The 288358-nt window shown below is 42.8% G+C and overlaps 1 protein-coding gene across 8 annotated transcripts; it reads left to right on the forward strand.

Moving 5' to 3' along the window:
* The first annotated feature begins 1157 nt into the window (after positions 1 to 1157).
* Positions 1158 to 190201, forward strand: LMO7 (LIM domain 7). Of its 8 annotated transcripts, none has more exons than XM_054973079.1 (33): positions 1158 to 1240; positions 1508 to 1594; positions 64803 to 64873; positions 71293 to 71362; positions 91594 to 91700; positions 113662 to 113692; positions 115775 to 115888; positions 116336 to 116534; positions 118052 to 118304; positions 119905 to 120195; positions 120505 to 120684; positions 121352 to 122068; positions 124086 to 124115; positions 129480 to 129597; positions 134589 to 134731; positions 135832 to 136261; positions 136807 to 137106; positions 146674 to 146788; positions 150820 to 150981; positions 152245 to 152432; positions 155808 to 155868; positions 158712 to 158768; positions 162361 to 162386; positions 164997 to 165101; positions 169321 to 169413; positions 171881 to 172284; positions 173615 to 173668; positions 176510 to 176562; positions 177028 to 177247; positions 179795 to 180100; positions 182792 to 182900; positions 184542 to 184644; positions 189428 to 189544. In XM_054973079.1, the coding sequence occupies exons 2-33, from the start codon at positions 1532 to 1534 to the stop codon at positions 189448 to 189450; spliced, it is 5196 nt and encodes a 1731-aa protein (XP_054829054.1). In that variant the 5' UTR covers positions 1158 to 1240; positions 1508 to 1531; the 3' UTR covers positions 189451 to 189544. The 8 variants fall into 8 exon arrangements, with proteins under 8 accessions (XP_054829054.1, XP_054829057.1, XP_054829055.1 ...); XM_054973082.1 differs by having other exon boundaries at positions 152326 to 152432; XM_054973080.1 differs by lacking the exon at positions 182792 to 182900 and having other exon boundaries at positions 189428 to 190201.
* Positions 190202 to 288358: the final 98157 nt, after the last annotated feature.

Genomic DNA, 288358 nt, shown 5'->3' on the forward strand with positions numbered 1-288358 from the left:
GAAGGTTGGTAATGCTACCTTCCACTACTTTATTGAGTTTATTGCCATACTATGTGGCTAGTTATTTCCTTTGCTTTTAGAAAGTTCAGACAAATGCATGAAGGACACGCAACAGCTATTTGTGATGATCAGTTAAATGGCAGCGTATCTCTGAAGAGCAGGTGGCTGCTGCCTTCATGCAATGTTTTTAAGAGTCCCAGAGAAGCATATGGCTGACAATGGTGGAACATGGATGCAGACTGTGAGAAAAAAGTATATGTGCACTTAGGGAAAGAAGGGAGGTGGGGGTGTCTAGAAAACAGTCTCCTACTTTAACCCTTTGCTGAACTGGATAATATGGCAAGAGGTTTCTTGATTAGGAGCATCAAATCAAAGAAGGGTTAAAACCATTTGCAGTGAAATCCTCAGCAGTCACCCCCCCTCAAAACCCGATGTACTTAGAAAGGGTTAACTCTGCTTAGGATTGCACTGCTAGGTTCTGAAGGTTACCAGCTGTGCTTTTAGGGTTGACAGCTCCAAGTTGGGAAATTCCTGGAGCTCTGGGGGGGTGAAACCCGTAGAAAGTGGGGTTTGGAGAGGGAAAGGACCTTGGCACTGCATAATTCCATAGAGCCCACCCCCCAAAATAGCCATTTCCTCCAGGTGAACTGATCTCTGTGGCCTGGAGACCAGTTGTAATTCCGGGAGATCTCCAGCCACTACCTGGAGGCTGGCACCCCTAGAAATTCCTGGAGATTTGGGGGGTAATACCGGGGAGGATGGGGTATGAGGAGGGAAGGGACCTCAAGAGGGTATAACGGCATACAATCTCTCCTCCAAAGCAGCCATTTTCTCCAGGGGTTGTGATTCTTGGAGAGCCCCAGGACCACCTGGAGGTTGGCAAGCGCCAGACCTTGCCTCGTTTCTCAGCCGAGTTACAGCCAAGGAAGGCCGGCTTCTTGGACCTCCGGAGCAACCGGGACCCGGCGCCGCTCGGCGGGCCCTGCGCCCTTTCGCCAGCCCAGCGCGCCTTCCGAGGGGAGGCGCGGCCGGGCGCTTGCTCGCGCGCTCCGGCTGCGCTCTGTCTACCTGCCGCCAGGTGGGTGTCGCGAGCCCGCTTTCCGGCCAGTTTAAGAAAGTTTGCGGCGGCTCCGGAGCAGCCCGCAGGAGCGGCGGAGGTGGGCAGGCGGGGCGCTGCGGTGCGTCTCTAACGGGCGCAGGAGAAGCCGAGCGGGTCGGCGCGACGCGGGAGCCGCCGCCGGTGAGGGAAGCCGGGCGCGCCCTTTTCCCCGGAGCCCCGCGCGGGCAGGGCGCGTGCCAAGAGCGCGGGGCAAAGCGGGGCGCCTCGGGGAGGGGAGCGGGCTGAGGCGCCCTCCGCGCGGGTGGGGCGCGTCGCTTCGCTTCGCTTCGCTTCGGCTGGAGCGGGTGGGAGAGGGCAGCAAACGCCAGGGCGCCTCCTTGCCGAGCAGCTCCCTGAGGGGCGAGGAGGCAGCTGACCCTGAGCCCCCCCCCTCGCTTTTTCTTCCAGGGGAGCGCGTGTCCGCGGCCGGCCATGGACGGAAGAGAAGATGCCGAGGGCGACGGGGCGTTCGCCGAGGCGCGCCGCTGGGTGGAGGTGAGCCGGGCGGGGCCGGGCTTGGCGGGACGGGGCGCCTTCTCCCGCGGGTCGCCCCAAGTGGCTCGGGCTGAGGACTGGCGTGCGGGGGTGGATGGAGAGGAGGCGGTTGCTGGGGAAGCCCCTCGCCCTGCTCCCAGGGACTGGGCTGGGTGCAGGTGCAGGTGCGTGCGGGTGGGGTGTAGGGTTGCCAGCTCCAGGTTGGGAAATTCCTGGAGATCTGGGAGATGAAACCTGGAGAAAGTGTGCTTCGGGGAGGGAAAGGACCTTGGCATGGCATCATTCCGTAGAGTCCGCCCCCAAAAGTAGCCACTTGCTCCAGGTGAACTGCTCTCTGTGGCCTGGAGACCAGTTGTAATTCCAGGAGATCTCCAGCCACCACCTGGAGGCTGGCAACCCTAGTGGGGTGGGAGGGTCTTCTCGGCGGGCGTGGAAGGAACTTGCATTTCTTAGACCAGCAGGATTCGACTCCAGGGCCCCCTTAGAGACCAACAAGGTTTTCAGGGTATGAGCTTTGCCGAGTCAGGGCTCCCTTCTTCAGGTACAGGAATGAAGAACCAGATCAAGGCTCAGTGATCTCCACTCCTCCCTGTATCTGAAGCTTTGACTCTGAAAGTATATATCATAGATCTGTATATATGTTTTACTTTAGACAGCTCGTACCCTGAAAACCTTGTGGATCTCTAAGATACCACTGGACTCAGATCCACTGCAGACCAACACACCTGCCCACCTGAAACTATCTCACATCTCTTACTTGTCTTGTATCTCTTTTGGGGTGCTCAAAGTTGACGCTTGAGGCTTCCGTGCTTTCAGACCCCTGCAGGGGCTATAGAAGAAAAGAGCCCGTAAGGTGAAGGATGGTGTGTTCAGATACGCAGTTCTTATGGAGAGTGCAACCCACTTACATAATCCAGGCCCCGAGGCAAAGCTCTTGCTCAAGTTCAGGCCAATTTTTGGAAATCAGAACATTTCACTTGCAAGTGCGGTTTTTGCAGCAATGATACGAGCATCAACTTGGAACTGCGCTTCGGTGTAGTCAGATGCCCTGGTGCATGGTTTACCTGTTGTCTTAAAGAGAGCTTGACTGTATTGAACCCACAGCGAACGGCCTGGGCATCTGTTTCATACTTCAGTGGAACAGAATGGATCCCCATGTTTCATAACCTGTGTGTTTGCAAAGAGAATATCTCATGCTGGAGAGCCAGTGTGGTGTAGCGGTTAGAGTGTTGGGCTCCAATCTGGGAAACCTGGGTTCGAATCCCCACTCTGCCAGGCAAGTTTGCTGGGTGATCTTGGGCTAGTTGCACACTCTCAGCCTTACTTACCTGTTGATGAAATGGAGGAATGACGTCAGCTGCTTTGGGGTTCCCATTGGGGAGAAGAGTATTTATTTATTCAATTCAAGAAGAGTAGGTTATAAATGAATTAAGTAAAAACGAATAAATAGTTCCATATGCGATCAAGCTGCTATAACGGGCACTTGCTGGTTAAAAATGCAAGGAGTGTAGGCTTGTATTTGGGTAACTAAACTTTCCGTCTTTCAAGGCCATTTCGGTTTTCCCCTTTGATGCCGTCTCCTGTATTTTACAGAGGAGCAGGCACTGAGTGGGGGATGCATTCCTTTCCACTTAACAAAGCATATGTTGAGTTTTATGGCCAGGTTCAGATCTGCGAGCGGCACTTAAGGGGACAATTTAGTCCTCGACTTGAACTCCCGTAGATCCATCAAAGATGATGGAATGCCACCTGAGGAACTGGTTGTCAGAAATCTCCCTCAGAGGTGTCTGCTTCATTCCTGGAAACCTGAAAATGTAACCGAAAGAGGTGCAGCTGTTCTGTAAATTTAACAAGGTGTCTGAAGTGGCCGAGTCCCTAAAACTCAAACTTACTTTCGAGCTTCACTTCATGAATAGCTGCAAGTGTTTTGTTCACTTTGGATGGTGTTTTGAAAAATGATGCCTTACGGGTATTAATCTTAACGGTTCTCAGGAAAATGTATTGCCAGCTCTAGGAATATCGGTGTGTATTTCATCAGACTTCTAAAAGAAGGGGGGGGGACCCATTCTGGGGCGCTTTCCTGCAGCTCTGTTATTTCAAGAAGTGGAAAACAGGAAATTTAAGTATTCTCTCAAGGCTTGACCAACCTTGGCTAGTAGAATTTCTCAGTGTATATAGACTTTGAGCCTATAAGTTTACAGCATATAGATTGGATATACACAAGAGAAGATTTTCTTGACATACCAGGTGTGCTGGAATGTAGTATGTAATTGGAACATTAACAGCAATGAATAAGTCGTGACATTTTTTGCAAGGGGAGACGTATGGAATCGTTTTGTATGATACTAATATTTAGGCCACAGATGTGAACATCTGGATTCAGGGGGAGAGACCAGAATAAGAAGAATGGGTTGCTTCAAAAACTGACACCCCCTCCCCCATGAAGTGGTTGGGCTTTATGATAAAGCTAATCTGGTTTAGCATTAAGAGATACACGCTTATGGTCTTGTATGAAGGCTCTCTAATTCTTAAAAATTAAAATATTTTATTTCCCCCTTCTGTGCTAGTCATCTATGCTTTAATTAAAATTGTGTAGGGTTCCTAAGGGTCCAGTTAAAAAGGCTTTGGGGACCATATTCTATACTCTGCTTAACCAGACTGGCTTTCTTTTGTCCTTCACAAATGTTAAATATTAGGAGGGTTAGAATTTTGAAGCAACTATGGAAATATTTTAATATCGATGTACATGCCCACACTTTTCTACATGACCAAACGTTAACTTGGATACAGTGATTCACAAGCAGAAATGTAAATGAATTTATCATAGTTCCACTTACCCAAGATGTTGTGCAACACCTAGTGTTTTCCTCCCTGTATATCATTGTGCCCAGAAATTGTTTGCATGATGTTGTGCGCATGCAGGCAGACCTGTGGAAATACAATAAGTATGACCAAGCACAATTGACCACTGCAGTCTTTCTGGTATGTTAGCTCGCGCAAGAGCTCTAGCGCAAGCGGAAATTTTGTGCTGGATCCCTCCCATTGACTTTACAACTTCTGAAAAGGTAATTATAGCATAAGATTTCAAGAAACACAGCTCTCTTTGTCAGATGCATGGAGGATATGCACTGATGAAGAGAGCTGTGGCTCTTGAAAGCTTATGCTACAATAAAGTTGGTTAGTCTTAAAGGTGCTACTGGACTCTTTGCTAACTCCTCTGGATCTATGAGAAGGTAATGTATTTAATGAAAGTGAGTAAATCTCCATGGTTCAAGTTGTTTAAGAGGGACCATGGCAGAGCCTCTTATTTGACCCAAATCACCTTTCCTAATCTTAGAATGGCTTCAATTTCTCTGAGGTTTCAAATCATGCCTTCAGCCATTCTAGACAGTCATCACACACACACACACACACTAATTACTGCCCATTTTTGTATTTGTGGAGCTTCAGTCCCCAAAGACCTTCCACATTATCTTTTGTTCTGCCCTTTGTACACGAAGCCCAGAAATACATTTCTTGGGGAAGTCTTAAAAGACACTGATTCCTCTCTTGTGGTGGAAAAACGAACACTCCTTCTTTCCAATCTCTTATGAAATAGCACAGTTCACATTGGCAGCTAAGAAAATCCAGGTGTGAGCTGTGCTTAAAGGTGCTAATGTGTTTTAATGTACTTTTATGTGCTTTTTATTATTATAGTTTTGTTTATTATTCATGTTTTATTTGCTTGATTGTGATGGCTTTTGACATAATGCAATAAACGTTATTCTGAGTCTTGAGTATTTAATGAAGAAAAAGCATGAAACAAGTAGGGATTAAGGAAGCTATAGATTTGGGAGCATTTTAAAGAGACAAGCCTATAATTCTATCTCAAGTCACATTCAAAAACTTGCAAAAGTATAATTATCTAATTACTAGCAACTAAGTACTTGCTTTTATGAAGAAGAGTACTGAGCAGGGTAGAACTCTTCTTGAGCGGGTGATGAAGGCTATTAGGTTTTGCTTTTATCCTCAAGTCATTAATGCTTGTTCTACTAAGGATAAGAGAGGAATTTTCCCTTGTGTCATATAAGTGAATTACTCTGTGGCTTTCTTCTTTTCTCCCAAAGCTTAGGTGCATAGCTTACATACTTGACTGTGTTTTACTTCAAACTTATTTGTGGTCTGATGGCACTGCACGAGTGTTACTCTTCCCCTGCTCTTGCTGTCTTCTTGCAGTGTATTATAATTGGGGACGATCCTAGATGGTGGCCTTCTGTTGTGTAGGTTTAATCCACTACGAATGTTAGTTAGGAGTTGTATGTTGTCATTGATGGCCAACTTCAGCACTGGATGTGGTGGAGATAGACTTCCTTCAGGTGAGGGTGGGCGCCTGCCTGGCCGTGATGCATCTGTGGCCTTTTCCCCAGTTTTGGTAGAGAAATGCTAGGGAAACTCCAGCCTACCAAACTGAAGTACCTAGCAAGCTTCCATCGACTTGAGAATTGGGATCTCTTCCTTCTTGATGAAAAAGGTTATCTACCATCAAGTAGTGAACAATATATGATTCTTGCTTTGCTGTCGTGCTGGCCTGTGTTACCTGCCAAGCAAAGCCTCCCAGAGTGATGGAAATCTGCTTTGTGCCATGCCAAGTGTCTTCCTATCAAGAAACTCAGGAGTCGTCTTCAGTGGTTTCTCCCAGTCTTAAGCACACTTGATGTTCTTCTAGTTCTAAAGGGCTCTTCTTTGGACCTCTCAGACTGTGCTTGAATTGAACGTTGGATGTTTTACAAGAAAATAACCAGTTCACCTCTTCCAAACTTCCATTCTTAATTTCTCACACAAAGTAGGGCAGAATTTTTGGTTTCAGTGTATTGCAAACTCAAGTGCTACACCATGAGATCAGGCCAAGGTTCTCCTGGTCAGGCATTTTCAGTGCAATCCTAAACCGAGTTAATGCAGTCTATGCCCATTTCAATGGGCATAGAGGAGTAACTCTGCTTAGGATTGCACTGTGGCTGCCTCAGTGCTTCCAAGGTACTTAAAAGAAGAGAGTCAATATAAGTTTGCTGGTGTTGAGACATAACACTTACTGTGAACATGGAAATTCTATGTTAGCCAGTATCGATAAAAATCTATTCAAAGTCTTCACAGAACTGTATAGCCTTCTAAACCTATGTTAAGCTAGTGACCGTCACCAGGTCTTACAGAAGTGAATTCTGTGAGTTAATTATGCAGTGTGAGCATTTCTTCCGTTTGTCTTGGACCTGCCAGTTGATTTTGTCCGGTGATTACGAGCGATAGTATTCTTAATCTGCTTTCTTCACTTTGACCCATTCTAACTCTGTTAAGAACTACAAGTGACGCCTGATTCTAGTTGGACACTTGTCAGCTTCCCTCAAGTTTTGATGGGAAATGTAGGCGTCCTGGTCTTGCAGCTTGGCCCTACGACTGCTGTCCAACGGACTTTTCAACTGTCACTTGTCCAACATTCCACCAAACTACCTACATTTCCCATCAAAACTTGAGGGAAGCTGACAAGTGTCCAACCTGTGTCATTTGTCACTTGTAGTTTGGCTCTTAATGAGAAAGGCAGACTATAAAGAATGTAAATAAATAAATTTTATACATTCCTGTCATATTCTGTCTCTTCCATACCATTTTTTTAAACTAAAAAGCCCCGCAAATTTAGCCTTCGTAGGGAAGGTTTTTGATCATTGTAGTTATCCTTTTCTGTCCCTTTTCCACTGCTGCAGTATCATTTTTGAGAGACACGTCTGATATCAAACCTGAATGAAGAATTCCTGCCAGGTATTCCTAAGCAGCGTTATGCTCTCCTTCGAAGTCCATTGAAGTCCATGGCTTGGAAGGGAGTAACTCTGTTTAGGATTGCACTGCACACATGGCCGTGCCCTAGATATATACAAAGGCATTGCAATATTGGTTTCTCTCTTTCAAGTTCTTTTCCACAGAGTCTGCATTTTTCACTGTTGTGCACCAAGCTGTTGTTTGCATAGTATGACAACCTCAATATTTCTTTTTTGTTTTTTTTTATATAATTTTTTATTTTCAATATCTAACATACAACTACTACATACATACATACCCTACAAAACAGTAACTACAAAAGACTACAATAGCACAAGGGATAGGAAAGAGGAGAGAAAAAAGAGAGAGGGAGGGAGGGGTGGAAAAAAGGGGAAGGTACCCTACAAACACTAAACACTAAACACTACATTTCTGTTTTCCCTTCATACTGCCATTATTCAAAAGTTAAAGCTTTATATTACATTGATGGAGTGGTTGACCTTACTAAATGCAAATTACAATTTAATTTCAAGTTAAATTTTTCTTCCCCTCCTGGGTCCCGGACGGAGTTCTCTCTGCGCAACTGCAGCCGCAGTGCTCGTTTCCTCCCCCTCCCCCTCAGACTTCTCCTTTTCGTCTTGCTTGGTGCTCTGGAATTCTGGGTTCCTGTCCTCAAAATCCCTTAGTTGATCTTCTGATAATATCTTAAAGGCTTGATCTTTATGGGTGAACCAGATTCCTTCCGGAAATAACCATTTGTACTTTATTCCACGTTCTCTCAGAAGAGCTACGAACTTTTTATACTTAAAACGTCTTTTCCGGACTAGAAATGGGACGTCTTTCAATATCTTAATTTTGTTGCCCAAGAAGTCCAAATCCGCATTGTATGAATTGTATAGGATAGTGTCCCGGATCCTCTTAGATGAAAAATCGATGATGATCTCGCGCGGCAACTGACGCTTCATTGCATACTTTGAAGTAGCCCGACGGGCTTCCAAAATGGCGCTTTTAACTTCTTCTTTAGTTGCCCTCGTGGGTGTCGCCAATAGTTCCGAGACAAGACCCCGTAAGTCCTCGTTTTCCTCCTCTTTCACATTCTGGAGGCGCAAAATTGTCTGTGTTCGTTCCACTTGTAGCCCGATCAACTGATTCTCCACCAGTTTAAGCTCTTTATTCATAGCCTTCACGAGTGACGCACTTTCCCGAGCAGACTTCTCTGCCCCCCCCGCTGCTTCCTTGATGGTTTTCACTTCGCTCTCAATTAAGCCCACCCTTTGATCTGTTTCATTCAGCTTGTCAACAAAGGGTTTTATAGCTTCACCAACCGCCCTCCGTACAATTTCCTCCAGCGATTCTCCCTTTAAGGCAGCCGAAACTGACTTGCCAAGGGCAGGACTTTGTTTTTTTGTTGCCATTTTGGGGGGGGGGGGCGCCAACCAAATTTTGAGACTCAGCAAAGGGGAAGAGTGAGCCTTCTTAGCTTCAGATCTCACCTCTCCTTCACGTACGCTTGTAATAACAGAAGGAATTCGCTTACTTGTAGGCTCTCGCCTAGTTCTGCTCTTTGCCGTTTCTCATGGCCCGGCAGCACTCGAGGCGCCGCGCACGTCCGCCGGCCTCCGTAGGGACAAACGGGCAATTAACCCCCCGCATTGATTCCGGGGGGCTCTTCCCGCAGCGTCCTGGACCCAGCCTCCCTCACTGGGAGTTTTGGGGGCTAATCTTCGCAGATCAGCCGCCCGGTCAGGGTGCTCGGCCGCTTCCTCTCGAGCCAGCGAAGAGGAGCGTCCGACATGGCGGAGAAAACGAAACCGAATCCTCAATATTTCTTTTTTGGATAGTCACAGTCAGTTCATCTCCGTTTGGTGTATACGTAAAATTGCAATATTTTTATTTTTCGGTTAGCATGCATACTTTGAATTTATTTGAAATCTCATTTGCCACTTGTCTATTTATCTTTTTCTGAGACTGCCTCATGGAGCTTTTTTAATGTCTGCTGGTATTTTCAGCATCTTGAATAATTTGTTATTTGCAAGCTTGATTGCCAGGCAGCTTGCATCCGACTCTTAAGTTAAATATAATCCTTGGTAGACCCTCACTCTTTGCTTCCCTCCATTGTGAAAATTTCAACTCATTCCTACCATCTGCTTCCTGCTCTGTTATTCCTATGACTATAAAAAACCCATTCTCTTATCCCATGATAGTTGGGTTTACTTAGACACTTTAAGTCACCATTATTACAAAGCTTTTTGAGAGTCAAAGTATAGAACAGTCTACCATGTTAGTTAGCATTCTCAAATAATGATTTTAGTGTGACCACTGGCTTTCTTTTCTATTTCATTTTTTAGTTTTCACTATATAATTCTGCTAAAAGACAATCAGCACTTTATACAGGCGTATGGTTACAAATTTTTTATGATGTATTTATTATTTAGAACTTCTAAATCTGCTCAAAGTGATCTCCAACACAAACCACAAAAAGGACAATCACAAATTAAGATAGATCAAGATGGGTAGTTGCGTCTGCGGCAGTAGAAAAGAACAAGAGACAAGCAACACCTGTAACACTAACAAAAAATGTGGTAGGGTATGAGCTTTTGTTTGTGACAATTCACTCCACTCTCCAAGCTATAAGGACAGATGGTCTCACATTCTAACGGTATCTGAAGAAGTGAGCTGTGACTCATGAAAGCTCCATACCCTGTCACAAATTTTGTTAGTTTTATAGGTGCTACTGGACCTTTGCTCTTTTTCTACAAATTATGAGAACAGCGTAAAATACCTTCGTTAGAAAGCTTTAATACAATCTGCATACAGCAATATTAATAACAAATCAGAAGCAGTGAAACCTAGGATTGCACCTAAAGGAAAGTAGAATAGGAGTCTGCTAAGAGTTTCTGGGAATGTTAAACCTCAACCAGAGCAGCAGTGCAGAGAATGCAGTCCCTACTAACCACCTGTCTAAGCTCAGAAGCCAAGGGCATCTGGAATCGGTTCTTGAAAGATGACTTTGAAGAACAGGAGGAATTGGTATCTATCTGGAGGATTATCTTGTATTCACATTTATTTTATTTCCGATAGATAATAAAAAAGAGTTCATTCATACTGTATACTTTGTGGTCTTTGACTGTCTGCCTTCTCTTAGTCTTGCATATTTTACAAGCATTCCCATTTCAGTCATTTCCCAACTTTGAGTCTTCCATCTGGGTGTAGAAGGAATTTTAGAATGACGCCATTTACTTGCTACTAATATTTTAACACTTCTCTTTCATATGAAGGGATAGTGTAACTGAACCACTCAAGCGTGATGGGATTAAATAGCATATTTTCCTACATGTGTCCTCTGATCGGAGAGATCTTAGTTGATTATCGTATGATTTAGTAGATCAAACTTAAGTAGACAGAACAATACTTTGGAGGGAGGAAAACATATCTTGTTTTTAGACGGCTGTTGTAGAAGGTACCATCTTAGAAGTATTTCTTCTTGTGTTGAAGAAGGAAGAAAGTTTGTTTCTACTTAAGGTGGATATTGCCCTTATCTTTTATAGGAAATTTTGTAAGACTTTTGTTAATCAAAAGGTTATTTGATTACATTGTGTGTCAGATATAATCAGCTGTCAATTTAATTTTATAGAGTATCTTTTCATACAGTCTCACCAAATCTGCCAATATGTGTTATGGGGTTGTTGTTGTTGTTGTTGTTGTTGTTGTGGATTATTTTTTATCATCTTGAATGGTTGTCTGTAGGTTGTGGTTTGATATTCTTGATGCTGACGAAACACACTGTGAATATAATCAAAACCAAAGCCGTTTTACATGCTAACGTATGTAATAATGACCCTGAAATCAGTGGGAATATCAATAAAACATTAAACTCGAAACAGGCAAAACCATGTTTATTTTTTAATTAAAAGTATAAAGATAACTTCCACAATGTAGCTAAACATACATGGTTAACTAAAATAGTTAAAATGCAATTAATAATTTCATACAGATGAGTCATCGCATGGTGTTGTATAATATCTCCCCAAACTTCATGGATATTTTAACTTCAGGCATGGTTAATTTCATTAATTTTGTAAGCTTTCGGAACATTTGTCTTACCACTGTTGGAAAAAGAGCTAGCCTTTATGTGGCGATGCTGTAGGGTACAAAATTCTGAGAGCCTCGGTCACTTTGGAAGACGAAGAAGCTACTTGGAATAAAATATCCTAATCAAACATATTGTTGTTTGCTTGTGAAAGTAAAGGTGCCCAAATGTGATCCTACGAGCAGAATTCTTTGTCTTGAGTGGGGGGCCAGTGGCTCATGGCAGCCAGCTGTGGATGATCCAACAAGGCAGTTGTGGAATTCTTAACAATATTATCACAATAGAAAAGAAACTAAGACTGCAGCGAGTCAGCTCTGTGTCCCAGAGTGCAAGCACAAGTTGAGAAATGTATTCCAAAATCATACTCGTTCACTGCAGCTTGGATAGGATGCCAACTTTAGAAACTGTTGCTGCTGCTACTTATGGAGACGTCGTTTATTTGTCAACTTGCCTTTCTTTGAGTGAGATGGGGCCTCTGAAGGGGTTGGAATTTTATAAGACGTTGTCAGGTTACCAGCGAGGCAGGCAGGTCCTCAGACATTAGAGGCCAAACAGAGACTTGTCTGTAGCCATGTAAAGATTTGCTATCAAGAGCTCAGTCCCAAAGGACAGCAGTTAGGAATCAGGTATCCAAAGCAGAGCTGAGATAGCATTTGAAAGAGGGAAGGTAGATACTCGAATACTGGAAATGGATTCTTGGGAAGCGAGGGATGGGAGAACAGCCATCCCATAGCAGCACAACTTCATCCACATGTCCAGGAAGGAATCAGTCAAACGTCCTTTGATATTTGGTTTCCTATTCTGGATTGATAATCCGTTGCTTGATTCAATGCTCTGTGTGCAGCAGGGCAGATCTTCTAAACTTCTGGAAGGTATTTTGATAGGTGAGGTTGAAGTCATTTTCCTGAAATAAGTCACCTTGGCTGGAGTATACATTCAGCATAGAAACAGGTGGGTTCTGTGTTCCGTCTCCCCTTAACAATCTTCACACACGCCACAAACAGCATACACAGAAATTTCAGTGTTGAATGAGAAGATTCCTTATTTCAGAGGACTAAGCAAAAGCCTGCACCTGCGAGCCCTTAGACCTTTGGAGAGTTTGAAACCAACTTGATTCGGGAGGGCGTGGGAGAAGAATCTGATTTCTCTTGTTAAAGATGAAGGACCACTTTTAAAAACATTGTTCTATGGAAATAGTCAGCTATTTCAAAACAATAACTCTAACCTAATATTAAAAACTTCTGTGCTATTATTTAACTTTTAAAACAAGACTTTTGCGCAGTTGTGATGAACGGCTACAAACCTGCTGAAATGGGACACCTGTCCCAGGAATTTCGAGCAGTCACCAGCCATCATTGCCTTTAGCCTGATAAGGGGCTCTTGATACCTTTGAGTGTTAGGTTTATGATTACAACATTCTTTCTGAAAATACTTCAAGACTTCTACATGCAAATGTCTTTTAACTATGTCCTTTCTTCCTTGTAGTCACAACAGTACAAATGAAGAGGAAACTGTGCTAATACTAAGAGAACAGACTGTGCTAAAAGCACTTCCCCCCATAATATTTGAAGTTTCACACATATATCATGGCAGTAAAGACAATTTTATGGAACGGGTATTGTTTGGAAATGGAAATGTTAAGCAAAACAGACAATTGTCACAACCCAAACAGGAGCAGAATCCTTATATTTCCACTGTTGTGGAAATAGTCATTCCTGGCATAAAGAACTAGGTATACTACCCTGAGGACTTCAGAGGAAGGGCAGGATTAAAATGTACGAGTGTTAACTTACGTCACATTCTTTCTTTGAGAATCTCAGAGCAGATTACCCATGGTCCCTAGACAGCCTTTTATCTAGTCAGTTGCAGGTCATTTTTGGGGCGTTATATATGGAGTGAAGAGTCTAGGGCTCTTCCTAGCATGTTAACTTTCTATGTGCAGGGTTTGGTTTGTTGTTGTTTTTTTAGTATAGGAAACGTCCAAGCATACAGACCAGTATTCTGTAGTAGTAAAACTGCACCATGTGATTTTGCTGATCTTTCTTAGTGTGCATTCTAGCAAGTTAGGGAAAGTTCATAAAGACGCCAGAAGTTAACTGTTTTGGGTTTCTTGCCGGTCAGGCAGTAGACATCTCTTGGGAATTTCACTTGTTTTAGAATGTCATTGTCTTCGACAAATTCAAAGTATTTGGCAAAACACTTCCTCTGAAAACCTGAGAAGACAATGAACGTGCTGCTAATCTCTTTCATCTGGTTGTTAAAAGTGACAAAACTTTGGGTGTGAACTCAGTGGTCCGTTTTCAGAGTAAATAGATTTGACTCCCTGATTATTTGTCTTCATCAGGAAAAGGAAGAGCCTGTACACGCTTAGTATAGAAAGCTACTGATTTCATTTGTGAACTTATTATTATTCTTTTGTTTTACTAAAATGGCACGACCATTAGATGGCAGATGAGATTCATCATTTAATGGAAAGAAAAATGTGCTTCGATGTTTACTCAGTTAACTGTTCAGATGAACAAATGACAGTTTTGAATTCAGTATGGGAAATGTGTTAGACATGAATTCAAGAGTGGAATACATTTTAGAAAGTGGCGCTTCCGTTCTAGTTGGGAATACTTTAGGTGCTGAGTAAGTAGGTGTTCTGTATTCCTCTTATCAGGAGAGACAAGGGAAGCTTTTATTAGAGGGCTGAAGGAGAGTTGTACAAATTGGACCTCTTCCTTGTGGAGGATGGGATTAAATTCTGAACTTTCTCAGTTATGTAGAAGGAAATTCATGTCTGAAAATGAAAGAACCTCTGCATGAACAACTCAGATTTTCTTTCTGGCTCTATGTGTAGTAGCTATGGGTGTATCTTAAATAAGCCTTTTGGTCTTTATATTCTTCCTGAACTCTACACACTCATGCTGCAGAAGGATTATGTGTGCCAGTCCCTTGGCAGGCCTTGGGTGTATGTGGCTGGAGAGCTGTGTGAGACCATGTCATAAAGTGCCTAGGCCTGCCCTTTTTTATTTTACTATAGGGCTCATGTCACATTGCTTTAGTCTGCTGCCTTTCGTTTGAGATTTTGGGCCAAGCTACAAGTGATGAATGATACTTGAGTGGCAAGTGAACAGACTCGCGTGTATTCCTCCCCGTTCACTTGAATTCCACTTGTGCTCCAAGTGGAATGCAAGTGAACGGGTGAGTCTGTTCACTTGCCATTCAAGTGTCATTCGTCACTTGTAGCTTGACTCTCTGTCATAACTCTGGTTGTTAAAGAGTCACTGGCATACCAGAAGAACTTTGTCCCTGGAAGCAATTGCAACCCTAAGAAGCAGTATTAATTGTCCTGGTTTAAAAGAGCCTGAGCAAAATAAGAGACCATCGTAGAAGAGTAAAAATGGATGCGCGAGAACTCAGTTCTCATTGTTGGTGCCGTGTTTCTAGCTTTACGGAACTAGGAATGCAACAAACAACTCCGACTGTCCCAGCCTGGTGAAAAATGCATGTTGTGCAAATAGCATTCCCCGCTTATTCATTAGGAAACTGCCCTTGTGACCTGCTTTTTAAAAATCAACTGGAGTCTGAATAGTCAAATGATCTGAAAAACCACAGGCGACGTTTGATGGATGCTTGGTCACTAGGAATGTAGGGCTTTCATGTGATATACAAGTTTGCATTCTTTTTCCAGAACTTGTGGCAGAGTAGGATTTATGAAAAATGTGACTCTTCTCCGCAGGTTTTGGCTTCTAATTCTTGGAAACATAGAGCACCCCCAGGCTGCTGATCTCTCTGTGAATGGTTACAACAAATGGCTGTGTAACTGAGCCACATAATGCACACGCATGGCATCTTATGTTCAGGGGTGTCTGCATTGCTGTGAGGGTATGAGAGGGATGGTGGAGTGATGGTCTTTGGTCTCTCAACTAGCAGTGGAGGTCATATTCACAATCACAGCTGCTCCTGATGTGTGCTAGTTTGGAAGAAACGTTTCGTTTCCACAAGTTTTTATTTGAGGCAAGATGGATTTTGCCAGCATTGCTAGGCAACTGTCCCAAAGCAATCTGGCATGCATGGATTTAAAAAAAGAAAGAAAATTTGAGCCTGGTAAATTATCATGTCTAAAGGGAGGGAGGCATATATGGTTTTTCGGAACAAGTCTTGTTTAGATTTTGAAAAGGAGTTTTATATTTGGTTCTTCATCCAAAGAGCCTCTGGGGCATCTTCAGATTTATTAATACCCAGCATCAGGTAATCGAATTAAGTCTGCAGCACAATTAAGCTACAAATGTCAGACTTTTGGGCTCTGCCAATGTACCCTGATACATTCCCCTCCTCCAGCCTGAAGAAAAATTCCGGGGAACTCAAAAGTTTGTGCTTGCTCTCTCTGGATATTTTTGTTGTTCCTAATTTAAAACATACTGCACTCTTGTTGTGTTTTGGATTCCTCCCCCTCTCCCCCCTCCAGGTTCAAGAAATTGAACCCATGGGCCCCTTGCAGAGACCAAGTTGTTCATACGGTGTCACAAACAGGTCTGGAAGGCTAGGAGTTGTGCTTTATCCAGGCGCACAAGCAAGGTTTTCCTGCTGGCCAAGTCCCATGACAGTTCACTGCAGCAGCAGAAACGTCTATAGAAAATTCTGGGGCATGGTGGGGTTGAACAACTGGCTCATGTGAACCACTGCTTAGCCCTGTTGCCCTGCATGAGTGAGAGGATTGTCAATTTGCAAGTGGGGCATGGAGTTCTTCCAGAATCGCAAGTGATTTCCAGGTGACAGATGTGAGTTGGCCTTAGGATTCCATCTTCCAGGTGGTGGCTGGAAATCTCCTGGAATTGCAACTGATCTCCAGGTGACCGAGATCAGTTCCCCAGGAGAAAATGGCTGCCTTGGAAAGTGGATTCTATGGCATTAGAGCCAGCTGAAGTTCCTCCCCTCCCCAAGCCCCACTCTCTCCAGCCTCTACCCCCCAAATCTCCAGGAATTTCCCAACCAGGAGCTAGCAAACTCTAGTTGGCTGGGGGAAAATCGCTGCTTTGGACGATGGATTCCATGGCATTATACGCTACTGAAGTCTCATCTGTCCCCAAACCCTGCCCTTTACCTGTTTTACTCCCAAGTTTCCAGAAATCCCCTAACCCAGAATTGGCAGTCCTACTGAAGACTCCTCCCCCCAGGGTTGCCAGGTCTCCCTGGCAACTGGTGGGATGGCAGGGTGTTGTGGTACTTACTGGGACGATCGTTGTGCATGCTCCTGGCCCTGCCTACGATGGTGTCACTTCTGGAAATGATGTCATTGCATGGGGTGTGGGAATGCACATAGCATTTTGGGCTGATTCTTGAAGGACTGGCCCTGGCACAAAGCAGGGAGAGAGGGGGGCGGGCTGGCAGCATGTGCCCAGGCTGCCTGCTGGTGGTGAGTGATTGTCAGGCAGTCCAACACTTCCAACATCGATAGTGGGTGGGCAGAAGGGCAAACTGTTGGGGAGTTTGCCAGCAATTGGTGGGCACCTGGCAACCTTACCCCCCCACACACACACTGCATAGTTGAGAAAAGTACTGCAAGATGAGTGAGTGCTGGACAATTTGTATTTCATAAACATTGATCCATGGCTATTGAATTACTCATTGAGGAACCTCTGACAAGCTTTCAGTCATAGAAACTGTTATACATGTCATTTTTGTGCATAAGGAATGGTCATCTTCTGAGAACGAGAATAGCAAAGTATAATTTGAGTAGGCTGTTAATATTTAAAGGTAATAAGTGTGGGGGAAACTGCACAAAAGTATGTCTTCGGGTGTAGTGGTCAGTAGATTCATGGTAAAGATAGAATTTATTCTTTGGGGCAGGAGGAATGAGAGACAGAGAGAGAGAGAGACGTTGGCTTCAAATGAAGTACCATGTAACGTAATGATGAAGTCTAGGGAAATGACTGTCTAACATGTGGCCGCCAGATGCCTCTATTTCTGGAACGCGTTTTAAAGCCAGTCTGTCTACTGTATATTTTCCTGGTTTGCTTTTCTGCCAGGCAGAAAGGATGTCCAGCGGGGGCAGTTTTCCTGAATTTGCATGAAGAGCCGCCTCCATCTCTAAGTCCTTCTCAAGAGCATGAGTCTAATCAATACAGTATGGCTTGATGGGGGAGATGAGTGAGGAGGGGGGGAATGGAATAATGAGCTTTCAGTCTCTTCTTGTGTAGCCTAAAGGAACAGCATTAACAATAATATTTACTGGCAAGTAGTAGTTACTTTCCAGCAGCCGCAGAGTTCGGCATGGGCTTTGTGGTGAGATCTCTCTGACCTTGGAATGAATATATGAATATGTATATATGAATACACACACATGTGTGTGATGAATAACATTTGAGACAAAGCAAAACCTGCATATTTCTCTATCAAGTAATTCATTCAGATTGTAAAACCTGGGTGGGCCGTTTTTTTTTTTCTTCTTGAGTGCTTTTTATAGCTCTGTTGCTATGGACTTGGCTCAGGTCTGGAACATCTGCATAAGGAATAGATTTAAGCCTCTATTAGGTGGTTATTGGCATTTCACTGTGGTGGAGAGGCGAAAGGGGAGCTTTTGGCTGGGAGGGGCATTTCTATCTTAATTTGAAATTTATCCAGTGTAAGGATATGTTGGCAGTGAAACATGTGAAATGGAGTGGCTTGGTAACTAAAGCCAGGAGAGTCCGTTAACGTGCCTGGGTTCATTTCCTTCAGGTGAGAACTCCTTCTCTGGCGCGCCGTAAGCTTTTCTTATGTCCAAATAATATTATACGCCATAGCCACGAATAGCATATTAATCCCAAGTGCCATCCTTGCCAGCCATATTGCCCCTCACCCCCAGTGTGGTGTGAATGTGAGTCTGGGAGGATTTTCAAGGAGAGAGTTAAACCTTTTGCGGGAATTTTGCAGTGTACCAAAGCTGGCTTTGCGTGTGGCTGCAGCGTAACGTTTGTTTTGCAGCTTAATGAACTACACATAGTAATTCATGGATAAGATCCAGATGCGTCTGTTAAAGGCAAAACTGCCTCCCTACAACAAACCTGATTTATAGTTTGTAATATGAACAAAGGTCAGTGCAGCTAAGTAACAGTTGCCTTATTCAGCAATTGGATTCTGAGCCACTTGCAGTAGGATTGTTGATGCCACAGAGTGGGTTTGGGGTATCTTAGGGTTGCCAGATCTGTGTTGGGACTCCTGGAGATTTGGGAATGGTGCCTAGGGAGGGGCAGGGATTGGGGAGGGGTCTCAGTGGGGTAGAATGCCATAGTGTCCACCTTCCCAAGCTGCCATTTTTTCCCCAGGGGCACTGTTCTATGTAGTTTGGAGATCAGTTGAAATTCTAGGAGCTCTGAAGGTTGGCAACTTAAAAAATTCTTCTGTACATGGAAAGCAGCTAGTTCCTCTGAATATGAAAGGGGATACCGGAATTAGCTGACTTGTTCCCAGTAATGTCTTTGCCTTCCTCCCTCTCCAGATGTGTAGGTTCTCCCAGATTTCTAACCTAGAATTCCGAGTTAAATGTACCTCTGTGGCTCTCCTTTCAAGGAACAGCCCCCACAGCTGCCTCGGTGTGTCTGTGCGTGTCTCTTCTTTTTTTAAAAAAAGGACAAAAATTGTGGAGCAAAATGCACCTTTCTAATTCCAGTATTGCTAAGATGTTGGTTTTCCATAAGCTTCTATATGGGGATGAGGTTTAAACCATTCCGTCCAGGAATATCTTTGTCTGCCCGTTTTTGTATCAAGTAACAGAATACAATTTATGTTCCAAAAAAGGTTTCTTGTAATTCTTAAAAACAGGCATTACAACTGTTACTTCATTCAGTAGAGCAGTCTAGGCCCCTCCCTTCTGCTTCCTGTTCTCCCAGACTAAATTTCCCAGCCGGATCTGTTGTTCATGTCCGCTGCAGTGTCTAAGATCACCACACCTATCCTGTAAAAGATACTTTGATTCTAATTAGCAGGAACTCCTGGTTTAGGTGTGGTGGTTAAGAGCAATGGAACTCTGATCTGGAGAACTGGGTTTGATTCCCCACTCCTTCACTTGAAGCCAGCTGGGTGACCTTGGGTCAGTCACAGCTATCTCAGAGCTAAGCTACGTGAGATGAGTTACACGAGGCTATGCGAGTGTCTAGAATCATGTCTGTTCCTACCTGCCCGTGTCCATTTTATCCTGGGTGGACACATGTCCTGTAGCCCTAGTCCGTGCACGTGTCAGGTAACTGGTGTTGTCGCAGCTGTGAGTCATAATCAGCAAGTCATAATCTGCAAGTTGTCATTGCAGAGTGTCAATTTTGGGCGGCTTCCGATTTCCTCTCCCCTCTTTTTGCCCTTAGATCTGGCTTACACCCACACTGTTTTGCTTTTAATATGGCATGTTTTAAATTGTCCCATTTTCTAGTTGATGCCACCGTCTTCCTACTCCTCCGTCCTGCACCCTCCTCCCCTGTAACTTACTCCTCCTCCTCTCCGTGCAGCATCTTCGGTTGGGATAAGGAGGAGGTGGGAAGAAAGATCTTGGCAACATGATTGAACATCTGTGCAAAAGTTCAGAAACATGCCTGATACAAGAACCTGAAAAGAATGGAGTGGGGGGAACTCGTTCTCCAGTTTGGCTCGGCAATAAAGAGCAAATTGGATGAAATCTGACCATTATTTCCAATGGGAAATGCGATTTGGGGCTTTCCAGGGATCTGGGGGGGCATTTTAGGACCGAATTTTATCAAATTTGCTGATGACCTACTTCTGTCTGTTCGCTAAAGACTCCGTAAGTTTCATGAAGATTGGATTTCGGGGGGCCACTTTATGGGCCCTGAAAGAAGGTGACCTCCGCCACCTTCAGTCTCCATTATTCCCTGTGGTGAAAACTAGGGACGCTATCTTGGTGTCTGGGATGGCATTTTGCAAGCAAAATCCACCAAAATTGCAGGAGACCTACTCGTCACTATCCTCTAAAGAACCCCCAAGTTTCATGGAGATTGAATCCCAGGAAAGGCATGATCGATGGGTCTCTCCAGTTCCTGTCATTTTCTCTTCACAGTAGTGAAAAACAGGGTGGCTGATGGCACCTTCTTTGAGGGGGCCTAAAATGGCCAGTCGTGAGACTTGGGGGGGGGGTCTTTAGAGGACAGTTATCAGTAGGTCCCTTGAAAATTTTGTAGATTTAGTTTGCAAAATGCTACCCCCATCCCCCTGGATAGCCCCCATAGTTTTCTCCATAGATAATAATGGAGATTGGAGGTGGCTGGGGACAAACAGACAGGAAAGTTGATTCTGAATGACAGCAAGAAACGTTGCTGTGGCTTCCGATGTGGGGATTTTCCACCACTTCCTTTGCATAGATGCTCCCCCTTCCTGGCAGGCAGGGCTGTAAGATCTCAGCAGAGGTATTGAACCCCTGTTATCCCTCCCTAAGAAACCCAGCGCTCTCCCCGCCCCGATATGTCCAGTTGAGTAAACAAGTCTCCCTCTCAGAAAAGTTGCAGAGGAAAGTTTGAGCATGCGCAAAGAGAAGGTGCATCATGGGATACCATCTCTAATCTGGGAGGAATGAGGAAGAAACACATGCCAATCCGAGCACGGGATCGAGTGCAGTGTGGCCACATTGTGCGAGTGAACAGGAAAGCAACGCGAAACGCGTGTAAGTGCATTCACATGTCATACATGTGTAATTCATCTTGTATAGTTCGGCTCCCCACCCCACTCACCTCACAGGATGATGGTTGTGAGGAAAATCTTTGTAAACCACTCTGAATGGGAATTAAGTTGTCCTGAAGGGTGGTATATGAATCGAATGTTATTATTTCAAAGGAGTTCACATTTTTGCCTTGCTTGCATTCATGTTTCAGCATTATTAGCTGTTTTGTGAATGGCTTGCCTATAATTTCTGTAGATCCACAAAGGCATACAGAAGGAAACTACTTTATTAAAATAAATCTGATTTGGGTGTGTGTTCTTGAACCAAACATAGGATTACATTACCAAGGCAGTAACCAAAATGTACCCTCATTGATACCTTGTCGGGTTTGAATTCCAAGATATATGTACCATAAAAAAACCCATTTGAGCTTAGATAACTTTTAGAGAGATGCGAAGCTTGACTGCTATTCTATTACCCTTTAAATACTTGACTGTGAGAAAAAAATGTAATGCCTGTTAGCTATCACCTTGAAATAGATAATTTTATCCATGCTAGCCCTTTGCATAGACATTTCTATAATGCTGAAGAAGATGAGTGTATGTTTATCAAGGATATTTGCTGATTTGATGAATTCATACCAGGAGTTTTTTTAACAGTTGCAGTTCAGGTGTTAGAATTGCTACAGTTTGGTAGTATTTGACTACTGTGTAGCATGAAATTTCCCTAAAGTAGTTAACATATATGTACACATAGCAATCACTTGGAACTGTTACTGCTTTGGATCACAGAAAAGAAAAATAACTCAATTTACAAGCATTAGTACTATTTTCCTAGAGGATAGCAGGAAAGTGGGTTAAGTGCAGGAACATGGCTTGTGTATGGGGACGTGGTTCCATAGTTTGATATGACATCAGCAAGCTTTGAAAGCACGTTTGCATGCTTCTTCACCTTCAACAACGCTTCTGTTCTTGACAAACCATAGTTTGCTTTCTCCAGACCGAGTTTCCCTTTAAACCATATCTGACAATCTGTTGGAGTTCAACATACCAGTTGAATTTACTGCAGTTTTCTGTGTTTCCTTTTGATCTTTTGAGTTATGGCCTGCAAGCTGTAATCGTCTCAGAACTCTTGCTACTCCCTTGCTTCTGTCTTTTTGAACTATGACCTAAAGCTTTCATGAGCTTTTTTAAGGGTACTGATATTTTATTCATAGTTCAAGAGTGAACAGATGTCAGATAATGTTTTCCATACTTGATTCTGTTGTCAGCACTTAAACAAGAGGAAGTTAGACTGTTTTTGAACACCGTTTTGTCAAATACTAATACACACAGCCCAGCAATTCTGACTTTTAAAGTTTTTAATAAGCATTTGAGTTCTTGGCTGAAGCAGTGTAGGGCCAGGAAAATGCAGACTTTTAAAACTAAATTTTACTAATTTTACTAAAAATGGCTTCCATACCTTTTATTCTGATATATATGCTTAGATTATATAAGCAATCTCCTGAAGAATGCTAATAAGAAGTAGATAACTTTTGTTTTTAAAAATTTAAAATGTTTTGCAGTCTCCCTGAAAAGAAAGTCACATTGTAATAGTGAAGCAGAAAATAATATAGAAAGTAGCTTACACTCACTATGGGAACTATGGTTCATTTTCTGGATAAAGTGAGGACTAAACTACAAGAGATGAACTACATGAGGACGTTCACATGAAGGGAGCTGCACTGGTAGCCAGGAAGCTGAGTTTTAAAAGAGATTGGAAGGCTTTGTTAATTTCTCCTCTCTATGGAGCCTGCAAAGATTGTTCCTCAGAGGGTTTGTTTATTTCCTCTCTGGCTCCTAGAAGAGGAGGTGAAACTGACAGAGCCTTCCCAGAGGCAAAGAGGAAATTAGCAAACCCTCTGAGCAGCTGGCTCTGTAGAGACGGGAAATTGACAAAGCCTTCCAATCTCTTTTACAACTCAGCTTCCAGGCTAACTTAGCGGCTCTCTTCACAAGTCCATCCTCATGTAATTCGTCTCTTGTAGCTTACCTCTCTGATTGTAGACTGGTTGGTGCAGGATGAATGGATGGTAGTCATAAACTCTTTCCTACATCTTAATAGTCAAAGCTCTGCATAATCTGGAACAAATTCTGACACATTCAGACTTTAAGAATGGCACACACAGACAAAACAATTCGCATGTATAACTTTTGTATAAACTTCCATCTGAGCTCAGGACAGATGTGTAAGCATTTGGGGAAATCCCAGTTTCTTTGCCAGCAGATGAAAAATACTAATATTGGTCAGACTGGGCTGGGGTTCCACAAAATCAGAGTAACTTCTGAAAAGGTCCTTTTCTGGATCATCACTGTTTTAACCTCCTAAATGGATAAGATCTGAAATGCAGTTTCTCCAACCGGGTTATCCTTGGTGAGCTGGGAGAAACTTGAGGAAAAAGTTCCTCCCTTGGGTACAGGAGGACTCAAGTCTGTTCAAACCTTATAGACCAGCGCCAACTCCTTGCATTGCAGGAGAGTGCGAATAAGTAGCACAATGCGCTCCGTGGTGGCCGCCTCCCCCTATAAAACGGGCCCCTGTTCTGTGACAAACACGACTTCCCAAACGTCCTTCAAGAACAGCTCTGCATGGAGTACATGTCATGAATAATCCAAGCATGTGGTTATTAAAGCTCCCACTCAAGCAAAAAATTGCAAAGTGGTCACAAGGAGGTTACCCCAGCTATGAGCTCTAAGCCATCTGGTACAGGAAACCCCAACATATAGTCACACTTACCTTCAGCTTTTAATACTTTTATCTCAATTCAACTATATCACTGATATTTGTCTGGTTGGCTTTTACCCTGCGAAGTCACATCACACCACAGTTGTGGTAAGGCAGCTGCATGGCAAGTTTCTCCATTCTGCACCCATAACATCTGACTCCTGTTGTGCTGCTAGCAACAACCAGTGTATAAAGAGGGGGAAAGGAAAATGCCATGATTGCTGTAGACACACACAAATTGTGCTGTGAGTGAGGGGGTGCCTGGCTTTTAGGGTACCTTTGCAGCAAAGATAGGGAAGGAGGTGCTGAAACAAATGCATCTTTAGGAGACTTGAAATTCAAAAGTATTTGCAATGAATGAAAATTAGTAAAGTGAGCTGAATGATACACGAGCATATGTTCAGCAATGAGAAGGTTGCCCATGTCCAGGAAAAAGTTTGTGCTTTCTCTGAGCTAAACGTAGTATTCAGCAAGGTGTCATTCAAATTAGCTTTGGTGGGTAAGAGTTTCCATGCTACTAAATGAGTTTCCATTTCTTCACCTAACAATAAAAAAGCAGCCGCTTGAATATATTTTTCTACTCCTTTTCTATGTTTGTTTCCTAATTCTGCTTTCCAATGAGTTAAATGTGTTCAAGCAGTTCTCTCTCTTACAGTGTGGTGCAACTACTAAAGTTTGCATTTCATGCCAACTGGTTCCAACTCACTTCTGAGTCAGCGCCGTTATTTTCATAGGTTGCTGCTTTAAAGTGCTGCTTCTGACCTATAAGCAATGCGTTCTAGTACAGCTTGGTGTCTACATTGGGTAAAGCCAGACTTTCTGTATTTTAATTATCTCTAACCCTTAGATCTGGCATATATTAAAAAAGATGTTCACACTGCGCCGTTCTGAAGCTTTAATCATGACACCAAAGCCATGTTAAAATGTTGGCAAACATTTGTCTGTTTCAGGGTTGTAGATCTGAGAAACAAGCAAGGATTGTTTTGTCATTCAAAGGACCATATGGGTGGAATGGCAGAGCCCCATCTTCCTCCCCGAGAATCGGGGCTTTGATTTTTCTCTTGTGAAAATGCAAGCATTTCCCCCCCCAGGGCTGACTTTTTAGAGGCGGAGCTTCAGAAACAATTTCCTCTGTCCTGTTTAATGTGGTGTTAAGTACTGTTCTGTGTTAAATAGAAACTTTGAACACACCAGAGCTAACTTATATTAAACCTTGCAAAAAACTGTACTGAGCTCAGAGAAGGTGCAAGAAACTTAAAGCATCCAAAGTATTAGTTCTAGCCTTAATAGACAAAAAATTAACAAATCATCACATTTGGATAGGATGCTCCCAAGGGAACTCAAAAATAAAATTGCTTAATCTTCTACCAAAAATAGAGAATTTGTCATTAATATCAACGTATGCACCAGAAGATCAGGCACTGATTTTTTAAAAAATAAAAGAATGGTGGGTTTTTCTGACTCAGGGCAACTATAGACCGGTTAACTTCTGTCCTGGGCATACTAGTAGACAGAATGGTTAAACATGTATAAGAATGAGTCTTGCTGGAGAAGAAACAGGTGTTTGTAAAGGGAAGTCCTGCCTTACCAATCTCTTAGAGTTATTTGAAAGCGTCTCCAAGCATGTAGACACAGGTAACCCAGTAGATTTGGACCAGTATGTTTTTATACTTGTCAAAGGTACCTTGTCAAACCAGACAAGGAGTTTCCTTTGACGGAACAAAGACTGGAAATAAACTGAGAGTTTTTGTGGTCTGGGAAGGTAACCTACAAATCTGTGTTGAGACGGATGCTATTCACATCCATATAAACATGGTGAATGGTGAGGCAGGTGTAACACCATATTGTTCAGGCTGGTAAAAACACAAGGGCATTGTGAGAAGCTCTAAAGGACCTCTCCCAGATGGATGAATGGGCCACACTGTAGTAAATGAAATTTTCTCTCTCCACATGAGACATCTTACACGGGAATGCTGAAGTGAAAGATCTGACACTTGTTCTGCCATTGTGGATAGACACGCACTGCTAGGGAGACAGAGGACACTTGAACATAAGACCACACAGAAAGTCAGTCACTTGAGCATCCCCATGTAAGATGACTTGTGTAGAGAGACTCTCAGTGTAAGTGCAAAGTAATGTACACTGGGATTGGAAATGCTAATTTCTCACCCATGCTGACAAGGGTCTAATTTGGCAGATGAGAAGAAGGTCTCAGCTGGCAGAAGAAAAAGTCCATGGGGTTGTGGCGGAAGTTCACTGAAAATGTTAATTCGGTGTGCTGTAGTGAATACAAGGCAAATTCCATGCTAAGGATCGTAAGGGAAGAGAACAAAACTGCAAGTTTAGTAATGCCTTACTCAGGTACCTGGTGCAGCTGTATTTTGAATACTGTGTACAGTTCTAATTGTCGCATCTCCCAAAAGATATTGAAGAGCTGGAAAAAGGGCAGGGAAGGGCAACTGAAATGATCACAGCCTGTCCCATAAAGCAAGGCTAAAGACTCTAAAGAGACTGGTTCTCCCTATCTATCTCCTCTTGTGCCTGTGGTGGTCTTCCGGCTACTACCTACCAGCTGTTTTGGGTGGCTTCTCTCAACCAGAGCCAGTAATTTTTCAGTCATGGCTCTCATCCTATGAAGTGTGTTTCAGGTGCATAGCTATGTTGGTCTGTAGTAGAAGAGCAAGATTTAGGCCCAGTAGGACCTTAAAGACCAACATCTTATCCTATGAAATGGACTCCGTATGGAGTTCAGGGGGATGCTGTCTCTGGAAATTTTTAGGAGGTACCCAAAGGCAATTTTACTTGTTAGGACCTAATGGAGTATAGGCAGCAGACATTTGGGAGGGGGCGTTATTAGGGATTATAATTAGGGATTTTATTATGCCATGTATGTTTTGTTTATGTAAGCTGCCCTAAGCCAAAAAGTAAAGGCAAATTATAAATATTTTAATTAGTAGATATGGGGCATTTTAAAAGTTTTTTACGAGAAAAAGGCAGCTGAGAGGATGACACGATGTTTTAAAAATCATGCACTGTGTAAAGAAATTAGATAGAAGGGTGAAATGAGGTATTCTAAAACTGATTAGTAGTAGATTGTCCAGAGTACAGGTTGCACATCAAAACAGTCGGATGTTGTGGCACCCTCCTTTCTTTTAACACTATCCATAGCTTTTCATAAACCCCACAGTCAAAAGCTTTGCTGTAATCTATAAAACACAGGCTGATTTTCTTCTGAAATTCCCTGGTATGTTCCATTATCTATTGTAAATTTGCAAAGTGATCTCTAGTGCCTCTTCCATTTCTGAATCCAGCTTGAACATTTGGCATTTCTCGTTCCATATATGGTAAGAGTCTTTGCTGTACAATTTTGAGCATCTCTGCTTGTATGGGAAGTTAATGCAATAATCTGATAGTTGCTGCCCTCTTTGGCATCCCCTTTATTTGGAATTGGAATGTAGACTGAGCATTTCCAGTCTGGGGTTTTTCCATATTTGTTGACAGATTCTTGTTAAGTGTTTGATGGACTCAATTTCTGTAGCTTAAAATAGTTTTATTGGCATTCCATCTACTCCAAGTGCTTTGTTTCTCCCAGTGGCTTTAAAAGAAACAGCTTTTCACTTTTTTTAGGATTTCTGGTTCTTCATCAAAAGATACTTCTTCAAAGGTATCTGTCATGCTTCCATCTCTTCTGTATAGTCCTTTAGTGTATTGTTTCCCTCTTTCCTTTATTTTGTCCTAATCCGATTAACCCTACATATCCTGAGCAACTTGCCCTATTCCTGCCAATCTAGCCATGGCCTAGCCAGTGTCTAAACAAGGCCTGTTTGGCTCCTGCCAGCAAAGGCATTACGGAGCAGACAAAAATCAGGTCCCCTCTCTGACAATTTGGTGAAAACCTCCAGAATTTCTGCTTGGCAACAAGCTAGTATTCTGTCTTAAATATGTGACCATAATTTGTGTTTGTGGTACTAAAATACCTCTTGCTTAGACTTAAAGCTATATCTGCTGAATCCTGCCTTCACCTGCTGCCCCATGGGCCTGCTCACCTGGCCAGCAGGGTGGGGAAGGCACGGCGCGGGGGGAAGTGTGCACGTGCTCCCACACTCCCCTGTTCTGCCAGCAGCAAAGGAGCCACAGGGCATGCTGAAGCTGAGTTCAGTAAAAATTGCCTATTTGGAGACAATTTTTATTGAATTGGGCTTCAATACACCCTGGGGCTCCTCTGTTACGCAGGAAAATGTTATTTTCTGGCAGGATAGGGGAGTGTGGGAGCACACACGCATCGAATAAGTATCCCTGGTGCTTCCCAGCCCCCTGCACTTCTGCTTTAGTCCCGGAGGCTCCTGGCAACCCTAGTTAAAGCATTTACGAAGTCTGAGATTAGAACTTTTCTGCCTCTGAATAATTAAAAGTTATTTAATTATTTAATTATGTGTTAAGAACTGTTAAATCAATGGATTTTATTTCTATTATTGTTAGGCTTCCCAGTTGCCCACCAGTGGTGGGCAATCTCCCAGGGGTTAGTCCCGTTGTCCGCTGATCGCTGGTGATTGGCAGGAGATGGGAAACCCCCCCAGCAATCGCTTGCCACTGACAGGTAACCTGGTAAAGGCTCACTGGGCACACTCCCAGTAGGATGTGATTATGTCACTTCCTGAAGTGATGTCATCATGCTGGCTGTGGTCATACTCCCACACTTAGCTTTTGGCCCCAAACAGGCCAGAATTAGCCCTGCTCAAAGTGCAGGAGCGCGCCCGTAACTGGTGTGATGACATCACTTCCCAGAAGTGACATCATCACACCTCTCCAGGAGCACACGTGCATGAGGAAACTACATCAGATAAGTCCCAGGTTCCCCCCCTCCCACCGGGAGGGTATAGGGACTGGGGACCATAATTATTGTATTAGTGAGATATCTGATACTTGGCATTTGGAAAATGAAGCTTTGCTACTGTAGGCATAAAGCTCTAACTGGCACCCGCTTCATCAGTTGTAAAAGATATCTTATATTGGTAAACAGGTGTGTGAGATAAGGATGTCCCCCTCCCACCTGGGGCAGGAGATCCCTTGCCCCCAGCCCCTGCCTCCACTCACCTGGCTGGTGGACGAGTCACCAGGGGGGGAGGCACATGCATGAAGCTCATGCTCGCCTACCCATCACACCAGAAAATTACACTGACTAAAATCGTAGACTTTACCTCCCAGTAGTTCCATGGATGTGGTGGGATAGTCGTGACTTGATTCCATATCCATCTCTCCTCCTCCTTGCTTTCCTGGAAGTTGAAGACGAATGACTGTAACCGCTGTCAGTAAGTACTTCCTACTTTGCCAGACGGCAGTAAGTCCAAGAGTAGCATTACAGGGGTTAGTTTTCTTTGTATTACTGAGCACTGGATGTTTATGTTGCATACTTGCTTCATTTAAAATATATAAAACAGAGTATTATTTACTTATTTAGAATACTTTTACCACACTTTTCTCCCACACTAGGAGTCAGAGGCTCATAAAATGATTATCCATCCATCCATCTAATCCTTCCTACCTTCCTTTCTTTCCATCCCAAGAGCCCACCCCATAGAAATAATCAGCTAATGATCCAGAAGGACCTCCCGAGCTGGTGATGGTGCTCTGACATGAGAAAAAGAGGACAATGTGCTTCGAGTCAAGGCCAAGAGCCCTTTGACTGATTCCAGAGGCTTGTGCCTCAGATTTCAAATTAACCTGCACAAAGGGAGGGATGTAGTAAGCAATAAACTGCAGAAAATAAATAGCAGATTCCTCATCAGACCCCCCCCCCCAAATCTCCAGTAACTGATTGGATCCATGTGGAATGCCGTAAACTTCTGCTAGTTCATTCACCAGAATTCCATCATACTTCCTCCTGGCACAGTTCTGTCTCCACTTTGCCTTACAGACTTCCTTGCTTTGTGTCCTGTACTTCCACAGGCAGTACCCTGATCCAAGATGCAAACCTGCCAGTCGATTTCCCATTCTGAACAGCATCTCCAGCAGGCACCTCTAATAAAAGGGAGGGTCAGCCAATTGGTTTTTAGAAGGAATGGTCAACCAGATGCTTTGGGGTGTTAAGTTTATGGTTCTGAGATTGAGACTTTCTGCCAAGAGGTTCTGGCTTTAATCTTGGATTGTTCTTTTGTGATTTTCTTCCCCCTGGGCAATACTCTGGGGAGGCCAATTATATTGTCTGCATCCTTGTGGACAATAAGTTGTCTGGAGGCTTCCTGGCTAGCACTGGTCAGAGCACAACTTGCACTGTCGTTGACTGGAGACCTGCGGTAAGATTTCCAAGTATCTTTTTCTAAAAAACAGCATGATGTTGATTCAGTTTGATATGCAATGAAGCTTACGATTTCTAAAGTACTTGTCATCTTTTGCAATTTCGCTGCTTTGGGCAGAATTGGCTTCATGTGGCAGCCGGGAAGCAAGTTTAAATGTGGCAGTGTGAACTATTAAAGAACTCTTGCTTGGTTAAATCTTTGTAAGAAAAAAACCCACAAGGAATATTAAGTTAGTCATACGGCTTGCATTAAGTTGGATAGTGTTTGGGCAGGCAGCTTTCCGTTTTCAGAAAATTGCACTCTGCTTATCACATCTTCGATAAATTGGCTGTTGGGCAGTATAACCATCAGGAGAAGCTTGTCCGTTTTCTCTTGATACTGACTTGGAATAACTGTAGATTGGAAAGCTTCTTGGAAGGAGGTATCACACTGGCATATTGATATAAATCCAGGGCTTTTTTTCTGGGAAAAGAGGTGGTGGAACTCAGTGGGTTGCCCTTGGAGAAAATGGTCACATGGCTGGTGGCCCCGCGCCCTGATCTCCAGACAGAGGGGAGTTTAGATTGCCCTCCGTGCCACTGAGCAGCGCATAGGGCAATCTAAACTCCCCTCTGTCTGGAGATCAGGGGGCGGGGCCACCAGCCATGTGACCATTTTCAAGAGGTTCCGGAACTCTGTTCCACCGCGTTCCTGCTGAAAAAAAGCCCTGTATAAATCTAATGTCTGCTCTGGGTGTTAATGCACAAAGTGAAGTTTATCAGTTGTGTGTGTGTGTGTTTGTAATTGAGATTTATAGATCTTGGAATTTGCTGGGTTTTCCCCAGTGTTTCCAGGCCCCTTCCCATGCCTTTCCCCTAAAATGGCCAGGTGAGAGTAGAGGATCCCCCACCCCTACTAGGGGACTGGTAACCCTAATTGTAGAAAAGCCCAGTCTTTCTTGTGAAATGTAACGTGCCTAGGGTTTTCAGGTCATAGCTGACAAGCTTAGAGGAGCATTGAAAGGGGTGAATATTGGCATGCTACCATGATTTCCAGTGAAAACATGTCAATAGTTTTACTATCCTTGTTTTAAATTAAAGATATAAAATGGCCTTAATCAAGTCAATTTTTTGGGCAGATTGCCAGGTCTCTACCTCCCCCCACCACACCCCAGTGACCCCTGCTCCATGCCCAAAAGATGGCAAAACTCAGAGCCAAGCTACAAGTGATGCCTGACACAGGTTGGACACTTGTCAGCTTCCCTTAAGTTTGGATGGGAAATGTAGGCATCCTGGTCTTGCAGCTGTAATGGAGAGCCAATCTTCTTTTTCTTTTGGAAAAAGAAGTGCTGGAGGAACTCATTAGCATAACTTATTAGCATATACCACACCCCTTGCCATCACCAGAAGTGTGTCATTAGCATAACTGATTTGCACATGCCACACCCCCTGACATCACCTATCCTAGCTTTTTTGGACCCGATCCTGGCCATTCAGGGCCAAAATTGGGCCCAAAATGGCAAAAAGGGGCTGAAAATGGCCTAAAATGGTCAGGATTGGGCCACTGCTGAGTGGGAGAGTGATCCACAACCCGTCAGAGACCCGATCTGGGCCGTTTCGGCCCCAATCCAGGCTGAAACCGGCCCCAAATGGCCAAGAGTCAGGTGGGCGGGGCACCTTATATGTGACCTCTTTGGGGAACTGCCGGAACTGCGTTCCGGCGCGTTCCCCCTCAAAATGAGCCCTGATCCTACCTGTGGAGTAACTATAAAATAATTCAGAAGTTCATATTGCAGCCCGATCATTCATGACAATCGATAGGCTTCAAACAATGATTTCCCCTTCTCTCGTCCCCACATCATGGAGTTTCCATCCTAGGCAGAGCTGAGCAATTATTAGCATCCTCGTGTTTTAAAGTGTAACAAGAGTCCCTGCCATCCTGCTCCTTTGTACGGCGGAGTCTACCTGATGGCCTATTTCCTGTAAATAATACAGAGCAGAGTGGGTATGGCCTGCAGTGGCCTTGACTGAGCAATGAATTGTGCAGAAAGCAGCCAGAATTAGATGGTTGCTGCATTAGGTCATTGTGAGAGGTGTAGCTTGGCTTCGTTCCTCCGTCTCCTCTCTTCATGTTTTTAGTGTGATTTCCAAAGGCTTTGATGTTCATAGCATTAAGCTTTTATGTGGTAGCCATGTCCAACAGCCCTTAGGGGACCAACAAGCCAAAGCTAAACATGTTTTAAATTCTACTGACGTTCATTGAGGCGGTTTAGCATGTACTTCATGGCTCTGATTGATGTAAGCATGTCTGCTAGGCTTTTGAGTATTGACTTTTACAGACCCTTGAGTATTGCTCTGTTTGCCCTGTGACCTGATCACTTTCTAGAGAGTTATTGCAGGGGGTAAAAACTTGCTCTGACTCATTTGCCATTTTCCAAAGACGTTATGAATGAAAATGAGGAGGATGCCACAATAATGTGCAGAAAGTGTCTGGGGTGCAAGCAAGGTAGTTACCTTTTCTAACTTGTAGAATGTGCAAGATGCCAATAATAGGGTAATTACCCTAAATCAGGTTCTTACTCTCCTTGTGAAGGCTGAAATAGAGTTGGTGCATGTGAAAAATGTGGCATTGTCAACATTATGAGTTGGATCCCATACAAAATTTCTGCTTACACTGGGGTAGGGCTCTTGCACAAGCAGAAGTGAAAGAAAAAGACAATGGTGGCTTCTTGCACTGTCAAACTTGTATTCTCAGTTGTGTTTCCTCTTGCACAAAATATTGTGCAACCAGTTTCTGGGCACTATAATATATAGGGAGGAAAACTGTAAATGTTGCAGAAGATCTGACACAAGTGGAGCTGTGCTAAGTCTATTTATGTTTCCGCTTGCACATTGCTGGATCCAAGTTCTTGTCCTGCTAGAAGCTGCGCGAAGCTGTATCCCGTGTAGGGTTGCCAGGCCCCCTTACCCTCCCATGGGGAGGGGGGACCTGGCACTCACCTTTAATAAATCATTGCATGCTTGCTTTGCCCATAATATGCTCCTGGCAGTGATGTCACTTCCTGGAGTGCCATCTTGGGGAGCTCCCGCACCTCATATTGGGGTGATTTATAAAGAATTGGCTCGTTTGGGGTCCAGATTTCCAAATTGACCCAGCATGATGCTGCAGCCTGCATAATGATGTCACTTCCTAGGGTTGCCAGCCTCTAGGTGGTAGCTTGATGTCTCCCGGAACTACAACTGGTCTCCAAGCCATAGAGATCGGTTCCCCTGAAGAAAATGGTGGGTTTGGAGGGTGGACCTTATGGCATTATACCCTAATAAGGCCCGTTCCCTCCCCAAACCCCATCCTCTCCAGGCTCCATCTCCAAAATCTCCAGGAATTTCCCAACCTGGAGCTGGCAGCCCTATCACTCCCAAAAGTAATGTCATTTTGCTCCGTCTGCGTGTCCTAGGAGGCGTGTTCACGTGCCTTCCACCCCCAAAGCACTCCACTTTTCATTGATGGAAACAAACCATGTCTGTATGCCTGGATGAGATGCCTGAATATTGCATGTGATTCTTTGAAAAAAGAAATGGGACTCTTGATCTAGACAACCTGTCAGAAATAACAGCATTCAATTTATAGGATTTAACACCTGCTCAGAGCGGTTTACAAAGTGTGTTATTATCCTCACAACAATCACCCTGTGAGGTGGGTGGGGCTGAGAGAGCTCTGAGAGAGCTGTGACTGACCCAAGGTCACCTAGCTGGCTTCAAGCAGAAGAGTAGGGAGGAATCAAACCCGGTTCTCCAGATTAGAGTACCACTGCTCTTAACCGGCTCTCCAGAATACATCACACACCCCTCCAGGGTTCCCCACACAAAGCATTGTGGAATCTTCAGGCAACTTACCTCAGCAAGGAATAGTTTGAATATGGACTATTGAAACCACTTAGCTATTTTGAATGAACCGTGGATAAACTAGCACTTTAATCAACCTCACTGTAATTATTTCATGGTGTTGGAACTGTGCATTTAAGGTTTATATATTTTTCAGTTTATATTGTGTTGGTTGTTATGTCTCCTAATGTGCTCTTCTGGCATAGAGGTGACTCATAAATATTAAAAATAAAGTGAGGAAGCTGAGCCTCATGAGCTAGTTAATGATAATAGCTACCCAGCCCAGCCAAAACTTGTGGATTTCTGCCTAGGAGATCTGTCAACTATAATAATAATAACTATGCTTATATACTGCTCTTGTGGACACATTTGTGCTCCACTCAGAGCAGTGTACAAAGTCAGTGTTGTTATTCCCGCAGTACAGCTGGGGCTGAGAGGAGTGGTTTTCCCAAGGCCACCTGCTGAACTGATAATAGTGGGATTTGAACCAGCAGAGTGCTGAGTTGCATCTCAGCCACTCAACCGCTATACTACAGCAACTACTATAAAGCTTGCTGGAATCATCACCCCACAGAATAGTTGTAGGAATAGACTGGGATAGCTCCATGTATTCTCTCTCTCTATTTTTAAAGGAAAAGTGTGACCCAAGTGTGATGAAAAGCATATTTATCTCTTGAACAATAGAAGATAGAGGTGGGTGTTTCTAGTGCTAATTCTAGTTTTGTTTACAGTGTGTATCATTTCCACATAAAATAGCTGTATGTCCAAGGCTGGGCAGTGCAGACTGATGTGAAAGTGGTCCTGCATTCTGCTAAGAACCTGTTCATGAGCCACACTGAAATAAAGGTTGTTACACACCCTCTGTTTTCCTAACTACAGATTCTCTTGCTTCTCTTCTGAAAGCCTGAATTAAACTCGAGTTGCCACGCTATTTTTATTTAAAACGATCTTTAGTACAGTATAATTAGGGTGAAAGAAGAGAGGGGGGACAATGAGTGATCCCTTGGGGGGGATCAGAGTGGGAAAGCAGAGAAAAAACCCTGTGGAAGAACTGAGCAATTGGGGGGGGCAGTAACTGAGGGTAGAGTTGAAGAAATCTAAGGTGTGAAGTGTGATGAACTGTATCAAAGGCAGCGGAGAGGCCAAGGAGAATGAAGGGCTGAGAAGAAGAGACCTTTGGGTTCACGACTGCAGAGTCCATTGGTGGTTTTAGAGAGGATGGTTTTGGAGGAAGGTGGTGGTCCCATTGGTAGGAGGTCAAGAGAGGAGCTGGAGGAGAGTGAAGCTAGCGGGAATAAGTCCAGAGGAGTTAGCTGTGCTAGTCTGTAGTAGCAAAATAGTAAAAAGTCCAGTTGCACCTTTAAGACTAACCAACTTTGTTGTAGCATAAGCTTTCGACAGCCACAGCTCTCTTCGTCAGATGCAAGCAGGAATAAGCACAACACTTAGTGATCTTGCTGCTCCTGCCTGCGCACAGTGTCTGCATGGCTCCTTCATTTTCTACTCATGCACATTAACAGCAGTGCATTTGGGGGGGGCAAATTTATTGGGGGCTGTGACCCAGCAGATGCATCCCCCCGTAAGGTTACCAGTCCAGGGGTTGAAAAAAATCCACTAATTTATGAGTTAAATTGTGTCTAAGAAATCTTAACTATTTTTATTATCTGTATTACTTTATTATGGCTATTTTACAGGCAATAAAATAGTTAATCTATGTATATGTTGGTGCCTCCTCCTTTAATAGGTGGACATCGAACTCATCTGTTTAAAAAAAAAATCAGAAATTGCCATTGGCACAGTAATCATTTGTTTCATCCGTATTACCATGGAGTGGTACAGGGCCAGGCCCAAGTGAAGAGTGATCAGTGATGGATAAGTTTGAAGTGGCTGCTTGGAAATAGAATAGAACTTCATGTATTCTCACCTTTACTGATCAAATGTGCTGTCAAGGAATAAATAAATGTTAACAAGCTTCCTGCTCTCTTAAGTGTGACCATCTTGGTACTAGTCCAAGGGTTTGTATCACTTGTGCATAACTGGGACAGACACTTTTAAGTATGTGCAGCTTGTTTGCTAAGAAGGTTTGTTTTTTCCTACTTCTGTCAAAGGGGGCAAAACTTTAGGCAGGCTTGGGTTGCATATTAATATACCAGGCTTTCTCCTTATTCTTTGGGTGCTGCATTTTTGGAATTAAGATTTCAAATCATGGTTCATTTAAATACTAATAACCAAGTGAAATGGGTTTGGGTAAGCTTTTCATTTTGTTCCAGGGACGTGGAGCTAATCATTTACAAATTGCTAAGTGAATGTGCTCAGATTAACAGCATTCCAGCATCCTTTTTTTTTTTAAAGGAAAATAACAAAACACCTCATGTCCTGGCTGTCCAGCTTTAAATATGTGTTTGATATATTAAGTATATGCAGCAAAATCTCTCTTGTTTTGGTCTTATGCTAATTTATAAAAATTGTAAGGTTGTATTTATGGTTCCCTGCCTTATTTTAAGATTGCTTTCTGGTTTTATCTTGGTACTTAACTTTAAAAAAAAAACTAGGTATTCTTTAGCATCACACGTTTAATTTGTAAGATGCTTCATGATATTATGAACTGCGTATTCGAATCTCGTCACTTCCCACCCTCGTTTCAGGTTTCATTTGCAAAACTATCATTTTTTCCCTTTAAAGGCTTGCACTGCGTGAGGTTTTCAGAAACACGGTGGTAGGTCATACTTCATAAGCAGGCTTCCCTAAAGACAGCGTTACATTGCAGCTGGATATTCTTCTGTAAAAATGCTAAATGGAGGTAATAGACTCTTCTTGGAAGTATGATAAATGAAAACTGTCAAGGATAATTCATATCCCACAGTAGTATAGGGCTTGAGTGGTGGCTTTTGCTCCTTATTAAAACTTGAGTGAATCTTTAGCATAATCTAACTTTTGGTTTTAAGTTACTTTGGTTGTTCCATAGAAAGGTAAAGTAATAAAAGGAGAAAATTCAAGGAGTGCTTAAATACCTCTAAGAGCAATAAAGGAGCAAGTGTTTTGAGTCTGCATAGCCACTTCTCCGTGGCCATGATTTTTCTCCAATTTTTTTTTAAATGCATGACATGCTGGTTTAAGTGGCATTCTGTACATGGATTGCAGCTGCCTACAAAGCAACTTTCTGGTTGCAAATTATGGTAGAGCAATAACTTGGTATGTACTAATCTGTTAGAATCTAAATTTATAAGCAGATAGGATTCTGCTGAATTCCTCTTCTGATAATGGGGACATCTTTCCACCTATCGAAAATAATTGTCCCTCTTTCCATCTTAAATCAGCATAGCAAGAAAGATGCTGTTATTGCCAGTGACCACTGTTGAAAAAAGGCTTCTCTTTCTTAGCTTTTCTATATTTCTATATACGGCACAATTTGATAGACTTTACAGTTTGTACTTCATGGCTTTCATTTGTGAACTTCTTCCCCCTGTGTACCATGTATATACATCCCTGCAAAGTGAGGATATACATCATGCATCTGATAAAGTGGGCTATAGTGCCTAAAAATGTATGCCGCAATAAGTGGGATGGTTCTTTAAGTGGTAGCGGTCTTGGACAGAAGGAAACATGACAGTGCAAACTGGGTAAAGGAGTTAGAGAGAGGGGGTTAGACAATTATGCATGCCCTTCTTACCCCTTCCCTTATCAAAGACACTTTGAATGTTATTCCAGTGAATCCTGAAGTTTTGCTGTTCATTGCCTAGTTAGCAAGTAGAATTTTTTTTAACTCCCCCATGGCTTTATTCTGCATGAACTCGTTGCCGTTACATGAACAGTATTTCAGAAGCCAAGCTTGATAAAGGCCTTTTCTGCACTGACGATTTCCTCCAGTTCTGGCCCCATACTGCTTCTGGTTTTCTTCTGAATTCTCCGTGCTTAACTCTAAATGCAGCATTTTCAAGGTTTCTCTTTGAATTTTCTGCCCACGCTTTCCCTGACGTTTTTCTCAGTGCGGTTTTGAGTCTGCTTTTTCAGTTGTGCAGAATTTTCCTTTCAGTTTTTCTCCTTCAGTCCCCTGTTCTGCCCACCATTGCAGGCCATTATTTGCTGATTGGTCTCTCCATCGTCCTCCCCTTTCCTCTCCCCCCTCCTCCCCCTCCTTTTCCAAGGCACACTTTTTTAATGAAGAAAACTTATTGATGTTATAACGTCATGTTGATGTTATGACGTCACTGGCGTACGCCAGTGAGTGAGCCGTAACTTTGTGAGATATGCTATTTGAATTGCTGGATTTGTAACTGCTCTGAAGAAGGGGAAACCGGAAACGGGACCTCTTGCTAGCTGACCCATTCAGTTACAATTTGAAAATATCGATTCGAATTTAGTAATTGATTACTTGTCGACCATTGACTCTGGCAACATATATGTGCATTTGTATATTGATATCTGGATGAATTTGTGTAGAGGCTTTTTAGCCCTATTATAATTATTTTGGTTCTGCAAACATCAGGGGATTGGCTTGTATGTCCCCCCCCCCTTGTTTCCTTTCTAGTAGAGGTGAGGGTGTGATATATGTTCCAACATGTTTGTGTAAACAGAATTTGGTTTACTGAGCTTTTAGAATTCACTTTATGTATGAGTAAATTTTGTAATTTTGCATATAAGCGTGTCAAGTATTCTTTAATGCGACAGTAGTTAGTAAGTGACGGCTATATTGGTTGTGTTGTCTTTTTGGACCATGCAGGGGGAGAGGTCATAAATCCTAAACAAAAATGTCTACTTGGAGTAGGGTTGTGGTGTACTGGGGATTTATTTTTAAAAAAGAACAAGCATGGTGGTCTTATAACATCATAATGTTATAACGTCATTATGCTTGGTTGAACAGAAGGAAACATGACATGTTTAGGTTACTGAGCAGCCAACCAGCTTTGGCTGGTTCAGCTAAAGCTGAACAGGAGCAAGGTGACAGTCCATGGGGCTTGTGACTGAATTACATGAAGGACTCCTCGTGTTGCTTTCATCCTGCTGTGAATGCAGAGGCATGCACAAGGGTAATGGAGCTTCCACACACGGGAGTTGACATTGCAGCTTTCCTTTGTTTTCTTCGTTCTTCAGCAACATTGTGTTTTGGATCTAGAGGTATGGTTGGTTGGTTACCACAGCTGCTGTGGTGACCTGCCAACACTTTTTTTGGTGCCTTATAAACACACTGTAATGGCTCTGTTAAAACTTGTGAAGAGTTAATGGTAGGGAAATGGTGCTAATGTGGACGGGACCTGTGCAGCAAGAAGTCGTGCAGTATTCCTTCCAGGTGATGCGCAAACATGCTTGGACTGCGTTCTTTCCAAAAAGATTAGAGTAAGGCCAGTTTAGAATAAAGATCATATTGAGGTTGGGGAAGTCCAGATGGATTACAGCACAACTTCAGGCAGAAGCTCCCTCCGAAAGCACTCCCCCAGAAGCCAAGGCAGAGAAAAATATTCGTGCGGAAGGCAAACTTTCCAAGCAAATATTCGTGCGGAAGGCAAACTTTCCAGAGGTGAAAATCATTTCGTTCACTTCTTAGCAGCATGAAGCTGTTTTTCCACGTCAACTCATTTTGCTCACATGAGAGAAGTTAGGCTGAATCTTCTTTACTTCCTCATTCCCCCCTCTGCTTGCAGTAACCAATCAGCAACTGGGTGCACATGTAAATGTCCGGGCGGTACCTCCTCCCAAATATTGGTGTGATGGATTTGCTTCTCAACATATGGTTAAAGTTTGAGGTTATTCAACTTTACTCCTTAGGCCCTGACAGCTACTTCTCCTTGTTAAGCCATAAAACGTTGAAGAGCATATCTATAAAACAACAGTTCCAGCTGAGAATTGCACAAGGTATAGCTTTGAGAGATACCAGATCTCTTTGTAGGTGGGGCTGCATCCATGGAAGAGGCAATGTGATTGAACTTCAGCCTTCTCAGCCGCTGGATTCAGTAACCAGCTTTGCTCTTCCGTGCTGTTGATAGTCTTAAGTATTCTTTCATAACAAATAAACATTGAGAAAACATGTGAATTCTTGGAATTCCACCTTTCATCTTTATCTCATTAGAAGCAAAAGGTTTCCCCCCCCCCTAAACTTATAATTGTGGAGGAAGGAGGAGAGAAAAGTTTGGCACAGGGACTTGTGCAGCTCTAGCTGGGGATTTTTTTTTATACTGTGTTATTTTGGCAGTTTATGAATTTTAAAGAACTGCTATTTGACTATGCAAACCTGAAGGCTTCGCAAGGTCATGGTCTCTCATTCAACAATCAGAGGTTATTTCTACTTGACATCCCCTCCCCATGATAATCATTTTAAAATTAATTCAGTGTGTATTATGCAACGACCAATCCCTATTAGTTTCAAACTAATGAGATCCTTTCAATGTGCCAAATGATAATTCTTCAAAACAATAGTTCTGAAAATTCTGCAGTTGCAACGTAACTTGGCAGCAGTGAATATTTTAATTGCTAAATACTAGGGATTTTAGTCTTATACACTCTATCTTGCTGCATAAGTCGTAAAGTTGTAATGCTTGAGTGAATGTCTATTTCTCATGATTAAAATTCATTGCATAATTATATTTACCCAACTGTGAGAATTTAATGCAAATTAGTATACATTTCAGTTCAGTTATATAACATTTTGTGTACATTTGCAACTGCATGATTTTAATATCCAATACCATCTTAATTTTATTTTAAAGCATTTATCTCCTTTTTTCCACTACTACCCCAAGGCGGCTGATAACATTCCAATAAACATCTCATATAAAATCCATCAATTCAAAAACATGCATAAATAACAGTCCACATGGGAAAATGCCTATTCAGAGTGGTTTACAAAGTATGTTGTTATTATCCTCACGACAATCACCCTGTGAGGTGAGTGGGGCTGAGAGAGCTCTGAGAGAGCTGTGTCTGACCCAAGGTCACCCAGCTGACTTCAAGCTGAGGAGTGGGGAATCAAACCTGGCTCTCCAGATTAGAGTCCTGCTGCTCTTAACCATTACACCAAACCGGCTGTCATAGCGTGATGCACAGTTCATGAAGGACTTTATGGTAAGAACCAGGATCTTGAACCTGCAAGCAAGCCGAAAGTTAGAAGAGTATTATTAGTCAAGTCAAGTCAAGTTTATTATTAGAATCTGCGACCAGTACATATAAAACCACTTGCAAATCAGTTTAAAAACAGTTGTGACTGGATACAGGGGAAGAACGATGAATAAATATAAGAGTAAAAAAATAAGATCATCATAAATTAGTTGTTTAAAAGGTTAAAATACATTGTCTGCCTTATGCAATTTACGTTGCTTGTAAACCTGGGCACAGAATCTTGCTACTTGACATGTTGTCTGGTGATTCCAATCAGACAAAAGATAATCAAGTTTGATTTTATTTGAACTTCCAGGGAATCTTTCTACTAATGGACTGATGGTTTCCACTCTAATTTTACTGTGACTTGGGCAGTTAAAGAAGATGTGCTCCATTGAGTCAGTTTCTCTTAGGGGACAGGAGCAAAGCCTAAGAGAGTAAGGGACAGCTTTAAACTTTCCTGCCAGAACGGCAGAGGGTAGAGTCGAACAAGAGTATTATTATTATTTTATTATTTATTCAATTTATAGCCCGCCCTTCCCGCAAGTGAGCTCAGGGTGGCTTGCAGCAGTAGATAAAATTACAGTAAATAGACAGTGAAATCACAGACTCATTTTCCACAGCATAATTACCAGTAACCTAGATGGGCCCCCTTCCCCTTCCCCTGCACATCATACACATAAAAAGAGGGTGGAGGTGTGAGTTTTATAACTCAACTCTAGTTCTAGCTCTAGCTTTAAAGGAGGCTGTTGTGGTAGAAACATCTCTTTCTGGATGACAATTTGAATGGCCACACTTCAACTAGCTGAAACGGCTGAATTGTCTACAAGGGCATCCCCATGTAGAATGTGTTGTAGTAATCCAGACAAGAAGTTAGAGGAATAGCACTGCCCTGTCCAAGAGGGCTGATATACAGAAAATTTGGTGTAGATCAGAAAAAAGGCAGCCTTAGCCAAGCTGCAGCAGTAGTTAAGACTGTCTTAAAAAGTCTTGATCTAGCAAAGCCCCAAGATTCTTAACACAATTTGTAGCGTGAAATGGTTGCAATGAAATAAGGTAAACCAATCCCCTTCCAGGATAACAGACCTCCATACTAGTCATCTCAGGCTAGTTTCCATAAACCTTTAATTGTTTTTTTAATATTATATCTGGATATTTTAGAAAGCTTCCTCCTTTTTCCTTCTTTATTCATTCATTTATTCCTTTCTCGCTGAGACTCAAGGTGGATTACATAGTGTAAGTCCATGCAATCAGTCAACAGAACGAGACATCTAATAAGCAATTTAATAGGACTAGGAACCATTTTGTGTTGATGTAGTCTTTTTTTCCGTTTATAGAAATGCCGTCCTGAACAATTCTGTTTTACATAGCTTATGGAATGACAGAAGTATGGGAGCCTTTCTGACCACATCAGGCAGGCCATTCCACAAGGTGGGGGGGGGCACATAGAGACTGCACATGAGCAGGCAGTTGTTGATCTTGCTCATTTGCAAGGTGGTACCTGCAGAAGGCCCTACTTTGATGTATGAATAGGGTTTCCAGGTGCCGCTGGTGGTGGAGATTTTCCTCCTTGCCCGCCGATCCACCAGTAATTGGCAGGAGGTGGCAAGCCCCCAGAGGTCGCCTGCCACCAGCAAGCACCCCAGGAATGCGTGTGGTGTGCATGCTCCCAGGGTGCAGAAGGATGTCACTCCTGGAAGTGAACGTTGTCGTGCTGGCCGTGGGACTGCTCCCGTGCTTTCTTTGGGGCTGATTTTGGCCCCAAATGGGCTGAATTGGCTTCCCATGGAACATGGAAATGCTCTCATGGTTGATGTGATGACGTCCCTTCTGGAAGAGATGCCGTCACACAGGTGCCAGAATGTGCACACGAAGAAAGAGCACACCGCTGACACGAAGTAAGTGCCAGGTCCCTCCCACTGGGAGGGTATAGACACTTGGCAACCCTATGTGCAAAGATGTCGTGGAGGAGCATAGCAGGTAGAGATGGCCCTGCAAATAGGAGAGTCCAAGGCTATGCAGGGTTTTGCATGTGATATAGTTAATCCTTTGAATTGTACCTGATAACTAAAGGGCAGGCAGTGGTATGACTGCAGAATGGGTGTTAATATGTACTGTGGCATTTTGCCCCCTTTATGTGACCTGTACATTGCTGCTTCCCTGACCTGTACATTGCTGATTTATTAGATTTTCTCTTCCACCAAAGGCTTTAATTTTCACTCAGTTGGACTTGTATTATCAGAAGGCTTAGCTATGGATGGTAGAATGACAGAAGGGCCAGCACATGGGGGTGGGGGGTGAAGTAAACAAAGGATCGTATATTCCAGTTGGAAAAGGCATTTTACTTAACCAGAAATAGACCATGGTTCCACAGTAATTTAAAGTGTGTTGGTTTCAAAATGGTTCATAAACTTGATGGTTTCAAAACAAGAACAGATCTTTAAATTTTCGCCACAGACTCAGTCACAAGGACTAATTTTCCACACAGTTGCCACTTAGACCGAAAGGATAAACATACCTTTCCGTCAGTTGCCACTTAGGCTGATTTCATCCACAAAGTCAAATACGCAGGCTTCTTCCTTCAGCATTTTACTAAACAGGATTGGAGTCCAGGAGCACCTCAGAGACCAACAAGATTTTCAGGGTATAAGCTTTCGAGAGTCAAAGTTCCCTTCTTCAGATATGAGGAGGAGTGGAGAAATCATGAGCCTTTATATCCCAGTCACGAGGATATAAACTAATGTCCCCAAATACCTATTTCTGCCTTTAAACATCTCAGCAAGATGGCATGGTACACTGTGTCGAAGGTGGAAGCACGGCCGGATCTAGGGTTGCTGGTGCTCGGTGCAAACCTTGTTTAGCCCTCTGCATGTGTGCGCAGTGCACATGCGCGCGCTCCTGGTGCTGCGTGATGATGTCACTTCTGTGCGGCAGGCCAGCCACCCCATCGACGGGGCAGGCGAGGGCCTTCCAACCTTGCGCTCAGCCTCCCGGGCAGTGAGCCACCAGTTCTGGTGCACTCTTGGTGGCTGGCAGCCGCACCTGGTGCCCCCTCCTTTAGCCTGGTCTGAAACCAGATTACAAAGGTCCAATGTAGATGTGTTGTCCAGGAAGACCTGGAGTTAGATTTGCTAACTCTGAGTTGGGAAATTGCTGGAGATTTGGGGATAGAGCCTAGAGAAGACAGGGGTTAAGGAGGAGAAGGAGCTCAACAGGGTATAATACCACACAGTCCACCCTCCTAAGCATCCATTTTCTTTGTGGGAACTCAGCTCGGCTGTCTGGATATCAGATATAATTCTGGGATATCTCCAGGTCCCACCTGGAGGCTGGCAACGCTACCAGAGTTTGTCCACCATTGTTCTCTCAATTACTTTGCCCACAGAGTGTAGATTGGGGACTCAGTTGGTGGTAATTACCACGTAATATCCTAATTTCAGTTTGTGGGAGGGACTGAGACGTGGCAGTTTCTGATCATCCATGGGTTCAATGGAGATATATGGAAGTGGGCTGATAATTTTCTGTTGTTTTAGTGTGAGCTTTTTACTTGGAAAAGTGTTCAAGGGATAACTTAATTCCCTAGCTATGGACCTAATTATTCTATAAGTCTTAGGTTTTCTGAATTCAATATTTTGGAAGATCTTTCACAATGATTTTTTTTTAAAATGGAGGAACAATGTGCCAGACTATTAATGGTCTTTCTTCACTGCCCAAGGAAAAACACTGGGTGGTGGGATATTCCCGTTCCTTTGCCACCGGTACTTCTGTAGTTATTTAAAACATTTGTATGCCCCCTTCTCCAGATACCTGTCCTAATTACTGAACTGACTCTTCTGCAAAGCCATACTGTTGCATTAGTTTACAAAATATCCTGGAACTTTTCTTAAAAGTTCACACACACAGGGCTGTTTTTAACTGTTGGCTAACGTGGTAGAACCGAACCAGCAATTGGTATTTCAAACCATGTTACTTCATTTAGCAAAAAGTGCTCTCCCCACCCCACCCCCCCGTTAATGAAATTCCACATATCACTATGGAGACAGTTAGTTGTCTGATTTTAAAACGCTTATCTCAAGTAGCCCTGGGTGGAAAGAACGTGGAGAATGTAAAAGGCTTCAGTGGCTGTCAGTCAACCTGGTGGTTTGCTTGGACAGAAAAGGGAGCCGCCAGCCATCTGTTGGCGCCATTAATGTGACTGGCCAGACAGGGCTATTGCAGTTCCTAGGATGGCAGTTGCCAAGTGACGTCACAGGAGAGCCCATCAGCCTTAGCTGGCTAAGAACTTCTTCCTTTAGTGTCCTTCCTTGCTCAGAGGTTGCCTTTAGTTCCAGGCAGAGCTTTTTTTCTGGGAAAAGAGGTGGTGGAACTCAGTGGCTTGCCCTAGAAGAAAATGGTCACGTGGCTGGTGGCCCCGCCCCCTGATCTCCAGACAGAGGGGAGTTTAGATTGCCCTCTGTGCCGCTCTGCGGAGGGCAATCTAATCTCTCCTCTGTCTGGAGAGCAGGGGCGGGGCCACCAGCCATGTGACCATTTTCAAGAGGTTCCGGAACTCTGTTCCACCACGTTCCAGCTGAAAAAAAGCCCTGGTTCCAGATCTCTGACAATCTCAAAGTTGGTCCTGGAACTGCTCCTGTTTGTTGTTTTTCTCAGCTGTCTCTAAAGTGGTACCAATTGTATGGTTTATTAAATGTCCCATCTGTTTACCTCATGGACTTGCACTATATAATCAGCCTTGGGTCCTAGTGGCCAGCTATAAAAAACGTAGATTGGATAAATAGATAGATAATAAAAAAAACATTAATGCAATTTACTGTTAAAATGTACTAGCCGGTTCACAAATCCCAAATCACAACAGCAGAGGTCAGTAAAGGAACACAGATTCCTTCTGTCATTTAGAAACATCTTCTAAAGCGTACTAATTATGTACAGCATTTGGTCTTAAAAATGGAGTTTTGACCTAGGATGGCAGTATTCCTCAAACAGAGAATCACTTAAAAGCCAAAGTGGAGCAGAATGATTCAGGACAGAATGTTGTGATAAGAGTTTGATTCAACAAAGGAATTAAAACCAGAGCTAAAAGCTGCCTGACCCGCCACCCCCCAAGGTCAAGCGATTCCTGGTTAGTTCTAGTGCCGGTGTAATCTTGGTTAGAACAAGGAAGGAAGTGGGAATTTAAGTTTGCAAGCATGGCTAATTTCCTAAATATTAGGGGCATGCATTTAAACATTTTCGTTGTGTTTCGTATCTGTGGCTGTTGAGTGAAGTGTTCTTATGATTAAGTGGTTTTCCAGTGAGTGTCGCTGAGTCGAGGGTGAAATTCATTAGTGTTTTTTTTCCATTCCTGTGATTTTCATGGCTGTTTTTTTCAGTGGGGAGAAGGGGAGGAGGAACTAATGGAGGCTTTGGGACAGCTTTTTTTGCACTCGAGAGCACGAAAATCACACGGAATACCATCGACTCACCGAGTTTGCAGTATGTACAAAAAAGAGGGTGAGTGTTAACAGACCCCGAAGTAGGTGAGTGTCAGTGGCGCATGCTCATCGTTTCACAGACTCCTATGGCGGGAAACTGCAAGCGAACTCGTAGTGGCAGGCTGGTACCGAAGCAGGAGAGCAGAGCATCACCGGCTTGTGCTAGCCAACAACGTTTGGAAAAGAAATCCTGCTTTACGTTTACTTTTTCTGACTTCCTGGGCTGTGACAGTGGCAATAAAATGATTAATTACCTTTGTGTCCTGTTGATGAGGTCACTTTAAGAGGGCAGAAAAGTTCCTGTGCGCGTTTCTTGCATGTGATGAGGCACAATATCCAACCACATACGACAACGTTTTACACCAGTTTCATGATTTGCCACTCAGTCACAAACTCACCAGCACGTCTGGATCTCCCCACCCCACAAACATACCTCTGTGTCTTTCCCAACCTTTTTTGTGTATATGAACTTCACATCAGCCTTCAGTTGTGTGGCAGGGGATGGTGATGGTCTTTTTTGGAAGGGCACAAACAGTGAGGGATGCTGGAATCAACAGGGGGCTGTACCAGGATGGGTTTTCGATATGCAGATCCCTACTAAGTATGCTTATGGTGTCTCTATGATTACATCTCTACTGTACCATCCCAATTAGCTTAAACTGATTGTCCTTTTTACCATTTCTCATCCAGAATGGGGATTATCAGCTGAGCAGCAGTCTGTCTCTCTCTCCCTCTCTGTCTCTAACACACACACACACACACACACATGAAAATTTGACTGTTCTAGATGCTAATCTTAGCGTGGAAATCTTTTATCTTCTGATCAGAACAGGCGCGAGTGATTCCTGATGCTGGCAGTCACTGATGGTGCTAGAACAGATGGTTAGTGCTGTTGAGTCTGATAAAATCTAGCCCCTTCCTCATGTGTTGCACCATGTGAACAGCACACTGGTACATGTATGTATCTCTGGGTCCAGCCTATGGCTGCCTGGAAGACTTTTTTCCCCTTGTGCATTACAGATAAACTTGAAAGCATGAAGGCAGCAGCTGAGATTTTCTGTGAGAAGAGAGGGAGGTTGTGAGTACGTCCTGTGTGTGTCGTCTCTAGCTTCATTGTTTGCAGACATGAGAAAAGGGTGCATCACTTACCTTCATGTTTTGCCAGCCTTGCCCCAACCAGTTTGTACAAAAATAAGGAATATTGGATTTGGGTTATGTGTTGAGTGTCCTAATGCAAAATACTAATTTATATGCATATCTGCATAAACAGAGTACATGATTTTGATTTCATTAGTATATTTTGGAGGGTTCCAATACCAGATTCCAAGGCATTTGTCCTGGTCCTGGTAAAAATTTAGAATATGTCATTAAACAAGTGGCAGGTAATTGTTGGGTACTTGTAGCCATCTTGCTTGGATTTGTAGTGCACCTTTAGGCCCACTGCGTAATTCAGATATTTCAGGGGGCCCCCCCGCTTCCCCCCAAAACCAGCAGCTTTGAGTATATTACTGCAAGTATCTTTTTCATTATTATTCCTGATGCCTTTTTCTTGCTTCTGAATATTTTAATTACAGTGGCTTTGTATCTTATGTGCAACATAGCCAAGAATGAACAAAGAATTCATTCTTGTGGTTTAGGCATTTGTGGTGGGGAGGGGGATCAGCTGTTTCCAGAGCTGTAATAGAGGGTTATGACAACTGTGCATTCTTGGGGAGTTGGTGGTTGTGCAACAATCCCACATCCTGTTGTCTTACTGCCTTTAAGTCTGAAACCGAGATAAACATGTCATAAATATCCAGTGTCAAATTCCTTCTGAAGTATGTCATGATTCCTATCATGCTGGCTTCTGATGTATATGAAACATGTGCAGACTGCAATAGATCATGTTGAATTGTTCGTGTGGCAGTCCCTTGGATGAAGCAAAGCCACATCAAAGACTGGTCTCAATCTGGCATTTGTATGAACTGGAAGATACTGTTTATATGAAGATATAAATTCCTGCCTATTCACAGGCACCTGGGGACCAGTTCATATGCTTATCAATGCTATGCTCAAAAATAGATCCAGAGGAGTGAGCCGTGTTAGTCTGTAGTAGCAAAATAGAAAAGAGTCCAGTAGTGCCTTTAAAACTAACCAACTTTACTGTCGCATGAGCTTTCGAGAATCACAGTTCTCTTTGTCAGATGCATCTGAACTGTGGTTCTCGAAAGTTTATGCGACAGTAAAGTTGGTTAGTCTTAAAGGTGCTACATGCTCAAAAATAGACATGCACCACATTTTAATACCTCTTTTAAGGCAATTTTACAGGAGACCCTGTGCTACCACTTTTAAGAGTGGGGAGGAAATACATTACCAGAGTTGTGTTACCTAAAGAGTCAAATGTTACTTTTCAAACCACTTGGCCATTTAAGTGCTAATCTGGGAATTCAAAGTCATTTTCCATATTCATGATCATAATGTATTTTGCCAAGTGTTATTGGATAGTGATTCTAGACTTTAGAAGGTTTGAGTGGCTATTATATGGCAGCTTGACATGTTTTAAGATGAGTGGCATAGTTTACATGCAGAAGACGTCTGAATATTCTGTTAAACTTGTCTAGCAAGTATAGTAATGCACTTTAGCCACACCTGATCAGTGCTAGTGATACATACAGTAATATGGACTAAGCAGGTTGGAATGTACACAAGGGTGGAGGATCCTAGCTGTTGTTGGACGAAGGGAGGCGTAGCTCAGTGCTAATGCTCATATTATATATGGAAGACTAAATCCCCACTGGTATCTGCAGTGGAAAGGATCATGGGTAGCTGTGCCAGGAAAAGCCTCTGAATTCTTGAACTCCAAATGGAATGGACCAGGGGTCATTTCGTAGAAAAAGAGCTGCAGGAACTCATTAGCATAACTCATTAACACAACTCATTTGTATATGCCACACCCCTTGACATCACCAGAAGTGTGTCATTAGCATAACTGATTTGCATATGCCCCACCCCCTGACATCACTTATCCTGGCTGTTTTGGACCCAATCCAGGCCATTCATGGCTGAAATTGGGCCCAAAATGGCAAAAGGGGGCTGAAAATGGCTGAAAAGGGGCCCAAAATGGTCAGGATTGGGCCGCTGCTGAGCAGGAGAGTGATCCACCACCTGTCAGAGGCCCGATCCTGGCCGTTTTGGGACCAATCCTGGCTGTTTTGGGTCTGATCCTGGCCATTTTGAGCCCAAATTGGGCTGTTTCGGCCCTGATCCAGGCTGAAATGGGCCCAAAATGGCCAAAAATCAGGTGGGTGGGGTCACCTGACATGTGACCTTTTGGGAGAACTACCTGAACTGCGTTCCTGCGCATTCCCCCTCAAAATGAGCCCTGGAATGGACTGCCCTGGACTGGAAGGGTCAACAGGAGCTTTACTTTAGAAGGCAGGCGCCAAGGGTACTTTAGTTCGACGTGCAATGCAGAATAGCCAGTATCAAACCTCTTACGCATCTTGCCCACTTTTAATATCAGCTCATAAATAAACACTGCAAAGTTTGTAACCTCTGAGCCCAACGCCTGAGCACTTCTGAGTGTTTCGCTTTCTGCAGAGTATGTTTCTGTTTTTCTCTAGAAGCAAAACTTAACTCGTATGCTGTTATTCCCATTTCATTCACAGGCTTTCAGAATAACCCGGTATAAGGTGCTTATTTCCTTTGTGTGCCCTTCTGAAACTGGAAATAGCTGCTTTCTGTTGTAGAGAAGCTTTTGCCAGGATGCGATGTTTATGGAGGTTGGCCCATTGAAGCAATGAGCCTCTCAGTTTATCCCCTACCAAACCAGTACATGGAGTAGTTATGCAGAGAACAGTTTTTAGCCATTTGTCCTAAATTTAGTCTAAATGTCAGTGTTAATCCTGAGCACAATTGTTTGTATGCAAGTTCTGTGGCTGCCCAGTGGGACTTCCACCTAAATATGTTTAGGATTTGGGTGATGGACCAATGCAAATCCTTCTAAAAATGTCACTGTATAATGTAACGTCATCATACCGAACAGAGTCCTAAATCTTATTCAAAGAAATAAGATTGTCTTTGATAATAAAGATTAAGCAGGGAATTTTAAAACAAACAACTTACTGCCCCTTTTTAGTATCCCAAGGCTTAGCCAGCACTCCATTTTGACAGTTCTTTGGCTAATGATAAAAAAATATTTACAAATTTTAATTAAATAGTAAGTAGGAGTTTCTTCAATTGCTCTACAAGTCTGGATGTTAACATTATCATTTTTTGTTTAGAAAATTGCCTTGTTCTAGTAATAGAGATGGCCATGGTGCCATCGATCTGCTATCCAAAAAGCAGCATTTACATGGTATAGCCATTCTTTTGTTTTGAGTTGCTAGGCAGGACTTCAGATATTCTGTACATTCCAAAGGTAGCTGGTCATAGAAACCACTGTGGTCTTAAAATAATGCTTCAGGCTTCTCATATAACATATATGAGCAGTTCAGGCAACATCAAGGGAGGCACCTTTTTATTACAAGGTTAATAGCATGCATTTGAAATGGCATTTCATGGAGATCACAGTTCCAAATGTATTTCACTGACCACAATTAAATATAAATAGAGTAGAAACCCAAGGAACACCCAAACATTTTCATTTGCTGCTGTTCTGCTTTGTCATGCCAAAGAGCACCTTCCACGATGATTAAAAAGGAAGTGCAAACCAAAATAATTAAGATGTGGATTGCACCCCACGAATAGGCAATTATTTTATTCTTAGTGTGTTTGCAGTTTCACTGATTTGCAACCAAATTAATCCCTCCTTCCATCATGGCTGCAGGCAGCTTCCCACACAAGTCTTGGGAAACCTTCAAAGCAGGGACATGATATGACCTTTAGATCATTGTATGTGTTTCATGCATATGGCATCGATAAAGCAGCAGATGAAAGCTGCAGATTCAATTCAGATAAAACCTGAGTGCATAACTAAGAGAAAAGACTGCAAAATGTCTGGGCAAATAATCGTTTTTGATTGTGGGGAGGGGATTCATAATTAAGCAGTGACCACAGAGAAGGACACTGGTTGCCCCCCCCCATCTCTAGACGGTGGGGGAGGCATGGAATACGACTTCTCTGTGCTGCTTCTAATTGACCAGGACTTCATTCGGGAATATTGAGTGAGATCCATCTATGGTTAGTATATGGTGAACTCAGCTCTCAAATCATCCATGGGTTGTTTAGCTTCCTTAAATAAAGCCAGATCTGAAGTTTATTAATAACACTTACTCTTAACTATGTTTTTTTCCTCCCATTTCCTTTATTTACAAGGATTGCTAAAACATAGTTTACATATGGTATCATATGCTTAGTCCCCTGGCAAAAACGTGTGTGGGTTCCTCTAATCTTTGGTGATATAAGAATCAACTAGAGTCATTTTGGAATGTATGGGGGGAACGTTAAGTAATTAGAAAACACTGGAAACAGATACTTAATGCAAGCTGTGAAATACTGGATGTCAACTTGGAAAAATCTCTATTGTTTTATGTATTAGGATATTGACCTGGAAGGATGTCCAACTATATTATCTTATCTTCTGCTGACCCAGGGACCACTTCCAATACTGCCTCTTCCAATCAAGCAGGCTCTAAAGCGGTACCTTTGCAACCTACCTGGGTGCAAAGGTGGGCAGCAGCAGCAGCACAGGTATGGGAAGTAAGATGACTTCCGTCCAGCTGTGTCTCCACTACCAGCATCTGGAAAATGTGTTGGTTGCCAGATTTGCTTTGGTTGCCACTGCAGTGTGAGAGAGCTTGCAGATGGGCAACAGTTGCAATGGTACAGGTGCAGGAGACATGTGTCTTTTCTTATCACCCGTGAAGCACATTGCTGTCCAGATTTGCCTTTACGCAGATTTGGGGTGATAGTCAGGTTTTTGAATGGAAGAACTGAGAAGCTGCAACCAGGATTTTTCAGCACAAACCAGGATAGAATGAATGTCTGTGACCAGGATCCTGATTTTGCAAGCGAATACAGAGCTGTGTAGAGGTGAGAGTGTTGGACTGGGATCCAGGAGTGCTGTGTTCAAGTCCCTGCTCTGCCGTGGAAACTCACTGGGCGATTTTTGGCCAATCACACCCTCTCAGCCTAACTTACCTCACAGGGTTGTTTTGAAGATAAACTGGAGGTGAGGAGAACGATGTAAGCTGTGTTAGGTCACCCCATGGGGAGAAAGGTGGAGTATAAATGATGTAAGTAAATACCACCATGTGGTTCCATGTTTTCCTTTTTTAAGAAAAGCCTTGCTATTAAGGACAGAAGCTCCCAGGCTGAGCGTGATAAAAAGAGCAATTGACGTGCACTAATGTTGTGTGCCCCCCTCCCCGTTTTTAGTTTTCTAGAGGGCAGATCTGCACAAGCTCCTTAGAGAGTGGTATATACTAAGCGCAATTTTCTGTTGGGCAGCTTTAGAAAACAGTGCCTTTAGCTCTGTAGGAGGCTTTATACATAATAATAGTTCTTGCCTGCTTTTGGCTTGTTAATCTGTTGTTGGTATGTGGGTAATGTACATAGCAACCTACATTTATGTGGCAGGGTGGTAATTTGATCTTTTGTTCCATGGGTCGCACCCTAATAAGAGAAAAGGGTTCTGTCTAACTTGTTAAGCTCATCTCCAGCATGTTGTCAGAGTTCTGAGTGGTTCTGCTGCATGTGGGGGGGGGGCTGTTAAAGCCACATTGACTTGGGCTGGAATCAAAGGCTAGAGCAGCTGCATGAGAAGGTGAGTGACAAAACCCAAGTGTGAAAGGGTTTCTGGGGACAGCAATAGGAAGCAATGTCTGCCCCTCAAGCTATTGTTTGCATTGGAGCAGAAATAGTAATTTAGAAACACCTCAAATGTTTTCCAGTTGCAGATTATTTGAACAATATTACGCACATTTAAAAAGTGACCTTTGATAAAAGCTCTTCTTTCAAATCATCGAATGTTCCCGGTTTTTTCCTGCTTTGCCAGATTTATGTCCATCTTCCCTCTTCTGACTGTAATTATTTTGGTACTTTTGCTAGAAACAAATTCTCTTATCTCTTGCCGCTAAGGAAGCTTGGCATGGGCTCTGAACCTGGGGTAATATTGTACCATGTATCATTAGGCTATGCTGGATAGCAATTTGCTACACACTTTGCTACACACTTTAGGACACATTGCTGTAACAGAAACAGTTGTAGCTAGACCCGCAGGAATCTCGATAATGGAGTCGTTCCACCTGTGACATTTCATGGTTGAAGATGGAGGACTGATTGCTCTTCAGCCACTCCTGTGGCCATAGAAGCCATATTCTCAGCTTCTTAACTTCAAAGTGGCATTTCTTGATTTTGATTCATTGTTTTGAAGAACAGTTTCAAAATGGGAGGGTGCTTTTCTTGGAAACTTCTCTCTCTCTAACGCAAAAAATAAAGCATCCCCTGTTTTGATTTTTGTGGGAGGGCATGTGAAGAGGGCAAAAGTGTTTATCTCCTTTAGAGGTGTAAGGGAAGGGCCGTTACCAAGACTCCAGGGAAGACTCCGTGTTGTGAAGCAAAGGTAGTCAAAAAATGTCACAACATAGTGCAGAAAGATGTCGAGTGTCACTGGGTTTATTGATAGCAGGAATGTCTTCCTTTTATTCTGAGCAAGGGTGGTGCTTCTTGGTTTGCCATCAGTCAAGGTGGATTTGATTTAAATCATGATTTAAATCAGTAGTCAGTAAGAGTAGATTTAAATCATGGTTTTCTACATAAAGACTCATTCTTGCTGGTATAATCTTAATATTTACGACCAGATGAAGGCTTTATTTTTAGAACAGAACCAAAATTCAAGGCGCCTAAGCTCAAGGAGGTGGGAAATGGGGTTATAATCAAACATCCTATGGCATATATATGACTTGTAATATTAGTCGTGCATTTGATTCGTAGAAAACACCACGCTGCATCACACGGTCAGACCATGCGAGACCGAAGTAGCATTTTCTGTTGGTCAGAGAGCCCCAGGAGAGCACAATGGGTCACTGAAAAAGATTGTGGACATTGGTGGAACACAGGTGTTCACATGGCCAATTACCACAGACTATTGTGTTACCACTCAACTATATTTATAGGATAGCGATTTTTCGCTATACCAATAATTTAAATTAAAAACAAAACAAAAACCTGGAAAGAGTCAACCTTTGCAGCCACAGCCTGCTTATTGTAAATTACCTAGGCTGTCCTTCGGCAGTAAAACATTATTAACTGTACTATAAATGCCCCACCCCCTCCCTGATGCCTCCACGGGCTTTTTACAATGCCACTTCCCAAACCGCTTGGGAATTGAAACGGGATTGCGCAATAGCACTAGGAAAGCACCCTTAAAAAAAATAATAAACTGGATGGGGGTGCGGGCATGCCTCGGACAGAGTTGGGACCATAAGAATTGCTTGGCAAAGAGGGACGGTGTTCCGGAAAGGCAAGAAACAAGGAAGTGGGGGTGGTTAAGAGGGGGCGGTCTCTTTATGAACCTCTTCTATTTGTTCACATCCATGGTGAGAACTGCGTAAGAGAAGCGTTGGAAAGCATGACAAACTCGTCTGAGGTGCAGCGCAACAGATGCGAAAGAATGGCGGGATTGAGGTGAGAGTATGTGAACAGCCCTCTGAGAAGCGCATAAATGGCGGGAAAATTGCGGCAAACTTGAGCCGTGTGGGTTCGGCCTTGCTCTCTAGAGGAGCAGAGGATGGGTCTTTGCCCTCTTCCAGGTGACAGCCTTCAGGTATTTTGCCAGCCGCCTCTCTCCATGGTTGTCATGATAAGCATTGATTCACTGGTACTTCAGTTTTTGCTATGTGCTAAGCCAAAAATATGTTGGGTTGGGTCCAGCTAGCTTTGTCACTCAGTCTTTGCCCAGTTCTCTAACTGGTTTTTGTCCTTCCTGGTCCTATGATGCCCACCATAGCCATTTTTTGGATTGTTTTTTTACTAGCATAAAAACTGGTTGGATGCAGTCCGTTATTCCCAACCTGTGCCTCAGTATGAAAATTGGTGTTCTTAAGTGTTATCAAGTATAGCCATATATGTCCTTATCTATGTTGGTCTGGCATGTGTGTGTATATTCACAGACAGAGATGTGCATGAAAAAGCCATGTGTGTTGCTCAAAATGCTATTAAATGCATCTTGACATTTGCTTTGCCACCAAACATACCTTTTAGAGATGATCCAGAAAGATGCTTAGCGAGTGGGTTGGCAGGAAAAAGCAAACGGCTATTGAAAACTTTGTTATAAGAGAAGAAACTGCCAATTAAGTTCAGAAGCTGTCTCCAAACAGTAGAAATGTTTGGATCAACAGCAGAAGGTTTAAAAACAACGCTTCTCTAAATGCTGGCTTTTCTGAAGGTTTTTTGTATATGCTCCCCCCCCCCCAACGGTTTCTTTTGAGCAGTATCTCTAAATTCAGTCCTAAAGGAAGGATGTGTTCGTTCAGTCACAAACCTCACTGTTTGCAAACTTGCATTTATAGTGTCCAATGACAGAGAAACTAAGGAAACTGTTAAAGTACAATCTAGGAGTGCTATTAAAGCTCTGCTTTTGACAGAAAATTGCTGCAACCTGTAATTTAGTTTCAGAAATCTTCCAAATTATATGTGGTGGCTCTGTATGGTGCTTGCTTTTTTTCTGTATTTGCTGGATTCTGGGGAAGCATTCCAAAGTCTGGCCTCTTCTTCTGTTAAATACTGACATCTAATGAGTAATAATGTGCAGATCAGTTCTAAACTCTGGCTCAACCATGCTGAAGAATGAGGTGTAGAATGAACTGTACCATTCCAGAGTGCAGATAAGCCGGGTTGCTTTTGTATACTTCCTGGCGGTGGGGGACTATGACTTCAGAACTCAAATCACTTCATTCCCCCCTTTATTCTAGGAACTCAGATCATTGTTGCACTCAGGACTTTTGGGGGGGGGGAAGAGGTGGTGGAACTCAGTGGGTTTTCAGCACAGGGGGCAACCCTTGGCGGGAGGTAGTGCCCCTGGTACCACATGCGCGTGCACAAAGTGCGTGCACACTTCCAGGACCACACAATGACATCACTTTGGGTCAGCTGGAACAAGGGGGGAGTTTTTTAAAGTTTAAATCACCCTCGGTGAAAATGGTCACATGGCTGGTGGCCCTGCTCCCTGATCTCCAGACAGAGGGGAGTTTAGATTTCCCTCTTCCAATGGATCGAGTGGAGCACAAGTGAACAGGGAGGAATCCATATGAGTCTGTTCACTTGCCATTCAAGTGTAATTCGTCGCTTCTAGCTTGGCCCGCAGGGAGTTTGTATCCCCTCCCTCCCTGGAAGAACACCAGGGCAAGGGGCATACTAGTCTGGCTCCTGCTGCTGGCGGCTAGGGAATGAGAAGATCCAGGGAGGTTGATTCTCCCTCCTTGCTAGGAAGAACATGGCTGAAAGAGGTGCCTTGAGATTGTAACCAGCTGGTGGTGTGAGGGCCACATAACAGATGCACTGCCTCCAGATGAGTAGGAAGCATAGAACAATTTGCCAGGCCCAGCTGGATATAAACCCTGTTACTGATCTCTACCGCTTTATTTTTCATCAGACCTCTCTTCCCCTATGTGTTGTCTCCTACTGCTTCTAGCAGAAACCATTTTCTGGAAGAGAGACAGAGCCCAACAATGACTTTAACGTATGAATAACTTGCTGTCGAAGTTTTGCTTCCATTTTTGTAAATAGATCAAGATGAGTAGCCAAGTTAGTTTGTTTGTAGCAGTAGAAAAGAGCAAGAGTCCAATAGCATCTATAAGACTAACGAAATGTGTGGTAGGGTGGGTACGAGCTTAGATGAGTCACTGCTCACTTCTTCAGGGTAGGAGCTTTCACAAAGCTCACAAAAGCTCCTACCCTACAACATACTTTGTTAATTTTTTTAAATGGTATCTCTTCAAGGAGTATTTCCATTAATTCCAGTGAGAATGACTCATGGATGTTGAGCGCAGCTTGGCTGAATGTTTCTTTTGGTTACTTCCTCTAGAAATGAGAACTATCCATATGTAAAATGTGCTATGTGAAACTACACCATTTCTGGTGAAGCTTATACCTCCTTATGTAATGCATTCTTTAGGCATTCATTAATGACAAAAAGGAGTGAAGACAGCTTTGTGAAACCTGTGACCGCAAGAGTGGTGTCCGTTGCAATCAGGGAACTGACCTAGCATCACATAGAGAGCAGAACCACAAGTGACAAAAGGCACAGATTGGATACTTGTCAGCTCCCCTCAAGTTTTGATGGGAAATGTAGGCAGCTTGGCGGAATGTTGGACAAGTGACAGTTGAAAAGTCCATTGGACAGCAGTCGGAGGGCCAAGCTGCAAGACCAGGACACCTACATTTCCCATCAAAACTTGAGGGAAGCTGACAAGTGTCCAATCTGTGCCTTTTGTCACTTGTGGTTCTGCTCATAGTCTTAGCTAATTCGGAGGGAGGGGTGGGGTGAACTTTGTTTGCATTTCTTGTAACAGACTGGTTATGGCATGGCAACATGATGGCACACTTCCTTTTCTTCCCTAGGCCTTTTTAAAAAACATTACTTTGCCTCTATTATGTATAGTTAAAAAAAAATCTACCTTCTGTACCATAAACCTTCAAACCTAAGCTGCATTAAAAAAAATAGCAAGTAATATGCAGTAGTTCTTTTTATTTATTTATTTTCTGTTTCAGGAGGAAAGCTTCCTCTTTAAAAGTGGTTACATAGTAGAATACTAAACGTTAGGAAGGCCCTGGGCAAAATAATACCCACTATTTTATTTATTAGCTTAAAACAGCTAAGCACTATCTCACCCGATCCTTCAAACTTTTCCCTTCCATTCTCATAGCTTTCTTTGAATTTGAAAATAACATTTGATCTGTCCCACTACCTTTTCTTTAGAAAAGAGACGAAGAGAACTGTGATTCTCGAAAGCTTATGCTACAATAAAGTTGGTTAATCTTAAAGGTGCTACTGGACTCTTTTTGATTTTTCTTTAGAAAAGAACTCTCCCTGGGTAGGTACAAGAGAACGGTGTTAGAAGAAAGTACAGTAGCAAAGGAGCACAAGAAACGTCTATCTTAGGGTTGCCAGCTCCAAGTTGGGAAATTCCTGGAGATCTAGGGGGTGAAACCTGGAGAAACCTGGAGAAAGTGGGGTTTGGGGAGGGAAAGGACCTCGGCATGGCATAATTCCATACAGTCCACCCCCCAAAGTAGCCATTTTCTCCAGGTGAACTGATCTCCGTGGCCTGGAGACCAGTTGTAATTCCGGGAGATCTCCAGCCACTACCTGGAGGCTAGCAAATAATCCAACCAGTAGGCTCAATCACAAAAAATCAACACTGGTTAGAAAATGTGCATAATTTAATAAGTGCAAAAGTGCAAAGTGCAATCAATCAAATACATGTACAATAAATAATCAATAAATATGTACAAATCCATACAACAATTATTTCAAATCTGCAATCCATATACATGCTGTATACAATTATTTGAAATAATTGTTGTATGAATTTGTACATATTTATTGATTATTTATTGTACATGTATTTGATGGATTGCACTTTGCACTTTTGCACTTGATAAATTATGCACATTTTCTAACCAGTGTTGATTTTTTGTGAATGAGCCTACCGGTTGGATTATTTGCTAGCTTTTGGCGTGCCGGTTGTATCCCCGTTGTTTTGTTTTGTTTAGCTTAACTACCTGGAGGCTGGCAACCCTAGTCTGCCTTCTCAGTTCATGAAGCCTTCACATGTGGGTCTTGTTGGCCATGTTCACACTTGCCTGTAAGATTGCGTGAAACTCATGGAATGAAGCGTCTTCTTAGCGTGATTTCCCAGCATGATCCCCTTTAATGGCGCAATGACGTCAGAAATCGCGCCATTAAATGGGATCGTGTTGGGAAATCGCGCTAGGAAGACACTTTGTTCTGTGAGTTTCGAGCGATCTTCGGAGGCTCTGGCTGTGCGAAAACATCCATTGTTGGACAGTAGCTTTCTTTCTCCTTGAGTACCAGGAGAACCCCATGCTTAGGTATTGCCTACCAAACTTTCCTGATGCCTCTTCCTCCTCTTTCCAGGTAGTTCACTGGGAGTTTCTCCATATCTAACTGGAGCAGCAAGGAGCCCTTCTTACCCCTCAGAAAAATCTCACACGTGCCACTTAACCTGTTTTGTGTAAAAGGATACCCATTCACAGCAGCTAGGATACTGTAGGCTCAGATTTTTTTTCTGGTTTACTGAGAATTTTAAAAAAACTCCTGTGAACTAATTAGAAGGATCTGCTTGATTCCTTATGTGCAATACCCAAAGATACATAAAACGAGGGAAGTTGTAGCACATGCCTCAGAGTGAGAGATGGTTGGTCTAATGATATTGGCCTAAATCCATGGTAATAGCTATATTATTTAATATTGTGTTGATTACTTTTTTTTGTATAAGTAACCTGAATCATGAAGGCACTTTAAGGCTTATAAACATTCATCAATAGAAGAATAAATGAATATCTTCCCCTTCCTCCCATGGAGCTCAAGGCAGTGTTATGTAGGTCAACCTCTTGGCTTCCATCCGTCTACCGAGCCCACCCCCAAAACACCTTAATTTCATCAGATGGGCGCATTGTGTGCCTTCAGACTCTGCTGTGAGATGCATATAGTTATTCAGTGTGTTTTGCGTGACTTGAAGTTGTTTATGTTGGCTCCTGTCTCTGAAATAATTTCAGCGTGTGTTTAAAAACTGCCGCTCATTGTTTAAGCGTTAATGTGCTGAGTGACTTCTGTAAAATTAACAAAGCGAGGCCATTAGAATTGTATCTGGTCACAAAGTGTGTATTTAATTAGTTTTTATCCCCTAGAGTAATAACACTTAACTCCTATGAGTAAACACATCACACTTGATTTTTACGCAGATAAATAGCTGGCCTGGAGTCCAGCCCTCGCATTCTTCTTCATTCTAGCAGTAAATCCCAGATGGACCATGTGGTGATTTGTGTCTCTTTTTTCATTCTTTATTCTGATGAGAATCCTGGGTTGCTAAACTGCTTAGCAGAAGTAGTTTTTTCAATGCTATGTATGACTGTCCTTCCAGCAAATAACATGTGATAGCAATCTGTTGCTGTGGCATTATATACCCTACAGTGACAATGTTGGTTCATGCCGTAAACTAGCTTTTAGTAAAGTGCTAGTTATGGAACAAGCCACCCAAACAGTTAGGAGAACCTGTTAATTCAGTACGCCTGTAATTCCTGTTGTCTTCTGTAACAGGACAAAATTAGACTGCTACAATTAGGATAGTGGAGCTTTCTTGGAACACCTTTTTCTAAACGTACAGAAATACCTTAAGCTTGAAAGGATGGATTTCTTATGGAGCATGTTCTAAACAAGACAGGACCTTAACAGCCTGGAAAATATTCACCAACAATAAGAAAATGACATGGCCCATTCTTGTGTCTTTGAGTCCCAAGGCTGATCAAGTGACCTTTTTCAGGGCATAAAGAGGAGGATATTCAGTACCTGCCAACATCTGTGTATCAAGGGGCTGTCAGTGGCATGGGAGTAGCCGTGTTGGTGAAAGAGCAGTCAGGGATCTTTGTCCATCCTTACTGCTTACAGCAAGCATTTATGTAGAAAATCCAAGGCTGGTCGAAAGAGCAGCTTTGTGAATGTAGTATTCCAGAACGTTACGCAAAAACATATTTACTCCTACTCTGTGTCTTACTACTTGGACCATTCCTCACCATATAATATTCCAGTAAGAAATAGTTTGTTCTCTACCTGAAAGAGAAGCTTCAGTATACTTTTTGAAAAGATTAACCTGGTCCTGAGACTGACAATGCAATCCTATGAAGAGTTACTCCAGTCTAAACCCATTGAAGTCAATGAGCTTAGACTGGAGTAACTCTCCATAGGATTGCACTGTAAATCTAAAAGATTCAGCTTACCTTGTTCACAGCTGTGAGGGGACTTTTTAGTGTGAGTACTTTTAGCATGAGACATTAATTGCAACATACTGTAAAAAAAATTTAAACCTTCCCTTCTGGAGGCTTCTTATCTGATAAGTCATTGCCAAATTTTTAAAGGAAGTTGTAGGAGGCAGTATTTTTAGGAGGAGAAATATAGGCAGAAGGCTAGATAGTCTCTGTTCTCTTAGATGGGTTGAAATTGCAACTCTACAGCGGAAGACAGCAAAAGTCTCCTTCTCCTGGGAGTAGAATGCAAACGTTCTGATTTGCTATGGGCTAAAAATACCTCATGTAAAATCATCACAGAATTCCTGAGGTGGCAAGTTACTGACTCAATATGCCAAGCGCACGTGGTAACTCTTCTAAACAAACCAGTATATCACATGAAAACGGAAACCTCCCCATGTTCGGTGTATGGCTTAGCCTTGAGGTATGTAGCTAACCACATGTCAGTAAGAATGATCAAGTCTTCATCCATAAACTTTGTTCAGCAAAATTAAAACATAATACATTAGTGTTGCTTTGTTACAAAGAAAGGCTGGTCACTGCTAGATGTTGGTATGGGAGAAAAGAAATGGGGAAAATGCACTAAGATCGAGACTTATTTTTCTCTTATGTTTTAATCAATAGTTTTCCAGATATGACAAGGAAGCATAGAAACACAGATGGGTTAATGAATGTAGATTCTTAAACAAAGTTATACATACAGACCAATCAAAAAGAGGAGTAAATTAAAGTAATTCTAAGCAAATCATCAATCTTAGTTCTTCTGACACTTGAGTGTGTTAGGTCGGAAACAAAATGTCTTATTCACATCAATTAAGCACATTACGCAAAAAAAAAATCCTCCACACCTCTGGCCTGAACTTCTGGTGAGAGATTATCAAGCTGTGTGGTTAAAAGTATGAATCATAATTCTTAACAGCTGTGCCGTAATGACATAGCTGCACAGAACAAGCCATAAAGGGCTCCTTAGCACCCAACTGAAGGGAAGAATATATGAAAATAAAACCCCTTAATCTCACCCTACTTAAGGCCAGCTCTATACTCTTTACTCCCGCAGGGCTCGTTTGTACAAACTTGTTTGCAGTAGAGTTGCTCTCCATTGACTTGCCTTGTAGCAAAAAGCGTTTGATTTGTACCTCAATCAGGTGTGAGAGTTTATAGAAGAGGTTTGGTGTAAAGAAACCCATAGCCCTGGAAATCCTGCTCTTGACTTTTGCCTCTTTCCAGGTGGCTGACTTCGAATGTTTAAGTTAATTAGTACATGCAAATGAACAATGGTTGCATCTTCTCCCTGGGGTAAAGACGGTCTTACAAATGCAGAGATGATTTTCATCTTGCTAACATAATTTGCATTAATGCGGCACATGGAGAATACTGTGCATTGCCTGTTGGGGTGGTGTTTTACTTCCGTGCAGCTGCTGATGAATCCATCTCCTCCCCTGTCTCTACCGATTGTGATTAATGGGCACTGAAATGGCAAAGCTGACACTGCAGCTATTTCACTTCTACTTGTCTCTCTCAAGGCTAGTTAGAGAAGTCTTTCTTTGGTTTTTCAGCATCCCGTTTTAGCATGCTCTATGATCATTAACCCTTTGTCATACCGGTTGCATCACCCTTCTAATGATCAATGCAAATTTGCCTCACACACAGAATTGTTGAAGACTAACTCATTACCTATGGAAATGTTGGCTGTAATTTACATGGGGGTCAATATACAGTGTGACTGCGTTCAAGAGAATTAATCAAAAAGTTACTGAAAGGCCAAGAACTTGTAGTTCATAAAAAAAATGACTTTGTAGTTTATCTTTCTGAAGTGGCACTCGTTTCTAAAATTACTCTTACATTTGGGACCACTTCAAAATTTATTGGCATGCATCCTATTAGCCAGTTTGGTGTAGTGGTTAAGAGTGCGGGACTCTAATCTGGAGAGCCAGGTTTGATTCCCCACTCCTCCACTTGAACCCGGCTGGGTGACCTTGGGCTAGTCACGGCTCTCTGGAGCTCTCTCAGCCCCACCCACCCCACAGGGTGATTACTGTTGTGGGGATAATAATGACATACTTTGTAAACTGCTCTGAGTGGGCATTAAGTTGTCCTGAAGGGCAGTATATAAATCAAATGTTGTTGTTGTTGTTGTTACTTTGATCTCCAAAGTTCAAATCGTTGCTCTTGAAACTGTTCAAAGTAGCTCCACACTGCTTTCCCCATTCCCAATATAAAATACAGGAATCTCACATTGGCTAGCACTGAACCACATGAATATTGTTCATGTTTTGTAATGTATAAAGTATTTCACATTACTGAGTAACAGAGTATATTTCTTGGCCATTTTGCACACTATATGTGGAGGCAAACCTGAATTTACTATTGAGCCTCAGCTCCCATCTTGTCCTAAACCAATCTTTTCCTGCCTCACAACCACCTACAAAAACCGACTTTGGGGTCCTGATCCCTAAAATGCGAACAACTGGGATAATGTAACCCTTTCTTGGAACTCAAGCTGAGTATAAATGATACGGAGATAGAGAAAAAAGTCTGCCATCTTACTCAGCACAGACTGGCTTTTACTCTGAGTACCAGAGAACACCCTTATTGCAAATGCAGATCAAGATACGATTTGTTTTGCAACAACTTCCACTTTTCTTTCGGGAGGGTTATGAAATTTTTTGGATCAGAACATCTGTGGTGTGTTGTTCTTGGTTAAAACCAGTATGGTGCTACTATTGGTGGAGTAGTCGATTATATTCCTATACCACATGCACCTTCCATGTGTGGAAAATGAACAGATGATTTGATCCTATCCCGTGTTCTGGAGTTAAATGGGTGCTGTTGTTTTTCCTGCTTTCTAAGCAGGAAACCTTTTTATTTTGTATTTATTTAACACAATGGGCGGTATCCTACAGTAGGATGGAGGAAGTTCCATTCAGCCTAAAGAAGGATGCTTCAAGCAGTAGCTCTTCAGTTGGAAGAGCAGCCACTTCTTGGAAGAAGGCTTCAGGCTTTGTTTGGGAGAGTGGTAGGGCATAGGCCAATAATTTTTACACAAAATATAGAAGAAAATCAAGTTTAGGAAGGAGTAGCTTGAAAGGTAAGCTTTAAAATACCCTGCATCTATATTTGCCTGAGAAAGACCATAAGGGATAGAAGCCAATTATCTCTGAATATTGCCGGAATACGTAACTTGGCACTTGAGCCATGACCTCTCTCAACCTTTCTCTTAGTTATTTTCTCAAAAGGCAGCTTATTGTATGTTTGTTTTGCAGGCAGTCACCGGGAAAAGTTTTGGAAACAAGGGTTTTCGTGCTGCTTTGGAAAACGGAGTCCTGCTCTGCGAGTAAGTAACAAGACAAAGCTGGAGGTTAAAATTTATTGTGCAGATTGGTCCAGAAACGCAGTATCAGCATCTATAAATTGAAAGTAGGCAGATTTTTCAATATTACCTCTTTGTCCGTCCAGGGTCTTTAGCTGCAGCACGTTCTATTGTATCTTCTAAAATGGTCCTACAATCCTGTAGCACCATAATTAACTATGATAAACGTTAAGTGCCATTTTAAATGTATTCGTGTTTTGTTTCTATCTCATCTCTCCTATCCTCAAACTAGAACTTGCCAGTTGTGCCTATGGAGCTTCCTCTCTGCCTAATAGATGCAGATTTCTGGTCGATCAACAATCTCTTTCCAGGGCCTTCCTAAATCCTAAATACCCTATTCCTTAAGTGGAAAGGAGGTGGATGTGCATGGGAGAAACCTGGTCCAAGGGAAGGAGAAGGAAACAATGCACAGACATCTTGTAGAATGGTAAAGGATGCACCACTCTGGTTTTACAGACCTGTGGGAGCAAGACGTGGCTTCTAGAGAGAGAAGTGCTGTATCTGTTTGTGATATGTGTAATTGCCATGCAAGTCCTACTCTGAAATACGGGTTGTCCTAAGGAGAACCCTACTAGATTAGTCCGTCAAATCCAGCATCGTGTTATGACACAGTGGCCAACTAGTTGCCATGTGCTTGGAGACATGCTGCAACAGTGTGGGAAGAAGTCAAGAGTGCAGATTTCCAGTAATGTGATCTAGCAACACCTCTGCCTCTTTTCCTTTGTTTCCTTTCTCTGTCCGCCCCAAGCTGCCATGCACCTTGTCCCCCTCCAGTATTAATGTGCAGAAATGTCCTGATTGTCGTCTGCGAAATAGTGAGGATCCTTCCATGACTCTGCATCTTCTCCAGCAATTCTGTTCTCTTTTTGTCTGTCTGTAATCTTAGGTAAAGCTACTTGGGGATGGGGGTGTCTGTAAACATGCAGTGGAGGAAAAGGACAATCAGGTTTCTTACCAGAGGTACAGGACTAAGAAAATGCTCATAAATAATTTGACAGTCCTGTCTAGCTAGTATTTACATGAGCAAAATGTATCTCTCTGAGCCTCAGTGTTCCCAGCAGTAAACTGGTACTTTATGCTTAAGAATGCTAGCACAACTTGCAGGTGCTTTAAAATTGAATTTTTTTCTCTGCCTTAAATGAGAGTAGCCAGGGGTTTTTTTCTGGGAAAAGAGGTGGTGGGACTCAGTGGGTTGCCCGCGGAGAAAATGGTCACATGGCTGGTGGCCCCGGCCCCGATCTCCAGACAGAGGGGAGTTTAGATTGCCCTCCATGCCTCATGACACGGAGGGCAATCTAAACTCCCCTCTGTCTGGAGATCAGGGGGCGGGGCCACCAGCCATGTGACCATTTCCAAGAGGTTCTGGAACTCCTTTCCACCACGTTCCTGCTGAAAAAAAACCTCCCTGAAAGTAGTTAATCTTGTGCTACTCACTTGTGTCTCCGCATTAGTGTTTTTCACCATCTTCTTTGCCCCGAGAACAGTGTGGTATACTAGTTAGAAAGTATGCCTAGGATTGTGTTGTACCTGGGATCGTAACCTTGCTCATCCAGAAAACTGATCTTGTCCCAAACCTACCTCCCAGGGTTGTTTAGAGTAAGGGGAGGCACATATTCCGCTGTGAGCTCCTTGGAGGAAAAGTGGGATAAAATGAAATAAATTAAAACATTCTTAACTACAATAGCATCTTGTTTCTGCATATTTGAAGCATCCGGTGCCTAAGCTGCAGATCTTCCTAGGAACTAGTAATGCTCCTGCTTCTCCTTTGCATTTTGTGTGTGTTGACCACGGAGACAGTTGCTTCTGCTCCTGGACTCGGCCTGGGGGTAGAGGATGTCAGGTGGCGGATGTGTTTGGACTATCCCCTGGCTGTTCATTTTCATCTTTTCTGATCTTCTACTTCCCAAGTCTTTATGAGATTTCTTGATGGTTTGCATTCTTATATACGTACTTAGTTAGGAATAAACCTATTGAACATGGTGGGACTTACTTCTGAGAATATATGTATAGGATTAGGTTGTACTGCATCTGTGGAGGCGGTGTGTGTGTGTGTGCTTTTGCATCTGATGTAATTTATGTTGTGTATTAACCATTCTGTTTTCTATTTTATCTTCACTACAACTCTGTGGCTAGATTTACAGAGTAATGGGCCCAGTGTCACCCAGTGAGTTTTCCATGGGAGATTAGAACAAGAATCTCACCAATATTTATTTATTTGCAAAACTCTTATGTTATCTTTCTGTCTAGTCAGGGCTGCCAAGGCTGTTTTCACTTAAAACAAAATATTATAAAAACATATCATAGGAATTATTAAAACACAAACTAAAATACTCACTAAAAGCACATAAAACTGTAAGTAAAATATAGAGCAGGAAGGAGGGATCACAGAGGGAATGCCAGACAAAACAAACAAGTTTTCATTAGAAGTGGGCACGAACCAAAATATGAACCAAAGTTCATCACAAACTGGGCCTTTTTTGGTTCGTGAACCGGTGGTTTATCAGTGGGCATTTCTGACAAACCGTGACGATTTTTAGGCTGGTCCGTTTGGTTCGTTTTTGGTTTGTCACTGCAGATAGCCTGGAGCCAATCAATCAGTTTCCTAGGCAACAGAAGGATAGGCTTTCTGCAGACCTTCTGCTACCCCCATAAGTAACATATTCATGAACCAAACAAACCAGTCTGTGAACTGGGCAATTTCATGCCGGTTTGTGGTTCGTTAAACGCGACAAACCACAAACGGCAATGAACCACCATTTTCCCAGTTCATGCCCATCTCTAGTCTTCATGCACTTGGCGGAGGACAGTGAGAGAAGGTGACAGATAAATATCTGTAGACCAACACTCTAGCTATTACACCACCCTGATTCTGTCAGTAGAGGAGTACACATGAAGAGAAGTAAGTGAAATTTAGTGGTGAATTGGCACTTCAGATCATTGGGAAAGATCCTGCCTGGTTGCTGCTTTGGAGGGATTCTTTGACTAGGAGCAAGCCAAGCTGAGTTGTGGTGGTGAAGGAGTAGATGATAGGGGCCAGCTTTATGTATCCAGCCAGGGTAACAAGCAGTTATGGTTTCCAGCTAGGGCCACCGAGATTTGCTTGCTCCTGGGATGTGTTCGCCCAGTCTGTGCCAGTTAAGTAATATACAGTGCCGGGGTGGGGAAGAACAATGTTAAGTCCAGGGTCTCAAATTTGATCATTGCAGTGCTCTGTCCTTCACCATCAAAACTGAGGACCAGAATGACCCTATGTTGGTGTTCGTTGGAAAGTTTTCCTCTTAAGACTCATGAGATGTGCATGGGCCTCACACCCCTCTTTCTGAAATTATTAAAACATAAACTAAGTAAAAGGATACACCAAAGATAACAACTTAAAAGAGTGTTGCTAAAATAGGGTTTCTCCTGCTTCTCCAGTTTTGATCTCTTCCAGTACCTGCTGTAAGGATCCAAATTGGTGTAGAATTCTTTTCTAGATCAATTATATTGGATAAATTTTGGGTCTGATACGCTGGTAAACCTTTGAAGAAATCAGTGGTTATCAGAGAAATGTACTTCAAAAGTTGTCATGAGTGAAAAGTGTAGGTAGTGGTTCTTCCTTAGAGCTGAAAAATACCTAACGGGTGTTTTAGAAAATGCGTGTTTCTGATTGTCTTGTCATGTTTTTGGCAACCCAAATATGAGAATTTGTGGCATTTGGCACATGGGAACCCTCATCTGAGGCTCCCATTCGTAGTAATGAGCACCTACTTGTGAGTTATGTGCGTCCTGACTTGGATGATAGTCTTTAAAAATGGAAAGCTTTCTGAGAATGCAAAACCACATTGCTCTAACTTGTTTGGTTCTGTGGCTAGGGTTTATAGATAGTTCACTTTATAATTTTTGTCTTTAAGTGTTTATGAGCAAACTGGGGGGAAATGTTCTTACCTGTTGCTATGCTGTTTTAAGACAGTAGAAGATCTTCAGCATTATAGTCTTGATTGCCAGGTTGTAGATGATAAAATTGTCTCATCTCTCAATTTTATGGGTGCTGGAGCCACGGAGAGGGCCAGGAGAATGAAAAGGAATGGAGTTTCCCGGTAGCTCTGCTGGCAAAGATGGAGGCAATCAGGCCTGTTTCCATCTGAGGCAGCTACCACTTTGCCTAGGATTTGAATGTCAGTGACTGGGCCACAGTTGTTTAAGCAGGGCCAGGGCCTTTTTTTTGCCAGAACGTGGTGGAACGGCATTCTGGCACCTCTTGAAGTTAATCACGTGTCCGGTTGCCCTGCCCACCAATCTCCAGACAGAGATCAGTTCCCCTGGAGGACTAATTGCTTATTAATCCCCTTTGGTATGCTCCGTAAAGATTCGGAGCACACCAACTTTTGCCCTGCTGGAATCCCCCCTCCCAGCTGAAGTTTAAAGTGCCCTTTTCGCTTCCTCAGGCTTCAGCTGGGAGGGAGGAATTCTCCCCCAGCTGAAGTTTAAAGCACCTGTTTTGGGCCTTCCCCTGGCTTCAGCTGGGAGGGAGGAACTCAAAGGGGCCTCGCCCTGCATGATGACTTCACTTCCTAGAAATGACATCATCACATGGTCCTTGGAAGGCGTGCGTGTGCCTCGCGTGTGCACATGTGGTGACAGGGTCACCACCTTCTGCCAGGAGCTGCCCCAGGTGCTGGCAACTGAGTTCATCACCTCTTTCCCCAGAAAAAAACCCTAGGCAGAGCACATCCTCTTAGGGGGGAGGGATCTACTGCTTCTTTCAAAGCAGCTTAGGTGACATCTTCTCTTAGACATTTACCTGTGTAAATGGTTTGTGTCACTCTTGATGTGGGGTAGGGCACATTTCTAAAGTGTGAATAGCTTGTTTACCTCATCAGCCCTCACAGAGAGTCATCCCTACAAGTCGGACCAGACTCTGCTCCAATAGCATTTTGAGACTGAATTGAACCAGCTGTGGCATCCATGTCACAAGGGATGCTGAAAACGTACCATTGTTGAGGGTACTGAAAGCTGCTTAGAGGTCCAGGGTGATCAGAGAGGGTCTTCTATCTCTCAGTGTAGTCTGTCCACCTGAGAGAGAGAGAGAGAGAGAGAGAGAGAGAGAGAGAGAGAGAGAGAGAGAGAGATCTTAGAACTAGGATGGATGTCATTGAAATAAACATAGGGAACTGGTTTAATCTAGGGAGGTGGGTTGAGCTGGATCACCATCAACTGCTTAAACCATTTACTCAAAATTATTTTATTTATTTATTATATTTTATTTATGTAATTTATAGTCTGCCTTTCTCACTGAGACTCAAGTGTGAGTCCAGTGCAGTCAGTTTCAAGGATATTTCCATAAACAGTGCCATAGAGTAAATAAACACAAGTTTACAAAGACATAGCGTTAGTAAGAATCCAATATGGAGCTGAAGAAATGCTGAAACAGAACATAAGCAATTCTAGGGCTGACATTAGACCACATGAAGCACAAGTAGTTCATAGGAGAACATATTTAAGACAATGGGTAGTATGTAAGGCAACATAATGGTGAAGTCTATGGTCCTTAACTCATTAGCGAAGCATCTGAGAGCCCCTCCCTACAATACAAAAGCCTTTTTGAATAATTCGGTTGTGCGTCGTTTGTGGAAAGCTAAAGTGTAGGGGGCTCTCCTGACCTCCTCAGGCAGGCCGTTCCACAGGTTAGGGGGCCACCACAGAGAAAGCCTATGTACGGGCTGCTGTTGATTTCACCCATGTACAGGCTGGCACCTGCAAGAAACCCTGTTCAGATGAGCGAAACTGCCATAGAGGAACATAGGGAGGGAGGCGGTCCCATAGGTATGCTGGGCCGAGGCCATGAAGAGCTTTGTAGGTGATAACCAATACCTTGAACTGAGCACAGTAGCTGATAGGTAGCAAATGGAGTGACTACAGAATCAGTGACTGGAAATGAGGCTCATTTAGCAATCAGTGGGTACGTATAGTTGGGATGCAGGTAGAGGTCTTCTTTTTAGGAGTGATTTTACAATGATTTCCTTTAAAGTGCCACTGTCCACTTCCTTCCTGAATGAGGAATTTAGAAGCTTGCAAACCAATATGATAAACTCCATCTGTGCGAAAGATTTATGCAATCTAAAGAGAAACCAGAGTAACTCCATCTGTAATTTGGTGTTTTGAGTTGGTGTTTTGAGTCTAGTGAATCCAGCACATGGCACTCAATTAGAATATTTTAGCTGTTGCTTGCATCCAAATATACTAGGTGATCAGATGCAAGATCAGTTTTAAATCTTATTATAACTGGTTCAAATAATGTAAGGGAGAAGTGTTTGCAAGAGTTATTAACTTTAGTCATCTGTGTATTCAGCCTTAGAGTGAAATTACACTACAAAGCATGGCTTACTCTCATTCTTTTTTTGTAGTCTAATTAACAAGATCAAACCTGGCGTCATCAAAAAGATTAATCACCTGTCAACGCCAATAGCCGGCCTGGTAAGTAATGAAATACATTTTGTACTGTCAGCGTTACCATGTGGATTTTCTTGATTTTTGTCTCCAAATAAATAACGTGCTATAGTATTTCATTTTTAAAGGAAAAAATGACGTGGGCGTAGGTGTTTCAAGGCAGTGATGTTATGCAGTGTCATACTTGCATTATTAGATTCTCGTAACACACTTTTAATAGCTCGATGCTCTGGATGGATGCACGGGCTAAAAGCTGCACGGCTTTGGTGAGACCTCTCCCTCTTAGCTCTTCTTACGAGTGGAGCGGACAGAAGAGGCAGAGCAACTTCATTCTCAGAGCCAAGCTACAAGTGACGCCTGACACAGGTTGGACACTTGTTAGCTTCCCTCAAGTTTTGATGGGAAATGTAGGCATCCTGGTTTTACAGCTTGGCTCTCCATTACAGCTGCAAGACCAGGATGCCTACATTTCCCATGAAAACTTGAGGGAAGCTGACAAGTGTCCAACCTGTGTCAGGCGTCACTTGTAGCTTGGCTCTCATTCCCCTCCCCTCCCTCACTGCAGCCTCACAGTCCTTGTGGCTATTATTCTGCAACTTTCCTGGGGTTGGAAAGGAAAGAACTGCTTGGAGAGTTGAACAGAGGAAAGATCTGTGACCACTGGCACTTCCTGTTGACAGAACTCTGGATTCCAACCCTCCGAGGCTCCTTGATATTAACCCCTCCACTGAGGAAATACTAACCTGGTTGTAATGCCCAAAGTTTAGAGACATCTCCTACTTTCAAACAGATTAACATGGCCAGTTTCTGAGGAACTATTCCAATGTTGAGTAAATGTAGCTTAGTGGATCTTGTAGTTTTAATAGCCTCTGAGGAGCAATCCTAAGCAGGTCTACTCAGAGGTAAGTCCTGTTATTCAGTAGGGCTAATTATAAGGAAAGTGTTTTTAGGATTGCTGTGTTAAGCTACTTATCTGCCTTCAAAAGCTGATATCCAGTCAAGGTTTGTAAGCATTTCTGGTACAGTTAAGTAAAATATCCGTGGTTTCAACAGGTTAGTTGGTGTGCTTCTCAGTTATCTTAAACTATGTGGTAGAATTGCTTAGGAAGGGAACGGCTCTGATTGACCTGGAAGGACAAGGGACTAGAGAGCACTTTTTCTGTATCTGGAATGAGGAGACGATATCAGCTGGAAGAGCTAATGTCCCTGGCTTTTTTCTCCCTTTGCTCACTTCAAAATGTTGCAGTTAAAGCTTAATTACTAGCAAAAGGCTGTCTGCTTGGGCAACATGTCCTTATTAGTAAATAATGCTTATGAGATGGATTCCCTCAGAAACCATAAACACCAAAAGGCACACCTCTCTATTCCTTCTGCTAAGGGAGTAAGCTTAGGTAACAATAGAACCTGTGGAATGGTTCGAAAGGCCATTTGTCACAAAGTGCATGCAGATGTTAATTCGTTTGAAAATGTCTGGGGAAGATTAATGCACTTGGTTGTTTTTGAACAGACCATTGCGCACTGCAAAAAGGGCAGTGTTCCAACTGGCAAATTCCATCTGTACGATTTTTGCATAGAGCATTCCATGAATGTTGGGCTTTTAACCTGCATATAATACACCGATGTGTTTTGAAGCAAGCATTTCCATAAGAAGAAACAAAAGCTGTTTTCTTCATACGGAGAGGCCAATCCTGTATTCTGGCTGAAGAGTGTACCTTTTTATGCAGAAGAAATAATTCCCAAGCAGTTACATAGGAAAGATATTTTTCTTAGGCCTATAATTGCATTAGTTGTATATACAACATAATCTACATATAGTTTTGGCATCTATTGTGCTTAATAACAACAACAACAACAACATTTGATTTATATACCGCCCTTCAGGACAACTTAATGCCCTACTTTGTGATGTACCTGTATGGAGAGGAATTGGGGTTTGTGGATTTAGGACATCAGGTGTATGTATCTCTCTGTATAAAATGTCCAGTACTGAAAGTTACATATCTGTGAGTTCATCCCATACATCTCCCAGATTCACATATATAAAAGATGGGCGGCTGCAATGCTGCTGGTACAGGTTATGATATCTTGCATTTTGCTGTCTCTAGGCCTTTCTCTCGCATTTGTGGAGCACAAAAATAGCACCAAGCTAAAACTGGGAGAACCTTCTATACAGATGCTTGTTAGTGATGGCTAGATGTTGCGTACATAGCATAATGTTAAAGCTGGAGGTCTGAAGGCAGGTGGGGGATGGGAATTCGAAGAGCAATTCAGCATGTCAGAAGTTGTTCCAAATGTGGTCAGAATCAACAGCTTTAAAGTCCTGGTGCACTGCCTTAACCCTTGAGGTCATCCGGTGTCTCTGGGTTAGCAACACCTGCCCTGCTGGCCTTCTGCATTGGTGGCAGGGAGCAGGCCATCGTCTCTAACTGGCAAATGGGCCATGCTGCTAGTTCTGGTGCATGGGGACCATAGGTGCATTATGTACAGTAATGCAAGAGGGCCATTAAACAGCTTGTTCCTAAGTTGTCTCCAAAGCCTGAATTGTTCTCCATTAAAAGATATAAACCATAATCCAAGAGGGTAGTATCTAGAGATGGGCACGAACCAGAATATGAACCAAAAAAACCCACGAACCAGCTGGGTTCGTGATTCGCGAACCAGTGGTTCGTGGAAGCTCATTTCCACGAAGTTCCACAAACTGGTCTACTGGTTTGTTTGGTTCGTTTTAAACAGCAATTCCCCTTACCCTGCCACTGCAAAGCGGCAGGGAAAGGGGCATTTAAACCCAGGGATCAGCGGCTTGTCGAGCAGATCCTCGACAAGCAGCTGATCATTTAAATAGTGAGGCTTGGCTGCCTGGCCAGGAGTTCCTGGCCAGCCAGTCAAGCCCCACCCACAGTTTAAATGGCCATTTTCCCACTACAGGGAGCAGCCATTTAAACAGCCCTGCTGTTTAAATGGCCCAGTTCGTGAACTTGCCCCAGTTCATGGGAGTTCCTGGTTCCAGTTCGTGAACTTGCCCCAGTTCATGGGACCAGTTCGTGAACCAGTTCGTGAACTTGCCCCAGTTCATGGGAGTTCATGGTTCCTGGTTCTTGAAAATGCCATGAACCTCACGGTTCGGTTTTCTCATGGTTCGTGCCCATGTCTAGTGTCTAGTGTAGGCATCCCCAACCTTTTTGGGCCTACCAGCACCACTGGGATTCTGACACAGGGTGTTGAGAGTAACCACAAAATGGCTGCTGCAGAAGGCAGAGCAAACCACAAAATGGCTGCCACAAGAGTTGGTGTCAACCAGAAAATGTCAGGAAGTGAGTTTATGCATAATTCTAATAGTAACAGTTGAACACTTCAGGCAGAATTTCTGCTTAACAGGATGGCTTTTAAAATGAGAATATTGTTTAAAAATATATTCTTGCAGCTTACCTTCAGCCACACAGTGAAGATCCTTGTGGAGACAGCTGGTTCCGATAACATTTTTTTTAAATATGCTCAGCCAATCGGATCTTCAGTAGCCCGTAGCCTGTCATAAGCCATGCTGGCCAAAAGCCCTACCTGTCCCCCTCCACTTTCTAATAACATTTGGTGGACACCAAAAAAGATGTCCCCGGGTGCTTTATGTGGTGAACCCAGGCCTGATGTCTAATTTTTTTTTTGCCATTTCTAAATGCAAGCCATCTGATATTGATATATTTATAATGGAAATAAAGCATCTCAGAGTTTTCTGCGTAGCGTTCATGTTGTCAGGTACCAAAGCAGAGTTCTGAGAGGAGTAAATTTCCCTATAATATTTTTTGATTGGTGGAAAAGAAGAGAAGCAAGAGAAGATAATGCGTAGTATTTTTAAAGTACTTATTGAGTGAAAATGTATTTATAAGTATATGCACACGTACCAAGGAACTTCAGCAGTATAAAGTTCCATCTGTAAACACCCCGTCCCAGACATACTTGGGCCCTCCTTTGTGGTCTGCAGGGTGAAGGTGTAAAGCACATGACAACTGCCAAGTTTGCAGTGCTTGACAGCCCCAGATTCTGAATTGCTGGCCAGCCAATCAGTGGCAGGCTGGCTGGCTTGTGATGCGAATCCCTGATGATGGACCTTTAGGGCAAAGTCTTCCCTCTGGTCCACCTGCTGGGAATTAATTGGAGAATCGATGTTTTTAATATGGTACTTTTAACATTAAAATGTTAGCAATGCTATTCTGGATCTAAGTTATAATTCACATTTTATGGACAGCGATCCAAGAATAACTTAAATCCATGACCAACATGGGATTTTGACCCTTAGAAGGTATTCAGTTCCCCATCAATGACACTGAATGAAGTGAGCATAAAGCCATGTAAAAACACAGTAAGGAGATGGGGAGGAAGAGTAATTCAGCTGGTTCATGACCTAAAAACCTCATTTAGATCTCACATTTAGCCTTTGAGGAGAAAGGACAGATAACTGTATCATAGGAATTTCAAGGTTGACAAAGAGTATCTCTACATGAGACATTTGACATCTAAAGAAAACGTGTCGGGAAATGCAATGGTAGCCGGGAAGGGTAGTTTAAAAAGACAGAGCCGGGGCAGGGCAAAGGCTTTGCTATACACTGGAGCTGAGTGAAGGGGCTGTGAATGCCAGAAGGGAAACTTCAGCCCGTTATAACCTTTCCAGGTCCAAGCCTGGCTCTGGAAGGCAGCTCCAGCCCATTTCCATTCCTCACTGCCCTCTGGTTGTGATCACACACAGTTTTAGACTGGAGAAGTGAAACTGACAGAGCCTTAGGGAAGGAGGGGGGAGATGAAATTAACAAACCCTCTGAGGAGCGATCTCTGCCAGCTCTGTCTTTTTTAAACCATGCTTGCCAGCTAACATTGCATCTCCCTACACTTGACAAACACGTTCTGAGGTGTCTTGTGTTGAGAAACCCTTAGTGGAATACATTAAAATGCTTTTGATAAAAAGAAGTCTTCCAAAGCAAGACATTCCACTGTTTATAGACATGTTCTAATACAGCTTTTAAGGATTACAAATTCAGTTCAATATTCTTTAATAACTTAAGTATCTAAGCCACTTTGGTGTTATTTTACCATCCCTTTTAACAACTGCAGAGCATAACTCTAGGCAAGACATACCTTTTTAAAAAATGTGCTGAGTCGATCTAGTTTGAATTTATTTTGCATGTAAACCTTCACCTGGTCTGTGGCATTCTACTGTTGCAAATGTCCTTGAACAATTTGTGCTATTGGTTGGAGAAGTTCTGCAATATAAAATAAAATATATAAGGAAATGGTATGTGTTAAGACGATAACAGAGTAAATTATAACAAAGTAAATGTAAAGTTCTGCATTTAGATAGAGAAAATCAAAAACATAATTATAGGATGAGGAAAACTTGACTAGGCAGTAGTGCCTGTGAAAAGGATCTGGGGTCTTAGTAGATCATACATTGAACTAGAGTCAGCAGTGTGATGCAGCAGCTAAAAAGGCAAATGTGATTTTTGGGCTGCATCAACAGAAGTATAGTGTCGAGATCATGCAAACACCACAGTTTAAGAAGTATGTTGACAAGTGGGAACATATCCAAAGGAAGGCAACAAAGATGGTGAGGGGTCTGGAGACCAGGTTGTATGAGGAAAAGTTGAAGGAGCTGGGTAAGTTCAGTCTGGAGAGGAGGTCACTGAGAGGAATGATAGCCCTCTTCAAGTATTTGAAGAGCTGTCATATAAAGGATGGAGCGGAGTTGTTTTCTGTTTCTCCAGAGGGTTGGACCAGAACCAACAGGTTAAAATTAAATCAAAAGAGTTTTCAGCTAAACATTGGGAAGAACTTCCTGACAGAGCGGTTCCTCAGTGGAACAGGCTTCCTCGGGAGTGGTAGGCTTTCCTTCTTTGGAGATTTTTAAGCAGAGGCTGGATGGCCGCCTGACAGCAACGTTGGTTTTATGACTCTGTATGAATTTAGATGGTGAGAGGGAGGCCAGGAAGGGATGAGCCAGTGCCAGGCTCTTGTGGCACTTTCTTATAGGCCCAGGGCAATGTTGATTGCCATTTTGGGGTCAGGAAGGAATTTTCTTCCAAGCCTGATTGGCTAGGGATCCTGGAGGTTTTTTGCCTTCCTCTGGGCATAGAGCAAGGGTTACTGGTGAGTGGTAGGGAAGTAAGTGAATTTTCTGCATTGTGCAGGGGGTTGGACTAGATGACCCTTGGGGTACCTTTCAGCTCCATATTTCTATGAATGAGTATAGATCACGTAAAATGTGATCTATATGGCACCTTGTGCTTTGAAGTAAACAGAATATAATCAACTATTCCAACAGCAGAAGGCACATGTGGTACAGAAATATAATCGACTACCCCAACAGTGGAGGCTACATGTGGAATGAGTATGTAATAAACTACTGTACCAATGCTAGTGCTCTTCTGGTTTTAAGCAAGAACAACATTCTACATGTGTCTAGAAGAAGATACCTTGTTTATTATGCAGTGGAACGAAGGTAGATGTACATCGAATTTTAAACACATGAATCTGATTTATATTGAGTCAGACAGCTGGTCTATCAAGGTCAATTTTGCCTACTCAGATTAGTAGCAGCTCTCCAGGAATGCAGGCAGAGGTCTTTTACATCTCCTCATCCTTTTAACCGGACATGTCTAGGATTAACTTTGTGCTGAAAAAGGCCCTAGACAAGCTCCTAAGGTAGAACGTGATGGTTGTAGTAGGCTAGGCCTTGTTTACACAAGTAGCAGCAGAAACACGCTATAGAGGTGGCATGTTGAGAATTAGCCAGTGTAAGCAGAGTGTAAGCATTGTGCCCCTGCACATAAGCTCAGTTCTATATATATACTGGAGAATGTATGTCTCGAGTTTGTGTGTGGACAAATGCATATTTACATCAACCCACCAACAGGGCTGCCAGCTCTGGATTGGGAAATCCCTGGAGATTTGAGGGTGGAACCTGGGGGAGGGGAGAGGTTGGGGAGCAGCGGGACCTCAGTCGGGTATAATGCTGTAGAGTTGACCCTCCAAAGCAGCTGTTTCCTCCAGGGGAACTATCACTATAATATTGGCAACGCTACCCTGAGCCTTCAAATAGGAATGTTTCCTTTTCCTGTGCGTTTAAGGTAGAGGCATGCACAAACTTTTCTCAGTTGTTCCATTCTTGCACTTGCTTGATAAGTGTGGGTGTGTCCTGAAGAGTTGGGGATAATATTAAGGGTGAAACCATAAACACACCATTTATGGACTTGTTTGTAGACAATTAAGTACAGCAGTGCCGCTAAGGTGATCAAAGGTGACAGGTGCCATATAAAAATAAACATACTTTCCCTTACCGTGTAGCAGTTAGGGGATTATACCACATTATATTTGTCTGTCTTTATACCGGCAGCAACAGCTGGCACTCTGACAAGCCAGGTTACACAAACTAGTTAAGCCAGAACAAATGTGTTTTTCTTTTTTAGTAAGAAGAGAATTTTGGTACATCTCGCTCTTCATGGTTTTGTGGTCTTTGAAGAACGTGTGCCTCCTGAATCAAGCACAGGCCTTGTGTGGTCAGCCCTGAGGGAGGGTGGATAAGGCATGTTTGCAATCTGCCATGATCTTAACACTTACAGGGCACTGCCATGGCCGTCTGAAGTCAAGCATTTTTGAGACTGTATTTCTTCTTCAACTGTGGTCTCTTGAGTAAATATCTGTGCCATCACTGCTGAGTATTGGCATTCTCTTCTGTTCACACTCCATGGCACAAATACAAACTCTAAAAGTCCGCCCCCCATTTCTAACTTCTAAGTAACATGTACAGGCAGGGCTTATTTTGAGGGGGAACGCGCAGCAATGCAGTTCCGGTAGTTCCCTAAAGAAGTCATACGTGACTCTTGGCCATTTTAGACCCGTTTCAGCCTGGATTGGGGCCGAAATGGCCCAGATGGGGCCTGTGACGGGTGATGGATCACTCTCCCACTCAGCAGCGGCCCAATCCTGACCATTTTGGGCCCCTTTTCGGCCATTATCAGCCCCCTTTTGCCATATTGAGCCCAATTTCAGCCCTGAATGGCCAGGATTGGGTCCAAAACAGCCAGGATAGGTGATGTCAGGGGGTGTGGCATATGCAAATCAGTTATGCTAATGACACACTTCTGGTGATGTCAAGAGACGTGGCATATGCTAATGAGTTATGCTAATAAGCTGTGCTAATGAGTTCCTCCAGCTTTTTTTCTACGAAATGACCCCTGTGTACAGGTATAGACGAGAGAGGAAAATAGACTCCTTCCCCTTTATAATCTGTTGCCTAAAGAGGATAGCTTCCTGTCTATAATTCCCATTTTTCTGGGAGGGAAAAACTGCTTTTTCTGGTGTAAGTAAAGGTGGATAAGAGGCTTCAAAAACATTGTAGCTGCATTTGTTTTAATGGATGCCCCCTTGATGCCATCATGAAAGGGGGAAAAAAGCTTTGTCACCCAAAAAAATGGCAGCTGGCATTTGATGGGGCCTGTGAAGAAAACACCAAAGAAGTAGAAAACATGGAGGATTGGCAGTATTCTATGCACCCAGGGGTCATTTTGTAGAAAAAGAGCTGCAGGAAATCATTAGCATAACTCATTAGCATATGCCACACCCCTTGACATCACTGGAAGTGTGTCATTAGCATAATTCTTTTGATAGGGCCCGAAATGGCCAGGATTCAGCTGCTGCCAGATGGAGGAGTGTTCTGCCACCTGTCAGTGGCCCGATCAGGGCCATTTTGGCCCCAATCCATGCTGAAAAGGGTCCAAAATGGCTCAAAATGGCCATTTTGGGCATGTTTTGGCCTGGATTGGGTCTAAATCGGACCAGATCAGGTCGGGGCAGGGAAGGGGAGGGGTCCCCCACCAGGCACTGACCCAATCCTGGCAGTTTTGGCCCTGATTGCGGCCGAAATGGGCCTCAAATGGCCAAAACAGGGCCAGGCAGGGGAGGGTTCCTCCACTCGGCACCGACCAATCTTGGCCATTCTGTCCCCAATCCCAGCGGAAATGGGCCCAAAATGACCGGAAGTGGCCATTTTCCCGATCCGTGCCGTTTCGGCCCCAATCGAGGCCGAAACGGCCTCAAATGGCCAAAGGTCAGGTGGGCAGGGCCACTTGACACGTGACCTGTTGGGGGAACTGCCAGAGCGGCGTTCCAGTGAGCCCTGTGTGCACCTATCAAAGGCACAGTTCTTGTGCTAGAAAGTTTCACACACAGATTTGGCACACTGCTAACCTCAATGCTATGTGATGACCCAATTAGAAATGTCTCATCAGAAATTTTGATTCACTGCATTGGTCAATGTCGCAGCTTGATGATAGTAAAATCAACTTGGGCCTTACTCCTCTAGCCTCATACAGATGGAAAGGCACAGTAAGCAGAGATTAGTGTCTGGGAATTTTGACCTCCACAATCTTGTGAGCAATCCCTCTTTCTTTCCATATACTGTAAAGACAATAAGTAATCTTAATACATCTGTGATGCATAATGAGACACAAAAGCCTATTGTCTTCTTGATATGAAAACCAAAGGCCTTTTTATAGGCTATACTTTCCCCCTCCCAATAAATGGAGTGCAGCACTAAGTTGGTTCTGACATGCAGCGCCAAGCTCCTGAATTAACGGCAGTATCATGAGTTTTTATGATCAGCATAATGGATTCCTTATGTATAAAAGGGCTTTATTTATGACTTTGAAAATCTCTAGTTTGTGGCCTGGAAATATTTTTTTAAATATAGATCTGCTTGTGTTATGCTCTAGTTAAAAGGGGTGATGAAGTAACCCAAAAGTGGCGTAGATACTTAAGTTATTAAAGAATATTGAACTGAATTTGTAATCCTTAAAAGGTATGTTAGAAAATGTCTAAAAACAGTGGAATGTCTTGCTAAAGAAGACTTTTTTAAAAAATCAAAAAGTATTTTAATACATTCCATGGAGTTAGCCTTGACATTCCCATGATAAAGATGCCTTTCCTTTTCCCCCAAAGGCCAAATGTGAGATTTGAATGTGGTTTTTAGATCACGAACCCGCTGTAATTCTCTTCCTCCTCATCTCCTTACTGTGTTTTTGCATGGTTTATGTACACTGCATTCAGTGTCATTGATGGAGAACTAAATAACATCTAGAGGTCAAAATCCCATGTTGGGATTTCCATGTTTGTGACCATGTTGGTCACAAACTTAAACAAGTCATTCTTGGATCACTGTCCATAAAATAGAGAATAGCATTGCTCAGACAAACATCTCAATGTTAAAAATACGGTATAAATAACTATGATTCTCCAAAATACAGGAACTTGTCAATAGCAACTCATCCACCCCAAGAACATAATTTTCTATGCCTGGGTACACTCGTGTGCTTTTGTTACTGACTGTGAAGCTGCAGGGTTGGTTTTCAAGAAACGAGTCTAGCAGTTCCCACAGACACAACTTCAGTAAAAGTTGCCTTTTGGACTTGCATGTGACTTCCTTTCTTCAAATAAAACAAGATGGGAGAAGATGTTAAATATATTGTTAAACATTGAAGGCAACTGGCCTTTTAAAATCACATTAAATACATAATAATTTTGCTTGATTGGGCCTTAGCTCTGGACAAATCCATTCTGTCTTCGATGATGGGCAGTAAGAGGGCTTTCTTGGAATCTCAAAACAGAGGAAGGGGCCTTCCCCTCCCCCTTTAATCTCTAGCATCTGTTTATAGGTAATTGATGCAAGCTGGTATAGTATTTTGCGACTAAGAGACTAAACTGTCAGGCATATAGACGCCAGTCTGTGTATAACCTTTGATAGGACCTTCATTAAGTGACCTTGAGCAAGCCACTCTTTTGCTTCCATACCCTTGTAATATAGAGATAATATTGATCAGCTGTAAAAGATTATGGTCAGGATTATAATATACATGAAGCAGATTGAAAACTCTGAAGATATAGAACTTAAAGTATTATTACGCACTGTTTTACAGTCTTTCTGAATGCAGAGGTTCTATTAAGTTTTCCATGAATTTATACAAGTTAATGGACATCACCACACATTGGGGTCTGATGTCCGTGTTATATATGTTGTGAAGTAATTCAGTGGGTGGCCCAGAGTTCTAGTACTACAGTAAAGTGAGAGGCAAGAAATTCCTGCATCATTCATAATTACAAACTTTGAGCGTGATTGTGTCCCCTCTCCCAAATGCACACTCCCTGTAGTCTATCCTGAACTTGTATAGATATATCTGTTTAACGTACTTTTGAATGCACATGGATAGATGCCAGGTTGGTATTGTGGTTGCTTTGAGGCCAGACCAGACTTGGTGGTTTTTCAGTGCAGAAGGTGACATTTACTTAAACAGTTCTTATCATGAAAGGAAACTAAGTCTTCTCTGGCCAGGTAAGTCTTTCACCTGGCTGCAATGATTAAGGGACCTGATAATTGCTAATCTTGCATGCTCAGCACCCTGGCACAGCTCTTCAAAATCATGCTTTTAGAATCACTCGCCGTTAGACATTCTCCCCCTCCACCCCTACTAATTCACCCTCTTGCTTTGAGGTATTATTTTGGCAGAAAGGAAATCTGTGCTTTGAATGGACTTTCAGTGCTGCATAAGCCAAGCTGTTCTTGAGAAAACCCATTATTTAATGGAAAGGGACAAGGTGGCTTGAACAGCAGAGAAGAGAGCATTTTCCATTTAAAGAGTCTAAAGGAATCAAAAATTCATTTTAATTTTTTCCTCCCTTGTAACAATATGAATCTGTTTGGGCTTCTGTCCCCGTTTCTTTTCCAGGGAGAAGTCCAGTCCAGTGTAGGGGTGTGCACCCCCAAAATATTCGGGTTTCCTGCTTCGGCTTTACCCAAAAAAGTGGGGGGAAACTCCGAAAAAACCTGAAATGCGCTTCGGATTCAGATTTCTAAGTTGCTTCGGTATGCTCCGTAAAGATTTGGAGCATACTGAAGTGACAGGGGAGGGGGGAGGCCCACTCCCACCCTTAAACACCCACCGCCACCCCCACTTACCTGGCCAGGCGGAAGACTGGAGCTGCTGCTGTGCTGGCCGGTGGAGAAGGCATTCCCTGCTGCTGCCGCCATGGTCTGCTGGCGCGGCTATGTGAGTGGAAAGCCTTCCCCGCTGTATCTGCCGTCATGCAGCCAGCACAGCCAGCTGGCTGGCAGAGAGGGCCTTCTCCGCCGCGGCCGTAGCCACCAAAGGCCAGCAGGGTTGCGGGAGGGCTGCCTCCTCCAGCACGGTGCCAGGTAAGTGGAAGGTGAGGAGGGTAAGGGTAGGGAATGGGATAGTCTAAAGGGCCCTTTCCTGCCACTTGCAAGCAGCAGGGCCCTTTAAACTTCAGCGGGCAGCCGAGGGGAATTCGGGGCCCCGAAGCTTTGATTTGGGATTTCCCAATTTTCCTCCAATTCGGAAATACCATTCGGGGCCCCAGAAGCTTTGATTTGGGATTTCCTAATTTGCCCCCAATTCGGAAATACCACAGCTTTCCGAATCGGATACCCGAAGCGCACACCCCTAGTCCAGTGTCGGTCCCAGGCTTGCTCTTCTTATCATGGGGAGGCATGAACATCTGAATTAAATGGTCCTGTGGTTTGCATGTTTACTACTTCCTCACAGTGAGGAGAGAAGAGGATGGAGTAGATGACCTGGCAGAAGTCTTAAGGGGACCACTCATGATATTTTTTCATAGCCAGGAAGAGTGTAACATCTGTCATTGGAAAATAGACCATGAGATGGTAAAAGTGGGAGGATCCTTACACCCTGCTATTATTTGTGCTCTATACAGAGTTCTTTATGCCTTGAAGGACCAAGAAAGTCCTTTTGCAGCTGTTTAAAATGGAGAACCATGCTAGGACTAGTGCTGCACTGTTTTTTCCTTCCTCCCACCACTGAGCATATTGTTGTAGAAAGTGGCCTTTTGTTACATGACATCACAGTCATATGGGGCTATATGTTAATGTTACTGAGAATGAAGAAAATGCATTGGCTGCTGGGATGGCGCTTTTGTTTTCTTGTATGAAACTAGTGGCATCACTGCCCACCATAGTCTTGTGGTAAAGTGGGGAACACTGGCTTAGTTGCCTATCTACCAGTCCAACATATTCTCTTCTCATTTTGTAAAATAGCTATAATGGGACATGCGCTTTTCAGTATATGTGAATATCAGTGTCCATTTCAGGTTTAGGGTTGATAGAAAATGAATAGATCCAGAGGAGGGTCTCCGAGGTCCAAATCCCCCACTCTCCCATGGAAGTCCAGCACTTCAATTGCTGCTCCAAGCTGGCATTACAAAAATAGGACAATTCAAAAAGGCAGAGAAGTGGGCCGAAACACAAGGGTTGTTTTAAAGGAGGAATAAAATATTAGAATTCTTTTTGTAGGAAAAGAAAGGGAATGGCCGAGGATGTATACAAAAGGTATTTAGAATTGAATATCTTTGGGGAGGGCCCAGCTTGCTTATTCAAACTCATAAGAACTGCTGCAGTAGAAAAGAGCAAGAGTCCAGTAGCACCTATAAGACTAACAAAATTTGTGGTAGGATATGAGCTTTCATGAGCCACAGCTCTTCTTCAGACACTTCAGATAAGAACTGCTGTTTTGGCCCATCTGTGGGATGTAGCCCTAAAGGTCTGGAGTAGAGGACAGGAACTGAAACTGCCCTTTTTTTGGCTGTTATTGCTCTTACTGAAAATGACAAGGAGATATATGGCAATTTAACAGAGTAACAGATTTCTTAAAGGAAAAGTTTTCAAGTGTTAGACCCCAAATCCTCAGATCAGTGAATTCTCAGGCATCAAGAGGGTAAAGGGGAATAAGGTGAAACACCAAAGTATACAAGATAACATGTTCACACCTCTGTATCCCTTTCATGTATCTGACAGCGTGGGGCTCTACCCCATGGAAGCTTATGCCTCAATAAACCCGTTAATCTTTAAGGTTCCACAAGAGTCTTTTTTGTGATAAGTTTACCACAGTGGAATTTGTAACCTTCCTTTACAGAATTTAAATTGTAAACATTCTTTTGTTGATGGCTTCAGTCGCTGAGCAGCTTTATTACAAGACTGTAGGTATAGATTGTTGGAATTCCATCTACAAGGTCAGATGAAGTTTAAACTAATGTCTGTGTTTTTAAAAACGCACACACAACAAAAGTACATGTTTGTGGAGATGATATATTTATGGGTGTTAAACAAAACCAAAAAAAAGGCAGAAAATTTTACCTGTGATGCCTGCTCACTGGGAAGATCAAGGAAGACTAGAATTAGCGGCACAGCAAGCGTTCTTGTTCCCCTTCAGAAACAGTGGTGTAATCTTGGTTGGCCATGCTGTGGTCATGGTAGGCTTGCTAATCCCCCGGTCAGTGCAGGGGACTCCATGTCCCTCAGCTCCCTTTGCCTGCTGCCACTCTAAGCTGTGGTGCCAGCTGAGTCCCTATGTCACTTCTGAGGAAAACCTGGAAATGATGCAGGGCAGCTCTAGGAATCATTGGAAACTCTATGGTTTTTATAGAGATTCCTGCAATTCCTAGAGCTACCTTACATCATTTCAACATATTCCCCAGAAGTGATGTAGGGATACAGCTACCATCATGCCCCCCCCCCCACTGCTGTACCAGCCCTCCTGCCAGTTGCCCTAGGTCATGACTGGAAGGAACTGTGTGCATGAAAAACAAAACCACTGATTGTTTCAGTTTATTTAAGGCATGTTTAGCCCACATTTCTCCCCAAAAGGACTCTAGGCAGGTTACAATTACTTTTGTAAAAATATCTTAGAATAAAACAAACTAATTAAAGCTGATGAGTTAGACAAATTAGTTAGCCGGAGAATCTTAATATACTTGAAGGCCAACAAAGTAATTCAGTTTTGCATTGCTAATATCGCAATGCTAATATCAGCTTTCCTGATCAGCTTCTGCCTGCACTGGAACCAGGGTTGCCAGCTCCAGGTTGGGAAATTCCTGGAGATTTGGGACCTGGAGCGGGTGGAATTTGGGGAGGGGAGGGAACTCAGCTGGATATAATGCCATAGAGTCCACCCCTTAAAGTAGCCATTTTCTCCAGGGGAACTGATCTCTGTCAGCATAAGATCAATTGCAATTCTGGGAGATCTCCAGCCCCCACCTGGAGGCTGGCAGCCCTAACTGGAATGCTCTCAGCAGTGGCTCCTGTGTGGTGGAATGGCCTTGGTGAGCTGTTCAGATCTGACTGCACTCTATTAATCAGTGAAGTTGCAGCCCAGGAAGACATTTGATAGGTCATAACAAAACAAGCCCCTTGAATTGGACTAGTAAACAAAGGGCAATCAGTAATATGTACTGCAGTTTGCTTCAGATAGTAAATGAGGGACACACATGATGAAGATTTTTTTTTATTATTTACAAGGCTTACTCCATGTAGAGCTCATTGCAGTAGTTGCTGTGCCATGGATCAAAGTGACTATATTGGCTGAATCTAGAAAAGAGGACAACTTCCCCACCAATTGCAGAGAGTAAAATGTGGTTTTGGGTGATTCCTTGAGCCGAGAGGAAAGCCATGGTATAATTTATTTTAATAAATATACATTAACTGGTTTCTGCATCAGAAAACCAGGGCCTAGCAATGCTTCTATTATTGGGTATAATTATTTTAATAAATATAAATTAACTTGTCTCTGCATCAGAAAACCAGGGCCTAGCAATTCTTCTAGATTGTTAATGGAGTCAACCAGAGTGTTGACTGCAGTGGGTCATAGGGGGAACGTATTACTCTATACCGATTCCCAATCTTTTTCCAGGCATAATTCAAGGTATTTAGTGTTGATCCTTAAACCCTTATGCAGCTTGGGACAAGCATACCCGAAAACCACCTATTCCCTTCTGAAGCTACCCGACATGCAGCTATGGTCATTTTTGAAGGCCCTGCTTTGGGTGCCTCCGCCTTCTGAGGGAGGGCCTTCTTGGTTGTGGCACCAAAACTCTGAAACTCTTCCCTCACAGAGACTCGCCTGTTCCCTTCTGTGCTCATCTTCCATCAGAAAGTGAAGTCTTTTTTGTTGTTGTTCCTCTGGCATTCCCTCTGTGATCTCTCCTTCCTGCCCTATGTTTTGATATTTTTATGTATGTGTATTTTTTATCTATTGTATGTGCATGTAAACAGGGTTTTAATTATTTGAATCATGTATTTTTGTTTGGTTTTAAAGAATTTTAAAAATTATGTAAGTTTTTATTCTGTTAGCTGCCTTGGTGGCCCTACTGGGAAGAAAGGCAGGATATAAACTTTGTAACTAAATAAAATCAATATCTAATTATAATCCACTAGAATTGGAGAGGTAATAATACCTTCCAAGACCATGGCTTTATCAGCCAGCATCACTTCTGTTTTGTCTAGATTAAAATTTAATTTGCTCTCCTTCAGTCACATGACTGTGGCAGACAGCCATTGGCTGGGAACAGAGGCTGACATAAACAAAAAGCATCAACATATTGATGACTCCATACTCCAAAGCTGTAGACAGTCTCCCTCAAGGGTTTCACATAGATATTGAAAAGCAATACAGAACACAGAACCCTGGGGCGCATGTAGGAAAGATTCCATCTTGGTGGTTCACATTTTAATGTACATCAAACACCCTAAGGAATATGATCAGCAAAAAAAAGGATTTAATTCCTCCAGTATACTTCCTTTTAATGCAATCTTCTGCAATAAATGCTTAACTCATATTGAGGAGCCTGCTGTTTTGAAGGCTGATGAAAGATCTGATAGCAATATAAGGGATGGAGTCTTTGTGCATTAATCAGGCCTTGAAGCCAGGTTAAAAAGAATCAAGGCCAAACATATTTAGGAAATCTTGAAGTTTCTCCACCACCACCCTCTGCTGTCTCCTCCCCTAGACAAGGCAAGGTCAGTTTTGCTCTACAGTTAAGCCATGTTTTTTAATCCAAAGGAAGTTTTCGCCCAATAAAAGTTGAATACTATTTCTAAAGCAGTCTTATTTTCCCATCATGCAACATCAGCAGTTTATCTGGCCATGTACAACTCATCTCTTCCCCATCCCCTTTACTTGGTTTTCGCACCAACACACAAATGTGCATCTTATTTTTTGGTACTTGGGCCCCAGAAGTTGCCCATGTTTAGATTAGAACACTTGAATGAAGCATCTTATTCTCAGGTATATTTGTGAATATAAAAATGATCACTAAGAAGAGACAGTCTGGATGGATCATTCCCCAGATCCAGTATAGCGGTTTATATGTTCATACTCATAAAATGCCATTCTTTGTTTGGCCAAGAATATGAGAAGGTGGAGTAAATGTCTGTGTGGCCTGCCAGTGAAATGTTCTGAAAGTAAGATAATTTTTTTTTAAGTATGCAATCAGGGCTTTTTTTCTGAGAAAAGAGGTGGTGGAACTCAGTGGGTTGCCTTTGGAGAAAATGGTCACATGGCTGGTGGCCCCGCCCCCTGATCTCCAGACAGAGGGGAGTTTAGATTGCCCTCTGCGCTGCGCAGGTTCCAGGTTCCGGAACTCCGTTCCCCCGCGTTCCCCCTGAAAAAAAGCCCTGCATGCAATAATGTGTAATCAGTTGGAACAGAGCATTTTGAAAATGCAGTTTTGGTTTAACTTTTTAAATGAGATCATCATTTTAGATTTTAATGTTAATCATTCTTTACATGGAATATCTTGGAAAAGGAGGGGGGGTTTTTCTTTGTTTTTTAACTTTCAATAATATGAACTCCAATATTAAACAATTATTTGAATTATGTTTCCATGCACCCCTGTTAGTATGATAATATCATTGGTATGGTTGCACAGTGTGTGAAATTATACTCATGTAGCTGTTGATATGTGCAGTCCTTCAGATTTTTATTTTATTCCCTTAATACCCTAAAACAGTTTAAGGTGATTAAAATAAATGCTAAATGTCGTTGAATTTGTAATGTTAGGTTTGGACTTGTAGACTCTTTGCATGTATTTATGCTAATCTATTTAAAATTGTTAAGCAGAATTCTGGTTTTGCTTACATAGCTTCAGCTGGCGTAGTGCATAAACTGGAAAGGCAAGCATGAAGATGAAGGAAAGGCAAGCATGAAGATGAGTCCAATATAAGTACTGGAGAATTAAATCTCACTTTGGCTTGGATGAAGCATTCTGGATAGCTTGGGAGGTTTTTTTTTTTTAATTTAGCCCCACACCTCTCTTTTTGATTGTTAAAGATGTGCCATAACTTGTATTTCTGCTAAAGGTGTCTTTTGTCCCAGCTGAGTAGTGTGGTGTCATGCACGGGGTGTGCATTCCGGAATTCACAATGGTTACATAAGGGAACATACAACTCCCACCCAGTGTATTTAAACAATGAGGAAAGCAAACATCTGAAGAACTTGAAGGGTGCTGCCCAGATGGAATTGACAAGAAGCCAGGAAGACCTTTAACTTGAATTTAATCACTATACGTGTATGTTATTTATACACACACACAGCTCTGAGAATTTTAAGCTGGTTTTATGTAAACAGTGCTTACCTCCATAAAATCAAAACATGGGATTTGATAACTGGTCCATCCTCTGCAACTGTGAGAGTCCATGTTGCATAACTTTGTCCCCCCAAATAATAATTTATTGTGGTTTTTCCTTCTCTTTGGACTCCGTAACGGCAACATAACGCTTTCAAAGTGAGTTACAACGATAACTGTGACAATGTCAGGTTGGGCAACCGTGTCCCCCACTGGTATTATATTTATTGTGTATTTTGGCCTTTAGTCAGTGCTCCATTCCCCAGCCTTCAAAGCAGCTGTGTAGGTTTGCTTGTACATTGAATAAGATGAGAGAATTGGCTCATGGCTTCTCTTGCATTGTGCCCTTGCTAGTGAATGCATTTTCAGGGCATTCTCCTGCTGTTCTCTTTCACTTTTGGCCTCATTCTTGAAACGAAAGGAACGGTCCCTCTTTTTGCATGGACAGAATTTATATGCCCAAACAAACTCCCATCTGTAGGGAAGTCCGTTACTTATGGAGGGAACTCCTTAAAAGCTGTTAACATTATAAATTGGTGGCAACCCTAGTGAATGGTTCTCTGACACTGCTGCTGTGAGTCAGTGTGTGAAGTCTGTTTTCTTAAATTGTATATACATTTGACCAGTGATTACTGATGAAAAGCAGTGCCTGGCAAATCACTTTTAAACATTTTATGAGACTTCCTTGCCATATGTTGGTGGTCTTCTACTTCTGCAGGCACGATAAATTATTGGAACAAAGCACATCAAAGCATTCAGGATTGTATCAATCAGTGTGCTTGGTCTTGTGTGATATTTCTATTGGACTGACTTGGAAGGTGTAATGAGCAATTGTTTTGCTAGTGGTTTCAGTGGGACCGAACACAGAACAGTCGTTTCAACACGATGAGAGCCGCTGCGGTGTAACGGTTAAATTGTTGGACTAGGATCTAGGAGGACCAGGTTTGAATTCCCACCCTGCCATGGAAGTTTACTGGGTGACCCTGGGCCAGTCACACACTCAGCCTAACGTACCTCACAGGTGGTTGTGGGATAAAATGAGAGGAGAAATATGTAAGCCACTTTGGGACCCCATTGCAGAGAAAGGTGGGGCATAACTACAGCAAATAAATGAACACAGGCTGTTCAGCAGAAAGTGGAAAGGCGATCTGCAGAATTCTCTTCCTGGGGCATTCTCTGCCTTCCTCAGTCAGAGCAGGTGTAATGTCAGTGCTTTAAACCACACCTATGTTGACTAGTTTACCCAATGGAAACCATACATTTGTGCTGCCTCTCCTGCTCTGCGTTTCCTTTGCTTTCTCTGCTTTCTTTCTGACTCACATTTGCTTGCTCAGAAACCGAAGTCAGATTCCAGGTGCAGTTTTCCACAGTCGAGCTGTAATCATAGAAACTGAGTCCCGCCTTCCCGTTCCTCCGTTGCCAACCGTTTCTGGGTGGGTGAATGTCAGTAGCTAGAGTTATTTTTAAATGTGAGAGGTGAGGCTTGCCAATGAAAAGCTTCAGAAGAGGGCGTTTGTTTGCAGAGCTGACATCAAAGTGGAGATTGCTGCTGACTGGCTGAGCATTTTTGCTTTCTACCTGCTAATCTTTAACGTGTCTCTGTCAGTCAGGGAGATCGCTGAGCCTCCAGATTTGTATGAAATATTACTATTGATGATCCAGAAGACGCTGGTTCTTTGTAGCTCTGCACTCTGGACTTTGAAACTTTTGGAGTTTGTGCTGATCAACTCGCAATCCCTTCCTCCACATTTGCTTTAAACTAAAGCAATCGCTTTCCGTTTTCTTTTTTACAGGATAATATAAATGTTTTTTTGAAAGCTTGTGAAAACCTTGGATTAAAAGAAGCTCAGCTTTTTCATCCGGGTGACCTTCAAGATCTATCCAATCGAGTTACTGTCAAGTAAGTGTGCTGTATGTTTATGAGTTAACTTTCAGAACCGTAAGAGAGTATTGTTTTTAATTGGCCTTGTTGCTGTTATTCATATACATGACTACCTGTTAACAATTGCTTAATTTTCATTTGTATCTTCTGTTTTGTTTTGTTTTGTTTTTTTTTAAAAATGAGACTATTTAATCTGGACAGGCTTTGCTTCAGTACATTTTTAAAAGGTATTTGCTGACATTTTAAGTTCACTAAGCTGCTGTACTAATTAATGGTTGCATTGCTTAAAGATGCAAAACAGAAGCTTCGGCCGTTTTAAAAGACGAAAGTAAAAATGGAAACCTTTGCTGTAAGCTTGTAATTACCAAGAGGCTAATCTCGGTGTATAGGATCCATGCACCTTTTTGGACTATCACTCGGATCTTGAAATCTGTAATCTAGAGGGCTGGACATAGACCTGCTCTGTGCTTGGTAGATGGGCTGCTAGCATGTTGTGTGATGCACTCTTACTGTGGAGGTAACTCTGACGGTGAACTTTGACCCAGGAAGTTGTGGTGGTGAATTCACTAGGTGGTCTTGGCTGTAAACCACTACCTCTTAGCTTCCCTCTGCCATATTGTGCGGTTGTGGTGTTAAAGGGCCGTTATATAAATAATATATAAAGGGCTGAAAATATTGTCTGTGAAGCACTTCAGAAAACATTATATAGAACTACCTGGCTACTAAGTGAATGTATTCCCAAGGATAATCCTTTTTCTCACCAGTCAGAATCTGATTAAGAGATGTTAGGATGAGAAACACCCTTTAAAAAGGGTTCTCATGGAAAGCAAAGCTAGTGTTCAGGCTATAATTGCTGCTATTATAGCTGGTTTCATTAGAAGATTTAAAAAATGTGTCAGATCTTGCATAATAATTCACTTCCTGCCATAAGCATGAACCTCCTGTTCTTCCAGAGCTGCCTTTTTTTTTTTTTGGTTAAGGACATTTATGAGCTACAGTAAAGAGCAGGACAAAGTCCTTAATATGTTGCCAAGAATTTTGTCGTTAACAAGTGTAACTAAGGTAAATATGGCATGCAGGAAATGTTTCCTTGGGCTGTTGGGCCATGTCAGGGTGCCAAGCGTGCCCTCCGTCTCAGCGCATATGTGGTTGTTGAAAAGCTGGAGAGGGACTAATTGATAAGACAAAAACATAAGGGGATGGGTTTAATTTTGGACCTTTCCGTTCATCTGAGAAGGGCAAAGGTAATGTGTACGCTTGTGGGGGTTGCCAAGAATGGTAAACAATGTTGTGAAATCAATATTGCTTAAACCCCTAGAGAACCTAATACTAATCAGAATTGGGACTTGTGAATAGCCACTCGCTGGTCGCCTGAGGCATGTAAGAATTGCCTGAAGAGACCAAGGAATGTTGCCTATGTGTTATAAGCTTATATAGGAATACAAGGGTTGTCATTCTTCCCTTATGGAAAAGGAGAAATAAACAACCAGCGGCCTAACGAAGATCCGCCCTTGAGAGCACTGCATAGGATTGCCTTTCTTGAACAGAGGGCCAAGCTAGAAGTGACGAATTACACTTGAATGGCAAGTGAACAGACTCACGTGTATTCCTCCCTGTTCACTTGCACGCCACTCGATCACGTACCATTCAAGTGTAATTCGTCACTTCTAGCTTGGCCCAGAGAGAGAATTTCCTAGGCATATCCTCTCCAGAACAGAATCCCTCCAGTGGGGAAAGGGGCACAGTTCCCATTGCAGAGAAAGGAACACACAGCGGAGCCCCAGTTCAGACTCTGCAGGACGGGCTGCTGTCCCTTCTTCTCTCCTGCCCGCCACACAGAGAGAGGAAGACATAAGAAGGGGTCTGCTTGACCCCCAAGTGTTTGCCTGCCTGGCTGCACAGGGCACCCCACTTTCACTTGCTTACACTGAGGCAGGCACTGGAAGGCTGTGCACACATGGTCTTGTCTTTGATATTATGGGGATGCTGATCCTCTGCCAGTTTTCTTTCCTCTCTGATGTACAGCATTTAAGGGAGGGAGAAAGGAGGGTTAGCTGCCGTTAGAGCTGTGCCAGAGAGGGGCACTAACAGTAGTTCACCCTTCCTCTAGATGCCCAGCATTGTGTGGGTTCAGGGCTTTTTTTCCAGCAGGAATGCAGTGGAACCCCTTGAATGCAGTGGAACCCCGGCACCCCTTGAAAATGGTCACATGGGCGGTGGCCCCGCCCCCTGATCTCCAGACAGAGGGGAGTTTAGATTGCCCTCCATGCTGCAGATGCGGAGGGCAATCTAAACTCCTCTCTGCCTGGAGATCAGGGGGCGGGGCCACCGCCCATGTGACCATTTTCGCCGAGGGCGATTTAAACTTTTAAAAACTCTCCCCTTGTTCCATTTGACCCAAAGTGATGTCATTGTGCGGTCCTGAATTCCACTACTGAGTTCCACCACCTCTTTTCCCAGGAAAAAAAGCCCTGTGTGGATTTAAGAGGGAATGGGAGTTCTAGCTCTTCTAGATAATCCCACCCCTTTTCCAAGGACTTTAGGGAAGGATACATGGTTCTCCCTTACCTTTTTAAAAAAAAATCTCACAGCAGTCCTGTGAGGTAGGTTAGGCCGAGAGTTCATCACTGGCCAAACATTATCCAGTGAGCTCCATGGCAACATGAGAATTTAAACCAGAATTTCCCAGGTTCTATTTCAAGACTTTTATCCCTACCCTGTTTGTTATCCAATGGTCCGAGAGAGGGGAGGGGGCAAAATGATGGAGAAAGAGAAGGGAAATTAACGTTTGCGAGGGGAGAGAAAGGTACGCAGACCAAGCCTGGATGAGTGGCCCGTTCCTGGTTGTTTGCAAGTCCCGTAAAGTCTATCCCACGAGTTTTTGTCTTAAGGAACACCATGAATTATTTCACATTCTGTATTGGCAGTTGTTACACATCCTGGTGTGAAAATGATGGCTTTGTTGACACTTGCAGTACCCTGTACAATTAAAGTGCTTTCATCGGTGTTCATCCATAAATGGGAAAATAGAGAAACATTACGGGCTCATTTGGCTAAGCATATTGTCATTTTTCTAATTGTCTACTCTATTCTTTTAGATACAAGACTAATACCAGCCATTTAAAAATAGAAAGCTACGCAACACTATAACAATACCCCCCATACTGGCTCTAGAGCAGGCAGTTCAAGGGCGTTCATCATGCCTCCAAAATACGGTAGCGAAGCCCAAATATCTAACAACAGTTGTTCATTTCTGGAATTAACTTGGAGTGGTTAGAAGTTGCATGATGTTGTCTTGAGCTGCAGTCACTATAACATGGAACAAACTGAAACCCAGAACAGAGTTCCAGGGCCCAGGTTGCTCAATTCTTTTCTCTTTAACTATCAACCTGAACTGCAACTTGAAAAGAGTGCCAGCAGGCATGTTTAGGTGTTGGTGTGACTAGTGACGAGATGAACAGTGAAACTGGCTGATTCGGAGTTTCTGGTATTGCCTTGAAGTGAAAGAAGCACATAGTTGTGCTCTGCTCGGAGGCGTCTAATTTTAGGGTATTGCCTTGATATCTTGGAGTAGGAAGGTCATAATGGTGCTTTTGGAAAGAGTCTAGTAGCACCTTTAAGACAAACCAACTCTCAAACCTTACAAGGCTTTGAAAGAGGAAACATTTTTCTTCTGTTTCTTAAGATGATTATAGGAATCTTAAGTTTTGTGTCTGGTAGATGCTCGCAAATACAAAAAGATTTATTCTGAATACTGATATGTATAGTATTAAAAACATTAGGTTAAGTTGTACAGGGATAATTGCAGCTTTCAGTATAGTTTATCACATGGTCATTTTATTTTTTTTCAATCTCAGGTTAATATTTATGTAATCCCTTTAAAATATTTCCCCTCCTCCCCAATTCATAGCGTGTTTTAAAAATCAGCAAGATGACCAATCGTAGCATACTTTTAAAGAATATAATTAAAAGGAATATTAGGCAACTCACTTTTGATGCCCCAACATTCCCCGGTGAAAGCTAAAATGAAATTAATGGTTGTGTTTTGCTTCAGAGTTGCCAACCACAAAGTAATTTCCTGGTGGACTCTTCCCTTTGCGGATGGAATCCGTCCTCTACAGAATGTTCTGTGTTCAGTATGGCATAATTACTCTTACGGTACACCTGTCTATTGCAGAATAGCGTTCACCTTCGGGCACTTATTACTCAAATCATTAATACTTGTGGGAACTCCATGTAGTAACTGGATCTTCTGTAAGTAAACAGAATCTGGCTGTCTGTGTAGTTGTTTTCAGTCATTTTCAGTTTATGCATTCTCTCAATATTGTTATTTAAACATTTTAAAAAACGCAATAGGGCACTGGACTTGTATATCTGAGATATTATTTTCCTTAGGCTCTTGTTTATTTACATACTGAGTAAACTTGTGTGAGCCAGCGTAGTGTCGTGGCTAGAGTGTTAGACTAGGATCTGGGAGGCCCAGGTTTGAAACTCCTCTGCCACAGAAGCTTACTGTGACCTTGGGCCTGTTACACTCTCTTAGCCTAACCTACCTTACAGGGTTGTTGTGAAAATAAAATGGAGAAGGGAAGAATGATGTGAGCTAACTTCTTTGGGTCCCCATCGGGGTGAAAGGCAGAAGTGAATCAATAAATGGTCAGTAATGTCTGAATCTTGTTCTCCCCTAATTTTTCTGGGTCGAGTGTCTTGGCCGTAGCAGGCAGATGCAGTGTACAGAATAAAGACAAGAGCCCTTTCAAAATCGTAGTTGGCAGACAACGCTACAGAGCTGGGGGACAGATTTCTGTTCTCCAGGTAGTAGGCAGCTAAGATAGGCCTGAAAATTCCCGAAGGAGAGCTCGAGAACTCCTGCTCCCAATTATTGCCTCTCAGCACTGAGATTGCAAACATGTAAACACTGCAGCTTGATTCATGCGCATGTATTAATCAGCTGGGACAACCACCTAGATTTTGGGTATGTTAATCACCCCAAAGAAGTGTGCCCGCGAGTTTTTCATGGATGTGTTTTCAGCACAAGGAGGCTAAGCAGGCATAAATCTTAGCTTCTGTAGGAAGTAAGTGTGTCTTGAGGTCATACGACTGAGATTATTATAGGGTGAAATGCGAAACTCTTGCTAAAAATACTTGCAGAATCTCTGGTAGAGCTAAACAGAACATTTCAGTGTGTCGTAATTCTTCCTGTGATGAACGGGTCTTTTTTTACTTTTTAAGAGCTGATTATTTAAAAAATATGGAACCTGCATAAATATTTCTATTTCAGAGTTCAAGATTAGCATTAAACTATTTTTAAGACTGTAGTTCAAAAAGTACCTGACTCTGCTGCATGAAAAAAGTACCATTACTATATTTTTCCTGTAGAAATCCTTCTTGCAGCCTGTCTTTAACTGTGTTTAATAAGTGTTGGATAAGTGTTGGATATTCTGAGTTATGCAATGGTGTCCTTCCTACTGCATGACATACAGTTATGAATATTTCTCTGTACTCTTTGGAGGCTTAGAGAACTAGACTGCGGAGGGGGAAATAGCTCACCCACATACGTGGGTAGTCTTAAATTCCTCTTTCTCTCTCTAACAGTTTCGGCATCAAATTTTAAATCTAATCTGTCACTTGCAGTAGGGGAGAGACTAACAAACATCAGTTTTATGTAGTGTACAGTTATCTGAACAGCGTTACGCTCCTACCTGAATCTTGGCTGGCTGTTCATTTCTATGTCTACCTGACAGACTTGTGATTTGTTCTGGATTTTGACAAAATTCCAGGGAGACTTGGTCCAGTTGAAAATAATGTTGATATTTATTATTACGCAGTACCTTTTCTTTCAAGTCTTGGCAATCAAGGTTTGTATTCAGCCCATGAGAGATTAGTGAGTTAGTATACCCAGTAAATCTGAGAAGAAAACAGTCCCCTGAATGAAAGAGAAGTCCTGGCCAATTAGAATTTAGTGTAGGGGGACTTAATTAACATATACCTCAGTCTGTATCCAATTAAAAATCCACTTCTTCTGTGTGGTGTCAAATGCCAGTTTATTGGCTTGAGGGAGGGTGAGGAAGAATGGCTAGGGAGCCATAATAGTCTTTTTAGCATGTTTGGAGTTTTTCTTCATAGTGACGCTACCGGGGAAAAGTTTTAACTAATTATGTAGGATGAGTTTAGGGATCTAAACAAAGGCTTGTACAATTGGGTCTCTCTTAGGAGTAGATTGCCACAGCGAAATCCGGTCAGTGCCAAACGCCACATCTGTGCCTAGCCACAGGGAACGGTGGGGCAATTAGAGCCTGGGACAAGGCCTTCTTTGAATGACTGGTGATAGTGTGTGGCCTCTGGATGTTGTTTTAGGCCAGGCGTCCATTGCATGTTCTCTGGCTTTCCCTTCCTAATTTTTGGTCAGACTGTTTAGCAAGGTCTGTGGTAAATCTTTTCTCGATGACATTGCTTCAAGCTTCATTTGGGGGTGAGAGGTTACGTGTTCCCCTGTGGGGGAAAAAGGACTTCTGCATGGAAACATATCAAGAAGAAAGGTTTGCTCTAACCTTTACCCCAGGTAATTTCTCCTGTGTTTGCAGGCAAGGATTTTATTTACAAGAGGAATGTGAAGTGACTTTAAAAGGCCCCAAATTGAGAACAATTGAGGATATCATTTAAGCATTGCTAGTAGCTTTAAGTGGAGTGAGGTAGGGTTGCCAACTCTGGTTTGGGAAATTCCTGGAGATTTGGGGATGGGGCCTGGGGAGGGACCTCAGAGCCAAGCTACAAATGACGCCTTAAACAGGTTGGACACTTGTCAGCTTCCCTCAAGTTTTGATGGGAAATGTAGGCATCCTGGTCTTGCAGCTGTAATGGAGAGCCCAGCTGTAAAACCAGGATGCCTACATTTCCCATCAAAACTTGAGGGAAGCTGACAAGTGTCCAACCTGTGTCAGGCGTCACTTGTAGCTTGGCTCTCACTGGGGTATAATGTTGCCGACTTCCAGGTCAGGCCTAGAGTTCTGGAATTACAACTGCTTCAGATTACAGTTCAGTTTCCATGGAGGACATGGCAGCTTTGGAAGTTTGACTGTAGGCCATCAAATCTCCACTGGTCTCGCTCCTCCCCAAACTCCAACCTTCCCAGGCACTGTCCCCAAATCTCCAGGTATTTCCCAGGAAAATTAACAACCCGCACGAGGTATAAGGCCATAGAACTCAGCATCTAAAGCTTCCAGTTTCCCCCCAGGGAAACTGATCTCTGTCGTCCGGAGATCAGTTGTAATTCCAGGTGCTACCTGCAGGTTGGCTACCCTAAGTGTAGGGTATTCTTTTCCCAATTAAGGTTAAGTGTGAAATTACAAGCTCTTAAAGTATGGCATATTTTATAGCTACAAACTAATTTGTATCGCCACTGGCAAAGGTTAGGCTGACCTCTTCTTCTGGACTGATTTATGTCGATATTTTTTTCCCCCCTAGGGGAATATGAACTGTGAAGGGGTATGGTTCAGGATAAGCTTTGCTCTTGTTGTGTGAACTGGCGAAAAGCGAGGCAAGCAAGCTGTGTAGGAGAGAAAGCAGGAGCAGAGACAACTGATCTTTGGCATAAGAGCAGCATACTTGAATAGTGCTAATTTAGTTCCTGGCTGAAGTTCATGTTCAGTGATAAATCTGGGTAGGGCATCGTATATACAAAAGGAAATATGATTATACTTTGAAGCATTGTCACGCCCAGGAATGTGCACGAAGACTTAAAATGACCTGGCAGCTAGATTGATACTTCCTCATCCTTCTCCCGTTCAGTGTTTGACAAGGGATTAATCCCAGCACATTCTAGTTTCTGTAATCATAAGTATCATATGAAATCCTTAAATATGTAATCAAATGAAGTGGAACTGAATGACTAAATCATAGCAAAGACTAAGATCTGAGGAAGTAAACATTAGAATCCAAGAAAGTTACTCTTGGAACATTACTTCCACTTTAGCTGAATGCGTCTGTCTTTTGACTATTGACCCATGCATAGGATGTGTTTTCCATACCACGTCAACTCTATTGGATCATTGGAATCCCTGTATATGTTGATGGCTTAAGCTGTCTAAAATATTTAGAACTGCAAACATTTAGGCACACCATCACGCATGTGATGTTTAATTTCGAGGTGCAGCTGTGTGTCATATTTCCGTACAGTTCTATCATTATTGCACATTGCTGTAAACTGATAATGCTGCTGTTCTCTGGTATTGAGTGTTTCCCATTATAGCTCACTTGAAATTCATTCAGAGAGGAGCTTCGTCTGAAGGACAAGTTTCTTCTTCCTAGATAAAGGGGAAGGCATTTTTTGTTTGGCATACCAGATAAAAAAATCTCTGGGACGGTTGATGCAGTCCCAGAGATTCATGGGGGTAGACTGGTGGTCATGTCACGATAGTGTTTGTGTCTTGATGGTAGTTACTTTGAAAAGATATCTATCAGGGCTGGCATGCAAACTTACCTTTTTTATTCCAAATAAGTAGCCTATGTGGCTGTGGAGTGTGGTTTGTGTACCGACTTCCAAATATGGACTTCCTGACGTTTGTAGGTACAATTCCAGTTTTAACTTTGACATTTTGCAGTGAACTCTGGCCCTTTCTTCACACAGATTACTTTTAACAACTTGAGGTAGGAATTACTTCACCTTAAAAAAATGAGCACTTTGTCACAGTTACGTGATGGTTGCCGAGTCACCTTCAGTACATGCTCTCATGCTTACTTTTTTTTTTTACAAGGTTGAGGAACTTTTGAGGCATTGCTAACAGATGACAACTTCCTGGGAGGTACTTTGAGGAATTTCACCCAACTGGACTAGATTGAAAACTATTTATAAAACAGTGCTATTGGTACCCTACCATATTCATGGCATTCTTTACAAATAATTAAAATGCTATATTTATTTACATTTTTATCCTGTCCTTTCCCCCATGGATCTCGGTTCCTAGCCTCCAGTTGAGTTCTCCTCAGCTCTGTTTTATCCTCACAACAACCCTGTGAGGTAAGAGTGACTGGCCTGAGGTCACCCAGAGATCTTCCATGACAGAATGGGGATTTGAATCCAAGTTTCCGTTAGTCCTAGTACAGCACTGTGGTCCCTGCATTTCATGCAATAAAATGGCAATATACTGGTTGTCTAGGTAGGTGAAATGGATTAAAGTACTTACAAGAATGCTTTGGGGGAAGGACTGATTATTTTGGGAGAGAATAGAAAACAGGTACCTTATATTCAAGTACTGTCGTGGCTCATTTGACATCTAACACATCAGTTAGATGCCTTCGTGGATGTTCAGCTTATGAGTTTGTACTAGAGTATCACTGGCACTTCTTAGAATCTTTCTGCATGCCCAGCTGTTTTGGATCCTGTGGGGTCACCCCAGTGACTTTTAGCGATTTTACCAAGGATGCTTGATTACCTCTCTGTTCAAATGACAGCTTGCAGATTTCTCTCTGCATCCTCAAATGCTTCTTTGGTTTTTTTCAGAGGTAGAGAAATAACTGGAATTGTTGTAAATAATTGGCCAGACTACACATGAACAGTGATTTGCCATAGCTGTCCTCTCCCCCACCTCTCATTATCCACTTGCTCAAATAACCAAAGAATGTTTTCTCAAAGAGAAACCATTTTATGCTCCTCCAACCCCAAACAGGTTAGGGGTGAGTTTTCCACAGCTAGGAGCCATTGTTATGTTATATTTCTGGAAGGTGTGCTCCTCCCAATTGAGAGCCTTGGTCAAATTGAATTCAGGTCTTACTTCTGCAGCTATATTCCCTTGCAAAATAATACATCAGGACTGTATTGAAAATGAAATTAACCAAGGCTTTCAAATATCTGAGAGAACCATCAGTGGATAGGTTGTGGCACAGCTAGAGGCTAGGGACTTTGTAATATTGACCAAGGCTTGCTTAGCTGCAGAAATGTGCATCTTTGGGAAATGCAGAACATGGAGAAGGGGGGAAAGGAAAGGCTCCAGGCTTGGGACAGCAAGGGAAGAGATGGAGGAAGGCCACCTATGGTGCATGCTTAGAAGCAGCACATACATCATAATTGCTTTTAAAAGAACTAACCCGTGATGACCCAGGTCATAATAATGTGATCAGCAGCTCCTTAGCCCATTACCATGCCAATTATTGCTATTGCACAGAGGTAGAGCTGCTCATAATCATATTTGATTTGATCTGCAAGCAAACAGTGATCTGATGAGGCAAAGCATGTTTGCAATGACAATTTCTTTTTTGTGACTTTCTCAGAATCCCTGGATTTTACTAGTCCAGGAATGTACCTGTTTTACTACAGGATCATTCACATCACCTTACCTAGTTTCTGATGTTTTTTTCCTGGAGACCTTTTGCAAGCAAAGCAGATGCTGTACCATAGGATCACAGGGACGTGTCCACACCTATTATTTGCTCATCCAAGCCATTCTTGTATTTATGCAGAGGGGCGTGGATGCTTGCATCTGCCCCTTCCTTGAAATCCTTTGGTGATCTGCAGATTGCAAGTGTGTGCGTGCGCACCTTGACTTTAACCCTGATAAGCTTGTCTTGGCCTGTACCCACAATCTTTGAGAATAAGTACTCTGGCGTGTAACTTGATACACAGGCAAGATTATTTTTGCCAAGCAAATATATTCAGATATGTGATACCCAAAGTATGTTTAATTTCTTTTAGAAAACTGCCTAATATGAAACAAATTATTCGGAGTAACATTTAAAATCTCACAGCAGATGGTTAAGAAGGAGCCATCTCTCGTCCCTGAAGTTGAGTAGGTACAGCATTAGTTGGAGTAGCCACAATTATTTTCACTTTACGCAACATTCACTCTGCTATTTACGTTGCTTTGGGGCATTTGAAAAAGATGGTCATGTTCCACTGATTTATTGGCAACATTCTCCTTTCCTTTCTCTTCTGAAACAAGAAGATGGGGACACCCCCTTGGAGGGGTGGGCTGACACTGTTTTTCTAAGGCCATATAGTGCCTCTGGACATCCATTTTTACGAACTGATTACAAGTCCTCTTAGAGTTAAGCTACAAGTGACGCCTGACACAGGTTGGACACTTGTCAGCTTCCCTCAAGTTTTGATGGGAAATGTAGGCGTCCTGGTTTTACAGCTTGGCTCTCCATTACAGCTGCAAGACCAGGATGCCTACATTTCCCATCGAAACTTGAGGGAAGCTGACAAGTGTCCAACCTGTATCAGGTGTCACTTGTAGCTTAGCTCTAAGTTTCTCTAACAAACTGTCAGATTTACTTTCTTTGATCATCAAATGCCTTTCTAATCTTCTGATATACAGTATGTTAAAACTTTTAATTGTGGTCTAGTGAGATTTGAGTCTTACTGGAGCCATGAGAAGTTATGCAGGACTTTGTAGCACTTGGGTGTTACCCGCCACCCATTTATTTATGCTTAAGGCCTATTGATTTAGAAGGACTTGGGCACTCAACTCTTGGTTCAGGATTGCTGCTGTCAGTGGTCCATCCAGGTAAAAACAGCACTATGTATTATTAACTCATGGGAACCAAAAATCATTCTGTGGCATCAGAATGCAGGTTTCCATTCACCACCCTCACTTCAAAGGAACACCTTTAAAACTAACACCATTATTGCGGCATAAGCTTTAATGAGTTGTGCCTAGTTCATCAGATTCATTAAGACTTGCAGTCTGTTGACTTCCATTTGGTTGGAAAAACAAGTGGAACAGTGTACAGAATGTACTAATGGGTGACAATTGCGCCGTGTAATGAGTTAGGCACTCCAGAGCTGAGACTCAAATTAACGCTGTCAAATCTGCGTATGGATTCTAGCTCAGCATCTTGAGTTTCAGATCTGTCTTTTGCTGAAATCCCCTATTACCAAACGTCCAGAGAGTTTGAAATGATTCCTGAGTGTTTTCATTTTTAGTGTCCGATTTGTGTCCATTTACTCTCCTTTTTGTAGAGATAGACCAGTTTGGCCAATGTAAATAGCAAAAGGGCATGGCTGGCACATTATGCTTACCATAATGGCAGTTGAATAAATCTTGATGGCGTGATCGTCATGGTCAGTCCTGTGATGGTGTTGCTTGACTAGACAGCACAACAGAATTATCTAATTGCAGGAGCCAGTGTCTGGATTTCCTGTTGTTTCTGGTAAGTACTTGTTTCATGTAGGGGTGCTCTGCAAGCAAGGACAAGACCCTCTTTCTCTCCTCCTTCCACAGGTCTATGAGAAAAAAGGGAGATCTTTGTTGATAGGTTGGGGGTGCTTTAGAAAGAGCTATTGGTGATTTCTAGGGCATTCTGTTTCTGCCTTGACTGACTCTGCCTCGTAGAAGGTGATCCCAAGTTAACCCTCTGGCTTTGTTTAGCTTCCTGACTTCCCCAGGTGTTAGTGCTGTAGTTTTAGGAATGCATCATAAAAATACTGCGTGTCATTGTACCTGTCTGAAGGCCTGGAGTAGATACATTTATCATTTAGACCTTGACCACAGGGTCTCTCTACGCAGTTACTTCTTTTACGAGTTCTCCATGGAGCCATCTTGTGCATTGCGCATCACCTCAGGAATTTAAAAAGACATCATGCAAATAGGCTCATCATCATCATGCAAAAACAGTGTAGAGGGGACACATTTCCCCATTTCTGCTGCTCTGTGTGAAATTATTGTGTGCACATGTGGCACAAGAAAAGGGAAAACTCTCTCACCCTGTGCTGGTTTTGCACAGGGAAAAAAACTTGAGAGAAAGGCAGGAGCTCGTCCCCCACCCCCCAGCAATAGCTTTCTGAGTCCATTTGTTCTTGTGTTTTTTAATAGAAGCCAATTCCACAATCTGATGTATGTCTGCACAGAGCGCAGGATGGCTCCATGGAGAACCCATAAAAGAAGTAATGTGTAGAGAAACTGGTAGATAACTGGATCGTGTGGTACACTCTGGATGGTAATTAGTTGGATGGATTTAATTAAGCGAATGTAGTGGCTAATTGACATTTATTATAAAATAGTGTGTTGATGAGGAAATTGAAATTGTTCAAGATTTTCTGTTCCTTAGCTCAATCATCAACCAAAAGGGAGGCTGCAATGAAGAAATCAGAAGAAGATTGAGACTAGGAAGAGCAGCTGTGGGGGAGCCAGAGAAGATCCTTAAAGATAAAGATGTCTCTCTGGGAACCAAGATCAAGATAATCCAAACTATGGTATTCCCCATTTTCTATGTATAGATATGAAAGCTGGACAGTGAAGAAAGCTGACAGGAAGAAAATGGATTCATTTGAAATGTGGTGCTAGAGGAGAGTTTTGCAGATACCATGGACAGCCAGAAAGACAAATAAGTGGGGTACTAGATCAAATCAAGCCTGAACCCTCCCTAAAAGCTAAAACGATAAAACTAAGGCTATCATACTTTGGTCACATCATGAGAAGACAAGGTTCTCTGGAAAAGTCAATAAAGCTAGGAAAAGTGGAAGGCAGGAAAAGAGGAGCCCTAAAACAAGATGGCTGGACTCAATAAAAGAAGCCACGTCCTCCAGTTTGCAGGATCTGAGCAAGTCTGTTAATGTTAGGACGTTTCATTCATAGGGTTTCCATAGGTCAGAGGTGACTTGATGGCACATAAAACACACAGTGTGTTGATGCCCTGACTTGGATAGCCCACTTAACCTGTTCCCAGTTCTCCCTTCAGTCCTGCTCTGTAGCCTATACACAAGTGACCCCAGCAGCTTCAGAGAGTCTCTTTAGCGCTCCCAGCGTGGAGATTATACCTACCCACAGAGAACACTGATGCACACACGGAGATGCAAACCCTCAGCACCAAAACACAAGAGCGAAGAGAGGCTCCTCTGATACAGTTCTTGAGGAGCAAACAGATACCAGTTCTTGAGGGCTCACTTAAAACTATACACACATGCAGACATCATCTGGACTTCAACCCCACCGAGGAGAACAATGCTCTAGAAGTACTCTACTGTGGTAGTAGTGAAAGACTCAGCTAATAAAGGAGGCTCTTACATTCCGCAGTGTATTATTTAAATACAAACGTTGTTAAAACACAGCACCTCTGCCAGCTCCTTTGTTCTAATCACACGTGGAGCGATGGTGAAATCAATAGGAGCTCTGTTTGGAACACCTGCTTTCCATGCAGCGAGTTCCAGGTTAAATCCCTGTCATCTTCAGTTAAAAAAACAGAGAGAGAGATCAAATAGTAGGTGAACTGAAATACCTCCATCTCCAGTCTAGACTCCGGGCAATTTCCACACGTCTTCACCTAGCACAAAACTCACTGAATGAGAGCATCTTCCTGGTGCGATTTCTGACGACATTGCGCCACATGGCACTAGGTAAAAGACATGTGGAAACAACCTTGCCCAGAGTGAATGATACCAACCTCGATAGACTGGTGGTCTGGCTCAGTATAAGGTGCAAACTACACAGGATGTGTGGACGTGAGTTGGGCTGGAGTTTTCCTGACCCCACTCACACTGCCTGCAGCCACACGACAGCTGTGGGGAACGTATTACCCGAGCGTCACAGGGCCTTATTTGCATTGGGACTGTGGCATGGGGTTGCGGGGGGAGGGAAGACTAGAGAGGGCGAGGAGGCTTAAAACCCGTCTCTACTTCCAAGCTGTGGTTCTGATCTGGATCAGAGGCCGGCGGCACTTGGGTAATAATTAGGACTCTCTAATAATTAGGTCCCCAAAACAGCTGTGTGTCTGCAAGGAATGGGGATGGGGAAACTCCGATCCAACTCATGTCCAAATGTCGTGTGTAGTTATAATATTCATTCATAGCACAAAAGAAGGTATCCAAACAAAGTAGTGAGCAGTTAGATGCTCAGCGGGGCTGAAGGGTGTGTTAGACATGCCTCATCCCTTTAGACTGGCTGGGGCTTACTCTTCAAAAGAGGGTATGTTCAGGCTAGCTCGTTTCTAGTCAGTATTGTGGTAGCAAACCCTATTCTTACTTTTTTAAATGTGTGTTTCTGTTAATTTTTTTGTGATTACCATTCAAAGAAAAAGAGAGCAACAAAAATGTCTTGAAATGAACCTGGTTTCACTTACATCGATAAGAACATAAGAGAACATAAGAGAGGCCATGTTGGATCAGGCCAACGGCCCATCCAGTCCAACACTCGGTGTCATACAGTGGCCAAAAACCAGGTGTCCTTAGGAGGTCTGCCAGTGGGAAAGGGACACTAGAAGCCCTCCCACTGATTGCCCCCCAAATATCAAGAATACAGAGCATCAATGCCCTAGAGAGAGAGTTCCATCTATACCTTGTGGCTAATAGCCACTGATGGACCTCTGCTCCGTATGTTTATCCAACCCCCTCTTGAAGCTGTCTATGCTTGAAGCTGCCACCACCTCCTGTGGCAGTGAATTCCATGTGTTAATCACCCTTTGGGTGAAGAAGTGCTTCCTTTTATCCATTCTAATCCGACTGCTCAGCAATTTCATTGAGTGCCCACGAGTCCTTGTATTGTGAGAAAGGGAGAAAAAGACTTCTTTCTCTACCTTCTCTATCCCATGCATAATCTTGTAAATCTCTATCGTGTCACCCCTTAGTTGTCGTTTCTCCAAGCTAAAGAGCCCCAAGCGCTTTAACCTTTCTTCATAAGGGAAGTGTTCCATCCCTTTAATCATTCTAGTTGCCCTTTTCTGTACTTTTTCCAGTGGCATAATATCTTTTTTGAGGTGTGGTGACCAGAATTGTACACAGTATTCCAAATGAGATCTGCTGCTGTATTTGAAACTGACAGGAGTGAGGAGGGAAGAATTGAGAGAACTTAGGCTGGGTAAGGTGCAGTCTGTGGGGAAAAAATGTGATTTCTGCATGCAGTTAGAAGTGATGCAGTCCTTTACCGTCTCTACAGGTACAGGCTCGAGTCTATGTGACTTGAAAGCATGGAGACGCTGTGCGTGATAATTATTAAGCTGAAGAGACAAGGTTGTTTTTGAGCTATGGGCATCTGGATGCAGATCCTCATTTTACCCACATTCAGTTTAGTTCTCTCTCAGCCTGCTGTGCAGGGGCTGTTGGGATACAATGGAATAGCTCCATGTACCCCGCCCTGAGCTTCTTAGAGGAAGCGTGGGAAACTAGCTTAATACATAATTTAAATAAATGCGTTAACATTCAGATCGGAAGATCTTCCAGTGGCGTGGGGTGATTGTCTGGCTTCTAGCCTGACTAGTCTCAAAGGTGCAGGGCAAATTAAGAGTGAATTAAAATGAGCACAGCAGATTTTCGCCCTCCCGTACACACACCCTCCACCCCTCCTGTGAGCTTTCACTGCAACTAAAGCAAGCCCAGATAGAAGATCTTACAGTCAGACTTGTGAATTTTCACAATGGTGTCTCATCCCTCTTCTTTTATATATTAATTTATTTATATCTCATATTTCTCCCAAGTGGGAACCCAAGGTGGCTTACATAATTCTCCTCTCCTCCATTTTATCCCCACAACAACCCTGTGGAGTATGTTAGGTGAAGAATATGCGACTGGCTCATGGTCACTCAGTCAGCTTCATGGCAGAGGGGAGATTTGAACCTGGGTCTCCGAGATCCTACAACACTCTAACTCCTATCTCCATGCTCCTTTTGTGTTCCTATGTAGGCATGTGGTTGCTTTTAGTTTGTTGAAAACGAAGAAGGCCAATGTTCACAAGGACTCGTCTTTCTCTTTCCTCTATCCCAGCCATGAGGCTTTAGGAGGATGGGCTGACGGAAACATGGCCAAGAGCAGATAGATACATGTCCAAGCTGCCTGGCTGTGATTTGGAGATCAGCTTGAGAGTTGGCAGTTGATGGAAAAGAGAATGTGCAGCTGTCCAAGGGTGGGGATAGTGTGGGCAGATGGATGAACTTCAAAAGCTGCTTGAACAGTGACGCAGAGCACTCAAAGGGAGGTAATTTAGCGTACAGAGGAGGTAATTAGAGTAGTAGAAGGACCAAACCTCTATCCCAGCAAATTTTAGCCTGATATATATTATTAAAAAAATGAAGCTTAACAAAAAGAAAAGCTTGCTGCCTATGGCCATGCAAAAGAATCAGATGCTACAGCTCTCAGGCATGCAATAGATGCCATCCACTGGGTAACTTTTATTTCTGTTTCAAGAATTCTGTCCATATTCAATCCAAAAACACTTACAGATATTATTTCTGGTGAAGGAAGACTGTGTGTCTGAATTAACATTAATGGAAGCTTGGCTTCTGTTCAGAATTGGCCTTTTGAGAACAAAGGGCATCTCCGGAAAGCCAAGACGATATAACAAATATGCTTGAAAAACAAAAACAATTGAACAAGTTGTCTTATTTATTTATTTAAAAATATTTTGAGCTGCTTTTCCATCCTCCTTAGGTCCCCAAGGCATCAAACTATCAAAGTATTAAAATAAGAGCAATACATAATTATATAAAAATAATTAAAACAGTACACATAAGGACATGAACAAGAAGGAAGGGTCAGTGAGAATCAGTGAGGGAACACCAGACACAAAACTGCAAAAATATCTTCACATGCTGGCAGAAAACTGATAGAAGAGGACATACAGATCTCCCTGGGGAGAGAAGTCCAAAATTTGGTGCCAAAACCAAGGAGGCCCTTTCTCAGGTTGCCACCCAACCAGCCTCAGACAGCAGAGGCACCCGAAGCAGGGTCATGTTGAAATGTCTGGCACATGAGTGTTGCCCATCAACACTGACATTGTAATTTGGGTTAATAAAGACTAGAGGTGGGCACAGACGGCGAAAAAAAACCCCTGTGTAGTTCGTGTTTCGTGCGTTTTCACGAACTGGGGCAAGTTTGTGAACCGGTTCGTGGTTCGTGAGGGTTAAATGCCCCTTTCCGTGCCACTTCGCAGATCTCTGACAAGCAGCGGATCACTTAAACAGTGGGACTGTTTAAATGGCTGCTCTGAGTGGTGGGGAAATGGCCATTTAAACAGCGGGGCTTGGTTGGCTGGCCAGGAACTCCTGGCCGGCCAGCCAAGCCCCACCCGCAGTTTAAATGGCCATTTCCCCACTGCTCAGAGCGGGTGGGGTTTGAGTGGGGCTTGGCTGGCCGGCCAGGAACTTCCCACTTTTTGTGTCTATTTACGTACAGGAGTAGCCATTTGCTTAGGCTCCAGGAACTCCTAGCTGGGCAGCCAAGCCCCGCTGTTTAAATGATCAACTGCTTGTCAGGGATCTCTCTGACAAGCAGCTGATCCGCCGGTTTAAATGCCCCTTTCCATGCCACTTAGCAGCAGCATGGAAAAGGGCATGTCGGTTTAACACGAACCAAACGAACCATTAGACCAGTTCATGGAAAACTAGCTTCCACAAACCGGCCCAGTTCGTGGTTCTTTTTAGTTCATGTTCCGTTTCGTGCCCATCTCTAATAAATACCAATAATAACTTTCAGGCATTAGCAACTTCTGTTTTTCAACTCTATATATTTAATTATGCAACTCCAACCCATGTTAGTGCTGTAGTCACGCAAATACTGTTGTTGTATTGTCCATTTTACTTTCACTGAATGCCGGAGGTGTTTATAATTTGTCTTGTTGAAAGGTGGCCATCCTGGACAACACTTCTCCCTTCACCCTCTTTACCCCATATCCATCTGAAGCTGAATTATCCAACTAACCAGTCTACCTGCTGTGTTGCTGCAGCCTCTCCATTGGGTTCAGAACAAAGAGCAACATTCATGTTTACAGATGTAAATACAAGTGTGATCTGAGCTGCCCAACTCTGTTTGCTCAGTGTCACCCCAAGGAAGTTAACAGATGAATAAAGCTTACAAAGAGTTAGATACAGCAAACTTCACACTTGAGGAGGGTAATAGAATGTTCGGAATGTTGAGTGAGTGGGGGGGAAAGTACAATTGTGTGAGTGTTTTTCTTTGGGACACCGTCGATCCATTATGAAGCATTTGAAATTGTTCCATTACATTTAGGACAATTCTGTACATAGACTTCAGGGGAAAGTTTTTGGTGTTGAAGCTGGTGGAAACGTGTCTCAGAACAATTGTGAGAGTTGTTGGATATCTTCTTGAATAAAATGGCATTCATTCTCTAGATCCCCCTGCCCATCTTTCAATTCTACATTTTATGTCCAATGGCTAGTATTTGTTCCCTCAAAAGAACAAAACAAAATGTTTATGGCTTTGCAAAGTCAAGAAATGGTAAAAGGTGCTTCCTGGAGGGGCTAGAAAATGCTTGCCGAAATGGTCATAGATCCAGAGGAGTTAGCCGTGTTAGTCTGTAGGAGCAAAATAGTAAAGAGTCCAGTAGCACCTCTTTAAGACGAACCAACTTAAATGTAGCATAAACTTTCAAGAGCCACAGCTCTCTTCGTCAGATGCTGAACTGGTCGTTAACAGTTGAAGTTGACTGTTGCTGGAAACACTCCACCTCCTCAGGAGTCTGGGTAGAAACTGTTCCGCAGTCGGGACGTAGCCCCAGCTCTGAGTAGTTGTAAGAGCATACTGCTTTGTCTTATTCAGAAGGGAACTGACCTTGAAAAATAGCCCTGGGACTTCCAACCCATCTGCAGGAAAAGTGTGCATGTAAAACAACATTAGGCTATTTGTATTCACCCGTGCTGAACTGGGCACCTCTGCACAATCTCTTCCTGTTCATCCCCAAAGCCTCGCAGCACCATTCATCCCATTCTTGCAAGCTGTCTTTCATTTAACGCCCAGTCAAGTTGGAGCATCCATCAGCGCTGACTTCTCTCTGTAGCCACAGCTAGCTTCCCACAATTTTTGCAAGTATGCAAAATATGCTTCTGGGAGTCTAAGTAATGAAAACCTGAAAATATTATGGTCTAGAATTGCTTGTCCTAGGGAGGTGTTTTTTGTGGATGTTCCCATGTATACAGTAATGTGATCTCCAGCCCTCAAATGCATTTAATCTGATACATGTTGCATACGTTCCTGAGACTGGGATGCCTGTGAACATATGTTATGAACATGTGTCATAGGGTAACAGCTCACAGTGGATAAAACTGTGCATCTTGGTCATGGCTTTCTACTGCCATGCTGGCTGAACTGTATTTTTCAAACAATACAAGAGCTACTGTAATTCATTGTGTGTTGGCATCAGTGCAAATGCAAAGCTTTATATTTATCACCCAGATGTTTTGTATAAGTAATACCATCTCTTCATTTGTTCACTGAAATAGCAACACTTACGTTTACATACCCATGACTAAGTTTGACCCTTAATGTTAACATTTTTTTCTCTGTAATATGTGTTTTTATCTAATTTTCCATTGATGTTCCTTGAAATGGAGGTAGTCCACTTTTATTTCAATAGTGGAAAATGCCTAGCGGGGTAAACCCAGTTGGTTTTCATTTTAAGTCCTGGGCAGCGATGAGTTGTAAAAATGCATTGTTTCATAAAATTAGGTAACACGAATGGGTATACAATACCAGTCAAAGCGTGGTTTCCGAGCTGTAATTGACTTTTTTGAGTGACTTTACTAGGAAATCTCACTCTTACTAAACCATTTGAAGCACACAGAGTGCAATTTATAGAATATTTTTCCTGATCAATTTTCTTTTCAGTTAAGCTACTTGGCTATGACATACAAACAAGGACATAAAATGAACATGATATTGTTTTAGTTTTGTTGTTTGGTTAGTTCAGTTGTGATAATAGTTCTGTTGTTTATATTGTCGAATGCTTTCACAGCCGGAGAACGATGGTTGTTGTGGATTTTCCGGCCTGTATAGCCTTGGTCTTGGCATTGTAGTTCCTGACGTTTCGCCAGCAGCTGTGGCTGGCATCTTCTGAGGTGTAGCACCAAAAGACAGAGATCTCTCAGTGTCACACACACTGAGAGATCTCTGTCTTTTGGTGCTACACCTCTGAAGATGCCAGTCACAGCTGCTGGCGAAACGTCGGGAACTACAATGCCAAGACCACGGCTATACAGCCCAGAAAATCCACAACAACCATAGTTCTGTTGCATTGGGGGAAAAATCTGTGGCAGGTTCAGTGGAATGTCGTCCTTTCATCCACCTCTCTTGCTCATTTTTTCCCTCACAGCTTTGAATCTGCTCTTGCAGATACACTTGTATGATTTCCTTTTTTACCAAACAGATGCTTCTTGTCCAGTTTTGCCATGTAGTTTTATTGGATCTTATATTCAACGGGGTGCAGTAGTGTTTAGGAAATCGGTGTTACAGTACTAGGCTCTGCCATTTATTTGCTGAAGTTAACAGGCCAGTGCTGAATGGGGGAGGAGAGCGGCGGGAGGGGGCTAGGTAACAAAAACACAACAGATAACACTGTTGGAGCTGAAAGAGGCCACAACTTTATTGGTATGTCAGCTCGTGGAGCATTGCCACTACATAGGGCACTGATCCGAGCATCGGTTGAAACGCTTGACCCCATGCCCCCTCAAACCACTGCTGAGAGGGGGAACCATGGGATGAAAGTCTGTGGGATGCCATGTAGGTGTACACCCCTGTACACCTACCCTTCCCCTTACACCTGGGAGCAAGTGGGAACTGACAGCCCCCGAACTGGGCATGCACCTACACCTGCCTCACTCCCTAGACCCCTTAAGGGGATCCCCATAATAGGGAAACTGAGCTTGTGGATCCTGTTCCCCCCAAAACAGATCAGTGCCTAATGCCCAATCTGCATGCTCACTCCAAAGTTGTGGCAAAAGGGAGGGCTGCGCGGGATGCTGGCCAAAAGCCAAGTGCTGAGGGGTGGGGGCAAGCTCCCCCAACCAGGGCTAGTGGCAGAAGTGTGCAGGAGAGCCTCTTCGGCCCCCATTCTTCCCCTACCCCTCACCACAACATGGCAGCCACCGTGCTGTCCCCCCCCTCCCCTGTACGGCCTGCAGCCTGGGTCCCCAGGTGAGTAAGGGGGCTGGGGTGCTTTTATGCTTTCTGCCAGTGCACAGATTGAGGTAGTCAGTTTTTTGCCATGTAAATACAATTGGAGCATTGGTATAGATTAATGGACTTATTTCTTTGTATTTTTCTTAGGCAAGAAGAAACCAACAGAAGAGTGAAAAATGTAAGATGCACATCAAAGTGGTTCCTGACTTCTGTTGATTTGATGCCCATGAAAATAACTTTAAAATTAGGGGGATTTTATTCACTGGGTTTGTTCATGTTGTGCATGAGGTCTGTCAAGCACTAGAAGAGATGTGCTATTTTAAATTATTTAGCATGTTGATTTAAATAATATGCAGTGTCCTCTTTATGTTCGTTTATATCAGATAAGCGATTATATGTGGCAGGAAACTTGTTAATATGTACCATGAATACAAATAATAAAAGCCAAGCTAAATATATAGTGGAAGACCTAGGTCTAGGGGCTTGGTAGTTCAATCCTTACATCCACTCACTGCTAGTGCCCTACACTCTATTGCCCACCTAAGTTGCATGTTCGCTGTGGCCAAAGTAAGGAAGGATGGATTGCAAGTACAGACTCTGCCTGCATTTCTGCCCTCCAAATTGCGTGGCACCCCCATCGCTTTTAAGATGCTTGTAGGCTTACCTTTTCTCACGTGGGTCTCCATCTAAAACCTGGTTTGGGCCTCAGGCTTGTTGCTTATATCATAAATGGAATTTTTTTGTGTGTGATCTTGTATAAATTAAGAGCATAGAATGCCTTTTTAAAAAGTATATGGAGAAGAACTATTCAGTATACAACTTTCTCATAATCCAGTGGAATGGAATCTGGATTCAAGGATTCTTGATTAAAAATAAAGGATTTGCAATCTACGTGGGGCAGGTGAGAACTCTGTGTAGAAAAAAATAAAATCCTGAGTTCCCTGCCAAGACGATCCAGGCTGTTCATCTCAGTAATAAAGTTATGCAATTTAGAGTCTCTCTACACAAGTCACTCGAGCGTCTTGGGGATGCTCAAGTGACTTACTTGCTGTGTGGTTTTATATCCAAGTGTACTCTGTTTCTCTAGCAGTGCATTTGTATCTTCAATGGGAGAACAAGTGTAAGATCTTTCGCTCGATCCTACTCATGTAAGATGTCTTGTGTAGAGATACTCTTAACTATGTAGCTTTCTCCCAATTGTGTACATTTTTTGAATTGTGTTTTTTTAAAAAACAATGGTAGGTCTTTTTTTAAAAAAAAATCGTTCCATTATATAATTTTCTCTTTGAGATGCCACTGAAACATTTTTTTTAAAAAAATTCTTGAACTTTTAGAATAAAGAATAATCTTGTTTACAGAACTGGAATGTCTATGTAAGAGCAAATATGTTGCCCATGGTGTGGCCAATGTACATTTGTTTACATGCATTTGAATCCTAAGCTAGATATCAGAAAGGGTTGCCAGTCTCAAGGCAGGGCTTGAGGAACATCTTGGTCACTGTGATGTCACTTCAAAGTGATTACCCAGAAGTGATGGAACAGTCTAGGAATTTCCCTAATCTCTATGGTAAAGGCCATAGATATTACAGGAAGTTTCTAAAGTGTTGTAGGGGCTGTGATGTTGTTTCTACTTTTCCCCCCATTGCTAAATTGATGTAGCATGGGTGGGATAGGAGTTTGCCTGCCATAGTTGGGAAAATGGTAATCCTAGTATCAAACGGCGTGTGGACATTGAATAAGTATTTCTCTCTACTCCTGGCTCTATGCTGAGATTTACCTGAAGAACTAGTTTCTAGATCCATCACTCTAACACAACTATAGTGGTCAAGTAAAGTACAAAGGGAAGATATAGTTCCGTAGAAAGTATTTCTTCTTGCTCTGCCTGTGAATGCGTGATGGCTATGACATAAATTGTTCCTGCTGGAGAATATATTGATGAGGTTTAACAGAAGACAGTAAGGCGGATATTCCTCATTTGGCCAGAACAGGCTAGCATTGGCCACTATCTGTTTGAAAAAGGACCTGGTAAGAGATTTTTGAAAGTGAAGACTCACATGTACTAGTTGAGAGAGAATTATAAAATGTCGGACTTGTGAAGGAAATGAAATAATCATACGAAGTTCTCCATAATACTTTGAATGTATTATGGAGAACCTGGAACTGAGTGTGATACTTTATAGTAAGATTCCCCTCTGCTTGTCTAACTTCATTCTTCACAAATATCTTTTATTTGATTCCTTTTTGTTTGTCTGTTCGTTTAGGTTTTGATAACATTATATTGGCTGGGTCGAAAAGCTCACAGCAGCCCTTATTACAATGGCCCACACCTTAATTTAAAAGCCTTTGAAAAATTGTTAGGCCAAGCTTTGTCAAAGGTAAGATGTTCAAGTGTGGAAAATGTTTTATGTACATATTCTGCATGACAACCTGTTTAGGCACTGGTTTTATAGGTGGGTCGTTTGAGGGAAGGGATGGCTTGAACCAGGCAAGTCTCGGCCTCTACTAGCTCCATACGCTCTCTTTGCTTTTGTGTTTGTAACCGGAAGTCTAACTGGGGTTCAGAGGAGTTGGATTTGTGTCTCTTCCTCCAGCATAATGCTTTGGGCTCACTTAGTGATCTGAAATTATATTTAATCTTAACTGTTGTTAGGTGTGCTGTGTGTGTGCATTTAAAAATATTCATACTATAAAACCGAAATCACGTTTCTGTTAAAATCCTTTTTGCTAAGGTGGAAGCATCTGCTTATAAAAACCCTGTCCAAGTTAGCATCTGAAGGATAAAAATCGTTTAGACACAGTTTGGTTAAATTTTATCCCTGCAGGCTCTTGGAGAATCTAACAGTCCCAAGCGGAGTGGAAGGGATAGTGGGTACGGCGATATTTGGTATATTGAACGTAGCGACTCCATTTCTTCATCTGCCAGCCATAAGAGAGACGATTCATTTGATAGCTTGGATTCATTTGGCTCAAGATCTTCCGCCAGCCTTTCCTCAGACATAACTCTAAAAGGTTGCAGTGAAGGTATGTTCCTATCAAATTTTCAGTTAGCCTTTTTTTATTTTGTAGTTAAGTAAGCACGAGAGAAGGATATATAGGGATTAAGCACTTCTGTGTTTTGGCTTATTTCAGGTGTTTTTTCCTCCCAGCTTCAAAGAGCCTTTTCACAAAATATTTTTCACTGAACAAATATTGACTGTCTAGCAACTGATTGAAATATACTGAGCTATATATCCCACCATTCTGCTCAGCTAAGTGTGAATCTTTCCTCCAAAGAAAGAGCCTTGCCCACTCTAAGAAGTCTAATTGGGACCAAACCAGGGCTTTTTTTCTGGGGAAAGATGTGGTGGAACTCAGAGAAAATAGTCACATGGCTGGTGGCCCCGCCCCCAATCCCCAGACAGAGGGGAGTTTAGATTGCCCTCCGCGCCGTGCCGCAGAGGGCAATCTAAACTTCCCTCTGTCTGGAGATCAGGGGGCAGGGCCGCCAGCCATGTGACCATTTTCAAGAGATTCCGGAACTCAGTTCCACCGCGTTCCAGCTGAAAAAAAGCCCTGGACCAAACAAACCTCTATACTTCGCTGAATGGAAAGCTAGGATACAAATTATGTATCCCTCAGTTAGGAGACACTTATTTGTTGTTTTCCCTTACCTTTAGCTGTATTAGCCAGGGGTTAAGTGTAAGATCTACCAGTCCGGAAGTTTGCAAAACTCCGTTTAACCAAAAAGTGCTAGGGAATCCCATTTCTCAGCTTTCTTTCCCCCTGATTCATTACAGGGAAGTGTTTATAACATTTATTTTCAATATATAGAAAATGGTAACTAGTCATATTTTATAGTATACTTTTCACTGGGATATAAACCGTTGGGTTTATTCTTGATGATAAAAGTGGACAGTTGTGTTTTAATATTATCTGATAAAAAGTAATGAAAAAGATATACCGTTATTCCAGGATTTTCATTTAAAATGTTTAAATCCCTTTGCTAAGGAGAGACGCTTTGAGTCTGCATTCCATATGAACATGACTGTGACATTTCTCCAGCACTATTGAAGTTTCCAGTAGCAACAACCCCATTTTAATAAGTGTTCTGCTGTTAGCTGACGGTCTGTAATCTCTTCCCTGAGTCTTTATACCTTCTTTGCTTGTGATAACATTTTAAAAATGTGTTCCAGAATAGGAGAATTTTTTAAAAAAAAAAATCTACCGTAGAGATAAGGCTCTACTGTCATAGTAAACCATACAAGTTCTAATGAGAAATATCATTTGATTAACAAAGCAAATGACTGGAGAGGAACATTTTATTTTGTAAGATGGTGAAGAGAAGATAGTAATACGAGGAATGTAATACCTCTCTGCAAACTAAAGTTCAGTCCAGCAGATCTTTCTACAGCATCACAGCAAGTTTCTAATAATAACAGTACTTTGTGTGTTTGTAACAAAAAAAACAAGTTATTTATATTGTAATATCGTCAGCTGAAATTTTACCACAAAGGATTGTCTTTGTGTGTCCTGGTTTTTTTTTCTTTTTTCTTTAAAAGATTGTGAAAGTGACACAGACTCTGAAACACGCATAAGGATGCATGATCCCGGTAAAGACGACATGTCCTATCGCAGGGTTTCCTTAATTGAACCCAAGCCTGCTGCGGAGTTCAATCGTTTTTTACCCGGCAAAACCAAAGCACCAACATATATGCCAGCACCTTTGAGAAAGAAGAGAACAGAAAAGAATGAAGACAACAGAAGAAGTTGGGCAAGTCCTGTATTTACTGAGCCAGATGGAACCTTCTCCAGGTAATAATGCGATACTTACATTTCTTCAGTGCTTCAGTTGTGGCAAGGATAATCTTGTTGCTATGAAGAAACTTGATGTAGATGTAATGCTCTTTCTGGAAATCAAGGGCATGCTAGGGGCACATGAACTCCTTCCATCCTCCCCACTCTTACATGGATTGTTCTAACTATGGTGTAGCATTAAGGTTGCATCAGCACTTAACAATAACTAGGATTTGCAAATCCATTCAGACTCTTAATTACAAAGGCAGGTACAAGTTAATGAAGATACAGCGCTAATGCCTTGGTTATTGTGCACCATGGACGCTTAGACAGGTTGAGCAGGCTCCCAATCTCCTAACCACAGTTAGAAGGAAGTTACATTTTGCACCAAGCTGAAGAAACCGTTTCTATTCTGTGTTTTTCAGAATCTTTTGGATTTAATTAAATGAGCAGTTTGGGAATACGATTTTGCTTTCTTCAGACTATTTTGAATGCATTTTACTTTCTGGTTAAAGGTTATTAAAAGTGATGAATAACTTATTATACACACTTTGCTCTCCCATGTATATTGTGTAATACAGATTTTAGTTCTTTTATTAGGGCCAGAAGAGCAAGATTCAAGTCCAGTAGCATAAGCTGGAAATGTTGGTCTTTAAGATGCTACTGGATTCGAATCTTGCTCTTCTACTGCAGACCAACGCAGCCAGTTACCCACCTGAAACTATCTTATTTAGATAATTGGGAGTAACCTCTGGGTTATTCTAATTCTGGGTCTGAAAAAGTTTGTGCTATACTGAAGTTCATTTAAATCAAGTAGAACTGGTTCTTATTTGTAGCTTTAGACTGATACAGCTGTTCCAATACAAAATGGTGCATTAAATCGTTATTTCATAGTTTCTATAACTTGATTTTGGTTTATTCTGCAGTTGTAATGGAGCTGGTCACAAGGCATGTGATTTCATTCTGTTTTGCTTTGATTCTGTTTTGGCTGATCTCACCAGATGAGGAAAAGAGTCTGCTAATTTTCTAATTCAAGTAAAATGGCACAGCAGAATGCAACTTTGCGCATCTAGGTTGCACACAGGTGATCTGTCAGAGTGATGACCTGGAATACTGGAAGGAAGCAGCCAGACATGATTATGGATGACTTGGCAAAATGCGAAAAAGAGCCCCGTTGAACTTTTCAGCACCCAAATTCCTTTACATCCAACAAAGTGATCCTTCTAAACCTGATACTCCAAGATGCTGTCTAGGTGGCCCACTTGCTGAGTTTAGTTAAATGAGGTCTTAGCTTTAATTCTATGGATCCAAATAATTTGTCCCTGAAAGCCTTTCTGTAATAATGCATTGAACAGCCAGAATTTATGCCTTTAAAAAACAAAAAACTTATAAGTAACCTCAGTTTTAGTAATCAGATTCCTAACATTTTGTGTTCACCAACGGGAACACAAGCCTTCAGTAAAAATCCACCTACTTACTCTGTTACAGAGCTTCCATGCCGGAAAGTCATTTGCTTCATTCACAAGAGTTTGTGATTTTTTTTTAGCCAAAAATGTTTTGTTGTGTATTTGACGGCAAGTTGGTTTTAAAGTATAACTTGACTGGATATTTTGTGCAGTAACCAGAGGAGAGCTTTACAACGAGAGATGGAATTCAAGTCAACAGCTAACGTCCTTTCAGACTTCTCCAGCTATTTTGATGAGGAGGAGGAAGAAAAGACAATAGGCACCCCAGACATTGAAACAGATGACCTTTATGTTCGCAAAATAAATGCTGCAGTGTCAAACATAAAAGATGCCTCTCATAAGTTTCTTCCCAAGTCTTGGACTCCTGGAGAAGAATTACACTGGAAAAAAGCTGACAGGATATCTTTTTCCAAAAAATGGTATATGGACATTCAAGGATTCAGGTTTGTTGCCTTGCATGCTCTTTGAAATTCACCACCAGATATTAATCTTTTTATGGAAATATTTTTAACTGGCTCAGATCAAAGAAGTGCCTTTTTTTTTGGAAGGGGGTGAACTTCTTCGCTGTTGGTGGAAGTTGAAACTTGAATAGCACTTCAAGTAATCTTGGCATGCTGCCTTTCCCACAATTATTTTAAGCATTGTGTATTGAAATAGATCCACTTGTATGCAATTTTTACTGCAGAACTTGCGTGTTTCTTGATTCCCCCCTCCCCCGCCCGCTCTGCAACTTGTTATGTGCTACTTTGCAGTAAAAAAAAAGATTCTGAAGAGCAAGCTGTGGAAGTCCAGCCAAGCAATTTCATCTTTGATAGTTTGGATAACGCTTGCAGAGGGGATCCGAACTTCCTTAAAAGAGCAGCTGAAGGCACGGAGCAGTCACCGTCACAAGCTGCAGAAGGAAATATCAGCAGCTCTTCTGATCTACCCAGGTTGCTGCAGTTGCATGAGCTGTGCTGTCTGGTGTGTCTGGAAAGCAGTGTTTGCTAAATGTTAAAACGAGCAGTAAACATGGAAGCTGCTTTTAACTTTCTGCACATTGCCCCTACGTTGTTAATTTACCAGATTCACACTACTAAAGTAAATGGACTCACCATTTTGTGTTCGTCAGTGCTCCCTGTGCATTTCCTCCAGTGGCTTGGATGCCTTACCGCTGCTGTTCTGGAATGAAAGATGTTGTCCATAAAGAAATCGAAAACAAAGCCAGCCGTGTTTTAATGTGGCAGCATGCTCCCTTTTCAGTTCCAAAGATAGTGCCTCTCTTTGTCTGCAGTTTCAGGCCTTGTTCTCACCTTGTGCCATTTCAGGCCTTGTTCTCACCTTGTGCCATTTCAGGTGGAGGCTCGTATGATTTCATGCTCCTCCCTTTAAAAAAAAAATATACAGAAAACTACAGTGTCAGGGATAGGCTTCTTCTGACAGCATAGTTTCCCACATGACATACTTGTTTTATCTCAAGCATTTAGCCTTGCATGGCATTTACCTGCAGTCTGAAAAGGTACATAAGACTCATAATTACCACTTCAGTGAGAATGAAGTCTCTGTATTTACTGGTTAATGCAGCTCTAATCATTTTGTATGTTTTTTTATATGTCTCAGTCAGTTTTTATTTCTCCGGGCCCTGCAAAAATGTTCTGATGACTACCTGTCCTCCGAAACTAGGACCAAAATTGATCCTTCTTCAGGCCCTAGGCTCATAACATGCAGAAAAAGCAATTATTTTAGGCCTGGGTACGACCAAAGGGACACTGAAAATGGAGGCTTCTATCCAGATTTGGAGAATGATGATTTGTTTGTTCGTAAGACTGGTGCGTCCCATGTGAATCCAGTAGTTCTCCAAGATTTTGAGTATCTTAGGCAGTCCTATAAGCGAGGTCCTCGCTTAGAAGGGGAAATAGTTCTGCAGCCCAGAGATGGTGAACCGGTAATTCCAGATTTAGAAAAAGATGATCTGACGGTCCGTAAGGCTCAGCTACAGAACAGAGACGTGCCCTTGTCGGGTGCCCCTGATCGATACCAGGCTGCTCTTTTTCCGGATCCTTGGAGTCTTCCACCAGAAATCCAGGCCAAATTTCTTTGTTTGCTTGAGAAGAAGACAACCTCAACCAATGAAAGCGGTGGAAAGGTCTTACTACCCTCTTCCTGCCAAAAGAAGGATGATATGCTGGCCCGCAAGATAGAACTGCTAAAAGTGGGCATTCATACGCAGCCAACCAGCTTTTCCCCAGGAACATGCAGCAAAGAAGATCTAGAAAAGTGGGAGGCTATCAGAGAGGCCAGCAAAATCAAGCACAAGAAACGACAGATGGTGGAAAGGTCAGCTCGTTGGCCGTGCATGGACTGTGCTTGTGTTAAGAGTACTTGGAAAATGGGGCTTGTAATGAAGAAAAAGCAGCATTTTGTATTCAGCTGTGCATGTCTTGGTGTGAACTTCAACCTGTTTGGCTTTCTTTGTGTATCATTCTGTAAGTCCTTGTGTTGGTTATCAAACTCATCAACAGTACAGATGTCACATTTTAGAGGTTACGGGACTGTTCAATCACTGGACTAACTTAACTCCCCCACCTAAATTACCCAACTTTTGTTCAGTCAAGGACCAGGAGAGATCTGTTGCTCTCTGTGATAACAGAAACAAGGCAGCCAGCACTACTTGGTACCTGTCCGTAGACATCCGTGGAAATATGCAGGCTTCGAATACTGGCGTGTTTCACTAACAATAAAAACTCTGTTCTTGCCTGTGACCTTTTTCCCCCCCTAGAACTTTCTAATGAAAATATAAAGCTCTTAAAACCATGTTGATGGACATGCCTGTGGATGAGGAGGAGGTAAAGGTGAAAGAACCGTTTCTCCAAGCATCTCCCCTCACTGTCCAAGTCTTTAACTCTGATTCAGGCCATTTTAGGAACGTGCAAGGGATCCATGCACACACTGTAGTTTCTCGGCTGACTATCTTGTAGGGAGGGACTCTGAAACTCATCATGCCTCTCTTGCAGGACTTTAAGGCGAACTTGTTCCCGTTTGGTGCTTTTCCTCCCTCTTCAATCTCGTGATCAAATGAAAAGCCTAGCTAGCTGTCCCTGAGCTTAAGAAGAGACCCATTTCCTGCTTCGAAAAGCCCAACCTTTTTTAGTAATTTTGAGTCTGTCATGCTTCTGAATTCCATTTTTCCTGGTGTTAGCTCAAAACAGAATCAGGACTTGAAAGAATTTGGTGAATTCATAGCATTTTCATTTGTGTTAATTTTTAGCCACATCGATCTTTGGAGGCTGATATCTTTTTTTAAAAAAAGTGATGCCACTAAAACTTTTAACAAGTAACACTTTCTCACTCCAAGTTAAACCCTGCATTGAAAGCTAGCCCTAACGTGGGAGGATTTGACAACCTTCTCAGAAGATGTTTGGACTGTAGTGAGCGTAAGGTGGCGATGCTGACAACATCTATCTTCACAAAGAGATGATCCTTGGTCATACTCTGTGAGGTTTCTTACGTTCGTTTCTCATCTCGAAATTTCTGCATCCATTTCATTCTACTTAAGGCATTCCTTAGTTCTTCAGTAAACGTGTGTAGTTCCAGCTGTGTCGTTCTAAAGAACCCATTGTGCATGCTTCATTGGAAAGTAAGCAACTGTAAGCTGAACACTTGTGGTTCTGGATTTTGTTTTGTGATTGTATATTGAAGCTTAACACAGTTAACAAAATTTAAGGGACAGTTACCATGCAGAAGATTCTTGTGGCATGGTACCTCATTTGGATTCTCCAAGAATGCACCCTCCGCCTTCTCCTGGCGTTGTATTCCTTGCTGCCCATTATCCCTCTCTAAGTAGCCTCTTTTCCTACATGCCAAAAATGTTACACATAGGGCGTGAACTGGATTGTGGCCCTAACGTTGGTTTTGTGACTGTTTTGAAGAGCTGTTAGAGGAACATCTAAATCATGAATTAATGTTTGAGGCTTTTATGTGTTAAGCTTCTGATACGTCTCTGCATTTGACAGTATATTAAAAAACGTGAAGCCGTGATTCAAAGAATCGTCTTTCCATTTCCGTTTTAACTGGAAACTGGGAAGGAAGCTTTGTATATGAACTTTTTGTGTGTATCTGTTGTGGTCCTGCCAAAACCAGGAGATGGTTATCCGTGCATGTTGAGGCTCTGAATTCAAATGGGTCTCCGCAAACTTATTCAAATGGTCATGGAACTTCATATTTCTTCCTCCTCCTTTGGCAGTTTAATATTAATTGTTTTCGTTATCTTGTGCTTTAACGTTGTGGTCTTGATTTACACGTGATGAAAATGGAATGGGTAATATGAACTTGTTCTGGTTTTCTGATTTCCTAGGCTGTTTCAAAAGCTTTCTGATGAGCATGGGTAAGTTTAATGGCGAAAGAACACAAATGTATACCAGACTGTAGAACGGGTTAACCAACTAACTTGTGCATTTGTGGCAGCCACTGAAAACATGCGCTTGAGGCAACTTGTGCATGCTGCTTTATACTTTATAGTGCTTGCCTGGTTTGCATAGCAGTTTCAGCACTTGGTTTCGAAGGGGCTTTTTGTGGCAAAAGGGTTGCATGTATGGGGAAAAAGCGCATCTGTTTTCTAGTATCTCGAAGTTCTCTGTTGCTGATGCCTGGCATGTGGTGGTGACCTTCAGACAGTGTTTGAATCTTGCTTACGTAGAACCAAGCTACAAGCGACGAATGACACTTGCCTGGCAAGAGAACAGACTCACGTGTATCCCTCCCTGTTCGTTTGCCATTCAATTGCGCTCCACTTGATCAAGTGGAGCGCAAGTGAATGGCAAGTGAACAGGGAGGGATACACGTGAGTCTGTTCTCTTGCCAGGCAAGTGTCATTCGTCGCTTGTAGCTTGGCTCGTAGTCTGTATTTTCCATGGTTAGCCAGCCCCTATTATTGGCCAGCAGCTAGTGACCATCCGCCAGCAATGTTAATGAGGAACAGTTTTGCTACCACAACATTATGTTTGAGGATAGGCTATGCCTGCTGCTGTACCAATAAACCGTGGTGGCAATATCATAGCTCTATGTATTGCATGTTGTTGTTATAATTTATTGTTTTTATTAAATAGAACTTTTTATTAAAAAGAAAAGATAGGATATGACAATAGAAAGTGCATAATAAAGCATATACATATAGATCCAGAGGAGTTAGCCGTGTTAGTCTGTAGTATCAAAAATAGAAAAGAGTCCAGTAGCACCTTTAAGACTAACCAACTTTACTGTAGCATAAGCTTTCGAGAATCACAGTTCTCTTCTTCAGATGCATATACAGGCAGTAGCTGAAACTGATTTGAGACTTATACTAAGTTATACAAATAGTATATTTGAAATTAATTTAGAACTTAAACAAGCACTACATTTAAAATTGAGTTAAACTGATAAAAATATAATTAAAAGAATTTTAATAACAGGACTTAGTTGTATAATAAATCTTCTCTCTCCTTGGTTACGTATACAAAATTTAATGTCAACTATTTTACTCATCATTCCCTGTGTTTCATCCTTTTATCTTTATAGTAAGTTATCTTAATTAATATTAGTTCTGGCCTAATTAATCAAAGAAATCCCTCTATTTCCCCAAAAATTCAGCTATTGGTCTGTTATGTACGTAAGTAGTTAGCATATTCATGAAACTCGTGTGTCCACTCTAACACTTCAGCCGAAGTTGTTGTTATAATTTATTTACTGTATTTAAAGTTCACCTTTTTCCTGAGACTCAAGGCAGATTACACCATGAAAATCAATAGCAGTCTCTATGAAGAGCAAGATTCGAATCCAGCAGCATTTTACAGACCAACAAACTTTCCATGGTATAAGCCTTCAAGAATCAAAGGTCCCTCAGAACTTTGATGATCAAAAGATTATACCCTAGAAAGCTTGTTGGTCTTTAAGGTGCTACTGGATTCAAATCTTGCTGTTCTACTGCAGCTCAATACAGCTAATCGGTTGAAAGGAATTAGACGTGTGCAGTGGGCACAGGTCTAATTCCTTACTTCCATAATATTATAAATCATATAACATTATAACATGATGCTCAGTTCGTCTATCCTTCTTCAATGTGAGTGCCTACCAGTAGGCAAGTTCATAGCTTACAGTGAATGCATGTAGAATCTTTGCACAGTATACACTTGAATGTGTGATCGGACTCCCATATTTATCTAGGTGCTGGTTCCTGGTTTCATGCAAACACGCATTGGCTCTTCCTTTGAAACAGACATACAGTATGTACATGCAGAGTGTACATCTGTTCACTGTAACTTGTGATAGGGCTGCTGCTGGGGGGGGGGGTGTGTGCGACAAAACAATCATGTGACATGATGCAGGTTTTTCTAGATATTGCAGAGAAGGGGAAATTAGACTATGGCTGCTGTATCTTGATAGCAGCTCCACACCCCATCTCAGTGTGTGAAACGGTATGCGAGGCTGTGGAAAGGGCTTTTAATCTTAGGCAGCTATAATTACTCTTGCATGGCTATTTGCTCAATTAGTCTTATGATAATGACAAACCATAATCTATATTTAAGCATATTTGTTTCCTAGACAGCCATTCCAACCAGAGGAAAGGCACTCTTCCATTGTGCTTGGACTCGGCCACTGCTGAGAATTTCTCTTGTCCCTCCACCCACCACAGTATCAATATAAAGTTTCCTTTTAATTACTCATATCGGATTATAATTGCTGAAAGCAGGATGTTGAGTTCATCTTCCTCGCTGGGAAAGAAAAGGATTAAAATGTGCAAAGAAAACATATAAAGCCATGCAGAAGAATACTCGCATGTAATACCAAAACAAAAGGGCAGTAGTACTGAGCATGATATTATGTCATTGCTTGGAGAGAAAAAAAAGTCCTGTCCCTTTAAGAGGGGCTCAATGGAATGTTCTGTACTAGGCGGCATTTGCTTCCCTGCCATGAAAACTTCAGCTGTCCGTTTCTACACACTTAAGGAGACGGTGCGTTTTTCTCCAGGCCTGATGGAAACACGAGTGATATGCCTTAGATGGTGCTGTCTCATCAAATGCATGTAGAATGACCTTTGGGAGCCGAACGCTGTGCTGTATCACAGATTAGATCACGCACGTGCATTTTGTGACTTTTCCACTGTTGTGTAATGTGTCTAATGCTTTCTTGGCAATGATTTTTGGAAATGAATCAGGTTCGTGATAAGTGTTCACCAAAATCCATAAATAAGTGGTGTTAGGCTGCCAAAATCAGCAAGGGTTAGGCTGGAGTTTCTATTTCTTAAAGGTGGCTAAACCTAAGCAGTGTTGGTTTCTGTGTTTGTTGTATTAAGCACGTTCATTACTCAGTTATTAACTGACTTCCTTGGAAGTGTAATTGTAGGAAGGGTTTTACTTGGCGTCTTTAAAACATATTGATTACAGGTTTTTTTTGATAAACTTTAAATATATATATACTTACCTTTCTCGTGACTCCCTTTGTTCAGATTAAGTATAGAGAAACCAATTATGGAAGCTAGAAAAGAATAGCCAGAGCTTGGAGAATGAGATTACCCAAGATTTCTGACACATGTTGTTCACATGTCAGGAGAGGCAATGTTAGCTAGGAAGTATAGTTTTAAAAGACAGAGCCAGTGGAGATCACTCCGAAGGGGACGGATTCTCTTACAGCCCTCCACTTTCTCTGGCATGCTGAACTGTCTCCTCTTCTGGAGACTTTGCTCTGCCAAGACTCAGTTAATTCAAAGTTTTAAGCATCGAGGGTGGCAGGGCAAAGACTCTGGAAGGAGAGACAGCTTGGCACACCAGAGGTGGTGGAGGGCTGTGAAAGAATCTGTTCCATCCAGAGCGATCTCTGCCGGCTCTGTCTTTTAAAACTACACTTCCCGGCTAACATTGCATCTCCCGGCACTTGACAAACATGCGCCCCGACATCTTGTTTAGAGTGACGCTGACTCTTAAGTGTGTTCATGCTAAAGAGGAGCACCGCTCAGTTCAATTATACTTATCATTTATTAAGGTTGCTTAGGACTACACCCATAATCCATGTCACAGTGGCAAACAGTCTAGTCTTCCACTTACCAAGTCAGAAAAAAAAGAAAAAAAGAAGAGAAGAGAGGAAAGTCGTATGTGATAGCACAGTGGCAAAATGTGCTGCTCTAAAGTTTTGAGCATGAAAAGGAACCTTTTTTTTTGTTGTTGGTCTATTTGATCCCTAATGGCCTGTTTTCTTTGAGGTATATATTTCTTTATAACCTTGTCCTGGACATCAGGGGCATTTTTCTTGCAATATCTCAGTAGTTCTGTCATTTTGCCCATTAGGAAATTGTGTCACTGGCAATCTACTACACGATACCTCCAAAGGAAAGATAATTCTCATTTATCATTTCCTGTACTCCTAGTAAAAAATAGATTTTCTAATTACAGTAACTTTATACCCTGGCCCATGTTCAGTATTGGAGTACAGAGTCCCCCCTGCTCTTTTCGTAGAGAATTATCCCACCTGAGTTACTAATAAAAAATGAGCAAAAAAAATTATTATTATTTTCAGTAGAACTGTTTTATAATTTGATGAAAGAAACACTTTGGTTTCCGGTCATGCAAGTGGGATACATTCATAAAATACAAGACACAGCATATAATTGTATGTGTGTTTGCAGGGATTGTACTGCAAACAGTGGGAGTGTGTATTGTAATGCATACTGATTTCTGTTGTCAAATTACATTGCAGTGGGATTTACAGTAAAATCAATCTGGGGTTTCTTATCCCCTTTTTCTTCTAGTCCTGTGTCCATGACAAGGTAAAGTTTGGAAATGTATGGCTAAAATAGCACCAGTGTTGTCCATAGGCCGTGCTAGTCGCAGCCTAGTGGCATTCTTGATCGTAAATGGCACGGCAGTGTGTTCCATATAGGTCCCTGAAGGAAGCCTACATTAGTTCCATTTTTCTGCATGATAACACAACTTTGGGTGAACAGAATTAAGTAAGATTTTAAATATATATATATATATATATATATATATATATATATATATATATATATATATATATATATATATATATATATATATATATTGGCTTCTATACAGCTTTTAGAAATGAATTGTATGCAGGGGTCATTTTGTAGAAAAAGAGCTGGAGGAGCTCATTAGCATAACTGATTAGCATATGCAACACCCCTTGACATCACCGGAAGTGTGTCATTGGCATAACTGATTTGTGTATGCCACACCCCCTGACATCACCTATCCTAGCTGTTTTGGACCCAATCCTGGCCATTCAGGGCCGAAATTGGGCCCAAAATGGCAAAAAGGGGCTGAAAATGGCCAAAAGGGGGCCCAAAATGGTCAGGATCGGGCTGCTGCTGAGTGGGAGAGTGATCTACCACCCCTCAGAGGCCCGATCTGGGCCGTTTCGGCCCCAATCCAGGCTGAAACGGGCCCAAAATGGCAGAGAGTCAGGTGGGCAGGACCACCTGACATGTGACCTCTCTGGAGAACTGCCGGAACTGCATTCCTGCGCATTTCCCCTCGAAATGAGCCCTGATTGTATGACAAATTCTGTTTGATATCATAGTTGGCAACTGAATATAAACACCAATGCCTCCACCAAGTTTTCTTTCCCTTCAGTCTCTTGCTCTATGTGGTACAATTCCATTATTTCTTACTAGATATCCTAGTTCCCTCTCCACAGGGCTGTTACCTTCCTTAAAGGCAAATTGGAAACGTTTTAAAATAATGGTGTCTCCTCTTAGGAGTAAATCCCTGAATGATGTCAGTGCAGAAGAGCTACAAACTATTCGTCAAGTGCGTTATGAAGAGCTACAGAGAATAAAGTCGCAGCTACAGGAGCAAGATCAACAATGGCAAGAAGTAAGTATATAAAACAGTGCCCTGCCAATGTCTATTCTTCTGCAGCAGTGTGTGTGAATAAACTTAGAAGACTGCTTAAGTCACAGCATTTCTTAGCATGTGTATCCCACACACGTGCTTTCTGTGGTGGCCCGCACCTTATGGAATGGCCTGCCTTAGGTGGTCGGGGAAACTCCTGCTCTCTTGACTTTCCACAAACTAAGCAAAACTGAATTACTCAGGAGGGCTTTCTACCCAGATTCCAGGACTGTGTTATAAGAAATAGTTCAGAGGAATGCTTGGGTAGGGAAAGGGATATGTGCCACTAGGGAGTTTCCACATTGCTTAACATGCTGTGTAAATTAGTTATGAATTGTTTCAGAAAGATTTCATCTCTATGCTTGACTTTATGCTTATCTCCAAATTTTCTGCTCCTGTGCCCTGTTGTATCTGTTTTCACTAAATGTACTAACTATTGTTCATTACCGTACCTGCTTGGTGAATGTCGTACCTTTTGATCGTACTGTATTTCACTTGCACTGTGTAATCCACCTTGGTTCTCAGTGAGAAAGGCAGACAATCAAACAAACAAACAAACAGATGAAGTGCACACAATTGCTTTGGTATGGATGCAAATGAAGAGGGCAGTTCCTTTGCTGTCTTTTCTGAACAAATTGGTTATACAGTGGAAGGCCTTTTTTCATGTTTCTGAGAAATATTCTAAATTAAAGTGTGTGTGTATGAAGGGGGGAAATTGGCAGAGGTTAGAATTTTGAGAATAATACACAGATAGGAGCATCTCTTGACTAGAGATGGGCACAAACTGAAATAGGAACCAAAATTAAGCACGAACCAGGCCAGTTCGTGGTTCATGAACCACGGTTCGTCAGATCCCATTTCTGATGAACTGCCACGAACTTGTAGGCTGGTTTTTTGGTTTGTCACTGCAGGCAGCCTGGTGCCAATCAATCAGTTTCCTAGGCAACAGGAGATGGACTTCCTGCAGACCTTCTGCTGACCCGGAAGTGAACTTCTACTGACTCGGAAATGATTATTTTCTGACCCGGATGTGACATTTTCTCGAACCAAACGAACTGGTTTGCGAACTAGGGGCAGGTTCGTGAAAGTTTGTGGTTCGTGAAATTTGATGAACCACATGGTTCGGTTTTTTCCCGGTTCATGCCCATCTCTACTCCTGACTAGGAGAATTGTTTTCTCTTGGTTTAAAGACTTGACCTTATCCAATGAAAGTGATGGAGAAAAAGTCTTCATAGACCTATGAAAGTGTTCTGTTGGCAGCTGCTGGTGACTGCCTGAAAGCCAGCTTCCATCTCAGAGGGTATATTTTGGCTGTTAGATGCCAGACAATGAAACAGTAGAAGCTGTTCCTGTCTGCTGTGCTTATCAACTTCCTCAAGATGTTTATCTACCTTTTGTAAGAGTAGAACTCTTGTGTTACCACTCCAAACATGTGCCTTAAATACAGGGGTAGGATAGGGAAGATTGAATGGGAAGATTGAGTGGCCAGGACAATGTTTAATCTGTCCTGTATCCCCCCACCCCTTCAGCTGGGCTTGTTTAGAGTTTTGGGGTCCTCTAGAGGTGGGGGGAGAGAATGTTAGAAAACGACTTCTGGAGGCATTTGCAGTGAAAAGTGTTACTTTTTCCTGCCTGCTGATTCTCCACTACCAGACCTGTCCGCTCTGTTTTCTTTACAAGGGGAGAATGGGTTGAGAACCTACATTTCCCTTATTATTTATCCAAGTTCCACTGTTGGATGGATCAGAGGTTTCTAATGGTATGGGGCAGTTAGGGCCACACGAATTGTTTCCAGGGGTTAAATGCCGTCCAGGGCCATGCCCCCTCGACCAAATGCCCTGCTGGACAGGCTTGCAATTTGCTGTCCCTTCCATGGAGCTAGGGCAAGCACCATTCTCCCAGCTGATGTGCGGAGAGGGCCGTTCTTCAGATGAGCTGTATAATTAAGTATGAAAAACGTTTGCCAGTGCATTGCTTGTGGGTATAGCTCTCCCAAGCTACCCTTTAGTAGCTGTGTTGGTTAGGATGGTGGCTCCTTAAGTGTCAAAAACTTTGATTTGTTGACTTTCACTAGAAAACTTACCAGTGGAGTCTTGCATATCTTTGACCAGCTGGTTTCCCTGGAATGGGAATAGCTCATTCTTTGAATGTTCTCACGCAATTGTTTCTATTACCAAATATTTGGTCATTTATCTAACAGCTCTTCTAATCCACTGATGGGACCAGATTTTTCCATCATCATCATCATCATCATCATCATCATTATTAATAATAATAATAATACAATGATGATTATGATAACAACAATATTCAATTTATATACAGCCCTTCAGAACAACTTAACACCCAGTCAGAGCGGTTTACAAAGTATGTTGTTATTATTATCCCCACAACAATCACCTTGTGAGGTGGGTGGGGCTGAGAGAGCTCTGAAAGAGCTGGGACCCAACTGGCTTCAAGTGGAGGAGTGGGGAATCAAACCCGGTTCTCCAAATTAGAGTCCCGCCGCTCTTAACCACCGCACCACACTGGCTGTCTATATTTGTTCTATAAGAATCACTGTTCTGAATGACTTTTGTTAGTATTAAGTATTAAAGACTGCTTGGTCATTTATAATCCCCCCCAAGAGCTGTTTCAAGAGTTATCTCAAGCTGTTTGTTTGTTTGTTTACTTCATTTATAGTGAGAATTTCTCACTGAGACTTGGTGTAGATTATAACTAAAAACAATGCAGTAAGAATAGTAGACAAAACTAGAGAATATTGCACTAAAAACCTACCTCCTCTGATTGCTGAAGAGGTGTGTAGTCTTAACATCTTTGCGGCTGTTCGATGTGTCTTTATGGTTGTAAACTGAGTTTTATATTTTGTATTTATACTGGATTTGTTGTTGTAGTTTAAAAATGTTGTTACCCGCCCTGAGCCTGTTCACAGGGAGGCCGGGTTACAAATGTAATAAATTAAATTAAATTAGTATAAAAAGACAGTAAAGGAGGGATTACAAGACTGGGGAACAATGCAGTGAAACATTATGTTACATACAATAAAGAATGCCCTAGGGTCCCCATTGGCAAGAAAAGCAGGGTATAAATGAGGTAAATAATTAAATAAGGTGTGGCATCGTAAAAATTTTACTGTCCCTATGCAGCATCTTACCTAGTCTTCCTCTCCTCCATTTAATTCTTGCAACAAAGATCATGTAAGGTAGGTTAGGCTGAGTGTGTGTGACTGGCAAGCTGTTACGGCACAGCAGGAATTTGAACCTGGGCCTCCCAAATCCTAGGCCAGCACTCAAACCACTACACCTCACTGGTTCTCCAGCATGAAATGTTCTGTCTGCAAACATGCAGTGTATGAAATACGGGAATCTACTCCGTTCTGCTGGAGTATGCACAGAATAGGCACTGCGTGTTCAGTATAGCCAAGATACCTTTAAGACAACCGGTGAACACACACCAGGGCATCTGATTTCTCCGGAGCTCAGTTCCAAGTTAACGCACATTATCATTGCAGCAAAAACCACAATCTCAAATGAAATTTTCTGATTTCCAAAAATCGGCCTGAACTGGGGTGGGGGCAGGGGAGGGGGGGGGTGCTCATAAGCATGTGACGCAAAGCTTTCTAGCAGCTTACTGGCTAGCAGGTTAGATGCAGCAGAGACCACACCAAGTAAGGTGAACTATATACAGATTTATTTACAGATATATATATATATACACAGTCCAATAGCCTTTACAACTCAGAGCGGCAAAGTGCTTCGCCAGACTCTGATACCTATGCAGGCACTCAATACACTGCACACAGAGTACATTTATATAACTTACATCCAATCAGCTTTTACTTTTGCACTCAGCACATCTGGCTGATGCAACCTTGCAACCTTGGACGATCATATGACTTAGCTGTCATTTAGATTAGAATGATCTGACAATGTCTGAATCTTGCCAGAGTTATTTTCACACTCTGACAGCATGTACCTGTGGATATGAAGAAGGAATGGTCCTTCTCCTTAAGAGTTTTCCATTGTAGCTTCTTCATCCTGTTCCATCAAGGAGAAGCAACTTTAACTGGGAGAACATTTGGGGGCGGGGAAGATTACCTGCCACCTTCCCAAGATCATGTTCTTAACATTCTGGAATAGGACAACTCATCCTCAAATGTTCTGACGTGACAAGTACCTCTTAAATTAGGATACCAAACTTGTCTATATTAGAGAACCGGTGTGATGCAGCAGTTTGAGTGTTGGACAAGGATTTGGGAGACCCACGTTGGGCTCCCCGCTCTGCCGTGGACGCTTGCGGGGAGACCCCGGGTCGGTCACACTCTTTCAGCCTAACCTAACTCATAAGGTCGTTGTAAGGTTAAAATGGAGGAGAGGAGAAGGATGTAAGCTGCTTTGGGTCCCCACTGAGGAAAAAGGTGTGGTATAAATGGATTTTAAAAATAAATATAGTACACGTTGGGTTGGGCCTCCATTGTGACCCTATCTGCGCACCATAATTTGAGGGACAACCTAAAAGACTGAACGACATCCAGCTTGAAACAGACAAAAATATTCTAAGCTATTTCATAAGGATATAACCAGTTTTATTAGATTTTGTTCTTATTTGCCTGAACAAAAATGTTCTAAACTTCAAATTCCATGTAAGCGAGGCTTGAAAAAAATTTACAATGTGAGTGTTTTTTTTTTTTTTTGCAAAATCTTTGTTACTGAACTTTTGTCCAGCTTATGACTGGCCTCTTCAGCTGTAGAGAAATCAGTTGCTTTCCAGTTCTGTTAGCGAGAATTTTTTTTTTTAGGAAGATACCTGAGAATGCAGGAACACTAGACAGGTAAAGTAAAATTAGGGCACCTGAGCTTCCAGTCAGAATGAGCAGTCTTGGATAGGTAAGGCGATACCTGGCCTTTCACAAGAGGAGTTCTCTTACTGACGACTGTGGAAAACATATTGCATGTTTATATGATTTGCATTAGGATCTGGCAAAATGGAAGAGCCGCCGCAAGAGTTACACTTCTGATTTGCAGAAGAAAAAAGAAGAGAGAGAAGAAATTGAGCGGAGAACTTCTGAGAGTTCTGAGAGACGCATCAAATCGTTGAAACAAATGCAGAAGGACAGGTAATGCTCTTTAAACTGTGATTAGCATTTCTAATAAGTCCTAAGTATGTTTGCTTGGAAATAACCATTCAACTGTGTTACTCTGTTGGAAGTGTCCTTAAGATTGGAGCCTTGTGTATGCAGATGCAAGTACAGCATTTTCATTTTTTATAATTTTATTTTCTTTCTTTCTTTAAAATGGAACTCTGCAACTTTATCTGCTACTAAAATTATTTGCATTGTGCTTTTAATCATCTTAATGGGACTTTTAAAAGGAATAAATAGTGCATTGCTTTGAATAAGTGAACTTTCAGTTCAGGGTTTTTCTTCAGACACCAATGCTTAGAAGAGTTGGTTTAATTTACATCCTGACTGTAAACTTGGAAGATTCCTGTTTATTGCTATGTGGCTTACTATCAAGTATGTGCGCTTGAGATCCCAGCATGTATACTTTCTGTTCAGCAGTCTTAGTTGGAGGTGGCTTGAGTTTCTCATTGAATTTTATTTTCTTGTTTAACTAGTTCTGGTAAAAATAACACAGGCATTTGCTGGTTTTTATAAAAGAACATTACAAAACTCACACCTGGCTGTTACCATCTGTAGCCTGAATCCTACTGTGTTCCTAGTGGAATATAGGACAAATGTAAGCTTACTTAAGAGGTTAAAAATAATTTCTATACTTGCTTAAAGTTTTTATGACATCTTAGGTTCATACTGTTTAAATTAGGGACTCATACTGAGATATTTCTATGTTTTTGTGTTCAATCCTTTAATCTGAAAAGCTGTCATTGAACTGCAATAGGAAGCAATTCATTAGTCATCAAATCAAGTATTCACCCTTGGGAAACATTTTCTAAAACTTGCCCGAGGGTAACAGGTCATTCTAGGCAATATTTAATATAATGACAACACACATGGGTCTTATTTATATGAAATGAAGAGAGAGAGAGAAATGAAAACCCTGTTTAGGAGTGCATAGATGAAGACTGAATAATAACCAGAAAACCTGCACATTTTTCAGACTCTGCTTTAGAATGAATTTAATAAAGAACTGATGCCTGGAAGCCCACCTGTTTCTGTAGTTCGCTAATGCTGCAAATATGCTTTCCTTTGGTCTCTAGAGAGGACAGAGATCAAGGGCTGTACAGTGGTGGTAGCCGGCAGCAAGCAGGACCCAGGTATTTGTCGAATGACAGTGTGTTCAACGAAGAGCAAATGACTTCCGGACCATCAAAAGATCACCCTGTTGAAAATGATGCTGCCATCTGTTTGCTGAAGAGCGAAGAAAATGGTAAAGAGAGTGATCGAAAAACAGAGACCGTAGCAAGCGTTGAAACTCCAGTTCCACCTAAAAGCACGAGAGAAGAAAAGAGTCAGCCCCCTTTGTCAGCTTACTATTCAGTCAGTGCCCCAATTGGGTCAGCTCGGGTTTCAGCTTCTCTCCCAAGAACTTACTCGAAAACTGATACTGCCAGGCTAACATCTGTGGTTACACCAAGACCTTTTGGTGTGCATTCAAGAGGAATCTCATCACTTCCCAGGTCGTTCACGGTAAAAACTTTCGTCTTAAGGTGTTTGTGGGAAACTGTTCTCTAGCTAATTCAAGCTAGTTTTCTCTTTTTCCGTAGGATTTTTTTAAAAAAACAAAACATTACATAGTGTGTAAACAAACACTTAAAATAGTCAGATGTTTCTTTACTAACAAGTGCATTTTAAAGGCCAATAAAAAAGCTGTTGAAGAAAACGAAGATTAAATAGTTTTTATGGCATTATTTAATGGGACATTCAGTTACCTCTTATGCCGCTTCAGCATTGTTTACTACCCCAAATTATGATTTTAAAGGGCTTGCTCACTTAACCGCACTGCTCTGCTGCAGTGTTTGTGGGCAATTCTTTTTGAGATTGCTCAGGTCAGGGTAATACAATCATCATTTTATGAAATGCATTAATAAAGACCCTTTATGAAGTTGTGTGTTGGGCCTGGATAAAACACGAAGGCGACTAGTGTTTAACGCTCTTTAGTGCTGCACCCAGTTTTGAAAATTGTCTTTAAGAAAACTTAAAAGTTGCAGACGCAAAACTTGTGTCTCTTCTAGATGGATGATGCCTCAAAACATAATGGAGAAGTAGACGCATCCAAGAGAACTCAACGTACATTCACCAGCAATTTGTTTTCTAAAGCGGAGGCTGAGAAAAGCCCGTCTCCGAATAACTTAAGAAATGCCGAGGAGGACAAGTCTAGGACAAGAGATCCACTTGCAGAGAATGCTACTTCTCCCTACCAACCTGCAGATACTGTTCATCTTGGCCCTAAATCAGAGCAAGACTTGATTACAGCTGTATCTTCAGCAGTGGAAGAGAGAAGTCTTCAAGAGACGGCGGCTTCAAGGGTACAAGTGAGTATGGAAAGATAACTAACCTTTCTGCTGCCTAGCGCTTCGTTCAGTGTCAGCAATGTGTTAAGTATTGTATAGAAGGGTGTAGGAGTGATATGGGCTCTGCCCAGAAGAATTCAACAGGTGATGGGACAAGGTTGCTTGTGAGGCATTAAGTGGCAGCTTGGTTTGTCTAAGTCTCTTCAAGAATGGCTTTGTTATGGAAATGGGCCTTGTGGAAGAGAGAGAAGCAGTTTGAATAGGGAGATAAGGGAGTTGTCTATCTAGAAACTTAGCAAGTGCCATAGAAAATGGAATGTGTAGGGTGGCTGCCTAATGACTCGAAGAATTTCTTTCCCTGTATGAAACCCTCCGATTACTTATGTCTTGCGGTTCTAGGTCTTGAAATGAAACAGTGGTTCAGCAGTTCTTTTCAAGACCGTCAAGTATGTCTACTGTCTCCAGCTTGGGACTAGGCTTGTTTTCTGGTTCATCATAACAGACTTCAGAGGTGATGAGAACCTTGCAAAAAAGCCACTGATATTCAAGCTCGCGTAGTTCAAAATTAGCATTTTTTGTTGAGTATAAGCTGTCTTTTGATCACCATGAAGCCAGGTTTGCAATTCAAAGCAGGTGTGATTGTGAGAAGTGCCACACCTGTGCAGCGACTGCATTTGGCATGCAGTTTGGCTGTGTAGCTGCTGATCCAGCATGCTTCATTGCTATTCCCTTGGGTCATCATGGGGCACTGCCTTTGAAAGCTACCATTGGGTTATATAATTCTGCACTTGCTGCCATTGGCACTCCTTGGCTGTCAGCTTTCCTCCTCCTCCTCTTCTTTTCCCCAGGCTCTTCACAGCCAAGAACGTTTCCATTATGGGGTCAACCATTTTAACTTCCTAGATTTAGAACTATTATATTAACCAGGGGTCATTTCGTAGAAAAAGAACTGCAGGAACTCATTAGCATAACTCATTAGCATATCTCATTAGCATTTGCCACACACCCCTGACATCACCGGAAGTGTGTCAGAAGGCAACACCCTCCCCTCAGGCCCCTTTCCCCCCAAATCTCCAGGTATTTCCTGAAAAGAAAGCAGAATGAACTCAAAGCAGCTTACCCTCCTCTGGAGATCCCAGCCCCAGCAGCCCTACTTGTACTCACTCACTCACTCACTCACTCACTAGTCACGAATGAAAATAAAGCAGCAGAATGAATTGAAGCAGCTTACCCTCCTTTAGAGATCATGGCCCAGCAGCTCAGCTTGCTCTCAGCTCACTCTCACTCTCTCACTCTCACTCGTCATGAATGAAAATAAAGCAGCAGAATGAATTGAAGCAGCTTAGCCTCCTTTGGAGATCCAAGCCCAGCAACCCAGCTTGCACTCACTCACTCACTCTCACGGATGAAAATAAAGCAGCAGAATGACTTGAAGCATCTTAGCCTCCTTTGGAGGGGAGGCAGAGGGGAGGAAAAGGAATCACATGGGCAGGGCCAAAACCCACATGACCACTTTTCAGCTCTACCAGAACGTCGTTCCGGTGCGTTCCCCCTCCAAATGAGCCTTGGTATTAACTGTACAGTCCTGTGCTGACTGACTCCTGTCTAAGGTTATTGCTTTCAAGAAATTCTGGTGGGAGTAACTCTCTTTAGGATTGTGCTGTGTGTGCTCACCCGGTGAAAATTAAAGTGACCAAGGTTTTGAGAGGTGAACTAGATGTGATGGTGTCCTCATGGCTGCCGCTGCTATTTTGAAGTGATTTTAAAAACACTGTGCAGGCTTGGGCCTGCAACGCAACTGGCAGAGGAGCTCCTGTCCCCCCCTGCCCCTTATCAAGTGCCAAAACAGCTTCAACCCCCTCCCCCCCCACACACACAACTGTTTTAGCACTTGAAAAGATGTAGTGGGGAGAAGACCACTGTGCTGTAGGCTTTTGTGGCATTTTAAAATCACTTTGATGGTGATGGTGCCCTCATGGCGGCCATGAGAATACCATTTCACCTTAAGCCTTGGTAAATGTCATTTAGTATCTCTAACTGCCAGCGTGGGAACTTGAGATGCAGCAGTCGAAAGCTTTCTTAGTCCAGGAGAAGTGCTTTGTTTGGGGAAACAGAAAGCCTCCCCAAAGGAAACTGTCCTAGCTGTAGAAAGCTTATTCCTAGTTGTGAGACAAGGGTTATGTTGATTTTATTTCTTTTGATCGGAAGACAGCCTGGGGGAAGCAAAAAGCCGTGGCAAAGCATTGTTGAGAAACTCTTGCTGATTCAGTTTAGTTTCAAACAATTCGAAAAAAAACATTTTTTTCAAGTTTTTGAAGGTGCTGAATTGGTGAGCAAATTGCAGTCTGAAAGAGCACTTGAATATCATCAAAAATGCATCTCTCTCTCTCTCTTGTTGAAGGCTTGTTGAGCTAGTTTTGTGCTTATGTTGATTTGCAGGGGCTTCAGAGATGTTTTGTGTTATGTGACTTGCAGTAAGGCCAGTATCAAGTCACCAAGTGGTGTTTCTATCCTGGAAGGACAAATGGATAAGTAAGGCTAGGGAAGCTGAACATCTGATTCTGACTTGCTGAATCTTGCTCTGTTCCTCTATTTTGTTGTCCCAGTCCGTGAACTTTGAAACAAGTCTCTTTTGTAACTTTTACAAAATCATATACTGAAACCATGATCCAAAGAATGGACATGAATTTGTCCATGGGAGGGAAATGTCACGAGAGGCAAATACAATTGCTGATTTGTGTGGTGAGACGATTGCAGCTTTTCCCACTGCGGAAGAGATAAGTCACTCTAAAAACTGAACAGGAGCTTATCTCTTCAGCTCCTGGGATTGCTACAGCCAAAATGTCATTGAGAGCCTAGGCAGCATACCTGATTCTCCCAAATGTGTAGCTTTTCATTCGTTTGGGTTGCAACTTGAGTGTGACAGAAGTGTTCAGGACTAATCTTGCCATACATTTTTAGAAGGTGCTGTTAAGAACCTCTGCTGTTCCCATCTTTCTCTAATTACAAATGTAAACAAAGGAGGTTGTCAGCAGCCAGTGGCTTCAATGCCATTGTGTCTTCGAGAAGCTGATGGCAACATGCTTTGGGGAATGATTAGCGAAGAGCATTCCTTACATTCCTAGCAGTGTTGTGGATGGCAGGGCAAGGAAATTTTAGACACAGATATCTCTTGTGAAACCACTTTCCCGTCCAATTTACTTAACTTCTTGATGCAACTTAATGCAGTTTTTCACTAGTTTGGATTGCAGCCTCGGTTTTCTTTCCCAGTTTCAACTGTAATATTTTCTTTAAAAGTATTTATTAGTACAAGCAACTAACACTTCTGTTTTAACCAGATTTCCTTAATAATATTTACTTTAGATGACCCGTTCTTAAAATAAACTGAATTGCAGGCTGCTTTTGTGCGTTTCTTGCAAAACACTATTCTTCTGACATTATGGTCTTAAAGTAGGGTCGTGTCCAAATTAAACTCAAAGCTGTAATATGTGCCAACCACTAGAATAAATACAGGAGTGAATAAAGTAGGGAAGCATCTGGCAATGTCTGAACTAAAGAAGTAAAAAAACCCCGCACATCTTGGTGACTCTTAGTGATGCTTCCCTTCCCCCTTCATCCCACATTTCTAGTCTAGTGCTATTGGACTATTGAATGTTCTTTCATGTTAAAATTTCCATGAAGATGGGGATATTCCCATTCTTTGGTTGTAGAGCTGGCTTCTTATTTAAGGGGAACGTATTTAAAGGGAACTTTTTAAGGCCGTTTCCCCACATCTTAAAACGGTCGCCCCAATCATTGAACGCTGGCAGCTTTTCTGCACAATTCCTGATGTCATCGTTTCCAAAATGGATGTAGGCACTTATGATTCCGTTTTCGTGGTGCTATGAAAACAGAATCATAACTGCCTGCATCCATTTTGGAAACGGTGACATCAGAAATCACACGGAGAAGCTGCCAGAATTCCATAAGCAGGGCACTATTTTTAAAACACGGGGAAACGGCATAAAACACAGAGAATGTTCTAAAAAGAAAGCCCTCCACCTTGAGTCTTCCTCATTTTACCACCTCACTCCCTCCTCAATCTCTTGCATGTATAAAATTGAGCATTATTCTTTGGTCTTGAAATTGCTTCATTGTTCTCTCTCTTCCTCTTTCCCATCTTAATCCCAATCAATTGGTCTGTCTTTAATGCTTCAGCAAATGAGCCGTAGTAGCAACGCATTGATTCCATCAAGGTAAAAATAAGACGTTTCCACACATTTTCAAAGGAAAAATTAAAACACTTAACAAACATCTAAAATATCTCAAAATAAAATGACCACATCATAATCCGATTACCTGAAATCACAGCATTTAGTACAGATAACTCCAGGTTCTATATTACCAAAAGACAAGTTTAAGCCAGCAGTTAAATGTTACTTTAATTACCTTTTATTATATTGCTGTACTACCTTGCTGTTATGTTAAAATCCGAGGTTAGCACAGCAGTTGTGAAGTAAAGGTAGAGTTGTATATGTTCTCATTTCATATTTATGTGAACTTTGTAAATTCTGATTTTCTGTGTGTGAGCAGAGATGCTGGAAGCTTTTAATAACATCCGACATAACCTCCCCAGTAAACTCTTTTTCTATAAAATTGTTCTGAAGGTTGCAGTCCCGCCAAGTAAAGATACTGTTGCTTGAAGATTAACATAAATAAACAAAGTAGCTACTGGAAAATTGATAAGAGTTAAATAATAGTAGGTAATAGCTCTTTTGTTCCTTATGAGCCTCAGTGAGGTAGAAATCTGATCTTGGTTTCACTTCAGTGCAATAAATAACACCCTACACCCCAGAGACTAGAACAGTTTGCTCACGCAGACAAAAAGATAACATGGTTGTTGTGGGTTTTCCGGGCTGCATTGCAGTGGTCTTGGCATTGTAGTTCCTGACATTTCACCAGCAGCTGTGGCTGGCATCTTCAGAGGTGTAGCACCGAAAGACAGAGATCTCTCAGTGTCTCTCTACAGCCTGGAAAATCTACAACAAGCATCTTTCTCTGGCCATGAAAGCCTTCGACAAAAAGATAACATGTTTTCCGTTTTCCAGGATTTTTTTAAGCACCTGTAATGTTAAGAAGGAAAGGGGACGTATCTTTGAAATGATCTACTTTCCATTGCAGAGATTTAAGGGGAAAGACAGAACTCTACAGCAGAAGGGGCTAGATGTTTACTTTATTTCAGAGAACCTGATACAGCTTAGTATATTGTTATATCAATGTAGTATTGTTTTTTAAACAATAAACGCCTCCCAAGATTGGGGGGGGGGTGGAGCAAATGGCCACTGCAGGGTCAGGTGAGGGAAAACATTGGCCACGTGGTTGGGAAGACCTGAATTTTCCCACCCACCCAGCAGCTGCCCAGGCTTTACTATCTTTCCTACAACTTTGGAGCAAACCCAGTTTGGGAAAGACTAGAGAAAAGCTGGGGAAACCACAGAAAGGCATGAATGCAGCATGATATTGTGAGGAAACAGGTGGGAAAACCCAGATTCCACAAGGTATTGAACCTGAGGGCCAAACTACAAGTGACGCCGGACACTAGTTGGACGCTTGTCAGCTTCCCTCAAGTTATGATGGGAAATGTAGGCAGCTTGGCGGAATGTTGGACAAGTGACAGTTGAAAAGTCCATTGGACAGCAGTTGGAGGGCCAACCTGCAAGACCAGGATGCCTACATTTCCCATCAAAACTTGAGGGAAGCTGACAAGTGTCCAACCTGTGTCAGGCATCACTTGTAGCTTGGCCCTGAGTCAGATAATCTATGTGGAAATGGCCATTGTTTTACTAGAGTTACTTCACTTTTATGCTGCCTTTAGGATGAGCCAGCCAGACTATAAATTCATGTAAATAAATATTTTTATTCCGTTTGTAGCTCAAAGGGGATTGTTAGCACTTTACTGGAGGATAAAATTTAAAGGGGGTTCCTCCAAGGGGTGCTACTGCCATCACATTAAGAATATGATTGCAGAGCACTGAATCATGCAATAATTTGTCGCTATTATAGTTCATTTCAATTGTTCAGATTCAGTTTTTGAGGTGGTAGAATAGACTGCCCCACCAAAGAATATTAGAGGGTGTTTTTTTAATTAAAGTATGTTCCTTGTTTTGGAAACCTTAGTGCTGGTAAAACTGATCAGAATGAGGGTATAGTACAAAGATCAGACCATGAAGAAAGAGAGAGTAGCTCCATCTTGGCTTTCATTCAGATTTTTTGGAGAGTTGGCAGGTATGTAATAAGCTTGTGTTGTAATCACGTATCTTGGACTATGTGTGTACAAATTTTCATGTCTCTTGATCATGTATCCCATGTATTTTCTCATGAAAGAATAAGGGAGGGCCAAGTGCTTGAATACAAATATTGTTAGTGAAGGGAGATTATGTTCCTTGTGTTTTTGGCTGCTACTGCAGCTAATCCCATTCCCTGTCCTCTCCCAAATCCGAACTTGATTGTAGTGTGTAAATTGGCAGTGGAATTCCACACTGTCCCAACATACCACTTGGCTTATTCAGTTGGATGTAAGTGCCCATGTCCATTTTACTCTGACACTCATATTTTCACAATTCTTTTTTGTAATCGGGATGTGGTGTTCTGTGTGGACACCAGATTTTTGGGGGGAGATTATTTCAAAGGTCCTTAACCATTTGGAGGTGCACCTTATGGAAGGGGGCCATGGTTGAGTGGTTGGTTTGCTCTGCATGCAGGTTTCATTCCCCTCAATCTACAGTTAAAAGGATCAGATAGTAGGTGATAAGAGAAACCTCCGCCAGAGATCCTGGAGAGCTGGTGCCAGTCCTTCTAGACAATTAGTGTTGCCAACCTCTAGGTCGTGGCTGCAGATCTCCTGGAATTACAACTGATCCCCAGGCCACAGAGATCAGTTCCCCTGGAGAAAATGGCAGTTTTGGATAGAGGACTTTATGACATTGTACCCCACTGAGGTCTCTGCCCTCCCCAAACCCCACCCTCTCCGGGCACCACTCCCCAAATTTCCAGGAATTTCCCTAGCTGAAGTTGGCAACCCTATAGACAATGATAATCAGTGGTCTGATTCAATCTGTCACCTTCATGTGTATTTGTGCCCCCCATTTTGATGGAAGGAAATCCTATTTTCAGACTTTCTTCATAATCAGGATATTTCTGTGAACACTCCATGTTGGTGGTACAAGTGAAATTCAGGGGCCATTTGCAGAGGAAAGATGGTGTATACAGTTGCCCTCCTGCCCTTGGGATGGGGGGGTTTGCTGAGGCATGGGAGGGGTTAGTCACTCTGGTACCTGCCCATCAATCCTTGTTGGCAAACTTTCCCTGCCTATTCATTCCCTTAACCAACCGGCATATGTTTATAAAACATGTGTACTTGTATAATGTATCTTCTGAATACAAAGATGTCAGATTTCAAAGGATTACTGCAATGTTGCTTCAGCAGCTTTAGGGTGTGCATCATGTGTTTTGAAATGCATTCACACTTACGCACACATTTAATGAAAGATTTTAATACCATGCCTCTTCCTTTGTTCAGGATGGCTAACAAACAAATATGTTAAAAAATATAAATCATCAAAATCAATAAAAGTAGAGGCAGCCAAAAATATAAGGAAAACAACTGATATGCAGCAGCATCAAAAGAAAAAAATCAGTTCCAACCATTTTTCTCAGTGTTCCCCAAAGCCCATTTTAGATTTTACATGGTGATCTATGCCCGTTAACATGCAAGAAAAAGAAACCTCAGTTAGGTATACCTGGAGTTGTTCTGCCACCACCCACTCAGTCCTCCCTCCCTCACTGAGGGTATTAGCTCTTCCATACAAATAACAACAACAACAACAACAACATTATTCAATTTATATACTGCCCTTCAGGACAACTTAACACCCACTCAGAACAGTTTACAAAGTATGTTATTATTAACCCCACAACAACAATCACCCTGTGAGGTGGGTGGGGCTGAGAGAGCTCTAAGTGTGCTGTGACTGACCCAAGGTGACCCAGCTGGCTTCAAGTGGAGGAGCGGGGAATCAAACCCTGCTTTCCAGATTAGAGCCCTGCACTGTTAACCGCCACACCAAACTGGCTTTCATGGCCTTGGTCCCATGTATCTATAGGGCTGCCTCCCTCTATGCTCTGCCATGCACGCTTTGCTCATCTGAATTGGGCCTTCTGCAGGTCCCACCCTGCAAACGGACAGAATCAGCAACTGTCTGCACAGGTGCATTCTATGTTGTGGCCCCAATCTTGTCCAATGGCCTACCTGAGGAAGTTGGGAAGACACACTGTCTTGGCTTTCTGCAAACTTGAATTATTTGGGAGGGGTTTTATATGCAGGTAAGAGGGATGTGTTGTATCCAAATGGTTTAGAAAGAAACTTTGGGAAAGGGATAGGGACTGCTGCAGACTACACTACTGTGTTCTGACTGTTGCTGCAACCTGTTGCATTGTTCACACGATCTTCCCGCCGTAGGTCATATCAGCTGATGCTATATAATCTGCCTTGAGTCTCACTGAGAAAAGTGAACTATAAATAATGTAAATCAGTCAATAAAATGCTGATGTGTAATATGCCAGATCTCGCCTGGCCATGGAAAGTTTTTATTTTTCCCAGCAAAGGTTAAACCTACTGCCTTCCTTTAGTTCATTTGGTAAACCATTTTGTATCAAGGAGTTGTTAATCATCCTGGCTAGAGGAACAAGCCGCAGCTTTTAATTAACTACAATGAGCACAGATTGACATTACAAATGGTCTGTTCATCATCTTAGTCAAGGAGAACAAGCCAAGATGATCCCTACGACTTGGATGAGGGGTAGCTTCTAGCACCTCTGGCAAAGAACCTACAATGACGCAGGCATCCAAGTTGGATCACATGAGAGATGTTATCAGCAAAGGATTTTCCATTTTCAGCTCCTTCTAATAATTGGGGTGCCTTGGCCTATACTTATTCCTTATCCAGTTGCCTATACTCATTAAATCACAATTCTTTGTGATGCGTGTGAAGATTTGATGAGTAAATATATCTTGCCTTCTGCAAGCATCGATGTGTTCCTGGCTGCCTCTGGAAATCCACACACCGCCCATGCAAGGATTGTCGAAACTTAATAAAGGGCAACTCCCACACCACAACACACTCTTTGCTTTGTCATTTCTGAACTGGAAACCTCACTGCAGTTTTATGAGGCGAGCCATGCCCCAAATTTGCGAGACAGAAGTAAAAACGTTTTATTGCCAGGATTTTCTGTTTTGAGCTACAGATCTCGGGCAACAGGCATCTTTCAGCTTTCTGTCTGTAAAGAAAATAATTAACTGAGATGCCCTCAAATGTGAGGGACAAGCACAGTTTTATCTCTAAATACAGAACTTAAAAAAATCCACAACTGGACTAAACAGTTGCAGCATGACAAACATTTATAACTACCTGATAGATAATTAAAAAGCCTACATTGTCAGTAGCCTCACTTATTTAGGGGATAGACTTTCTTCTGTGTTGGTGCTTGTGACACCAGATACCACAGTGTTATATTTCATTCTGTGTATATTTGGTTGTGTTTTTTTTTCAGGGCCAGTTCAGTGATATGAGAATCAGTATAAACCAGAAACCAGGAAGCAGTCGGAACTTTGGGTTCACTACGCACTGGAATCCTTCTGGGGTCTTTGTCAAGTCCATAGATGAAGGTAAAATACTATTTAAACCTCTTTAACATAGTTGCCATGGGGAAGCAAGCAGTTGATTGAAATTGATCCTTAGAATTCAGGCTGCAGCAACGTGGAAAGGAAAGCTGCGATGAATGGCGGAGAAACACTCAAGACGGGGGGCGGGGGGCAGACACTGCTGTGTATAGACCAAGATGGATAGCCGTGTTAATCTGTCTGTAGCAGCAGAAAAGAGCAAGACTAAAAAAATTTGTGGTAGGGTATGAGCTTTTGTGAGTCGCAGCTCACTTCTTCAAATACAGCTAGAATAGCATTTTAGCTAGAATAACATTCTAGCTGTATCTGAAGAAGTGAGCTGTGAAAGTTCATATCTTATCACAAATTTTGTTAGTTTCATAGGTGCTATAGGTGGACTCTTGCTCTTTTCTACTGCTATGTATGTTCAGTTTAGGACTCTGGACCTAAAGGAAGTAGAACAATTTTTGCCATTCGGAGGTAGACTCCATTACATTCCTCTAACTTTTCAATTTGTTTTACTTAGTAAATTTTGAAATTCACAGGCAGGCAAAAAGAGGGCGTATCATCCATCGTTAGCTACCATGGTCAACTTTACATGGTCAAAGATCCACCACAGCATCATAAAACATGGTCATTTTTTATCTGAAGAAGAGAGCTTTTGACTCAGTTTATACCCTGAAAATCTTGGTCTCTAAGGTGCCACTGGATTCAAATCCCGCTGTCACTTCTGAGTTACCTTTTGAATAAAAATGTTCTTTTTTACAATTAGGAAAAAATTAGCACAGCCAAGTTTCAGAAGTTAAAGTGATCTCTTGAATAAATAATGGCGTGCCAGATATTCCACAGCCTTAGGCACGGTACTGCACTATGATTGTGCTACAGAAATCGCTTGAAACTGGATTTTCCTGTGTGGGTAGGACAGAAGTCTTAAGTACTTCTGTAATGTTCACTTTAACAAAAGCCAAATTGTATAATGACCTTAATGCACGTTTTGTTTTGAGGGCAAAACTAAAAACTTGTCACAGACATGCACCTCTTTCTGAGCACGACCCACCAGTCACGTATTTTTGCAGGCCCCGGCGGGCAGCAAATCATAGAGTATCTGGTGGGATTGTATTTGTTTCGGTGGCTCGAAAATTCTGTATGCCTCTTCAAACTAATAAGAGTTAGTTATTCGTGTTAAATTTTTAGAAGAATATAGTTGCTAATTTGTAGGAATAGTTGCTGTAACTCTTGAGATTCTTCTGCCATGTGCCTAATCTTCTGGGTACGCCCCTCAGGGTTTAGTTGTGATCAGGGTCTCGGATAACTGAAACAAGGAACCACGAGGGAATTGCTGTTTAGATCCTTACGAATGTGATGGGGATGGGTTTTTAAAATCTGTTCTCCACCCTCCAATTTGCCTCATGCCCCCCTCCCAGAGTTGCTTTTCCCACAGCAGTTGTGGAGTCTTACGCACAGTTTTCCAGGGTCACATATTTTGGTAGTAACAATGTGCATGTTTGTGTTTACTCTGTTTTCCTCTCCTCCATTTTATCCTCACAACAAATCCTGTGAGGTAACTTAGGCGGAGTGTGGGTGACTGGCCTAAGGTCAGCTGACAATCTTGTGTGGCAGAGTGCAGATTCGAACCTAGGTCTCCCAAATCCTAGTCTGATTCCTGAACCACCAAGGTGCTTGTAGATCATAGTATTTTTCTTAATTTACCTGAACAGACAATTTTAATAACTTACGGGTTTCAAACTGTTTTTCATTTATTTTACAAAGAATGATTAACTTAAAATAGCTTTGATGGCATTTCTTACCTTCAAGCACCATAAGCCACTTGTGTATACTTCCATAATTACTTCTGGAGCAGAAGCTGCAGTTTGTGTATTTGGGGCCTATATCTTCCTCTCAGTCCCTGAGATAATTCTTTGAAGGCCTTAGTCAATAGCTTGCCGTATGAGAGGGAACTATATAGTATAATTTGCTACACAGTGAGGTTGAGGTTTTAATAATCCTTTAATGGTAGAAATCATTTGAACAGGTCTGAAGTCAAGGTTTTAATAATTAAGTGTTCTCGGTGTCTGACTGCAGCAAACACGAGAGGGACAAAATCTTTGAAGCCTAGCCCAGAAAAACAGAGCTGGATGAATTTTTTTGTGTTTTTCTTCATTAAGAGTGGCCACCATAGAATCAAGTAATGACATCTCATATGCTGCTGCATTATCATGATACAAGATGTTTGGTTCAGCTGCATTCCGACAACAGCCCTCCATTGCAAAAGCCTGCAACGGAGGGCTGTCCATTTAGCACTGTCCACTGAGCTATACGCAATGTCAAGCTTGAGCCCCATGTGTTAAAGTGGTTGAGAGCCACCATGGTGTAAAGGCAGAGAGTGTCAAAGGTGTTGAACCACCATCATCTGCTTGTGAACTATTTGTGTAAATAAGCTTCACTAGCCTAATAGTCCATACACAATCTATATTTGTGGAGGATTAACAAGAGGAACTGGGATCAAAGTATCTGTTGACCCAGGATTCAGGGTTCAGTATGTGCGAGAGGAGACGGGAAAATTCTGAGTATTCTAACCCAGATCTGTATTTGGAGCCAATAAAACAAGAGTTTGACCTCTGCAGTAAAGAAATGGTTCACATCAGTTACAACTTTGAGTTTGTAATAGATATCGGCAGATATTCTTGTTCTCAGGAGGGAATCTGCTCCATACCCCGGCTGGGCTGTAACGACTCCTTGCAATGTTAAATGAAAAGTGTGTGGGTGTGGTGCCCTCAAGTCATAGCTGACTTATGGCGACCTCTGGCGGGGTTTTCCTGGCAAGAGACTAAGTGGTGGTTTGCCATTGCCTGCCTCTGCAACCCTGGTCTTCCTTGGAGGTCTCCCATCCAATTACTAACCAAGGCCGACCCTGCTTAGGAGATCTGACAAGATCAGGTCACCTGATCCAGGTCAGGGCAAACAAAAAGATCAGGTCACCTGATCCAGGTCAGGGCAAACAAAAAGTAGGTGGAGAAAATGAATAGGTTTCAGAGCACTAAAGAACATAGAGAATAGTTCGATACAGAACAGCAGGAATGCTAGGCCATGGTAGTGATCTAACCCTATACTGGTGCTTTAAGTAGCAGGCATGGATATCTTTAATTCAAGGCTTTTTATGTATTGTTAACTCATAGAATTCTGGCATCATGATAATGTCATGCACGGTTGTCTTTTGGTTTCTTCATTCAGCCTTTTAAAAAGAGATTAGATAGATTCAGGGAAGAGATTCAGTGGCAGCCATGGCTGGTAAGGGGAGCCTCCCAATTCAGAGGCAGTAAACCTCTGAGACCCAGTGCTAGGAAGCAACATCAGGGGAAGGCCTTGGCCTGATTCATTGGGCCTGATTCATTCTGATTCATTGGGCCTCATTCATCTGGTAATCGGCCTGATTTATTTGCATACAGCTAGTTAGGGTTGCCAACTTCCAAGTCGGGTCTTGGAGTTCTCCCAGAATTATCACCAATCTCCAGACTATGGAGGTCAGTTCCCCCAGAGAAAACGGTTGCTTTGAAGGGCAGACTCTATGGTATACCATTGAGTCTGGGAAAACCAGGGCTGTTTCCACATGTCTTACCTGCCTGCAGAACATCATGCGAAAGACCCGGAAGATACCGTCTTCTCGCACGAAATCGCACCAGGAAGATGCTGTTATCCGGGACTTTTGCGCGAAATCGGGTCTTTTGCGCAGTGTTCCGCAGGCAGGTAAGACATGTGGAAATGGCCCAGAAGTCCCTTCCCAGGTACTGCCTCCAAATCTCTAGTAACTTCCCAAGCTAGAAGTGGAAAACCTGGAACTAGTCCTTAACAGAACAGTAGATATTTTTTTCAGTGTTTTTCAGATAATTTCTACAATTGGGTAACCTGACAATGGGGGATGAATTGCAGGCACCAGAGTTAAAAAGAAACATTTTAAAAATGACACTCAGTTGCTGCTTGGTTGTGTCACTGCAGATGTTCGTGCAAGTAACCTTGTTCCTATCCCCCACTGTTACTAGGCAGCCCTGCAGAATTTTGCCAGTTGAACGTGGATGACGAAATCCTGTCCATCAATGGCACGAAAGTCTTGCATATGGACCAGAGTCAATGGGAAGAAGCCATCAGAGGTGCACTAGAAACTGGAAACCTCCTCATGGATGTTAGGCGATACGGGAAGACGGGTGAGTTCTTGGTTGGAGCAATGATACTCTGACTTACAAGGTGACTGTTCTTTGCCTGTATACTTCCTGTGATGGGCGAGAGTTCTGTTTTCTTAAAGTCTACTGCAACAACATCACAAAATTTTACGTTTTCTGTTAGCCGGGGTCATTTTGTAGAAAAAGAGCTGCAGGAACTCATTAGCACAACTCATTTGCATATGCCACGCCTCTTGCCGTCACTAGAAGTGTGTCATTAGCATAACTGATTTGCATATGCCCCACCCCTGACATCACCTATCCAGGCTATTTTGGACCCAATCCTGGCCATTCAGGGCCGAAATTGGGTTCAAAATGGCAAAAAGGGGCTGAAAAGGGCCGAAAAGGGGCCCAAAATGGTCTGGATTGGGCCGCTGCTGAGTGGGAGAGTGATCCACCACCCCCTGTCAGAGGCCCAATCCAGGCCGTTTTGGAAAAAATCCTGGCTGTTTTGGGCCTGATCCTGGCTATTTTGGGCCCGAATTGGGTGAAACAGGCCCAAAATGGCCAAAAATCAGGTGGGAGGGGGCCACCTGACATGTGACCTTTTTGGAGAACTACCGGAACTGTGTTCCTGCACGTTCCCCCTCAAAATGAGCCCTGTCGGTTAGTATTCCTGTTGTTGTGGGTATAGTTCTGTGGCTTTAATTTTTGCTTTGTTTTGTCTTGGGATTTTTTAAAATACAGTTGCATGTTCAAACGCTGTAAATATCTTGAATAGCAAGCTTCTTTCCTCAAACCAGAGATAACCTTTTCACAGAACAGCATTCCACTGGTGATGGTGATGGTACCAGGTCGGGACATAATAGATTCCGATTATCATTTTTCTGGCCAGATACACAAAAGGAATCAAATATGTTTGTTCATTATACGATCCTGTTGGCAAAGGTTATCTCTGAAGTTAGTGGTATCCCTGTATCCCAAATGTTAGCTCTTGAAAGGCTATCCATGTCCCCATGTAAGCATTCCTGCAGCATGTATCAGTTCTGCTCCAAGTCTGTAAAAGGAAAGTTAGCTTGTGTGTTGTGCTTGCTTTTGACTAATTCTTGCTTTTTTGGGGAAGGCGGTCTATTCATAAAAGCCCTAACATTCTTAAACATTCAAATTCCAATTTACCTCTTATTTCATCATTCTTTTTCATCATTCTTTTTATGTTTCCTTTGGATGTATTTTCATTAATTCTTTTTCTTTATACTTTCACACCTTCCTGTCTACTGTTAATTTTTTTGATTCCAACATGCCAATCAGACTGGGGCAAAGACCAGCCTTCCCTGCCGTATGAAAGGCACAAAATCCTCAATCTCACCAGTATGGCTACCGACATTATAGGTACACCAGAAAGCAAATGGATTGATGCGACATCTGGCGACCACACTTCAGCCAAAGGTCCAAATATATCAGAACCAAAAGACTTATCCAGCAGTTTCCAGAATGAGGTATGTGAATCTTTGAGAGGAAAGGTTATTCATTTTCTGGGAACTGGGTTATGAAGTTGAGTGCAAGAGAGCCAGTTTGGTGTAGTAGTTAAGAGTGGTTAAGACTGGCAGGACTGTAATTTGGAGAACTAGGCTTGATTCCCCACTCCACCGCTTAAAGCAGCTGGGTGACCTTGGGTCAGTCACAGCTTTCTCAGAGCTCTTTCAGCCCCACCCACCTCACAGGGTGATTGTCATGAGGATAATAATAACACACACTGTAAACCGCTCTGAGTGGGCATTAAGTTGTCCGGAAGGGCGGTATATAAATCAGATGTTGTTGTTGTTATTTAACAATTCTTCCTTTTCAGTATTTGAATTCAAATTAAAAAATTGTTTTATGAGTATAGAAGTTGCTTGGAGATAGAAAATTAAATGGTTTTTTTAAAAAAGTAGTTGGCAACAATCCTTTTTTTAATAGTATAGAAATGCTGTTTTCTCCCAGCATTACGCATGCAATTCAGATTGTTGCTAGGAATAAAAGTTATTATAACCAATCAAAATATCAAAGAAGCGTGTATAGCTTTAAAGTTCTGTAGAATTCTTCAAAATGCTGGAGGGTTTAGTCCAAAATAAACACACAAAGATGGCACAGTACCATAGGCCAGAATCTGCAGTTTTTCTTTTTCTTCTTTTTTTAATAATAATTTTTTTATTAATAAAAAACAGATAATTTACAAATTACATGATAGCTTAGCTTAACAAATAACAAATAAGTAATACACAATCAAGAACCAAATAACAGTACTATATACAAATGCAAGGTAACAGAGATGAGAATTAAACTTCTAAAAATGGTTATAACCGGTCAAGAATAGATTTATGATATTTTGACATAGCCCAGATATTATTGTTTTCCAGATATTCAAAGAATGGAAACCATAGTTAGTGATCTCTTTAATCTTAGTAAGAACCTTTTCCCAAAAATTAACGACATATTGGCATTCCCACCAACAGTGAGAGAATGTTCCAGTCTCTCCACAGCCTTTCCAGCTTTGAGGAGATAAAGAAGAGTCCATTTGTGATCGTTCTTTAGGCATCAAATTTTTCTTTTTAAAATGGAGGAGAAGATACACTGCACATTAAACTGGATTAGTTTAGAGGAGGCTGGGTACAAGACAGGTTTTCGAGTTGCCCAAACTGCTATCTGACATTGGGGGGTGGAATATGGTGTTGTCTCCTTGTAACTATGAAAGAGCAGTTAAATATCTCTGCAACATTAAGTGAGACTAGGAGATTCCTTGATAGGCATACACAGGACAGGGCTTTTTTTCAGCAGGAACACGGGGGGATGGAGTTCCGGAACCTCTTGAAAATGGTCACATGGCTGGTGGCCCCGCCCCCTGATCTCCAGACAGAGGGGAGCTTAGATTGCCCTCTGCGCTGCCAAGCGACGCAGAGGGCAATCTAAACTCCCCTCTGTCTGGAGATCAGGGGGCGGGGCCACCAGCCATGTGACCATTTTCTCCGAGGGCAACCCACTGAGTTCCACCACCTCTTTTCCCAGAAAAAAGCCCTGCACAGGAGCATGAAAAGTGCTCCATGTATGAACAAGGCCAAGGATTGGTGAAGGTGTCTTGGGGTAAGCTGATAAATGGTTAGTGGCTTGAGGATTCCAAGCTCAAGTTGCTAAGGCAAATACAGGTTGCTTTTTGGCAAGGAGGTTCTCCATTTGGTGCACCTAGAAGATGCTCCAGGCATGAGTACTAAGCCTCTCCTTCTGTTATATTACTGATAAATGATTAGCGAGGCCTGCTGTCCGGGAGTTTCAAGTCCCATTCCCAACCAGCTGGTTCAGTTAAATTTATGCTCAAACAAAGGTGAGAATGATGTGGCGAGGAATTTCTGTTATATGAGCAACACAAGGAAGTCTTTTTCCGTTGTGCCACAAGAGAGCTCCCATAGGAAGTTATTTTTTTTCCCAAAATGGAAGCCACCTGTGAGCTCACATGCCCATCGCACCGCTACATAATTGCACTGTTTGACCTTATGTTCTTCCTGTTGCCTTTTTGCCACCGGTGCTGTTGGGTCATTCATTTCTGAAGTGCAAATAGATAGCAAGATTATCTCTCCTCAGAGTAAACTGCCAGTTGCCTCTGGCACACTGTGGGTGTCTGAATTAAATGAGCCACCAATTTTAATTCCAGAAGTATGCGTTGGCTTGGCTGTCAGACGTTCGGGGCACACTCAGTGTCATTCTAAGCAGAGTTACCCCCTTCGAAGTCTGTTGAAGTCAACGGATCCTGGAAAGGGTTGCTGAGATTGTGACATAAGGGAACTCATCCTCAGTATTGAGGAGAGAAGTTCTCCACTTGTGGTAGTCCCTAGTCATTTGTCTTTGGTTGGGGATTGTCTCCCTTCTTGTACTTGGGGATGTGAGTTCCATGAAAGCCCCTGCCCTTCTCCTGCCTATTTCTCAAATAGCAACAAAGAGCATCCATCCATCCATGCTGTGAGAGAAATTAAGTCCAAGAAGCATCACCTTTGTCCTCTTGCATTTTTGTATCCATGGTTAAATGCAAGGCTGTTTTTTCAGCTGGAACGCGGGGGAATGGAGTTCCGGAACCTCTTGAAAACGGTCACATGGCTGGTGGCCCCGCCCCCTGATCTCCAGACAGTGGGGGGTTGAGATTGCCCTCTGCGCAGCGCGGAGGGCAATCTAAACTCCCCGCTGTCTGGAGATCAGGGGGAGGGGCCACCAGCCATGTGACTATTTTCTCCGAGGGCAACTCACTGAGTTCCACAACCTCTTTTCCCAGAAAAAAAGCCCTGGTAAAATGTGTGTTAATATTCTGAAGCCTCACGCATAACTTCTGGCAAGAGAGATAAAATAAGAGTATTGCACAGAGCAGTGGGTCTGTTTGGGAAAAAAAAATGGAGTACCAGCATTTTTCTCACAGTTTTTATATAGTTATTACCCACTTCAACTCAGAGATGCTTGGGATAAATGAGGGCATATAAATATTTTAAATTGCAAAAACAAATGCTAAAAAAGATATAAAGAACATGGTTCCATCTTCCCAGTGGTAATTTGGATGGGCATGTTAATGCCATATAATTTATAACAAGTGTTTAAAATTAATTCAAAACCCCAAAGGGTAGGAATGGAAATTTACTACTGCTGCCTATCAGGGCATCAACTTTCAGTTAGTCATTAATCCTACCCGAATGGGCCTACCTTCTTATTGGAAAATAAATTATTTACAAAGTATATGCAAGTTTATATGACTTCCGAGAGAAATGCTATGACTGGAGTATTTCTCTTCAAGGATTAAAAGAAAGATGGTAAATGAAAGCCCCAGAATTATTATGGTATATTTAACTTTCTGTTTTCAGGACATAGAAACAAAAGTCAATGGAATGCAAGGGGACACGACGAGTAACAGTGAGCAAAAAGGTAAAACGGCATTCATCTGGGAGTGTTTGGGGCTAATGTGAATGATAATGTGGCATTGCTTAACAACACGGTGTACTTGAATTGAGTACAGTTTTTACAAATTTTTGTAAATGGAATCACGTGCTAGAGATGGATATTAATTGGTTCAGAAAGCAGTTTGCATATGATGACCGCTAGTTCCTTTATTTCTGCGTGTCTGACTGACTCCATGCATGGGTATATAAAAAGAAGAGAAGAACAAGGAGACTGAGAGAGTTAAATTTCATCAATGAAGTATTGGAGGGGGTGGTATATCAATTTATAGGATTTATTTGCCTTATGGCTTAGGGGGAGGGGGGAGATTCTGTTTAAGCTCCTTCCTAATAAACAGGGTAAAAGACTATTCAGTTTCTTTTTTAAAAGTTTTAAATTTTGAATGTATCTGTGAGAAACTAAGCGTTTGGTTTTGTGTCCTGATGTTCTATATATGTGTGTGTGTGTTAAAATGTTTAGCCTTTGCGAGGAAGACAAAGAAAGGGAAAATTTGATCTGTAACACAAAACCAGAGTGCATCTCAGCTGAGGAGCTGTTCCCTTGCAGTTTCCGTTTATTTCAATGGCGTTGCTGTGGTAACAGGGCTTCCTGTGTCTACCACAATCACTTTTTGTAATTCTGGCTTGCCACACAGATAGGATTGGGAGTAAATCTTTTACAAGTCGAAGAAGGATCTTCATTCACATGTCCAGTGGCACATGTAGCGTCCATCACTGTGAAAGCTAATCTGGTTTCCACTTGGTCAGTCCCCGGGTAGGAGCAAAGTTGAAATTCAGGGCAAGTCCATTAAGGCCCCTGGCCTATTTAGTTGTCAATTAACCTTTTGCTTGTGTCAGGTTAACAAACATTAAGAAAATTTCAGTTTTTAAAATTTTATTTTATTCAAAAAACTTAAAAATATTAATATAATTTGAAACACCCGCACTCCAACACCTCAGCTTGCCAGGCTTCCCACTGTGGTGGGAGACCTCCCACTGACAAGTTCCATTGCCCGCCATCACTCCAAACAGCAGCTGGAGAATTTTTTTAAAAAACGGTGACATTGCTACTTCAAAATGATAGTTCTAGGAATCACTGGAAACTCTATGGCTTTACCTGGGTTTTACCCAGAAGTGACGTAGAGACACTGGTGACATCACACACTCTTCACGTCCCCACCCCCTAGCCCATCTGTTGCTGGCAACCCTTCCAACACCCTTGAATAAATTACAGAATTACTGGTTTGTCTCATGTTTCTAGTTTGGAGCTTGGTGATAGATGATACTAGCCTGGGTTGTGGTAGGCTGAGAGCAGAGGGGGGCAGAGACTATGGGTCTGTGATAGAACATCTGTTTCATATAACAAAGGTTCCAGATTCAGAGCCAAGCTACACGTGACAAATTACACTTGCCTGGCAAGTAAACAGACTCACGTGTATTCCTCCCTGTTCACTTGCTCTCCACTTGATCAAGTGGAGCGCAAGTGAATGGCAAGTGAACAGGAAGGAATACACATGAGTCTGTTCACTTGCCAGGCAAGTGTAATTCGTCACTTCTAGCTTGGCTCTCAGTCCCCAGTGGTGTGAAAGACCTCAGTCCAAGACCCTGTAGAGTCCACAGAATTTAATAAAGGACGGTATTTAGACTGTCCTTCAGACACTGAGACAGACCAGTGGTCTGACTTAGTATAAGCAGCTTTATGTGTTCATATCATCTGTTGGGGTCTTCCATATTCTCAAGTTAATATCCCCTCCCCCACACCCCAACCTGGAAAGGGAGGCTGCCCATAAACCGCACATCAGCTCCTCTGAGCTTCTTAAAGAAGTGGAGTAAAAAAAGAAATAGCTATGAGGAGGAAAAAAGACCTTCCACAGATAATAAATGTTACGTTGCCTTTTGTATTCTTCTTCCCCTTCTGGTCACTGCCCAGCATTTAATCCTCCATTCTGGCTTTGGCTGTGTTTTTTTAAACACTGAATATGGAACCACAATGTATATAACAGGAGACACAGTGTTAAAAGTGTTAATGATGTTTGAGGCATTCAAGGTCTGAATACTAATTCTAGGAAGCAATATAGGTGGAAGGCCTTGGGCTCTGCCTCCCAGGTCAACTGCTTGGCCACTGTCCTAAACCAAATACTGATGGAGACAGAGCTTTGGACTAGGGTTGCCAAATTCCAAGTGGGGCCTGGAGTTCTCCCAGAATTACAGCTGATCTCCAGGCTACAGAGATCAGTTCCTCTGGAAGAAATTGTAAAGAGTCCAGTAGCACCTTTAAGACTAACCAACTTTATTGTATCATAAGCTTTCGAGAACCACAGCTCTCTTCGTCAGATGCATCTGACGAAGAGAGCTGTGGCTCTCGGAAGCTTATGCTACAATGAAGTTGGTTAGTCTTAAAGGTGCTACTGGACTCTTTACTATTTTGCAACTGCAGACTAACACAGCTGACTCCTCTGGATCTATGACCCTGGAAGAAATGGCAGCTTTGGAAGGCAGACTGTATGGTATCACATCCGTGCTGAGTTCCCTTCCCTCCTCCAGCTCTGCCCCCCATGGCTTCTTCTCCAAATCTCCAGGGATTTCCCAAGCTGGAGTTGACAACTCTAAGTAGGACTCTTCTTAAGTTCTTCCTTTCTGGGATATCGACTATGCGAAATAAAGTACTCCTACAGCTAACAAATGTTAAGATGTTAATGGCCATACAGCATAAATTGAATGTAATCATGCACTTGAAATAAGTGACTAGCATCTATCCAGTGAACAGAGAGAGATTAAATACAGTCAGACCACACCACACTGATCTGTTATTTCCATATTTTTTCCAAATAGACACAGAACCTATTTCTTTGAAAAACTTAAAAAGGCGATCACAGTTTTTTGAACAAGGTAAAAACAATATAAAAAAGCTAACATTTCATGTACTTCCATGAAATTGTTCCCCGCTGTGTATATTCTGCTTAACAAGTCTCTGGTGTTGGGTTCTGAGTTTCTTCAACCATTGATTGTTGCTGGCATATGACAAAGTTGCATAATCTGTTTCCATTCTTTTCCTAGGACCATCAGGGTTTTCTTACAATTCATGGGTCTACCTTTGTGGTAATGGGCTTTGTGTGTTCCTCTGTATATCTCAAACCTTTTACATTTTTTATGTGTGTTCAAACACGGTCCCTTCTGGGGGAGCAGTGTGAAGCACAAAAACATTTATCTAGGTTTGCAGATTTCCTCTAAAAAGCCATTCTGCTGAGCACAGATTTAACAAGCGAGCTTTCCAAGTTCAGAAAAACAGTAAAATTGACATTTGTGCACAGTCTGATTTAGATTTATTTAGAATTGGCAATTAGTGTGTGATGCTTGTTCGGCATTACGCGGCCGCAAATTCTAATATTTTTTTTTTTAAAAAAATTGGAAATGGCAGGATATTTTTTCTGTGAATGGTTTGTGTCACAATTCTATAAAGCTGTGTTTACTGGCGTGATTTGCATGTTTCTTCTCTCCCTCCATTCATTTTCCCTTCCAGTAGCTTGTTTCATACACTTCCTTTATCTCTTTCAATATTTTTCTGCACATGGAATCTGTTGGTGTGGTGATTAAGATGACACTTTACACTCGTAGTTGTAACATTTTTATGCATTACTGAATGTTTGTTTTCCTTGAACATATGCATCCTTTTTATCAATGTTCTTAAATAATTTTGAAGATTAATGTTTTCCTTTAGATTCTTCAGTAAGCTTATTTTATCCTAGTGACATCTAGCTATGTACTGAATGAATTGCATCATGTTTTCTGCCTTCTTAAAAAAAATACTATTCCTGCTGCTTTGATTGCAATAAACTAAAGATAAACAAACCAGAAACTCATCAGCACGTCTCTCCAGTGCGCTTTATTGTGATGGGCAGATGAGGCTTAGCGGTACTCTTCATTATACCATGCTTTGCAAAGGCTGGTTGCTGATTTATTTTCAAGCCCTCAGCATCACTGTACCAAATAACAGCTCATAGTGAGGCTTACTGGAGAGAGAACTGCATTACATTAGGCCTTTTTATAGGACCCATTGATTGCACACTTTGTTCCTCAAAGAGTCTGCACCTTTATTAAGACTGTTGTATTCCAACAAGCAGATATTTCTAGGAATGCACTCTTCTCTCCTTGGATAGGCTCATTTGCCTGCCCACGGTGGGTAAATCGCAACCCTCAGCCTCAATCTCTTGCCCACAAGAAATTGAGCAGGCAGGGGAAAAGGCTGGGAAATGGCATCGATACTGATGCTCTAGGAATTGCTCTATATCTCTATGTTCTTTATCACAGAGATAAGGGAAAATTCCTAGAGCACCACCTGGAAGTGACACTGCATCTCCCCCAAACTCCACCCTCTCCAGCATCCACCCTCAAAAATCTCCCTACACTTGCTGGGGCAGTGCTGGCCACCCTATCACCGGGGTATTGTTGCTATTTTGTTTGTTATAGCATAACTATTATAGTCTCTCCTAGGTTAATTATTTGTGAAAAGATGAGTGACGAGTAAACTTTTATTTATAACTTTTTGGTTTGTACTACTATTGTAAAGCGTGAACTGATTCCAGTTTAGCAAAAAGAGATGAACAGCACAGCTTTCTCCATCTATTACATTTTTGTGCAATTGGCATTTCATAAAAAGACTTACAGGAACACTAGATAAGATGCAGTCGGTGAATGCTTCAGCTGCTTTTATGGAACGTTCCTTGGTTTTCAGCACATTCCTTTCTTAATGCCTTAACAGTATTCTTCAGATTACACTTGACAATTGAATAATACACACATCTCTAATGCCTTTTATGAGCAAAACAAAGCATGTAAAGCATTTTTTTAAAACTAAAAAGTTGTCATTGGTAACAGCTGAGATCTTAAAAACAATAAAGATGCACAGACTTTTTCTAATAGTATGTGGTTTGGTTTAGTTAAGTTCAGTTGATAGAACTGGCTGTATGTTAGTTATAATAGTATATCGTTTTGTGACAAGCACTTGTATGTTTTTAGTAGAGCAAGGTTGGGGGAATGGCATAGGGTTGCCAACCTCCAGGTGGTGGCCAAAATTACCACTGAATTCCAGGCTGTAGAGGTTGGTTCTCTTGGAGAAAATGGCTGCTTGGGAGGTGGAGTCTATGGTATTATACCCTGCTGATGTCCCTCCTATCCCCAAATTTTGCCCTCCTCAGCCTCCACCCCCCCCCCTTATCTCCAGGAATTTCCCAACTCAAAACTGGTAACTCTAGGAATGAGGAAGTCAGAAATGTGTAATCGTTAAGCCAACATGAATATTCTTGCAAGGCTGTGTGTGGATTGTAATACCTTTGATGGGTTACTGCATGCACACAGATCCAGTAAGAGGAGATCTATCCTAGTGCCAGTAGGCGAAGGCTCCTGGGGTCGAATAAAACTGGAGCAGATCCTACATCCAACAGCTCAGGTGTCTGTTCTGTGCTCTAGTCGCCTACTCTGCCTGCCTGAATTTTTCATCTTTGACAAGGCTTATCTTCTGTTAGGGTAGGAAGAAGCAGGTCCGGCATTCAGTCTGGTCCATTCCCCTCTTTGACTGTCTGTTAACATCGCGCTCTTAATACCTTCTGGGGCAAGGGCAAAAGGGGATTTGCATTTCCTCTTAACTGGAAATTTTACTCCTGACCTGAGATCTCTGACCTGGTGGTATTTTTATTTTTCCTCCCGGTGTAACGGTCACAGGTGTTAATATGCCTTCCATCATAGATAGAAAAAACCCGATTCCTGGCTCCAGCCCAGGTGTCTTTACTTATCTTGGCCCTGCAAATGTTATTGTTTGTATAGCTTTAGATGGGAGAGAGCTAGGAGGAATAATGTGACAGCTGAGAGTGTATTTATTTTAAATGCACATAATTTATTTTTAAGCCTTCCCTGCCCTTCTTGTAGCTCGGGGGGAGGGGCTTACGATGTCAATAAAATCAAGATTGTGCATCAAATCCAATCCAACCATAAACAATTTTTTGAAAAAAGAAGCCAAGGAGAACCACCTGGAAGTACACCCATCGCTATTAAAATCTCAGCCAAACTCTCTCTTCAAGAATATAAGTCTTGCAACGCCCCTGTCTAAAACCCTTCCTTTATGAAACCCAGGAGAAAGTGCCCTCTTTTTTGAACATTTTCCTGATGTGGTCACTGGCATATCCTGGAGTTGCTGTTGCTGTCCCTTTTTTGCTACTCTTGCCTGGTTTGCTCAATTGGTGAAAAAAGAGTAAAATCCCTGGTGAAAGTATGATGTGTAGACAAGACTGAGGTAAAGCCTTCTGTCTCGTGTGACTCTAATCTTTCTTCATCCCAGGGTACTTGGTGAGTCCTTGACATCCTAAAGGAAATTGAGACCATTACAAGCCTCTAGTATGCTTAATGCTTAAATAGTATTCTCCAGGGAGCATTAATACATGTTTCTCTCTTTATTGTCGTTTCTACCTCACTACTTCAAATGCTGCAGGAGGCTCAGAACCTGCAATACCTGATGTGAGTATTTGTTCACTGAAGTGGGGTTGATGATCAAAACTTACAAGCAAATTTATTTATTTAAAACATTATTAAAACATTTATGTGCTGTGAAGCAATTCAGAAATTCTGGAGAGAAGTGGCCCACATTATATTAGAAATGACAGACCTTTCAGTACCATTAAGCACCAGAAGCAATTTTGCTAAATTTGGGGTATGATTTAAATATGCCAACACCTCAGAAAAATTTGATAGCCATACTTTTGACAGCGGCTAAAACGACTATTGCAGCCTGCTGGAGAGACAAAAAAGTCCCACAAATCACAACTTGGTCGTTGAATATCTGGAATTATTTAATAATGGAAAAGATTGCAGACCAAATAAAAATGACAGAAAACACTATGACTCCACCTTTCTCAAAACTTGGCAGCCCGTACTGGAATATATAGAGAAACAACATTCATCTACAGATAGTCAGCTACATACCTCGTTCTATGAGTGGTTTGGATACTAAGAGAGTGTAATTCTCTCTTTTTTTGTTGATCTAATGTCTAGTCACCTACACAATTCTCCATATGATTATTTGGCATAACTTCTAGTTGTTGTTTAGTCTGAAAGCTTGCTGTTAATGTACAAATTGTTATTGTTTACTTGTTGTAGTTACATATGGCAACTGATTAAGTAAAAATTTAAAAAAACAAAAAAACACATTAAAACAATATTTAAAATGTATGTATAAATATTTAACAATGCAATAAGAGCATATAGACCTACAGAAACAGTAAGAGTTTACTGGGGGTTATGCCAAATGAAACAAAAAAGTCTTCACCTACTGGTGGAAAACAGTGACAGAGGGAGAAAGGTGAATGTCCCTGGGGATGGAGTTCCAGAGTTTCAGCACCATGATTGATTGAGGACTTTTCCCGAGTTGTCGATAGGCAACCAAAGCAGGGCCTCTAAAGACGATCAGAGTGAATGGGTAGGTTCATATGGGAGAAAACGATCCTTAAAATATTCTGGTCCCAAGCCATATAGGGCTTTAAAGGTCAATACTAGCACCTTGAAATTACTGAAACTCATCCTGTGGAAGGTCAACTTATTATCTATTTCACCTAGGACCTTTTTTCCTAAAGACACAACAGGTTCAGTGACTAACAGGATGCCCAGTCCTTTGTTTTGGCTCCAGTGTGCTTAATTTCTCTGCCTGCTATTTTCCCCCTTCAACTCTTGTCCCAGAGCCTTTCCTTTCAAAGCCAAAACACACAAAACGCCTGATGTGTGGAGGACACGCTTCGGTTTCCTGCAAGGTTCCATGGGAAATATAGATCAGAACCACAAGTGACAAAAGGCACAGGTTGGACACATGCCAGCTTCCCTCAAGTTTTGATGGGAAATGTAGGCAGCTTGGCGGAATGTTGGACAAGTGACAGTTGAAAAGTCCACTGGACAGCAGTCAGAGAGCGAAGCTGCGAGACCAGGATGCCTACATTTCCCATCAAAACTTGAGGGAAGCTGACAAGTGTCCAATCTGTGCCTTTTGTCACCTGTGGTTCTGCTCATAGTGGGAAAGAACCTCTGCCACGGAGAAGAGGGAAAAAATCCCTCTTCTCCCAGGTAGAGGTTCTTTTTCTAGATGTCTTGTCTAATCCGCTTGGCTCCCTCTTGCCACCACCAGCTCCCCTTGCTCCCCTGAAAGCACTCAAAAGCAGCCAGAAGGAGCTGAGCATGCGGGTGGCGGCGAGAGGGAGCCGATTGCACCGACAGTGGTCAGAGGGAGCTGGCAGCAGTAATAGGATCCTTGTCCCTCTCACCGTCACCCACACTCTTGACTCCCTCTGGCTGCTGAGTGCCTTTAGGGGAGCAAGAGGAGCACACTGATGGGAGCAAGAGGGACAAGGAGCCAGCTCCCTCTGGCCACCACCGGCGCAATCGACTCCCTCTCGCTGCCACCTGCACACTTGGTTCCCTCTGGCTGCACAGGGCTTTTAGGAGAGCAAGGGGAACTGGCAGTGGCGAGAGGGAGCCAAGCAGACTAGATGAGACGCCTAGAGAAAGAACCTCTGCCCAGGAGACGAGGGATTCTCTCCCTCTTCTCCCTGGCAGAGGTTCTTTCTCACTACACTTCCCGTGGAACCTTGCAGGAAAGTAGTAAAGAGTCCAGTAGCACCTTCGTCAGATGCATCTGATGAAGAGACCTGTGGTTCTCGAAAGCTTATGCTACAGTAAAGTTGGTTAGTCTTAAAGGTGTTACTGGACTCTTTGCTATTTTGCGACTGCAGACTAACACGGCTAACTTGCAGGAAACTGACTCTTGTCCTCCGCGCATCAGGTGTCCCGTCTGTTTTGGCTCTCAGCCTCCTTCTCTGTCCAGGTTTTCTGGTCAGCTGGAACATAGCAACCAAGACAGATTGATTGGAAAGCAAAAGCAGGGGGCAGGAAGAGGGTTAAGAGAACCCCCCTTTTCTACCTTTGGTTCTTTTTTCCCAGAAAATAAGCCCTCAGTGTACATCTCAGGTACATTTAGGTTAGATATTCTCATTTTCCTGTTGAATGTCCACTTCTTGCTTGGGACTGTAAATAAACCTGTGAGTTCTTGAGCTCTATGAGTCTTACCTGTTTCTGCTGTTACAGCTCCCAGTTCCACCCATAAGTGCTTCTAGCCGCTGGGCTTGGGATCAAGAAAAAGAGAGGAAGAGACAGGAAAAATGGCAGGCAGAACAGGAACGTCTGCTTCAGGTGAGCCTCATTGCGGATCCAACGCTGAAGAGTGAGGAGGCGAGAGGGCAGGCCGCTCAAGGACGCAGAGACGACTTTTTGGATTTAAGAAAGCCTGCAACTTTTTTGGAGCAGATCCAAGCATTGGCCAACCTGCCTGCCGGCCAATGACTCCCTCTCCCTTTCAGCCTGCCTGCTGAAGGGGGAAACCAAAGGATAACAGGCTTTGGGGCTCACGTGGGCTCACACCTCTGCATGGAGCCCCCTGCTACCTGGGAGTGTGCATGACCCGGCAGCCCCAGACTGGGCATGTCCCTGCAGTATCTGACTCTAAGACCCCTTAAGAAGATCCCCAAGTATGAGGGAACTGGGCTCACTGTCCTGCTTCCCCCCAAAAGGATCCTCTTCTGCTCCTTCCCTCAGCTTCTTCTTGAAGCTGGTTCAGGAGCAGAGTGCTGGGTGCCTGGCCGGCTCTGCTATTTAACCTCGGCAGGTGGGCCACAGGGAAGACTTGGCCTTCAAGTTTCACCAAATGAGGCCCTGCCCTACAGGTCAGCCTGATTGGCTGGCTAGTGATTTGAACCTGGCGCTGAGCATGCAGCCATGCAGAGGCATCCGGGAGCTGCTGTGCCCCCAAGAAAATGGTGGGCGCCATGTGCTTCACCCCTTCCAGCCTGCAGACCACAAAGAAGGCCCCGTATAAGTGCGGGGCTGGGCACCGTCTAGCGATGGCTCCAGGTTGGCCTGTTGAACTGCCCAGGGATTTTAGGTCTCTACAGAGAACTGGCTCTCTCTCCTGCTGTCTGTTCTATGAGTAGAAAACACTTTTAACTGTTTAAAGGTCTAATGAAAGATTGGTTGCCAGTTTTAACACAGTATCAGGAAGTAGCTTAAAGCACACTGAATAGTTTAGTCTTAACTGTGTTTATTCAGAAGCCCCATTTTGTTCAATGGTGCTTATTAAAAATTTAACCGCGTCTAGGATTGCAGCCTCCTCCATATTTTGAACTTCCAGAATAACATGTATTATCTTCATAGGACTTGTGTGATGTCCTTGAGTGTCGTGAGTTCTTTTGGACGAAAAATAAATAATTGCCAGAAGTATTAGAGCTTATGCTGAGAAATCTGCATCGGGGTTGGGTTGCTAATCTCCAGGTGGGGCTTGGATTTCTCTTGGTGTTACAACTGATCTCTAGACTACAGTGATCCATTTCCCTGGAGAAAATGGCAACTTCGGAGGGTGAACTCGGGGCCAAGCTGCAAGTGGCGAAGGACACTTGAACGGCAAGTGAACAGACTCACGTGTATTCCTCCCTGTTCACTTGCGCTCCACTTGTGTTCACTTGCTGTTCAAGTCTCATTCGTCACTTGTAGCTTGGCTCTCGGTGACATCACATCCCTGCTGAGCTCCTTGCCTTCTCTAGACTCTGCCCCAAATCTCCAGAAATTCCCCATGCTGAAGTTAGCAACCCTAGATGGAAGTGAAAAAGTTATTTATTTATTTTATTCAGCTTATACCCCGCCCTTCCCGCAAGCGGGCTCAGGGCAGCTTCCAACAAATATATTATTAAAATACAGTAAAACATTATTACAAATAGCATAAAAACCAATATTAATTCACAATTGTACCAGCTGCATAAAAATCCAGGTGCCACCAAACAAATCTGCCCACTACAAAGTCACCATAAAAAGTCGGGGCTTTTTTCCAGCTGGAATGTGGTGGAACGGAGTTCTGGCACCTCTTGAAAATGGTCACATGGTCGGTGGCCCCGCCCCTTAGATTGCCCTCTGTCTGGAGATCAGGGGGCGGGGCTACCAGCCATGCAACCATTTTCTCCGAGGACGATTTAAACTTTTAAAAATCCCCCTTGTTCCAGCTGACCCAAAGTGACGTCATTGTGCGGTCCTGAGTTCCACCACCTCTTTTCCAAGAAAAAAAGCCCTGTAAAAAGTAATAATCTTGGGGGGAGGAATGAGGCAGAAAATTACGCTAGATGTTAAGGGCATAAAAAGTCCAAGTTGTGTTAATTTTTTTATTTCTTTTTTCATTTTTACATGTTTGAAATGTAATCCTCCATTCTGAGCTGTACCACAAACAATGTACAAAACAGAAACTAGTCATAAACTAATTAGTAAGGAAGATAGCCTAACAATAAAATAATACAAGTATAAATAACCAGCAGCTGCAGAGTCTGTAAATACTCCACCAGCCTGAAATAAAATGTTTTCGGTTTGCCAAAAGCACTTCTAAGAAATGCTGGGCTATTATATATCTGTGAAAGATGATCCTTGTTAGCCGGGCAGACTTCAGTTGGAAGTGAGTTTGTTAAGGTTTGTGACCTCTCAGATCTTACCTCTGTGTCAGAATCAAAAAGAGTCCAGTAGCACCTTTAAGACTAACCAACTTTATTGTAGCATAAGCTTTTGAGAATCACAGTTCTCTTCGTCAGATGCATCTGATGAAGAGAGCTGTGGCTCTCGAAAGCTTATGCTACAATGAAGTTGGTTAGTCTTAAAGGTGCTACTGGACTCTTTACTATTTTGCAACTGCAGACTAACACGGCTAACTCCTCTGCCTCTGTGTCAGAGATGCCATTGGTTGGATCCCATTTGTGGCTGATCAGGGATCACAGAGAGGTGCATGTAGATGGAAGCTCTTTCTGAGGGTCAAGCTACAAGTGACAAAGGACACTTGAATGGCAAGTGAACAGACTCACGTGTATTCCTCCCTGCTCACTTGTGCCCCACTTGCACTCCACTCGATCACGTAGCGCAAGTGAACGGGGAGGAATACACGTGAGTCTGTTCACTTGCCGTTCAAGTGTCCTTCATCACTTGTAGCTTGGCCCTGAGTTACACGTGTCCCAGAACCATCCCACTTGGTCAGAGGCCGTTGCTTTTTTCTCTTTTTCTGCATTATCATTTTGCACTTTCTTTTCAAACCTATCGAGTAACACAGGAGGAACTGGCAAGAATGCCGATTATAACTCATTGGTGCAATGAATGAGAAGAGGCAGTGGCCAAATACTTCTTCAAGATACGTTTGGAGGGGTGTCAGCGGCTTACTTTTTGATCCCTGACCAGTTACAAGAGAGAAATTTCCTCCGTAAAACAAACAAGCCACAATCCAAAAGCTTTTATTGTAAGACGGAGAATCAGAGTCCCAAAATTGTGTTCTCAATTTTTTCAATGGGTGGCTTTAATATCCCACAGAATAGAACTAACAAAATATTGTACCAGTGATTTTACCAGGAGTTACCAGTGTTCAATTCCTGAGCATTCAGGCTCTCACCCTGGTAGTATATAAAGAGCCAGGGCCTATGAAAACACACCAGTTTGGTGTAGTGGTTAAGAAGGTGGGATTCTAATCTGGAGAGCCGGGTTTGATTCCCCCCTCCTCGCTTAAAGCCAGCTGGGTGACCTTTGTCAGTCACAGCTCTCCAGAGCTCTCTCAGCCCCACCCACCTCACAGGGTGTTTTGTTGTGGGGATAATAGTGACATACTTTGTAAACTGCTCTGAGTGGGCATTAAGTTGTCCTGAAGGGCGGTATATAAATCGAACGTTGTTGTTGTTGTTGTATTTGTTGCTGCTGACAGCCAGCCTCCACAGTCCTGGAATTAGATTCTGGGCTTTGAAGTTATTGAACCTAATACCATTTAGAAATAAACCTTGGTTATGGTCCCTTTGGGGTTCCTGCACCCCACACATGTACATAATTCCAAGTAAAGAGTGGTGTTGTGACCCACTCTTCATTGCCATGGAAGCTTGCTCCAAGAAATACCCTTCCCCCTCAGCTCCGTAGAGGAGGGACAGAATAAAAATATATTAAATAAATAGTAAAGAGTCCAGTAGCACATTTAAGACTAACCCACTTCATTGTAGCATGAGCTTTAGAGAACCATCCGACAAAGAGAGCTGTGGTTCTTGAAAGCTTATGCTACAATAAAGTTGGTTAGTCTTAAAGGTACCACTGGACTCTACTGTTTTGCAACTACAGACTAACACAGCTAACTCTGCTGGATACTTATTTAGTATCCAGAGGAGTTAGCTGTGTTAGTCTGTAGTTAGTCTGTAGAACCTCTTGTTGAGGTATGAGGGGTACTATCTCCCATGGATCCCCAATCATGCATTTATTTTGATCAGTGTAAAAGAAGCTACATTTCTATGTAGCATATATTGCAAAAAGAAAAAGAAAAACTCAACTAATTGTGGCGTACTGTTCTTTTTAAAAAATCTAGGAGAAATACCAACGTGAGCAGGAGAAGCTGAAGGAAGAATGGCTGAAAGCACAGCAAGAGGTTGAGAAGGAGAGCTCTCAATACTTAACTGAGGTGTGTCTTAAACACTTTGTGCTTTGACCTTTCTTGGCTCTTTCATGAAACAAAAACATAATTTTGCTTTCCCATTGAGAGCTGAATGCATAGTTTTAAAACAGGAAATGCTGGCAGCTGTGTTGGCCTGGGAAAAAGTCCAAATAGGAACCACATTGACAAAAATACCTTTCTATTAGGTCCAAGTAAACACCATAGAACTGTGAGCATCTTTTGAGGTTCATAGAACTGTTCTTCAGACTAGATTTTTTTTTTAAGGCAGTCTCTGGAAATAGTGGGATATACTTAAAATGTGACTGTTCAAACAAATGGAATGTAAAAAGTTGTCCTGTCCGCCAGTACCAATGTTTTCACTCTTTGTAAAGTATGCTCTGAGGGCCAAACTAGCAGTGATATTTTACCAGGAATTCAGGCTGTTTCCACACTTCTCACCTTCAGTCAGAATGCTGCGGAACGTTACAAACAAAAAGCGGAAGATAGCGTTTTCTCGTGCGATTTTTGCACGATGTCGCACAAAACTCGCGCGAGAAAATGCTATCTTCCGCGTTTTTTCCACAACATTCCGCAGCGTTCAAATTGAAGGTGAGTAGTGTGGAAACGGCCCAGGTCTGGATATTCCTGACCCAACTGTCAAACCATACAGTCAGACTTCAGATGCCAGGAACTAAATTCCCAGGTGTTGCAGGGGTCTGATTTGGATTGAGAGTGTAGTGTGGTGGGCAGGGGCCGAGGGCTTCCCCCTTCCCACACAATTTTCCTGATGCAGAATGGCCTCAGAAGGGCATGGTTTGCTGTACTGGTAGTCCCCCAGGAACAAATAGTGCCCTTGAGGCCATTTCAGGTCAGGAAAACAGTGCAGTGAGGAGCGTAAAGCCGAATCCCCTTCAGTGGCCAGTGTCAGCAAACTAACCTCCAGTCTTGCATCAGATCCTGAATATATTTAATTTGCAAGTTTTAGAGCAAATCACCAGGCATTGTTGCTGCTTGACTCAGAGAGTCTCTACACAAGGCGCCTCGGCGCATGTTTGTCAAGTATAAGGAGATACAATCTAGCCAGGAAGCGTAGTTTTAAAAGGCAGAGACAGTGGAGGTCGCTCCCGAGAGGGTTTGTCAATTTTATCTTCGCGTCCTCGAAGGCTGTATCAATTTTACCTCTCTAGTCTAAAACTGTAAGGAATGGCAAGCAGAGGGCAGTGAGGAATGGAAATGGGCTGGAACTGCCTTCCAGAGCCAGGCTTGGACCTGGAGAGGTTATAATGGGCTGAAGTTTCCTTCTGGCATTTCACAGCCCCTTCCCACTGCTCCAGTATATAGCAAAGCCTTTGTACTGCCGCTGGCTCTGTCTTTTTAAACTACCCTTCCCAGCTAACATTGCATCTCCCAACACATGTTCTTCACGTGTCAGATGTCTCGTGTAGAGACATCTCAGAGAGACTCTGAGGGCTCATTGGTTAGAGTCCTTGTCTTGGAGGTAGCAGGTTCCAGGTTCATTTCCTTGGAATCTGATTTGACGAAGTGAGCTGTGACTCGCAAAAGCTCATATTTTGTTCGTCTTATAAGAACTACTGGGCTCTTGCTCTGTTCTACTGCTACAGACAGACTAACAGGGAAACCCATCTTGGAATCTCCTGTTAAAGATCTTATGTAGTAGGGTAGATGGTTGTTTTTGTTACACTGCAGAGAGACAATAGAGCTGGGGAGACCAAGTTTATTCGTATCAATTTGTATCAATATACAGTGTATCAGTGATTGGTCGGTTGACTAGCTGATATCTCTAGGTATTTTGATGTATGTTCAAAATGAAATAAATCCAGCTATGGTGTAACTTGTAGGACATTTACGTTGCTACCAGATTTTGATAAGTGAGGGCCATACCTGGAGATGTCTACACAGCACGCGAGACAAACTTGAATGATGAACAGAGGTGTGGGGAAAAAGGACCTTTGCACAGCAGTTGCTAACAGATCAAGTTGTAGGAGAAGAAACTGACATTAATTTAAAGCCAGTCAATGAAATGAAACTTTTTGCATTTTTGGTTGCAGTCTCAAAAATGTAGTATACCAAAGGGCTAGTTTACACATTGATAGATTTCTTTAAACTTGATAAATAATAGTTGAGTGTATGAATGTGCATGTTCCGTGTAGTAGCAGGATCTCCCTGAAATTTCATTCACATGTGTAAGTCATTATTTGATGTTACATTCATTTAATGATGAGCATGGCGCTCAGTTTGATTTATGAAGCTGACGTGTGGGGCTGGGAAACCACCTTTTCTTTGTTCCACTTGTACTCCTCAGTCCATTGGTTCAAGCCCCTTCCTGTCAGCTGGGTTCATCCTTCTAGTGGGGAAATATGAATTTTTCTGGAACGAAATCCAGTACTTTGGCTAACTCATGCCACAGCACATTCACAAAACTGAATACATTATATGCTGTTCATTTCTATAAATCTTGCAATCTTCTCCCTAGGAGCAAACTGTATGGAAGTCAGATGCTGTGTCCGTAACTGCTCAGGAGCCACCTGCTTCTCAGTGGGAAACAAATGAAAACGGTAAAGTTGACTGTTATGACACCAGCAGACGATGGGAAGAGGAAAGGGAACAGCAGGATAAGGAAGAAGAAAGGAAACGCCTCCAGGAAGAGCGGAGACGCCAGGAAGAGCAGAGACGCCAGGAAGAGCAGAGACTCCAGGAAGAAGCTGCTTTGCAGGTGGAACAAGAGAGGAAACTCCAGGAACTGCAGCTTGAGGAGGGACAAAATGGAAGGGACACCTACTATGCTGAGGAACCAAAGCCCCCGGAAGAAGTAGAACAGAAACCGCAGGTGGTGGAACAACTCAGGGATATTCCAGTCCAGAGGCCCCAGTATCAAAGGTCTGCATTACAGATTTATTTTCTGCTATGGATTTGGAAACTGGGGTGCTAGATAAATGTGCCAGCAGATTGTGGAAGCTTGCAACTATCCCTTTTTGTGTTGGGATAACAATTTTCATATTCCCCCCTCCCTTTTTTTTTGCTTGGCATATGAGGTTAGTTTTGACAGGAAGCCTTTTACGTTGCAAAAGTGTAATCTTCCGTTGCGCTTCTGTTCAAAGAATAAATGTTTTTGCTCTGAGGAAGCCATTTATGTAGCTTAAGTATATGAGTCTCAAAGAAAGAACCTTTTTCATGCATGAAATCTGTTTATCAACTTGGAATTCTGCTTTCTGTCTGGAAGTCAATTGGAGCAGAACTGAAATCATAATGGAGTGGCGGAGTAACACCAGAGGAGAACTGAGGGAATCCACTGTGTGATTTTTAGTCTGCAAGGCAGTACATGCCTGTTGTGTAAGATAATGCATAATCAAAGTGCCTTAAAGGAATGATCCTACCCTAAATCTTGCACTATTAATATGGGTTCATTTAGATGTCATCATGCATATAGTAGTCCCAAGCTCATGCACTGGTCGCCTAGCAGGGCTTTTGGCTCTGGTGAATAGGTGTTTTATTCATGCTAGGGACTGCGCCTGCCATGGAAAAATGTCTCCAATGTTACTGTTACGTCACGTGTTAGTGGCTGGAATGAAGAGCTTTCCCATAATCTTCACCTTGTGTGAGTGGTGACTTAAAATGTTCCTGAGAAGTTGTTCCTGGCAAGAGACTATTTTTGCAACAGCCTTTCCTTTAAAAAAGCAAAATTTAAACCTCTTTTAAAAACAAAGTTTTTAAAAAGTGTGGGGATGAATGAGAGTAATCCCTTTGCTGCCTATATTTACACTTCACTGCATGTTGCTAGAATATTAATTGTCCACGTCAGCCAAAGTGCACATTTTGTAATGTGCATCTCAGTTTGCACCATCAGGAATCCACAGAACATACTAATACTCAAGTCTAAACCCACATGCACCTGGGCTGTTGCTGTAGAGAATTGTATTCACACACCATTTACCTATAAACTGCAAATGCAAAAAAAACCCCTTTGCATTGAGCATTGCTGTCAGTTGTTATGCTGCTGTTGTGGATTATACAACAAAGAACAGGTTTGACTTCCTACTCTGTCAATCCCTTCTCCTACAGCTTCCTGTTCCTGGGATGCAAATCTGGGTCTGCCAGAATTTCTTGTTCAAAATGTAGAGAACTATTGTTCGTATTGCTGCCTCTTCCTGTGCTACCAGCCAAATGGCTCTTGTCTATCCATTCAAATGTGTACTTTCATTTACTTTAGACATTATGATACATCAAGAAACTCTGAGCATCCAGGCTGCTTCAGTGCTGACAAGTAAGTGTGCTGCCAGATATTAAAGAGAGAAAAAAATATCAGTGATTATGCTATTTTGGGATATGAAAGTACAGACAAATTCAAGATCTCTCCCTGTTTGGAATGGTCACATCTTCAGTTTTTCTTGCTCATTTGTATAATTACATCTCTGCATGGTGAATAATGATGCAATTGCAGAGCATATAGCATTCGCTGCTGGTTAAACTTTCTGTGGTTAAACCCAGGGGTCATTTCGTAGAAAAAGAGCTGCAGGAACTCATTAGCATTACTCATTCGCACAACTCATTTGTATATGCCACACCCCCTGACCTCACCTATCCTGGCTGTTTTGGACCCAATCCTGGCCATTCAGAGCCAAAATTGGGCCCAAAATTGCAAAAAGGGGCTGAAAATGGCTGAAAAGGGGCCCAAAATGGTCAGGATTGGGCTGCTGCTGAGTGGGAGAGTGATCCACCACCTGTGAGAGGCCTGATCCTGGCCATTTTGGGACCAATCCTGGCTGTTTTGGGTCTGATCCCAATCCTGGCTGTTTTGGGTTTGAGCCCAAATTGGGCTTTTGGCCCCAATCCAGGCTGAAATGGGCCCAAAATGGCCAAAAATCAGGTGGGTGGGGTCACCTGACATGTGACCTTTTGGGAGAACTACCGGAGCTGCATTCCTGCACGTTCCCCCTCAAAATGAGCCCTGGTTAAACCAATTTTAAACCACAGTTTAAACCAAACCTGTGGCAGCTAACATTACATGGAAGTGACTCAGAATTCTTTCTTCTTTTTTTATTGGAGCACACTGACAGAGTTGCTCCTGATTTTTCCGCCTTTGTTGATTATGTCCCTGTTTCACCATGTTTGGGAGGGGGGAGATTTAATGGCCAGCTATAAAACATCGATGGGGAAAGTGTCATTTCAGCCCTGTTGCCCAAAATATATTTCCACTGTAGAACAGCCATCTTCTGTGTTCAGTCCCACACTTGCAACATTCACAACATTCACAAATGATAAGTGTTCCGGTGTCTCTTGCAAAACTGTTTGGAGTCGTTCAAAGCAGAAAAGAGCTGATTTCGGTTGAACACTTTGGAAATCCTTTGAAGAGAACTTCAGGTATTCAAAGTCTTAGATGTGAAAAATCGGCACCAAAGTTATTATATATTGTCGAAGGCTTTCATGGCCGGAGAACGATGGTTGTTGTGGGTTTTCCGGGCTGTATGGCTGTGGTCTTGGCATTGTAGTTCCTGACGTTTCGCCAGAAGCTGTGGCTGGCATCTTCAGAGGTGTAGCCACCGAAAGACAGAGATCTCTCAGTGTCAAACTGTAGAGAAGATGTGTAGAAGATGTGACATCTTCTCCACAGTTTGACACTGAGAGATCTTTCAGTGCTACACGTCTGAAGATGCCAGTCACAGCTGCTGGCGAAATGTCAGGAACTACAATGCCAAGACCACAGCGACACAGCCTGGAAAATCCACAACAACCATTGCTGTTATTATATGTTCCATCCAACCAAATGCCAATGAGATGGGAGTGGCTTGATAACACAACAAATAATTTCAGCTCTTATTTTTACCTTCAGCCATTCTTGTGGCTGCTGTTACATTATACTCTTGTGGTAGGCTGTCCTCCCAGATGGTTGTGCAACACACACACACACACGATGAAAAAAGTGGGTATATAAAGGAGCATATATCCTAGGCAACAGAATGCTTTGCTTGAGCTTCTCTATACAAATAGCACATTTAGCCCTGAAATGTTGCAGGTTGCTCAAGTGTATCTTAGGAGACACATGACAGATTGCACATTGGCCCCTTGATTACTCTTGAGTAGCCCAAATATTGACACCACCTCAGTGACCACATGAAGCTGCCTTATACTGGGTCAGACCATTGATCTGTCAAGGTCAGTATTATCTTCCCCAGCCATCCCCACTCTGGGTAAACTAAGCCTTGGTCATTGTAACATTTATAAAATGGGGCATTTCTTATTTCCTGTCCATTGTGTTCTTGCCAAGTTTTGCATTGTTAACATTACTTCCAAAGAGATGATCCCTCAGTAACAGACTTTAGCATCGGCACTCAGGTCTGCCATTCCGAGGTTGGGGGAGGTGGCTGGTATAAAATCCAAATGTCCTTTTTACCTGCAAGAAGTGCCTCACTGACGTGGCAGCTGCCTTTCTCTTTCGGCTGAAATCACAAAGCTTGCCGTTTCACTCCCCAAAAGTGACAATTCTAAACTGATATTTGACCAAGATTTAAAATTCTGGCAGTGGTGGGGGTGAGAAGAGAACAAATTCCAGTTCACCAAAACACCTGCCTTCAGACATCACGGCAAGCTAGAGCTTGATCAAACTGGAGAGTTTCCACTGGAGCTATGCGTTATGTCCTGTGGGGGGCAGGGAGAGCTGGGGGGTACATGAGCATGGCAGCCAACATTGTTTTTTGCTCAGTCACAGTTTATTTATACCTTGCCATGAAGTCTGACTGTGGCATGAACGTTTAGGAGGATGCAGTTTATAAACTGCCGAGACTTCCTTCTGGGACCATTGGTCATTTTAACTTTTTATTCTTACTCCTCTTTTCGAACAGCCAATATTTCTCATTGTCTGTGTGAACAATGTGATTGTATTACTTCTCCAATTCTTCTCTTGGTAGGAATGCTGCAGTTTTCTGCAGTTGCATCTGGCTTTGTTTGCATGCTACTTTACTCCAATAGAGTCCAGGAGTCATAACGAAATTTCACCAAATGTGTCAAAGATCTTTACTTTGACTTCTTGTTTCTGTTGCAACCTGTTAACAGTGATGTCATTTTTTCTGCCCTTTGTCCTCTGTAACATACCCTTCATTATTTCTAGAAATAAATCCAGATCGACTCCTGATCTAGATGATCATCATGTGAACAGGAATGGTAAGTGCCTTGGTGGGCTCAATTTTAAAGAGAGACAGGCGGGACAAATGGAACAGTGTTGGTTCTTTTTCAGGAAGAATCCATACTACTGGATTATTTTGTGATGAGGGTCCCAGGGTCTGCAGACAGATGACAGCTCTGTATTCCAAGCTGCATTGTCATTCTTGAACATTAGATTTGTTCTTTTGCCAGGGAGACTAGATTATATGAGTCACAGCTAACTTGACGCCAGCCTTCTTCTCCCCAGGGAGCTATATTTACGTTTTCGAAAACAGACACGCTTCACCTTTCTATCAGCACTCTGTCATGAATCATGACTAATCCTACAAGGCATAGACAATAATACAATTTATTAAGTTTGCGTTCTGTTTTTTTCACGATTCTTTCTCCTTCTTCCCTCCTTCCCCCTTTCAGCCTGGCCGTGCATCTCTGTTTGTTTTTAAGTTTATTTCCTTTTCAAACTAGGGATGAAGAACAAATATTCAGAGCAGTCCTGGAATACGAGTGACTCACAGAGAAGATCTCAGAAAGAGCATGGCTTGTCCCCTGCAGAGCAGGAAAGACAGCAGATCCTTCAGGAAATGAGAAAGAAGACATCTCTGCACACAGACAGCAGCTGGATCAGGCAGCGAAGTTCCAGCATGCATAAAGAGTCTGTCAGTCTACCTGGGAGTAAAATGAGGAGGTAATGCACGTGTCGGAAAGCAGCTTCCATTCTTTGCCAGTTTTAGTTTTAAGCAGAGTAGCACAAGAATTTCCATTCATTTGAAGTACAAAAAGAGAGAGAGAGAGAGAGAGAGAGCGTGTTCCATTTTTTTTTCCATTCAGAAACACAAATACTGTCACCATTAATCCCGTAAGCTTCTCTTGTCCCAGTTAATACACTTTTAAATTGTGGATACACCAGCAAAGTGAATTATGGATGCTTCTGACACTGGTGCCTATTTGATGTGCAAGCACACACGTGCATCCTGGCTAGGATCGAAAGAGCTATCTCAGGCACTCTCAAGGGCTTGAGCCATGGTTCTTGAGAATGCTCTGCCATCCTGGAACCAGGGGGCCTGCACTGATCTTTGAAGCTCTCTTCTGTTTTTAAAGTTGCTGCCAAAGATCTTGCAAAGCTGCTGTTTAAGAGAAACAGATCCAACGTTTTCTTGGACACATGGAGCTAACCACACAATTGTCCAGACTTTGTGTGTCTGTGTGAAAGAGAGAAAGCAGCAAACATTTCTGTATTTGAGTGATTAAGGAGAGAACTTGACCACTGAGCGATATTCGTACATCACACTGAGCACAAACACAACTCCATGGTGGGCACAAACACAGCTTGTTTCCCATGCCCACATGTTCTCTTGTTCTGCATGGATCTCCACTTTGCTGTAATGTTTGAACGTAAGCACCAGGACAAATTGAAGTTTGTTTCCTTTCCCCAATGCAGGATTTTAAACTGGGATCAAACCTTAGTTTAGAATTCCAGTTTAGGGAGAGGAGGCAAACTTCAGTTTGCTCAGAAGCCCATACTCAGATGTTGTAGCAAATTAGAGCTCGGTCCTCAGCTTCCTGGTTTTGGAAGCCTTCAGTTGTACTCTGCATGTAAGGGTAGGAGGTCTGTGAACATGACAAATAACTGTGTTCACACCCACTGGCAAAATGGGGCCTTGGAGATTTTACAGCACTCTTGCTGGTCATCTGGATAGTGTGATTATCTGCTGGTCAGCTTGGACTTTGACATTGCCCGATGCCTTTTGCTGCAAAATATGTGATAAAAAGACTTTCATAAGTATTAAACTTAGGATGGATTCACACAAGATTCTTTTCTTCTGTGTTTTTTTAAAAATCTGCTTACCTTAAAGAGAAAGGGAGAGAGAGCCTTGATGAACTGTTTTTTTTTTCCTTTTCATACAAACATGTTATGCTGCATGCCATCATGACTGTAGCAAGGAACTTCTGTGTCAGTTTTGGTTTGGGAGAAGGTTTTGGAATTGTGTGCTCCTTCTCATGGTAGAATGCAACTGCATTAGCAGATCCCATGTTTAAATAAATTAGGAGTTACTATCTACATGTTGAGGGAGAAGAGTGAGGGGAGGCGAATGTAATCCCAGAACTATTCACAGTCTCGACATGTGTAAAAGTGAAGGGGGCAGAGGCAGGGCTTTTTTCCAGTGGGAACGCGATGGAGCGGAGTTCCGGCACCTCTTAAAAATGGACGCACGCCCAGTGGCCCCGCCCCCTGACCTCTGGAGATCAGGGGGCGGGGCCACCGGCCATGTGACCATTTTCACCGAGGGCGATTTAAACTTTAAAAAACTCCCCCCTTGTTCCAGCCAACCCAAAGTGATGTCATTGTGCGGTCTTGAGTTCCACCACCTCTTTTCCTAGGAAAAAAAGCCCTGGGCAGAGGTATTGTCCAAGGAGACTGTTCCAATTCAAGACATTTGCTTAAAGGCTTATTGCTGGTGGCTGAGAGTCTCTTCAGGCTCAGAAACCTGTGTGAACTTTTGCCATCTTCTGTGGCCCAGCAGTGGGAAACTATTAAAGGATTATGCTTGTCATTTTTCCATAGTAATGATTGATACAGCATTTCAATCTGATATGGGGTCTTCCTATACACAAGAAACAATGTATGTGTAAATGTACTTGCTGCCAGGGTACAAAATATCCACCCAACTTTTTTCTCCTTCTATCATTTGCTATGTTGTTTGGTTATCAAAGTACAAATCTTTTAGGATAGCTCTGTGCAAACAAGATAAGGGTTCCTATTGTGTTTAACCCCCTATAGCCTTGATTCCCAGAGATCTAGGAAGCTGATTGCACTTCAGCTCCATTTGTTACAATGGAACGCTGTTTAGCCACACAAATGCAACATGCTCTCTCTGAATTGGAGCTTCTCTAGGTATGCGTTCAGTTGTACTGCCTTTGTCTAACAGCAGCAGCAACATTCAGTTTATATACCAACCTTAAGGACAACTTAACACACACAGAGAGAGGTTTACAAAGTGTGTTATTTTTATCCTCATGACAATCACCCTGTGAGGTGGGTGGGGCTGAGAGAGCTCCGAGAAGCTCTGACTGACCCAAGGTCACCTAGCTGGCTTCAAGAGGAGTGGGGAATCTGGTTTTCCAGATTCAAGTCCTGCCACTCTTAACCACTACACCAAACTAGCTAAAATAGAATAAACTGCTCATAGGACTATAGGGGCAAGTGTGTCCATCTATATCCTTTTCGTTGCAGAGGTGAGAGTTTAGATAATCTGGATTCTTCGAGAACGCATTCTTGGAGGAATCATTCTTGGATGAATCAATCTGCATCTTCAACATCTTTGTCATCAAGTCAAGATTTTGGTCCTCATGCGCCTCCAGTGGTGTCCACTTCAAACCGTGCCTACATGCGCACTCCCTCTTCCAGCCTGCCGTCGTCTTCAGCCGGTTCTATGAAAGCTTCATCTTTGCCTCACATTCTCCCATCTGCTCCATCTCCTGTTCCCCATTCTCAGTCCCTAACCTCGCCTTCCCAGTCTGGAACCCACCAGCGCAACAGGTATGTTACTTACTGGTTGAATACTTCTTCTTCTTCTTCTTCAAACCCCCCACCCTTGCAAATGCTAGAGATCTAGTAAGGACTGCACTTAATAGTACAGAGTGTCTTCTAATGTTTATTATGTTATATAGTATCTAGAGTTGAAGGATACTTCCACTCATGCTGGGCGGGGCGGGGGATGGTCTGGTATCCTGTAGGATAGTTTCCCCCCCCCCCCCCAGCCCCAGTTGCACATACCATATTATTCCCGGGTATCCCCAACTTTGGGGACAGCAACTTGTGGGAGAGGCTGTAGTAGAAAAGTAGAGGGGGTGGAGCCATGCTCCACATATAATTCATTGGCTCTAAGTGGAGGTTTGCCCAAGCTTTAGATCCAAGATTACATCTCCAGCTCATACAAAGGAGGAAAATTTGTGGTTGATTCCCCCTTCTTGCTGTAGCTCCGAATAGCACCGGTTTTATGGGGGCCTCTGTGAAAAGCAGGAAAACTCCAGCTCATAACACCTTAAATCTGTTTATTACAGAAATTGGTCCATCATTAAAGCACCTCAAATACATACGGGCTTTTAAGAAACTTTTCATTTTAAAAATACCCACATATTTTATTATCACTGTATTTCTCATTCATGCGTGGTTTGCTTTGCCATCTACTCCAAAATGTCACAAATAAGTATATGCATTAGTTTTTAACGGAATCGTAGCATGGAGGAGGGCAGTCTGTATGGCGTGTGTGAACAAGGGAGTGAAATTCTTTTTTTTTTAATGTGCATCTGATTGTAAACGTTCATGCACCCAGCAGGAAACAAGGAGAACATTATGTGCCCATCCCTTCTTGCCCTGGATTGCAGAACACTTTGATCAATTGTTACTGTGTGGCTCTTTGCGTACACAAAATCACTTCACTTGTAGAGCATAAAGATGCTCTTCAAAATGAAATACTTGCTCTTGCTGTTTCTTGATTCCCATTGGGTTGAGAATGAACTATATTGCTGCACGTAATGCGTTCTGCATAGGACTTTTTTTCAAAAACAGTTCCGGAACTTCCATCGGTGCAAAGAGTGATCTTGGTAGACTTCGCCTGATGTCCTTAGAACATCTGTCTTGACACTCTTCCGCATTGGCTACCAATATGCTTTCAGGCCTGCTTCAAGATACTGCTTTTAACCTGTAAAGCCATAAATTGGCCAAGGTCTTCCCCTAATGTTGCTTCCTGGCACTGGCCTTTCAGAGGTTTGCTGCCTTTAAATATGGTCATCATGGCTAGTAGCCAGTGTCATCCATGAATCTGTCTAATCCCTTGTAATACAGGAAGAAATACTTCCTCCTGTATGAACCTACTCTACAACTGAGATTTTCAGATAAGGCTCTGTTAAAGGATTAATCTTACACATGTTTTTGATTAGCCTCCATGAGATATGAGGCCTTTTTGGCAATGGCTCCAGAACTTTTGAATACTATCCTTGGAGAATCCCAATGGACTTGTGTGACAGATTGCACTTGAAAGCGGGTTTCCTAAGTGCAGCAATCAAAGAGCTGGGAGGGAAAGAGTTTGCTCTTGCTTAGAATAGAGAGCTTGAGTTACAAGCTGCTCCCTCGTCTCTGATTGGTCAGTTAGAACCTAGCTGGAGGGCTGACAGTTTCCAAAAGGATTGTTCAAAGAGAGTTTGTGAGTGAGTTTGACAGCGAAGGTCAGACAGGTACCTCTCTAGAGTGAGGGAAGAAGAAATGTTTGTCTTAAATGTAACCTCACTGACTGAAAAAAGAATTCTATTTAAGAATTCTTAGTATAAGTGTCAGCAAAAGTAAAACACCTCTCACTGCTAAGAACCAAAAATATAAGAAACTAAGCTTCAAGGAAACTATTTTGCCTGTTACTCAAAGTGTATTCTGTACTAACAACAAAACTTTACCTCAGCACTTTCAGTCCCTGACTATACTTATTCAATCCTTGCCTGTTAAATAAAGTTATTTCCTTTTGAACATTATACAATCTCCAGTGCCATTTCCAACAAAAAGGAAGAGGGCTCCCTCTTCTTCCCATCAATCCTAGCTGGACTAAAAAGCCAAAAATATATCTGAATGTCAGGGTGGGACAAACAGACTTTCAAACCACAAAGATTAACACGCCACTTAGGGCAGCTCAGCCAAATTAACTGAATTAGTCAGGAAAATCTGCCTCACAGTGGGGGAGTTAAAGGGTTCTGTCATCAAATCACCATTGTTGTCATCTTGAAGTCAGCTTTCTGTTTCATTTTGTTACGGACCGATCTTTTTCAGTTTATCATGTAGCGGCTGTTTGGATTTTGTTTGCTTAGTTTTATGTACAAATGTTACTGGTTTAATTAAAATTTCATTTACTGAGTAATTTGAATGTTCTGGATGTGTGTTTATGTTGAAAAGTGGCATATAAATATTTGACATAATAATAATCCGGGGTTCTAAACCTATACATTGCTCTTTTTCTTAATTTAGTCAATAATTTTGCATTGCTCAAGAATTAGATGAAAGTGTTCGTTTTGTATCTGATTGCCCGAATGGGTAAGTTGGTAGAGTTTCATTCTAGGTTATTAACTCTCAGATTTCTTCCAGGAATCCTGAGTTTTGGTTTTACTTACTCTGTCCAGTGGTTTCTTTTGAGTGATCTTGTCTTCTGAAGCCCGTTTCTCAGCCACGTTCTCATTCTATATCTAGGTCGGTCAGTGGAAAGCGTGTGTGTTCATACTGTAAAAACGTTTTGGGCAAAGGAGCAGCCATGATCATCGAATCTCTTGGCCTTTGTTATCATTTGCATTGTTTTAAGGTGAGAGCTGGGCGAAACGCCTGGGAGACACAGAAACTTTTAAACTCCTGATGGCATGGCAGCTTAATTAACGGGTGGTGGTAATCAACCACATGCTACTTGGTGCAGCAGTCTGGTTAACTCCCTTGTAGAGAGATGTTCGAAATATCAAGTTCGGGATTAATTCCTTTCATTTATTCTTGGTAGCCTCAGGCCATCTGGAAAGGATCAAAATTAATAACACTAGTTACTAAATTCAAGGCGACCAAGGAGGCCGAAACATGGCTAATTTCTCCCATCGGCCTTTTCTCTGTGGTTGCCTTTCCCCAGAGCTCGTGTCCAAATTCTGATGCTATTATTTTATCAAGGGAGGCCCTGCTCAGAATACCAACATAGTTTGAAGGTTTCGGCTGGCACAAAGGCAGAGCCCCTTTTCTTCTGTAGCACCCATCTGCCCTCTCTGAATTTCAGGCTTGCTCATTTTATGGCTTCAGGAAATTGTGTGCCATTTTTTTTCCAGTGGTTATGGAGAATTTTTTTAATCTTTCCATATTTTATTGTGGTTTTGTTAGGACATTACATGGTTCCTAATCCTATGGCTTTGTTACTGTATTACTAATTCATTCGTTTTTTTATTAATGTAATTGATATGTATTATAAGACATCTTGAGTACAAGAGACAATTTTTTTAAAATGTCTATTTAATAGAACATTCGTAAGAGTAGCATTTGTATCTCCATCCTAATTGCATGGAGCTTAATCCGGTGTGCTGTCACAGCTATTCACACCAATTAAACTATATAAGTACTTTGAATGATATTTTGGGCAGCAGAAAACATGATGCACTTTTTATTTGGTGGGAAACTAGGCTTGCCATTCACCTCCTGGCAATGGATAATCCTCTCTTGAAAATCTGAGGAGTGGGAGAAAAAAATGGAGGGAGAAGGGCATTGATGGTGATGCTCTAGGAATTTCCTCTAGTATCTCTGATCTTTACCATAGAGGTTAGAGGGAATTCCTAGAGAATCACCCAGAAGTGATGCCACTTCCTCCTGAACGCTCCACCTCCAGGTAGTGACCTCGAAATCTTACATTTGTCAGCAGGGCTGAGAACCCTGTCTACAAGGTTTGGGGAGACTTGGCCTTTTGCTTAAGTCCTGAGCACTCTCCATCGTGATGTGAATAGAAAACTACAACATAGTAGGGCAGAAGGTGACCATACCTGTCTGAAAAACGGAAAGCTGGTATTCTGTGAACTTGCATAGCATTTCAAACCATTAAAGTTTAAACAGAGGATGTCTAGGGGAAATGAATGGGATGGCTGGCGAACTAAAATTAGATAGTGTTGTGAGCAACCTGCATGCTGTCCATCAGAAGTGCTTTGGTGCCAAAACTTCTGCCTCTGATTCTTTTGTGCCAAATAACCACCACGTCCGAGAGAGCGAAGACTTGATGATCTAACCTCACTCATTCTTTTTTTTTATGTTTTAGATTGTGCCACTTTGCTGGTTTGCTTACTGTAAGCGTTATAATCTCTGCTGGCTTATTGCCTACTAACATTACTAACCAATGCTTTTGCCCAAGTGGGTGAATAGTTCAAGGGTCCCTTTCTGATAGCCCCCGCTGATTGTGTTCTTGCTCATTGTTTTTTTCTCTGCACAGTGCGTTGGTTGCGAGTGCGACCTTGGGGGGTCCCAGACTGGAACTGAAGTCCGCATCCGAAACAATGAGCTCTTCTGCAATGACTGCTATCTCAGATTTAAAAGTAAGGTGTTCCTTCCTGAATGAATGAATCAGAGTTTAATTTTTGCTTATGAGCTGTAGGTCGGCTCTTGTTGTTCTGTGTTGAATGCTCTTAAGAGTGCCGCTCCTAGATGTGTGGCGGCTGGTGATAAGGTTTTCTTTGTGACGTGATGCTGCATTTGTCAGCTGCTAGCATTCTGAAGGCATTTTTCATCCTTGGGTTCAGAATTTAAACACTAAAGAACACAACAACAAGAGCAGCAAGAAACACTGAACATATCAAAAGTTTGAAGTAATTTTTTTTATTTGAACTTGTAATACACGTGGCCCATGCCTCATTAAAAGCATTCGTCCTCCTTCATGCTAAACGGCTGACCATGATGTATTAGAAATTAATTTTTAAAAATCTTCAGCTGCTGATTGGCTATAAAGTTTAACATGTTGCGTTGGTTAATTGATTGGTTAATCCTGTCCCTTCCCTAAGAAAATAAGGTGTTTGTATTTAGTCACTGCTGGAAGCAGAACTGTTTAGTAGAGCTGTGAGAATTGATTTTGATTGTTGACTGAGGTTCTTATGCATCATTCAGTTTAATGAATTCATTGGGACTATTTTACTAAAAAACAAAAATAATTCTGTCTTATTTATACTCCTAATCTGTTTTCCATGTTAATTCTTGGAAAGAAATTTCTCCACGTGTAATTGAATTGGATGTTAAATGGTAATGCGTAGCATAATTGCTGTGATACGATGTGAGTCTGCATATTTTTTCCTGGGAAAAGAGGTGGCGGAACTCAGTGGTGGAACTCAGGACCACACTTTGGGTCAGCCAGATCAAGAGGGGAGTTCTTTAAAGTTTAAATCACCCTAGGTGAAAATGGTCACATGGTGGGTGGCCCCGCCCCCTGATCTCCAGACAGAGGGGAGTTTAGATTGCCCTCCGTGCCTGGAGATCAGGGGGCGGGGCCACCAGCCATGTGACCATTTTCAAGAGGTGCCAGAACTCCGTTCCACCGTGTTCCAGCTGAAAAAAAGCCCTGGTCAAACTCATTCATTGTCCCACATCTTGTACTCATGATGCACTAGTGTGGACACGCATGTAGGGGAAGGAAGGTTATAGTAACCATATATCTCAGTAGTACAAGAGTTGTTTTGCATCCACAAGCCCAGCACTTGCACTCAAGGGAACTGAAAAATGTTTTTATTCCAGTGCTAGCATGACATGATCCAAACCAGTCTTCTGCATGTGAATATTGCCATATTGTAATGATAGCTATACCATGTACGCATTTTTAGTAACAGTGTGGGAGAGCTTTTACTTAATTCTGCATAATAATGAAGACTCAAGCCTCTGTCTTCAGTTCAAAATTATGGCTCCTGACTGTGGTATTTTAATGTTTGATTTTAATGAAAAATAGCCATGGTGGCTGTGCACTTTGTACTGGATACAGTCCCTAAATGACCTCTTAATTTTATGGAGAGGGTTTAATTTTGATAGATAGAAGCACTTGAACTACATAGCCAGACTAGGTTCTTTTCAAGAGCAGCTTTATGCATTACTGAGGAATGAATGGATTCAGTGGCTCATAAGCAAGAAGTCTGGGATGGAAGGAAGCGTGGTGTAGCCAAATCTTGTTAGAAGCTGAGCAGGGTCAGTACCTGGATGGGGGACCACCAAGGAGGACTCCGCAGAGGAAGGCAATGGCAAACCACCCCTGCTTCTCACTTGACTTGAAAACCCCTTGCTGGGGTCACCATAAGTCGGTTGCGACTTAACGGCACATAAGAATGTACGTAAGCAGAAAGTCTGTTGTTGATTGAACATACAGGACCTTTGATTTGGCTTTTTTCCTTGTTTCAATGCCTCAAGATTAAGGGGAGTCTGTCCCCTTAGGACAGTGTCCCATTTCAAGATATATTTAGCAAGTGAAACAGGAAAGGAGAACTTACAGCTGGATGGGACTGGTTCCCAGATGCAGTTTCATTACTCAACGACTGTTGCCTCAAGAGATGTGACTTGCATGTGTGTATGTGCTAGCATAGATTTACAGCGCAATCCTAAGCAAAGTAACTCCAGTCTAAGCCCATTGATTTCAATGGGCTTAGACTGGAGTAACTCTGCTCGGGATTGTACTGTTAATGTTAGAAATGGAGCTTTCAGACTCACTGATTTTAGCTCCTATCAAATTATTAAGAAACTTTGCCACTTGTGAATCAGCCCTATTTCATATTGTTAGATTTCTAGTCACTTTGAAGCTGGTAAATAAGAATAAACTTGATGATGAGACCTGGAATTCTGGTGCCTTATGTCAACAGTTCTCAGACGTAGGAACCCAAGGACACCCATATTGATTTGAAATTATTATGGGCCCTCAACTCCCCCCCCCCCCTCCACCTTGCCATTGTCTGCCACATATCGGTATCCTCAAAACTATACAGTGAAAACTATGTATTTTTTAAAAGTTTGTTTAAATGTAAGATCTGTATATGGCTTACAAAATCAGGTAGCTGAGTCTATAAGACCACAACTCAAAAGCCCCTGCCCTAAATTCTGTTCATTGTCACCCACTGGTTGGAATGGACTTTGCCTGGAGAGTTACCAGAATGGGACTCCTTGTGAGTAAGGGAGGAATTAGCAGCAAGGAGGTGGCTATACGAGAGGGGTGACAAGCGAAATCTCCACCAATTTGTATGGGGTCCCCTCACCAAGGAAATTGACGAGACTGGTGGTCTTGAATAAAGAGTAATTTTTATTTAAAGGAGAAAATACACACACAGGAAGTAACTCACAAGCATACAAGATTCCTAGGAAAAGCAGTGGCGAAAGTGGAATAGATTTGAGGGATTTGGGGCAATAATTACCTATCCGGGGAGTAGAGCATTCCACAAAGGAAGGGGGCTTCAAACAGCCAGCATTCTTGACCAGGAGAGTCTTAGAGAAGGATACAATGCTTGGATCCAGGAGCGCGTGCACAATTTGAGTGGGGCAAAGCCCTGGTTCTTATCGGGCAAAATGTGTCCTGAGGCTAGGGAGCCCCCTCAGCCATTGGGACAAAGACTGTAAAGGTCATATCCTGGGAATAACAAAGGTTTGATTACCTTTGATCGGTGCTACCGGGGTGTGACAAAAGAGTAAGATTGGGTCTCCTGGTGCTTGACAAAGAAGTGGTGGCTAATTAATGTCCTTGGAGCTGGGCTGATGAATTTAGATCTTGATTAGATGTTCCCAGGAGTATAATCTTATCAGAACTGATTGATGATCCTACAAACTTAGAGTGGGATCTCATCACAGAAAGAACGGGGATCGGAATACGGAGTGGTGAAGCAGTGAGACCTTTCTTGTCAAAACTGCACAGCCGCAGCTTGGGAAGGCAGTGAATCAATAACACCCAGTCCTTGGCATTTACATTTACATTCAAGGCTTGACTCAAACTCCCAGGCGGGAATCGGCAACGCTTTGCTCAGCTGGCTGATTCATTAATGCAAGTTAAGGTGCATTAATGCATGGGGCTTGTGATTTTTATATCAGAAGCAGTTTTTTAAAATGGCGGAGGTCGGGGTTGACTGCTTGCAGGAGGTAGACAGAATCTTCCTTATTAACTTCTAGCAAGATGCCAGTAGAACTGGTGTAGGAAGGGGCTAGGTAAACTTTCTGTTTCTAGAAATAAGAGAGACCAGCATCACACACAACTTAAATTTCGGGTATTCACTTGAAATCCACCAATGAGTATTATGTCTGTAGACAAACTCTGTCTCTATGCTGCAATCCTTTGCCTTAGAAAACAGAATGAAAACCTGTTCACTTTTATACTGGTAGTAACTATGACAACTTCATGAGGATTGGATCTTCTTAGCACCAGTTAAGAGTTCTAGGACAGTGATTGGTTCCCGGCAACCAAGCAAATTGTTTTCTGGCTAGTGAAGGGTGAACTCTTTCACTTTGCAAAAGACTGACTCATCATGGACACTCTGAGATCACTAGGTCCTGTTCTGAAAAATTCTGTCCTGTTATTTACACCATCATACGCCAACAATGTAGTTTACGTTGCATCGTCAATTTCCTGTCTTTTCTTACCTCCTAGAACCTTATGTCAGACTGCTTGCTTTTTATGTTAACTTTCATCTGCGCCTTGTGCGGATTAGCTGTTTTACTTGGCCTCTTTAGGGGGGTCAAGATGGCTGTTTACATCAGCTTTGAGCCTCTCCATAATATGATGGTTCAAGTGAAATTTGGAGATTAACAAAGAGAAGATTAGAAAATCATTTGTATTGGGAAGAAGCATTAAAGCTTTAAATTTGCATTACTGAGCAATTTTAGGCTAACAAATACCTGAGCGCTGTGTATGATGATCCCCATTCAAGTCTGCTGCCCTTTGCTCCTTTCCCCCCAAGACTTCAAGGCCCAGACAGTAGCTAATCTGATGTGGCTTCCACCTCAACTGGCTTTCCTCCCAGGCCTTTTTAAAGGCCTCATACGGCTGTGGCAGGCTTAGGAGTAGGCTGCTGTTACAAGAGCGCCCTCTTTTGGCCACATGAAATCATAGCTGCATTTGAAAAGCACGGTTTAGGCGCTCTCCCATCATATTAAAAGGCCTAAAAGTCTGAAAGGCAGGTTGTGAAATCCTCAAGAATCTTTATTACCTGCTTTCCCCCCCCCCCCTTTCCTTTTAGAACAGTCTTTTGGAAATTTGCATGAATAAATGGAATGCAGCAAAACATTCAAAGTTTAAACATTGTCTGTATTCAGATGGCCACACCCTTTTAATTAAACCTCTGTCTGCCCCCCTCCCCTACTTTTTCTCAACAGCTGGACAGCCAACCATTATGTGATAGCAACCTAAATACGAGAACACTTCTACAGATAACGGAGGAGGCTGCTGCTGTAGATCTATAAATATATATATTGCGTGTGGTTTTTTAAAAAATTATATATTTTTGCCTGTCTAGATTATGTAGAAAATGCATTGTATCCGTTGAAGTTAACATTTAGTTATTTATAAGCAAGTAATCACAGTAAAACTCGTCTGGATAAAACACACATACACACACACTGTTCAATTTACTCTCTCATTCCTATACCTTCCAGTGAGAAATCTTCTGGTAGTAAATGCATCAAGAATGTTGGAAGCTAATATAAAATAGCTTTAATTTTTCAATTATGTATGAAGAGGCTATTTTTGCTCTTTAATGAGCATCATTGAAATAATAAATACGGATTTGTAACTGCAATTTCTATTTTTGATGTATATGCTCCAGGGTTCCGCAGAATATTATGAAATTGCGTTTAAAGACGCACAGTGGTGGTTGCTGTCTGTATTTCAGTTTCTAAGCCTTAAGTCGTATTATACTTTTAAAGACTAAAATATAAAACTTCAGGCTGTTTGCTTGGGGTTCAGGATTTCATTGTGTTTGAACAGTTAAATCTGATGGGGGGAAATTGTTCGTGAGAGTTTTTGCCTTTTCAGGTTTGAAAAACGGAGCTCTGCTTGTACCTCAAACAAGTAAATAAGGCTGAAGATTTGTTTTCCTCCTGTTGACTTATTTTGTATTTGTAAATAAAGTTGCTGAAGCTGCACTTAAATGCATGTCTTGAGTATTTTTAACTTCTCCATCTTGAGAAAAGTAAGTCTACCGGAAAAAGTTGTTAAACATGGTTATGATTTTATTTTGGTAAAAACAGTTCTTGGCTTATGTCACCGCTGCTGCTTCTGTACACCTATCGCAGGGCATTTCAAGGATAAATAAGAGAGTTAAATTTTGCTTCAATACTTGTAGGTTTTAAATAAATATAACTTGTTATAACAGACAATCTGGTTTGGAATCTGTGGGTCATATCCTCCTTAAGCATACAATACAAGCTTTTAATTAAGACGGTTGGGGAGTTTGGGTAGCAAAGTTGCTTCAGCAAGTACAGCAACCACAGTCATGATTTAATTGATGAATCCAGAGATAAAATTTATTGTATGCAATGTGAGGCCAAGTTCACTTTGCAGCGTTCTGTGGCTACTTAAAGCATGATGCATGGGGGGAATCATTGGCCCGTTTCACACTTACAGTTTGAACCACCATTTAAGAGCATTTGCTCCTATCGCAATGGCTTCAGCATGCCACTCCCACATTCCACACTGCCAGTTTTAGACTGGCTTTGAAGCCTCGGTGCAGTTTCAGGCTTTCAGGACTTTGCAATTCATGTCACTTTTTTTAAAAACTTTGAGCATGCATAGTAATGTTAGAGGGGGACACGATGTGCTGTTTTTGAAATGTGATTTTTTTTCTTTCTTCCCCCACTCCCTTCATAAAATTTTATGTTTATGCTTGAAAACATGTTCTGCAGAGACTTCATTATCAGTTGAATGTGAACAGAAGTGCCCACTCAAAGTTATTGTTCATCATTAAAAGCATTAATTCCTTTTTAAAAGAAAAATGTTTAGGATACGTGGCAAATAGAGGAATATGGATAATCCCTAAAGATGCTCAAACATCCTCACAAGCAGGGAGACGGTTCTTGCGTAGGGCTCTTCAACCGCTCCCGAATCACCCAGTCCTGATCGTTGGGCTACTTCATCCATGTTGTGACAGCACAACGTCGTTGGCAGCACTTCCCCCATGAAGTTCTAGAGACTTCTTTATCCAGGGCTTTTTTTCTGGGAAAAGAGGTGGTGGAACTCAGTGGGTTGCCCTTGGAGAAAATGGTCACATGGCTGGTGGCCCCACCTCCTGATCTCCAGACAGATGGGAGTTTAGATTGCCCTCTGCGCCGCTCAGCAGCGCGGAAGGCAATCTCAACTCCCCTCTGTCTGGAGATCAGGGGGCGGGGCCACCAGCCATGTGACCAGTTTCAAGTGGTTCCGGAACTCCGTTCCACCACGTTCCAACTGAAAAAAAGCCCTGTCTTTATCCCAAAGGATAAAGCACAGTGGGTTACTGCAGGCAAGAGTCCCTTCTTCTGACAGAAGTGCTTTCTCTAGGTGGGACATGAACTTTGGATCCAACCTTCATCTTTCAAACCGCAAATAACAGAAGATACATTGAGTCTAAAAGCCTCAAAATGGTGTACTCACAGTGTTCAACTCTTAAGTTTTCTTAATATATTTTGTCACAAGATGGCAGTGTTTAGGTGTAATGTCTGAGATTAAGGCCTGTTTGGAGTCAGGCCAATGATCCCCCACTAGGTTTTTTTAAAAAATTTTAATTAGAAGGCAAATGAATTCCTATTCCAAGGCTTTTGTCAAAATGCTCAAATAGATTCGCAGGATACTTTCTCCTCATCTTAAATTTGGAGAGATGGAAGCACCTGATGAGTATCTGAAGAATAATCTTCAGTCTAGGTTAACTTGCAGGAACTTGATCACAAAAAAATAAAAATCTTTTTTGTAACCAGTGAAAACAAACTAGTCTAGCAGCTAGCTAAGTAGTGGCCTGAGGGAATTTGCAAGCCCAAACTAGGAATGGGCCCATAGGAGGGTTTGTGGTTTTTTCTGCAAGGTGTTAAAACAAGCTCGTAAAATAAAAATAATTAACTGCTGACATCTTGCAAAATTTAAACTAGGAATGAACCTGAGATTCCCAACAGGACTGTTCAATGCTGAATTTCTGCTCTGAGCCGCGGGCCCAACTGCTCCGAGTCTGTCTGGAACAGCTTGCCAAGGGGGTGGGGGGAGTCGGAAGGGTCTGGCTGAGCATGAATTGGAGCCCTCCGCTACTGAATTCCTCGTCACAAATGTATGTAAAAATCCAGTTTATGATGATGTTCTTCCTAAGCAAAAATAGTCTGTAAAACACTGCAGAGAATGTCCTCGTTGGCCAACGCACTCTAAAGGATATTATACCCTTGACACTTAAGAACAGGTCTGAGGACTTTTTCTCCAATTATTTTCTTCATTAGTGAGTTTGTGTTATTTGAGTCAGTTTGGGTGATGGTAACAGCTCAGAAAGTTACTGTCTTTGATCTCTGGTGGTGCCATTCAGTTGTTCTAACTAGTAGCTGCCAGGGGTCTGTGAAACAAACCTCAGATTTGGTTCTTACCTAAGTTCAGTAAGAGAGGAGAGTCTTTGCTTTGAATCTGTTCCCGGAGAAGCAAGGGGTGGGGATAACTGTCCCTTCACCTTTTTTTTTCCAAATCTCAAACAGCTCAAGGCCATCTGTTTGTCCAGGGCTTTTTTTCTGGGAAAAGAGGTGGTGGAACTCAGTGGGTTGCCCTTGGAGAAAATGGTCACATGGCTGGTGGCCCTGCCCCCTGATCTCTAGACAGAGGGGAGTTTAGATTGCCCTCCACGCTGCTCGGCAGTGTGGAGGGCAATCTAATCTCTCCTCTGTCTGGAGATCAGGGGGCGGGGCCACCAGCCATGTGACCATTTTCAAGAGGTTCCGGAACTCCGTTCCACCTCGTTCCAGCTGAAAAAAAGCCCTGTGTTTGTCCCACTGGGGAAAATGTGTACGCAGCTTCATATTCGACTGATAACAAGAGCCTCTTGTTTTAGAAGACATTTCAATTTGCCACCTCTTTTCAGCAAGACTCTGGAGCTTTTACCAAATGTAACAGGTCCATTCATCACCTAAACAAGGGCATGTACACTCTTCCCATTTTTGCTTTGTCATAATGGCAGAGGCATTTTCATTTTGCACATAATATTATGAATTTCATTAGATCCCTGGAAGCTCAGGCTTGCAGTGTGAGTATGCCAGAAAGCTGTCTTGTAAAACACCTATGAGTGGTTTGAGGGGACTGGGGGGAAAGTTCCCCTTCCCGTTGCATGAACATCTCAATCACATGCCAAAAATATCCTTTGCAATGATTGGGGGGGAGGGGGACACACACACGGTGCTGCACAAGAAAGACAAAATGTTCAAAGCAGGATCCCTCACCATTTCTCATCAATCGTAAGTGCTTGGTGCAGAGAGTAATCTCGTCGTGTTTCGTGCTTCACACTGCCTCCTTCAAACTGGCAAAAGCCCTTGCAAATGGGCAGTTCAAACGAAGCAGTCCAGACAGAGCTATCCTTTCTTCGCTCTGCTTGCAAATAGATCAGAGAAGGAAATCTCAACAGATCGCTTTTCTTGATCAGATCACTGTATACTGAGCTGACCCTTCTGGTGCAATGAACAGAGGCAGGAATACCACCAGAGGAGTTGAGTGTTGTTCTCTTTTTCCTATTCAGTTTCTGTCTGATTTACAGTGGAAAATTCTTCCTGCTGCATTTGGCAAAAAGAAAGTCTATTTTCTTACATATGGATATCATCTTGTGTTCATTTTGCACATAATATTATGAATTTCATTAGATCCCTGGAAGCTCAGGCTTGCAGTGTGAGTATGCCAGAAAGCTGTCTTGTAAAACACCTATGAGTGGTTTGAGGGGACTGGGGGGAAAGTTCCCCTTCCCGTTGCATGAACATCTCAATCACATGCCAAAAATATCCTTTGCAATGATTGGGGGGGAGGGGGACACACACACGGTGCTGCACAAGAAAGACAAAATGTTCAAAGCAGGATCCCTCACCATTTCTCATCAATCGTAAGTGCTTGGTGCAGAGAGTAATCTCGTCGTGTTTCGTGCTTCACACTGCCTCCTTCAAACTGGCAAAAGCCCTTGCAAATGGGCAGTTCAAACGAAGCAGTCCAGACAGAGCTATCCTTTCTTCGCTCTGCTTGCAAATAGATCAGAGAAGGAAATCTCAACAGATCGCTTTTCTTGATCAGATCACTGTATACTGAGCTGACCCTTCTGGTGCAATGAACAGAGGCAGGAATACCACCAGAGGAGTTGAGTGTTGTTCTCTTTTTCCTATTCAGTTTCTGTCTGATTTACAGTGGAAAATTCTTCCTGCTGCATTTGGCAAAAAGAAAGTCTATTTTCTTACATATGGATATCATCTTGTGTTCATATTGAACTGCTTTGCAAAATCTCTTTCGATTCATGCAGTTGTGCATTTATAATGATAACTATGTTTGATATGGGCATGAAATGGTTTACCCCTGAGCACTGTACTAGGGTTATATTACTATACCAGCTCACAACTAGATTACTCGAGAGTACTGTTTTCACCACACATCTGAGCTTGCTGGCCAGGATGCTAAGCAGTCTGTTCAGGAGATCCTTAGATTTTGGAGATACGCAGTGGATTCTTAAGATATTGGAAGCCAAAATTTATTCTCCTATATTACATGGTGCTGGAATTTGGAGAAAATGTTGTTTCCGACCTGGCATCCTTTCAAAAACCTAGTGTTGAGAACCATTTAAACGCTTTGAAGGGAACACCATCTGTTCTTCTCCATGCTAAAATGGAAATGATTTTTCATCAGTATTGCATTCTTAAAGCATCTTCATGGAGGTCTGGAAGCCTGAGCACTTCGGAATGAACAAGGTAATTGGTAACTGAGAAAGAATTAATCTTTATTAAAGAGCCCCCCTCCCAACCCAATGTATTTCTATATATAAAGTAACAACACAGAAAGAGCCCCGATGAATCAAATTAACAGGCCCATCTAGTCTAGCACTCTGTTGCCCACCATGGCCAACCAGATATCCCAGAAGGCAGGGGGACAAAAGCCAAAGCCTCACCTTAGTCTCTCCAAGCTAAACGTCTCCAGAGATATATTATCTCCGTGTGCAAAGATTTTGTTCAAGTATCATGAAAAGACAGGTGGCGCTGGTGGACCATATATCTGGCATCCACGAAAGGTATACTGCTGGTAGATGATGTTCCATTGTAATACTGGTCATTTTAATGATCCTCAACACAGAATTTCCCTTTTTCCATCTTGACAATTAATTGCAGAGTCATTGTTTTCTTTCCACCATCCACAGTGGCCCCATGTAATTTGCTGCATGTTTTGACCCCTTAACATGCAGCACTTCACACAACTGAACGTCACTCCGTCTTGTCCACTTCCCTAATTTGGAAAGATCGTAGAGGACTTCGTAATCCGCTTTGGTTTTTACCACCCTGAATAGTTCGAGTGGAGTAGATGGCATTCATCTGTTGTGGCTTCTTACAGTGTAACACGTTTTATTCTAACATGCTCTTCCGAGGAATAGAGCCACATTTATGCCTCTGTTGAAGTGGCTGTTAATCTGTGAAACCCTATACTGGAATAATTAAAAAGTGTCTGTAAGGTGTCAGAAGACTTGGGAATGTGTTTTCTGAATTTGGTATCCATTGCAAACCCGGATGGCCCATGCTAGCCTGATCTCATCAGCTCACAGGAGCTTAGCGGGGTCGGCCCTGGTTAGTACTTGGATGAGAGACCACCAAGGAAGTCCAGGGTTAATATGCAAAGGCAGATAATGGCAAACCACTGGTCAAATCACCTTTTCTTTTGAAAACTCTACAGGGCACCCATTCACCCTCACACCACCCCAAATTAGCATAAATATATGGAACCCCCTTGGCTGTCTACCTTTACTCCATCTTTTGGGGCATGTTCTGTGGTCCATGTCTTTGAACAAAATGTGGTTGGATCTGAATAAAATGCTAAACTGTACTCTCTCGTACTCCAAACAGCTTTATTGGTGGTGGAAAAGACCATCAAGCTGCAGCTGACTTATGGCGATCCCATTGGGTTTTCAAAGCAGAGGTGAACAGAGATGGTTTACCACTGCCTACCCTAGATGTCCTTGGTGGGTCTCCCATTCAAGTACTAACTAAACCTGACCTTTCTTAACAGCCAAAATCTGACAAGATCAGGTTAGCTTGGGCTATCCAGGTCAGGGCCTGTTAATGAAACGGACATATTATCAGGGAGCACAGAGAAATAATCTTCATTATATGGATAAATTTGTTCCACATTGGATTATCTTGATTATCTTTTGGAATGACAAACTAAGACATGGATCTTATCCATGTGGTCTGACTGAAATGTAAATTGCTTGATATATTTTGAATAATATAAACAGCACTGTGCTCCCTAAGGACTGTGTTAATGGTTCTGTTATCTAATTTAGCCATTTCCTCTTCCTTTCCCCCCCTTTTCCTTTCCCCCTTGTCCTTAATGTAATTTGAATGTGCATGTTACATTATTCTGTAACGGGGAAGGTAAAACAGATCATCATCAATAACTGATCCAATAGTTCCATCTACAATAGCATGAGACTTTAAACCATGTTTGTATTGATTTTTCTTAAAACATCTGCAAGTATATCAGACTCAGGAAATAAATCAAAGATGGTTAGCCGAAGCAGGCCGAACAGGCCGAACAGGCAGAAGTTGAGTAAAAATCTAACTCACTTGACTCTTGGTAGCTTCTCTTTGGTTAGGATAATGCGTTCTTCCACCTAGTAAAACTTCAGCGTCTGTAGATGGATTTTGCTCACACCGAGGAACTGATCACTATGATTTGAAAATAATTTTCCTTTGAATCATGTTGGCTGATCCCCTCCCTACACCCGATACATTGGTTGATCTAAGGGGGACAGAGTGTTACAGAGATGACCTCAAGGTATATTTTCCTCCTCGGTATATCTGCTGAAGAACCCCTATGTGTTGCAGACAAGGGGCTTACCAAGGTGTGCTATCAGTTAATACGAGGTATTCGCTTGGCTTGTTGTTCTTGTCGTTGTTCCATGCATCCCCTCAATACTCCTCTGCAAAAGAATTCCAGGGCAAGATTAGTGGTGGTGGACTCGGCAGCCTTTCAGGAAAGTTTGTTTGGTGTTGCAGCCATAAACCTGTTCAGCAGATGTTCGAATTGATTGGTGATGACACGAGGAGATCAAAGGCTTGACTGAGGAGTGATCACCACTTCAGAAATGGACATGTTTTCCACAAAGCTCATGATGACATCCCTAAAGATTAGTCAATGTGGAAAGGGTTCCCTGAAGGAAGCTTATCCATATCTAAAGTAGGAATCTTCGGATTCGGTTTCGTTTTCTCAGCCATGCCGGACGCTCCTCTCGGCTGGTCCGGGAGGAAACGACCGGGCACCCTGACCGGGCGGCTGATCCGCAAGGATTAGCCCCCAGGACTCCCAGGGAGGGAGCCAGGGTCCGGGACGCTGCGGGAAGAACTCCCCGAAATTAATGCGGGGGGGGGGGAATTGCCCGTTTGTCCCTATGGAGGCCGGCAGACGTGCGCGGCGCCTCGAGTGCCGCCGGGCAACGAGAAACGGCAAATAAAAGAAACAGGCGGAAGCCCGTAAACAAGCGAATCCCTTCTGTTCTACAAGCGTTCGTGAAGGAGAGGTTGATCTGAAGAAGACTCGTTCTTCCCCTTCGCTGAGTTCCAGAATTTTGTTGGCGCCTCCCCCCCCCCAAAATGGCAGCAAAGAAGCAAAGTCCCGCTCTCGGTAAGTCAATCTCGGCTACTTTGAAGGGAGAGTCGCTCGAAGAATTGGTGCGCAGGGCGGTGGTGGAAGCCATAAAACCCTTTGTTGACAAGCTGAACGAAACTGATCAAAGGGTGGGCTTAATTGAAAGCGAAGTGAAAACCATTAAGGAAGCAGCGGGGGGGGGGGGGCAGAGAAGTCTGCTCTGGAAAGTGCGTCACTTGTGAAGGCTACAAAAAAGGAGCTGAAGTTGGTTGAGAACCAGCTGATCGGGCTACAGATGGAACGAACGCAGACAATTTTGCATCTCCAAAACGTGAAAGAGGAGGAAAATGAGGATCTGTGGGAGGTGGTCTCGGAACTATTGGCGATACCCGCGAGGACGACTAAAGAAGAGGTTAAAAGCGCCATTTTGGAGGTCCGTCGGGCTTCTTCAAAATATGCAACAAAGCGACAGTTGCCTCGTGAGATCATTATTGACTTTTCATTTAAAAAGATTCGGGACACCATCCTATATAACTCATACAATGCGGATTTGGACTTTTTGGGTTTGAAAGTCAAGATTTTGAAGGACGTTCCATTTCTAGTCCGGAAAAGGCGTTTTAAGTATAAAAAATTTGCAGCTCTTCTGAGGGACCATGGAATAAAGTACAAATGGTTATTCCTGGAAGGAATATGGTTTAGATATAAAGATCAGGCCTATAAGATACTATCAGAAGATCAACTAAAGGATTTTGAGAATAAAAACCCGGAACTCTGCTGCACCGAGAACGAAGAAAAGGAGAAGCCGGAGGGGGGGGGAGGAGGAGGAGAGCACCGCAACAGCGGTTGCACAGAGAGAATTGCGTCCGGGACCTAGAAGGGGGAGGAAAGTTTAATCAGAATTTGAAATGTTTATTCTCTGTATGATTAACCACTCCATCATTATCCTATGGAGCTATTTTTGTATTATGACAGTATGAAGGGAAAACATGAAGTGTAGTGTTTAGTGTTTGTAGTTCATTCCCCCCCTTTTCTTTTTCCATCCCCTTTTGTCCCTTCCCTCTCCCCTTTCCTTGTGATAGTCTTGTGTAGTGCTGTGTAGTGTTTTGTAGTTATGAAAAATAAAAAATTTATAAAAAAAAAAAATAAAGTAGGAATCTTCATGCTTCCATATTCAGCAAAGTGAAGATGGTCTAAGGCAGCGATGGCGAACCTATGGCACGCGTGCCACAGCTGGCACACAGAGCCCTCTCTGTGGGCACACGAGCCAAGTCGCCGATCGCTAGGTCCAGGGCTCATTTGGAGAGGGAACGCCTGCAACCGCATTCCAGTAGCTCTGAGCAGAGATCACATGGGTTTTGGCCCTGCCCACGTGATTTCCTCAAGGCTGCCTCCCTGCTTCCCGTCTCTTTAGCAGCAGGAAGCGGAGGAAGCAGCCAGGCTGCTGGGGCTGGCTTTCTAAAGAAGAGTAAGCTGCGTTGATTTAACTTGCTTTACTTTCAGTCATGGCTCTTGAGTGAGTGAGAGAGTGCTTGCAAGCAGGGCTGCTGATCTAAAGAAGGGCAAACTGTTTTGATTTAACTTGCTTTACTTTCAGTCATGGCTCCTGAGTGAGTGAGTGAGAGACAGAGAGAGAGAGAGAGATGTTAATTAGTTGTGACAACTGTATGAGTTGTTTTTTCTTAACTAAAACCTCAGTATTCAGGTTTAATTGCAGTGCTGGTACTTTGAAATAAGTAAGTTGATTTTGTGTTGCAGTTTGGGCACTCGGGCTCAAAAAGGTTCGCCATCACTGGTCTAGGGGTATAGACAGGGGTTTTTTTCTGGGAAAAGAAATGGTGGGACTCAGTGGTGGGACTCAGGACCGCACAATGACGTCACTTTGGGTCAGCTGGAACAAGGAGGGGGTTAAAGTTTAAATCGCCCTCAGCAAAAATGGTCACATGGCCGGTGGTCCCGCCCCCTGATCTCCAGACAGAGGAGAGTTTAAAGTGCAATCTAAGCTCCTCTCTGTCTGGAGATCAGGGGGCGGGACCACCGGCCATGTGACCATTTTCAAGAGGTGCCGGAACTCCATTCCACCGTGTTCCAGCTGAAAAAAAAGCCCTGGGTATAGACTTGGTCCTGTGGTCTTCCCAGCTGATGAAGCAGGGAGTCACATGTCAAAGAACTGCAAAAGTACAATAGTATGTAAAAATGTACAAATGCACTTTTAATAACTGGATAATCTAAATTTAGAGAAACTTAAGGTGAAATAAACACTAGTAACACATGTATATATACAAGTAGTTGTTGTGCCAGTTACGTTGCACTGTGGGCACATGTATTTAGGCACAGTAGAAAGATGGAAGTGGAAACAGGCCCTGGTTACCGCTGGTTCTGAGGTACTCAAGGCTGGTTTGTATGCTAGCTAGAAACAAGAAAAAAAAGTTTTATGCACAATTATTTTCCAGAAAATCTGAAAGAAATTGTGTGAATGAGTGCCTAAGACACAGCGCAGATATCAAAAACTTGCCACGATATCATACGTATGGGGTAGGAGAAGTTATACATGCTTACATTCTACCTAGGAAGTAACATGTGAATAGGCCATTGGGACAAGTTATTTGCTGTTTTTGTACAATCCTTCTACATCCCGCCCCCCCCCCCCAAGTAGAACTGGAAAGCAGACGTGAGGTGAACTGCACATACATATATTATGTGCAAATTAACGTAGGCCGTTTCCACACAGGGTGACCCACTCACCGAACGCTGCCAACTTTTGTGTGGGATTTCTGATGTCTCCATTTCCAAAACGGATGCAAGCAGTTTTGCTTTAGTTCTTGCAGCACCACAAAAACTGCCTGCATCCGTTTTGGAAACGGAGAAGTCAGAAATCCCATGCAAAAGCCACCAGCATTCGGTGAGTGGAATGCTTTTTTTAGGGCATATGGAAACGGCCATACTGTTTCCTCTGAATGATGCATGAGATACTAAGATCCTTGGCCTACAGCATGTAGGTTGTTACTGCAAACATCAGTGTCTGAACCGTGTATCATTCTTCCTGCTTCTATTCTAATGTGTGATAGAACCTCAAAACATATCCTCTAGGTAACAACTGTGTGTGTTTTGTGTGAACACGTGAGCAGGGGAGTAAGTAGAGATTTAAAGTGAACTTGTGGAACTCATTCCTTTACTTTTGTTTTAAACTGAAGACCTGTATTGTATCTGGCTTCAGGGATGGATTTTCTGTCTTTCTTCAATAGGGCCGTTTTCACACTACTAACCTGCTTCCGTAATGATGTGAAACATTGCGAAAAAAACGCAGGCGATACCGTAAAACTCTCATGAGAAGATGCTATCTTCCGCGTTTTTTGCACGACGTTTCACAACGTTACGGAAGCAGGTTAGTAGTGTGAAAACGGCCTAGGTAATTCTTCATTAATCCTGTAAATTAGATTAAGCTGAAAGAGGGTAATTGGCCCAAGGAAACCCAGTGAATTTTGTGGGCAAATGCAGTTTTGAACCTAGATTTCCCCCAGCCCCAGTCCAAACGCTCTAATCACTGTACCACACTAGATTGTATGACAGGATCAATAATGGCTATAAAAAGATGTTCAGGATATTCAAACTCATTCCCATTATCTTCTGAAATTGAAAATGGTGACAAAAATCTATTGTTTCTTTCATATTTAAAAAACAACATTTAATTTAGCCTCAGTAGTAAGTAGGGTATAGATTAGAAAGTGTTGTGTGAACCAGAGTCTTTGAATGTTGCTTTAGTTATTTTTTCCCCCTTTTTCCCTCTTCAAAGAAAATGTTTTTTTTTTAATTTGACTGTTTGTAATTCCAATAAGCCTTTGCGTAGGTTGCTGTTGATAAGTTCAGTGACTTAGCTGCCTGTCACATTCTTCCCTAAGGGTTTCTTCAAACTCTCGACTGATGTTGTGCTTCCCTGACAGTTGAGGGAGGAAGAAATTCGATTATCGGGCTTTTCACACGAATCCTCATTTACCATCTATTTATTAGGGTGGATTTTTGTTCCCCAAATGGCCAGCTTACTTGATCATGTGTCTAAAGGTTCACCCAGAGACATAAGCACCTCTTGTATGTTTTGATTTAAAAGAAACCAGCCATTAAATAACTGTCCTATCATTGCTATCTGCATACAAATCAACTTCAGTCTGGGGATGTGTCATGGACCGCTCTGAGTTAACATGGGAGGGTTAGTCTTCATTGGAGGAGGGGGAGGACTTGCCCCCAAGCCTCGCCTTGACAGATGCTCTCTGTGAGGAAAAATTCCTCAAAGACCCCTCAAAGGGAACCTTTGCAAGCACCAGTGCTGCCCCTTGAACCAGGTACTGCAATAACAACAACAATAGAGTCCTGAGCCACTTCAGCAGACTTGGTGGACCTGACTGTGTTATTTTGGATGAGGGCCCACAATTCACCAGTAAAGAATTTCCCTGTTTTGCCAAAGAGCGGGAGTTCCTTCCGACATATAACAACCTCTTCATACAACAGTCAATCTCTTATGACAAACATAGTAAAGAGTTGCCACAGCTGCCCACAAGAGGTTCTGTGTCCAGTAGTTTTTTCAAGAAAGGTTGTACCCATAGGAAAATGGAATGTGTACTGGGCAACAGAACCCCTGCATGTATACTGTTGAAGTTAAGGGGAGCACATATAGAAGAAATAATAAATTCATCTGGCAATGTCTAGGGAGATCTCCAATGTCCCAGAGCTGTCAGATGAACCTTCAGCTCCTGAGCAACCTCGAGAAGATCTACATATGGAACCTACAGACCCCAAAGGGTATCGGAAACAAAGAGCATGAACGTACAAAGTCAACTGCCTATAGTGGTCCCGTGATAGTGCCCGAACCCATATGATTATGCGTTGCACGATTGACAGGGTCACGATATTGTATGATTTTATCACCGTTGTTTATATTGGTACTTTTACAATAGTTCAAATTTTTCAGATTGAGAAGTTATATTGCTGTTTTTCCTGTGCATATATTCCTCAACAAATATGATAAAGTGGATGTTAGAACAGGTCGGTTTGCTGATCAACAGAAGAAGCTACTACAAAGACTCTAGTTAGTATGAGGCACGGGAAATGCAAGTCAAAGGACTTACAATCGTTAGCTGTATATTCCAGAGTTACTGTAATAAAGCCTGAGTTAATGACACTAGGCCACCGCGGTCTTTGAATGAGCCATTAAAACAAGATGAAAAACATGTGGCGCTTCGGATTGCTCCCTACCAGCTGGCTGGCTAGTGCAATGTTGAACTCAATCCTAGCTGGCCTGTCACAGCTGTGAGCCTTTGACGTAACCATAAGCATAGATTGATTTATACCTCTGGGCTTGGCAATCTCATCCTATGGCTGTGCAGGGGTCAAAGCGTTTTCTTTTATCACAACTAAAACTGAACAACATCTTCCCAAAGCAAGAAGATAATCACGCTCCCCACAGCAACCATTTTGAGAATCTTTGCCTTTGTGAGCTGTCCTAATTGCAGTAATTTCCCACGGTGCTTTCATATATTCCACATGTCATGGAACAGAGTTTACTCTCTATTTACGTATATATTGCCTTTCCAGAGACCTGCTTCAAGTTGTTCAAAACAAAAGTAAAATAAAAGGTCATAAAAAGAGTAGCATAAAAATTATCAATAATAAGCAAGCTATAAAAAGAACGCAGGGATAAAATAGCATGAAACAACATTTATTGGGATGGGATATGATGAATTAGACCATTTCCTAGGGTTTCTAACTCCAGCCTGGGAAATTCCTGGGGATTTGGTGATGGTGGTTGGGGGAGTGCAGAGTTTGGGAAGGGAGCTCAGTGGAGTTCCTCCAGAGGAATTGATCTCTGTAGTGTGGAAATCAGTTGTAATTACAAGAAAACAACAGGCCCCACCTTGATGTTGGTAGTCCTTATGGGAGGCCAGGTGTTCCACTGTAACGAGAGACATCCAAACATTGACTCCCATTCCCCATCACTGCTTCACAGGCCAGCAAGGGGGGAAATTGAAGGGGTTCATTAGCATTGTCCATCAGTGGGACATCACTTCTACCACAAAATCGAAAGTGCCACTATTGTGTTGGGCTGACACGCTAGGATTCACCTCAATCTCTATGGTTTAACCACAGAGTTTTAGGTGAATCCTAGAGTGTCACCTTCTAATGCAATAATGTCACTTCCAGTTTTGCTGTGGAAGTGACATCAGACATTGGCATGGCACTGGTATAAATCCACCCCAGCATCTCCTGTCACTATGCACTAGTGACTCTACCACTTTTTAATTCTGCCATTCTTGTATTTCTTGTGATCTCAGCCATGATGAAATTCTATCTCTGCAAGCTTTTAAAATCTGCAAACACACTCTATGTGTAGACTCAAAAGCTGTGCTTCATTTGACCCAAACTGCTAAGAGGGGTCTCTTAGATGACAGCATTTGTCAAAACAGTTTAAATGGTTTTCCAAACACAGGTTGCTCTTCTACAGTTTGATGTTCTTTGCTTGGAAGTAATATGATATTTCCCAATGGTTCCTTTTTCATCTTGGAGTTTATTAAGCACTAGTGCTTTATTAGTAATTTCTTTGCCATCTGTGTGTGTTTTCTGGAGGTTTTCAAATGGAATGGGCTGTAGGCCGAACCCTCTTACTGTTTGCTTTGTTTTTCTGAGGCAACAGCCTGTGTGGTGAGCTAAAATCACTCGTGTCCTAGGGCTGAAGAAAATTTGTCAAGACCTAAAATGTGGAGAAGGGCCTTTATAGGGCCCAGAGAACTCACATTTATTCCTTCAGTCACCTGTTAATTGGTAAGGTTGTGAGGCAATCTGGGTAATACACTTTTGCTTACAACCACTTCAGCAGACCTGCTGCTTTGGTGGTGCTGGATACTGGTTATCAATCATGCGTTTCTGTTAAGACAGCCAGCATTTTATAATTTTCCTGGGAATCACATTCCTCAGTTTTTGTTCCTCAAGGGAGAAGGCCTGTCCTGAGCCTTGTAAAGAAAGAGAGCACGTAATGGGAAGGGGGGGGGGCTGGCTTTGGCCTCCTGTTCCCCAGCCCTTCGTGAAAAGTCAGCTGGGGGGGGGGTATGTGACAATCTCCATGTCAAACAAATGTGTGATGTCACTTTCAGTGCAAACAAGACAGACATATTCTTGTCCACCTCCCAATTTCAACCCTAGCACCTAAAGCAAGATATTTGTAGAATATGGGAAGGTTTATATAGGAAAAGGGATTCCTACAGATAGACTGGATTCAGGCTATTAAACTTTTATTTTATCATATACTGATTAACCACAGGCCAGCCTAAGTTGACAGCTTATTCCAGACATTGCTTGCTTTCCCCCCAAAGCGTATCTTTATTTCTGTGACCTTATCTTTGCTTTATAAACACTCTCTATTTAAAATGTGGAATTCAGAAGTCTAGATTGGAAGCTGGCATTTGTCGCGTGATCATTATTATCCGAAATGGTCACAAATGTCTGGTCACTTAAGCAAACTATCTTACAAGCTGCAATTATCTTACATGGCTATGTCAGGAAACACAAGCTGAGATACATTATTCCCATTATAATTAACCTCTTTTCACCTTTTCAAAGCCCTCAGCGTGTTTGACAGAAAAAGACAATGTTATCTGACCAAGCAAGACACATTCGCATGATGAAAACGGATCAGAAAAATGTTTTTCATGCTGTTTTTTAACAAAAATTATTGAAACGGGGATTTTTTCACATAAATTTTATGGAAAGATTTTTTAAAAAACAGATACAAGTTTAAAAATATAAGAAAAAAAGAAGCAAAAAGAAAAGAAAGGGAAAAGAAAGAAATGAAAAAATATATAAGAAAAAACAAAACAAAAAAATTTGAAATGTTTTTTTGAACGTGCTAGATTCCTCCCCCCACCCCCCAACGCTTTATTAAAGCTGTTTTTAGCAATTAAATGTGCTTACAATGTATATCTTTTTGGGGTGCTAATGGGCTGTTTTGGCAATTCTATATAAAATGAAATCTAGCAAGTCACATACTTGACTGTTTTATTTCCCATGATCCATATTTGAGGATTGAATACTCATTTATTATCCCTTGATTTGTCAATTCATCAGGAACAAAGCCTATGGTACAGGCTGCACAATTAAACAGACAATTAAACAAGTCTCCAGACAGAGGGGAGTTTAGATTGCCGTCCACGCCATGGCACGGAGGGCAATCTCAACTCCCCTCTGTCTGGAGATCAGGGGGCGGGGCCACCAGCCATGTGACCATTTTCAAGAGGTTCCGGAACTCCATTCCCCCGCGTTCCCCCTGAAAAAAAGCCCTGATCGCAGGTCAGAAGAGCAACGTTGGCCCATCCCCTTTGCTGCACAGCCTCTTGCGTGGGCACCAACTTGTGCTGAGGCCCATCTTACACAATGTCTTCCCCAGGTCTTTTGAGAGAGAGAGAATAAAGTAACCCCCTCCCCTGTCTTCATGTGTTTGGGAGTTAAGTTGGAGGGACCAGATAATGTGGGAGATGATGGACGGGATCGTGCACCTCCACACAATCCCACACACAATGTCACACCATGCTTGCAGTGAATGATTGAACCAGGAGGTTTCAGGTTCAAGGCAACTATGGCACACTCTTTCCAGATTCTTGAATAGCGGGGTGGAGAACCCCCAACCATCTACCTCTTGCAATGGACTCCCTTATCTACTGTTGCACAAAAAGTGCTCTTTCCCTTTGCCCCTTCCAATCTTCTGAGCAAAAGAGAGATGAGACAGACAAGGGCTGTTGTAACAGAGTATATTTGCAAATATAGGGTACCAGCTTACAAAATGAGCTTAGAATGTACCACCGAACAAAGGAGCACATGCTTCTTTTAAGGGCTTGTGACATCATTTTGGAGAAACGAAAGTCACATTCAGAATAAGGCACCTGATCACTTTTATACCTTTACATTGGACTATTGTCCACCGTTCAGTCTCGTGACAACATCATGTACCATCCTTTCTTGGTCTCCATAGCAGCATCTTCCTTCATTCCACAACTGGTTACTTTTCTACACAAACTCTCTTCTCCAAAAAGGGGGAAGGGGTGGAACTTATAATTCTCCCTTTGTTTCTAGCTTTGCCCTGTTCATATACTGGCAGGAATGTCCAGTTATCTATCTTCAAGGATAGACATTCTTTCTTTCCATGTACAGCTAGGGAGAAGAAGGGGGGGGGGTGGCTAAAGACAGAGACCAGTTACTTTAAAACATAAAGAATCCATCTTATGCTTCTTGCTAGCTTACTATTATTGCTATGATTAATCCATAGTCTTTACTAATATTTGCTAATCCCACATACTATTTTAGAAGGCTCCGTGTTTCCCCTTCTACTTCTCTTCAAGGTACCCTCTGACCCCACTGTCAAGAAATTGACTCGTCCCAGTCTGTTTTCTTGGTTCATTTCAGGCTTTGGGTCTCACAGAAGCCTGTGAAGTCATAGTGACTCTTCGGTTTCGGAGCTGGGATTGAACCTGACGGGTGCAGTGAGGTCTTGCACCTACAGTGCATCATTCTAGCAAAGGACATTGGGTGAGAGGAGGTGCGCTGCCCTTGATCTCCCTTCTGTTGATCAGTGTCTTTCCATACCCCCAAGAGCTCCAACTGCCTCTACTGCATACACTGGTTGAAGGAATGTAAATGTCCTCACTAATGGCTTTAAAGCTTTCTCTTTCCTCCAGGAACAGGATTTCAGGGGCCATTGGGGGCTGCTGTAGGAGGGAGGAAATTGCACTTAGTGCCTCTGTGAAAACATTTATTCGGTTTATGTCCCAATGAAAAGGAAAAAAAAGTGTTTGGATTGACACTTACTATTTAAGTGTCCCTGTGTGCCTTCGCGGTCTGATGCTTATGACCTGGGCAGCTCAGTCCTAAGCCCTGAGTCAGCACCTCTGCTCGTGCGTCGATGTAAAAGGGGCGCAGTGTGGCCAGAGCCGGTGGGTCCATAGAGGCCATGCAGGCGATTGCCTCAGGTGCTTCTTTTTAAAGGAGGCGCCGTGTGCCGGCCCCCAACGACTCCCCAGCCCAACCCAGCACCAGTGCAGCAGCGCCAGGCCCTTGGGCTGTGCAGCACAGAAGCAACCAGGCTGTGCCTGTTGCTTCGTGCCACGCTTGCGCCCCCCCAACCCAGCAGTGCAGCAGTGCCATGGCTGCCAATCCCATCCCCAGCCCTCCATGTGGTGGCTGTATACACACCGGAGCCCCACCCCGCCGCACTTCCATTGGCGCACAGCCTCCCTGGTGTGCATGCGGCAGAGGCTCTGGGGCACAGCTGCGGCTCTGCTCCAAGCAAAAGCACGCATTGGCCTCTTGTGCTTGGCAGCAGCCTGAAGCACCGAGGTCAGGCAGCGAAAGGCTGCAGTTGAATTGGGGCTGCAAGAGACACAACCTGCCAGCATTGTGGAGCCTGGCACAGGGATCAGGTACAGCACAGTGTGCGTGTATTTGGAAAGAAGGCCCTTCTGCAGTGCACAGAGGTTGCCCATAGCTCTGTTGGTCCAAAGAAAAATCCAGCAAGAGAAGCCACATTGTTTTTGTTATTACCAAATTCAAATTTTAAAAATCACAAAGGAATATAGATCAAGATGAGTAGCCTGTCTGTAGCAGCTGAAAAGAGCAAGAGTCCAGTATAGAGTTGCCAGCTCCAAGTTGGGAAATTCCTGGAGATCTGGGGGGAGAAACCTGGAGAAAGTGGGGTTTGGGGAGGGAAAGGACCTTTGCATGGCATAATTCCATAGAGTCTACCCCCCAAAGTAGCCATTTTCTCCAGGTTCTGAGGATCCTTCTTATGCTTCTGGTGTCAGTGGCAAGTGGTGAATGCAGTTTCTCAAAACTCAAACTTATAAAAACATACCTGCGCTCCACAATGCTGCAAGAGAGACTAATTGGTTTGGCAACTATCTCAACTGAACACACTGAAGCATCAGCACTTAACCTGAAGGAATTGGTGAGGACATTTGCAAGGGAAAAAGCACGCAAAGTAAGATTTTGACATGCCTGAAATGAAAACATGCAAGAGACATAATTTTGACATCACAGTTCACAGTTTTATTCAAAGTTACTTGTGATTTGTTTCCTGTTTCCTGTTTGAGAAAGAAAAACAAAGATTGTTTTATCTATTTATTAAATTAATTAATTTATTTAAAAAATAAAATTTAAATTAAGAAATAAAAATTAAATTAAAAATGTAAAAAGTTTCAAGTTTTGCGATTTTAATTTTTCCTACATTTCTTCTGTTTTTTTAAATTGGTTAGGGGGGGTGGGGGGAAGTAGGTATCTCGCCTCAGGTGCCAGAAATCCTGGCACCAGCCCTGAATGTGGCCACTCCCTATGGACTTTCACAGGAGAGCCACGCTAGTGCCTGAGTGTGGCAAGATGAGGCACGGCCGCTGCCGAGAGCACCCGCCTGCTGTTCCCCTGACAACCCCACTCACACCAGCCAATGGCCGCACCGCTCCCCTGACAGGCAGATGAGAGGCAAGCGGCAGCACAGCCAATGGGGACGCCACGATCCCCACTGCTCACCAACAACCCCACCCCCAATCAGGGAGCAGGCATCCCTGCCGAGGAGGGAGGCAGAAGTAATAGTGAAGGTCTGGATTGAACACCAACCCTCTCACCTGTCCAGCCCTTGACACCTGCTCCTTCTAGCAGCAGAGCCCACCCCATCCATCCCAGCCTGGAGCCAGGAAATATTTGCGGGGATGCGAGATAAGACATCCCAGCAGGGAGTTGGACAGGGCTTCTGTCAATGGCAGGGAAGCGAGCAAGAAGACAGAAAGGGAAACAGAGACATGTGTTGCAAGTGACCCGGGCTGGTCCACAGCCGAGGCTGAGCCCAATCTGTAACGTTCCGGGTGGGTGTCTATGGTTGAGTGCTGTGGTGGCAGCTCCACAGGTGCAGCTCACATGCACCTGATGCATGACCCTCTGGCAAGGCAGCACTCTGCATTGGGATGTTCTTCTCCTGTGCGGGAGAAAATCAAGGGACTGAACAGAGCCCCCGAATGGCTGTGTCAAGACTAGTTTTCTGGGCAACTGCCTCTGTGGCAGGCAGGGGCTGCTGCCACTGCTCCCTCCCCCACTGAGCCTCACCTGCAGAGGCTGGCGGGCAGGAGAGTTCTGGCGAGGGGGGCTGCTGGCACAAATCAGCGAGCCAGGTTAGCTGCCCCAGCTCCTTACCTGTCAGTGCTCCCTCTCTCTTTCCCAATCCGGGACTCCAGAGTCAGATAACCTGCAAGGGGACTTGGGTGGTTTTTGTTATAGTCAGACATTCTGGACTTTGCCCTTCTTCCATTGAGCAAAGTGCTCCCAAATTTCTACAAATTCCCCCAAGTGCACTCCTATCCTGACCTGCCACCATGAGTACCCACTCTCCTGCCTCGCGCTCAAAGTCCCTGCAACAGGGGGCTGACCAGCAAAGCCTCCAGCTGCCGCCCACTTACCTGAGGGGTGTCTGCTTCTCCATTTACTGAAGGAAATAAGTCTTTGCAATTTGTTTCTAGTTTGATTGGCACTATTGCATCATGGTGCTAGGTTTATTGCTTACTGGTAGAAATAGTTTAAAGGTGTAATCAGGTCAGGTTCCAGGGTTTTGTGTACCTGAGTGACAGAGTAGTATCAGCCTCTGTTTCCCATTTGTTACAGTCCCTTTCTCCTCTAACCACATGTCCCTCCATTTGGCTCCTCCCATTTGGGTCTACCCTTTCTTATTTAACCACACTTTATCCATTTCAATTTGATTACTCTGGCAAAGAGAAATCATATAAAATTTTGCTTTCTCAGTTGTGTGGAAGCAACATGCAAAAATCGTCACCCTGTGGATGCAGCAGGCTTACAATTTGCCCACTTACAGCAGGTAATCTCCAGGTAATTTTCTCTGTTGCTTGCAGTGGGAGAAAATTAAATAAAAATAAGGCTCTGATGCAGTTGCTGGCACATGACTTCCGGAGTATAACTTGGGAATTGCAAAGATAGCTCTAGGAATTGCTGGAAATTCTATGGTAAAACTATTGTTTTTATCATAGAGTTCTGCAATTCCTAGAGCTACCCATTGTCACTTCTAGGTTGTAGCCCAAAAGTGACATTGCATTTTAATTATTTTATTTATGTTATTTATTGTCCACCTTTCTCACTAGGACTCAAGGTGGATTACGCAGAGTGCATTAATACTGTCCGTTTCAAGGATTTTTCAATAAACATTGTAATAGGTATATCAATGCAAATTTGCAAAGATTAGTATGCCAGCAACTAGGCTAGAGACTTATTTTTATTTATTTTTCTGTGTCCCACCCCCACTGGTTGCAGGCCACGCTAGAATGCAGCCATAGTGTGTGTGCTTGGCTTTCAATGGAAAAGTGTTTTAGTAGATTAATACTCATGGACAAATACCCTCCGCTTTGGGCTACATCTCACAATTGCGGTTTTGAGGATGCAAAAACTCCTATATTCCAAGAAATTTTGGTCTCAGTGAAAGGATAGGAAACTGGAGAGAGCTTAAGCACTCTGAAGCACCCCCCATCTCAGTGATGGCTCTCACAAGCACTCAGTACTTAAGGTTTCATCGTGCAAATACTTCTATCCAGCAAAGAACAATCAAAGGGCCATCGAGGGACATGAGGAGGTGATAGAGACTTGGGAATGCCAAAGGTTAGATTATGTCTCTTCCTGGGAAGAACGGGAAGAGAAAGATTGATCCAACAATCTTTGGAGGGGCAAACTGAAGAGTTAAATTCCCTTGATGCAACGGAAATGGGGCCCATTTGGGGCTGATTCTCTTTGGGGATAAATTGTAGGAAGGAACTCTTACACCTGGGCTCTAGCTTGATGTTGGCCATTACAACATGGAGCTAAAAAAAGGGAAGACAGCCTGGACAAAGACTCAAGGTAACTGATGACTGATGAGTGATGGAATGCTGCAACTTTAAGAGTAAACAGACTAACTTAGAACAACAACAAGCAGGGTATGTTTAGAGAAAGACCACAGAATTATGTGTATGTACCTTTGCTTTGTAGCCTTGCTTGATCTGTTGCTGTACTGAGCATGTGTGTGGACATTTCCATTTATAATAAACCTCTTGTTACTTTGAATGCTGGAAGTTTGTCCTCTTTAACCACACTAAGCCCCACTCAAACATGTTGCCAAAAGGGCACCAGGGAGGCAGTCGGTCAATAACCTACTACGGTTGCTAAATGGAGTGAGTGGGAGATGCAAGCACTAGGTGGAGCCTGTAAACGGTGTCTCGGACCGAGTGCTGGACCTCTTAGCAGGAGGTACTCGAAACAATGAGCTGGTGGCAGCATAGGTACCCAGAGGGAAGAGAGGAACTCCTCTGGGAGTTAGATGGGCTCTGGAGAGCAATGCACTCCTGGGTGGAGACCTGGGATGGCCTCACTCCACCTCTTGGAGGACTCAGAGAGGAACAGTGGTCATGGGTTAGCAGGGCTGTTCTCCAATAGAAATAGAGACACTACATGGAACAAGGAACCCATAGCAAAGAAACAAAACAACAACATTCAATTTATATACCGCCCTTCAGGATGACTTAACACACACTCAGAGCGGTTTACAAAGTATGTCATTATTATCCCCACAACAAAACACCCTGTGAGGTGGGTGGGGCTAAGAGAGCTAGAAGCTGTGACTGACCCAAGATCACCCAGCTGGCTCCAAGTGGAGGAGTGAGGAATCAAACCCAGTTCTCCAGATTAGAGTCCTGCGCTCTTAACCACTACACCAAAAAGAGTTCATGTTGTATCTGCAGTCAGGTGAGTACCACAGTCTGTCAAGCCAAGTATGTTTAAAATTCTATAGAAACAATCCCAGACGCTTAGAAAAACGAGCCTGTTGTTACCTCCTCACTCCCATTCTGAGTCATAACTTAGATTCATAGCACATTTACTATTGAGAAATAATTTCCACCACTCTTTTTAAAAATTTATTTATTTATTTTCAGAACAAAGAGGGCTACAAAAAAGGAAGGGGAGATAACAGGGGCAGAGGAACAATAAGATTTTGCACTACAAGACTTGTTATAATAAAATACAGAGTGCACAAAGCATACCTTAATCAGAGTTCATCAATATTATATCTCCTATTCCAACTCCTGTGTGTCTTCTCAAACTAAATACGATCTTTTTCCTACCCAATATTCAATTTTAGATCAACTAAAGGTCAAAATAAACAGTCTCCATGTACATTCCTACTGCTATATCTTAATATGGTCTAATACTACTATATAGATTATTTCTATTTAACTTAACTATTTTGCCAAAGTCCATATCATGCTTTCTACCTCCACACTAATATTTAACCGATTTCATCTTATCAGATCCTAACCTTATATCCAATCTATAACGATATATCAGTATACCATCCTATTCAGGTTTCTAAAACAAAGACATTTTATGCATTTTATCCTTTGTAAGCAAAATAATTTCCCCATTTCTCTTTGCGTTCTCTCATTGGTCTTCTGTTTAAATAACTTGTTAGTTTTGCCATCGCTGTGTATTCTGCCATCTTATCTCTCCAGATTTCCCTAGCTGGTCACTCATCATCCTTCCATCTGATTACAAACACCACCCTTGCCGCCGTCAATAAATATCTAAATCGTTCGTGTCGTTTTCTGTCTATATTTTCTGGTAGTATTCCCAAGAGCATAGTTTGTTCCACCACTCTTTACGGTAAAGTCGCAGTTAGTTTTCGTGGTAAACACTTGTGCCATTCTAATTTATTTGTGTTTATATTATTGTTCTCAATTGTACCGGTTAACACGCAGATCAGTAGTAGAACCTTGCATTCCTATGTAAAGGAAAATTGTAATGGGAAATCTTCTGGGGAAGGTGGGGTGGGGGATGCGGAATCAAGGCATGGTATTAACTGATGCTTTGGAGTTGAATTGTATTATTACCTCTTGCTTTTGTGGCCCCTGGTTTGTGATAACTTGAAACATGAATCTCAGCCTTAGGTTGCAGCTGGGGATTATTGATGAAATTTGCAGTCTCGAGCGGAAATCGTTAGACTTGAAGGTATCACTAGACTTTTGTTTTATAAAAGAAATACCATAATTTCCTATTGTTGAGTGTACCCCTTCAGGCTTCAGCATCTGCCCCACCCTGCTGACTGTTGATGTTGACTCTGGATGTAATAATGGCAATTTCCTTTCCTTTTCTTTTTAAAGAATGATGACCGTGGCAAACAGTTCAGAGGTAAACAACTGGAATTGCAAGGACTGAAGCTGCAGCAGCCTGGTCTTGTAGCAGTAGCAGCTGCTGTACAGTCTCAAAACTGCTCAACAGAAGCACCTTTGGGGTGGGGGGTTCTCCCCACCATTGCACCTTAATGTATTTGGTTAATTTATTTTATTATTGCTTATTGTATGTTGATTTTAGAATTATTGTTTTCTTGTTTATATGGATTTTAACAGTTGTTCACTGCCCAGAGCCCCTGTGGATGGGCGGTTTATTATTATTATTATTATTATTATTGATGATGATGATGATGATGATGATAGACAATGGCATTCATGGCAACCTAAGCATACCAGTTGCTCGCTGATGGTGGGTAATCTCCCAGGGTTCCTGAAGTGATGTCACGCACGTCACGCTGACCAGGTGCCCATTGGTGGCAGTCAAACTTTCAGGGATTTGCCCTCTTGCTTGGTTTGGGGCAAATTTGGACCCCAAATGGGCCGATTCAGCTCCGCACAGAGCCTGGGAGTGCTCCTGCAGCTGACGTGATGACATCACTTCCGGAAGTGACTTCGTTGCACAAGCGCCAGGGGGTGCATGCGCATGCAAAGAATCATCACACAAGCAACACAAGTGCCAGGTTCCTCCCCCTCCCGTCAGGAGGGTATAGGGACCTGGCAACCCTATTCAGGCATGCTCTCGTGCTTTGCTGGGGCCAATTTTGGCCCCAAATGAGTCAGAATTAGCCCTGTGCGAAGCTTTGCATGTGTGTGAGGAGGCTTCTAAAGGGTATAGGGACCTGGGAATCCTATGGCAACCCAATTAAAAGCTTGAGTCATATCTGAACACAGGAATCCACTAAAGTAAGTCTGCCTAGCAATTGTGTCGGTACTGCTGTTTTCATCACACTGAGGGCCAAGCTACAAGTGACGAATGACACTTGAATGTCAAGTGGATTGAGTGGAGGGCAAGTGAACAGGGAGGAATACACTTGCCGTTCAAGTGTCATTTGTCACTTGTAGCTTGGCCCTTAGTTATACTCCTTTCGGGATTCCATCTCTCATAATGAGAGAAAAGGGATAATTGTACCAAGTTATGTTTCTTTTGGCAGGGGCAGGGAGGAGGTAACAGGAACCACCAAAAAAAAGACCATTAATCTTGTCCGGTTAAGGAGCAGATAGTGGGTCATGGTCAGGGTTGGATCTAGGGTTGCCAGCACCCAGGGCAACCCAAGTCTGGTATTCCCCCCTGCGTGCATGTGCGTAGCCCGTATGCACTTCTGGCACTGTGTGATGACATCACTTCCATGACATCATCACACAGGGGCCCAGAGGCGTGCCACCCACTTGGCAAGCCGGCCACCCCGGCACACAGTGTGCCATGGACCTGGTGCACGGGCGGCTGAGCAGAGTGCTGGGAGGCCGCCCGTGCTGTTCAGCTGCCGTGCTGATGGGGCGGCCAGCTTGCCGCATGCTCCCTGTCCTGAGGGGCTCTCTGTACAAGAGGGAGGGAACTTTGCTCTAGAGGGCTTAAGGGGTACATGTAACTGGGGGCGAGCGCCCTCGAAGCAGATGTGCCCAAGCTTGCACTGTTGGAGTCTGATGGGAGAGTGCAGCACCGGCAAGCCCAAGGCCTCCCCCTCCTTCGCAGCCAAATTTCCCTTTCTCTGCTTCTGTAGGGCCATCCAAATGCCAGCGTGCGTCCCGTCCCTTCCTCGGCCCAGTCCCGCCTCTTACTCCCCAGCGAGGCCACCCAATGCCCACCTGCCTGCCTGCTTGCTCGCTCTCTCGGGCTGCTTGACTTGACAGCTAGGCAAGCAGCAGGGGTAGCGCTGCGTGCCTCCTGCTCCAGCTGCCTTACATGTTCGGCTGGATTCCGACGTCCTCTCTCCTCTCTGTTCCTTCCTGCCCGCAGCGGGGCCAAAGCACAGCTCGCCAGCTCAGAGGCGCAGCGCAGCCAGCTGGGGGGGCTACCCCCTGCCCCCCCCGGTCGATCCAGCCCTGGTCATGGTACAGTTTGCAGTTTGAACTACAGTGTATAAAATCCTCCATTGTTGCTCGGGCTGCTGTGCCTTTGATCTTATAAACCTGGCTTGTAATCCCCTCAGAATTATATGAATAACTTGAACACCATCTTGTAGGAAAAGTTGGAGGTGTAACTTATGAAGACCATTCTGAGGGTTGACAATTGAAGGAAATCAGACGGCTGAGTCTGCATGCTTCATTAAGGGGCCCCTTAACTTTCCCCTCATAATTCAAGCAATAAGCAGAACTTTGATGAGTGCTGCTTTTTGCTCCAGTAGCTTCCTGTAGGCCTTCTGTAGTAGGGTTGCCAGCCTCCAGGTGGTGGCTGGAGACCTCCCAGAATTACAACCGATCTCCAGGTGACAGAGATCAGTTCCCCGGAGAAAATGGCTGCTTTTGAGGGTGGACCCTATGGCATTATATTATTCTGAGGCCCCTCCCCTCCTCAAACCTTGCCCTCTAGTTTTCACCTCCCAAATCTCCAGGAATTTGGACCTGGCAACCCTATTCTGTAGGCCTCCTGTAGGCCTTTGATTTTTTCTTTTTCTCCTGAAGAGAACCTTTCTCATGATGGTTTTGGATGTGCCTTTAACCAAGTTGGGTTTTCACTTTTTGTTTCACCTTCATAGATACAGCTGCAAGGTTGACTCACCTTTGAATCCTAAAGTGAACTAGGAATTGAAATAATAAACAATTTCCTGCTCCTTTCAGATAGTCATCTGTTAGTCACCACTTTCTAAAATGCTGCCTCCTTGATATTTTTAGCAAGCTAGGCAATGATATATTTAGTAATATATGATTTCTTCAGCGTTGTCATGGCAACCCGTTCTGTGCACTCTTAAGGTAACATCACATGCATATAAAGCAAAATTAATAACTTTGGCAATTAAGTGCGCAATAAACTATACTATTTTATGCTACCTAGATTTTCTCTTCTCACAATGACATCATTTTCAAGACTTTCCAGTTGCTATTCTCTCAGATTTGGTAGCAAATTCTTTTGTTGAATGAATAGCTTTTTAAAAAATTCCCCCCAAACATCAACTTTTAAACTGAGACTTTCTTTTCAGTTCTGTCAGCGTGAAACATGTAAAGCTGTTACTCTTCCCCATGTAATCTCTTCCATCTACTGGATCTGGCCAGGTAGGGTTATTGTTTGACTGGTCAAAAAAAAAATTGTGTTACTTTATCAGAGCAATAAGGAAAGTATAGAAAGAACCTGCAAAAACATCAGCATAGTAGCTAGGCTGTTTTCACACTGCTTACCGGCCATGGAACATCGTGCCAAGCTCCGGGAATTACAGCGTCTTCCTGGCGTGATTTTGCAGTTCTCATACGAAATCATCCCAGGAAGACGCTGTCGTTCCAGGAGCTTGGCATGATGTTCTGTGGCTGGTAAGCAGTGTGAAAATGGCCCTAGTCTAGCTGAATGCCTGTTGCGCCCAAAAGGGCTCTTTCTTTTCCTAAAATATGCTGCACAGAAACGCATCTATACTTTTTCCCAACTTGTATATATAACAATAAACTTGGTGAACTGAGCTCCAAATGTTTTTCAGATTTGGCTCCTTTGAAGCATAATCAAAGAGGCCTGACTTACATGTTCTACTTGGCCTTCATTTACACTGTGTGAACAGGCTAAAACACAACCCGTGCTGTCTCTGATACGATATCGGTATCTCTCAATCTTTTTTTTTTTTTGGTTTTGCTTTTAATTTTGCGAGATGACACTCAAAGTCACCTTCTGACATTCCAGTAATATGAGAGATAATTGTCATCCCATAGAGAATTTCCAGTTTGAAATGTTTTTGTAGGACAATTGTTAGGAAGAACGTGTTTGCTGTTCTTAAAAAAAGCATTCCTAATCTGCCGAAATCTCTTTTGTACCCGCTCTGTAACTGCAAACGTACACTTCAGTTTGACCTCTCCATTTGGCAAGCAACTATTGCAGAAATCAACAGGCACCCGAGGTTTATACAAGAACTGGAGTCATCTTTTCTAAGTTAGTGTTGGCCAAAGGAGAGGGGGAGGAGAGAATCGAATTAAAATCCAGTCAAATAGCATCTGAGAATGTGAAGTATTAATGCTCTGGCAACTGAATTGAATATCCATCCATACAATATGTGCTATTGTATCTGAGCATGGGGAGGTGGATGTGTATAACTAGTAGTGGAGATATAGAGGAATTATATACTTCCAATTTACCACAGATCTAGATCTTTAAGCCAGGAGAGCCCTTTGGAAATTGGCTATGTTTTGCGAAACTGAGCTCCTGGATATCAATGATCAGAAGACCAAAATCATAGCATTTGGGAGTAGATCAAAACAAAGACATTGGGCTATCAATGGCCATCAGATTGAACAAGTAGATAACTTTAAATACTTGGGTGTGATTGTACAGGCAAATGGCTCAAGGGTTAAGCACAGCCAATATGTCGCTGAACAAGGGGAAAGATTGGCAAATGCCATATTAAAACATTTTCGTACCCAGGGTGGCTATTTTGTTCCAGCAGCGTTAAAGCTATATAAGACCAAATCTTTAGCGCAGATGCTATATGGAACATTTTTAGGTCCTCCCCCCTCTTGTTTCAATCCACAAGGAAGAGCACAGTCCAAATTTTTGAGAGCTGTGCTACAAGTTCCCAAGGGTGTATCTAACGCCTGGATTCGGCTGGAGTCTGGAAACCTGGGGTCTGAAGCTAGGGTGGGTATCCAGTCCATTCATATGTGGCTGAAAGCTTTTTTCTATCCTCAAGGTTTGCTCCCCCTGATTCTCCATGACGAATTTAAATCCAGCTGGCTTAAGGCGGTTTATAGGTATATTACAAAAATAGGTTTTTCTCCGCAGGTGTTCCTAACTCAGGGGGCTGAACGAGCCAAAGGGTTAATTAAACAAAGAATAGAAGACACAGAGCGCTGATCTGACATCTCTAGTGCATCTAAAATGAGGGTGTTGACAAATGATAAAGGTACTCTTGAGCCAGCCAAGTATCTGGCCTCTGTGGAAGCAAATAATTTCAGAAGGTCATTTTCTTTGGCCAGGTGTTCTGCTTTTCCATCAGCAGTTGTTGAGGGGAGGTACAACAAAATCCCCTATGCAGAAAGGCTGTGTCTATGCTCTTTGGGAGAGGTAGAGTCTGCAGAGCACATGTTCTTCAGCTGCCCGTTTTATGGAGAGGTCCATTTAAAAATTATTACTCCACTATTAGATAGGATTCCTAGTCATATAACTACAAATAAAGCAATGCTCTGCTGGCTCTTAGCTGATAAAAACCACATGACCACATGGCAAGTAGGCAGATTCTGTACATTAATTTTTAAATGGCGTGAAATGTATTTTAAAAGTTTTTAAAAAACTGATGATTTTTCTTTTTATTGATAAGTGGTTTGGTAACAATTTTTGTATATTGGTCTTGGTACTGTAATAAAAATAATAATGATAATCTTTAAGCCTTTTGGGGATTTCTTGTTGTTTCATTCTAAGATTGGGTACCAGCTAGGTATAAAGTCTCTTGATGTCACCTGGGGTTCTATATGTGAGAGATTATCTGTAACGGCAGCCATAGTATAATTGTCCCATAATTTTTTTATGCCATAGAGAAAGATCTGGAGCATTTACATTTTTCCAGTGGGTGGCAATGGCTGTTTTGGCAGCTGATAACAGGATTGACATAGTTCGTGTCTTAGAGCCAAAACACACGAGAAGAAATACCTAGGTTCAGCACGTGTTCTCTTACCTCAAGGTTTGTTGGGAAGTGTAGGCATCCTGGAAGCTTAACGTTTAGCATTTACAGAGCAGCAGGAAGGGGAAGGGAAATACAGGCGCCTGTATTTCCCTTCCTGCTGCTCTGTAAATGCTAAACTTTAAGCTTCCAGGACGCCTACAGATCCCGGCAAACCTTGAGGTAAGAGAACACGTGCTGAACCTGGGTATTTCTTCTCGTGTGTTTTGGCTCTTAGTCTGTGTACCTCCTGTTAATGCTCATGTGTTTAGGAGCAAGGTCTCTGGCGAAATGGGAATATGCATGCCTGTAATTGTTTTGATTTCATTTAGAACTCTTTCCCAGAATGTTGCTACTTTGGGACAGTATAGCCAGCAGTGAAGGTAATCTCCTATTTAACCACATTGCTTCCAGCAGGTCAGACTGGCAGCTGGTATGATGTGGGTTAATTTTTTTGGTGTTATGTACCAGTGTGAGACAATTTTGAATGCTTGTAAACTTTCAAAACAGTAAAGAGTCCAATAGCACCTTTAAGACTAACCAACTTTACTGTAGCATAAGCTTTCAAGAACCACAGTTCTCTTCGTCAGATGCATTGAGAGTATGAAGAAACTGGCCAGATATATATAGGTGGTGAGGGGAGCGGGGAGTAAATGCAAATCAGTTTGCTTCTGATAATGAGATCAGTTTGTTTCTGATAATGAAATCAGTTACTTCTGATAATGAGATAACCATTCATAGTATCTATTCAATCCAAGTCTGACTGAGTCAAATTTACATATGAATTCCAATTTAGCAGCTTCCCATTGGATTTTGTTTTTGAAAGGTTTCTGTTGAACTATGGTGACCTTTAAGTCCTTGATGGAATGTCCTGGTAGATTGAAGTGTTCTCCCACTGGTTTCTGGATGTTGCCATTTTTAATGTCGGATTTGTGTCCATTTGTTGTTTTGCGCAGAGGATGGCTGGTTTGTCCAATGTACAGAGCAGATGGACATTGTTGGCATATGAGGGCATATATCATGTTGGAGGATGAGCAGCTGTAAGAGCCAGAGATAGTGTAGTTGATACAATTGGGTCCTGTAATCATATTTCCTGGGTAGATATGAGGGCAGAGTTGGCACCTGGTCTGTTGCAGGGTCTGGTACCTGTGCTGGTGACTCTGCTAGCTGATTCATGGTTGTTAGTGAGAAGTCATTTTAGGTTGGGGGGCTGTCTGTAGGCAAGGAGAGGTCTTCCCCCCCGGGCTTGTGTGTGTGAGAGAGATCATTTTCCAGGATGGGCTGTAGACCACTGATGATATGTTGGATGGGTTTGAGCTGGGAACTATAGGTGACAACCAGTGGTGTTCTGTTGTTAGTTCCTTTAGGTTTGTCCTGGAGCAGGCTTTTTCTGGGTACTAGTATGGCCCTGTTGATTTGTTTCCTCACTTCATTTGGTGGGTACTGTAGCCCCAAAAATGCTTGTTGTAAATCTCTTGAGTGAGAGTCCCGATCAAGAGCATTGGAGCAGATACGATTGTAACATAAGACATGGCTGTAGACAATCGACCGAGCGGTATGTTTAGTTACAATGGGAGATTCCGTTACAATGGGAGATTTAAATGGGTGAAAGTTCCAAATAGATATCCAATCAACTTCTGTTAGTTGTGTGTCACAGATTTTTTGCTTGGTGTATGAGCGTACGAGTTTTATTCGAGTCATAATATATTATAAATGGCTGAAATAAGGTACTTTTTTGTCTCATGTGCTTTTTTTTATTACTACCTCAAAGTCTGTTAGAGGTTGCCTAAGAATGTTTTGCAAATCTGTTTGAGAGCACAGATGCATTACCTGAAGATACTGAAACCATGGAATTGATGTACCTAATTTGTCCTCTAATCGTGTCTTTTCTGTTAATTTATGATTGATTGCGAGATCCTAAAGTAGCAGGATCTTGGCCTTTCGCCAATCGTGGAAGGAGTTATTGCCCAATCTTGGTGGAAACCAGTGCTGATTGAGAAAGGTTTGTAATCTGGATTTGTTTGGTAGATCTCCAGTACTGAAGTTAGAAATGGATTAGATTGTATTGGCGGGGGGGTCTGTCAGCTGTTCTTTGCCATACAGCTTCATGTACTTCATATGGTGTGGTATATTCAAGTTGAAGTGCAGCCCGTTCTGGCTGATGGTTTAGTTCCAGCAATTTAACTGCATTTGAAAGGTGGCTGGCTTTATAATATTTAATAACATCAGGAAATCCTAGCCCTCCCCATTTAGAGCTCGGTTGTAGTGTGTCAGCATTAACCCAGTGTTTCTTGTAGGACCATGAGAAATGTAAATACCCAACAGTTCTTCCAAAGGGAAGAAGCTTGAAAATCACTCAAACAAGCTGAAGGAAAGGATGTCCTCTCCACGGCAGCAGAAGGAAAATGCCCAGAACTGTTTTGGATGGGGCAGCAGCAGCAGTAGAGCCAGGTCCATCCCTACCACTAGACAAACCTAGGGAACCGGATTTTGAGGGATGCCAGAAAGGCAAAGAGGAGCCTCTCTACTTGGCAATTGGCTTCTAGAATCTCCATTAGACATGGGCACAGAGAAGGAAAAAAACACAGACCATCAGTCTGTGGTCCATCACGTTTCACAGACCACGGACCATGAATTTTTCACAGGCCTGCCCCTGTTCTGGACCAGTTCGTCAGTCTGTGATCCATCCATTCTGGAGGCCCTAGGACTGCCCCCTTTGCACTCAGAGATGCCAAGCATGCAGCAAGTCTTCAGCAGGCTCTCCTCCAGCCACCTTCCAAGTTTGGCCAAGATTGCATTTCAGAGGTCCGAGTTACAGTCCCCCAAACGGCTGCCCCCAGGAAACTTCTAGTAGATAGAATAGGAGCTGCAAATGCAAATTGACTTGCATTGGCTTGCAGCATCAAAAAATTGCAATGAAAACATTGGATTGAGATGGAGAATCTTCCTCTGAGAACGGAATGACAGACCCCAGAGTGGAATGACAGTTCCTGGGAGCAGAATACCTCCTCTGGGGCTGGAATGGGGTGGGAGAGAAGTACTCTTTGAGGGGACAATCAAGGAGATGTTTTTGGGGAAACAGGAAGAATATTCTTTTGAAGGACCCGAGGACAGAGACAAACTATGAGAGGAAGTTAAATTTGGGGGGAAGGAGTGGATGGTCTTTGGGGAGACAGGAATATCCCTGTACAAGAAAAGATAGAGGCGATCCATGAGGGGAGGTTAATCCTGGGGGGAATGAGAGCCTCCTTGGGGGAATAGAAATCTCCCCAACAGGCTGGCTGAGGGGAGGCTGGAAGCCTCTGGGAGGGACTCTGGGAGGGAGAAAAATCATCACGAGGAGGCAGACCTGGGCATGGGGAGACTAAAAGACAGGACTCTTGGGGGGCAGACATCTTGAAGGGACAGATGTGGAAAGAAGGATGAAAGTAAGGATTTTGTGGGGGACAGACAAAAATTGAGAGGAGGCAGATATGGACAGCCAGGCATCGGCAGGTCTCCGTTGCACATCAGCATTGCATTTCATGATGAGGAGCTCCACCAGTGGAGGAAGCTAGACCTCTGTGAGGAGGTACAGAGGCTGCCCTGGTAGGGGGGGGGGGTCAGCGGCTGTCTCTAGGACTAAGAGGCCCTTAGAAGATTTTCAAGTGGGGGAGCAAGCTGTGCATTGCCCCAGCCCAACACCCCACAAACAAATAAGAATGGAAAGAAAAACAATGAAACAGAAGAGGGAGCCCTCAAGGAGCTCAATAAGCTTGCACCCAGAGCTTTACTGCAGTGCTGAGATTGGATTGGGGAAGTGCCCTAGGCTAGCCCACCTCCCCACAAGCAAATAAGAATTGAAATTAAAAAATACTAAACAGAAGAATGAGCCCTTAGCCGAGGAATCCCAAGAAGCTTACTCCCAGAGCCTTGCTGCAGCACAAGCCCCAAGCCTCCCTCTCGCGTAATTCAAAAAAACTCCCACAACACGCAGTTCCTCCCTCAGTAACTGCCAGCTGGAAAGTGAAACCACGGCTCAGCACTGGGTGTTATATATCCTGCTTGCTCTCATAGAGAATAATAGGAGCTCTCTGGTTGGCAACCAGAACTGCCTATCAAGGTTTTCAGGGCTAAGATTGGTGTGTTCTAAAGGCAGTAGAGGGTCTGCAGGCGACTCCCCTACATTGCCTAGGGAATTGATTGCTTGGTGCCAAGATGTCTGGATTCATGGACCAACCAACAGACCAGCCCCAAAGTAATTGCATCCATGAAAAACGTACGTCCCATGACCTGCCTGTTCGTGGATGCTGAACCTGGCCGGTCCATGTCAAATTTTGGTCCATTGTTCAGTCCATGCCCACCCCTAATCTCCGTCTTTGTTGATTCTGGAATCCTATAGCTACTATGATGGAACATGGAGGGTTTTTGAAGTACTTCTCTCTTTTTATTTTTATACTCTTCATTTGGAATGCCCAGTAAATAAAATTCTAGACTTTTCTTTCCATTGAATGGGAGCACCAAAGTCATCATTGGCCTGGGCACGAAAAAACCTTGGCTCAGCCCTGCATAGAGCAGAGGAGAAAGACCCAATTGCCAACCATCCAGCAAACTCTGCTTGTGAATTGCCAGGTATGCTAGGAATTGATTCTGTGCTGCCCAAAGCACTTAGCCTCAAAGTTAATGCAGTGCTGAGCAAGTCTCAATTTGTCTATATTTGCCTATGAGTATGCAAAAGGTCTTGGATGGAGCCCTTTTATTCTCATAAATGGAATTCTCACGATATTGCTTTGTATTGCTTTGATTGCTTGTTGACGTAAAAGCCTAGGAAGAGCAGTGCTGAAACAGACCAATGGTCCATGCCACTATGGCTGACCAGGTGCCCAAGAACATCTGCAGGCAGGGGCTCCTCCTGTTGGCCCCAAGTAATAGTCAGATTGATAATAGCCTTTTTACTCCGATGTGCATCTCTTTACACTTATTCAAACTGAACCTAATTTCCCTTGCTGTTAATGGGCCTTTGTTAATGAATGGACCGGAAGAGATTCAACATACCTCCCCTCCCCTCAATCAGTGCACTATTATAGGTAAAAAAAATAAAAATTGGTGACAAAATCCTGCACAAACTGCAAAAACCTCTTTAAAAAATCAACCACATATATGAACAAGATTGGAGTCTGAAGCTAAGGTAAGGTTTGCACCCTTCCCCTGAATGCATGCATAAGAAAGATTGGGTGCATGCACTGAAACAGACTATTCCTGGAGGAAATGTCCTCATGCACATGTCTTCTTCCTTCTCAAACCCAGTGCTGCACATGCTCTTGCTAGCTTCCCCCCTTGATTTCTGCTGTCAGAAATAGGCAACTTAGGGAGAATATCTTACCATTCCTTTAGTTCTTTTTTTATTGACCTTGGTCCTTGGAAACATCATGAATTTAAAAATACACAAGGGATTTTCACCAAACACATACAAACAAAAGTTCAAGAATATTCTTTAAATTTTCTTTGACTCTGAACAGGCAAAAGGAGAATGAATGTGTTGGATGGATCATGGGAAAACATGTCCCCAATATGGAAAGTCAATCAAGGCATATACTTTAATTTGCTACAGCTCGGCTGTTCTTTGTATCGTTCTGAAATTCGGTGCTAATCATGTGTCAGGCTCTGGATGACAGGATATGGCAGACAGATCTCTGGATCATTATAGCAAGACACAGGTCCTTGGTTAAATGACTTTTATTCAGAAATCAGATCTTTTCCACATTTAGGTTCATAGGTCAACTTAGGAGCAAGGCAAGCATCTAAGCAGCTCGAGCAGAAGCTTGATAGGAATGACAACATGGGAAAAATACATTTCATTTCTACCCTGGTTTTCCTTTCCCTCTCAATTCCAAATAATCTTTTGCTGCTCTTTCTTGGTGAGAACATTTTACATATTTGTGCTATCACAATTCGTTGCTTGGACGAAAGACATATCATAGTCTGAGGGCCAAGCTACAAGTGACAAATGACACTTGAGCGGTGAGTGGAGAGCAAGTGGAGGGCAAGTGAACAGGGAGGAATACACTTGCCGTTCAAGTGTCATTCGTCACTTGCAGAGGAGGGGAAAGAACTGAGAGAACAACAATTAATAGAGCGAGCTTTCTACAAATATTATGCAAAACTATATCAGAGAAAATCTATTGATGTAAAGGTAATTGACAATTACATGCAAAATATGAAGTTACCAACTGTGTCAAATAAAGTAAGAGAGAAGCTAAATGCATTAATAACAGAGAAGGAAATTACTAAAGCCATAGAAGCAATGAAGATAGGGAAGGCACCAGGTCCAGATGGAATATCCACTAAATTTTATAAAGTAATGAAGACAGACCTGGTGCTAACCCTACAAAAGGTGATGAATGGTATATTGAAAGGAGAAGGATTGCCAGACACATAGAATGAAGCGAATATTTGATTGATACCAAAAGAAACACAGGATTTAACAGATGTGAAGAATTATAGACCAATTTCTTTAATAAACAATGACTATAAAATTTTTGCTAAAATACTAGCAGAAAGACTTAAAAATTGGTTAACAGATTTTGTGGCAGAATATGATTAAATGGAATAAAATGAACTTGTCATGGTTAGGTCGTATTGCAGTAATCAAGATGAATGTTCTTCCAAGAATGACGTTTCTACTACAGACAATACCTATTGTTAAAGATAGTAAACAATTTGAAAAGTGGCAGAGAACGATGTTAAACTTTGTTTGGGCTGGAAAGAAACCCAGAGTTAAAATGAAAGTATTGTACGATGCAAAAGAAAGAGGAGGTTTGCAATTACCAGATTTTAAATTATACCATGATGCGGTGTGTTTGGACTGGTTAAGGGAATGGTTGTCATTGAAGCATTTGAAGTTATTAGCACTGGAAGGATACAATAAACTATTTGGATGGCATGCATATCTATGGTATGACAAAGTGAAAGCAGACTCTATGTTTTTACACCATTATGTAAGAAGAAGCTTGTTTGTTGTATGGAACAAATACAAGAAATACATGGAAGAGTCTATACCAATGTGGATTATCCCCGCGGAAGTAGTAAACCCAAGAACAGAATATGCAGGGGAAGACTGGTTGACATATAAAGAGATTCTTGAGATAAAGCAGAACAATTATTTGCTTAAAGGTAATGATGAATTGCCATTCCAATATGGATGGTTTCAATATATGCAGATAAAAGACTTATATGAGAAAGATAAAAGGAAAAATGGTTTTAGATTACAAAATTCTGAGATTGAGAATTGTTTGCTTCAGGGGGGGAAGAAAATAATTTCTAAAATATATAAGATATTACTGAAATGGTTTACAGAGGAGGAAGTTGTTAAAGTTCAGATGGTCAAATGGGCAATAAACTGTAATAAGGAAATTTCAATGGAAGCTTGGGAAAAGGTATGGAAAAATGTAGTTAAGATTTCAGCATGTACCACTGTGCGTGAAAATGTATATAAAATGTTGTATAGATGGTATTTAACACCGAAGAAGTTGGCCAATGGTAATAGCCAGATGTCTGATAAATGTCGGAAATGTAAACAGCATGAAGGTTCATTCTATCATATGTGGTGGACTTGTGATAAGGCTAAGCAGTTCTGGGGGGATATAGTTAAAGTTTTGTCAGATATTTTACAAAGGAATATAAATAAAACCCCGGAATTGCTGTTATTATGTATGAACCTAGAAGATTTTGATAAAATGGACAGAGTTATGGTGTTTTATATGATCACGACGGCCAGAATGTGTTATGCACAGATGTGGAAGACTCAGGAGATACTATCTATGGAAGATTGGATTCTGAAAGTTTTGAATATGGCAGAAATGGACAAATTAACAAGGAAATTGAAAGAACAAGAAGAATTGGACTATACATTAAGCTGGGAAAAATTTAAGAAATATGTGGAGAAAAAGTGGGACATGAGGGGGAAACTGTGGTCTTTGGAGAATTAGGGGAGATAGAAACTTACTTAAGCTTAAAAAGGGGTATATTTTACTGTATTTTATTGGATTAGTATAGTATATTTACAGGGGAGTATAAGTATGAGTAATAAGGTTATAGGGAGTATATGTGAAATATAGATAATATAGTTAATTGGTATGTAAGGAATAGCATGTTACATATATATATGTAGGTTTTTTTTAGTTAGTATATGTACCTATTATTACTTATATAATTTTTATATTTTTAACTAAGATAAGCAATATAGTTAATGTAGATAGTTAAGATAAGTAAAGAGATTTGATTAGTATGTATAATATAGATATACATTATAGATTTTAAGAATTTATATGATATACTTTTTAGATTAAGGTGGGTATGGAAAACTGCTGGGAGTCACCAGAAAAAGAGGGGGGGGGAAGGATGGGGAAAATGCAATGGGGTGGATAATGATAACGATTTTTATGTTTATGTTTGTAAACCCATCCAATAAAAATTCTTTAAAAAAAAACAGATTTTGTGGCAGAAAAGCAGGCGGGATTTCTGCCTAATAGACAAATAAAAGACAAGAGTGGTTATAAATGCGACAGAGTATTATGATAAACATCCAAAAAAAGAGGTTGGGTTCTTCTTTGTGGAATACAGAGAAGGTCTTTGACAACTTAAATTGGGACTTCATGTTTGCAACGATGGAAAACATGGACTTGGGTAAAGAGTATATAGAGTCAGTGAAAACAATTTATAAAGACCAAAGAGTGGCAATATGTGTCAACAACGATTTAACAAAGAAATCTGAGATAAGAAAAGGAACAAGACAAGGATGTCCACTTTCACCACTGCTATTTGTTATGGTTTTGGAAATACTATTAAGGCAAATAAGAGAAGACGAAGATATCAGGGGAGTGAAAATCAAAGGTTTTTCTTATAAATTAAGGGCATTTGCAGATGATGTAATGTTTATAATAGAGGACCCAGCTCAAACTATGCCAAAATTGTTAAATAAGATAAGGGAGTTTGGAGATTTGGTAGGTTTCTATATAAACAAAAGAAAATCGAAATTACTGTGTAAGAATATGACTAAAAAGAGGCAACAAGAGTTGATGGAAATAATAAACTGTGAAGTAGCTCAGAAAACAAAATATTTGGGGATAGAGTTAACAGCTAAAAATATAGATTTGTTCAAGAACAACTATGAAAAACTTTGGTTACAAATAGAAAAAGATATGGTGAAATGGAATAAACTTAATCTGTCATGGCTGGGGAGGATAGCAGTGATTAAAATGAATGTGTTGCCTAGAATGATTTTTCTGTTACAGATGATTCCAATAGTAAGAGACAAAAAGCAATTTGATAAGTGGCAAAGGAAGATATCTGAATTTGTATGGGCAGGGAAGAAGCCAAGAGTGAAAATGAAAGGGTTGTGTGATGCCAAGGAAAGAGGCGGACTACAGCTACCGAATTTAAGATTATATCATGAGGCAATATGCCTAGTTTGGTTGAATGAGTGGATGGCATTATCTAACCATAAATTACTAGCACTTGAAGGACACTTAAAATCAGGTGCACTTAAAATCTTCAGATGGCATGCATATTTATGGTACGACAAACTCAAGGCAGATGCAATGTTTCAACACCACTACATGAGACTAAACCTCCTTATGGTTTGGCAAAAATATAAAAAATACTTAAAAGAAGAAAAACCAATGTGGATTGTGCCAGTGGAGGTAGTGAATCCCAATTTGGAATACAAAGGGGAAGAATGGATTACATATAAAGAGATATTGAAAGTGGATCAAAAACCAAATGAGGAGCTATCATTTAAATATGGTTGGTTACAGTACAGACAAATCAAAGATCTATATGACTCCGACCAAAGAAAAACAGGTTTTAGAGACAAAAACTCAGAGTTAGAAGAGTTATTACTTGGGGAGGGGGAGCAAATGATTTCTAAGGTATATAAATTGCTTTTAAAATGGTATACAGAAGATGAGACAAAGTGCAAATGGTTAAATGGGCAATAAATTGTAATAAAGAAATAACGATGGGGGCATGGGAGTACCTATGGAAGAATACCTTGAAGATATCAACATGTACTAATATAAAGGAAAATGGATATAAAATGATGTACAGATGGTATTTAACCCCTAAAAAATTAGTGCTTACTAACAATTTAATGTCAGATAAATGTTGGAAATGTAAAAAACATGAAGGTTCTTTATACCATATGTGGTGGACATGTGAAAAAGCGAAGGAATTTTGGTCGAGAAAATGTGGAGAAATGTCGATAATCCTGAAAAAAAATATAGTTAAAAATCCAGAAATGATGTTATTATGTTTGAACTTAGAAGAATTTTATAGTAAGGAGAGAGTACTGATCTATTATATGATAACAGCTGCAAGAACATTATATGCACAACTTTGGAAAAAAGAAGAAATACCAGAAGTGGAAGATGGGATACAGAAACTGTTGTACATGGCGGAAATGGACAAGTTGACAAGGAAAATGAGGGAACAAGATCCTAAAGAATATATGATGAACTGGCGGAAATTTAAAAGTTATTTAGAAAAGAAATGGGACGTTAAAGGGAATTTGTGGTCTTTTGATAAGTACTGAGAAGGGGGCGACAAATGATATCTTTACCTTAAGCAACATTAGCAACTAAGGACTAGGAATGATATTAAGAAGTAGGGGGCTATAATGCTGTTGGAAGTCAGAATAAGAAAAAGGGGAGGGGTGGGTAGAACAGAGAATGCAAGGGGAATAAAGTTGAAATAATAAATATGTATGTATGTTAACTCATCCAATAAAATTTATATTAACAATGGAGTTACCCATGGGGGGGAAAAGTGTCATTCGTCACTTGTAGTTTGGCCCTGAGAGGAAATGCAAGGTCATAAACATTGGAGTCCAGCAGATAACCACCTGTGAAAGCCTGAGAACCAGTTAGAGCACTAGCAACAGGAAATCAAGTCACCTTAAGATTCTGTTTACAATAACTAGACTAAGCTTCTAAATTAGAATTAAACTTGGCATGGATGGATGGGTACAGACATCCATGACATCATGCTCCTTACAAGGTAAATTCTTCCAGCAACTTTCATACTCTTGGTACAAAAATGCCTTGCTTTTAGGATGAACAGAATTTTCAGACTACATAATGGCACAAAGCTGAAAAAAATCTAATTTGAAAATGGCCTGAAATTCCAGTTTCTCCTAATGTGGGGTGGGGTGGTTGTTTTGAAGAATGCTGCATGATGAGAACAATATTCTTGTAAACAATTATCCATCATTAACTGGAATGTCCAGCCAAAACCATCACTTTTCATACTTACAGGGAATGGATGGCTCTTTCCGCTTTGGCTACCCGTATGTGTGGGCAACTGCATGTTAACACATTGCCCAAATTTGTTTGGTCTCGACCACATGCTAGGGTGTCCAGTTGTTCTAACATTCCTTGCAGCTCCATTTTTTGGTATCGTGACCCCCATTGGGTGGTCCCTGGATTCAGGCTCAGCGTCATCAGAAGAGAATCTTCTGAGATTCCAGAACCTGAGAATCCAGAACCGCAGAGGACAGAAAGCACAGGAGTCAATTAGGATGAGAAGGGAACTTTGGTATGAAAGATTATTTAACCATGAGAGTCCTGCTTGCTGCATAAAATGCTATAGCCTTAACAACAACATTTGATTTATATACAGCCCTTCAGGACAACTTAACACCCGCTCAGAGCTGTTTACAAAGTATGTCATTATTATCCCCACAACAATCACCCTGTGAGGTGGGTGGGGCTGAGAGAGCTCCTAGAAGCTGTGACTGATCCAAGGTCACTCAGCTAGCTTCAGGTGGAGGAGTGGGGAATCAATCCCAGTTCTCCAGATTAGAGTCCCACAGCTCTTAACTACTACACCGAACTGGCTCACCGAACTTAACACTCACTCAGAGCGGTTTATAAAGCATGTGTTTCTTCCTCATTTCCCTCTTGAGAGTTCCGCCACTTCTTTTCCCAGAAAAAAAACCACTGTTATAAAGTATGTTATTATTATCCCCACAACAAACACCTTGTGAGGTGAGGGGGGCTAAGAGAGCTCAAAGACTGACCCACGGTCACCCAGCTGGCTTCAGGCAGAGGAGTGGGGAATCAAACCCGGTTCTCCAGATTAGAGTTCTGCCACTCTTAACCACTACACCAAACTTGACAAGAGGGCAAACTCAAATCTAATGCACCTCAATTTTTTAAAAAAACCCTCAGGGATAACAGCCAAAAGCTCACTGAAACAAAATGGCCTGGCACAGCCCAGGGTATCTGTCCAAGACAGAAAGGTGACACATATATTTTCCACATTGTTTAGTGACTTTCATTAGTTGTTCTGTCATTTTAGTTCTGAATTTTCACTTTTGCTCTGAAGTTTTCACTTTTGTTTAATTTTGGAATATTGGATCTGAGGGCAGTTCTGGCTCCAGAATTTTAGGGGCTCTCAAGTGTTGGATTCCTTGTGGGCCCTGAGGACTGGCAGAGGCCCAACTGCTGGAGCTAGCCTTGTCGAGACTGTCCAAGTGTTCGGTTGGTAATGCTCTGAAGAAACATTTGTGACTATGGCAACTCTTCGTCCAAGCTGCTGGCTACCTTGCTTTGTAAAAATGGTGTGAATTGGCCCTCAGTTTTACATTTAGGTTTATAGGTTGTGAGCACTGCAGCCTATTCGTTTATAAATAGGTTGTTTCCATGGATATTTTAAAACAAAACCCCAAGTGGCTGCAATTCTGGTTGATTGTGTTTCTTTAATGGGCCACTGTAGGCTCAGCGGGTGCCTAGAGTTTTCCCCCTTATGCCGCGATAATGACTTTTCTTTGCCCAGCAAATGGCTGCAGCGGAACACCAGGAGAGCTTGCCTTAATCTCTTTTTTCCCTCCTGGGATTACTCTTAAAGACAGCACATTTTGTCTCTTAGCCTATCACAAATGCATTTGCTTGCCTTTCATTGAGTGACCCTCCCTTCTTCACCACAACCCCTTGAAGACTGAGTAACTTCTGATGGCGGCTTTTCTTTTCATTTCTTTTTGCTTTGTCCTCTATATGACTTCCTGCTTTTGAAAAGTAATTGTGTGGCAAATATCTTTTTAGAAGTGCCATTTGCTTTTCTCCACCCAAACACAAATCCACAGGTGGCCTTCATTTCCTTGACCTACAGAGATATTTAGTAAATATCCTTCTTAAAAAATGCATAATGTAAGTTGGACTTTAAGAAGACAAATGGAGTTGGCATGAAATCTTATTCAAGAAAATGTAGAATGGCACAAAACTTTTATATAATGTTGCTTCTTAGAGTCATAGAGCTGGAAGGAGACTTAATGGACTTTCTAATCCTTTTAGGGATTTTCATGAACACACATGCAGTTGCCTTATACTGAATCAGGCCATCAAGGTCCATCAAGGTCAGTATTGTCTATTCAGACTGACAGCATCTCTCCAGGGTTTCAGGTGGAGGTGTTTCACATAACCTACTGCCTTTTCACCTGGAGATACCAGGATTGAACCTGAGACCTTCTGCATGCAAAGGAGAGATCTTCTACTGAGCCACAGTTCCCTCATGAACTGCCATAATGGGAAAGGATTTTTTTCCCTAGAGTTATCTCTTACCATTTCTTGCAAGCCTGAATTAGATAAATAACAACAATTCCCGTACAGATGGGGGGGGGTAGTTCCCTTCCTTGCAAAAGCTATTCTTTTTTTTTGGAGTAAACCCTGTTTTCTGTTCTTTAGGTAGTTATTGATCTGTAATAGAATCCATACATTTGTCCCAGGGCTGCTTGAAGGACTTCTTCGAAAGCTTTTTTGAACTACAAGCATTATAAAGTTTTATTCAGTTAGAACGATTGAATATGAAAACCTTTTGGCTGGCTGAAATGGTGCCCCCTCATTGACTGAACAGCAGGATTATTTATATGTAGTTCTTAATATAAGTATTTATATTTTAAAAATTGAAACTTCAAAAAAATATCATCATTAGTTATAAGACTCCGAGTGCCATTCTAAGTAGGTCGACTCGGAATCCTACTGAAGTTTACTCAATGGGGCTTACTCCTAGGAAAGTGTTCTTAGAATGGCACTGTGGCAGACCGAAGAACACTTTCCTGAGAGTAAGTCCTCTGGAGCAGATCGAAGAAGGATTCTGGATAGACCTCCTTAGGAATGCTCTTGAAATGCGTCTTCTAAGAATTATGACTTACATGTATGCAATCTAAAATCAATGAAATCGTGTCTCTTTTTGCTAAAGATCATTCGCTTTTATTCCCAAGCAAAACGAGTTTATTAAAACAAATATGTTTAATCAATCAGGACTTGTTTAACTGGATGACATCCTTATAGTATAGCACACATAACAGATAATAATCACTACCAACATACTTCTCAACTCTCCTCAGAATCCTAAACTGCTGGTTCGCCTTCCCAAAAGCCATGTTGATTTTGTTCCTGACAAGCCCTTTTCTTCTGTAGGCTTAATAAGTTTAGTTTTAATAATGCTTTCTGCCAGTTTTCCTGAGGCAAGCGTTTGCTTGTCAGATGTACAGTTTTCAGATTGTGCCCTGGATCTCTTTAAAAATTAGTGTTACTGTGGCACCTTTCCATTTTAAGACATCTGTTTTTAATAACTTGCCTATTTTTTTTGGTTAAAATCCAGTTATTTAACATTTAAGAACTCCTTGGACAAATGCCACGGCTGTCCCCAATGATTTATCCATTAGTTTATCAATTAGCTCTAAAATGCCATCCTTTAGAGTGCAATCCTAAACAGAGTTACACCCTTCTAAGTCCAGTAAAGTCAATAGGCTTAAAACAGTGTAATTCTGCTTAGGCTAGCACTGTTAATTATCTCTTGCTGGTCATAGATGTCCCCTTCCAAAGCAGTGATATGAAAGTGGATCATCAACATCTGCCACAGTGAAGATAGATGAAAAGGATTAATCATTTAACCTCTCTGAGATTCCCTTCTCCTTCAATGCTCCTTTCACCCAAGTAATGTAATTTACGCAGCAGCAACCTTTATTGGCATTACCCCCAAGTAAAAGATTCTGCCACCGATTCCTTATCTTGTTCTGATGCCCGTAAACAAATCTTCGCAATCTGCTCTACGTCCACTCGTGCAGGTCACCTTCTGAGGCCACAGTCCTCAAGTGATAGACATCAGCCTGAAGGCACATGTGCTTGTGAGGCATATGCGAAGCCTCCTGCCACTGTCAAGAAGTCCCAGAAGGAAACCCCCCCCCCCATGCTTGCCTGCTTCTCCTCAGGCGTAAATATTTATACCAGTGCAAAAGACTGATGTGGAAAGCCAAGGAAGTAGAAAGTGAATTGGAAACGGAGATGCGAGATCTTCAAACCATTACGTGTCTGAAATGGGGAGGAGGTTGCTGATAACGATGTGTGGGCAAGGCTGGAGATCTGGCATGTGAAGAAGTGAGCCTTAAATCCACAAAAGCGTATGCAGGAACAAATGTTGTTACTCTTTAAGGTGCCATGAGACTGCTGTAGATTTTTAAACAATTAGTGCCTTTAATAATAATGACTAACAGTTAATGCAGCAGCTGATGATCATATCCCTCTTCCTTCTAGGAAAGCTCAGTGTGGCTTCAATGGGGCACCAGAGGTCTGCCTTCTAGAAGCTAGTTAGGCTTATCCCTCCTTTCTTAATTAGGCTTATCCTTACTGCCTTTCAACGAAAAGTCCATCACGTGGTTTACCATACAAAAAAAGCAAGTCCACTAAAGTACAACACAGATTCAGTTAAAAACAGTAAAATCAATACAGTCGGAATGAATGGACCTTAAAACCAATGAAATGCAGTAAGTTCATCAGCTTGCCAGCAGCTGAAAACATTCCGAAGTGGGTTTGTTTTCTTTTTTCCTTTCAGGTCCTTAACCTGGGTGAGGTTTAAGCATGAGCCCTTGGGCACAAGCCGAAAGGCTCTTTGCTAGCAAGCCCATTCAATCAGGACTGGTCCAGAATATATTTCTATACCTTTTAATTTAAACAGCATGGTTTAAATTGGTTGTTTTGTGTTTGGATGTTTCTCAAAGCTTCTTTGTGTTGCTTTGGGCAGAAAAGTAGCATAGAAGTGCCCTAAAAATAAATATAGATAAATGGGATTTTTTCCCCTCCTGGATTGACCAGAGAAGCTTGTCTGTATGAACTGAAATGAACCTTTCTGGATAACGGTTCTCTGTTATGATACTGAAAAATCCAAATGGATCTATTTCTTCTGATAAGGAAGCATGTCTGTTCTATGTGCAGCAGTTTCTCACATCACCACAGTGGTGAATTCTGAGTTCACAGGTGATCTAATTAGCAAGGGTTACGGAATGAGGCATTGGAGCCAAATGGCTTTTTAATTGAGCTTCTGCAAGATGTCACTTATTTTAAAACATACAGTTCGCAGAAGGGAATTGCAAGTAATCTTTTATGTAAGAAGGATGTTGGCAGGCTGGGGGGGGTGTCCAAAGGAGGGCAACAAAGATGGTGAGGGGTCTGGAGACCAAGTCCTGTCAGGAAAGGCTGAAAGAGCTGGTATGTTTAGCCTGGAGAGGAGTTAATTGGGAGGTGACTGGACAACCACGTTCAAGTATCTGAAGGGCTGTCACACAGAGGATGGAGCAAAGTTATCTTCTGTTGGACCAGGACCAATGGGTTAAAATTAAAGAAAAAGAGTTTTCAGCTAAACATTGGGAAGAACTCCCTGTCAGTTAGAGCAGTTACTGAGGGCCAAGCTACACATGACGAATGACACTTGAATGGCAAGTGGATTGAGTGGAGGGCAAGTGAACAGGGAGAAATACACTTGCCGTTCAAGTGTCATTCGTCATGTGTAGCTTGGCCCTGAGTGAAACAGGCTTCCCCAGGAGGTGGAGGGCTCTCCTTCTTTGGAGGTTTTTAAGCAAAGGCAAGATGGCCACCTGACAGCAATGCTGATCCTATGACTCAGTATGAATTGAGGCGGATTGGGAAAGGAAGGACAAGAACGGATGAGAAGGTGCTAGGCTCTCGTGGCCCTTTTTTATATGCCCAGGGTAATGCCAGCTGCCACTTTGGGGTCAGGAAGGAATTTTCCTCCAGGCCAGATTATCCAGGGATCCAGGAGTTTTTTTGCCTACCCCTGGGCATACAGCAGCAGTCACTGAGGGAGTGGTGGGAGCTAAGTGTGAATTTCCTGCATTGTGCAGAGAGTTGGACTAGATGGGTTGCTTACTGTAAAAAGCTAAAGACTTTATACTGCCCTTTGTCTCAGGTTACATACTATAGAGACAGAAAAGTACAGTGGTCAGGGTATGTATGTTCCACCTCCCTAATGGGGCTATCCCTTTGACCGGTGGATTGCTTCTCTCGGGGATTTCCTTCTTTCCTGATTCTCCCTTCCTTGCTAGCATGCACACTTCCCCCCCCCCCCCATCTTGCAACCATGGAGGATGCAGGGCAGGCTTCCTGCATCCACTGGCATCTTAGCTTAGATAGATTAGATTAGACTGTCTCTTCTCTTTCCTTTCCTAAGTGGACAAATAAAAGGACTCTGATTTTCTTTACTAAAGTAAACAGGCTCCGTGCAAGTTTATTATCTCATCAGCACACATTCACACACCTAGAGGCGCTGCCTGAGATGCTCTGCTAACACCTGCCAGGTCTAAGTATCTAAAAAGTCCCGTGGCCAGTAGGGAATAAAGGGGTTCAGGGAGCTACCAGAGGGTTACTAAAATATTTCTCCTCTTTATTGACAATTAATATATAGACTGCTGATAGCAAATGTCACTGCTAAATCTGGTTGTTCCAATTCAGCCAGGAAGCAAGTTGGGCCTTTTAAGGAAGGGAAAATTTACTAACCAGCTTTCTACAAGTTGGGAAGGATCATGTCATTCATCTTCATGCTCCCTGCTCTGCCAAACAGCTGATTGGCAGGATTTTCCACTTTTTAAAAAAGGGCTGGCTTCCACATGTATTCTCTTGGGCAGGTATTTGAGGCAATGTAGTCTCAGTCTTGCAGAAGAATATTAAAAGGTATGCTTTTCAAGAAACAATCTGAATTTCAGTTAGGAAATTTATTATTCTTTTGCTTTGAACAGGTTCCTAATATTTATGTATAAGCTTTTAAAACTGTTTAGAATTTAGTTCTGATTTCTTACTGAAAAGAAGCTTGTAGTGAGTTTCTTTTTTTAAAAAAACGTTTCATAATGTGCATCTTGTGCATCTTGTGTGTATAAAGGGATGCTGAAACCTCTGTGCAGATGTATGGATTATTTATTTACTTCATTTACAGCTGGTCTTTTTTACTGATGCACAAGGCAGATGACAAAACATTTTTTTAAAATTAACCAAATAGCACGATATCCAATAAACAATGCAGTAGGACTAGGATTACAGAATTAATGACATTCTGTAATGAAGAAAGTGGACAACAAAGATAGACGATAATGTAATAAAAGGAAGGTGGTAGGGTTGCTACCCTCCAGGTGGGATTACAATACAACCCCCTGGGTCAACATCAACAAATCAATGTTATGTCAAGTAATACATTCATTCATGAAAATTGTTTACAACCATATACATAGTCATACATATCATACATGTGAATGCATCTATACCACCATTCAACTGAATTTCAGACTGTGTGAATTCTTAGTCCATGTGTCAATTTTCCATGTAAGTAATTTTGATCTCGCAGTGCATCAAGGTAGAATTATTCACCCTTAAGTGTATAGTTCATCTTTCTTCCAAAATTTTTTTTTCTCCCAGTGCACTGCAAGACACGAAACTCCTGACGTGATTAAAGGGGTCGTGTGGAAAATCGTCTTTCCTAAAATAAATCCAATTGCCTGCAGGTAGACACCTTACACACTTCTTTATGATTACTTGATAAGTAACTCTCATAAATGAGAAGAACACATGGGAGAGGGGGCCTGGCCGGTCTCCCCTCCCTCTGCCCAAGAAGCCGCTTGCAAGAGTTGCTCAGCTTGTTTCACACCGTTTCCTCGGGGGCATTTATGTCTCGTTCTTCTATCCATAAACCCAAAGGCAAATCATGAAATCTCAGGTGCTTCTCTCAGCGCACTCACACGCGGTCTATGCCGATTCAGGTGAGGCCTGGAGACCTTCTGGAATTACAACTGATCCTCCAGGCTACAGAGATCAGTCCCTCTGGAGAAAATGAGCTGCTTGGATGGGGGGCTCTGTGACATTATACCCCTCTGAGGTCCCTCCCCAAATCCCAAGGAATTTCCCAACATTGCCATAGACCCATGTTTCTTAACCTGTGGATTATGACCCAAACGTAGGCCGCAGGCCACTTCCCTAATGGCCACCCCTGCCCTTTGCATTGCTCTCTCTCTCTCCTCTTCCTCCTTCCCAGCTTCTTACATCTCTCCTCCATCTCCCTTTGCAACAATAAGGGAGGGAGAGAAGCCATCTGGCATCTGGTAACTTTATGATAATAGCTAGAGGAAGGGGGGAGGCTGGAAAGAAGGGGGGAGCTGTTCAACACAGTACATGAACATGAAAAACCAGAGGAGAGAAAGTGGCATGTACGAGCAGAGGCTCTGTCTGGGCACTGCTCCTTCAGCAGCCCACTCAGCAGTGCTCAGTCCACTCCTGTGCCTCACTACCTTCTGCCTGCTGTGGGAGACGTTCTGCTCCAAGCCCCTTTCTGCCATCTGCCATCTTCGCACATTTCCTCAACCTGTCACCCCCTGAGTTTGCCTCCTGAACTCTGACTCTGGCCGAGCTGGCAGAGGAGGTCGAAATGATAGCAGGAAGTCCCCATTCTCAGGGATTTGACCATAGAGGAGAGCCTTGTGAATTCTCCACTCAGAAGAAGAAAAGACTCTTTCTGCCCATGAATGACATGTTTTATGGACGGACTTGGTTGGTGTAATGGAGACCTCTTAATTTCCCGGCTTAGACAATCAGTAAGATGTGGGTTAAATATTTCCTCTTATCAAAAGCCAGTTTGGTGTAGTAGTAAAGAGTGGCGAGAATCTAATCTGGAGAATCAGGTTTGACTCCCCACTCCTCTGCTTGAAGCCAGCTGGGTGACCTTGGGTCAGTCACAGCTTCTCGGAGCTCTCTAGGCCCCATCCACTTCACAGGGGGTTTTGTTGTGGGGATAATAATCACATACTTTGTAAACCGCTCTGAGTGGGCATTAAGTTGTCCTGAAGAGTGGTATATAAATTGAATGCTGTTGTTGTTATTAAAATGCAGACACTGATGAAAGTCTACACTTCAACCGCTATAAAGGTTACATTTTTACAGCCCACCCCCGTGTTTGGCTGCGGTGTGTGTGTTAAGCTCCCCTGGACAACCAGTGAACTACATGGGGGCTGAGGGGCTGGGGGGGGGGCTGAGCGTTTGGCTGGGGGTGTTGAGCCCTCCGGACAACCAGTGAACTACATGGGGGCTGAGGGGCTCAAACCTCTACAGATTTGGCCGGGGGGGGGGTAACCAGTGACAAACTCACATGAGGGACTCAGTTACAATGGCAGATAAAACACAGGACTGTGTTAAAATACCTATGGTTATGGCCCGCACTAAGTAGCTTAGTTTTTAACCCTGGCTAGCTTCACCGACTTTCAATGCAGCAACAGTCAGATTGCAATGCCTCTGTTGGACATAATTGCAACATAATTGCTTGGCTCTAATTTACATTTGGAAAGCAAAAAGATGGTCCGTGGACTGGAAACACTCAGTCTACATTCCAATTCCCAAAAAAGTAGATGCCAAAGAGTGCAGCAACTATCGGATTATTGCCTTAATTTCCCATGCAAGCAAAGTGATGCTCAAGATTAGAGATGGGCACAATCCAAAAAAAATACCGATTAAGCCGTTCGTGGATCCGGGCCACTGCCGAACCCAGGCCTCCGATTCTAACCGATCAAGTCCCATTTCCGATCTGGAATTGGGAAGGCCAAAGCAGGAGGGTGCCCCGCTGTTTCCAGCGATATAGGAATGGTGGTTGGTGGCAGCAGCTGCCAGGCCGGGCGGGTAGGGTGAGGTGATGATGAGCCACCTCCCTTCAGGGAGGGAGGGGCATTCACACACACACACACACACTTAGAGTAGGGGGGGAAGTTTTTAACCCAGCAATGAGCCGCCTCCCCTCAGGGAGGGGACATTCCCAGGGCCGGATCTATGGTTGCCAGAACCCAGGGCAACAGTAGTCAGGCTCTTGCGCGTGCGCACGCGCTCCTGGGTCTCCCCCCCGCCCACGCAGCAAGCCGGCTGTCCTGGTGTGCTGCAGAGCTGGCGGCAGTGCAAGTGGCTCGGCGGCTGCCCGCACCGTTCACCTGCCCCGCAAGACAAGGGGCGGCCAGCTTGCCTGCGCACCCCTTGTCCTGGGGAAAGGCGAATGGCACAGGCGGCCTCCCAGCCTCCCGCGCGGCCTTTTGCCTTTCCCCAGGACAAGGGGTGGCTGGCTTGCCCACGCGCCCCTTGTCCTGGGGAAAGACGAACAGCGCGGGCAGCCTCCCAGCCTCCCGCGCTGCCTTTTGCCTTTCCCCAGGACAAGGGGCGGCCGGCTTGCCCACGCGCCCCTTGTCCTGGGGAAAGATGAACGGTGCAGGTGGCCTCCCAGCCTCCTGCGCTGCCTTTTGCCTTTCCTTTGTGCCCATGGCTTCAGAACACCCTCTTCCCCCTCCCTCCCCTGGGTTGCTGCTCTGTGGTTGGAAGGAAGCCTGCTAATCAAGGAAAGCTGGGCTTCCATTCATGTTTCGAGGGCGACAGAAGGAGGGCAAACACAGCGCATTCCCCTGGTTCCGTTGCCCTGGGAATAAATTACTGGTGCCAGAGTGTCTGCAATTCCGAACAGAAACCGATATATCTGATCAAGTCCCGAACAAGCAAACCCCCAACTGCTGGATCGGTTGCCATGGATGGAACTGATTAGCTGAGTCACGATGGCGCAAACGCCAAAATCGGGGGGGGGGGGTTTGAAATTGTAATTCAGATCGTGCCCATGTCTACTCAAGATTCTAAAGCAAAGACTCTTACCATATATGGAACAAGAAATGCCAAATGTTCAAGCTGGATTCAGAAAAGGAAGAGGCACCAGAGATAACATTGCAAATTTACAATGGCTAATGGAACATACCAGGCAATTTCAGAAGGAAATCAGTCTGTGTTTTATAGGTTACAGCAAAGCTTTTGTCTGCATGGATCATGAAAAGCTATGGAGAGTGTTAAAAGAAATGGAGGTGCCACAAAATCTGATTGTTTTGATGCGCAACCTGTACTCTGTACTCTGGCTACTGTCAGGACAGAATATGGGGAAACAGAATGGTTTCCACTTGGCAAAGGTGTCAGACAAGGATGCATATTATCTCTCTACCTGTTCAACCTATATGCAGAGTATATCATAAGGAAAGCTGAATTAGATCTAGAAGAAGGTGGAGAGAAAATTGGTGGAAGGAACATTAACAATTTGAGATATGTAGATGACACCACGTTACTGGAAGAAAATAGTGAAGACATGAAATGACTACTGATGAAGGTTAAAGAGAAAACGCCAAAGCAATATTATAACTGAACATCAAGAAGACAAAAGTAATGACTACTGATGAATTACACAATTTTAAAGTTCACAATAAAGAAATTGAAAGTGTACAAGATTTTACATTCCTTGGAAGACCTAAAACGAGATGGCTTGACTCAATAAAAGAAGCCACATCCTCCAGTTTGCAGGATCTGAGCAAGTCTGTTAATGATAGGATGTTTTGGAGGTCTTTCCTTCATAGGGTCATCATAGGTTGGAAGCAACTTGACGGTACATTAGAACAAGTAGAAGAAAACTCCACTTCTAACACTGTCCCTTTTCTCAGGTTTCAGAGGGGGAGAAACCAGAGAGTTAGAAAGATAGACAGATCAGGGCATCGGTTTACTGTTTACTCCTTTACTGCCCTGAACTATCCTTTGATGTGTAGATTGCTAATCTCAGGACTTCCTCCTCAGGAATAGATCAGTAGATAGGGATCTATCTCTCCACTTTCCTCGCAAAATATGGATTTCCTAAAACTAAGGCAAGTATAAGTTTGTTATTTTCTCTTTCTCTTTCACACTCACACCAGCCAGCATGCTCCAACCATCCATCATTACGTTTTCTCTGCAACCAACACTACTCTGTTAAGGATAAGTTTCTGTTCCTTTTAACAGGGAAAAAGTGAGTCTCTATTTTACTTTACTTTTCAGTTATGTTATCATTACATTGTATTTTGGAAATGGAACAATGTTTCCTTGAAATAGCTTTCTTTGTTTGCTTGCTTGTTGCTACTTTTGGGGTGTGTGTGTGTGTGGGAGAACAGTTAGCTTTTTCATGATAGTGTGTGTGTGGGGGGGCGGGCGGGACTGCTTCAGGCACTCCTAAGATCCTCTTTCAGTGTCCATTCCATTTTTAAATGGAGACATGGTATCTATTGCCTGAAAAGACAATTCCTAAAATGGCAGCCTGAGTGCTATCTCTCTGAAGCAATGAGAAAGCCCATCTGCATGAACAAGATTGGGGTGGGGGGGTGCAGATCAGAGGCCTTTTAAAAATTTCCCTTTTGTCCTGTGTGCAGCTCGAAGAGAACATTGGCAAGGAATGTGCACTTAACTATGTGATTTTGTTAATAATGTGTTCTAAGTGTCTGTGTTTTTAAGGTAGCGTTTTTAAGCAGTGTGCCAAGAAAGCAAGGTATATAAAATCCTAGTTAGTATAACTGAGTTTTCTTTGGGGTTATGATGACTAGCACTGTTCTGAATTACCTCAAAATGTGCTTGTACTCACAGGATATGAGTTTGAAATGAGAAGAAGGAGATTGCTACTACTCTGAACTCTATACATTGCTCAAAAATCGAGTGCACAGCAACTGTTTCTATTCTGTTCTAATTCAGATTTTAACCACATTTACCAAATGAAGGCATCTGCAATGCCACAATTTAGTAAATTTCAGTACTAAGTCACCCTTACGAATAAGGCAGAATCAAGACTCCTGTAAATGAGCATCCAGGAAAACATTTCTGTTTTGCACATTTATTTATTTATTTATTAGATTAGATTTTTTAGCCTGCCCTCCCCACCAGGCAGGCTCAGGGTGGAGTACAACATTTCAATTTACATAAATAATAGTTAAAAACAGATAAAACATTATACAAATGACATTAAAACAACTTTATACAATACAGCTTTTCTTCAGATGGCAATGATAAAATACTGCTTTTCAACCCCTCGCTCATATGTAGGGTGGTGGATAGATCTTTCGTGTGGCCAGTGGGGGCCCAACCTAGCCTCCACCATATGCCTGGCAGAACATCTCTGTCTTACTGGCCCGGCGGAAAGATAAGAAATCCCGCTGGGCCTTGGTTTCCTCAGACAGAGAGTTCCACCAGGTCGGTGCCAGGACCGAAAAGGCCCTGGCTCTGGTCAAGGCCAGGCAGGCCTCCCTTGGGCCAGGGACCACCAACAATTGTTTATTTGTTGAACGAAGCATCCTGTGGGGTACATATGGGGTACATTCTGAGAGCTAAACTAGATGAGACAAATTACACGAGTCTATGCAAGTGGCCAGATTAATTTTCCCCCTCACTTTTACCCCCAATGAACTCATGTCTGTGGCTCTGCTCTGTTCACGTGTCAGCAAAAAAGTAGTTTACATTGGCGAGTGTCAATGGACCATATCATCAAGTCGCCGTTGCAGAGTGGTGATTCTGTTTTGCTTCCACTTCCCTCTTCCCGCACAGAAAGGCAATAGGGGATAGGGGACAGTTACAGGGGACAGTTTAAGCATGCACAAACTGGCGGTGCATGATGGGATACCATTCCTGTGTCTTGGAGGAGTGCAGAAGAAACCCATGCCAGCACAGACATGGGATCAAGCACAGTGTGGCCATGCTGGCAAGTGTACAGGAAAGCAACAGGGAGACATATGTAAGTCCATTTGCATATTGTTCACATGTCATTCATATCGTATAGTTCACCTCTGAGAAACAATAGAAGTGTAGGGGACCTGATATCCTCAGGCAGGCTTTTCCACAAAGCAAAAGAATAAATGGACATAAGTCTGATAAGAAAACTGGCACCAGTTGGAAATCAGCTGATAAACATGTAAATTTTATTTATTTACTTAATTCATTATACTCTGCCTTTCTTCCTAAGGGTAACCAAAGTAGCTTACATCATTATCCTCTCCTCCATTTAATGTTTACAACAACCCTGTGAAGTAATTTAGGCTGAGTGTATATGACTGCTCCAAGATATCACAGCAAGCTTCCATGGCAGAACAAGGATTCGAACCCTGGTCTCTCAGCTTCTAGTCCAACCCTTTAACCACTACACCATATTGACTGTCAGTCTCCAAGGATACCTGCTGGTAACTTGAAACTCACTGTTATTCAACAAAAGAACTTCAAAGGGGGAACACTGTATCATGAAATTCTTGAACTAGAATTATTCAATAAGTTTGATGCTATTTTATTTAGACATCTGTCAAGACTGGAGTTTTCTCTCCATTGACATTAACTTTGCCATGATAATTTATCACCAGTTGCTACTGTGGTTCAGTTCAGTATTTAGAGAAATTATATCCTGTCTTTCTATTGTATCCTACATCAGACAAGAACAATTACTGTAAATATCTGTAGAATGGTTATAGAGCTATTACTTTTTACAGTTTTGATCTATCTGTCAACTAATTTGCTAAGGAATACAATTTACTTCATGCATCTGATCAAATGGAATTCAATCCACCAAGTTTAAGACAGAGTGAATTTGTCACTCTATAAGGTGCCACCAGACTCTCTTCATTTTTTTTCCTTCATGTTAACTACTTTCAGGGTGTTCAAGAATGATTTTGCCTTATCTTGCTCAGCTCCACCTAACCTTCGACTTCCAATAGAGGACCTAAATTAAATAACCTTTAGCTGCTATCTCAGTGAAAGTCTTAGAGTAAATGTTAGAATAAATGGGAAAGACATTACTCTGTTCTTGTAGACCTGACCTTTACAGCTGTCTGTTAGGCAGTGGGATAAGGCTGACAATCTATTTGAAAACTGCTTGGAAAAGCCAGGGCTTTTTTTTCAGCTGGAACGCAGTGGAACGGAGTTCCAGCACCTCTTGAAAATGGTCACAAGGCTGGTGGCCCCACCCCCTGATCTCCAGACATGGGGTGAGGGAACTAAACTCCCCTCTGTCTGGAGATCAGGAGGCAGGGCCACTGACCATGTGACCATTTTCGCTGAAGACGATTTAAACTTTAAAAACTCCCCCCTTGTTCCAGCTGACCCAAAGGAACATCATTGTGTGGTCCTGGGAGCATGCGCTCACTTTGTGTGTGTGCATGTGGTACCAGGGGCACCACCTCCCACCAGGAGTTGCCCCCTGAGCTGGCAACCCACTGAGTTCCACCACCTCTTTTCCCAGAAAAAAAGCCCTGGAAAAGACAGACGAAAAATATGGATTCCATCTAACCAGCGCCATTTGTCTTTGGAAGCCAAGCAATATTGAGCTTAAGGGCTGCTTCATCTTAAGTGATTCTTCAAAAAGATGTGAGCTGCTTTGGGTCCCCATTGGGCAGAAAAGCAGAGTATAAAGTAACTGAATTAAAAAAAAACTCTTGTTTTTATTAATTAATTTATTTACTTTGTAGTCTGCTTTTCTCAATAACGGAAATGTTACTTAATTTTAAAAACTATATCCCTTGGGTGAGACAGCATTTATCTCAAAATATGAAGGGAATAAAGCAGACTTCCCCCCATACTTTTTTTTGGTTTTTCCTGCAATTTTTGGTTCCCCTTTATTTGTTTTTTCCCTTCAAAATATAAGATGTTCCCTGTTTCTAAATCTGGGCCTTTCCATCATTTTTCAGCCTAGATGAAAATCCAGCTCCTGCCAGAGCCATAACGAATCCATCGGGTATGGTTCCAATTTTGAAATGTAGATTATTGCACAGCACAACAGGACTTGAGTATTGTTTATTGAAGATGTTCCCTTCATCTGTTCTTTTAGACTGTTCCCTTCAGGTTGTCCCTCCTTGCCCGTTGATGAGTCACCTGTTGTGTGTTTTTTGTGTGTGTGTGGGGGGGTGCCTACGCTGTGGAATTGCCTTCCCGAGTCCGTGAAGAAAACGTCTGCATTATTGAATTTTTAGAAAGCTACCAAAGGCTGAGTCTTTAGAAGGTTTTGGATGGGTTTTAACTAATTATAGAATTTGTTTTAATTTCGGATGCTGTGAACTGCCTTGAGTAATGTTTCAGAAAGGGAGCCAATAAATAAAACTTCAGTTCAACCATACCTGGCCACAGAAGTCAAAAGAATAAAAGATGTGAAATGAGTGAAAATGTATTGCTTGTCCAGTTGGCCGTGCCTGCTTTCCCCCCTTCAGCGATGGAGCTGCCAACCTACTTTTATTGGCGTTCACTGAAAATAGTGTCACTGGCTCCTCCGAGAGCTGCTCCATTATCTAATTTTTTAAAAATTGCAGTCTTCTAATTCAACCACCCTCACTACCCGTATAGCAGGATGCCTCTCTTTGAGGTGATGTGTAAATATCATCCCAATGGAGCATCAATGAATTTTTTATAGTGAACCAATCGCTTACCCCCTCCCTACCCGCCTTCCTTTTCAATAGCACCGTGTGTTTCTTCCCCTCCCCCCCGCCTCCAACCCTGGAGTCTTAGAGATTCATAAATAGTCCTTTGTTCTCTGGCATTCTAGTTTTGTTTATAGCCCTGCAATCTTTGTTGACAGGATAAGCAATAAATGGTTTGTGTACCCATTTGCCTTTAAATAATATTAAAATTTAATATTCTGCAAAAATACCATAAAGTACTAGGAAAAAATAGTTTGGGGCTCAAACAGATTCTGAAACAGATAGGAATGGTAGGGGCATACAAGAATGAATGACTAACATTAGGACTGCATAATTTGTGACTTTTCAAGTCAGCCCCAATCTGCCATATGTGGCCTGCCATATTAATTTGCCTTCTCCCCACAAATTTCCAGAATACTGGAGCTCAAAGAACAAAGGACCCCCCCCCTCCCAAAATAGACTACAATTAGTTCACACAGAAACTTGGTTTATATATTATAGAGAATGTGAGTACAGTTATTTGTAAGAAAGAGACAAGAAATGATCGCATTACAAATTAAACTGGGGACCAGTACCCGAATTAATGTACGGTTTCAATCACACATTCAGCTGTACATGTGCTGATTGTATCATGACAATTACTTAATGCACATATAAAGAACAATCAAGAGTTGCTGTATATGGATTGTAGATATCGTCACTGCAACTTGTGTCTGTCGGTCAATTTGTTGTGATCATTAATCAATAAGCAAAGTCAGCAATGCATAAAAAGAGTAAATACGAGGAATTTATAGTCTCAATAGCGAGAAAGTCTCATTAACAGTGAAATAGTTATTAAAATATTAAACCAACTGCTTCCTTATTAAGAATGTTGAAGCACAAAATTTGGCCACCTTGATGGTAACACATTACTGTAACTTGTAAACCGCCTCTCACTACCCCTTAAGCGCAAATGGAGAGGGGGAGGAGGATCTAGTTGATCTGGGTATTAGACATATAAACAAATTTGGGATCCCAAATTTTTCTACTAAGTGTAGGTGGAAAAACCATTTCTGGTTTGCTTTATGCAGATGACATGCTGCTATTTTCCCATACTCAAATTGGTCTTAGAAGGGCCGATTCCAGACGGCCTTCCCCATGCCGAAACGTCGCATGTCGTCGCACGTAAAACGTGAAATATCACGTTTTCTCGCGCGAGTTTTGCGTGACGTCGCGCAACGTCAAGCAAAACTCGCGTGAGAAAACGCAATATTTCGCGTTTTCTGCGCGACGACGCGCGACGTTTCGGCATGGGGAGGGCCGTCTGGAATCGGCCAAGGTTACTGAGACAGTTCCACTCCAATTGTAAAACAACCCTATTTCATGTAAATTTTGATAAAAACAAGATTATGGTTTTTAGTAGAAGAGCACATCATTATAAATGGACGATGGGTGAGAAACCTCTAGAACAGGTGTCTAGCTTTAAATATTTAGGGGTGATGTTCCATCACTCGGGCTCTTGGGCAGCCCATATTGATTAGTGTAACTTTGAAAAAGTTACCTTTGGTATTCTAAGATTTTATAGGGGGAAAAGAGGCTGCCTGATTTCTCGAACTTTGGAAATTTATAAAATGATATTGCTGCCCCAGCTTCCATTTGGGGCTCTGGAAATCTCTAGTCTTTAGAAGTTGCTCAGAACAAATTTGCCCACTTACTGTTAGCTGTTCCTTCTTCAACATGTTCAGCTATGATTAGAATAGAATTATCCAGGGCTTTTTTTCAGCAGGAACGCACTGGAACGGAGTTCCGGAACCTCTTGTAAACGGTCACATGGCCGGTGGCCCCACCCCCTGATCAGTGGGGAATTTAGATTGCCCTCTGTGCTGCTCAGCGGTGCGTAGGGCAATCTAAACTCCCCTCTGTCTGGAGATCAGGGGGCGGGGCCATCAGCCATGTGACCATTTTTTCCAAGGGCAACCCACTGAGTTCCGCCACCTTTTTTCCCCAGAAAAAAAGCCCTGGAATTATCCCTACCCTCAATAATAACCTTAGTCCATAAAGCAGCCATTAACTATTAGCTGAAAATCTCTTGCACATCTCCAGGTCTTTTGACTTTGGGGTATGGAGAGATGAAGAATAACTCATGGTGCAGCTTTGTGATTAGAGGCTAACCTTGGATTCTCAGAAGAATACTGGAAGACCCTTGGATTCTATGCAGCCAAACTTTTAGTAAAGCAAAGATTGTTATACCAGAGTGCTCAAACTGATGGTGGACTAATAGGCACCTTGAGAACAACTCTACTTTACAGGCAGTTACTTCCTTCCCCTCTGATTCTTCCAGCATACTTCACTGATATAATAAATTATGAGTAGAGGTGGGCACGATCCAAAAAAAATTACCGATCCAGCTGATTGTGGATTGGCGCTGGTGACGATCCCGAATTAACGATCCACACCGATCATCTCCCGTGTCCGATCCATGGATCATGGATCATGGAGGCCAAAGTGGGCCACGCTGCTATTCCTAGTGATGTGGGAAGGTGTGTATTGGCGGCGGCCGCCAGGCCCGGTGGGCACGGGGAGACGGCGACGAGCTGCCTCCCCTCAGGGGGCCGGGGGTCTGGCCGCTCGTCTGTGTTTGGCCATCAGAGTTGCCTGTCAGGGTTTGCAGGGATGAGATTGGAGTGCCCATGGCTACAGAACACCCCCTTCCCCCTCCCTCCCTTGGGTGGTTTCTCCCAACTGGTGACTGCTTTGCTGCTCCGTGGTTGGAAGGAAGCCCTGCTGATCAAGGAAAGTTGGGCTTCCATTTAGATTTCCAGGGCGACAGAAGGAGGGCAAACACAGCTCAGGCATTCCCCTGTCTCCGTTTCCCTGGGAATAGATTACTGGCGCCTGAATGTCTGGCTTCCCGATCCGAGCACGATCGTCCCGATCAAGCCCTGATCTGGACCCCTCCCAACCGCTGCATCGTTGGCCATGGATGAGCACGATCCGCTGATTCACGATTGCGCGATCGCCATGATCATGGGTTTTTTTCAATCGTAATGTGGATCGTGCCCATCTCTAATTATGAGCACAGAAAGGCCGTCACTAAGGCACATCTCGATATTCTATCACTTGCAGTCTTGGAAGTCCACTTCAATGGGATTCCAAATAGTAAAAGAGTCTGTTCCTGTGACTATAAGTCCATTGAGGATTAGTCCCATATCACATTCTAGTGTCCGAGATCTGAGGCTGAGCACAACAGATTTTTGAGGAGTATTATATCTTGTTACCCAGAAAGGTCAGACTAGGAGAAATTAGTTTTATTATTGGGAGATGGGAACAAATCCATTACTCTCCAAATGGCAAGGTTTGCCGCCAACATCGTAAAGGTAAAAAAGACAATGAAGTATGCTAACCCTCAAGCATGGTTGACCCATAATTACTCTACTCTGGGCCATTAACCTTTAGATTGTATGGTGCTTTTATTATCAGACGTTAGCATTTTTATTATCAGGTATTTAAATAGAGATTCTGCATTTTAATGCTTTCGGTGAAAATGTCCAGAAATTTTATTTTGTTTTTAAATTTTATATTGATGGACATTTAATTTTCTCTTGTATGGTTGCTATGGCTTTTTGCTAATGCAATAAAATTGGTGATGATATAAACAAATTCAAGTGTACACTGTACTCCTGTTCACAAATTACAATGAACATATGTACGTCTTGCATGAATATGCATACCTCGGTTTGTAAGAAAGAGACAAAACACATTTACTGGAAGACCCGCACTTGTATAAATATGGAGTTTTAATCAAATGTTCAGGTGTATATGCATTGAATGTCACAGGAGAATTACCTAGCGCCTGCATAAAGAAAAATCTGTGTATTCTGTACAGCTGCATTCACTGTAACTTGTGAATATATGTTTGACATCAAGATGTCATATTCATGTACAAATAAAATACCTGCAGATCAAATCCGTAGGAAACGCTTTCTCTTCACCTTGTTTGAAGTGCATTTCAGCAGAGCTGGTTCACACATTCCGCTCCAAGTCCATTAAGGGCCAAGCTACAAGTGACGAATGATACTTGAACGGCAAGTGTATCTCTCCCTGTTCACTTGCCCTCCACTTGCGCTCCACTCAATCCACTTGCCGTTCAAGTGTCATTCGTCACTTGTAGCTTGGCCCTGAGTATTAAATATTGCAATGATGGAAAATCACAGACGTAAAGTCCTCGGGTCATTTTAGATGTTACTTGCTGGGACGGGTAACATCTGTGTGTGCAGCTTCTGCTGGTATCGTGATCCTCTTTAAAGGATTGATTTGCCCACTCATAAAGTCAACAAGAATAACAACTTTCCTTGTTGGGTCAATAAAATCTAAGATGTGGTACTACAGGCCAAGTGTACGTATGCCAGCTCCACAGAGACTGAGAAGCATTTGGTGGGTTTTACTCTGCAGAGTAAAATGGTAATTAAACTAGAAGGCACAGTTGCCTGGACACCAATTAATATTTTTAAAATCATAAATATATTGCTAGTCTAGTAGGAGTCAAGCATGGGTATGTAAAGGGAAGTTCATAAGCAGAATAATAAGCTTGCCTTCACTTGAACAACTCTGAGTTGCTTAATGTGTCTGAGAGGCAAACTACAAGTGATGCCTGACACAGGTTGGACACTTGTCAGCTTCCCTCAAGTTTTGATAGGAAATGTAGGCGTCCTGGTCTTGCAGCTTGGCTCTCCGACTGCTGTCCAATGGACTTTTCAACTGTCACTTGTCCAACATTCCGCCAAGCTGCCGACATTTCCCATCAAAACTTGAGGGAAGCTGGCAAGTGTCCAACTAGTGTCAGGCATCACTTGAAGTTTGGGTCTCAGCCTTCCTAGACAGATAGCACTTCCATGGAGGAATGAAGAGAAAGCCCTTGTAGATTTCATAAGACTCTACCTGGCTGTTAAGATCTCCAACAGATACTCTGCTTTCTATGCCCCACTCCTTTGCTTCTTCCCTCTGGGTGTATCATTCATACCAAGATAAGAGCAAGATTTGGATCCAGTAGCACCTTAAAGACGAACAAGATTTCCAGGGTATAAGTTTTCAAGAGTCAAAGCAAAGGGTATCTGACGAAGGAAGTTTTGACTCTCAAAAAGTTATACCCTGGAAATCTTGTTCGTCTTTAAGGTGCTACTGGACTCGAATGTTGCATTTCCACTAAAGAAAACAGGGCTACCTGCCTGAAACTATCATACCAGGAGAGATACTAGATGTCAGACAGCCTTTAAGCTTCATAATGTTCCTGTCAATATTATCAGGGTTAAGGGAAAGAAGATGGACCAATTAGGAATGGATTCATTAGTTTGTAAGGAAGGACTCCAAACTAATATGCTTTTTATGGATCTGTTCAGAATTGGGTGTCTCATTTCTAATTCTGGATTGTCTTCTTTTAGCAGTGAATCCGATTGCCTCCCTTGTTGAAGTGCAGACACACACAATTTAAGTTCTGCAAACCTCTCAGGCTTTATCCTAGAATACTAGTACAAAACTAAAGTTGTTTCAAAGTCGCATTTAAATGAGAAGGCTTAGCCAAGAGACCAAAGTTGCTGGGGAGAGAAGGAATTTAAAAGAGAAACTCCATAGGGACAAATCACACTTTAATGTACCAAATGCTTGTTTGCTTCAGCCAAGTAATGTGTTGGAAGAAGACCAAAATCAAAAAGGGAAATGGAAAAATTTATGAGACAGCTTTACTGGATCCGTAACGGGAAGTATAGAAGTCACGCAATACCCTTTACATTCCTTTTAAGGCTTATGCATCCATAGAAAGGAAATTTTAATAGCACGAATGTTACGGAATCACTTAATTGTCTGGAGGATTTAATGAAAGAGAAATTCTGTAAAGCTAGTTTATGAAAAAAAAAGTCTTCTGCTGTTGAGTATTATGTACTGCCTTCAGTTTATTAAGAGCAACAGTCCCTGGTATCCAGAATATACTTGCGAAAAAGAATAAAGAGAAATTTTTTGAAGGACAGTTCCAAGTTTGCAGAATGTATGGGATGTGTGTATGTGGGTTGACATTGTGAAAGAATTAAATATTAAGAATTAAATAAAGTTGTTTTAATGTTTTTTGTTTTTAACGTTATTTGTATACTGTTTTAATGGTTTTTTGTATAGTGTTTTATTTGTTTTTAACTGTATTTATGTAAATTGAAATGTTGTACTCCGCCCTGAGCCTGCCTGGCAGGGAGGGCGGACTAAAAATCTAAATAAATAAATAAATTAATGAATCTTGGCGAGAAGAATTTTTAAATCCCTTACAATCAATATTTTTATAGATTTCATACTAAAAGAAAATGCCATGCCAAAAAGACATGTACTCCATTCTGTGATTGGAGTACAAAAGATTGACGTCATTTATTCTGCAAGTTTTGCATCATGTACAATGTAATTTAATTTATTGGATGTAAATAGAATTTGGGACTCCAGGTTAATCAGAAACTGGATTTGCATAATTCTGATTGGTTGACTCAGAGCCAAACTACAAGTGACGCCTTACACAGGTTGGACACTTGTCAGCTTCCCTCAAGTTTTGATGGGAAATGTAGGCATCCTGGTCTTGCAGCTGTAATGGAGAGTCAAGCTGTAAAACCAGGGCGTCTACATTTCCCATCAAAACTTGAGGGAAGCCGACTAGTGTCCAACCTGTGTAAGACGTCACTTGTAGTTTGGCTCTCTATCACACATACACCAAAAGGTGCTGAATGAATGCTGGACTGCATGGTGTTGACAGAAGACAGACAGTACACCTTGAGCATTGGGTGATGGTGGCGGCGGCTTTTAATCTGTAGCTGTGCATGAGATATGTTGAATCATGGAACAGAAAACAAAACACAGAAAACAAATTCCATGCTCAATCTTATTCGATCAGCTCTCTGGCTTCTGACACTTCAGCATGCATTGCCCACACATTTTGAAGTGCAGCCATAAGGGTAAGAAACTTGTTAGAAGAGGAGGACCAATATTGTCCCTTCATCATGTTTCAGAGGAGGGCAAATCAGAAAGTTAGAAAGATAGAGAGGTCAGATATCTGTTTACTCTCTATCCTTTACTGCCCTGAACTATCCTTTGATGTGTAGATTCCTACTCTCAAGACTTCTTCCTTGTGATACCACCTTCGTCCTCTCTTGATCACAGTCTCCAGTCTTCTCTCTTCTTCATCTTGCCAGTTTGGGGTAATGGTTAAGAGTGGCAGGACTCTAATCTGGAGACCCAGGCATGATTCCCCACTCCTCCACTTCAAGCCAGCTGGGTGACTTTGGGTCAGTTGTCCTGAAGGCCAGCATATAAATTGAATGAAGATGTTGTTGTTACACCATGAATGCAGGAGCTGTCCTGCCATCCTGTGTCATCCTTAGACTAGATAGATAAGAATCAATCTCTCCTCTTTCCTTTCAGAGTATGGAGTTCCTATAATAAAGAACTCTCCTTTCTTTTTTAAACCTAAGCCAAGGCTCTGAGTGCAAGTTTGTTATTTTCTAGCTCACAATGCACACTAGTCAGCAATGCTCCTGCACCCATCACACTCTTCCCTGAAAATGAGGCAACCCTGCAACCCTCCTACTAGGTTATGGAGGTCCAGTCTTTTTCATAAAACTTCTTTAAAAAGAAGTTTTGAGATGCACCGTTACACATCTGTTCTTTTCATATGTTCCTGCAGAATGACATAGACTTGCTGGCCACAATGGATAGAACAAGTTCCTGGTTAAACTCGATTTACTTTGAACTTGAAGACACCAGTTGAACTAAGATTAATCATCTTAAGTTCCGTTGAAATCAATTGGGGGGGGGGGTAGTCACAAGTTCTACTTACTTGTCCCGTTGATTCCACTGAGACTCAAGTATGTTTGGGATTGGGTTATGATCCTCTTGGGACTCAGAATTTTACAGGAAACCTAAATATGTTGTATGAGCAAATTAATTCTTTTTCCAGTCCTTTAGATTACAGTTACTCTTGATAAAGAGGAATTAGCCGTGTTAGTCTGTAGTCGCAAAATAGTAAAGACGAAGAGAACTGTGGTTCTCGAAATCTTATGCTACAATAAAGTTGGTTAGTCTTGAAGGTGCTACTGGACTCTTTACTACTCTTGATAAAGAAAGACAACTACAGTTTCTCCAAGAGTGGAATCTTGCAGATATGACTGTAAGAGTTTGCTTAATTACAGATAGGCTGGAATTGGTCTGTGGCGATGGATGGTGATGTGAGAATTTGCCTGGAGATTGTGAGCTCAATGATCAGCAAAGCCATCCAAGCAGTCAAAATTGCAAGTCGAGCCTTTAAATAAGGCATATTGAAAGAAAGGGCAGCAGGTGAACACGCAGCAGGGACTGAAGGATGTGCATGAAAGATGGCCACATAGGGAAATCAGCCAGCTCCAGGAAAGGGGCAGAACAGAAGAGACTGGCTGAACAGATGGCTGCATGGAAAATGGATAAGGGGTGAACTTGCATACAAATAACATGAAATCTGAAGTTGCAAAAGCGGCCCGGCATCTGAACCAAATGCTGCGTTATGCAGTTATTTACTAGGGAATGTCACCAGTAAAATGGAAATTGATGAAACCTCTGAAGACTTATGAGTAGACAGCATTTGCTGCATGCTATACATTCAAAAACCAGTGAATACTATGGGTTAAATCCAGCCAGCTCAATCTCACCTATTCCTTATTCCAGCCCCCATAGCACAAACCCTTTGCCCATACTGGCAAAGGGTTTTCACCAGCAGAAAAGCTGGTTGGATCCAACCTTCTGTACATTTTTCAAAATAACAACTGGATTACTGAACAAGTACTCTGTTGAAACAGCAGAAGTGAAACCTTATGATCTGACTGCAGTCCAGTTCAGTTCTACCTGAGGCCTTGGTTCTTCACTGGTTAATATGGTGGTTAATATCTCCAGTTTAAATGATCTTTGGTGTTACTTCTGGAAAAGATCTGTTAGCTCCCGTTTCCATATATTCTACCAGCACCTATGGAACATAGGTTTAAGATGACATAAAGCAAACTTTTCTTCCACGTATTCAGCTGATAGCAGATAGACTTCCTGTTCTTCCTATGAATTATTCTGGAAGCTCTTAAATCGGTGCTTTTCTTGCTGTAGCTGGCAATCTTTTTTGTGGTACCTGCCATCAAACACTTCTGATGTGTGACGTTACCTTTGATTGCTCATTTTAAAGACTTTTCTATTGATTCCTTCCACTGCATGCCTTCACTGTGATCCTTGCATCACCCAGCGCGCAATGCACTAACCTTGACTTCTACATCGCCTCAGTCTATTTCCAATATCTGCTGAATATTCATGCATGCAGCCAACAATGCAAAGTGGAAGTCAGTGAACATATCTATTTTTTTTTAACGAGATTAGGAACAATTTAACTTCAGCCTAGTCAATGGCTGAAGCCTGAAGCATTACAAGGAACCGAATCCAATAAACTGGTCCAATCTACCAATGCTGTTCCTTAGCATCCATTTCAATAGCGTCTGTGCTTATATACCACTTTTCTAGACAGATTAGTGCCCCGCTCAGAGCAGTGAACAAAGTCAATGTTATTATTATCCCCACAATGCAGTTGGGGAGCTGGGGCTGAGAGGAGTAGCTTACCCGAGGCCATCTGCTGAACTCATGGCAGGAGTGGGATTCAAACCAGCAGAGTGCTCATTTGCAGCCCAACCACTTAACCACATGGGACTCACATTGGGCCACTGAAAGCCCTACTGAGGATTACTTGTGGAATAGTTCCCATATTCTATTCATTTATTTAGAAAATTTATATGCTGCCTCTCCAGCAAACTTGCTTGAGGTGGCTTACAAAGTACGACATGATGAAAAACAAAACAGTTATAACGGCATTCAAAATTAATGAACTCTTTAAGAAGGGGGATTCCCTTCCCTTCCCTTCCTCAATTTCCTGTTTCAGACATCTCAGGTTCAGATGATGGGTCCAATTGCATATATGCTAGACATGAGGTGGGTTGGAAAAAAACCTAACTCAACTCCCGTTTAACGTCTGACCACATTAACTTTCAAAATGGGGTGGGGGGAGGGAAGGGATACATGAGTGCGCGCAGAGGCAGGAGCCACTTTATCGGTCCCTGTTTTCCACTCAGTGCATGTTTACAGATAGAAGAGGGATGTGGGGGGAGGGCAGTTCATCTTATTGTTGAAGACATGTCTGTAGCGCACCTGTAATCAGATTCTTTTCTCCTGTATCTTCCACATGAGTTATTTGCTCTGTGTTCACTGTTTTTGGGAAGTGTTTTCTCCCTTGCTTCCCACAGCATTATGGTGCATTTGTGTACCTCTGGGGTTTTCCCTGATTTTTCTCTAATTTTTCTCAAACCTGCTTTATTCTGAAGTTTTGGAAAAAATTACACTTCCCAAAAATCAGTACTAGGATATTGTTGTATTGATTTACTTAAAAAGAAAGTCTCTAGCCTCTTTCATTGCAGAGATATAAAGAAAAATGCATATCTCTGCAAGGGAACAGTGCAGAGTAGAGACGGGCATGAACCGAAATATGAACCAAAGTTCGTGATGAACCGGGCCGATTCGTGGTTCATGAACTGGCAGTTTGTCAGAGCCCATTTTTGACGAACTGCCATGAACTTTAGGCTGGTTCGTTTGGTTCATTTTTTGGTTCATCACTGCAGACAGCCTGTTGCCGATCAATCAGTTTCCTAGGCAACAGGGGATGGACTTCCTGCAGACCTTTTGCTGACCCAGAAGTGGCCTTCTGCTGGCACAAAAGTGACCTTCTGCTGACCTGGACGATTTGCTGACCTGGATGTGACATTTTCCCGAACAAAACGTACCGGTTTGCGAACCAGGGTAGGTTCGTGAAAGTTCATGGTTCGTGAAATGCGACGAACCACAAACCACACAGTTCGGATTTTTTTCCGGTTCGCACCCATCTCTAATGCAGAGACTTGCTTTTTTTTAAAATGAAAATGAAAAATGGGAATTCAGAGAAACTACTACACCTATTGATACAATAGTATATCAATATAACAATATTCTAATGCTGAATACTAAAAGCTGTGTTGGCCTGGGGGTGGAGGATGGTCAGCCTGCAGGGAACTGGGTCAATTAAACTGTGGGGAAACCTTCAGCATCTGTGTTGTTAACTTAGGCTCAGGTTCAACCAGTTAAATCGCAGTGGAGAAGAAGTATGATCTCCAGAGTGGTGTACAGCAAGAGTCAAGTTGCACCTATAAAACTAACAAAATTGTGGTAGGGTATGAGCTTTTGTGAGTCACAGCTCACTTCTTCAGATAGGAGAGTAGTGTGTGAGCCAGTTGTACATCTCTCTTACTATTTATTCCACACAAAACCATTATCTGTTTCCCCAACTTACTTTCTGTAAATAAATCTTTGGTGGCTGTTCTATTCCATCGGAGTGCTGTCTGTCCAGTCAAACCAGCTGTGGGAAAGGCAGTTCTAACCACCTTACTATCAAGTATTATTATTAGGGTCACAAATAAAAGATTTTTAGGGGATACAAAGCTGCACACTACTACCCAGTTAATAAAAGCTTGTCCCCCTCCCTCTTTTTATTGATATTGAGACAGCTGGGGTTTAAACAGAAGGAAATGACAGGCCAAAGTGCAGAGGTAACAGGACAACTTTCCGTCCGGGGAGCTTTACCTCAAAGGACTCTCCCTCAGCTAGGTCTGTCAACCTCCAGGTGGGGACTAGAGATCTCCCAGAATTATAACATCCCCAGGTGACAAAGATCAGTTCCCTGGGAGAAAATGGCTGCTTGGAGGGTAGACACTGTGGCCTTTTACCCTGCTGAGCTCCCGCCCCTTCCTAAACCCTGCCTATTAAGGCTCCACCCCCCCAAATCTTTCCCCATTGTATCAGGGCTATGCCACAAATAAAATCAGTAGCAGCCCAAGCCATTCAGTCATAACAACAAACGTGGCGACAACCAGTTCCCAACTCCACTCTGGGAGATTTGAGGGCAGTATCTTAGGAAGGCAGAGTTTCGGGAGGGAAGGGAGATCAACAGGCATGCGATGTCATGGAGTCCACTCACCAAAGCTGCCATTTTCTCCAGGGGGACTGATCCCTGTAGTCGGGAGATCAGTAGTAATTGTGAGAGAACTCCAAGACCCACCTGGAGAACTCCAAGACCCACCCTAGTGAAGTTTTAAGAGCTTCAATTCATGGCATGTTAATTAGAAAATGTATTTTTAAAGAGGCTCATTATTTTTGCTCTGGAGGCTGTGGGTTAAATTTTCCACTTGGACCCATATGGAGTTTGACATTGGCAGTATGGTTTATATCCTGTCCTCAAGTCTGTGAACTGGTGACCTTAACGACTCTTTATGAGGTGCCTGTGATTTTGACAAGGTTTTTGCTTGAGTTCCCTGGCGTGCCTAGATAATGCTGACTTCCTGTTCTGAGGAAGGATTCAGTAAAGCGACCAAAGGCCTCAACATTTCCTAGTCAGGCTCATTAAAATAACTGCGAGCAGTTTCTGAAATTTGCATTGAAATAGTATTAAATGCAGTCTCTGTAACAACACTTTAAAGTTGTAAGCTGGAAATACACTCCAAGATGGCCAAGATGGAAATGCAAGATGCTGGAGCTTTTACGCTTCATTGTGTATCTGCTGTCCCCAACAATATTGTATTGTCACAGTTTTTTAACTGAAAACTCCCAAACTACCCTTCAAAATAGTCTACCGGGGGAAATACAAATTCAGTATAATGCAGCTCCGTTCATTGTGGTTTTCACAGCAAGGTTAATATAATTGTCCAGATGCAATTTGGGAATTTAATATTCTTTCTGTTCATAGTCTAGTAATTATAAGTTCTGTTCCATATTGTTATTTTTCAAGAATAAAAAAAGGAGAAGCAAGAAATGAATCATTGTGCAAATGCTTGCTAGGCCCCAATCCAGAGGAAGTTAACTATATTTAAATGAGGGAAACTTTCTCTGGATTGATGATTCTGACAGTCACAGCACATATGTGCACAATACATGGAGGCATCTGACGAAGAGAACTATGGCTCTCGAAAGCTTATGCTACAATAAAGTTGGTTAGTCTTAAAGGTGCTACTGGACTCTTTACTATTTTGTGACTACAGCTAAGGGCCAAGCTACAAGTGACAAATGACACTTGAACGGCAAGTGAACAGACTCACGTGTATTCCTCCCTGTTCACTTGCGCTCTACTTGCATTCCACTCAATCATCGAGTGAAATGCAAGTGGAGTGCAAGTGAACAGGGAGGAATACAAGTGAGGGCCAAGCTACACATGACGAATGACACTTGAACGGCAAGTGTATTTCTTCCTGTTCACTTGCCCTCCACTCAATCCACTTGCCATTCAAGTGTCATTCGTCATGTGTAGCTTGGCCCTGAGTCTGTTCACTTGCCGTTCAAGTGTAATTCGTCACTTGTAGCTAGGCTTTAATTCCTCTGGATCTATAATACAAGGAGTGTTTCTTTTTCTTACATTAAGGTCAGGGCATCCATTGGAGGATGAATATACAGTGCTGTCTGGGTTTGTTTCCATTAGGAAGAGAGATTGCACTGAAGTCTTTATGACACTTTTAATGAATTTGCTGTGCTTACAAATGTACAGGTAAAGCACACATGGAAACAAAGAGGCACATCTACAGGACAACAGAAAGAAATAATGAACACCACACCTAGGGATGCCATTTGTCAGGTGGTGGCAGGCCACTTTCCATCCTCAGGCTCCAAGCTCTATCAAGGTGTTTTGCTCAAGCAGGAGCAAAAAATGAGGAGTGGGAAAATGTTGTGCAATGCCACTTCAGATTGTAGCTGGAAGTGACCTAGAGGATCGTGATGTCACTTCTGGGTACTCAAGTGATGTCATTGCACCAGCTGTGAGAGTCCTCCTACATTTTGCTTGGGCCCTGTTTTGTCCCCAAAGGGGCCAATTCTCAAAGAATCAGCTCCACACAGAGTGTGGGAGCAAGCCTGTAGCTGGGTGATGATGTCACTTCCGGAAGTAACATCATTGCGTCAGTGCCAGGAGGATCTTCCTTGTAAATATCAGGTTCCCCCCTCCCGCTGGGGAGGGTATAGGGGCCTGGGAACCCTAAGAAGAGGGCTCCCCCCCCCAAGCCCAGCTTTCCTCCTGAGTGCATTTACTCTGGAGTAAAGGGTTCTGATTGGCTGATGGAGGGGAGGAGGGCTCCCCCACAACCCTGGCAGACTATTTCCCTCCTGACTGCATTTACTTAGAAAAAACTGGTGCTGGCTAGCTAGGGCAGGTGGAGGAATGGCCTTATGGGGAGTGCTTTCCTCCTCAGCCAGCTGCAGTGCAGCCAAGAACATGCTGCAACAGGTTTGAGCAGGAAGAATTTTTCTTATCCTGCACATGCTGGCCATGTTCCTCTCCTTCCAGGCTGTAGCAGCATTGCTTGGGGTGGGAAATGGTTTTTTTCTGTCTCTCCCAACTCCCACCAAACAAGGAGGACCATTTCTAAGGCCTAAGAGGGTAGCTAGCTTCAGACAGCTATGATTCTCCTGCTTCAGCTGTACACGTTCAAGCAATCAGCCCTACTTGGCATAGCCCCATCTGGCCACACCCACTTTCTGAAAACCCTCGGCCCTGTTGTATCTGTTCATGGAATCTTCTGTTGAATCATATTGTATTTCGCTCAGTGAATGTCCTAGCTGATGAGTATATTGTTTTTCACTTGTACTGTCTAATCCACCTTGAGTCTCAATGGGATAGCCATAAAATAAATAAACCATTAGTCTTGTAGCAACAATTTGTTGGTCATTATCTTTTGCCTGTTAGTTTTTCCCTCAACGAAAGAGAGATGAATCCCATTTTTGACTACTGAGAGCCAGTTTGGTGTAGTGGTTGAGAGCTGCCGGACTCTAATCTGGAGAACCGGGTTAGATTCCCCACTCCTCAGCCTGAAGCCAGCTGGGTGACCTTGGGTCAGTTATAGCTTCTAGGAGTTCTCTCAGACCCATCCACCTCACAGTGTGATTGTTGTGGGGATAATAATGACATACTTTGTAAATCTCTCTGAGTAGGCATTAAGTTGTCCTGAGGGGTGGTATATAAATTGAATGTTGTTATTATATTATTATCATTAAAAGGCTATGCTCGGGATTAGGGGTGTACATAATGGGAAAAACAAGCTGAAATCACAGACAGAACTCACTAGTTCAGCTCATTAAAGCAGCTTTCAGAATGCTGAACATAATCCAGGAAATGAGGCTGAAATGACTCCGCCCCCCCAGCCAAAAAATGTGTCTGTTTTGTTTCGATACTTACTGCGCAGAAGCCTCATAGCTAGGGGTGTGCACGGGGAAAAGATTCGGTTTTCCCGCTTTGGGTTTACCCTAAGCTTTCCGGATCAGGTCCGATTTGGGTATTTTACCCGAATTGGATTCCCGAAGCGCACACCCCTAGTCATAGCTGGCCAGGCAGTGGGGAGGGGAGGCATCAGAGGGCATCTTATTTTCCTTAACGGCAAGTCTGTCTGCACTCATCATGCAACCAGTTGGGTCCAAAGGGGAAAGGCTGAGCCCTTAGCATTAACACTGTTGGTGGCAATGGTGTGTATGCAGCACGCATGAGTGCGTTTTTTTTCTTCATCTTTTCCTGGGCAATGGCATTCGCATCGAGTGCCTCGTAGGGATCAAAGGTTTGCTTTGCATCACGGAGGGTAGGAAAGAGATGGCAAGGTGCCTTCAGTGCCTGTGTCGCCAACACCATCCTTTTCTGTGCGCTTCTACTCACGATGCACAGAAAGGCACATGGGTGTGCACACGTGGGTTTGAGAAGGGAGGGATCTCCTTCAGCCTCGGAGCCCTCGACTGCTGCAAAGGCTAATGTCATGCAGATTAGGGTGAAAATTGGAAAGAAAAAGCAATTATTAAAGGGAACTCCACACTGAGGAGTTCCCAGGCATGTGGGCTGGTTCATGCCTGCTGCTACTGTCCTTCGCTTAGGCGCCATGGTGCCAGCAGGGCCACTCGCTACATCTAACGAAGTCCTCCAAAGGCAGCAGGTCGAGGGACAGCAGGAAAAATTCATCTCGCTCAGAAAGCCTTCTGGTTTGGGGGGCTTTTCTAATTAAAACTGTTAACCCAGCATTAAATGAGGTAGCAGGTATGTGCATTGCACACTTGCTCTCATAAGCATCCCTGAGGCTTTCCAGATCAGTAGTCCACATGGAAGGACTGATCTGGTCACGTTTTTCCCCTCCTTTTTATGGTTTTTCCTTTTTCCTTTTCATTCAATACTGAGTTAACACTTTTAGTTGGGAAGGGAGACTTTTACGAGGAAAAATAGGGAGGAAAGAGAGCCATCCTCCCTCTACTTTCCTTCCCGTGAAGGGAAAGCCCACCTCTAGCCCTCCCTTTCTGTGCACTTTTACACAGTGTGCTAGCACAGGCAGGTGGCCAGTAGAGTCCTGGGCTGCTGCAAAGCAGATTAGGGTGAGGAGAATTCATCCCTCATCGTGGAAACAGAACTACAAGGCACAAGGAAACATGGCATTACAGCAGGACTCAAAGGTAACTATGTATTGACTTTGTCACTAAAGAAGCAATGCTTTTTAAAAATTTCACTGCATAGTGCTGGTTGGCAATGGAGTATATTCCTTCTTGTGTGCTGTGCTCCTGTTCCATGCCAGCGCTGCTTTGCTAGTAAGCTTCCCACCAACATTCGTCGTCTTTGGGGTCCGCTGTTGTGTGAGTTTTCATGTGCTTGAGGAGAAACTCATTAGATTGAAGGGGTTTAGGACAATGTGGGTTTTCGTTAAGTGTGAATAGAGCCTTATTTTCCCACTCCCACCCCTGAAAAGAACAGCATGTGTGTGCAGTTCTATACTCACCTTGATGCATGCCTTTCCTAAGCATTCCTCGGGGTTCATAAACATGGAAGCCTACTCTCAAACTCTGTGGGTTGATGGTTTAGAGGGAGGACTGTGTTCTGTGTGATTTCGGTGCTGTTGCATGGAAAAACAGCTGCCCCAGAGCCTCATTTCCCCCCTCCCCCCATTACGGCTGACCCAGAACAAACCAGTAATGAAATGGAATTATTCCAGAACTCCCTGGAACTGAAATGGAAATGGAAACTTTCTTGGTACACACCCCTTCTAGGGATCAGGGAAACCACAAAAGTCATGCATGATGGGAGGTTCAGTAGGTGACCTTGGTTCGGGGCCAGTTACATTCTTGGCCTAACTGCACAGGTAGCATAAAATGGGGAAAGGAGAACCATGTGCTTCCCTGCATCTCTTGGATGATGGATGGATTGAAAGTGTATTACATAGAAATATCCCTGAATGGCCCTCTTGGGAAGTGGTTATGGCTGCGGCAATTCTTTGTAGAATATATGGCACTACAGCAAACCAAATACGACTATATTCCTTGTACAATGAATTTACCTGATATAAAAAGGGGCTGATTGGCAGTCAGTTTAATAATGTGTGAAAAGTTCCCTTGGGTTTCAAAGAATTACCTTGCGGAAGCAACTTTTCAAAACAACTGCTGTGACGGAAGCCCAGTATGGTTGTTATGTTCAGTTCAGTAACTAAATTAGCTAAAATGGATGCTCTCGGAATAACAGAGTCAGCAGTTGCCCTATTTTTCTTCCTTTCCCATCACTGAACCATGAACAGAGCACGCGAAGGAAGCTGAGGTGAAACGGCTACTGTCAAAAAAACATTCCAGAGGCACCTTGCTGTCATCAAAATGCCAGGTGCGTCACATTATCTTCTCCAGTCACTCATAAAAACTCCAAACATTTTGTTGTAGAGAAAGAAGGGAAGAGGTCTGGGAAGGTTGTTTTTATTTTATTACTATGGATATGCATTTGTACCACTGCGAGTTTCCGCATTAATCAGAATGTTAATAAGATGCTAATGAGTTGAGGTTAAGATCTCTGCTGCCTCTTTGAACAAGCTGGTGAGACGGAGGCCAAACGAGGCTGTTACTGATTCCTTCATTGCATCCACATGTCGAACATTCTGAGCTCAGCTCAGTTGGTTTCCAGACTAGAAAACACTGAAGCCGTGAAAAGAGTCTTTGGAAAGAACCATTTGGCTGTCAGTTTTGAAACTCCAAGAGATCCCTGCAGCTTCAATTCTAGCATTTTTTGCAGACATCTATATATCTTATTCTTCCTGAAAGGATAAAATCGTTCAAGGTTTTTCTTGTATTTTTTGTGCCATCCCATTGAACACACAGCAATTAAATAAGCCTGCTGGTTTGCTTAGCTATTTTCTCCCCACGTCTGATTCAGATCAAGTGTGTGTTTTCTCACTGAACCTGGAAGAGAAGGGGCTATCCCCACAGGGTGTCTCTCCTCCCTTCCAATTGCAAACGGTGCCTCGGAGGAGAACTAGAAGCCATTTCCAAACCCACGGGATGTTCTGATGAAAATTATTGTTGCAAATCAGAGGAACAGAAAAGAGCCGTTTGGAAGCAGAAATGGCATGACATTGACTTAGCAGATTTATTGTAGCATAAGCTTCCATGAATAAGTCCATTTCATCAGACTCATGACGTGTGTCTTCAGTTAGCAGATATACATGGACGTAAAGAAAAAAATATGAAAATGGTAGAGTTTAAAGACCCTGACATCCAAGAGGTGTGGTTTGTAACATTTCCTATGCAAAGCTTAAATGCATAAAAAGGCTGCTTCCATGTGGCAATGATTCTCTGTGTAGCCCTTGCTGCTGTGAGTGCCAGACACTTTCCTTGAGTGATTCCGCACACGTTGGATAATGCACTTCCAATCCTCTTTATAGATCATTTGGAATGGATTTTTGTGTGTGTGGAACAAAAAATCCACCTCAAACGTGCATTGAAAGTGCATTATCCAACATGCATAAAGTGCATTGAAAGTGCATTATCCAACGTGTGTGGAATCAGCCCTTGTTTCACTCCTCCCACCCCACCCTGGGATTGCCGTTCTTCTCTTTATACCACTGGAGGGCTTTTTCAAGCTTTTTATAAAAACGGGAATTGATAGATTGCTGAAACATTATAAAAAGCTCTTGCCATGGTCTATTCGTTCCTATGAATTCTCAGCTTTCATTTTTAAAGTAAGTCTCTAGGCCTTTTCATTGCACAGATACAACGGAGGAAGTGCACCCTTATTCATCCACGAAGAAAAGGTTAGAACCTTACTTTTTAAAACAAAAATGAAAACTGGGGATTCAGAGGAGCAGCCAGATTTTGATAATAGACCATTATGACACTATAGCAATTGAGCAATTACCATTTTTTAAGAAAGCCCTCAAAAAGTCACTTGCAGTACAGCAGAGAAATGGCAGCTGTGAAGAACTGAAGAACAGAAAATAGAACCTCTGTGGGTGGCACCTTGGATAATGTACACTTTCCCATCTAATCTGCCTAGTGATGTGCTTGAACTACGATCTTCTGAAAAAGATCAAGGAAAAGCATGTTTGAGGGAACGAGGAGTAAGGCTACGGTAAGGATGATTGAAGCATGATTAGACAACAGTGCTGCATGAATGTTCCCCCTCCCCTAAAAGTGCTGCAGTTGGCAGCCAAAGTGGAGAAAAACCTCCTATGTGGAAGCAGCCATAATACCATTCACAGCTTTTGTAATAGATGATAATGCAATATCTCTAAGACTGATAAGCAAATGTACTTGTAGTACTTGTAGAGAGACTCCTCGGTACAATTGATCCCTAACTGGATACAGTCAAGCTTCCTGGTGATTGCAAATTCAGCATTTTCATGCTGATATCATGCTAATATCTGACAGGGAAGGTCTGACAGGTTCCCCTCTAGCATGAGGGAAAAGAGATCTGTTGCCCTAACTGTAACATCAATGTTTTGAGGGGGAATTCTTGATAAGAATTCTAAGTATTAAAGCCAGCACAAGGTGAAACCTGTTTACACACTCACAATAGAACTGGGGAAGCATTATTGGCAAAGGGGGTTTGAGTAGTAAGTGGAAACTCTCATTCCAGTCAAGTGAAGAAGGACTAATCCTTCTTAGGAAAAGAAGATTAATTCGTACCCCGTGTCTATTTGGCTCTGAGGAGGACCCTGAGTCTGTTGTAAAAGGAAAACAGTGGTGAACTAATATCTGGAAACATAAGTTTAAAAAGGGAAGTCTGTAAAGAAATGTTGTTACGGAAACCAAAGTATTGAACCAACCACCTCTCAATATTAAGAACTAAGAACATAGAAACTAAGCTTAAAGGAAACTGTTTTGCATGAAACTTAAAGAGTATTCTGTTCTACCAGCAGGTTTTACGTCAGTATTTTCATTCCCTGACTGCCCTTATTCCATCCCTGCCTGTAAAATAAAGTTTTCTGTTTCTTTTGAACATTATTCAGCCTCCAGTGCCATTTCATACACAGAAGAGGGCTCCTGCTTTTTCCCCATCAAGTTTTTGGGCTGGGTTAAGAAGCCAAAAATATAACTGCTTCTCAAGGTGGGACACATAAAGAACTTTAAAACCACAAAAGGAAACATGCTACTTGGGCTGATCAGCCAAAGCAGACAAACGTGGATTTTAGCAGGAAAATCTGCCTCGAGTGAGGGAGTGAAGGGCATTCCATCATAGATGCCTACCTATTGTTCCAGGAATCATTCGAGATTATGAGTTTTTTCCTGTGATGTTTTTATCTAGGAAAGATTCATGGCCTAGGTCTCAGACATTTGAGGAACAGTGGTTTTGTTTTTCATCTTTTCCTTCCTTAGGTCAGTTGCTAAGCTTTCCTAAACTTGCTTATATTCTTTCAAGCTTTGCAGTACTCCTTTTCAAGCAGAAAAAATTAAAATGATCCTGGCAGTTGGCGCTCCAAGCATATCACTTTCTATTTTCCTCTTCAATGACTGTTTTCAACTTGAATACTTGCACCTGCTGTCTGTTTCTCTGCACTGGCCAAACCTCTTTCCATATATCTGACACGATTCCCTTCTCTTGCCGCTTGCTTCTGTGCCATCTCTCACTCTCCCTTTGCTATTTTTATGACAATGAGGAAATTCAAACTCTTTGGTGCTTCACCATTACCCAAAAGCAGCTGTACCGCTGCCCTGGCGTCAGGCTGCCTGATCCATCTTTGAGCCTCTTGAAGTGAGATTTCTTTGGCACAATATTATGATCCCAGAGTTCAACCAATTTCTGCTTGTAGTCTTGTTTGAACTGCACAGGCATATGTTTTTACAGTCTTGCCTCTTGAAGACATGAGTAGCAATCTGATTCACACTTGTGGGTATTTTAAAGAGGCCAGCATCTAAAAAAGCCTGTGTACACACTTGCAATGATAAGGGCAACATGAATATGTTGGATTTGGAGATAATATCTGAGGACACAAACAGCATTGTTAAAAGTGGCTCTTGGGGATCTTGTCAGAGGCTTGAGGTGGAAAATAGGCCTTCACGCGGCTAGAAAAAACGAGTTTAGACCAGAGAGAGAAACAGAAACAAGTTTGAGATTAGGACTAGGATAAAAGAGTGTGGGACTAACAAGGAGTTCCCACCTTTCAGTGTTTTTTAGGTGGGGTAGGTAACATCAAAAGAGGATAGTAGTGTTCACTCATTCGTAGAGCTGCCAACCTCCAATTGGGGCCCGGAGATCTCCTGTTACAACTGATCTCTAGAATACAGACAGCAGTTCTCCTGGAGGAAATGGCTGCTTTGGAGGGTAAACGGTGTGGCATTATACTCTGCTGAGGTCCCCCTGCAGGCTCCACCCCTAAATCTACAGAAATTTCCCAACTCAGCATTGGCAACCCTAAGGACAGGGCTCATTTTGAGAGGGAATGCACGGTGTTCCGGAAGTTCCCCAAATTCAGGTGGCCCCGCCAAAATGGCCTGAATCGGGATGGTGCCAGGGGGGGGGGAACCTTCCCCCACTCGGCACCGACCTGATCCCGGCCGTTTCATCCCCGATCCGAGCTGAAATTGGCCCAAAATGGCCATTTGGGGCCATTTTGGGCCCAGTTTTGCCCAGATTGGGGCTGAATGGGCCTGGATCAGGTCAGTGTTGGGTGGGGGAAGCCTCTCCCGCCTGGCAGTGACCCATCCCCAGTCGTTTCGGCCCCAATTTGGGCCCCAAAGGGCAATTTTTGGACCTTTTGGGCCCTTTTGGGCCTGGATCAGGGCCAAAACAGCCTGGACCAGGTCAGTGTGCCAGGCAGGGGAGGTTTGGACCCTGATCTGGGCCTGAAAGGCCCAAAATGGCCACCTTTGGCCATTTTGGGCCATTTTCTGCTGGGATTTGGACTGAAACATCTGGGATTGGGTCGGTGCCGAGTGGGGGAAGACACTCCTCCCAGCACCGACCCAGTCCCGCCCATCTCAGCCCTAATCCGAGCCAAAATGGGCCCAAAATAGCCATTTTGGCCCCATTCCTGCTGGGATTGGGGCCGGAATGGCTGAGATTGGGTCGGTGCCAGGTGGGGGAACCCTCCCCTCCCGGGCACTGACCTGGTCCTGGCTGTTTCAGCCCTGATCCGGGCCCAAACGGGGCCCAAATGGCCATTTCGACCCGCTTGGGGCCCGTTTCGGCTGGAATCAGGACCAAAACCGCCAGGATTGGGGCGGTGCCTGGTGGGGAACCCCTCCCCTGCCCAGCACTGACCTGATCTGGGCTACTTTGGGCCCAATACAAGCCAAAACGTGCCCAAAATGGCCATTTTGAGCCATTTTGGGCCTGTTTCAGCCTGGATTGAGGCCAAAAGAGCCCTGATCGGGCCTCTGCCAGGTGAGGGAACACTGCCCTGTCTGGCAGCAGCCAAAGCCCAGCCATTTTGGCCTGATCAAAGGGTGTGGCATATGCTAATGAGTTCCTGCTGCTCTTTTTCAACGAAATGACCCCTGCCTAAGAGTGAGAGTCATGTGATGTGGGAAGTCTTTCCCTCAGTCTGAATTGGATTCATTTGCTGTCAGTATCTTACTGTAGGTTGCATCCATACAACAATGATTTTTCTACATTCCTTCTGGGAAATGGCAGTTATGGGGGTAAGAAAAATTATGCTGAGGTTGGTGGGGCCTGCAAAAATGCACAACTTCCTGTCCATACAGCATGGAAGATGCTTTAACTGTGATCCCAGATTGTATCAAACAAAGTTTGGAAATGATTACATCAACACAGAGGGGAAACAGTAAAAGTGGATACTCAAAAAAAAAATCCTGCCGCAGTTGAGACACACAATTGTGTGGAAACGTTGGTGATGGTGAATTTTATCTAAAGGACAAGATGTTGCCTGAAAAGAAGTTTTGACGAATGTTTTTTCTTCTCTTCTTTCACAACTGACTTGTGTTTGATGTTAACTTGGGGGAGCTACAAAGCACCGAGGTGGAGAGGCAGTAGGATACCTTCTGGCATGGTCACCTATTCCTCACAAGGGGTGAGCACCAAAAATACATAAATATCAGTTGAATCCAGATCTGGGTTACCAGGACACCATAAAAATTCAGTATCCCTGTACTCCGTGTCAGATTTTCTAATCCAGTTCAGTAAGATTAGAGAATCCTGAATTTATTGAGACATTATACTGGAAGGGGAAAACCATCTGGGGGACTGGTGCACATTTTTAAAGGAAACTCCACAACATTTTCAGGGAACCTGCTCTTGACTGTCCACTAAAGAACCTCCAAAGTTCAGGAAAATTGAACCACAGATTCCACTTCTATGGGCCACCAGCTACTCTCCATGATTTCCTGTGATGGTAAAAAAATTCTAAGCTGACCCTCAGGCAAAAACATACAGGAGCAAGGCAGCCACTGGCCAAAGGTACAGTTCAAAATTCAAGCTGAACCAAGAGAAAGCCAAACAGAATTAAACTGAAGCAAGGGAGTACCCCAGAACCAAAGAGCCCCCATCCCCACAGAACAATCAGCACAGTCCCTTCAAGGTCTCCAGAAGACCAGGTCCATTTTTAAAAAGCAGATTTGTCTCAGTCTCCATTTTGAGAAGATCTGGGCTGTTTTCACATGTCTTACCTGTTGCTGGCACATCATGCAAAACACCCAGAAGACAGCGTCTTCTTGCGCGAAATTGCACCAGGAAGATGCGATTTCACGCAAAACTCCCAGATGACAGCGTCTTCCTGGCACGATTTCGCGCAAGAAGACGCTGCCTTCCAGATGTTTTACACAATGTTCCGGCAGCAGGTAAGACGTGTGAAAACGGCCCAGATCTTCTCAAAATGGAGACCGAGCCAAATCTGCTTTTTCAGCTTCTTGCAGTTAATTTGGAAAAGGCTCTCTCCTATACAAGAATCCCCATTGACCAAACAAGGAGAGCTCTTGCACTCATTCCCCTTCCCTGCCTCACTCCCCCTCCTTCCTGCCTCATTCCTCTTCACTCTCCCTTCCCTGGGAGAAAGTCTGGAAAGACTCAGGAAGCCTGGAAAGCAGCCAGCCAATAGACTGAAGCTGCATTTACCGGACTAAACCAAATTCACCCGGATGGTTTAAACCAGCCATTTTGATCTAATTTCCTGGATCTGATCCAGGACTCTCGGATGTAAACCAGTATAGCTGGATTTTGCTGAATTGGCATAAATTCGATAGCTGGATCAGGAAAGCCAGCTCACAGACCCCTATTCCTCACCTCCACTCCGGGTGTGGAAGGGAAGGGGGCAATTTGGCATTGCGCCAAGGTGTGATGTCACTTCCGGTGCAAAGCAAGAGGTAACTTCATCATGCTGATGTTCTAGGATTCACTCTGAATTAGAGTTTGGGCTGAATCCTAGAGCATCACCCCAACATAATGACATTACTTCTAGTTTCGTGGCTGAAGTGATGCAATGAATTGGCACAACGCCAGCAAAGAGTGTGTCTCCACCCTTCACGTTCTCCCACTGACTGTAACTGAGAGCCAAGCTACACGTGACGAATTACACTTGCCTGGCAAGTGAACAGACTCACGTGTCTTCCTCCCTGTTCACTTGCCAGGCAAGTGTAATTCATCACTTGTAGTTTGGCTCTAAGACTGCTCTATTGGAAAGAAACAGTTCTGTGGGATCTTTTTGGACTGATGCTACTATTATTGAGTTTCCAAACTGCTTACTTACCTCAAGGGGAATGCATCAAGTTGTAGATACTATCAAGTATATACTGAGGGGCCTATTCATTCATGAAGGTTTTTTTGTTTGTTTGTCAAATGATCCTCTCTGAGGGAACTCCTGGGCAAGCTAGAAGGGTACACGCTATCACTTTGCATCATTTTGCAACTAGAATTCTGATTGATGTTGTTATTGTTGTTCAAACGGCAGTTAGTATTCAGTTTCCTTGCCTGACAAGTTACTGAAGTGCAGTTTTGTTGGGATCATTTCATGGAAATTATACCAGGAACCACCTTGTGCCAAGCGAAATGTGTGCAGATTGGACCCACACGCTGTAATGCTAAATGTATTTGCTTGCAAATAAATCCTGTCGGCTCGGAGAGCATTTGCTTTCCAGGTCCTCTTCGTGCACAAGATGCTAATCAGTGCGGGGATCACAAGGTGGTGTCTCCACACGGGTGCATTTCTGCAGTGTTTCTGATTTTGATGAGGCACTGGCTTGAACAAACACAGCTGCCCTCCCAGACCTTGGAGCAGCTGCAAATCAACATCCCACATGGATGCACCAGTTCACACACACACTCACAGCAGCAGTCCTGCACAAAGTGGTCAGATGACCAGGCCCTGCAGAGCCAGCTGCCAGTCCAATAGGGCCAGAAGCAAACAGCACAGGTTAGGCAGAGGCCGAGTTTGAGATGCAGCAGCTGAAGGTCAGAAGTTCCAGAGTCATGTGACCTAGAGCCAAACTACAAGACCAGGACGCCTACATTTCCCATCAAAACTTGAGGGAAGCTGACGAGTGTCCAATCTGTGTCAGGCGTCACTTGTAGCTTGGCTCCTAGTCTAAGGCAAGTAGGAGGTAGAAGGGCAGGGAAGAGGAGCTTCGTCAGGCAATGTCTTCTCCAAAGAAACAGACTGAGGAGCAGATTTCGAGTCTGAAGATGATCAGGAGCTGTGAAACGGGGTCATCTGACAGAGTGCACAGTCGAGGACTCTAGGCTACTCCTCTGGCCTGGATGCTGCCATTGAAGCATGGAGTTTGGAGCTTGTAGGGCAATAGAAGTCCTGAATGTATAATATATTCCTGCATCTACACAACTAGGGTTGCCCTGTGCCTTCTGGGGATGGGAAATCTCCAGTCCCCAAGCAGGTCTTGCCTGCTGGTACTCCGGTGGCTGGCAGGAGAAAAGGGGGGAAAATGTCAACAGTGAGACACTCCTGGTTTTTCCCTGAAGTTATTTCAGTCCTCTCTAGGAATCGTTGAAAATGCTATGGTTTTACCATCGAGTTTCCTAAATGGCCCCCAATTGGCCTGTTTGGGGCCCAAATTGGCCTGGCTGGGGAGAGTGCCCAGGAGGCCAGTTTCCCTGATTCCCCCTCCTGCTGGCCAAGTGAGTGGTGGTGAGAGGTACCTAGCAGCCTTAGCTATTTGCTCTCCTTCTTCCTTGAAATCCCTATGTCAGTTGTCTCCATTCCCCTGTGATGTCAGTTTAAAGGCCCCCCCCCCCAAGGAATCTCCCCAGGTCCCTTCCAAACACATTCTTCCCTGTCCTCAGTAGGCAGAGTCCATTGCGTACAAGCAGGCCCTTTTCAAGAAAACATAGGCCATATTAATATATGCATTAAACTTGTGATAAAAACAGCCTGTGGTAGGAAGGGGACTGTGGGAGTCTGCACTAAAAATACAAGTTCCACATTAAGGCATTTCAGTTTGGAACTGTGAAGAAATAATCCAAAATGTGAAACTTTGTATAAATATGCCTTATTTATTGGCTGTGCTGAATTTCAAATGTTGGAAATGTTTTTCAGTGACCAAGGAAGTAAAGGCAAGCCTTTACTCTACAGAACATTGAAGAGATAATAAATAAATACGTCAAAAAAAGTGAAGGACTTGAGGGGGGAAATACAAATGTGTTTCCCCATCACCCTACTGATTCAAAACTGCCTTTTGAATACAGCAGAATTAAATGGCCTTTATTTTCTGCAGTATAATTAATAATAATAATAATAATAATAATAATAACATTCAATTTATATACCACCCTTCAGACAAATGCCCTCTCAGAGCAGTTTACGAAGTGTGTTATTATTATCCTCGTCCTGTGAGTTGGGTGGATTTGGGCCCCAAATGGGTTGAATCGAGCTCATTTGGGGCCTAAATTGGCCCGCTATGAAGTGCAGGAGCTCTCCAAATGGGCCCGATTTTGGTCCACTGCAGAGTGCTGGAGTGCTGCTGGGAGGGCCCTGGAGAGCTTCACAGCAGGCCAATTTAGGTGCCAAAGAGGCCTGATTTGGCCTCAAACAGGTCAAAATCGGCCCACTATGGAGTGTGGGAGTGTTTCCAGGGGTGGCAGGAGGTCCTGTGCAATGATGTCACTTCCCTGAAGTGATGTCATCGCACAGCCTGGAAGTAGACATGTGCTTTATGCGGGCACAAAGATATCTGCAAAGGTGAGTACCAGGCGGGAGCCTTCTGCCTGGAGGTTGAGGAGACCTTATATGGCGGGATTGACAGCTACCTTAATGTTTCCAAGGCCTGGTGTATGTGACTTGCTTAATTTTCACTTATGGCTCCACATTTGACTGATACCAGGACCTTAGTTAAATTTCTCAGGCCAAACTGCTGCTCTAAACTCTGCTTCTGACAAGATTTGGACAGTAGATACAAGGAAATAAGTTTCTATAAATATCCCCAGGCACGAACTATAATTTATCCTCAATTTTTTCCTCATGGTAATAGTGATTTCAGTCTTGGCTGGGCCCCTCTGGATCTCTGGGCCCCCATAAAGGATACACTTCCTTCCATACGTGGGATCTGGTCACAAGATATTACAGGGAGGGGGATTCATGATGGTCATTTTTTTAAAAAAAATATGTATGTTTTTTGTGAGATGTAATTTTTCACTAAAATTCTGAAGGGCCCAGAGCATGCAGCCAATACGTGATCTCATGCTAGAACTCTGAAATGTTATATCTCGTACCCTTTGCTAAAAGTACTTTTAAAAATGCAGCTGTAACAAGTTATTAAAAATAACCCAACACCTTGTTAATTGGTCTTGGCGTAGTTCATCTGTGTGCTTTATTTGAGGCAAATAAGAATGTTAGGTCTTGAAAAAAATGGTTAAAGCTGTTAAATTATTAAGAATACATGGACACAGATGGAGATCCGCTAAAGCACACCCTCAGAGGATCTGTATGGAATTAGAATGCTCCCTTCGTGAGCAGAATCCTTAAGGATGTGTGTTGTACAGAGTTTAACAAAAGTAAATTTTTTTCCTTCGGAAACTATTGGTTTGCCATTGCTCTTTGTTCAGATGACGGACAGAGAACAGTCTCCTTCCTTGGATCAGATGCCCAGCTGCATATAGCTGGCTCTGGGAATGGGGACTACTAGATGTCTCCCTGCTGAAGTAGGGGAATGCCTGGCTTAAGGGTGCAGGTGTGCTGCCAGCCTCCAGGTGGTAGCTGGAGATTCCTCGAAATTACAAGTCATCTCCAAGCCACAGAGATCAGTTCCCCTGGAGCAAATGGCTGCTTAGGAAGGTGGACTCTATGGCATTACACCCCACTGAGGTCCCTTATCTCCCCAAATCCTGCCTTTCCTAGGCTCCACCCGCCAAACCTCCAGGAATTTACCAACCGGGAGCTGGCAACCCTAGCATGTATGAGTATGGGTGGCTGCAGTTGGACCCCTATTTAGGGAGGGTGCTGGACTCATGTGACACATTTGGAGTCTCTGTGACCAGGCCCTCCACCTAATTCCTTCAGTGGGCATTCATTGCTCAGTTCAAAGATTCTTTCTGAGGCCACTTTGCTTCCCTTCAGCTGAACTCTCATCCAGTATGTCCCCTGGAGGTTTTTGAGCTCAATTGACAAGCAGTTGCTGGTGGGTCCCGGCCTGAGGGGCATTCATCTAGCCTCAACCAAGGCCAGGGCTTTTTCTCCCCTGGCACCAGCCTGGTGGAACTCCCTCCCACTAGAGACCTGGGCACTGCGGGATTTGCTACAGTTCTGCCGGGCCTGCAAAATGGAGATGTTCTGCCAGGCCTATGGCTGAGGTGTCGCGTCTGTCCCCCTGACTGCCCGTGCACCCTGAAGGTGATTGTCACATCCATGGACTGACTGCACTTCATGCTTTTATGACAGCCTTTTATCTGAATTGGACCCCTATTTATTGGCTGGTTTTATATGTGTTAATTATATATTTTAATTTCTGTATTTAAATGTTGTGACACACCCCGAGTCTGCTTGTGGGGAGGGCGGGATATAAATGTAACAAGCTGAAAGTGGCTGGCTCAGAGCGACTGTCCACTGCCAGCTTTTAAATGCAGGATGAGGATAACCATGACAATCTTTAACACATTTTAGTTTGAGGTTTACAGGAGGAGGTCTTTGTTTAAAGAAAAACAAGAATTTCCTACATGGTTTGGAGGTCCCATTCCCCCACTTTAACCATCTCCTTGGATCCCTATGGTGCCCAGACTTATCATTTTCTAATTATGGGAGTAGGATTCTCCCTCATTTTATTTTTATTTATTTATTATGTTATTTATAGTCTGCCTTTCTCAATAGGAGCCAAGGAGGATTACCCAGTATAAGTCAATAGAATTCAGAGCTGGGGCGTTGAATACACAATGCAATACGGTGTGCAAATACAAGTTTGTTGAAAATTGGAAACAAGCACAAATCCAATACAGAAATGCAAACTATGCTGAAAGATGCACAAATAATTAAACATGACACGGTCCAGTTAACTGCCTTTGGGGCAGCTAGGGACACAGCAGATACTTTCTAGTTATCTAGTTAGCTTTCATGAAAAACATCAATAGCAATAACAAGACAAGGTGGGAAAGAGTGATGATCGTGGCACTGGGTGAGGTGAATATGAAAGGAATGGAAAAAAGCAGATATGGTCACAGAAGCTATGACATTGAATGGTCTGGATTAATACTGATATAATTGCCCACCCGCATGCAGCACCGGATCTAGGGTTGCCCACGCCTGCGCTATTTGCCTCCCCGCAGGCGAATGGCGCAGGCGGCCTCGCAGCCCCCCATGCTGCTTTCGCCTACCTCGCAGGACAGGGGGTGGCCGGCTTGCTGGGCACCCCCTGCCCTGCAAGGCAGGCAAAAGGCAGCTCGCCCCCCCTGCGCTGCTTTCGCTTGCCCCACAGGATAGGGGGCTGCCGGCTTGCTGCGCACCCCCCTGCCCTGCAGGGCAGGCAAAAGCAGCGTGGGGGGCTGTCCTACGGGGCACCTGCATGCACATACAAACATAATCACAGAAAGCTGAGTTTAGCCCCATGTTATTTCTGAAAATATGATAGTTCTTTGTTACTCTGAGGGTGTCCCCACCTCCCTGTTTTTCAATAGTATATACTGGTGTATATGTTTAGGAGTAGTGTACCCAGATGAGAAGAGACAGTTTTATGAATCTCTTACCAAATGAGCTTTGATTATAGGGGGAAACAGTAGGTGGCAGCACAGAGTCAAAACTAGTAATGCATGGCAAAAAATTTACATTTTTGCAAGTCAAATTTCATATTAAAAGTTTTAGCTTGAACCAAAGGTGGGCAACTCGGAAACGCACAGCGAGGCAGAATGGCATTGCTAATTTTTAGTTGCATCTCATTTGTGTAGCATTTTTCTAAGCTCCTGTTCTGAATTTTCAAATGTGAAGACCTTGTGTCCTTGAAATGTAAACATATTAATAACAATTTTGTCTACATTTTATTTGCCTCCATTTGTTTTTGAACTTATAGTAATCTTGTCATCACCCTTACAAACTTATCTATGAATAGGGCTGCCACTTTGGGATGGGAAATTCTTGGAGATTTGAGGGGCAGAGTCTGGGAAGGGTGGGGTTTGGGGAGAGGAGGGGCCTCAGCAGAGTATAATGCCATATATTCCACCCTCCAAAGCAGCCATTTCCTCTAGAGGAATGGACCTCTTGTAGTCTAAAGATCAGTTGTAATTCTGGGAGATTTCTAGACCCCACCTGGAAGTTGACAACCCTACCTATGAAATCATTTGCTTTGAAATAACATGTAGTAGGCTGGGTGGGAAGAAGGCAGGGACTCAAAGAATCCTGTAGGCATGTCTGAATTATTTCTGCACACATAGGTTTTGGCTTCCAACTGCAGCCCTTGGCCAAATTCTTTCCTTGAGAACCCTTAGGGGTTGTTGGGGAAAATCCAATGAGGCTTCTTTGGGAAGAGGAAGCTAAAGTTCTTTGGATCCTCTCAAAAGCTCAGAATTCTCCAGATCCTAACCACAAAATTTATCTGTGCTTCCATGTACCCAACTCTTCTGAGGACCTACTATATTAGAAATATACACTGGGCACAATGCAGTCAGCCCAGTTTGTAGGGCAGGATTACCAGATCCCTTTACGCTTCTGTCAGGAGGCACTCACTTTCTCTGTGCTCCTCCATGACACTTCCAGGTGACATCATTACGGAAGTCACTCCCAGGAAGTGATGTCATTGGTCCGCCCTGGAAGTGCACCCGGGGAGCCTGTTCCCGCGCCTTTCCGCCCACTGGCCAGGCGCATGTTGGCGGGGAGGTGAAGGGTGAAAGTGGGGGATCCCCTGCTACTACCAAGGGACTGGGTAACCCTAGTGTAGGGATATTAATAGACCTCACTTGTACCACCTATGAATGCAGAGAAAGGACTTTAGGAAGAGGAACAAACAATACATCTGTGAGCACCTCTGTATTTTTTATCTTTGCACTGGACAGAGAGGGAGGGCAAGAAGGTAACTGCTGATCTCTTAATGCCCTCACATCCCACAGTGCCAGAAATGGGGATGCCAGCACACACACCAGGAGGAAAAATCTGGACTCCAAACCCTCTTAGAATTCTCGATGTGTGGGTGCTGTGCTCATGGTACGAGTGAACCACATCCATAGTTTTGTGACGTGTTGTGTTTCTAAATCATGAATAGTTTTGTTTTCACTTTGCCTTTGCCTCCTCTCCTCCAGATGGTGGAGAGATTATTTTATGGTGATGTGGCCGGCTTGTGCTCTTTCCTCGGACTGAAGGGCTTCAGCAAAAACAGGGCTTCTGGGCATGGTGGGTGAAAAACTGAACCAGGGAGAGACCACATTTCACAGGTTGCTAAAAAGCTGGTGCATGTTCTCAGCTAGGCTTTTAAAAAAGGGTACGGCTTTTGTTTGGAGTAAAGCTCAGATTAATTTGCTTTTAACCACTACCTGTTACACCTGCATTAAAAAAACCCATGCAAAATGTATATGCCAACTTGGAAAAAGTGGTCTGTGTTGGCTGTGTGAAGAAAACATCTCGCAGGTGGTTTCTTTATTCTTAACGCTGAATCAATGCTTATTTCTCTTTTTCATGTGTCATTTTTAGGTCTTGTTGACTTGCAGGGTTTATGGCTCAGTCCCCAGAGAGATACTGCGTGACATGAAAGCAACTGTGGTTCTGAAGATAGGATGCTGTGATTTTTTTTGTTTAATGTCTGTTTCTGTATATTCCAAGCTCCCCACTTAGCAACAGTGCCATAGAGGCTCTGTTGCCATGGCAACTAAATATCCCATAATTGCTCTGTCCTGATCTCCCCCCCCCCCTCACAAGGTTTCAATTTTACTTTGTCACTTCAATTTTTGGACATTGTACTAAAGGTCTAGCAGGGACTAAGCTCAAAATTATTCTTCTGTTAGATTTGTTTTATTGTTGGTAGAGAAAAGAGGAAAGCAAAGCAAATCACTGAGAATTTTTAAAACTCAAAGACAGCCTTGAATTGAAGAAAGTCTTGGGGTTTTTTTGGCCACCTTGAATGAGTATAATTAAATAGTGAACTTGTGACATTCAAGGGCTTTTTCTTTCAAATTATTCACCACTGATGAAAACATTGGATTTTCTTTTTCTTCCCTTGGTATGTCCTGATCACATATGGCACAGTTCAAAGCTTCATCCTAAATTGCTTTCGAACTTTAGCAAAGAAATGTATGTTTTTATGATTCTTGTTGGGAAACATAAGAATTAACCAAAAAGTCCAAGGGGGGAAATGATTAAATGTTAGAAGTATTTTCTTTACCAGATGAAACACAAGACAAGGCTCAGATCTGAGTCCCTAAAATAATTAATTGTAGGTAATTAAATTAGAGAATGTACACATCCTGACCTGGCGATATTGCTTGTCTTGTTTACCAACTGCTCTTGCTGACCAATAGAAATCTAGTCCCAAACAGCATGCATTTCTTTATGATGATCTATAGATCAGTTCAGATACAATACAAAACCATGCTTTATTTGAACTGTGGTAAGTTTATCCTCCTTTATCTGTGTTATTTTGAGAGCCAGTTTGGTGTAGTGGCTAAGAGCGCGGGACTCTAATCTGGAGAACCGTGTTTGATATCCCACTCCTTCACTTGAAGCCAGCTGGGTGACCTTGGGTCAGCCACAGCTTCTAGGAGCTCTCTCAGCCCCACCCACCTCACAGGGTGTTTGTTTGTTGTAGGGATAATAATAACATACTTTGTAAACTGCTCTGAGTGGTCATTAAGTTGTCCTGAAAGGTGGTATATAAATCGAATGTTGTTGTTGTTGTTGTTGTTGTTGTTGTTATGCAGTGCAGAGTGGTAAGCGGCAGTACTGCAGCCCAAGGTCTGCTCACAACCTGATTTCGATCCTGGCGGAAGCCAGGTTCAGGAATCAGTTCAAAGTTGACTCAGCCTTCCATCCTTCCGAGGTCGGTAAAATGAGTACCCAGGTTCCTGTGGGCAAAGTGCAAATGACTGAGGAAGGCAATGGCAAACCGCCCCGTAAAAAGTCTGTCAAGAAAACGCTATGGGTCAGTAATGACTCTGTGCTTGCACAGGGGACTACCTTTACCTTTTTAATTATATATACCATTAAGTCGCTTCTGACAGATGGTGACTAGAGATGGGCACGATCCGCATTATGATCGAAAACCCCCCATGATAATGGCAATCGCACGATCGTGACCCAGCAGATCGTGATCGTCCATGGCCAACAATCCAGTGATCAGGAGGGGCCTGGATCGGGGCGTCCGGACTTGGATCGGGGATACAGACACTCAGGCGCCAGCAATCTATTCTCCTGGCAACGGAGCCAGGGGAAGGCCTGAGCTCTGTTTGCCCTCCTTCTGTCGCCCTGGAAACCCAAATGGAAGCCCAGCTTTCCTTGATCAGCAGTGCTTCCTTCCAACCACGGAGCAGCAAAGCAGTCACAAGTTGGGAGAAGACACCCAGGGGAGGGAGGGGGAAAGGGGTGTTCTGTATCCATGGGCACTCCAATCTCATCCCTGCAAACCCTGATAGGCAGCTCTGACGGCCAAACACAGACGGCCAAACACAAACACAGATGCTGCCGGCATCACCCACCGTTCCTGTATCGCTGGGAACAGTGGGGTGCCCCTCCACTTTTGCCTCCACGATCCATGATCCACGGATCGGGAACGGGAGATGCTCGGTGTGGATTGTTAATTCGGGATCGTCGCCAGTGCCGATCCACGATCAGCTGGATCGTTAATTTTTTTTGGATCGTGTCCATCTCTAATGGTGACCCTAACATCCTATCATTAACAGCCTTGCCCAGATTTTGCAAACTAGAGGCCATTGTTTCATTTATTGAGTCAAGCCACCTCATTTTGGGGTTGTCTTCTTTTCGTACTGCCTTTCACATTTTGTAGCATTATGGTCCGAGTCTTCTCTTCTCATACAATTGCCTCAGTTTTGTCATTTTAGCTTCTTGATTTGATCTAGAACCTGCTTATTTGTCTTTTGGGCCCTCCATGGGTATCTGCACAACTCTTCAACACCACATTTCAAATGAATCAGTTTGCTTCCTGTCAGCCGTCTCCACTGGCCAACTTTCACATTGATACATAGTAATGCAGAATACCAAAGTACGAATTATCTCGATCTTAGTCCCCAGCAATGCTTCCTTGTCTTTAAAGATCTTTTCTAGTTCCTTCATGGTTGCTTTTCCAAGTCTCAATCTCTTTCTAATTTCTTTGTTGCTGTTCCCATTTGGTTGATAGATTAAGCCAAGGAATAGAAAATTTTATAACAATTTCAGTTTCTTTATTAACATTATGTAATCCTCTTTAATATGTCATGCAAACCCATAATTAAGGCTAACTGTTTTAAGGCTAATCTACCTTTAGATCCTGGCACCATTTTGGGCTGCAGCAGGAAGTGGCGGCTTAGGAAGAATTGTTCCCCTGACGGAAATCCTTTCTATCAGTCGAAATGCTCTGGTGGCTCCAACCCATACTCTGTGCAATATTCTCCAACTGAATGATCACACTAACAGTAGTTAAACTATTGTTCTGGTAATGCCCGAAGTTAGCCATTGTTTAGATAAATGGGTGGCATTATAAGAAAAATTATTGATGCACCTTGGATGGCAGGCCATATTAGACTTTTTAAAATCTGTCCTAGGGTGTTTAATTTTGACAACAATAGGTATACGTAGATGTGAGGAACCTCTGCTGTTCTTACTACCCTGATCGCCTCAGCCCCTTTTTCTTATTTGCTTTTTTCAATTCAGGAATTGGATCCGGACTGGAAGATAAGTGTCCGAAGCAATGGAAGCAAGGTGAGAAGTGGAAATGATTAGGAACCTGCGCCTACCCCCATATTGCCATTTATATATGAATTTGGCAGGTACAGGAAGGGCAAATGGGTCTGCACCTTTTTGGGTTGTCCCTCAGATTCTTCTGGAAAAAGTAGAGAGAGGCCCCCCTTTGGACCTTGCCGGTGCTTGACCTAGCCCTGGTGCCTCATCGTCATCTCCCAGGAACTGGTATTTTGAAATAAAAAATTGGCGGTTCTAGAACGATATCAATACCGTGACTGAAAGACTGAGGCTTGGATCCATTACCAGTTCTGTGGGCACAAGGACTTCGGACTGCAGAACGTGGTTTTCCTACCTCCTCCTTCTTGTGGCAGCCCAAACTGAACTCTGAAATCTTGTTCTCTGTCTCTCAGGAATAAGAGTGTGTGTGTGGGGGGGAGGATTTGAGACTGCTGCAGGAGAGGGGAGGGTAGGAAAACCACACTCTGTGGGAGGATGTCCTTGTGCCCTTGGGAACACTAGAAGGGATCCAAACCAATGTTTTCATGGATCCTTCGAATTTATGAGTTTTACATATCCTTTATCACTCACCACACCCAACCCAAAGAGAAGTGTGTTTATATGTAAGAGAAACAGCTATTTTCCTTGTTACTTCTCGCTGCCTTTTGACATCTTCCTAAGTTTCATATAATTTATACTTCCAAAATGACTAGCTTCAGGGTTTACATGTGAACATGCAAAAATAGCTCCTTGAAATCTATTTTTCTGAAATGCTCTCCCGAATGAATGAGGGGCTTATTTTAGAATGAGGGGAAATAATAGATAGTATAAAAGTAACTCTAGTTTCCCCAAGATTATTCCTAATACCTAAGTATTTTTAGGTCTGTATTTCTATTGTACTGATCAAAAGAGTTCATCTGAGTCCAGAAATTAGTACTGAAAATTCAGGCTTACTGGTTTAGGAGAGTGCTGTAGTCATAGAAACTAAGAACGATGTACCAAACAAGCACTATGTTTTGGATGATGGGGAAAGAATTTAAAATGCAGGGCTGAAATTATATCATAATCATGACTGCTAATATTTGTTATTCGATGTCTAATAATATTTGGCAGTGTGACATTTTGATTGCATTTCTTCCAAGCCACAATAAAGTTTCCAGATCCATTTCAACATAAATATGACGAGCCTACGTCAAATGCATTATATTTGCACAGTACTTTCATGTAACTTTCAGCCAGTGATTCATTTCATTTTTTTAGAAGCTTCCTACAAGTGCTGTAGAACATTTTTATGGATATGCAAATTTAATGAAAGGCATAATTTTTAAAGGAAAGTTATTTATTTCCCCCCCTTTTATTAGTTTGGCCAAATCTTTTAATATGACATAATAGAAGCTAAGTTCTATTTTATTTAATAATATAATATGGGCAATTCTATTTGTTAGTTCAATTAATTACCGAATCAATTTCCCTTGTTATTTTCTTTTATGATCTCAGAGCGGCAGACAGGAAGCATTTACTTTGTTACTGGAAAAAGTCTTTGAAAAATCAAACAAAAAAATCCCCCTCTAAGAAAATTGTCAGCTCAAAGCTGAATTTTTTGGTAAAAATGGCTGAACTCAGGTTCAGAATCGTAAGTTTTGTCAGGCTCTGGCCTAATTCAGATATGTGCTGGCTGGGCTGGTTAACAACACCTGGGGAGCAGTCTCTGAGAGTCTCCCTACACGTTACTAAGAACCTAGGGACGCTCAAGTGAACTTCATTTCAAATATCCCCCCTCCAACTTTCTATGCACTCAGAGCAGAACCACAAGTGACAAAAGGCACAGATTGGACACTTGTCAGCTTCCCTCAAGTTTTGATGGGAAATGTAGGCAGCTTGGCGGAATGTTGGACAAGTGACAGTTGAAAAGTCCACTGGACAGCAGTCGGAGAGCGAAGCTGCGAGACCAGGACGCCTACATTTCCCATCAAAACTTGAGGGAAGCTGACAAGTGTCCAACCTGTGCCTTTTGTCACTTGTGGTTCTGCTCTTAGTCACACAGTCACACTTCAATTTGCTCCGCGTCACGTGTTTGATATCAGTTCCTCCTTCACAACCACCCTCTGAGGCAGGTTAAGCCATGACAGTGCAAGACCACCTAGAGAAACAGGATTTGAACTCAGAACACCCCTCCATCCCAAGTCAACTCTCTAACCAATATACCTAATTGGCTGATTTGATGGTTTGTTTTTTTTTAAAAAAAGTTTTTAAAAGATTTGGGATTATTTTAAGGTTGAGAAATGTTCTTGTTCTTTAAAAGGTGATATATAAATATCCAAAATGAAACTGCATCTGATCTTATTGCACAACAATTCTTGTTTAATTTCATAACTAAGGGCAGAATGACATTATTCTTTGATTATAATGTTTTGTAACAGATGGTTATCCCTGTTAAAAAAAGACAAATATGGCAGGAAAAGATTAACAAACAAGAGAGAGATTGTTCTTTAATGGTTGCTACTTAGCTCTTTACTCTTCTCAGTCTTGAGGAAGCATTTTTTGTTTGATGAGTAAATGGGTGTGAAACTATTGGACTACTCTGCCTGTTTCTTAATACATGGTTAGTTATAGTATGGGAATCTTGGAGACAACATAAGTTTAGAGATTACTGGGGCTATCTTAATGTAACCCAGAAAAAAGCTTTCTCCATCAATCATTCCAATTATTGTCATCCTGAAATGTGTTTTACATTGTAACTGTCAACGTTGTTTACGTGGGTCTGTCATTTTTAATAACATTGAGATGAAACTATTGGTAATGATGTTCTTTCTCCCTTGTGTGAAGAAGCAGTCTTATAATTTCACCTGCCGTTCTAGGCTCGGCAATGCATTATGCTGTTAATTATCTCTATTATTATATCCTAAGAATAACATGATTGACAGCTGGATGCAAGTCCAAATTACCCTGAGCGAGTGCATTTAAGTTCACAGTTGTACTTAATCCACAAGTTTTCAGCACAAGCCATGAACCAGGCCAGCTCCCCTCGGATACTGTCAGGGCATGACGCTTCATCCAGAGACAGAGTTATCTCCTTCTTTTCATAATGGCACTTCAGAATGACTTTGCATGTCACCTCAGAGGAGGAAACAGGAAATGTAAATGTGCCTTTTCAATTAATTAATTAATTATATTTGCCCATTTAAATCCAGTTCTTAAAACTACCTCATTAAGCCAGCTGACTGCTGCCTGAAAATTCAAGAAACCTACAGCCAAATGTCTGTGAGGGAAAAAAATCTTCTGTGGAGACAGATTGTAGTCTTCGTACAACCAGGGCTTTTTTTCAGCGGAAACGTGGTGGAATGGAGTTCTGGAACCTTTTGAAAATGGTCACATGGCTAGTGGCCCCACCCCCTGATCTCCAGACAGAGGGGGGCAATCTAAACTCCCCTCTGTCTGGAGATTGGGGGTGGGGCCACCAGCCATGTGACCATTTTGTCCGAGGTCAACCTACTGAGTTCCACCACCTCTTTTCGCAGAAAAAAAAGCCCTGCGTACAACTGTAATATTCTTGCTCCAGATGGCTCTGGCCAGGTCTGGTTCAGATACGGGCATACACTTAAGATGTTTTTGGCAGCTTTTCTTGATCATAGTTTGAATCTCCTGGTAAGAGGCACCCCTCAATACCGTTTGTGGTTCATTTTGGGTATAGCACACAAATAAAAATGTTATTGGAGAATCCTTGCTTCCTTTTTACTTTTGTATTAAAACATGTCAGGATGAGCCATATGGGCTAAAGAACTTTTTATACATCCTTATTGCAAAACGGATGTAATTGCAAAAGTTTGCATTTAAAAGGGGATGCTACAACAGAAACTGCTCGCCCCATACAGATCAGGACCTGCCACAAGTAGACCTCCCCGTCTCTTTTCCATTAGTGGAATGCTGATAGAACGCTACGGTCATATATGCCAGCATGCCTGCCCGTATTGTGTTATGTATCTTGTGCTGATCACAACTGTTTGCTAAGGTTGTATTCTGTATAAATCATCTAAGAGTATGTAAACTGCTAACTTACAATGCACTGAGCCAGTGGGGGCTGTCTGTTATCAATTGCAAGTATTTACTTTCACTTCTGGAGCAAGTGTCCTTGGATGCAAGCTGCGAGCAGCGAGCAATGTATCTTTTCTCAGAGACTGCGATGATTTCATTCTATACTCTGTCTAGCCTAAACTAATAAGTTCCCATGTAACTCTTTGGGGTTTCACGCCAGAATGTCAATGGACCCAAAGGGCAGGAAGTTTCCCTATAATTAGTAGTGTCCATTTTTGAATAGTTACTTCCGCCAATTGCTACCTTTGTGTGAACACCCTGAACTGCTAGGATCTCTAATAAAGTTGCTTCAACTGGAACACCTGTGTGTTAACTGCGGAGAACTTGAAGGGACCGAACTGCCAAGGACTGACAGCTACTCATATGTTCAGCAGATAACAGAGAGGGGAAACAGTGCACATGTACAGACAACAATCATGAAGGAACACTAAGCTAGCCAGGTTAAGGCTATAATGGAGAGATGATCCTAGAGGGATCCCTCACTGCCTCTCCTCCTTTGTTACTGCTCTAAGACAATCAGAGGCTAAGAGAGCTGAATTGCCCCTGGAGATGCATGTTCCAAGCACTCCCCCCAATTCCCCCCTTTCTCCCCCCAAATCTTTCCCAAGACTTTGGGGCTTCACAGGTACTGTTTCCTACTCTCCCCAAAACTCCTCCAGACACTGTGGGATATCTAGAAGGGGATTGTCAGTAGCTTGTTGGAGAAACCTTCAGCAGAGGGTTAGAAAGAATTCAGTGCACTCTTACAAACACTCTTTAAGGAAAGGAGTTTTATTTAACTAATGTGAGTTCTATTCAAACTATCAACACAGATGGGGCCAGGAAATACCAGTTTGCACAAGCAATGCATCTAAGAAATAAAGCAGGAAGAGAATATCTAATACCTAACCTTGAAGACTTGTTACATGCGTTCCTTGGCATACTTCTCCACCCACCCCACCCCCTTAAGAAGAATGGGCTGAACTGACAGGAGACTTGTGGAACATTGTCACCCTTCCTGCCTCTTCATACTGCTTTCCCAAAATGTCTGCTTTTTAACTCCTCCCCTCCCTCTTGCATGTGTCTCTGTTGGGCCAATCCTGGCTTTGGTCTCTAAAAAGCCCCCCAAAGTTCTGTTGCCCAGTCTTATAACTTTTGCCTCACTGTTCTTTTGTGCTTGTAGCTGGAGGTGCTAACCCCACCCCCCTCTCTGACAGCAGAGTCCAATTTTCTGTAAAAACAAGGAAAAGGGTTTTCTTTCTTCCCATTGTCTGAGGTCTGAGGAAATGAGCTCATACTAGAATAA

This window comes from Eublepharis macularius, chromosome 3, assembly GCF_028583425.1.
Source record: "Eublepharis macularius isolate TG4126 chromosome 3, MPM_Emac_v1.0, whole genome shotgun sequence".
NCBI classification, from domain to species: domain Eukaryota; kingdom Metazoa; phylum Chordata; class Lepidosauria; order Squamata; family Eublepharidae; genus Eublepharis; species Eublepharis macularius.

What these genes read in the sequence shown, in the direction of transcription:
- LMO7 (XM_054973079.1), top strand. Translation starts at nt 1,532, where the DNA reads ATGGACGGAAGAGAAGATGCCGAGGGCGACGGGGCGTTCGCCGAGGCG. An exon ending in CGGCGGCTTCAAGGGTACAA is followed by an intron (nt 137,107 to 146,673) that starts GTGAGTATGGAA and finishes TTTTTTTTTCAG; the next exon opens with GGCCAGTTCAGTGATATGAG. An exon ending in GGAACCCACCAGCGCAACAG is followed by an intron (nt 180,101 to 182,791) that starts GTATGTTACTTA and finishes TTCTATATCTAG; the next exon opens with GTCGGTCAGTGGAAAGCGTG.